The sequence below is a fragment of the Drosophila novamexicana genome, unplaced genomic scaffold, assembly GCF_003285875.2.
Source record: "Drosophila novamexicana strain 15010-1031.04,08,12 unplaced genomic scaffold, DnovRS2.1 tig00000739-arrow-arrow-pilon, whole genome shotgun sequence".
In the NCBI taxonomy this organism is placed as follows: Eukaryota; Metazoa; Arthropoda; class Insecta; order Diptera; family Drosophilidae; genus Drosophila; species Drosophila novamexicana.
Window position 1 is genome coordinate 2040090 of NW_020824819.1, and position 216714 is coordinate 2256803.

At 42.3% G+C, this 216714-nt stretch overlaps 36 protein-coding genes and 2 long non-coding RNA genes across 58 annotated transcripts; 20 read left to right on the forward strand and 18 right to left on the reverse strand.

Annotated features, from left to right (window-relative positions):
* Positions 1 to 3703: 3703 nt before the first annotated feature.
* LOC115763485 (tyrosine-protein kinase Drl) lies at positions 3704 to 6483 on the reverse strand. The gene is made up of 3 exons (XM_030706070.1): positions 4516 to 6483; positions 4105 to 4401; positions 3704 to 4025 (listed from the first exon to the last, which is right to left on the reverse strand). Exons 1-3 carry the CDS (start codon positions 6018 to 6020, stop codon positions 3914 to 3916), a joined length of 1914 nt encoding a protein of 637 aa, XP_030561930.1. The 5' UTR covers positions 6021 to 6483; the 3' UTR covers positions 3704 to 3913.
* A 15182-nt stretch (positions 6484 to 21665) lies between these two features.
* Positions 21666 to 25441, reverse strand: LOC115763496 (protein pigeon). Of its 3 annotated transcripts, none has more exons than XM_030706089.1 (8): positions 25324 to 25441; positions 24872 to 25273; positions 24520 to 24821; positions 23258 to 24454; positions 22967 to 23199; positions 22694 to 22908; positions 22406 to 22627; positions 21666 to 22055 (listed from the first exon to the last, which is right to left on the reverse strand). In XM_030706089.1, exons 1-8 carry the CDS (start codon positions 25385 to 25387, stop codon positions 21916 to 21918), a joined length of 2775 nt encoding a protein of 924 aa, XP_030561949.1. In that variant the 5' UTR covers positions 25388 to 25441; the 3' UTR covers positions 21666 to 21915. The 3 variants fall into 3 exon arrangements, with proteins under 3 accessions (XP_030561949.1, XP_030561951.1, XP_030561950.1); XM_030706091.1 differs by lacking the exon at positions 21666 to 22055 and adding an exon at positions 22093 to 22337; XM_030706090.1 differs by lacking the exon at positions 21666 to 22055 and having other exon boundaries at positions 22545 to 22627; positions 22694 to 22901.
* A 372-nt stretch (positions 25442 to 25813) lies between these two features.
* LOC115763450 (tubulin gamma-2 chain) lies at positions 25814 to 27367 on the forward strand. The gene is made up of 4 exons (XM_030706019.1): positions 25814 to 25862; positions 25921 to 26123; positions 26185 to 26775; positions 26846 to 27367. The coding sequence occupies exons 1-4, from the start codon at positions 25814 to 25816 to the stop codon at positions 27365 to 27367; spliced, it is 1365 nt and encodes a 454-aa protein (XP_030561879.1).
* Positions 27368 to 27658: 291 nt separating this feature from the next.
* LOC115763408 lies at positions 27659 to 28213 on the forward strand. The gene is made up of 2 exons (XR_004017905.1): positions 27659 to 27816; positions 27868 to 28213. It is a non-coding gene; the product is annotated as an uncharacterized LOC115763408 (long non-coding RNA).
* A 469-nt stretch (positions 28214 to 28682) lies between these two features.
* On the forward strand, positions 28683 to 29176 carry LOC115763439. The gene is made up of 2 exons (XR_004017906.1): positions 28683 to 28783; positions 28839 to 29176. It is a non-coding gene; the product is annotated as an uncharacterized LOC115763439 (long non-coding RNA).
* A 10052-nt stretch (positions 29177 to 39228) lies between these two features.
* Positions 39229 to 67793, reverse strand: LOC115763461 (brain tumor protein). Of its 3 annotated transcripts, XM_030706035.1 has the most exons (4): positions 67670 to 67793; positions 54104 to 54179; positions 44387 to 44616; positions 39229 to 42726 (listed from the first exon to the last, which is right to left on the reverse strand). In XM_030706035.1, exon 4 carries the CDS (start codon positions 42634 to 42636, stop codon positions 39502 to 39504), a length of 3135 nt encoding a protein of 1044 aa, XP_030561895.1. In that variant the 5' UTR covers positions 42637 to 42726; positions 44387 to 44616; positions 54104 to 54179; positions 67670 to 67793; the 3' UTR covers positions 39229 to 39501. The 3 variants fall into 3 exon arrangements, with proteins under 3 accessions (XP_030561895.1, XP_030561896.1, XP_030561897.1); XM_030706036.1 differs by lacking the exons at positions 54104 to 54179; positions 67670 to 67793 and adding an exon at positions 51285 to 52002; XM_030706037.1 differs by lacking the exons at positions 44387 to 44616; positions 67670 to 67793 and having other exon boundaries at positions 54104 to 54123.
* A 512-nt stretch (positions 67794 to 68305) lies between these two features.
* On the forward strand, positions 68306 to 68767 carry LOC115763322 (probable DNA-directed RNA polymerases I and III subunit RPAC2). Its single transcript, XM_030705822.1, has 2 exons — positions 68306 to 68399; positions 68455 to 68767. Exons 1-2 carry the CDS (start codon positions 68331 to 68333, stop codon positions 68755 to 68757), a joined length of 372 nt encoding a protein of 123 aa, XP_030561682.1. The 5' UTR covers positions 68306 to 68330; the 3' UTR covers positions 68758 to 68767.
* On the reverse strand, positions 68768 to 69479 carry LOC115763321 (dynactin subunit 6). Its single transcript, XM_030705821.1, has 2 exons — positions 69391 to 69479; positions 68768 to 69327 (listed from the first exon to the last, which is right to left on the reverse strand). The coding sequence occupies exons 1-2, from the start codon at positions 69405 to 69407 to the stop codon at positions 68787 to 68789; spliced, it is 558 nt and encodes a 185-aa protein (XP_030561681.1). The 5' UTR covers positions 69408 to 69479; the 3' UTR covers positions 68768 to 68786.
* A 291-nt stretch (positions 69480 to 69770) lies between these two features.
* On the forward strand, positions 69771 to 71941 carry LOC115763318 (asparagine--tRNA ligase, cytoplasmic). 2 transcript variants are annotated; one of them, XM_030705817.1, is made up of 2 exons: positions 69771 to 69892; positions 70046 to 71941. In XM_030705817.1, the coding sequence occupies exons 1-2, from the start codon at positions 69859 to 69861 to the stop codon at positions 71686 to 71688; spliced, it is 1677 nt and encodes a 558-aa protein (XP_030561677.1). In that variant the 5' UTR covers positions 69771 to 69858; the 3' UTR covers positions 71689 to 71941. The 2 variants fall into 2 exon arrangements, with proteins under 2 accessions (XP_030561677.1, XP_030561676.1); XM_030705816.1 differs by lacking the exon at positions 69771 to 69892 and adding an exon at positions 69901 to 69995.
* Positions 71942 to 72287: 346 nt separating this feature from the next.
* LOC115763320 (protamine-like) lies at positions 72288 to 73235 on the reverse strand. The gene is made up of 2 exons (XM_030705820.1): positions 72550 to 73235; positions 72288 to 72477 (listed from the first exon to the last, which is right to left on the reverse strand). The coding sequence occupies exons 1-2, from the start codon at positions 73087 to 73089 to the stop codon at positions 72415 to 72417; spliced, it is 603 nt and encodes a 200-aa protein (XP_030561680.1). The 5' UTR covers positions 73090 to 73235; the 3' UTR covers positions 72288 to 72414.
* On the reverse strand, positions 73106 to 75455 carry LOC115763319 (general transcription factor 3C polypeptide 5). The gene is made up of 5 exons (XM_030705819.1): positions 75294 to 75455; positions 75035 to 75236; positions 74847 to 74976; positions 73438 to 74793; positions 73106 to 73188 (listed from the first exon to the last, which is right to left on the reverse strand). Exons 1-4 carry the CDS (start codon positions 75411 to 75413, stop codon positions 73806 to 73808), a joined length of 1440 nt encoding a protein of 479 aa, XP_030561679.1. The 5' UTR covers positions 75414 to 75455; the 3' UTR covers positions 73106 to 73188; positions 73438 to 73805.
* Positions 75456 to 75814: 359 nt separating this feature from the next.
* LOC115763500 (pre-mRNA-splicing factor ATP-dependent RNA helicase DHX16) lies at positions 75815 to 78728 on the forward strand. The gene is made up of 4 exons (XM_030706094.1): positions 75815 to 76214; positions 76272 to 76408; positions 76472 to 78038; positions 78101 to 78728. The coding sequence occupies exons 1-4, from the start codon at positions 75862 to 75864 to the stop codon at positions 78726 to 78728; spliced, it is 2685 nt and encodes an 894-aa protein (XP_030561954.1). The 5' UTR covers positions 75815 to 75861.
* A 155-nt stretch (positions 78729 to 78883) lies between these two features.
* LOC115763460 (protein l(2)37Cc) lies at positions 78884 to 80447 on the forward strand. Of its 2 annotated transcripts, XM_030706033.1 has the most exons (3): positions 78884 to 78975; positions 79224 to 79659; positions 79728 to 80447. In XM_030706033.1, the coding sequence occupies exons 2-3, from the start codon at positions 79228 to 79230 to the stop codon at positions 80124 to 80126; spliced, it is 831 nt and encodes a 276-aa protein (XP_030561893.1). In that variant the 5' UTR covers positions 78884 to 78975; positions 79224 to 79227; the 3' UTR covers positions 80127 to 80447. The 2 variants fall into 2 exon arrangements, with proteins under 2 accessions (XP_030561893.1, XP_030561894.1); XM_030706034.1 differs by lacking the exon at positions 78884 to 78975 and having other exon boundaries at positions 79152 to 79659.
* A 2336-nt stretch (positions 80448 to 82783) lies between these two features.
* Positions 82784 to 86894, forward strand: LOC115763614 (aromatic-L-amino-acid decarboxylase). Of its 3 annotated transcripts, none has more exons than XM_030706244.1 (4): positions 82784 to 82976; positions 83808 to 83932; positions 84017 to 84102; positions 85450 to 86894. In XM_030706244.1, the coding sequence occupies exons 2-4, from the start codon at positions 83843 to 83845 to the stop codon at positions 86813 to 86815; spliced, it is 1542 nt and encodes a 513-aa protein (XP_030562104.1). In that variant the 5' UTR covers positions 82784 to 82976; positions 83808 to 83842; the 3' UTR covers positions 86816 to 86894. The 3 variants fall into 3 exon arrangements, with proteins under 3 accessions (XP_030562104.1, XP_030562105.1, XP_030562106.1); XM_030706245.1 differs by having other exon boundaries at positions 83812 to 83932; XM_030706246.1 differs by lacking the exon at positions 83808 to 83932 and having other exon boundaries at positions 82785 to 82976.
* Positions 86895 to 87035: 141 nt separating this feature from the next.
* LOC115763613 (protein anon-37Cs) lies at positions 87036 to 88915 on the reverse strand. Its single transcript, XM_030706241.1, has 2 exons — positions 88783 to 88915; positions 87036 to 88703 (listed from the first exon to the last, which is right to left on the reverse strand). Exons 1-2 carry the CDS (start codon positions 88898 to 88900, stop codon positions 87139 to 87141), a joined length of 1683 nt encoding a protein of 560 aa, XP_030562101.1. The 5' UTR covers positions 88901 to 88915; the 3' UTR covers positions 87036 to 87138.
* A 418-nt stretch (positions 88916 to 89333) lies between these two features.
* LOC115763501 (3,4-dihydroxyphenylacetaldehyde synthase 2) lies at positions 89334 to 94768 on the reverse strand. Of its 3 annotated transcripts, XM_030706096.1 has the most exons (3): positions 94167 to 94768; positions 93860 to 94094; positions 89334 to 90639 (listed from the first exon to the last, which is right to left on the reverse strand). In XM_030706096.1, exons 1-3 carry the CDS (start codon positions 94244 to 94246, stop codon positions 89431 to 89433), a joined length of 1524 nt encoding a protein of 507 aa, XP_030561956.1. In that variant the 5' UTR covers positions 94247 to 94768; the 3' UTR covers positions 89334 to 89430. The 3 variants fall into 3 exon arrangements, with proteins under 3 accessions (XP_030561956.1, XP_030561955.1, XP_030561957.1); XM_030706095.1 differs by having other exon boundaries at positions 93860 to 94760; XM_030706097.1 differs by lacking the exons at positions 93860 to 94094; positions 94167 to 94768 and adding an exon at positions 90878 to 91377.
* A 3796-nt stretch (positions 94769 to 98564) lies between these two features.
* LOC115763443 (LIM/homeobox protein Lhx3) lies at positions 98565 to 128266 on the forward strand. 3 transcript variants are annotated; one of them, XM_030706010.1, is made up of 7 exons: positions 98565 to 99416; positions 125864 to 126038; positions 126160 to 126362; positions 126422 to 126614; positions 126674 to 126825; positions 126899 to 127093; positions 127158 to 128266. In XM_030706010.1, exons 1-7 carry the CDS (start codon positions 99035 to 99037, stop codon positions 127496 to 127498), a joined length of 1641 nt encoding a protein of 546 aa, XP_030561870.1. In that variant the 5' UTR covers positions 98565 to 99034; the 3' UTR covers positions 127499 to 128266. The 3 variants fall into 3 exon arrangements, with proteins under 3 accessions (XP_030561870.1, XP_030561871.1, XP_030561872.1); XM_030706011.1 differs by lacking the exon at positions 98565 to 99416 and adding an exon at positions 124569 to 124677 and having other exon boundaries at positions 127158 to 128265; XM_030706012.1 differs by lacking the exon at positions 98565 to 99416 and adding an exon at positions 125653 to 125725 and having other exon boundaries at positions 127158 to 128264.
* Positions 101707 to 102418, reverse strand: LOC115763445. The gene has a single exon (XM_030706013.1). It carries the CDS (start codon positions 102397 to 102399, stop codon positions 101758 to 101760), a length of 642 nt encoding a protein of 213 aa, XP_030561873.1. The 5' UTR covers positions 102400 to 102418; the 3' UTR covers positions 101707 to 101757.
* On the reverse strand, positions 102373 to 102836 carry LOC115763446. The gene is made up of 2 exons (XM_030706014.1): positions 102760 to 102836; positions 102373 to 102589 (listed from the first exon to the last, which is right to left on the reverse strand). Exon 2 carries the CDS (start codon positions 102587 to 102589, stop codon positions 102383 to 102385), a length of 207 nt encoding a protein of 68 aa, XP_030561874.1. The 5' UTR covers positions 102760 to 102836; the 3' UTR covers positions 102373 to 102382.
* A 969-nt stretch (positions 128267 to 129235) lies between the features above and the next one.
* LOC115763328 (protein gurken) lies at positions 129236 to 131378 on the forward strand. Its single transcript, XM_030705832.1, has 4 exons — positions 129236 to 129374; positions 129553 to 129893; positions 130043 to 130690; positions 130771 to 131378. The coding sequence occupies exons 2-4, from the start codon at positions 129827 to 129829 to the stop codon at positions 130965 to 130967; spliced, it is 912 nt and encodes a 303-aa protein (XP_030561692.1). The 5' UTR covers positions 129236 to 129374; positions 129553 to 129826; the 3' UTR covers positions 130968 to 131378.
* Positions 131379 to 131432: 54 nt separating this feature from the next.
* Positions 131433 to 146181, reverse strand: LOC115763327 (A-kinase anchor protein 200). 4 transcript variants are annotated; one of them, XM_030705828.1, is made up of 6 exons: positions 146055 to 146181; positions 135738 to 135981; positions 135256 to 135672; positions 134669 to 135187; positions 133379 to 134419; positions 131433 to 132393 (listed from the first exon to the last, which is right to left on the reverse strand). In XM_030705828.1, exons 2-6 carry the CDS (start codon positions 135936 to 135938, stop codon positions 132316 to 132318), a joined length of 2256 nt encoding a protein of 751 aa, XP_030561688.1. In that variant the 5' UTR covers positions 135939 to 135981; positions 146055 to 146181; the 3' UTR covers positions 131433 to 132315. The 4 variants fall into 4 exon arrangements, with proteins under 4 accessions (XP_030561688.1, XP_030561689.1, XP_030561690.1 ...); XM_030705829.1 differs by lacking the exon at positions 146055 to 146181 and adding an exon at positions 142181 to 142429; XM_030705830.1 differs by lacking the exon at positions 146055 to 146181 and having other exon boundaries at positions 135738 to 136078.
* A 271-nt stretch (positions 146182 to 146452) lies between these two features.
* Positions 146453 to 147572, forward strand: LOC115763421. Of its 2 annotated transcripts, none has more exons than XM_030705979.1 (2): positions 146453 to 146702; positions 146776 to 147571. In XM_030705979.1, the coding sequence occupies exon 2, from the start codon at positions 146776 to 146778 to the stop codon at positions 147373 to 147375; it is 600 nt and encodes a 199-aa protein (XP_030561839.1). In that variant the 5' UTR covers positions 146453 to 146702; the 3' UTR covers positions 147376 to 147571. The 2 variants fall into 2 exon arrangements, with proteins under 2 accessions (XP_030561839.1, XP_030561840.1); XM_030705980.1 differs by having other exon boundaries at positions 146690 to 146720; positions 146776 to 147572.
* Positions 147573 to 148157: 585 nt separating this feature from the next.
* On the forward strand, positions 148158 to 151009 carry LOC115763524. Its single transcript, XM_030706128.1, has 2 exons — positions 148158 to 148379; positions 148445 to 151009. Exon 2 carries the CDS (start codon positions 148451 to 148453, stop codon positions 149849 to 149851), a length of 1401 nt encoding a protein of 466 aa, XP_030561988.1. The 5' UTR covers positions 148158 to 148379; positions 148445 to 148450; the 3' UTR covers positions 149852 to 151009.
* A 237-nt stretch (positions 151010 to 151246) lies between these two features.
* On the forward strand, positions 151247 to 154109 carry LOC115763516 (alpha-N-acetylglucosaminidase). The gene is made up of 2 exons (XM_030706117.1): positions 151247 to 151859; positions 151931 to 154109. The coding sequence occupies exons 1-2, from the start codon at positions 151629 to 151631 to the stop codon at positions 153998 to 154000; spliced, it is 2301 nt and encodes a 766-aa protein (XP_030561977.1). The 5' UTR covers positions 151247 to 151628; the 3' UTR covers positions 154001 to 154109.
* Positions 154110 to 154223: 114 nt separating this feature from the next.
* Positions 154224 to 160995, reverse strand: LOC115763379 (exportin-1). Its single transcript, XM_030705916.1, has 7 exons — positions 160724 to 160995; positions 158420 to 160092; positions 157438 to 157808; positions 156893 to 157372; positions 155998 to 156330; positions 155572 to 155937; positions 154224 to 155503 (listed from the first exon to the last, which is right to left on the reverse strand). Exons 2-7 carry the CDS (start codon positions 159906 to 159908, stop codon positions 155354 to 155356), a joined length of 3189 nt encoding a protein of 1062 aa, XP_030561776.1. The 5' UTR covers positions 159909 to 160092; positions 160724 to 160995; the 3' UTR covers positions 154224 to 155353.
* Positions 160996 to 161352: 357 nt separating this feature from the next.
* On the forward strand, positions 161353 to 163272 carry LOC115763386 (protein fuzzy homolog). Its single transcript, XM_030705926.1, has 3 exons — positions 161353 to 161656; positions 161729 to 162816; positions 162880 to 163272. Exons 1-3 carry the CDS (start codon positions 161579 to 161581, stop codon positions 162935 to 162937), a joined length of 1224 nt encoding a protein of 407 aa, XP_030561786.1. The 5' UTR covers positions 161353 to 161578; the 3' UTR covers positions 162938 to 163272.
* A 774-nt stretch (positions 163273 to 164046) lies between these two features.
* LOC115763384 lies at positions 164047 to 165424 on the forward strand. Its single transcript, XM_030705924.1, has 4 exons — positions 164047 to 164371; positions 164462 to 164837; positions 164897 to 165071; positions 165125 to 165424. The coding sequence occupies exons 1-4, from the start codon at positions 164293 to 164295 to the stop codon at positions 165299 to 165301; spliced, it is 807 nt and encodes a 268-aa protein (XP_030561784.1). The 5' UTR covers positions 164047 to 164292; the 3' UTR covers positions 165302 to 165424.
* Positions 165425 to 165778: 354 nt separating this feature from the next.
* LOC115763402 lies at positions 165779 to 168336 on the forward strand. The gene is made up of 5 exons (XM_030705952.1): positions 165779 to 165871; positions 165930 to 166025; positions 166088 to 166332; positions 166388 to 166510; positions 166584 to 168336. The coding sequence occupies exons 1-5, from the start codon at positions 165857 to 165859 to the stop codon at positions 168205 to 168207; spliced, it is 2103 nt and encodes a 700-aa protein (XP_030561812.1). The 5' UTR covers positions 165779 to 165856; the 3' UTR covers positions 168208 to 168336.
* A 29-nt stretch (positions 168337 to 168365) lies between these two features.
* On the reverse strand, positions 168366 to 170803 carry LOC115763403 (leucine carboxyl methyltransferase 1). Its single transcript, XM_030705953.1, has 4 exons — positions 170362 to 170803; positions 169269 to 169694; positions 168905 to 169209; positions 168366 to 168823 (listed from the first exon to the last, which is right to left on the reverse strand). The coding sequence occupies exons 1-4, from the start codon at positions 170614 to 170616 to the stop codon at positions 168787 to 168789; spliced, it is 1023 nt and encodes a 340-aa protein (XP_030561813.1). The 5' UTR covers positions 170617 to 170803; the 3' UTR covers positions 168366 to 168786.
* A 1389-nt stretch (positions 170804 to 172192) lies between these two features.
* Positions 172193 to 181734, forward strand: LOC115763317 (acetylcholinesterase). Of its 3 annotated transcripts, none has more exons than XM_030705813.1 (8): positions 172193 to 172269; positions 176094 to 176263; positions 176322 to 176454; positions 176747 to 177175; positions 178266 to 179485; positions 180079 to 180390; positions 180442 to 181127; positions 181188 to 181734. In XM_030705813.1, exons 2-7 carry the CDS (start codon positions 176100 to 176102, stop codon positions 181031 to 181033), a joined length of 2850 nt encoding a protein of 949 aa, XP_030561673.1. In that variant the 5' UTR covers positions 172193 to 172269; positions 176094 to 176099; the 3' UTR covers positions 181034 to 181127; positions 181188 to 181734. The 3 variants fall into 3 exon arrangements, with proteins under 3 accessions (XP_030561673.1, XP_030561674.1, XP_030561675.1); XM_030705815.1 differs by lacking the exon at positions 172193 to 172269 and having other exon boundaries at positions 176100 to 176263; positions 181188 to 181310; positions 181396 to 181734; XM_030705814.1 differs by lacking the exon at positions 172193 to 172269 and having other exon boundaries at positions 175974 to 176263.
* On the reverse strand, positions 181233 to 185626 carry LOC115763316 (exosome RNA helicase MTR4). Its single transcript, XM_030705812.1, has 2 exons — positions 184416 to 185626; positions 181233 to 184355 (listed from the first exon to the last, which is right to left on the reverse strand). The coding sequence occupies exons 1-2, from the start codon at positions 185551 to 185553 to the stop codon at positions 182284 to 182286; spliced, it is 3210 nt and encodes a 1069-aa protein (XP_030561672.1). The 5' UTR covers positions 185554 to 185626; the 3' UTR covers positions 181233 to 182283.
* A 720-nt stretch (positions 185627 to 186346) lies between these two features.
* On the forward strand, positions 186347 to 188111 carry LOC115763378 (E3 ubiquitin-protein ligase Hakai). 2 transcript variants are annotated; one of them, XM_030705914.1, is made up of 3 exons: positions 186352 to 186923; positions 186979 to 187466; positions 187523 to 188111. In XM_030705914.1, exons 1-3 carry the CDS (start codon positions 186554 to 186556, stop codon positions 188033 to 188035), a joined length of 1371 nt encoding a protein of 456 aa, XP_030561774.1. In that variant the 5' UTR covers positions 186352 to 186553; the 3' UTR covers positions 188036 to 188111. The 2 variants fall into 2 exon arrangements, with proteins under 2 accessions (XP_030561775.1, XP_030561774.1); XM_030705915.1 differs by having other exon boundaries at positions 186347 to 186923; positions 186979 to 187598.
* A 177-nt stretch (positions 188112 to 188288) lies between these two features.
* LOC115763377 (probable phosphomevalonate kinase) lies at positions 188289 to 189171 on the forward strand. The gene is made up of 2 exons (XM_030705912.1): positions 188289 to 188564; positions 188618 to 189171. The coding sequence occupies exons 1-2, from the start codon at positions 188491 to 188493 to the stop codon at positions 189102 to 189104; spliced, it is 561 nt and encodes a 186-aa protein (XP_030561772.1). The 5' UTR covers positions 188289 to 188490; the 3' UTR covers positions 189105 to 189171.
* Positions 189172 to 190516, reverse strand: LOC115763375. The gene is made up of 2 exons (XM_030705909.1): positions 190266 to 190516; positions 189172 to 190214 (listed from the first exon to the last, which is right to left on the reverse strand). The coding sequence occupies exons 1-2, from the start codon at positions 190446 to 190448 to the stop codon at positions 189258 to 189260; spliced, it is 1140 nt and encodes a 379-aa protein (XP_030561769.1). The 5' UTR covers positions 190449 to 190516; the 3' UTR covers positions 189172 to 189257.
* An 81-nt stretch (positions 190517 to 190597) lies between these two features.
* LOC115763376 (protein spitz) lies at positions 190598 to 198771 on the forward strand. 2 transcript variants are annotated; one of them, XM_030705910.1, is made up of 2 exons: positions 190598 to 190854; positions 197328 to 198771. In XM_030705910.1, exon 2 carries the CDS (start codon positions 197596 to 197598, stop codon positions 198346 to 198348), a length of 753 nt encoding a protein of 250 aa, XP_030561770.1. In that variant the 5' UTR covers positions 190598 to 190854; positions 197328 to 197595; the 3' UTR covers positions 198349 to 198771. The 2 variants fall into 2 exon arrangements, with proteins under 2 accessions (XP_030561770.1, XP_030561771.1); XM_030705911.1 differs by lacking the exon at positions 190598 to 190854 and adding an exon at positions 193714 to 193949.
* A 2255-nt stretch (positions 198772 to 201026) lies between these two features.
* LOC115763596 (cytochrome b561 domain-containing protein 2) lies at positions 201027 to 203044 on the reverse strand. The gene is made up of 4 exons (XM_030706219.1): positions 202770 to 203044; positions 202043 to 202416; positions 201793 to 201985; positions 201027 to 201727 (listed from the first exon to the last, which is right to left on the reverse strand). Exons 2-4 carry the CDS (start codon positions 202367 to 202369, stop codon positions 201417 to 201419), a joined length of 831 nt encoding a protein of 276 aa, XP_030562079.1. The 5' UTR covers positions 202370 to 202416; positions 202770 to 203044; the 3' UTR covers positions 201027 to 201416.
* Positions 203045 to 205836: 2792 nt separating this feature from the next.
* Positions 205837 to 206778, reverse strand: LOC115763597. Its single transcript, XM_030706220.1, has one exon. It carries the CDS (start codon positions 206555 to 206557, stop codon positions 205883 to 205885), a length of 675 nt encoding a protein of 224 aa, XP_030562080.1. The 5' UTR covers positions 206558 to 206778; the 3' UTR covers positions 205837 to 205882.
* Positions 206779 to 210229: 3451 nt separating this feature from the next.
* LOC115763595 (pregnancy zone protein) lies at positions 210230 to 216152 on the reverse strand. Its single transcript, XM_030706217.1, has 7 exons — positions 215928 to 216152; positions 214275 to 214940; positions 213783 to 214209; positions 213410 to 213729; positions 212800 to 213353; positions 210614 to 212739; positions 210230 to 210544 (listed from the first exon to the last, which is right to left on the reverse strand). The coding sequence occupies exons 1-7, from the start codon at positions 216020 to 216022 to the stop codon at positions 210305 to 210307; spliced, it is 4428 nt and encodes a 1475-aa protein (XP_030562077.1). The 5' UTR covers positions 216023 to 216152; the 3' UTR covers positions 210230 to 210304.
* Positions 216153 to 216714: the final 562 nt, after the last annotated feature.

The following is a 216714-nucleotide window of genomic DNA, read 5'->3' on the forward strand; positions in this document are numbered from 1 at the left end:
GGGGTATGGGGAGCAATGAAGCGATGGCTTGCAAATGAAAATGATTTCCTTCCATGTCATTATTATGTATTTTGCCGCGACGCGACTGTTTTCACTTTTGTCTGGTCTACGTCGCGCCATCGACATCGACTCGGAATCCTAGTCCGCCCGCCGCTTTCAATTGCAAGTGCTTGGCTCATCGGCAGTCCTGAGTCGCAGAGATAAAAGGGCAATGGCAGTTGCGTGATTCCTCTTAGCCGCCATCGAATTTGTTGGCGTTTGTCTGCGTTGTATGCTTTCCGTTTCCGCTTCCTTGGCTTTGCAGTTAGTTGCTTCTTGCCGAACCCAAACTCGAACCCACACTCGCAACCCTTGGCGAGTTTTTGAAAATTTTTCACATAAAAAATAACAAGAAAAGTTGTATGCTAATGTTGCTCCATTTGCCTCAGCTCGTGTTTTATGTATTGCAAAATAGAAAAGAAATTGAAAAACAATTTCTGCATTTGGCATTTCTTAGTTTAGGTAGGTGGGGGGAGCGGAGCGGAATTGAAAAGTTTCAAGGCGAGCGCCTTAAGAGAGTCCAATAAGCAGCTAAAGTCAAATAGTTCGACATTGATTATGTGCATTCTTAAAGTTGGCGCGCAACTCGAAAAGTTGCCAAGAGCAAGATGTGATTAGCTTGAGCCAGAGGCTAGCTCCTTGACGACGATAAAAAACTGAAAATCATCACTGAACCCTTTGCACGAATTAAATCTTTAAGGCAATTCCAAATGAGTTTCGTCAACTTTTTAATTAGTTTTGCAATCAGAAAAACATCAAACTTTTCTACAATTTAGAACAATCCTGACTACACCCCGACCCCGGCTCCGAAACAGAACAGGGCTGCGACCCGTTCGCCAGTTTAGCTGTGCCACAGGTAACCACCGATATCAGAAAACTTTGCTTAATAATTTCAAAGGTAAATATTTATTTTTGTGCTAATGCCTTGTGGTCATAATCAACAGCTTCAAAATGGCAACCAAAAAACTGAAACTGCGTCGCCCCCTCCACAAAGTAATCAATTTTGAGGCCATGCGACCGACCCATTTTGGCAAAAAGTTGCTGCAGTTGTTGCCATCCCCTTCGCTACCAATCCCCACCCCCCCAATAACCAGCCGGCCGCCACTGGTCGAGCTCATCCGTTGAAAGTTCAAACATCACCTGGGGTAGCCGCAGGGCTGGCAATGGCTCCATGGGGGAACTGTGGACCGATTCCAGACTGACGACTACCTGTCGTAATTTTGTTTTTGGCTCTTGTTGTTGTTGTTGTTGTTGTTGTTCTAGTTGTTGTTGCTGCTGGCTTTTGGAGTGTGGTGGGCGTGGTTAGGGGCAAGAGGGGCGGTCGACGCTGTCAAAGTTTTTGCGCGCACCAGCTACTGAAAAATTGAAATGCTGCCTCACGTGCTATGAAATTTTTTATATTTGTTGATTTTTGGCTTAGAGTGTTGACCAACAACAAAGTTCCCAGTTGCTTTTTGTTTTTCAATTTTGCCCTTTTTTTTCTCTCTCTGCATTTTCCATTCGTTTTCCCCATGTGTGTGTTTGTTGTTGGAGCTCAAGTTTCAATGAGTTCAGCCCCCCTTTCGGCTCGTTTTCTGTTTTAGTTGTGTGACTTTTATGGCAATATTCCAGCCGAAAAAAATTCTGTATCGACTCGCGTTGTTTTTAATAACTTAATATCTTTTGTCAATTTGCTGGAGCGCTTTAATTTGATTGAAACGAAACTGTTCAAAGTTTGCCTTTCGGCTTTCTGATTCACTTCTCTTTATAATCGCACCAGCAAACGGAAAGCTCTTTAACTCTGTGAATAGCGCATCTATATAATTGGTCCTTTGATTTCCGTTTCACCACAGGATGTATGTATAAAGATAAAAAAATGTTTCTATAGCAGTTGGCAAACATTAACTTTACCAGTAGCGGGAAATGGTTTTAGTCATGAAATGGAAGATTTATAAAAAATCTACAAATTTAAAACCAACTAATCAAAAAGAAAATAAATAATTATTATGAAAAAAGTATAGTTACAGATACACCTAATAAAAGTTGATACAAAAGAAAAGTTGATCATCTAACATCGCCTAAATAAAAGTAAATAGTTTAAGCATATATTGTTATAAGCTTGTAATCTTGAATCTTAGTGTTATGTGTTGTCGTTATGCAGAGGCTTTACTGTAACAGCTTTTGTGTTAGCTTTTGATTTTGATAGTGGCTTTGGTTAAATGCCTCGCATCTTAGCTGGGGCACGTGCCTCAGAACTGCGTCTCGGAGCGTTTTTTAAAGACGTTGCCATCGTGAAGTAGAGCCAAAAAATGAAATAGAAAGCAGCACGCAGCAGGCAGGAAGGAGGAAGGACACGAAACTAGTCTCTGGACTAGCTGACGCTGTGACAGGCATATTAAAAAGGACACGGGCAACATCGTGCCGCGCCATGACGTGCCAAAAACTAAGTAGTGTCAGTGCGGCCATCAAAGGGCATACCATGAAATGGCGTCTACCTCATAAGCTCTGCACGCGCTCGACAGGCTCTCCACGTACAGGTGTGGGCAGGCACCTCCTGCTATTGCGCTCATTTCCGCTTCGGCCTCTGCTCCCGCTTCCACTCCTCAAATAGGCAGTTGGCATTACATGCCTTTTGTGTAGCCAGCACGCTTGGGCTGGCAAAGGGATTGGCTCGTTCTGTGTGTGTGCGTGTGTGCGGGCTGCAGATGGTTAACCCAGCCCACTTGGTTGTGGCAGCGTCGCCTCCGCACTTTAAGCCCAAACAACGCATTGCTCTTAGCACAAGTTGTTTTAGGGTAAGTGATGGGCGTGGCTGGGGCTCAATCGTTAGCGATATACTTACACAAGAATATTTTACTTAACTGTCGTTCCATTTCCCATTTTCCATTTCCCCCTTCAGACGGAGGCAATTCGCGAATGCATTTCTTTGGTTTTGAATTTCATGCACGGACGTTTATTGAAATCGTTTTCTTTCGTTATTCTTAAAATAAAACTCATAAAGGAGAACATAAAACTAATGCGAAATGCTTAAGTATATTACAAAACTTTCAAGTAACAATCAAAATTGTAGGCTCGACTCGAAAGTCCCTGGGATCTTGGATGCTGGTGAACTAAATAGGGAAGTTCTGTAGTGCACCGTTGGATTTTGACATGAAGTCATTAACATTAATTAAATACATTAGATTCGAGTTTTCTAGCACTACGCTCTTACACATATACATATACATACACATATAAATACATTTACATAGATATTCTATATATTCGATAATATATATTTTGCTGTTTCAAAACGTCAAATTTCTGCCCGAGCTCCGCCAAAGTATCCCGCTAAACCTGGCCAACGCTCGTATACGCCTAGCCTAGGGTTGTGTAACTTATTATCGGTCTTGTCTTTAGCTATGTATCTATATATAATGTTATGTTATGCAAATGATTTAGCTTATGTGGTGACTCTCAGGGAATCCTTAACTGGGTTTTCTTTCGTGAATGTGTCTCTCTAAAATGTATTCTGGTGTTTACGTTCAACTACTATGTTTCTTGCATTTAAATGTCACTTGTTTTTTCGATTTTCGTAGCATCCTATCCTAATCCTAATTACCTAACTGCTTAATATGGAGCAGTGCACAACTTTGCGACTTTTCTGAACCGTGGTATGTTGCCTCCTATCGATCCAGCGACTACTACAATTAGTAAGTAACTATTTATTGTGGGGGACAACAATGGGCCCTCACTCGTATCCATATCTCCCACATTATCGCTTCTTAGACGCCCTTTAGGCGCTTTAATTTAAATATGTCTTTGGAAACAAAGTTGCGGACGTCGTTTGCTGCGAAATCTTACGACGTCGCCTTTTGTTATATTTACAGGTCTTGGTGTGCTTCATTACCGCAGGTTAAACATATCTGGTGATCTGTGTATGGAACTCCGATAGGCAGATCTGAAGCTGACTGAACGAGGGTCGCTCGGCGGGCATGGAGGCCCAGCAGTAGGCCATAATAGTGAAACTGCAAGTACCAGAGCAAAGGAAGGCAACCATTCAATTTTCTGTGTGGGATGAGAGCCTTTTAGCTAGTTGATACTCACAGTTCGTCGGGGCAGTTGAAGGGCTGTGCCAGTCTATAGCCGTCCTTTAGATAATGCTCCATTTCATACGGATCGATCTCGGCGTAGGGAAGCTTGCCCAATGTGCACATCTCCCACATGAGCACCCCAAAGGACCAAACATCGCTTCCCTCGTTGTAGTGCGACTTCTGCAGTGCCTCGAGCGACAGCCACTTGATGGGTCGATACTCCCCATCTCCCAAGCAGTTGTAGTCACCGGAGAAGAGGTCGCGGCTGAGGGCGCTGTCGGTTAACTTCACGCGCAGCTGATCATCAATGCTGAAGGAAACGAAGAGCAGAGGTTCGCAAGTGGTCGATTAGACGAATTACAAATCAAAGATAACGAACCAGAGAATAGGTTGGATAATGTTTGACGGTCTCCGCCCTACTTACACACAGTTCCTGGCCGCAATATCCTTATGAATGACTCCATGGTTGTGCAAATGCTCCATGGCCATGGCCAGCTGGGAGGCCATTAGCACCGTTTGAATGGTGGTAACGCTTCTGGCATACGACGGGTCCTGCAGGAAGGTCTTTAAATTGCGAACACTGCCGGTGGCGGCATAGAGCACGAATGGTGTGGCAAAGTCCTCAATAGAAATTCCGAGCACAGCTAGGACATTGGGGTGTGTTGCCTCATATAGCATCATGGATTCTTGAAGCAGAAGATTCACTTGTAGCTGGCTTGCATGCTGCGCCACAGTCTTGACCAGAACCTCCTGGCAGTCGTTATAAGTGCCGCGATAGATGCGCCCAAAGTTTCCCTCTTGGACGAGGCAGGAGAGGCGCACGCGACATTTTTGGACTGTCAGCTCCTGGAGACGGCGGTTGAACTCCTCAGGCTCATGCTCATATTCGCGAAAGGGCCGCGTCAGCGTCGCATATGTGGGTGTGATGGTCGAGGGGCAGACATAGATCGAATTGTGTGCCGTAGAGGAAATGGTGGGCAGGCGCTGGAAGCTGGAGGTCTTAATCAGATGCACGCCGTTCGAGGGATGTCGCTTCGAGGGCCCCTTTGCGCAGTAGGCTATCAATATGAGTGTCGAGACGAGCACCAGTGCCAAAATGCCGCCCACTATCAAAGTGATCAGTCCGCTGGTGGGAGGCACGAGAGTTTCCCGCAAGAGTGGATCGTACTCATTGTTCGAGCCTGCCCCGCCAGCACCTCGTCCCACAACCACGGTTGGCTCAGTCACCACCACACGGTGTCTCTCGGTCGCCTTTCCATGCTCCACATTGGAGGGCACATGACCGTCGGATATGACGTGCTCTGCGGTGTCTTCGTTGTGTTCCGTGTAGTGAATATCGTCGTGACCAGTCAGGTCCGGATGCAGTGGTTCCTCGTCATCGTATTCCTCCCGTGCGTCGTTTGGCTCGTCCTTCAAGCAAATTTTCTTACGTTTAAAGATGAGATTCGTGTTGTTGTTGGTCGCCCGGTCCAGTATAACCTCTACGCTGATGGTAACGGTCACCTCCGCTGCCCGCGTGCCCGAGCACTTGAGGCTGACGCCCCATGTCTGTGGCTCCTGGGGCACATCGCCAATGCGCGAGATGTTCAGCATCGGCCGTGGCAGAACACCCACATCCGAGGTGGCCACATTGATGCTATAGGGCAATGGATGCTCCACGAGCGACTGCCAGGTAAACGTAACATCGCTTATGTTCGCCGGCACCGGCACCGCAAAGTTCAGCGCGTAGTCATTGATGGCGCCCTCCCGCACATAGTAGAGCTCCGCGGAAACGCCTGCAATGAAACGAAAGCAGAAAGACTTTAGATGCATGTCCGTAACGGCGACTAACATGGCGTCCATCCCGCCGCTCAGGAAATTAATGATACGCCTGGTGACCCAATCGAAGCAGCCGAGCAACTTTTGGCCAGTCACTTGAGTCGGCTGCATAATCAATCACCAGGGATAACAGTTTTCTTTACTTTGTCAAATTGATTTTCTTCGAGCAATGGCCATGGCCAAGCAGCCGACTGTTTCTGCCACCAGACTCTGCATTATCTGTCCACTTAGACATTTCGGTGACATATTGAAGGAGTTAAATAGCCGAGCCCCAGCAACAGCTTCCAATGCCAGACAATTTCTTATTGCATCCACCCCAAATCAATCAAAATCGACAAACAAGTTGGGCAACAAAGAAGAGTTTTACCTTAAAGTACACTTTTAGGAATTGATATTCAACTTTTGAATCGCCACATCACCAATACTTGACTGAAGTCTTACTCGAGTAGCGTTTTGTGCACAGATAAATCTCAGAGACCTGCTTATAAGCCGAGCTGATTATTCAATTAATATGTGTGAGACTAACCCAATCTGAGTGTTATTCCTAACCAAAACCCGGCATATCGATATGTACTTAGTTTCTGTAGGGCATAATATTATATGTAATATTTATATATTCCTTTACATTTGTATTTCTTTTACCCTCCATTTAAACTTGAATGCAATCTTTAAAATCTATTATGCAAAGTTGGGTGCTTTTGTAGATAGCTGCCAGCTGAACAGCACCTATTCAACCCATATGCATGTTAGCTAATCCAAAATAAACTACTTGTTAAGCTTTCCTACGAATATCTACCCTGAAAAACACCTGGCTATCTTTTTACCTACATATCAGATAGGTGTATCGGATAGTTATGACAGGTCTGTGGATCGCTGCTCGCTGGCCCGTCGCCTTGCAATGCATTTAATTAAATTAAATTTAGAAATATATACGAGTCGCTCTCGTGGGGATCGGCCTACAGCTGGCGCCTTGCTCGATACCTGCTCCGGCTACACTTGCCAGTTGCCACTTGCCCCTTGCCACTTGCCACTTGCCGCTCTGGCGTGGGCTCAATAAATCAATCAAAATTATAAAATGCGACTTGAACAAAACACAAAGCGGACCCTTACTTGGCTCACGGACACGCGACGCTGTGCGAAGGCGTGCCTCGGGGCAGGTTAAATGTTTATGCTTAATTAATGTTGATGTTGTTGCTTTGTTGCTTGCCCTGCTGCTGCTGTGCATATGTTGCATGCCTCGGTGTGTTTGTTCATGGGGCTAGCCGCTGCGGTTTATTTTAGATTTTTATCGCAGTCGCAGCATAATACTTATGCACTTTATTTTAATTTATGCCACTTATTCGTCCACCGACTATACATATGCATTTATATGCATGTGTGTGTATGTCGTACTAATTAGTGGAGCGAACCCAGACCAGGCTGCTCCCGTTCCCGTTTCCACTCCCTTTCGCTTTCCCTCCCCCGGTTCCTCATACGCTTCGTTTGCACTTTGAAAATGTAATTAGTGAAAGCGGCTGCTGGTGGACCACGCTCTGGTGTAGCAGAGGGATGGGGTAGAGGTGCGGCGGGGGTGAGGGAATATGTCGTTTTGCAGATATGAATACTGTCGCATAATGAACCAAGGTAGATAGAGAAGTTGTGATAGCTCCGCAAGGGTTAATGGGGCTCAGACTTCTGAGCTGGAAAAACAGTTCATTTAATCGAGACGAAAAAGAAACATTACAAAATTATTGCTTAAAGGCGAAGCAAGTCGAGCAATTGCCCCAGCTTGGCATAAAAGTTGCGCCGGCTGAAACATTCACAATTAAAATTCCACAGACATCAAAACTTTTGCGACCCCACGCACCCCAATTATGGACAAATAATAGCAAATTATTCAGCCCCACCCTGCCGACACTCCTCCCCTGCAGCTAACTGCTTTGCATCTCAAGTGCCTGCCTGGCGCTAATTAGAGCTGATTGCTCGACAAATGAAGTCGATGCCCCACACTCCCACACAATAGTCAATAGCTGAGTTCTGCGCTCTGTTTTCCTTTTTCCGCCTGTCACCTGGGCAGCTGTTGGAGAAAATCGATTTTCTTTATCCGGCCACATTCAGCTTGGACGCTGACATAAATACGCGCGGCGTTGTCCCAAAAAGTAAAAGTTACCCTAAAAGTGTAAAGGAAGCTGTGAAAATATGCTTAAAGAGCTACAAATTGCAACAGCGTGAACAAGTGGCAAATGGTAAAAGAAAAGCGGAGGCAAGCCAGAACGGAGCACAGCGATAACAGCTAGGAGTTATGCATGGCAAGATGCTGATAAAGTAAAATGCAAAAGTGGCAACTAAAGAGGTTGGCTTCAAAAGAAACCGAATAGCTGAGCAGTCCGAGATAGCCTAGAGTCTTTCGAGAACTTTAAGAATCAATTATCTCATATATTTCAGACTATGCACACACTCAAAAGAACTAAGAAATGATCTTCTGATCTATGAAGCAAATCTTATATCAGTTTTCCGTAATATTTGTATTGTTGCTCAATATATGTAGAAGAATATATGTAAGTCCTATATCCTCTATCTTTATAGACGGATAAGGAGTAAGAGGATCAGGAACACAACTTGTTTAAATCGAATGTTTTTCGAGGTTTTTTTTATAGCTCTAGGGAATCAAATGTTTATTTTTAAGATATTTAAGACCAATCTTACATCAAAGCTTTGTGAATATTTGCACATATATTTTTGCTTCTTTAACTGTTTAAAACTCTCTTCCCATTGTTATGCAACGAATTTGCCAAAAAGAAGGCAAAAAAGAAAAGCGATTTGAATTCATGGCACGACATCTATTTAATTTCAATTACAACCCTAAAATACCATAGCAGACGCATAAGCCAAAACTTTGTATGTGCCAAACTGAGCAAAAAAAAAAAAAGAGGAAAAATGGAATAAAAATGGCAATTTTTGCGCCCCAAATACGCCAGGCCCATGTATCTAACCCATTGCGGCATGCCCAGCACCGATCCGAACCCCTTCTTCAGCCCTAATTTATGCAAACCAAAAAGCTGAGCGGGATTTAAATGTATGTCTGAATGTGTGTCTCGCCTAGTGGATATCATTTTATGTTTTCTTAACATATTTTTTCTCTATGCTAATGCAACGGACTCCATTCGGCCGCCCACTATGCGTCACTTCGTCGTCGTCGTCGTAGTCGGACAACAGCCTGGGGATTTCGCAGGCCATAAATCCGAAATTGTCTTTTGACACATGAATATGTTGTGCATTAAACGCAGACGGAAGACTAGGCCACAGACAGAGCCAGAGTCCGACTCCCACTTTGAGGCAGACGACAGACATTTTTATTATTATCAATGTATGTACGAGTTTTTGTCTGGGGCTAGCTGTCTCTGCCCGCGGCTGATGATGACATTGGTGGCCACTGAGCTGAAGCTGATGCTGATTTAGGGCCGTTTGGGGTGTCTGTGTTGGCTTTCGGCAAGGGTTGCGTCTTTGACTATCAAATGATTACCCCATCTACGCCTCTATGCTGTGTGTCTCTGCCATCAGAAACTTTTTATGTGCTACCAATTTGTATCCGGCCGGGACCAGAGCAAGGCACATGCTAATGTCTTTAGCAAGGGGCATCATAACTCAAGCGAATTCAATTTGTTCACATTTGATTCGGGCAGCGTTTGTGTAAGTCGTGCCCAGACGAGTTGGCTAACCCAAAAGTCAAGAGCTATTGCAGCGGCCAGATTCATGATGGAAAGATGTGCTTGCAACTGATTAAATCGCACTGCCAAAGTCAGCTCGCAGCCAGGTAACTCGCAGGCCATAGAAGGTCAACAACAAGAAGACAAGCCAACTGCAACTGCAGACGAGACAGGGCGAGGCAAGGTAATTTTTATGCCCAAATGGTCATGATTCGCAAGCTCGTTTGGGTTCCATGCTCGAATGCTCGACTGGTCGACTGGTCGGATGGAGGTTGGCAAGACGTTTCTCTGCGTGGCGCGTCGTCTGGCCAAACAACTTCACTTCAGCTCGCTGCAGAGGAGCGTCAGAGTGAAAGACAAACAAGCTAAAGGACATGTGAAGTGCACGATGCTCTCTGGCAACTTCATCCGCAGCCAGACTCAACGTGCAACGCGCAACGCGCAACGTGCAACGTGCAACGTCAACGGTAGCTGCCAAGTATTTCTATTTGTATTTCATCGCCCTGGCCGAGCAGCTGCAATTTATTTGCCTCGGTCTGTGCCTGCTGCTCTTGGCGCTCCTTTGGCTCTGGCCACTCTGCTGACGTTTTTGCCTCCAGGCAGACGCAATCAACTGCCCCTGCGCCCTGCACCAGAACCCTTTGCCCGTCTTGCAGTTTATGTTTTTCTCTTTTATATTATCACCTTAACGCTGCGACGACTTCAGTTCCAACTTGGCTTGGCTTGGCCTGGCCTGGCCATAAATTCAAGTTCATTGGGGCCGTGCGGCCAGCGGGTGTTGCATAAATTATGATCTTGTAGATTTCTATGACAAACCATAAAAAACACATTACGTTTATGGTGATGTTGCCATGGACGGTTTGTAGTTGCGTTTTCAATTTAAAATGTAAATACAAGCGAACCGAGCCCCCTGCACAACTCTCCTTTGGCCCATTGGGTGTAAATGTGTGTGTGTGTGTGTGTGTATGGCTGATTCTGCAACAGCTTACTCCATTTCTAATTAGCGCATTTATAAGTACCATTTAGGTCAAGGCACTCAAGCAGCAAGATATATACGTCATTAATCTAGCCGATTCCTTGGCCAGGCCAAGCCCCCCATCGGAAAGCCCGCCTATCCGCTAGAAGTGCAAATTATTGGGCTATAAAAATCAAAGCAAAATAAAAAGAATAAAACGAGTCGAACATTTAATGTGATTATCTGGAAAAGTTAATGTGATTATTAGCCCAGGCCCACGCTGGCTCGCGTGAGACAACAGACAGACCCGCAACACCTGCCACTAGGACCCACCTGCTCAGCGCCAACCCACATCCACAATCATCCATCAGGTAGCGGCCGACTGTGATTCGGGTCGAGTCAGAGTCGAAGCTGGCCATTAACTTGCCACTGGTGTAAAGTTTGCTTTCAATTTCGGGCAACGCTTTTGCGTGATGTAATGAAATTTTTATCACCTCGGGCTGGGAGGCTATCCCAGACATAGCTGCAGGGACCGAACTGTGTCTAGGCGCTGCCATAAAATTTATGGACAGCTATAAAGCGTGGTCGGGGGTGGCTGCAGCAGGTGCAGCTGAGGTGGTCAGCCGGTGAGTGGCCCAGTTAGTTGAGCTTGTTGCGGTTTCGGCTGCTTGGGTCAGCTTGTAATGTGCCCTGTGGTTTGATTTGCATGCGCCTTTGTGGCCAAGCAGCCCGAGCAGCCTGGGTGGCCCGGCGCAGAGATCACAGGGCCTGCGGCACAGAGTCTACCGCCAAAAGACATTCTGTGGCGAAGCCCGCAAACTTGTCGATGGATATGCGTGTGTGTATGTGTGTGTGTGTGTTTGTGCTTAAGTAAACAATAACTTCCTCTGCCGAATTTTTGGGCCAAGAGGTGGAATTTATGAACACGTTTGACATGGCCAAACAACAGCCTTGTGAGATGACTCTGCCGGCGACACAGGCCAGAGGGAGCTGTGCAAATTGTTCGAGCCCAACACCTCGGGGCAGTGGCCAATACAAACAAACAACAGCAACAACAACAAACACAAACAGACGCACACACGCACACTTACGTACACACACTTTTCAATAGCACCCCCGGGATGGCGTAATTTATGACTCTGACCGACTGAGGAGCGCCTCGCATTGACTTTTTCCGGCTGCCGACAAGGCAGCTGCTCGGCTAACAATAAGTGCTACTACGGTACCCATTAACAGGCCCAGTTCCAATCCCAGTCCCAGGCCCTGTCCAGGTCCCAGTGGCAGTTCCAGGTCTCAGTACCAGGCAGAACAGAATATAAGAGAGATTAGCATGGATGCATTGGGCTGTGTGTTTGTTGTTGAGTGTATATATATATATATACATGTGTGTGTGTGTGTGTGCGTGTGTAGGCGGTGCCACTGAAGTGGACGCAACTCCTCTCCAAGCTCTGCTGCCCGCCACTGTTTGTTGAAAAGTTTTTGGCTTTGTTTATGACAACGTTTTTTGCTTTTGGGTCACAAAAATATACACACTCATAATACATATACATAAATACATATCAATTCATATGTATGTGCATGCATGTGTACATACTACAATATGCATATGTTTTTGATTCTGGGTTTTTTTCGGGTCAGGGGTTTATCATCTTGTTAACGTGACGATGCAAAACTTTTAAAAGAGGACCACACACTAGCTCAAAGTTGAGGCTGCCGAAGGGGTGTAGAAGGGGGAAATGATGGTGACAATGTGTTAATTCCAAATCTCGAACTGAGAAAAGGCGAAGACAGTTAAGAGCTATTCATAATTAAGAGGTAAGAAGAGGTTATCACTGATTCGCTCTTTAATTCTTCCTATATTTAACTAATTGCTATGGTGGGGCTAACAAAAACAAAACGCAAGCCTCCACCTTGGTTAAGCTTCATTCCTTTGATTCCTTTATACACTCTTTGGCGGCATAAAGCATCATCGTTATTTATACATTCTCTCATTTTGAGCTGTTCGCATTCATTATTCGCTTTGCTTATCCGCATTTAAATATGTTAATGATAATGTTGCTAATATTCTCACACCCAACTCAAAGAGCCACTCAACGCCATTAGCCTGTCCAAATAGAAATATGCGTGTAAAAGAACAAAACACACAGATACACACAGACACACACACACACACACACAGATGCACAGACATTTCACACAATTTGGTGGTCTGGAACGGGGGCTTACAAAAGATGAGAATTGATAATAAAGAGAGGCAGACACGATAATAGCCGCGACTAATGCACGGCGGCAAATGAATGTCGAGTGGCGAGTGTGTTCGCCGCGGAGATGCCACAACGAATCGCATTCGCAACGGAACGAATCGGGTAAGCACGGGCGTTACGTTACGCTGAGTATCCAAAGCGAATACAATTTATGCGAATATGTTTTTTGAACTGTGTATGAATGCGTACTTAAATGTGAAATGAGCGCTTAATTAAAGTTAAAACAAGCCGCACAACAATCAGGACTTGTCTCTCTTTCAGCTGGCATTACTTGTTGCTCCATAAGCCGACTCCAATTCTAGCCAAGCTTGGCCCTGCCCCTAGTCGAACCGTCCGACCCCTTCTTCATGTGCCATGTGCGCATTTTATCACGCGTGACAAGGAAATTGCCGCAGACAGAGCGGCCCCTAGGCAGCTCCTCCTCCTTCTCCTGCTGCTGCTCCTTCTCCTGTATAATGACGCCGCTGTCGTCAGTCAGTCAGTCAGTCAATCACTCGGTTTGATTGAAGGCATAAATTATCTGGCCAGCTAAAATTGCGCTTTGGCTGTTGCTCGGAAATTGATTACCGCTTGATATTTTGATTAGCGCCCAATTGGAATAAACGTTTCGCATATGTCGGGCAGCAGTTGGTTCCTATCAACATCAGCCTGACAGGGCCTGACAAAAGTAGGTCAAGCTAAATAAACAATAATATTTGTTTCAAATATATTTAGCAAGTAAAACTGCTCTTAAAAGTACTCTTTAGGGCAGACTTAAAAGTACTTATTTCTTTCTTTATCTTCTGTCTTCTATCCTAACTACTCCATATACTGATTATCCAACCTCGCCGCCTCTTCATATCCCATTATGGCAGCAAACGCATTTTGGATCCATAAAAACAAAATTGTAACCCCAAATTTAAATGACTCGATATTTTATCAGCACTGAACGTGAGCCCCACTTCATTGACTTTGCATTTTCTCCTCTGTTTTTCCATCCTACTTGGAAAAGTTGCGTGGGAAGCTGCGCGAGGGTTGGTCGAATGCAGTGGGATACCAGCCCATCGCTGCGGGCGTGTGAAATTTTCCAATAAGTTGCATTTGGTAATATATCTATAAGTTAATACTTATTACAACTGAGCGAAGGAATACAGAGGGAAAGTGTCTGAGAGAGAAAGAGGGATGAATACGCTTATTATTCTCGTTCTTTGACCAAGTTTTCGACTTTCATGTAATAGAGCGGAAAGTAATTAAAGTTTTACATAAATTCAGTTGGAAACAGGGCACAAAATGGGAGCAAGGACTATCGATCATATGCAACTGAGTAGAGAAGGTAATGGAATAACATAATAATGATTTCTGGGACAATTTGTTCGAATCCATTGGCTCGCTTAGTTCACCTCATTTCTGGATGCATTCGATGCAGCCACCCCTTTGGCAGCCTTATTCGAATATCCGATTCCCACAATCAATTTGAAATCAAATGGCCGCCAAACACGCGTCGTGTGCTCAAGTTTTTTTTCTGAGTTAAACAAACAGCAATGAAAAAATTAAATACGAAATAATAAAAAATAATTTACGGGCTCATTAAGAGTCGAAGGGAGAGCAAGAGAGGGAGGATGGGGCGAGGCAGTTGCGGCATGGCGCGGCGCCCGCTTGGAATTCGCTCGGCAATAAAAATATGCGACGACATCGGCATCAACTGGCTGCGGATGCAGTAGCTCAAGGGGCGGCAGCAGCGGTCCACCCTCGGCTGCCGTTTCAAATAAAGCCCTCAACAACGTAGCTAGCTGCTGCTAGAGGGGTTGGGTCGGCGCGGGGGGCACGGGGCGGGGCGGGGCTGGACGGAGTACCATTGCTGCGGCGTGCTCAAGTGCTGGCGGCAACCTCATGCGTTGCCGTCGCATCGCATTTCGCTTCCGGGCTTCGTTTGTTTGCATACGCAGCAGGACGAGCCAGTAGGACGAGCCAACAAGACGGGCAGGCAGGCAGTCAGGAGCAGAAAAATAACCAGGGACAGAGACGGCAACGGCGATGTTGACGGGACAGGAACAGACACTGTGTTTGCACAGCGCATTTCTGGTCCATTAAGTAGCGTTGTTTTTATTGTTGTTGTTGTTGTTGTTGTTGTTGTTGATGATGTTGTTGTTGTTGCTGCTGCTGTAAAGGTAGCAACCCCCTGAACGGGCAGCGTTTGTCATTGTTGTGTGCGACTTTTCTCACTTTGCGCTGGCTTCGCAGTAGCAGGAAATAGAACAGAGCAGGGGACGAGAGGGAAAACGTCGTATCCACAAGATACAAATGCGGTGCTCGGTGCTCTGAGCGCGGGCAGCACGCGTCACTTACCTTGTTTATTTAGAAGTTTGTTGCAGCTAAGCCCGAGATGCAACAGCCCCAACCCGCAACCCGCAACCCACAGCTTGCCCTGATCTCCATTGTGGGAAACGTTTTGCGTTGGCTAAGCACAAGTTAATTACGCTAAATGGCGAGCATGCCGAGTTCTCGGATATTCCTGAATAGCCCGGCATATCCCTTAATGCGGATATTGTTTTAAGCAGCATTCCTAATGCAAATATCGTGTACTTTATTATCTGCGCCATTTTGTGCGCTCATTAACATAATTTAAGCATTTCCAGTGGAAACTGGCCCGGCAACGCCTCCGAGCCAAAGTCCTGGGATTAGGCGACTGTTTCGATTGCGTTGGTCATAAATTTATGCACCATTATGTTGGACAGTTGGGCAATTTATCTTTCAAGTTTGAGCCTCATTTGGGGCTGCGAAGTATCCAACTGTCTATTCAAATCTATTCATGGCCAGTTTCCACATCGTTGTCAAGTAGGTGTCAGTGATCATTTGATGACCCACATGTGGCTGCCATCGGACTCACCAATTGCTGACCATTAAATCGCCTCATAATGGGCCCAATAATTTGTCAGTTCCATTAATTGCTGGAGCTGACAAAAGAAACGAGAAAAGCCTCTAGAAAAATATTGCATTTCCAAACAAATCAATTGAAACTTGCGCAATCCACTCGCTTGGCTTTTCAAGGGGTTTTTGGGTTGGGTCCTCCTCCCCGGACTTTTTCTCCTTTTGCCCGGTTTCCGTTTCGTGTCTAGCGGCTACCAATCATGCCAAAAGCCAGCCCCCTTCTACGAAAACCAACACATAAACAATTGAAACTGATTAAATTCATTTGATAACAAGGCGCTGCCGAGTCTGGGGAACGCCACTTGAGATATGCGAGTCGGTCGGGATTGGGGGTGCCATATGCAACTGGCCTATCCACATTATCATATGTGTGCATGTGTGTATGTGTGTGTGTGTGTGTGTGTGTGTGCGTGCTAAAACTCATTCGTTGCCGAATGGGAATGTGAAATATGTGCCGAAAGTGAATAAATAAAAGTTAAGTTGCTGTCAACGAGCTTAAAATAAAAAAAATATTGCATTGGAGTTTTTTTTTTTTCATAAAAAGATATTCCAAAATTACACATGCAGCTTAGAGTTTTATAAAAAAGACTGTAAAGTTAATATGGAAAATTGTTACAAATATTTACATTAACTATTTCCATTAACAAATACAAAGAAATCAAAACTAACAGCTGATGAGAGGTTACATATTTTAATTTCCAAGCTTTTTTTACAACTACAATTTAAATACTAAACATAAAAAACTTTTAGTATATTATTGGGCTATTTATAAAAACTGATAAAAATAAAAACGATAATTCCAACAGAAGTAATATCTAATTAAAATTGTAATAAATGCCGAATTGGGCTGGATACCTTTAAAATAAAAGTTATTTCTTTGAAAGATCGATTAATTAAAAATATCTCTATACATATTCGTATGCTCTCCACTTTACAGCCTTTTTTAGTTAACAGCAATTAATTAGAGTAATTACAGTTTTTATTGGTTGCAATCTTCCAAATCATCAATATGACTTATGCAGTTTTATTATACTCATTTCTATGTATTTAAATCGTTCGTTGTTGTTGTTCTTAGCATGGTGTTGTTGTTCATGCAACCGTGTTGCACTCATTGTCTACTTGTTGTGTTTGTCACATGCCGCAACACCTACAACAACAACAACAACACCTACAAGAACGACAACAACATCCGCCAAGCGTTTAGCGATTTAATTAAGCGCAAGTGGGCGTCGAATGTTGTCACTGATGCATAGCTTATATGCATGTCTATTTGGGTGTATATAGTTGGATGAGTGGGCGTGGCAAACTGGCAAACTGTTTACGCAACGAAGGGCCAATGACTTGCAGTAGATAAAGAGCATAAAGAGCCGTAGGATGCCAGCAGGAGCAACTGCTGGCTGTAGGTGGTTTTTTGTCAGTCAGATGTTGCAAGCTGTGCTGACGTTGACACGTGTGGCAGCCATGGATAAGTGGCAGCCACACACACACACACACACACGCGCACACTGAAGTGGTGTGTCCCTAGCGTACAACCCTCGAACCACCCTCGACCCACCCTCGTAATTAAGCGCATTGAAATGCAACTGAGATTCCGCTTCATGTTGCCATCGCCTGCTCTTCTGCAGCGTCATCCTGTCTTTTTCTCTATCCATATCTCTCTTTATAGCTGCATCCTATCCCCGCCTGCTTCTCCCATTCATTTGCCAACATTACGCACTGTGCAACAAGCAGCCCGCCTGACAGTCAGACAGCCAGACATGGTAACGACATGCCGTGCAGTTGTTTATACTGTCGTCATCCCAACAGCAGCAGGAACATCCGCAGCCGCGCTTTGCATGCGAAGCGGCGCCTGCTTCTGTCGCCGATTTCAACTGCCTCCTCACTCCCCTTCCACCCCCCCCTCAACCTCATCCCTACCCCTTGCTGCCCCCCCTGACTTGTATTTATTAATTATTCTGTGCAAAGTCGTCCCGGCCAAAAATTCGGCACGCACGTTGCGCATTTCTCGCCAAGATTTCGCTGCAATTGGCTTAAAGGGCTTTTCTATTCTTACTTCTGCTGCTTCTCTTTTTGTTATTGTTGTCGCATTTCACTAATTGAGTTCACATTACTTGGCAAAATAAATGCGCTTGTGTATTTTTAGCCAAATGTTGCCGTTTTATTAGCTAAACGTGAGTTGGCAACATTTAGCAAAATCTTTGGCTAGCCAAAAGGCTGGCTATGTCAATCGCTCAAATGCGCCTTGAGTTGGGTCACAGATGGGCTCAGATGGCCTCAGATTAGCGGCGTTGATACACTTTCAGTCTGACTTGCACTATTTGCAATGCCAAGGGATACGATCAGCAGTCGGCACTCCGATGCTAGAGTGAGTGCTCTATGCAGTGGGAAGAGGGCATGAATTGTTATTAGTTCGATTTTTATTTGAATTTCACACATTGTTCCAGTTAAGCTACAGCAATGCAATTAATTTTGATTTAAGTTATAAATAATAGCTCTAAAAGTTGATTTATTAAAATTCAAACAATATTAAAATGGTTTTACAAAATTAATCATATTATTTTGTTTTATATGTTTTATCATGCTGTGCTCCAACAAGTTGTCTTATTGACTAAGTCATTTGGTACGAAGTCTCAAAATTGATAATGACGACAATCTATGCAAATAAAAACAATTACTAACTCAACGTAATTGATTAAATTAGAATGTTAATGTAATGTTCGCTCTACTGACGCTTCTTTGGAGCTTTTCAGATGTTCTTCTCGTTTCAATTATTGTGAATATTTGCATAAACATATTTTCACATAAGTCGACATTTTGTGCCCTTTCATCAACATATGTTCTGTCATTTTCTTGAATCGAACTGTGTCCTGTGGCATGCACTCATGCTCTGCCGAGCGCTTCCTCATTTATGCTGCAAGTCCATTAAGGATTCTCCGGATCGCTCGTTCCGCTAACGAGCTGGGGCAGCAGTGCGTCAGTCCCTGACATGGTTTATATGCTGTGCATATCTGTGTATGCAGCCAGCCTTTGGCCAGAGCGCTCTTTAGCCCAGTTCATCCATGCTTGCCCCCGCCCACCTGCCCACCTGCCCAACGACCACAAGTGTAACCTAACGAGCAGCAAATGCCGGAGCTGCAGCAAAGTTGTCGTTTTTTTTTTGTGGTCTGACAATTTAATTGATGTACACGCATGCACACAAAGACAGGTCAAACACACACACACACACGCACTCGGGTTGGAGTCAAGCTTTTGAACAAACCGCTAAAAAAAATGACACCTACAACACAGAGAGAGAGAGAGGGAGAGAGAGAGAGGGCTCCGCCCGAAAAGGTAGCCGAAAGTAGGTCAGGCATGCAACCTGCTGTCAACGCTGGATAATTGGAGGGGCAGCACTCATCAGTGGGACAGGTTGCAATTGCAGCGCAAAACTACAAAATACCACAATGGTAAAAGGGATCGATTATTGGCTTCGAATTTGATTTTGTTTGACACACGGCTGACACAACTAATAAATTTCACTAGCACTTGATGGATGAGCCCGTCGGGTCGGCAGCCTCATCCAGCTGCTGCTGCTGCTGCGAGTGCTGCACTCTGATTGTTTGTCCGGCGCTCCGATAAGCCGAGGTGCCAACCCAAACATGAATTACGACGAGGTGGCACGCCGATAGCTGCCAGATAAGCGCCTGATTAGCCGTCGCACTCGGAGTTGTCCCAATATTTACCCAGTTATTCACAAGTGACGCGATTTGGTAGCCGATCGCATCCGCAGGCCCGAACACCAGCTCCTGCCTGCTCCCGCTCCCATCAATCACTTGGCCTGTTTGCACGGACAAACGTCGACGTTGAGAGTTGTAAATTTTACAACATAATTTCTGATAATTCAAGCGTATCTCTCTGCTTGTACAGGCAAACACTTCGACACTTCGACGGTGGCGAGCACTTTGCATGTGTTTTATGATATTCAACATGGATTTATTTATTTTCTATACATGTCCCCGACAGCAACAAAAAAAAACAAATATTACAGCGACAAAGAGTTTTTATACTGCATTTTTTGGCAGCACCTCGTAAAACACTTTGGTTTTATGGTTCTGGGTCGCTTGGGCAACAGCTTAGAATATGAAGAATATCTTCGATATTTCTCTGCAAGACAAATGTCTAACAAAAAAATAAATATATAATCGTATGTGATTCCTGTTGATTTGTGAGCAAACAATACCAGAAGCAATTTATTTATAGCGACAAATAAATGAATAGTAAAAAATAGAAGAAACTTCAGATGAAATTGGGAGATCTCCAAATTTCATTAAATTGGAAGAAAAATCGGAAAAACTGTAAAAATAGTACTAAAATTTAAGTTTCTGTTAACTATAATATTAGTATAATCAAAAAATAATTAATTCAATTTAAAATCATTTATTTTAAGTGCAATTTTAACAATTTGTTGCATTTGCCTAACACAGCCAGTTCCCGTTAACTATAATATTAGCATAATTAAAAAATAATAAGTTCAAATTTAAATTATTCATTTCAGTTTGAAAAATTTGTTGTATTGAATTTAATATTGCAATTTAATCGGCTTTCGCAAAGCCTTGATTCAATTTCCCATCAACAATTCTTCACGAATGCTCAACTCATATCAAAATTCGTTTAGTTTTAAATAATTATACGAATGTTGGCCACTAATTGATATTAGTTATTTAATTATTTTCACATTCATTAATTGAAGCTATTTATGTTTAAATGGTGTGACTGGGTGCGAGGGGGGGGGGGGGGGGGGGGGGGGGGTGGCAACTCACCGATTAGACGCAGCACCTCGTGTAAGTTCAAAAATATATTCAGATGCGTTTGGCCGCAGCCGAGCAGGGCCAGAAATAATCCGATTGTGAAGAGGCCTTTAAAGTTCTTCTCCATTGCAGCGATGAACGGCACCTTAACTAAGCACTTGGCGGTTTTTTTGTTTAATTAATAACTGCTTGGTTTAATTGTTTAAATTCTTTGTTGTTTTCTCTGTGGGCACTCGCAAACAATTTGCTATTGCAGCGCACACTTTTCGATATGAATACGAATTTTATAATATGGCGCGCATTTTGCGTTTGAATATTTCACAGTGCGTTTGGCACTTAGCCCCGCCTCAGACAGAGGCGCGCATATTCCAATTGGAATTAACACCTAAACGATGCACTCGGCAGCTGTATAGCCTTAAAGCCAAACTCTAGCAACAAGACAAATTTTCCCCCGTGGGCTTTTGTTTTTCCGCAACGAATTTTCGTTGATGCGCGCACCGTGACGATTTTCCACAAACTGTCAACTGGATAAACAAAACAATGCTAATGCTAAAGTATCTTTGAGAGACTTTTAACAGACTCTGTTATGTACACGCGCTGTAATGCAAATGCGAATCTATCTTAGCATCCACTGTGGTGGATGTTATGTTGCACTGTGAACAATGGAACAGAACATTCGCTTGATCAGCTGTTTTCGAATTTTCGAATGAGCCCGAGAAACTAACAGTCTGTTACACTGCTGTTAGTTCAAATGAATGTTTGCTCAGTGAATGAAGTAAAGTTCAATAACGTAATTCAATATTAAATAAATGAATACTTTTCAATGTTTTTTAGTTAATCGACAATTTTTACTCTATGGCATGTTAACAAAAACAGCTGCTAATGTTGGTTCGATGTTAAAGTTTATTGTGGATGCTGTTGCGCCGCGTATTGTCTGTTTTAAGTACTAAGCGCTGCAGTATAACAGTTGTCGTTGTAATGGGGAAATTTGAGGAGAAAGATACGATATGTAGATCCAAATGTCAGCGACTTTATTTAATACAAGATTCTAGTTTTATAGAGCTGTATTTTTAATTGTAATTTTCTGTCACATACATATACGTACTATCTTTGTATAATACATTTTAAATAAATAATAAAATAAATTTTGGACTTAACTAAATAACATGTGGGAATAAATATCATATAGATCATATGGGGATTACATTAGCATAATTTGTGACATTCAATCTTGATGTATTTTAGGACAATACTATTGTAGAAATATGGCGATAAGGTTCATGATTCTATGATTTGAATACTCGTGTTTACTTTTATACATTTGACACACTATTTTGGCCAACATTCAGATAACATAAATAATTCAATTAATTGGCCCCAGGACGCCGTTGTAGAAGCCTCAATAGTTTATTCGTTGACTTTTAGCTGATCCATTGAACTCAGCGTCGCTTCAATTAACAAATTGTAGTCCAATTCATTTAGGCTCGCTTTTGCGGTGAGCAAGTCCAGAAATGAGTCCAGAGGCGACAACGTTTCCGCGGTGAGATCTGCAAAACAACAAAGATTAAGTACCAAAGGGCGAGCGTTAAATTAACACATTTAACAATAATTGCAAGCAGGGACAGACACTGGCGAAAAACACAGACACAAGCGCTGCTTACCAACCAGTAGATGATCGGGATCGAATTGTGGCTAACTAAATGATTACCAAAATGCGGATCGCTGCTCGAGCAACAGGCGAGCAATGCTCAAAACGGCGCTGGTTAAAATGATAAGCAAAAAAACCAAAAGCAAGGAGTGACAAACGACTGTTGTGGGCTTGCCCAGTGCTGAACCGGGTGATGGATGACAAAGTGCAAATGAGTATGGGTTAAATGTGATGGAAATGAAGTCGTACCGCTTCTGGCATGCATGCGCGATTGCGAGACACCGCCAGATCCGCGTCGCTGTGCCGGCTCCTGATGACGACCAGAGAGAATATTAGCCGCATGTTCGCGACCGCGTATCATAAGGCTCTCAGGATGCTGCCAGCATTTGAGCAGACGCTGAGCGCGCTGCTTTGGCAGTGCCGACAACAGCGAAAGCTTGCGCTCGATCCCCTGCGGAGTGTCCTCGATGTCTGCAATGGAAGTTGGCGTCAAGGATTGGCAAAAGTCTAGACATATATTTCTCTTAAACAACGCACCGTATACAATGCTCTTCATGACATCAACTTGCAGCTCAAAAACATGATTCTCCACATATTGCAAAAACATGTCATAGTCCAGGGCGCGATAGCCCAGGTACGTGAAGAACGAGGAGAAGCCTTCAGGCAGCGGAAAGGCAATCGATTCCACGGCCAAGCAATAACGTTCCAGTATAAGAAACAGCGAATGCTGTTGAACACTGGACATCTGGTCGCTAAGGGAAAAGAGAGTAAAGTAAATTAGGAAGCAGCATATGTGATTGAAACACCTACATCAACTTAAAGCCGCGCAACGTCTCCAAGCGAGCATCTAGGCCGGCAGCGCGACAGACCAACGAGCACAGCGCACGCGAAAGCTCCAGCTGAGCGGAAACAAACTGCGAAGCAACCGCATGCACATGGGCCGGAGCCTGCGAGCGCTCGAAAAAGGTTTCCTTCAGCCAGCGAAAGCCCGAATGTGGCTTTGAGGAATGCTTAACCAGATGAACGCTCAGCTCTCGCAGGTACTAAAAGAACAATGATCAATTTTATATCATCTTTCAGTTAAACTCCTGCAAAACTCACCACAGAAAGCACGTGCTCCTGCTTGCTGGCCGTGCAACCCTCGAGTTCGATGAAAGGCAGCACCTCGTTGCTGAAAGGAAAGGAGCTGCCGCTGCTGTAATCGCCAAAGCCACTGCTGCCCGCGTCCGGGGTCATGGGTGTCGTGCAGCGAGAAAGTGCCTCCGGCTGGTAGCAAGCTAAGCTGAAGATCAGTTTCTCTGTCACTTGCTCGGCTGCGAAGCGTGGCTGCTCTTGCTTGGCGGACTCGTTGAGCAGCTCCCAGAGACGCGTCCAAATGTCTGTGCGATACGGAGACAGTCGTTGCTGTGGCGACAATAGCATCATGCTTGTGTTGTGCAGCGCCTCATGCGAGATGCCAACACTGATGTCTGCGACACGCGCTTGAATGGGCCGCGTGGCAACCGCCGTGGTCAGCGGGAGCAAGCGCATCAGTGGCTTCGCCTCCTCGGGCAGGCCGCGCACGGCGGCTGCAAAGCTGCCGGCAATAAGCGCCTCCTTAAGCAGTGCCACCGTGTCCAGCGAAAGGGGTCGCTCTAATATGCTGCTCAGCAGCTCAGCCAGGACATCCATGTCAGCGGAATGGATCAGAAAGTAGTGTATAATGCTGATGCGGTTATCCAGTGAGTTGTCATTCCGGAATGTTTCGATTAGATGTGCCTTTGGTACACTCAGCGAGACCAAATCCAAGGTGGATGCATCGAAGGCCAAAGCTCCCCATTTCCGCAGTGGCACCAAATGCGTTACGTCGGGAGCACGATTGTTTGCAGCCGGACAGACAATGTGGCATGTGGGCTCGTGCTGCAGACCTACATCCAGCAGATGCACAAAGAAGGCGGACGAGACCAGCAGATGATGTGCACCCTGCAGCGCAAAGGTGGGACGTAAGAGGCGTGCTTTATGCCAGGGCACGCCAGGCATGACGCAGTGCAGCACACAGCCGTGATGCAGCAGCGAAACAGAGTAGGCAAAGTGCACATCCTGCTGCTGCTGCTGCTTCGTAGCTCCCTGTGCATACTGCGGCTGCATGGGCTGGTACAGATAATAGTGGCACACAAAGAACATGCCCGAGCTGTCCGCCAGGATGATCAGATTCAGCGAACTGTCGTGCACGCGCAGCGGCACTGCATCGTCATCGTAGCTGGGCGCATCCCCTGCTGCATTTGCGGGCAGCTTTGGCAAATTGAGCGGAATGTTGAGCTGCCGGAAAGCAAAAATCAGGTAGATCTTAATAAAAGCCACTTTGTCATCTGGAGCATGCTTACGACTGTCTCCGTGGGTTGCTTTTCGTTAAACTGAAACGCGGACAGTGTGGGACTGAGCACGGGCGCAGCCTGTTCCCCGATCTGCTCCCGTTCGTCTAGCAAACTGAGGCTGACTGCCTTTGGCTTCAGGTGTATGTAGTAGAGTGCTTGGCTCTCGGCATCCCACTGAGCCCAACTGAAGTTCTTAGCCAGCGTCTCATGCGTTAGTATGCTGACATCTAAGTGCCAGGCGCTGCCCTCTGCACTGCCCGGGTGCGATGTCGTGGAGCTCTGTTTGACCGTGCAGCTGAACTGTTTAATGGCTGAAAGCTTCGTTAAGCTGTGCTACATTGTTCAAGGGACGCCAACTTACAATCCTCGTGTGTAAGTACCAGCAGCTTGTCCTGCCAGCAGGTGCGCGTCGCGCTCTCCACACGCCACAGAAACTGCGTCATTATCTGGCGAGGCGAGGATTCTGCGGTCAGGCATGTCGGCGTGCCGCCCTCGCTGCTGCGCACCTCGACGACGTACGCCTGATAACGCTGCGAATCCTTGACCACGTACGACAACAAGGTTATGCTGCTATTGATGCTCGCCTGGATCACTTCCACGCAGCCTGGCAGGGTCCAGAGCACGCGCAGCTGTTTCTTCGTGGCATGAAAGTGACCAATGCAGGTTTCCCGCTTGCTCGACTCATCCAAATACTCAAATATCCATGACGTTAGCAGCGAGCCGTCCTGCTCCTGACCCAAGATGCGCCACTCGTTGGCCTTTTCTGCAATTGGAGGGTTATTTATGTTCATGTGCCGGCTGGAACACACTTGCCCTTGTAGCCCTGAGCGGCCAGGAGCCCGCAAAAGTTGGCGGCCAAGTTCTCTTGACGCAACATACTAATTTTAATTTAATTATTTTAAAAACAATTTTCCTGTTGCAGCATTGCGCAAAAACTTCAACAGAGCCTCTCGAGAAATCAATAAACACTGCAAGTAAGTTGGCAACGCGGCAATCAGCTGTGAGGGTGGCCATATAAAAGTTGTGCAAATTGGTACGCAGCTCGTAGATATGCACACCTAAATTTAAATTTTTTCATGTACATAAAAATGTTTTTTTATTTTGTTGTTGATAAATGTAATATTTATAATAATTGCAAGAAATTAAATAAACTATGATTATGTATTATTATGATTTCAGCACCATTGTATTTTCCTGCAACATAATACTGTGTGGCAACGCTGACATTAATTTTAAGACATGGCGCTAAGCACTGTTATGTTCAATTCTAAGCTCAAAGTGGAAAAAGCGCGACACATAAAAAATGCCAAGTGAAATAATTACCCTGCAATTGGGCCAATGCGGCAATCAGAGTAAGTTAACTCGCAAATTTACATGTGTAAACAATGCTTTTCAATGATAAACCAACAGTTGGCTTTGAGTTTTGGAAGCGCCTGTGCCTGGAGCATGGCATTTCCCCGGATGGGGTGCTTGAAGACTTTGCGGCCGACGGACACGATCGCAAGGATGTGTTCTTCTACCAGGCGGACGACAATCATTATATACCACGTGCCGTACTTCTCGATCTAGAACCTCGCGTCATTCACAACATCATGAGCTCGACCTATGCCAAGGTAAATACATATTGAGGGACATCAAGAATGTCTAATCGATCAAAACTGCTGCAATTTTCAGCTATACAATCCGGAGAACGTCTACTTGTCCAAACACGGTGGCGGCGCTGGCAACAACTGGGCTTCTGGCTTCAGCCAAGGCGAAAAGGTGCAGGAGGAGGTGTTCGACATAATTGATCGAGAAGCCGATGGCAGCGACTCGCTCGAGGGCTTTGTGCTCTGCCACTCCATAGCCGGCGGCACGGGCTCCGGCATGGGCTCCTACGTGCTGGAACGTCTGTCCGACCGATTCCCCAAGAAGCTCATTCAAACGTACAGCGTTTTCCCCAATCAGGACGAGATCAGCGACGTTGTTGTACAGCCGTACAATTCGATACTCACCCTGAAGCGGCTGACCAAGTGCGCAGACTGTGTCGTGGTGCTGGACAACACGGCCTTGAATCGCATAGCCACCGAACGGCTTCACATACAAACGCCCACATTCACCCAGATCAACAACCTGGTGTCCACCATCATGAGCGTTAGCACAACCACCTTGCGCTATCCCTCCTACATGAACAACAATCTGATTGGTCTGACCGCGCCACTGATTCCTACGCCGCAGCTGCACTTTCTCATGACGGGCTACACGCCGCTGATCACAGACCTCGAGGTGACCAATGTATTCAGGATTCGGTTAAGGTTCTCACTTGTTTAACATTTGTAAATTTGATCATTTGCAGACCAAGACAAATGTGCGCAGGACAACGGTTTTGGATGTGATGCGCCGCTTGCTACAGCCGAAGAACATGATGGTGTCATCCACCGCCGACAAGCGACACTGTTACATCTCCATATTGAACATTATACAGGGCGAGGTGGATCCCACGCAGGTGCACAAGTCGCTGCAGCGAATACGGGAGCGCAAGCTGGCGCAGTTTATACCCTGGGGCCCGGCTAGCATTCAGGTGGCGCTATCACGCAGCTCGCCCTACGTCCAGACGGCGCACAAAGTGTCCGGCCTGATGATGGCCAATCACACGGGCGTAAGTGCTCTCTTCAACCGTGCTCTGGCCCAGTATGACAAGCTGAAGAAACGCAACGCCTTTCTGGATCAGTTTCGGCGGGAGCCCATGTTTCAAGATGATCTGACCGAGCTGGATTTGGCGCGCGACACAGTTGACTGCCTGGTGCAGGAGTACGAGGCAGCCACACAGATGGACTACCGGCACTGGAGTCCGCTATCAAATGGTGTCAAGGCGTAAGCCTTTTCTAGCTTAAACTTTTAGCATTCGCTGTGTGCTGGTTGGCAAGATCTGCTTCCTGATGTTGCATTAAAAATCCATCTCCCTCAGCAGATCAGCCATGTGTTCCCTCGCATCAAGAAGGCATCTATATTACATACACAAATATTTATATTAAAACCATGTGCATGTCTATTAAAACTATGTGCAACTTTAAAGGGGATGCAAACCCAAACAGTAGGCCTGAAGGAACAAACAAAAACTTTTTGACTGAGCTTAAGCTGATTATTTTAGGATTCTCATTATTAGTTCAAAATTCGTGTAGTTAACACATAAAATTGTGTAAAATTTTACATTTTTATTTTGTTAGGTGTCCTCCAAAGCTCACTCGGCAAATTACAAGCTTTTCAAATCCGACGAAAACTATTTACGGCTTTTGCCCAAAAACTCCCCATTTACCTACATAAATCGTATGTATGGAAATGAAGTGTGAAAAAGTGAAATAAAAAATGTTTTCTTAGAATATGTGCTGTGGTCCGGCAGGTTGGTGTTCATTCTGTGGACCTCCGTGTGGCGGACCCTGCTGTCAAGCTTGTTGTGTTGAGATGTGTTTTTCGCCCTGCACCCCGGCGTATCTGCAATGTTCTTTCTGCTGTGGCTGCTAAGCGATGGCAGACCCGACGGGCCCTGGCGAGGACTACTGGCCGCTGAGGAGCCCATGGACCAAAGCGCCCCGGTCTATGATGGCCCCGAAGGATAAGAACACAGTCATGACAAAATAACAATGTAAAACAAAAAAAAAATAGAAAGAAAAACATACAATTTCGTGTACAATGTTACCGTTAGCAATAAACACAACCGCATGAATGTAAACTGGCAAAATGCTATTAGGGCCTTTACGGAGACTCATCCTGTGGATAAGTAGCTTTCAGTTGTCTGGAATGATTGCCAAGTCCAGGATTTCCTTGGATTAGGAGTTTGACAGGAGACAATATTGCTGTCTTATCTGTGCTGAAGGTGCGCGTTGGGACGGAATTTTTGGATTTTCTACTCACAAGTATGGAAAATCTCGAAAAACCTTTATGTGAAACTCATTTGTTTACCATCCGGTCGGCTTCGAACTACTTTTTAAAGATCTTTCTTCGAATTCCTTTTAGGAGTGCTTCAAGCCTTTTGGTAAATCGATTCCTTGGTAAAAATGGGAGTCAAATATTTGGTGGATGACATTTTGTGTTCAAAATCATTTTCTAGACTATGAAAAATCATTTGAGACGTCAATACGTAAAATGTGTTTAAATAGGCGTTGCTTTATATATATATACCCACCCAACTTTTGTAGTTTGCTTCAGTTTCCGGACGAAGCTCAAGCTGAGAGTAGGCTCTAGGAGAACAGGAATCTCCTGAAATACAAATAAAAAAAAAACCTAAATCCTTCGGGTGAGTAGATGGAAAACACATTTTCAGATTGAATGCAGCATTAACAAGTTGTTAGAACACCATGTGCTGCGAAAGTCGCTACTATCGGGAAACACCCTGTGTCCAGTGCTGCCTAGTCGACTGCAGCTATAGCTGCTACCGTACCAGCTGCGCGGGACCCTGCGGGCCGTGTGCTACCGCGGCGCCGTGCTGCTGCGGAGCTGTCGGCGATTTGAACTACAAATATTCGTTCTTCGGACTGCATTTGCTGTAATGAACTACGAATGGAACAGAAGAACGGGAGAAATAGAATCTGGCAGCACCTGGTGCTTTGTCCTTAACACCTAAATGAAGGTCCATAGATCCTGCAGACCAGACTAAATTAAGTTGTCTTAAATAAATTAATTCAAAGAGTTTTCCTTTTTAATTTTGCCAAACAAGCGCTGTCGATAGAAGACTGCGGTTTTCTCTACTATTTCACTTTAGATTGCTTGCTGGGTAATTTAGCATTAGACATTACTCATTAGACATTAGACATTTGTAGACTTTGTACTCTATTTAAAAGCTTTAACAGAACTTTATTCAAGCGCATATTAAATAATCAAACCTGATTGGTTTACAGTCAAAAATATATTCTCTGTGCTATATTATTAATATAGTTCGCATTGGCTAAGCGCTCAATGTTTACTTGTCGCTGGCTAATGAAATTGTAATAACGGCTGCAAAAAGAAACCGAAAAAATTTGGCTTATTTCCAGAGCAGAAATTGGCCTGCCCTGATTCTGTGATATTCTAAAAAGTTCGTGTGCTCAGTTTTAAATAAAACGAAATATTGATTTATTAAAAACAAAATTATTTATTTTTAATTTGTTTTTGTTTTTTTTAGTGATGGAAATAGAAATTCTTACAGTACAATTGTTGTTACTGTTTGTCTTTTATTATTACTGTTACACAACATTTTTTAAATGTTAATTAATACAATATATAATAATAATAATAATAATTTCATTTTTAATTATGTACTTCGAAAATTGTGGCCCCTAAGCATTAAAAAGACTTTTATTTTGCTTCAAGTTTTGGTTGGTTGTAGTTGGTTTTTCATTATTTTTCGTTTTTCTTTTAGTTTTTTTTTTATTTTTTTATTTTTTTAATGTTTTTTGTTTTTCTTGCTGGTATTCGAGTACAATATTAATCAAATTCATACAAATAAGTTTTCTTTGTTTAATTTCCCATTCGCGCGAATTGCTAAAGTTTCATTTTGTTTTTTTGTTTTTCATATTGGTGTATAAAAATATTTGTATATATTTTACCATTTTAGCGTGTTATCTTTACCGTTATTCCGTTACTCTTCCCTTCCTCCCACTTACACATTAGAATAATGAGTGTCGCGTATCGTTTCTTCATTGTTTTGCATATTACTAATTACGCATACAATTATAATCGTAATAATAATAGTTTAATGAGTTAATAACATTCACATTTATTCGAATACGCTTACGTTATGCATATCTATGTATATATATATATATATTATATTTGTTATATATATAGGTAGGTATTAAATTTGGTTTTCTTCTTGTTGTTGCTTTCAAGTACATAATAATAAAAATATGAATACATAAAAATATACTCCATTAAATGCCTTTCATATGCGTTTAGTTCTTGAGAATTGCCATTTTGCTGTGCTTCATTGTGGGCTTTAAGTATGTACTTAATGATGTTAGTATTTATGGTATATGGATAAAAGTTACATATGCAGGGTGTTCACTGTACTACTGAGAGCGAATAGAGATCTTGGCAGTTAAGTAGTTAGTCAGTTAAACCGTTAAAATATCAAAACAAAAAACCTAATCAATGTCTTCCATTTGTATCTGTGTGTCTGTCATTCGAGTTGTAAAAAGATTGTTTGTCGTTTTTATCTTCAATATGCATTATATAAGAAACAGTGTGCATATAGTATGCATTGGTGGGTGTGTGTGTGTGTTTGTTTGTTTTGTTTTTTTTGTTTTTTTTTTTCCATTTTCATAGCGCTTTCTTCTTTGTTTTCTTAACTCATTAACATAAATTTAACAATTTCCCGAAACAGCCAAGAGTGCGGGCTAAAGTTTTTCCTTTTTTTTTTTTGTTTTTTTTATTTTTTTTTTTTTTGTAATGTTTAACCCATCAGCTCTACCATTGATATACTATTTACCTTTCAGTCCATTAGTCCATATATATTTTTACCTTTGCTTTAACAAACATTCATTCACATGAATAAAATAAATTTGAGCGAAATATGCATTAACTAAGAGATGTGTGTGAAACAATTTGTTTAGAAATATAACCATATAGAAAACAAGTGTGTTTAGTAAAAATCATGTACATATGTGTGTGTGTGTGTGTGTGTGTGTGTGTGTGTGTGTGTGTGTGTGTGTGTGTGTGTGTGTGTGTGTGTGTGTGTGTGTGTGTGTGTGTGTGTGTGTGTGTGTGTGTGTGTGTGTGTGTGTGTGTGTGTGTGTGTGTGTGTGTGTGTGTGTGTGTGTGTGTGTGTGTGTGTGTGTGTGTGTGTGTGTGTGTGTGTGTGTGTGTGTGTGTGTGTGTGTGTGTGTGTGTGTGTGTGTGTGTGTGTGTGTGTGTGTGTGTGTGTGTGTGTGTGTGTGTGTGTGTGTGTGTGTGTGTGTGTGTGTGTGTGTGTGTGTGTGTGTGTGTGTGTGTGTGTGTGTGTGTGTGTGTGTGTGTGTGTGTGTGTGTGTGTGTGTGTGTGTGTGTGTGTGTGTGTGTGTGTGTGTGTGTGTGTGTGTGTGTGTGTGTGTGTGTGTGTGTGTGTGTGTGTGTGTGTGTGTGTGTGTGTGTGTGTGTGTGTGTGTGTGTGTGTGTGTGTGTGTGTGTGTGTGTGTGTGTGTAAAGCCATTAGCAACACCCTGTATACTATGTTTTGTTTAAAATTCAACTTGGTATCGTCTTTTGTTTTTCATCTATTTAGCAGAGAGTTCAATGGTCAAATCAATGGTAAAATGTTAAATATGTTAAATATGTTAAATATGTATGTTTATAGTAAAATGCTTAAAACGTTCGCTAAAACTTATCAACTTAATTGTAACGACATTTAACATTAAATTGGTGTTTCTTTGTTTTTTTTTGTTTAATTGTTATAAAAATACTTATGTATGTTGACATATTATGATTAATTGTAAAATGACTAGATGATGATTCCATGATCTGCACTATCTTTTGGATGTAAGTATGTATGTATTTGAATATATACTAGATGCAAATGCGTGAATATTTATGTATTTTATAAGCTAACAAATTCGCATATGTCAATTAGAATTCTTAGCAAAATTTCTTATGAATGTTTAGGTGTGTGTGTGTGTGTGTGTGTGTGTGTGTGTGTGTGTGCGGTTCGACCGTAGAGACTCATTACACTAGATATAGTAATTCGCATTACATCCATTCAATATTTCCTTCTTTTTTTTTTGAGTCCCGAAATTGATTTAAATTATTTATCAATAAGTGTTGGGTAATCATGATGAAAACAACTTTAACGCAAATGTAAAAATAGTGTTGGATAATGGAATGAATAAAAAGTACCAATAACTGCATCAAACCTAACCTAACTAAAATTGTAATAAGTGTGTTCATATAAATATGTTTTCTTAATTAACTTGTAAATTCAAAACAAAATTCATGTTTTCTGGCTGGATTCGGTCTGCCAAGCTGTTGTGCATTTTACGTGAAACTGTAAATGAAAAAGTGCAAATGATATCAAATAAATAAATGAAACAACGTAAATGTTGGTTTTTTTTGTTTTTTTTTTTTTTTCGAAAACATTTTAAGTAACTTTAATTATAATAGATATAAACAACGAACAAAAGGAATAATAGCAAAGAAATACAAATTTAATACCATATGTAAATAAATTCTAGAATTTTATGAAAACTTCAAAATTAAATGAAATCAAATCAAATCTTAATTAATGTGGAGAATTTCAACTTATTGCAAATTTAATAACAATCCATTAAATATTTATTATATTTAATTATTATTATTGTTATTTTTGTTTTCTTCTTTTTTGATTTGTCATGCTGTGTCTGACTCGAGTTACATAGATAAATGTAGGATCTATGTATAAGCAAAGTACATGGTATAAATATATCTTAGTTTTAAATGCTTGAAGATGTGTATAAATACTTTTAAATACAAATACAAACTACAAATGCTTGGATATGAATGTGTTGGTAGTCTTCAATAGGAAGTATAAGCAGCTAACAACAAACATCTATTATATGTTTTACAAGCTACCATATATATATATATATATATACTATAAATCAATTTTATTCAATTTTCTCAACGTTCTTCATTCCTTTCACTTACAAATAGAAAATATACTTAATTTCGTTAATCGTTTCTCTTGCGCGCAAAGTAAAAGTAAGTTTTAGTTAAAGTCGGAGTGAAAAGTGAAGCATAGTAATTTCCCATTTTGAAAACAAAGTGCTTTGGTACTATGAGAATTGGAAATGAGTCAACGAAAGAGCTCTGAAAATTCCCTAAACGAGTCGCAATCCTTTCAATTAAATTCACAATTTATTCATTTTCTTGTTGTTATTGTTATTTTTGTTTTGTTTTGTTTCACGTTTACGTTTTCGAAGCAGTCTAAGATTTTGTTGTTCTTTGTTAAGTGTCATAAAAAATGTGTTTTAGGTTAGGTTCACTACAAATTCCGTTAAGACACAAACACACATGTAATTGGCTATGTACATGTGTTTGCGTGTGTAGTTGTAAGTATGTATGCATATATGTATTTATGTAGATATATGTATATATAAATATCGTATAGTAGCAACAGTATATATATGTATATGTAAAGATGTATGTATATAGTAGTATAATATGTATATTTATGTGTAAATGTTTCTCGTGTAAAAATCAGTCATAGTTAATTGTTTATCAATTATGTTCGCATGCAAATGCATACTAACACGCGTGTGTGTGTGCGTGCGTGTGTGTGTGTGCTTGTGTTTCGTCCGCGTCATACTCATTGGCCAAAGCAACGAGAAAGCATTGCAGCTGAGAGAGAGAGAGAGAGAGAGAGAGAGAGAAAAGCTCTTTGTGCGCCAAAAGCTCTGCAGAATAAAGTTTAAATCTTAAAGAGCAGCGCGTTTACAATATTTGCACAAGCAAACGCACACGCACGCACATGCACATGCTCATGCTCTGGCACATGCACATGTGCATGCACGCATGCATTTTGCATTACTATGTACTTATTTATGTAAGTATGCATGTTTCGCACAGTGTGACCATATGCATTGCAGAGTAATGCATTGGCGAGCTATTATGCGTGTTGAATTGAACTTGTGTCTTGAATTATTCTCAATTATTCTTATGCATGTAGAATCGTAATCTTAGATTATGAAAACTATTGACGACAACAGCAATGAAAAGTTGTACATGCATATGTACGATTGCATACATGTATGTACTGTACTAGTCAGACAAACAGGCAGACACTACGCAAGCAAGCCTTTTAAATTGATGTAATCTAATTTAGAATGAAAAATAAACATACACTTATTGGCATGTCTGGATGTCAATTTATATGTAGCTATACATATACTTATTGGGTTCTCTAACATTGAATTAACATTTTCGTTTCGTGTCTTGGGACTTATCTATAATGAATATGCATTTCTATTATTAATACAAATATTCTACGAGTATTTCCATTTTCTATGCTGACGGATAATAGAACTTTAGCTGTCTACTTAAAAAAAAACTAAATAAAGAAAAGATAATTAAAAACATTTAAATTCTTGTACATTACTTATATATATATATGTGTGTATTCAATTCTTGCTGAATTTCATTAGATGTCGCATTAGTTTTCACTATTTTCTCTTTATATAGTCTAATAATACTTAAAAACACTTCTACGAAGCCAGTTTGAATTTTGTTTATTAGTTCGCTGCTGCCACTTATCGATATTGTTATCGATTTCCTTTTTATACATGTACAAATTCTAAATTCCGTACAAAATGCTCAACAATGCGTCGGATACGCGTTTTTAGGGGTTTTTGCTTTTTGTTTGCGTATGGCCTTTGCTTATCATTTTGCTTTGATTTTGGGTACTTTTGCTTAATAACATTTATCAAAAATATAAACTACATTAAAAATGATTTCTGCATATCCATTCGTCCACGGGCTCATCTAGATCTCGATTTAACTCGTGCCGACAGTCTCAACCTCAACCTCAGACTCAGACTCAACTCCAACCAACCCCAACATCAAACTAAACCATTGCCCTATTTTGTTTTTGTTTTTGTTTTTATGTGTTTGTCACCAGACTTGGACTGCTGAAGTTAAGATAGTTTGTTGTTTGGATTTAATATTAGTGTAACATTCATGGCCTAACAATGAAAACGTGTTGCTACATCAGCACTTTATTCTTATGACTACATATATGCCTTAGTTTATCGTTTGCCAGTGATCGCTTGATTTTGATTTCTTTCCATTTCCTTTTTCTATTTTTGTTTTTAAATTTCAATTTTTTGGTGGTAGTGGTGAAACGATTGATTTCTAAACGAGGCGGCGCCCAAAACTAATCACAATTGCCGGCACACGCATACCAACTACATATAGTTAATGATTTTAACATACATATACATTTATATCAATAAATAGATGGGGGTATATGTCTTAAAATTCACGAGGCCCCAGTCCGAGCTTCATAGTTATCGCTTATCGTTATCGTTTATCGATAATTGGCTCAGACTGTGGCATTGTTTATATATTTGTTTGCTTATATATATAATATATATGCATGTATGTATATATTAAGAGAGCACAGTTAATTGGCGGTATAAAAAGTTTACATATTAGTTGAATTTTCCGTTTCTTTTCTTGGTTTGAAAAAAAAAATACATACGCTTAAAATGTTCAATATATGTACGTGTGTATGTATGCAGTTTTTTTTTTGTTTTTCTTTTGTTTATTTTTTTTATAGATAGCGCACAGTGTGTTATAGTTGCACGATTTAGCTTAGATAAATATGTTTTTGGGCATTAGTTCTTTAAATATATATACCAATACAAATATATATATTTAAAAAATTGTTACATATTCATTTTGCACAGTCTATTAGATTCTCAATTCATCAAAATTGTTATCAACATACATTTATATCATATATATTTATATATATAGATATATATTTATATAGATATATATATTTTAGTTTAATTAAATTTCATATTCTTCCATATACAATACGTAATGCAGCCGAAATGCATCTCTTGAATGTTATGTGCGGGCAAAAGAGCGGGATAGAGGAAGCGCAAGCGAGAGAGGAATGTCCCATGCAACTGCACCGTTTGGCATGGCGCTTCTATGTTAATTAACAGCGGATTCCGTTAACATATGTTTGGGGCGCCAACAGAATGTAAACCAAAATTAAACGTTAAAATAAAAACACAAAGCATACAGTTGTTTTTTTCTTTCTTTTGTCGGAATTAATAAAAAAAAAATCATTTAATTATGCACTTTTGTTACGTCTTGTTTTGTGGCGGTTTTGTGTGTTTGTGTATTAAATGTTTTAAATTTTACAACAATTCGTATTATGCATGTAAAAGGTGTTTGCTTGCATTCTATATGCTAATGTTAATATTAAAGTTATTTGTGTCCCTTTTTTGTGTAACATTTAAAAAAGTAATAATCAAATTTAATAGTAAACATAAAAAACAAATAAGCACAAGTCAATTAGTCGGCTGGTTTTCTTCTTCTTTTTACCTATTTTTGTTTTTTTCATTTTTGATTCTTTCATTGCGTAGTTTTAGTTGTTGTTGTTGTGCAAATGTTAATACGCTAATATAATTAAGAATAATAATAATAATAATAATAATAATAAATACAATTAAATAGTATTATGTATATATATATATATGTTTTTAGGCCATTATAAATACCATCAATTAGCAGTTTCGCATCGTGTATGATTAACAATTTTTAAGTATATAAAAAATTTTCAACAGTTTCAGTTTTGGTGTCAAGTAAAAAGTTCTCACAAGAAATATACAATACTTTGTTTTACCGTTCCATTACAGCTACACACACAATTACAATTACATATTACATATTACAGTACTTTAAATTACATTACACGATTTTAATTAGTTCATAGTTTACAACAAGCATTAAGTTTAAGAATCGCCTTTTGCAATGCGAAGCGCATTACAAATACAAATACTAAGCTAAGTATATAAATAAACATACATACATGTTTATGTTTGAATGTATGTATGTGTGTTTTGTTTATCGTCTAGAATTTAATAATCTCACTTAAGTGAAAACGAACGAACGTCAAATTCAAAAATGCAAGTTACAAAATATTACTTGAAGCGTTTTTCAAAAAAACAAATCATAGGAATTCAAAATAATAATGAAAATGAAAATCAAAAAAAAAAAAAAAAAAACAACACACAAAAGCAAATAGACAAAAAATAATAATTCTAATACTTGGGCGCAAAGCACACACTAAAAAATTAATATATATATATATGTATATATATAAACAACAAATCTATTATTTAATGTTGTATGTATACGCTGATGTAATTCAGCTTTTGTAAATTATAAATAAACATTTTGTAAATGCTTTTCCTGTTACTGTTGCGTTTGTAGTCTCAAAAGTTCATACAGTTGCTTTCTCATTGAATTAATTCACTTTGTTATTATTATCATTTGTTTTGTTTCAAGTATTTAACAACCCGATTCTGAACCGTGCTGTTCATTGATTTTGCATTAAAGTGAAAACGAAAATAATTATAATAATAATTGGAACACATAAAATGCGCTTAAACTAATTGCAAAATTAACACAACAACGGCACAAATATTGAATACAAGATCAAGATTATCTGATTTCGAGTTGCGAATAGATGAATTTCGATTAATTGAGATTTTGATTTATATACTTAAGTTGCATGTTTATATTATGAATACATATATATATACACACACATATATGTATATATCGATATATATACATGTATTTGTTAATTGTAATTGTTTATAATTATAAATTGTTTAAGTCTTCTGCGCTGATTGCCAACCATTTTTAGTGTTATTCCTCTTTGACGTATATTTAAATTGTTGCAGCAGCAAAAAACAGCTACTAATTAATTGTATTCATATTTTATGTTCTTCTCTGCTTTCAATTCAATTCAATTTGATGCGTACTACACTACCAACAAATAATTGTATTGTTTGCTTTTCTCTTCTTCTTTAATTTCAATTTCAAAATGTTTAACAACAATTGGACAATTTGCTTGAGCGTCAAGTCGTTTAGGCGAAACGCTTAAATAAAACAAAACCTAAAAACAAACAAAAAAATGTACAAAAAAATAATATGAATTTAAATAAATAAACACACACACACAACAGCACACATACATGTAGATAAATGCATATGCATGCGTGTGTGTGTGTGTGTGTGTGTGTGTGTGTGTGTGTGTAAATAAACAATTAAAAACAATAATTTCAGCTATTTTCAGTGCGTTTAGTTTAGTTTTTGTGTTTACAAATTAAGAAGCGGCAATGTCTGTTTTTTTTTTGTTTTTTTAAGTATTAATTATTATTTCATGTTGTGTTTCGTTTATGCACTAATGATATTAATAATGATAATAATAATAATAATAATAATGATAATAATAATCAAACAATGAAACATAAAAACTAAGCGAGTATAAAAAAGTTGTGTGTTGTTGGTTTTGTTGGTAAAAAAGTAGCAAAAATTTCATAATAATAATAATAATAAGTGTCGTAATAATAATAAAAATACATGTATGAATATAAATAATCATTAATCAGTAATCAATAAGTTTACAATCAAAAAATAATTTATAAACATAAAAAACAGTTCAATATATATATATATCAAAATTTCTCATTCTTTTTTTTTCATTTTGTTGTTGTTGTTGTTTATATGCAATCAAAAATAATAACAAACAATTGCGCATTACTTAAAATTACAATTAATAATGTATTTGTGTTTATGCTCGATCTACTTGCGTGTAAATTCAATTGTTGAAGCAATTATTTTAAATTGGCTTTTATTATTTTTATATTTGTTTTTTTTTTTATTAATTTATAATTATTTGTTTTTTTTTTGTTTTTTTGTTTGACGAGCGAACATAAAAAGTGGAGGGAATTGCTTTCTGGTATATTTTGTGCATTATTTTTGAATTTTTTCAAACGAAATGTCACTGAAGAGACTTGCAACTGCCAAGAGGGCGTGGCGGGGGCGCCATTCGAGTTTGTTTGTTTTTTTGTGAACGAATTAAACAAAAATGCTAATACACAAAAATAAAATATATATATATAAAAAAAACATACGTTTAGTCTTAACACAGTGTAAAAAACAAAATTCAACAATAATTTAAAAAGGTAATAATAAAAATATAGTAAGTATATAATATATAAAAGAGAGAGTTCTTGCTATGCTATGCTATGCTATGAGAGACAGACAGAGACAGAGGCAGAAAGAGAGAGATAGAGAGAGAGAGAGAGAGAGAGCGATAGACTTGAGAGAACAGCGCGCGCGCGCAAGTCAGAACTGCCAACTTGTTTTAATTTTTTTTTTTTTTAAATTCAAAGTTCTGAATTCCGAATTTCTGGCGTCTGTTTTGTATATTTTCTGCATTTTTTTTTTGTTTGTCGGTTTTTTTTCTTTTTTCTTTTTTCTATATGTGTCAAGGCTGTCTGCTTACATACCCACGGGCGCCAGTTGCACATAGCGATAGATATATAGTCGATAGTCCTTGCTGGCGAGGACAACGCTGCCATCATCCATGAGCGCCACATCGAAGCATTGGGCGTGCTTCACCTTCGATTCGAGCGCCGAGATCAGCTGGCCGTCCTGGGTGAAAATGGTCAGATTGAAGTTATTGTGATTGTCCGCAATGAGAATTTCGCCATTCGAATTGATGCCAACACCGATGGGATAATTGGTGATGCCCTCGCCGCCAATCTGGCGCAGATACTGTCCCTCATAGTTGAAGACCTTGACGCAGTGCGCCCGATTGTCGCTAATGAAGATCTCCTGCTTGTCATTGACCACAACGCCATTGGGAAACTCCAGATGCTTCGAGCAGCCGAACTTGTGCAGCACATTGCCATTCTGATCGAATATGATGACGCGCATCACCTTGCACTCGACCACAATGATGCGTCCCTTGTTGTCGACGGTGACGCCGCGCGGATGCTGCAATATGGTGGCTCCGAACTTGCGCACAAACTGGCCATATTGATTGTAGATCTGGATCTGGTGTGTGGGCGAGCGTTCGGTGACAATAATATCGCCGGAGTTGCGGACAACGGCCACCCGATTCGGATAGAGCAGCTGGGAGTCGCGTTTGCCGCACTCGCCAAACTGGAACTTGAAGCGTCCCTCTTTGTCAAAGATCTGGATGCGATGATTGTTCGTGTCCGCCACAATGATGTCGTTCTGTGCATTGACCGCGACACCGCTCGGTTCCGTGAACTGTCCCTCCATGACGCCAAATTCACCGAATTTGCAATGGTAAATCATCTTTTGGCGCTTGATTTGCGACTTGGGTGGATATATTGAGGCCGAGAGCAGCTTGTTGGTCAGATCGAGCAGAGATTCGTTGCTAACGGCGCTGTTGTTGCTGCTCCCATTGAGATTGACCGACGACAAGCTGGCGAAGGCATCAACCACAGCCGAGCTGCTGTTGCCGTTGACGCCAATTGTTGCCGCTGCCGTTGTGTTGAACAAATTGTCGCTGCCTCCGTTGCTCCACTTCTCGTAGGGATTGTAGTGCGTCATGCTTGTGGCACGCTTTGGCAACAGTTCGCCAAAGTGCTGCAGATCGTTCAGGTTGCGTTCACGTCCGCCCAGCAAAAGGCAACCGGCGCCATTTGTATAGACGCTGCCGTTGCTGTTGCTGCCATTGCTGCTGTTGTCCAGCAGACTGCCCAGGCCCAGGCCCGGCAGCAACTGTTGCTGCTGCAGCTGAAGATGTTGCTGCTGCTGTTGCTGCTGCTGCTGCTGATGATGATGGTGATGGCTGCCCGCGCTGCTCGCGCTGCTGTTGCTCGCACTCTGCGTGGGCCGCGCAATGGGCGGCTGCTTGCCGTGAACGTGATTCTGGGCGTGGCTGATGTGACTGTGAGCAAGACTCAGGCTCGATTCGGAGCAGTTGCCGCTGCCAGAGCCGGAGCCGACACCGTTGCTGGCGCGAATATAGCCAAAGGTGTTGCGTACGCCGGCCTGTATGGACTGATAGTTGGATATGAACTCCAGCTCGATGGCAAGCTGCATGTCCTGTACGCCCGTCTGCAGCTGCTGCTCCAGACTCTTGCGCAGCAGCATCGCTTCGGGCAGCAGCGGCGATTGGACGCCAGTTGTTAGCGAGCGCTCGACGGCCTCACAGGCCGCCAGGCCCTTGTCGGTGATGTCCTTGGAACGCTGCAGCCACATCACATTGCTGTTGACCTTGGCCGTGTAGACCGTCTCGAGCTCCTTGAACAGCTCCGTCTTGCGCTCGTCCAGCATCGAGCTAAAGAACTGATGCGTCTCGTTCAGTTCGTTGTGCGCCTTCTGGTACTGCAGCTTCACCTTGGTCACGCACTGCTCGACGCTATTGGCCACGGTCACAATCTCTGCAATCTTGCTGCGCATATCTGCGAGCAGCGTTTGCAGCACCGCCTCGTTCTGGCTGTTGCCGGCGGCGGCGCCAGCCACAGCTGCCGGTGACTGCACGCTCTCCAGCTCGTGCAGACCTGTCGAGTGCTCCAGGACAATGCATTCCTTGCACACGAGCGTGCAGCAAGTGCGGCAGCTAAACTTCAACAGCTCGTGCTTGTGGCGTGCACAGAAGAGTTGTCGCTGTTGCTGCTGCTGCTGCTGCTGCTGTTGTTGCAAGTGCGGTGTGTACAGTGTCTCGTGTTGCTGTTGCTGCTCCTGCGAGTTGTTGGCTGCTGCTGCTGCTGCCAGCACAATCTTCGACAGCTGCGACATGGGCTGCTGCGGCTGTGCGTCTGTCATTTGTGTCTGTTGCTGCTGCTGTTGCTGTTGTTGCTGCTGCTGCTGCTGTTGCTGCAGCATCATTGTGAGCGAGCTGGCGTACTTGAAGTCGCTGGAGGCTGGATTGTTGCAGCTGTTGGGCGTGTTGCTGCTGCTGCTGCCGTTGCTGGTCGCCTCGAAGCCCTTGATCCGGCAGACATTGTGCCCGTTGAAGCAGTGCATAAATTCATGCGCTGTCACACAGTTGGCGCACAAATAGCTCTGGCAATCAAAGCATTTGGCCACCGCGTCGCTGCACTTGCTCTTGCAGGCGGTGCAGCGTGCGGCTGCGAGACTGTTGTTGCTGCTGTTGTTGTTGTTGGCGCTGCTGCCGCTGTTGCTGTTGCTGTTGTTGCCTTTGCCGGCGCCAACAACCAGACTGCTGATGCTGTTGCTGCTGTTGCTGGGCAAATTGCTGCCTATGACGCCGGGGCCATTGCTGTTGACATTGGAGCTGCTGATGACGCTGCTGCTGGTGCTGCCGCAGCCGCTGAGACCGCTGGTGGATGAGCTGGACGATGAAGAGGACGACGATGACGAGGACGAGCAGGAAGATGAGCTGGCCGACGAGCTGGACGACACCGAGGCCGATATCGGATGATGCCCATTGATGACAGTCACATCCTGGCGCACCTTCACGCTGACCTGGCTGCCAGCTATGTACTCATCACTGCAGATCGCCGAATCGCTGACCGGTGGCGAGGAGCCGCTCAACGTCAGCGGCGAATCGGACAGATAGCCGGCATGCTCGTAAGATTCAATCGAGTTGGCGCCACGCATGGAGTCCAGCGATGGAGTCGGCGAAGACGCCATCGTTCTGTGTGTATGTGTGGGTGTCTTTAATTGTTTTCTTCTTACTCCACTTATGTACTCTGCCCTGATCTCTAAATGCCGCTCACACGCCTGAAAACAGAATAAATTTAACAGAGAACGCATGAGTAAAAAACAATAATGAATGTAGTTACACGTATTAAAAATCGCATATGTATTAAAAGAAATATGCAAGGAACATGTCAATAGATGCGAGATTTTGTTACTGCATTAGTACAACATTTTTTCGATCAGCCAAATCTCAAGTAAATGTTTGGGGTTCAATTTGTCACGTATCCCATTATGATCATGGTTAAAAAACCGTGCGATTATTAAAGCTTATGATTCTTTATGACAAATCATATAACTATTTGTATGCTGTCTCTTTGAAGCACACTTCTGACGGATTCCCTCTTCCCTCCTTTTAAAATAGAGAAAATAAAAAGAACTAATTCTTGATCTACTTCCGATCTATGTTAACCACAAAAGATTATGTATATAATAAATAAATTTCAAAAATAAAACGACCGTCAGAAACATGGAATTTTGTGTAATTGTATATTTCATAAGAAATAATACGTTTAATTTCATATGCGAATCCAAGTTATTTTTTTTAACAAAAACTCCTCGAGGAACAAGGTAATGAAAAGTGTATTAAATAGCTTGCTACTTTGTTTTAAACCAGATATCTGCTTTAATATCATATGCTAATAAGGTCTTCAGATAATGCCTGAACTTATTTTTAGCCCCATTAAACCCAAGAGATAGTAACACAATTTAAATCAAGCAAACGAGCTTGGGGCTTCATATTAAAATATGTCAAACTGAAATTCAGCATCTTGGCTTTAATAGAAATAACTTAAATAAATGAAGCTCCCATCATGAAGCTTTATTTATTTATTTATGTTTCTTTAACTGGCATTTGCTATAGCCGAAGCAATTAATTTGATTAACTTTGCATATTCAGCAAATGTTATTGTTATTTGTTAGTCGGCCAACTACAAATCGCCGAGAGTTTCAACCCCTGCCACGCCCCTTATCCTTTGTTGCAAAGCACCCTTTGTGTGACTCAGCAAAGTTTCTTTTTTCTACTGGTTTTTGCCTCTTTTCCAAATTGTGATTCACCTTTTCGTAACATAATTTGTAGCTAATTGTGCCCCTCGCACACAGGTGAGCCCTTTTTGAAGCGAAAAGACTCTGTCAAATTAAAGCAAAGGGCTTGCTTAACGCACTTCGAGGCTGTACCCCAGCCCTCTTGTCATTTGTAGTCCTAGCAACTGCCCCCAACTGCGAGACCCAACTTACACTTCAACCATCAACAGGAAATGCAATAAGCGCACGCACAAGGGGGACCCGCAAGATGCTTGAGGGTCGTGCAACCCCTCGCAGCAAAAAATAAAAGTAAACAAGCGGCGGCAAACGGACAAGGAACTTTTCTAGATTTCCATTTCCAGCAACACGCACACACACACTCACACACACACGAAACATCCGTCAACAAAAGCCTCACTCGAAGAAGTCGGGAAGTGAAAGCCAAACCGAAACGAAATGGAACGAAAATCAACCCTCGAATAATGCGCCCAGTGAAGCGCGGCAAGGCAACAAAGCGCGCTCCCCCAAATGGGAGGTTGTGGGCGCGGGGGTTAGAGGTTAGACGGGTGCAACTGTCTAGACTGAATGTATGTGCAGACACACACACACACACACACACATGGGGAGAGAGAGAGAGAGCCTTTACGAGGCATTGACTTACCTCTTTAGTTGTATTTTTCGCCTGCTTTTAATAAATTTGATTTTATTTTCTGTTTTCGTGGTTTGTTTTTGTTTTTTGTTTTTTAGCATTCGCTTTCAATGCAGTCAAAAAATGCTGCCAATTTGGTGTAATGTGGTCCTCAATGTTGTTGTTGTGGCTGTTGAATTTGTATCATACTTTTTGGGTGCTGCCAATTTTGCCAATTTCAATTGCGTTGCGCGCACAAAATGCTGCAATAGAAATACGAACAGAAACGCGATTAATATTTGCACATGCGTAACTTAAGTAAATGCTACACAAGCAAACAATATTCAATTCAAATTTTGCACCATGCACTTTTCACTCTGAGTCCGTTGGACACCAACACAGAGCCGTGGAAAATGATAACGCGACGCGCTTGCGACGCAGCTCCCTGCAAAACTAACTTTGCGCATTATTCAGCGACCCGGGTAAAGCTGCCAACAGCAGCAGCACCCGACGAGGGTGACGTCGACAGCGCTGCTCATGCTTCTGCAGAGGAGAGCGTGTCCTGTGTACGCGGCAGAGCAGCAGTAGCAGCAGCAGCAGCAGCAAATGCAACACTGCACGTTGCAGTGGTGCGGAAGCAGGCGAAGATGCGAGGGCAGCATAAAACAAAATTATTGCCAATTACCAGCCGCACAGCAGAGGCGGCAGCCGCAACAGCCCACACACACACACACACTCACACACAATTTGGGAAAAATCAATATTAATATTTACAGTACACACGGAAAAAGACAGGCAAACAGGCAACAAGGCACACGGCAACAGCGCAAAAAGAGTGTTTATGTGTGAGGGAGAGAGGGAGACGGCGTATAAATGCCGAACTGTTGAATGCCGGCCCAACAACCGGTACAAACTGAATTGTACAGCCCCCTTAGAGCGAATAGCGCACGGACAAACAGTGCAACCCTTAAAACAATATGGCGTCGGCCAGTCACCCACTCAAACCAACTAACTAAAAGCAACAATTTTCCATGCCCGACGTCGCCGTCGCCGCAGCGCTACAGGTTGCGCGCTCAGAGAACGAACTGTAACAGGAAGCAACAGCGAACGATAAACCGATAACATGGCTGCATCTCTTTGCTCTCGCTCTCGCTCTCACTGTCGCTCTCTCGCTTTGTAGGCTGCGCATGTTTTCCAATTTTGGGCAATGACAACAACAAGAGCAATAACAAGCTGCGTTGCTCTCAGCTACTGCTCTTTGTGCTTCTTCTTCTAATGTTGAGTGGGCGAGCATACTTTTTCGCCTATGTTGCCGCCGGCGCCACCAGAACTTTCGCGTCGAATTCGAACTGCTCGCTTTGCCGCACCGGTGCAGTCTAGCTGCAAACAGAGAAGTTCTTCTGCCCTTTTGCATGTTGTTTGTTCTTTCTGTTGTCGCACAACATGGAAAATGCTAGCAATGACGCGCAGACAGCAGATACCAGAGGCAGTGCACACAGCATACAAGCAAACATATGAACATATGTATGTAAATGCGTGTTCATGTATTTAAATGCATATGTATATGCATATGTATGCTTAAGTAACTGCAAAGCAAAAATTTCTCTACATGTAGACGAAATAGCCAGACATGCATATACACATACATGTACATGTGTATGAAATAATTACATTTGCACGCATACTTACACATGTGCATGCATGAATTTATGTACACGTAGAATCTTTTTGACAGTGTTGATAACTGTTGCAAATAAAGTCAAGCTAAGTTTAATGGAACGAATAAATGAACATTTGTATATGTTAACTAATTATATACCCATTAAAAACAAAAAATTAATAACAATAAGATAGTTGAAATTATACATATGTATGTTCATTTGATATGCAAAAATTGAGTAACATAATAAAGTAAATATTTTTAATATATGAGTTGTATTGGTAAATGTCGCGGGCTTTTGAAAGCTTCTATGATTGATAGGTATTAAATTTAAATATTTTAAATATTTGTCGATATGGAATCGATATGTAAATAATCAGTCAATCATTTTCATTATCATAAAAATACCAAGATTTTGTTTAAATAGAAACAAATGTTTTAAATCACAAAAACGGAACAAAACAAATACAAAAAAAAAGTTTACTTAAACTTGTTCTAAATAAATAAATTGATAAAAAAACAAAAAAAAAATGTTTATTTATCAGACTCTACAAAAGTGGAAATACTAGCTAATGCCATCGATCCTGCATTCATACATATAAATACTGCTCTGACTCAATATACTAGATTCTTAATTTGCCAACAATTTCAACAGGTTGCTTACTAATAAACTTATTGCGTGACACCAAAACCATAACAGTAAATAGCAGTAGTTGCTATTTAGACGCCTATGACAGCAACATATCCAAAAATAAAAAAAAAAAACAAAACATACTAAATTACCAATTGATAGCGCAAGTCGGGCAACCGACCTGACGGATAGGTGATTAGATTATAGGGTATGTGCGGGTTGCGCGATAAGGTCGTGTCGTATATGTCTGTAAATATGGACTAGCACAGACAGTTGGATTGTATATTATCATAGAATGATAAATATCAGAAGAAAAGAGAAAGAGATAGAGGGAGACAGAGAGAGAGAGAGAGAGAGAGAGAGAGAGAGAGAGAGAGAGAGAGAGAAGCTTTATGGCTATGCCATATGTTGCCTCTTCGAGCGTTTGATGAAAAACATGTACTACAAAAATTCCAGAGGGCCTGTAAAAGTATTTAAAAATAGGAGCTAATAATAATAATAATAATCAGGCTGTAATGCTGATGGGCTGGCGGCAGTGTAGTGCACTGAGGGCGCGCGTTGGGGTCATTAAGTTCAAATATGCGCAGCGGAGTAAAATTGTGGGGGCGATGGAACAACGGGGAAAACAAACTGCGCAGCCATTACTAATGCAAAACAATTTGTAAAAGATTATTAATTTCATGGCTGAAAACTGTTCACAGAAACAGACGGAAGCAAAGTACATACATATTCACATACAAATAGAAGAGCTGAATAAAGAAGAAAAGAACAAGAGGAGCAAAAGAACAGCAGCCCAACCAACCACATCATCAGCAACAAAAATAATATCAAGTTCAGGGCGGGTAGGCGGCCAGCCAGCCAGCCAGTAACAACAACAAATCGGAAGGGGGAGGCAGCTACAAACGACGGTGGAATGCGAGACACCACGAAACTGCATACAATGTAAAGCATAACAGACAAAGCGAACCCAAAAAAAAAAAAAAAAAAAAAAAAACAACTGCAAAATACTAAAATGCATTTAGAGTTCGTTTGTTTCATTTTCGCATGCACACAGAAACAAATGGGCTGGTGAACAAACAAACGTTTCAATTCATAGCATTCCCTTCTGTCCATTTGGGGTTGCAGCAGCAGCAGCGGCGGCGGCAGCAGCAGCAGCAGCAGAGTTCAATGGTACCCAGCGGCAACAACCACAACAAAGCCAAAGAGCATGACACAGACGCGCAAAAAATAGAAGCCCAGCACAAAACGCAACGTGTAAAACAGAACAAAGCATGCGAAATTTGCGACGACGACGACGGCGAAACCGTTTACCTGCGCCATCGTTTCTAAACGGGCTGCAGCTGCAGATACATACACACTTGCACACACACACACACAAACGCCAAAGAACATGCTTTATATGTGTATGTATGTATGTGTGTGTATGTTCCTAGAGTCATGGACGCGACCATCGAGAAAAGGTACCGCCTGCCAGCAGCATGCCTGGTTGGACGGTAAGGCGTGCACGAACCGCGCGTCTGATGCAAATTATTATTTGCCATTTTCTGTCGAAGCAAAACCAATTCGCTGAATTCGAAGACATTGTCTGAGCCTCTGGTTCTACCCCTTCGCCATCTGCCTCTCCTTCGCCAACGCAACAGATGTCGCGGGCTATGCGTCAGCAGCATCTGACCCCCAAAGCAGCAGCTGCCGTTGCCGCCAATGCTGCCATTTCTGCTGAATGAAATTCATTCGGCGACGGCGCATTTTATTGAACAAGAAGACAATGGCAAACGACCCTTTCCCCCACCTACCCACTCCCGCTCACATACACACATAAGGGAGTTGTTGTTTTTTTTTTTTATTGTGTTGTCGTAGGAGACGACGGCAGACAGCAAGAACGAAACAACAACAACAACAGCAACTGCATCCAATTTAGCAGACAACAACACAACCAACCTCACAGTCGCAGACATTTCATGAACTGCTTCTTCTTTCATCGCCTGTTCTCACTATTTGCTCTCGCTATCTCACTATCTGCCTTCTTGCTGCTCTCTCTCTCACACTCTCTTCCTCGCTGGCTGGTCCAGCAGGTCAACGCCGTGTCATCAGTGCTCTTCTTATACCCTGTACTTTGCGTACAGGCTCAAGCGTGCAGTCAAATAGTGGGGGGCATATGCACGTACTTTATTTAAAACTTATATATGTATACACACACACACACACACACACACATTTTTAGAAGGCATCTCACGGGTCGAGCAATCTCTCATAGGTTGCAATTCTTATTTGTTTTACGTTAAGTTTTCATTCTTACTGTCTATGGGTTTGTCGTGAGCTTCGCAGTTGGCTGTAACTCTTCTGTTAATGTTAATGGAGTTTAAATGCCTGTCGCGTCCTACCTTCGACAGTGGCATGCCAAAACATTGTGCCTGCTCAGTCGCACAGTTGAACAGTTGCACACGCACAGTGCAGCACATAACAGTGCATACAGCTAATTGATGTAACCGAAAAATCATGTTTCGTATCGGTATCACAGTCGAATTACCCCCAGCTACGGCTGCTAGTTTTGTTGCAGCCAATGCATCCAATCAAATGGTACGTGTCTGTTGGCTCTTTGGCGTGTAAACTTTTGATAAATATTTACTATCTACTTTAACATTTTCAATTAGAGTTGTACCAATTTTCGTATTGTGTACACTGAATACAGTACAGTGTGCATATACACATAAGCTATGTATCTTTCTTTATCTATTACGTGGAACTCGACACAAGCCCCCTTACCCAGACCCAGAGACCCAACGAGCAACTAAACAAGCGCAACTTTTTGATAATGAAAATATAAAAAAATTGGTACACTAAGATTGGAACTGGCGGCAACGGGAACGGAAAGTGTTGCAAAGTTCTAGAAAACAAAATAATACAGCTTTAGCATGTGACGAAAGAATGTGTACAGATGTACTCATGCATAATTAGAAGATTATTCCCGATACTCATATATGTATATATCGAGAATATTATTTACTGCAACGAACACAACTGTATAGATGCGAGTGGGATGCTAGTGTAACAGTCATAGGGCGCTACTTTTCTTGATCAGACCAATTGCGATATGGAGCGTAAAACAATCCGCATGGAAAACAATAGCTAAATAAACAAGTGTGTAAACATTTTAAACACGGTTTTCGATTTTTTGCTTGACGTAAAAAAGAACACACACACACACACACACACACACACACACGCAATCGCAATCTTTTTCTGAAAGTCCGTTGTATTTTAATGACTTGGAAACCAGCGTGGCTCACAAGTCGTCGGACGTCAGTCTGTCCAGTCGACGGTTGGTCGGTCGCGGGGTGTGAGTAAAATTAAAGAGCATTGCCGTAATAATTTGATTTTAAAATATGTACACAATGAAAAGAGAGGGGGAGAGAGAGAACAAAAAACAGCACATTTTATTCTTCCGCATCAGCACAACAGTAGCGGCAATATTCAATAGCAGTTAAAATCTTGATCATTGTTTATACAGTTGCTGCCAAACAAATAGGCACAGCGCAAGGTCGCGCCACCCGAAAAGGTTGTCGCACCAGCATCTGATTATTCGATTTTAAAGTAATGCAAGGTGAAAATTATACAAGTATATTTTTACCACATAATCGCAACAATTGTAGAAATTGTTCTTTAAGCCTTGATATAGTACAACGGAACCGAACAAGGAAAAAATGATTGATTTATATCATTAATCAACTCCACATGAAACAATAATATTGTTGACGTTTCGCATTTGATTTAATCTGTGAATATAACCTAATTTAGTTGCGGTTTATAATATGAAAGCGATTGAGTGATCTCGTAGATACACAGTGCTATGCATAATTTGTTGCTGTTGTTTTTTTTTTGTTTTGTTTGTCGTTGAACTTTTAACCTTTAATGCCTCTATCATAGTACTACGTATAAGTATTAAGACTTTGTCACTGTCAAAACTTGTTTATCACTGGGCCTTAATTTACAGATGCGACTGTAGACAGGCCGCCAAGCAGGGGTATTAAAAATACAAGACAACAATAAGAAATGAGATAATAATAACAAAAAATGTGTAAACGTTAATACAAACAACACAAAACGCGCGGAAAAAGAACAAACACGAAGCAAAGCAAAACCTAAAAGCAAGACGTTTAAATATTGTTGCTGCCGTTGTTGTTGTTGTTGTTGACTGCATTGCGCCGTATCCGTATTCCAACAAACAAATACATGCATAGCGCGCGCAAGTGAAGCGGCACTCGTAGACAAATGAAACGTAAAAGGCGAGCAGGAAAAAGGCAACAGCACACAATACATATACATATCCATATACACATACACATATACATGCACACGAGCAAACGAGACAGCCACGCACTCACGTACCACGTACTCAGCGCGCCGATTCTAAACAAGTTGATGAACTCTGCGACGCAGACGTTGCTGCTGCTGTTGCTGCTGCTGCTATGCTGTTAATGCTTGTGTTGGCGTCGGTCGGCGTGTGTAGAGGAACAGGAAAAACAGTTTTTATACGTTTGTATGTATGTATGTACAGAGAAGCGTGCGCTGCACTTTTATTTATTTATTACACTATTATTAATACTTTTTATTGCTGTTTTGCTTTGCAAACTCACGCATACATTGAAATGTGCAACAACCGTTGGTAGAAACGTACGACACAGCGCGACGGTTGATGATGGACGAGACGACAACGGACCCAACGAGGACGACGACGTTAGCGTGTACACGTTGTTTATGCGGCGAGCGCAAAGAACTGAATGAGAATGAGTAAACATAGAAGAATTTTACAAGATACGAGCGGCGGCATGGAACAGTTGTCGACATGAAATGAAATGATACGAAATGGAACGGAACGGAACGAACCAACGCCAAGTCAAAAACTCACACAACCAGTTCGGCGCGCATAAAACAGAGACAAAGAACGCAGCTCCGTGGCGCGGCATGGTAGCAAAATCTAGTTTGGGGGTCCCACAACACAACAAAAAATGCTCAATGCGCAACGAAATGGCATATGGAACGTATGTACATGTGGAATGTATTGTACATAGGCCAGCAACGACTGCGCTGCTAGCGATGAGACTGACCTCTGACAACCTCCTACACACACACACACATACACAGTAGAATGACAGAAGTACAAGAGTGAGAAGCAGCCAGAACAAGGAGAGCAGTGCACTCCACTGCGGCAGGAAGTCTGTGTGTGTGTGTATGTAATGGAGCAAGAGTGTGGATGGAGCGAGTAAACGAGTTGCAGCGTCATTATAAAGAAAACAAAAATTTGGTAAAAGACTTTGACTTTATTAATTCAAAACATATGTGTGATGTCCTCACAATGAATGCATTACTTATCCGACAATATTTGCATATTGATTGATTGGATGGGCAGTGTTACCACCCTGGCTCATAAGTAGCATGAAGAGAGAGCCCTACAGACAATTCATATGCAAATTGAAAACAAATGAAAGAGAAGACAGGTAAAAGATGATTTGCGGCCTGCTGTTCAGTTAAATGTGCTATTTTTGTACATACACACAACTTTTTATGGTAAAGGCTACAAATAAAACGATCAGGTATGTACATACATACATGTGTGTGTATGTATGTATGCGTGATAGACGCTACGCGCTGATGCAATAGGAAAAATGTAAAAGTCTGCGCAGCAGCGGACGACGCTTGCGTCATGTGCGTTAAGCAAGCTTAAGAATAGCGCGCAGCGGCAGCAGAGGCAGCGCCAGTAGCAGCAGCGCACAATAAACCAGTCTAGAAACGAGCGCGCTTGGCTCCAATACACACACACACACACATGCACACACGAATTGTATATAATTATGCTGCGTATGTGTGAGCGTGTATTTGTTGGCAACTAAAAGGGCCTTAAACTTTGTTAAAAGTCAAGGTCAGTGATTTCTTGTGCGCTTTGGCCAACGTTGCCAACTTTGATTGAGTCCGCCTGCTTACATACATATCCACATATCTGCAACTGTGTTTGCGTGCGTGCGTCTGTGTGTGTGTGTGTCTCCGCTGCCCGATGTGTGACTCACGCAGGAGGTGGCAACATCGTCGTCGTTGTTATTGTTGTTGTCAGACAGGGGCGAAGAGCTGTAGCATAAGAAGGCGGCGTGCTGCGCGTCTGCTTTATTTGCTCTCGCTCTGTCTCCCTGTTCGGATTCTGAGAATTATGGGTTCAAGTGTTATATATGTATATGTAAGTATGTATGCGCATGTGTACATGTGTGCGGCACAGGAAACAAGTGGTAAATGGCACACGGCATCTCGACGTCTTATTTCATTTTCGAGCTTAAGCTTCTGTGATCGATCTGCCTGCGCTTGCCAGCTCCGACTGTCCTTGCAAGCGGTTCATGAACCCCCAATGACGAACGAGACGTCGAACGTGCCAAAGCAGCAAACAACAACAACAAAAAAGAGGAGGGACGAGGCAACGACGGCCGCAGCACTAAAGAAGGCAGCATCATGAAAAAAAAAACGTTTAAATATTTTTACTATTGACAAATACACAATTACAAGACAAAAGACAATAGTCTGGCTATATAATAACGACATGATAAGCCAAACTGATGCTGCATTGTTTGAATTAGTCAGCCCTAACCTCAAAACAGTTTTATTGCCATATTGACAGACAATTCAATCGAGCGCGCGCTCATTAAACACAGTCAGCCAATTAAATGCCGTCTCGGCTGTGTTCGATTCGTTTCAAGCGAAGAGCGAGAGAGCATGATGGATGCAGTCCCTGGGCTCTGGCCCTTTTAGCAGCTGTCATTGTCACAAGCAGCCAGATGTCTGCTGGCAGCGGCGTCGCTGAACGTAACCCAACCCAAAAACCATAAAAACAACAAGAATGCAGGCCATTTACACATACACGCACACATAAAGGTACATGCATATATGTGTTTGTTATGGCTTTTTCAATCATATTGGAGGAAAAAGTGACACTTGAAACCGGAAATTAGGCAGCTTGTACCCGAAATATTAATGCAGCTGTCGAGCGTTGCTTCTGCCGCTCTCTCGCGCTCTCTCTCTCTCTCTCTCTCTCTCTCTCTCTCTCAGTCCTTTGCTCTCATAAGAGAAGTGGATCCGAGTGCAAGGCTTGCCTGCCAGTGCAGAGAGCCTGCAGAGAGCAAACGCGCTCTTGAAGACCGGAAGTAAAAAAAAAAAAGCTCAGGCGAGCTTGAAATCAATTGTTTAATTCTTGAGGCCTTATTTTTAAAATCGTTTTACGCTTGATTGCGTAATAATACAGTAATAAATGTGAGTTTATATGCATGTTTTTAGCTGCAGCTGCTAACCGCGACGGACGGAGCCACAACCCCTTTGCGTTTGACAATTGCAGTTGTATGTGTGTGCGTGTGTGTGTGTGTGCGTGTGTGTGTGTGTGCGTGTGTGTGTGTGTGCGTGTGTATGTAATTCCTAGTTGACTTACTCTCTTTGATCTTCCTAGAGCTCTCTCTCGCGCTCTCTTTCAAGCATTGGCGTGTTGCATTGCGAAATGTGTTTACCTGCAATAAAAGAGAAAAAAGATACATAGATTATGAAATTGATATTTTGGTTGATTGTTTGGAAATTTTAAGAAATGAATTCGTTATTTTATACCCTTGCATTGCACACATGCCAAAAATGAAGACCGAAATCGATATCTTCTTGGTTTTCAACACCCACGATATCCCCTTACATTATCGCTAATTAGGGCAACGTTTTTTTTTTTTTTTTATTTTTTTCTTAGAGCCCTAGCCCGCACAAAGCTGCTACCCTACGCTTCTTCTTGTCTCTCCGGCCTCGCACTGACCTCATATTTCGCGTTAAACTCATGTCTGAGACTGGGTAGACATGTGCAGGAAATTTCGATCAGCCTCCCCACACACGTTGAAACCTAAACTGCTGCGGTTCTCTTAATCTCAGTCGCCGACTTGTGCTCAGTTTGAACTTAGTTTCTGGCGTTCCCAGAAACGTTTGCGAAAACTGTTAAAGGCAAAAAGACAACAGATCGAGCAGCCGTAGGAATAGAACAACAATAATAGAGCACAAAGCAGAACAGAAACCAGTGTTAAAATGACATTAGTTGGGGACGGGCACACATACACTTGTACACAAAATACAAATAAATGCGTTAACAAAACAAAAGTCAACGAACGGCTAAAAATTCACGAACTTGAAAAAAAAAGTGGCAACAGCGACGCAGACGCCGACGTTGACGCCGGCAGCGATGTCAATAAACCAACTAACCGTCGACCCGCGTCGTTTTTGTCGCCGTTGTTGTTGTTGCTGTTGTTGTTGTTTTAAGTGCGTGTGGAGCGCTTAGAGCGGGTCGCCCATGAATAGCCAAACGACAACAACAAGAACGCATAAACTATGAAAAGCCCAAAAGCAGTTAAATTTAAAAACTTGTTAGTCTCGCACAATAATACAACAAGAACAAGATACAAATATTACAACAAAAAAAAAAGCAAGCAACGCTTGGGATTTAAAAACATATTTTGTACCAGCTATAAATTGTGTAAGAATACATTTTAATTATCTCTTATATTATTTTTATTGTAGCTCGATATTAGTTTTAGTACATTTCCACCACGTGCGGCAGCTTGGCGAACGGTATTGTCGTCTTGTGGTGATTATCGGCCCGTGGTGAAATACGCTTTGCTCAAGTCGGAAGTCGCGCTTTCTCGTTCTCGTTCTCGCCTCCTTCTTCTACTTGTGCTCAGAGACGGGCACCCGCATGGCATACAAATTGCCGTTCGTACGTGAGATATGATGGATGCGTCTGCCTCTTCTTCTATCCGCCACATTCACCGTCGAGTGATTTGGCAGATATTGAATTTCTAGGTTGAAGGACGGCCTGAAGATTTATGGCTGTTGCCGGCAGAAGATACACACATACATGTGTGCATGTTCCGTGTATTGCAGGCTGCAAAGCTCTTAAGTACACGCATTAATTTTAACAAGTCGCAAAATGAAAACAGGCAGCAAAATGCACTCCCCAAACCACCCACCACCACCCAATGTTAATTACGTGTCTGTTTGGAGACAAAAAAAAAAACACTATGGCAATCAGCTTCGGGAAGCCGAATATTGAATACCCTGGTTGACATTAATGTACATTAAAAAAACATTTTCAAGCGATTGTTCCTATTGGAATGAAACTCCTTTTAGGCGAACAATGGGCGTCGGGTAATAGAGAAGGAAAATGTCCACCCAAGAAAGGTGTCCGCCTAATAGGAGTGGACATTGGGCAAGTTTTCACTGTGTTAATGACAGTTTAACAATATTGTAGTTCGATCAGTTGGACATTGAAATATATGTATGTTGTCTATAATTTGGATCACGTGACATTTTCGAACTGCGAACCTGTGATCCTGGTAAATAACATACACATATATATTCTTTACAACATGTCATATCCTTCAGACTGTTACATATTGATTTCAGAAATGAAAATGCCTGCTTTATTACAACTAGAAAGTGTACTGTGGAGGCTTAGTAGAATGGCGTCTAAAGCTGCGTCTACGGTGCGTTATGTGGTTGAGGGTGGTTTTAGGTGGTGTAGGTGTGGGCGGTGGGCGTGCAATGTGTGTAATTGATGAGTGCTGTTAATTAAAGGCGGCTCTAACTGTCGTTCTATGTTAATTTCACAGCTGAGCAAAGGTAAAGTAAAGAATAAGAGTCCTCTGCAAACACTTTTGATAGATTGTGAAAAGTAACGTTTTTAGATGGAAATTTAAGTTTGAACGTAGTACGAGTGTGTTATCGATAATCGATAACTTGCCCCCTTTTCAAGCAATCGATAAAAGCTTGACAACGACCTGAATCGATCAAGTTTAAGTTTTGTTTAAGCTTAACTCAAAAACTATAAAAGCCATATATGTATACAAAATTGAGTATATGAACTCTCGCTCAATTCCTTTTTGGGTCATTTCTTATATATAGGGTTTTCTGTATGATATATAACCCATAAGCCAAAATATTCTATTGGCCGAGGAATAGGCTATTTTGCAGAGATCAGACTCAAATTGGTTTTACCTAATTCATGTTTTCTGAACAGTTTTTTACAGTGGTCAATAATATTATTGCGTATAATTTCTTTGAATAGTTTTTTTTTAATTTGTTGTAATATGTAATTTGCCGAATCTTCAAATCGAACTTTATTAGCAATCTATATACATACATATATATTTAAACATACATACACACACCTGACTCAAGAATTTCATGCAAAATAATTAAGATCGAGAATTCTAATCCATATTAGTCAATTTTCCGCCCATCCTTAGCATTGAGTCTTCTGCACAGATCGCGCAGTTCAATGCCACAATTATTGCCCCCCCTCCCCCCTCTCTCCACTCCTTCCACCATCCACGCACAAGTTTCAGTTCCAGTTCCAGTTACCATTTCGTTCCTCTGGCAGAACACCATCGCGCACTGTTTTGCTGTTGCTTCTGTTGTTGTTCTCGTGATCTTCACGCGCGTCGAAACAGCGAGGGCGGTTGGCGTTGCTTGGAGTGGAAAGGTGGTGGGGGGGAGGGGAGGTAGGGGGGCTGCTCTCTGTTAAGCGTCTGTTCTTTTGTTTCAAACCCGTTTATTGGCTCTAGCACTGCGCTGCTCTGCTCTGCTGCTGCTGCTGCTGCTGCCGATGCCCTGAGATTCTGCCTAGGCAGCATTTCAACTTTCAAAAAGACAAAGTCAGCGCCAGGTTATACACAATACACATACATACAAATGTCTGTATGTATGTGTGCATCGTTGTGTGCGTGCCTTGTCAGCCCCCTTTGTCTCCTGTTAGAGCCGCGTTTGCTGCTGTTGTCTTTGGGTGAGCTTTGCTCTTGGCCAAAATGTGTGTGTGTGTGTGTGTGTGTGTGTTTGGGTTATTTATTTGCTTTTGAAAACTTTTTGTTATGCTTCTTCTTCTTCGTAGACTATTTGGCGCAATCTTCTGTTGCCTTTCGGCTCAGCGCATTCGTTTACCTTATGCCTTACCGCCCCCCCGCCGACCGCTGCGGCCCGCACAGTTGTCATTAGGTTCTCTTCTCTTCTCTTCTCTTCTGTTCTGTTCCTCTTTCACCTTTACATCCGCGGCGCAGTGGAAAATTTGGCAAAAAGGTCAACGTTCATAATTGTTGGAGCACTTTTCAGCAGCCAACGTGAAAGAACCCACCGAACCGCGGCCATACTCCATAACACACACACACACACACACACACACAAATACAATTTCCTTTTTGTATGCATATTTGTTTCGACAGATTATTTTCATCGGAAATGGCGCTTTTGGGTGCCGCTCGCTTGATATGCTCAATTTCTATGGAGTCGTCCGTCCACACCTCCAAAGCTTGCTTCGATGATTTTGGGGTTTTCCCGGGAACTAGCTGCTTCTGAAAAACTTTGCTTATGCATCAATTCTCGTCGAACCGCCGTGTAGTTCTTTGAACCTAGTTCTGCTCCCTTGGGAACCCAGGGATTGCGGACAATTACCTCTGCTTACGTATATGCATATCTTAAAAGTCAGCTCTACTATTGCTAGATATTAATTAAAGGCAAATTGTTGCAAGTTTTCCAAAGACATACATATTTACTTTTATCAGTCTATAAACTTTCAAATAACTCAAATGCAAAAAAAAAAATGAAAACTATTCCAAAATCCTTATAATGTTATGAATTTTATAAACCCATTTCGTAAGCACTTTTCTCGTACATTTCTTGAGAAATCTAGAAAATTCTTGAATTCTTTAGTTTTTTATAAGGCCAATTTTAAAAATCTTATATTAAAAGATGGCGATGCATATTTCTTGAAGTTCTGAGTTCACGATTTTTATACCCTGATCCCATTAAAAATGGGTATAAGGGTATATTGTAATTGTGCAAAATCCAAATGTATGTAACAGGCAGAAGGAAGCATCTCCGACCCCATAAAGTATATATATTCTTGATCAGCATCAATAGCCGAGTCGATCTAGCCATGTCCGTCCGTCTGTCCGTATGTATGAACGCAAGGATATCAGAAGATATAGATGTAGGTGTGCCTAGTGCCTGCTCGGATCGAGTTTGCCTCCGATAATCGATAACTTACTTCGTTTCCAAGCAATCGATACAAATCGATATCGATATCCTGATTTTTGGGCATTTTTGGTAAATAATAAGAGCTAGAGTCACCAAACTCGACATATAGCTTCTAAAATAGAATATATATATATGCATTTGATGTCGACTAGAACCTCTTACTTGTTCTATTTACTTTAAGTTTATACTTTAAATCAAGTGAATTGAATAAAGTATCTAATACTTGCTTTAATTGGAGGATCTCATATTATTAGGAGTGCATTATAAAACGATTTATGTAAATGGTTCTCGACTTTCATCCAATTTTGCTCTAGAAAATTGGAGGTCAAAGTTTACCAACGAAAACGGAAACCCCATCTCGAGTCAAACAGTCCAAATTGAAACAATTAAATTATGTTATACATAATTATAATCGAGTCGGAACGCGAGAGAGATAGAGTGAGAGAGAGAGAGAGATAGAGAGAGAGAGTGAGAGAGAGGGAGAGGCATGAAAAACCATTAGCAAAGCTCTGTTTGGGCTCGGCTCTGGGCTTTGACTCTTGTGAACCCGTGACTGGCGACTTACGAGTTACGAGTTACGAGTTGTGCGCCGATCCGCCAACAGTTCACTATCACAGCAACAACAACAACAAGAAGAAGACCAAAAGCTAAAGCTAAACGGAGCGAAGCAGCGGCAAAGAACGTCGGCGGCGGCGTCCAACGCACGAACATTGACCTTCATTAAAGAAGAAGCAGTTGCTGGGGCCACAGCGCCCAGTCTTAAAGCTCTCTCATTCTCACACTAATTGCCCACTGTAAGTATACTCAGTACATCAACTTTCCGATGGGGTATGATAGGACAAGGCGCACGATTGCACAATAAACAATGCAAACAATCGAAATTGAGAAATTGATTTGTTTCAAGACGAGTTTCAACGAGTTTCAAGACAGTTTCTTCTGTACGTGGCACAATTTATTTTGAGTGTCTTTTCAATTATTTAAAAAGCAATTATGAAAATGTTATAGTTTGCTTGATTGTTCTCATAGCTATGCCCCTTCGCACAGCTAATTTTATCAGAGCCTACAGCTAAGAAGGAAGGTGTTAGTAGAGCAAATAGAGTACTTAAGTAGAACTTAAAAATAAACTCAATTTATTATATTATTTAAGAAAATGCAAAAAATTGTTAAAATAGAAAGAAATAAGTTATTAAGAAATTAAAGAAATCTATACTGGATATATAGAGTGTTGAGCATGGGATCAAGAGTTTGTGATGGTAAATCAGCGAACATTTATAGCCTGTCTGGCAAGCATATACATTATATAGTATATATATATAATATATGCCAGACTGAAGACTTTTAAGTTTGTTAACCTTGTTCGCCTTTAATTGTTCTGCTGCTGCCTTGCATTACAGGGTATCTGCTGTTCGCTCAACTCGTTCAAAGTATGTGCCTATATGTATTCCTCTGCTCATCAATCACACACACACACACACACACACACACACACACACACACACAGATCAGCAGACAGACAAATAGACGCTGTGCTTTGAGAGGCCGCGACTTCCTTTTATTGCTATCCTCTTCAAACTGTCTGTCTGGCTGGCTAGTTCTGTCTCCCTCGCACCTATTGCAAATTTGTCTAGTGTTTTGCATAGAACAATAAAATAAACGTAATACAGCGTGACATTTTACAACCGAATATGCTTTGGCTCAGAGTTCGGGGTACATTCACTTTGGGCCGCTGAATCACCCGGCCACAAGTTGTTGTTGTTGTTGTGCTTGTTGTTGTTGTTGATATGTTTTTGTGGCAGCAAAAGAATTAATAATAAGCAAACATCGGGCCAGGCAACACAAGAATATCTAATATAAAATCAGCAAAGGCTGGAAAGAACGTGTTTCTGTGTTTTGTTCGAGCCGAGCGTCGATCACCGAGAATTGAGCCTGAGAGAGAACGCTGGCTCGACGCGGACCGGCCCAGCCCGTTCGGGGCGAGGGGAGTTACACACGTTCCGGCGAGCTGTGTGTGCGCGTTGCCAGCCCATGCGAATTGTGAAATCATTTCTATTTCTAAACAACAACAAGCGGAAGCGAAAACAGCACAAAACAAGCCAAAAAGCTCTTTCAAAAGAAAACTACACACACACACACACACACACACACACACACACATATATATATATATATATGTGTGTATATACGAATATAATATAATATTATGTTTTATTATATTATATTGTATTTCGCTTCGTTTTATCAGCGCAACAAATTTCAAGCGAACTAAACACAAGCTCTGATAACATTTCTGCATATGTATTTGCTTTCGCGTTTGGATTCTTTCAATATGGCAAAAGCATTTTTTTTCTCTTCTTTTATTTTATTTGTTTTTTGGTTCTGCTGCAGCAAACAAACGCCGCAACAATGTTATTGTTTGATTTGCATTAACAGCTGTCTGGTCTGGCCAAGACCACAACAACCAGAACACCCACAACAACAATAACGAGAACAACAACAACAACAACAAACACATGACTGACAACAGCAGCGTGTGAACTTTTTGTGAGCTTGAGCGCCAAGAAAAGAATAAACATCAGAGCAAGACTGAGAGATGGATGTACATACACATATGTATATGTATCTGTAACTCTATCTGTATCTGCATCTGCATCTATATCTGTATCTGTATCTGTATCTGTATCTGCATCTGCATCTATATCTGTATCTGTATCTGTATCTGCGTTTTTATCTGTATCTGCATCTGCATTTGTATCTGTATCTGTATCTGCATCTGTATCTGTATCTGTATCTCTATCTGTATCTGTATCTGTATCTGCATCTGTATCTGTATCTGTATCTGCATCTGCATCTGCAACTCAGACTGAAGATGAGAAACCTCGAAGCACATGATGCGGCTCTTTCAAGAAAAAACAACAAAGTATATTGCAGTTGTCTTCAAGCGACTGCGTAATTCTCGTGCACAGCTTGAACCAGGCTATCCGACAGTATTTATTCAGATACATACATATAGATAGATATAAATATAAATATAGATATAGATATAGATATAGATATAGATATAGATTTATATATATATGTATATGGGTTGATTTTCCATTTATTATTTGATGCCTCCAGCTCTTAAACTGTGTAAGCTATAGAATTTCGCGCATAATCGTAAAACTTAATCGAAGTATATATATTCTTTATTTAAAGTCTGAACAGCAAGTCGGCTAGCTAAGGCGATAATAGAGCTTAAACCGAACCAATATACAACAAAATTAAAAACAAAAAAACCCTGAACTGAAACCTTAAAAAACCGAAGTATTCTTACAAAAATGAATTTGCTTGAAAATTGTGGGAAGCAGACTTAAAAATATCTTGGGACATATTTTAGAGAAAATATTCCTAATCTATATTCTAACTATTCCCAAAACCTACTCACTAAGTTTTTGTATCAAGATTTCTTTTAACGAAAATGTGAAGAGTTAGCGAAAAAATGATATGAAAGAACCAAAATCTTGAAATGTTAAATCCAAAATCTAAAAACTTGCAAAATGCAGCCAAAGATGATAGAACTTAAAGAAATGCCAACTGATAACAAAACAGAAATCAATTCCCATAACTACTTAGACAGATAAATCGACAGATATATATCAATAGGAACTTCCTGGCTTCCTAGAAAATCCCTGGCACGAGCCCCTTTGCTCGACCTGTGATTCGAGAGTGTCTGCTTCCGGTTAGAACGTCGTGTAAACTTTATCCGCACTTGGAAAGACTGCCGATCCGGTTACGGGACGGACGGACAGTTTTTTTTAGAACTTGAAAACCCGTTTCATTTTTTTTTAATCCAAACGCAGCACAAGTTGTCAGTTTATTATATTTTTTATTATTATTAGTAATTTTGTTTTTATTATTAATATTATTAATATAATTAGTATTATTATTGTTAAAGAATATCTAAAGTTAACATGTCATTGGGAATATATTTTGGAAACGCAAATGATTCAATGGCATCATCCATCATCCATGTATTTAATCTGTTGATTGTTGTTGTTATCAATCAATCAATCAATCAACATATATATTAAGACAATTCTGATAAAAGGCTATAAAATTGGATCTTACTATTTGTAATTTGCAGACTTGATAGGTTAAAGTCACACAAATGGCCGTACTAAATTTCTTCCAACATCAAATGCATATATATATTCTATTTTAGAAGCTTTATGTCAAATTTAGTGACTCTAGCTCTTATTATTTACCAAAATTGCCCAAAAAACAGGATTTCGATATGGATTTTTATCGATTACTTGGAAACGGGGCAAGTTATCGATTATCGGAAACAAACTCGATCTGCGCAGGCACTAGGAGCACCTGCATCTATATCTTCTGATATCCTTGCGTTCATACATACGGATGGACAGACAGACGGACATGGCTAGATCGACTCGGCTATTGATGCTGATCAATAATATATATACTTTATGGGGTCGGAGATGCTTCCTTCTGCCTGTTACATACATGTTACCCATTTTCAATGGGTTCAGCGTATAAAAAAGTGAAGTTCAGATAATTTTTGTTTCATGCTTATCATAATAAATCGTCTTATAAACAGTTTTTATAACTTCACGCTGATTTAAAACTCGTTTTGATTTGTTCTGTATCAACAATACGCAAACTTGGCTCTCAGATCCGATCTATATATCATGTCATACCTTAGTCATAGATATAATAGAAAAATATTTTTAATATTTTTATCTAACAAGATATTTTTACAAGAAAAAAAACTGCGTTTGTATGGAAAGTATTGTTACATGTATAACAGGATATTAATTCCGTTCTCTTCTTGTTTTCATTTTATCGGAAAGCGTGTTGCAACTTTGTTAGGATTTTCTTTTCGCCTTACACAACACTAGAGTTCGTCTCAAATAGCCGGTTCCAGCGACAGCAACCTGTTCGAGCCCCTTCCGTATTGTTCTTCTTCTCTCTACCCCTACGGCAATTTTCAAGACATTCAAATTTCCCACGAACCCTTACACACACTTTCGAGCCCGAAGATCTATTTACAAGTCAGCCGCCCTGTAATGCTCTGTCTGGCACTTTCTCGGACATTCCCATTAAGATATTGGACAAAACGTGCAGAGCAAAGCGTGAAATTTAGCATGCATATATGTATATATATTCATGAGCTGGCGCCTCCTGCTGTTTCCCAAGGAATTCAAAAAACAAAACTGTAAACTACCCTTAAATTCTCCCTACTAAATGACCCCCTTAATGATGATGCTCTGATTGCTGGCATTGTCTCAAAGTTAGGCAAATTACACGTTGAATAGCATTTGCTGTCAAGCCGAAACAGGAAGTGCCCGATTGTCCGTCTAGTCTGGTCGCGACTTTGGAAAATCTAACCACGCCCATGACGGGCCATTAAGCCAAGTTGCCATAAAACAGTTTTATGTGCTTATATAACATACATATACACATATGTTTGGCTCACTGTGCAGGTAAATGTGTCCCACTGTGCAATTAAAGCCGTCTTCACTTTATGACATCATAAAGGTGTAATCGAAGGTGCATACATATTTTATTTGATGGCCATATTTGGGAACGCATGTCCGCATATATATGAAAACATAAAAGCAGAAACAAGCGAAATTCATAAGGATTAGGACACTGACACCGCCCACCTCACCTGCTCGGCCCCACTCAGACGTATGAAAATCAAATCAACAAGGGTTGCCATTGTGTGTGCGCGTATGGAGGGGTTGGTTTGGAGGGGGGTGGGTTGCCTGGGGTCAATGCACAAAAATGCGTAGAACATGCGACCCACCGATGACGAGTCGCATCGCATCGTCGAGGGTGACTAGAGAAAGGAAACGTGTCCACGGTCCCTGATCCCTGGTACCCAGTTCCCAGTTGCCAGTTGCCGGGCTCGTTTCGGCTTGGAATGGTCCATCTCTGCCACATGCCGCACAAGTTGGTGGCGCGAAAGTTTATTGACCCCACGCAGACACGCACAGACTTACGATATATATTTTGGGGGAGGCTGCGCAATTGGTTCTTCTCCCGTTTCTGTTTCTTGTTCTTGCTCTTGTTCTTGTTCTTGCTGTTGTTGTTGTTGTCGGGGCAAACAGCGCCCCAGAGGGTTGATTAGCAACGCTGCCGCCCCCAAAACGTAAACTTTGCACCACCTTCCTGGCATTTGGGCTGGCATTAATATTATGGCTGACATGACTATTTATTTATTTGCAAGACACTTTCCCCCTCATGCTCGTGATTCGGGGTGGTGGTGGCCAGACAGACGTCTGCACCGAAAGCAAAAATAATAAAAGCAAGCCCAAAAGGATCAAAGCCAGACGTACGAATGTTATAAATTTTTGTTTTGTGCGACGGCTGCGATGAACCGTTGAGCTCTGTTCCACCCTTGCTGCAAACACAAAGCAACAGCAACAACAACAGCAGCACCAGGAAGAACGAACGAGCGGGCATAAATGCAAGTTAAAAAAGAGGCAGCTGTAAAAGTAAAACAATAAAAGAAGCAGAATCAGGCAATGGCCAAAAAGTGAAAAGAAAACGAAATGAAACTGCACAAACACACGCACACACACACACAGACAGAGACGCACAGGACATTGCAGCCGGGGTAGCACACGTTACATATACATGTACATACACAGCAAGCTAGGTAGTCAAACGCTATATATATACATTTACGTTTTGCAGCATTTACTTAAAGCAAAGAATTGCATTTACAAACAACAACAGTTCGATAGATTATCGATAACATTGCGATCAAATGTGACCAGCTGCTTCCTTCTAGACCTTTAATCTGGCAACATCATTTACTTTTTCTGTAGACGGTTCGCGCGGATCACTTGCATAGCAGAAGAAAAAAAACACAGACAGTGTTGCCAGACTTTTCCTAGCTCTGTCCCTGTGCGGAATGTCATAGTTGTTGTTTTTGTTTATGCTGTCTGCTCTCGACAGTTGCTTTGAATACCCTTGCAGAATTTATGTTACTTTTGTCATGAAATGTGTAAGGCATAGGAACGTCAAAAAGTTGGCTGTGATATGAAAACCTTTTATGATATTAAGCTAACTTTACCACACTCGGGATTTATTAGTTCCATTATGATCCTCATATATATGCAATATCTTATTAACATCGGACCACTATATAGGGAATATCGGTGGAATGGTAGGATTTTTTTGCTTTCCAAGAATATTCAACTAACTCTGAATTTTTCAACAGCATACATATCTGGAAAGGTTAATGTGTAGAAGTGTATTAAATCTTCGGCGAGCCGAAGATATCCTTACTTGCACGTTTATGTTTTTTTTTTTTTGGGAATTCTAAAAATGCTGCCTCCTGTCTGCAGCTCTTGGACTAACGATGGACGAACGGCGTTCAATGTCCTCTTGCTTGCTTTTCGCTAAAGGTATGTACATACACACACACATGCACACACACACACACACACACACACACAAGTACATCAATACGTATATATTTATATCTATGTCGAAGCCGTGTCGATTGCAGGCTGCTTGGCAGTCTGGCAAATCCAAACTTGCAAGCGGGGCGGGAAGGGAACGTCAGGAGCAGATGACAGGTTTTTTTTTTCTTCTTTTATGCTTTATGTGTATTTTTTCGTTCGTGGCTGCTGTACAGGATGTTGCCGTGGTCTGTGCCTTGTCTGTGTTGATGTCCAACAGGGTTTTTAGTTTTCATGGTCTGCCGCGGTCGACGTTCTTCCCTTGACAGCCAGCCGCCGACGCTGCCAGATAGCCAGACACAAATATGTTTATGTGTCTACATACATAAATTTATACGCCCTTTGCTTAGTTGCGAAATCATATATATATATGAATTATAATTATGTTTTATCAATCCTCTGCCTTTGCTGGGATCAAATACCTTTCACTATCAAATAAGTTGGATAAAAATGTTCCTGTGATCTAAGCATTTGCCTTTGTACAGGAATATGCCAGCTGGAGAACTAGACATGCACATGTATGTATGTAATATACATATGAATTCAAATGGACTTTGAAACATGCAAAAGGGTGAACAACATAATGGGGGGAACGCAGAGAAAACGGAACGTAGACGTAGACCAAACTGCAAATATGTAAGGGGAACGCATAGCATTGGATGAAACATGAAACGGCGCCAAACGCCATAAAAGCCACCAATGACACATACAAGCACACATACTCTCATTAAAAACTCTGCTATTACAACACACGCTCAAAATGTGTGGGTGTGTAGATCTGGATTGGACACCGGGACGTGAGAAACGTTTTGAGATAACGGAACACGGTTTTGCGTTAGTCACCACCACCACCACCAAAGAGATAGGCGGCGAACGGGCAGGCGGGCAGCCAGAGACAGGCTGCTTTAACAAACAACAGATGTGAGCGACGATGACGACGCCGCTTCCACCACCAAACAAATGAGCCGCAAGGCAACGTTTTCTGACAGAACATGTAAAAATAAAAAATGTACGCAAAGGCGGTGTAGGGTGAAGAACAAGCGGCCTAGCAACTACTAACGTAATAATGTATATATATATATACATATACATATATACACATGCATTTACGTACATTGATACGTATGTATTGGAATAACAGCAAATAAAAAGAATAACAGAGCTGAGCGCTGGCAGCGAACTGGTCTTCTAGCATACGCTTCCGCCTTTGCGCACGCCTGGCGTCGGCAGCGCAACTGCTGCATGAATTTGCATAATTTGATATAGTGTATGTGTGTATGTATGTACACATACATGTATATACGGCGCGTTGCTTATATATAAGTGGGGAGGCGTGGTAGTCACAACAAAAAGAAATTCATAAAAAATGACACCTTTTTGGTTTATAAAATACCAATAAAATATATTAAAGTGCATACTATGTACAATGAGCTGATTTGGTTTTTTTTTGCTGCTTTTGCACAAACCTGTATTTCATTTGCCGTTTCTGTTTCTGTGTTGTTTTTGTTGGATCGCTGCAGATTATTTTCGCCGTTTCTTTCTTTATTCCTGTCTGCATTGACGCACAAAACGAAATGCTGCAAAAAGTTTTGTGCTCATTCGTAATGTCAGTGATTTTTTTTTTTTTTGTTTTTTTTGTTTTTGAGCAACAAGACGATGCCGACGTTCACGTTAAATGCATTGCACAAATAATTATGTTTGTAGTTGCAATTTTTTTGCCGCCTTGCTTAGCATATCATGTGCAGTGTTATTTTTGTTGTGTTTCTTTTGCCGCCTTTTCTGCTGTATAAGACTTTTTTTTGGTTCCAAACACACGCACACAACACATACACAGTCGCGGCACTTTACTTATTGCAATTTGCTTATGCTGTTTGGTAACTTTTGTGAAAAGCGTTGAATTACACTAGAAATTGACTATCGTATTGTTGTTGCGCTCTAAATAACGATTGCACTAATTATAAATTAACAACAATACTACGTTTATAAATTCGCATTAACTCAGTTTCAAGCGTGTTCTCGCTGTATGTGCAAGAACACGAGTGTTGCAAGACATCGCAAATAACGAAATATCGAAAATTCGATAACACAGGGCTGCAAAGCAACCGATAAACACTGTGCACGTTTTTGATGAAAACAATAGTTACATTTGTTTTGTGTAATTCTACAATTTTCAGCACAATGGGCGCATTGGCAGAGGTAAAAAATGCTTTCACCAACAACTTTTGGACAATAAATATTGTGTAAGCCTTAGCTTGCAGGAGATGAAAAAAATGGAGACGGTTCCCGCACATTTGTTTTCATAAATGAGGGACACACGCTTGGAAATGCGTTAAAAACAATTATAGCCCGCTACCCGGAGGTCGACTTTTGCGGTTATACGATACCACATCCCACAGAGCAAAAGCTGCATTTCCGCATACAGTCGCACCGCGAGCGCGCGATTGACTTGCTGAAGCGGGGACTTGAGGACCTGGAGGCGCTGTGCGATCATACAATCGAAACGTTTGAGAAAGAGATGAATGTCTTTAATGCCTCAGCTTTAGAAGTTAACTAATACACTAGCCTATACAATACATATTAAATCTATACGACGCTGCGTGCCTTCTTTGGGTCGTAGTTGGGCTTGCGCAGGTGATGATAATTGGGCAAAACCTTCCGTAAGAAGTCGATCTGCAGGGTTTGCGAGCCCTGCTTCTCGATGGCCTCGCGCTGCAGTGCTTGCTGCCCATACACAATAGTATTTTCAGGAAGCACTTGCGCAGTGTGCATTCGAATGCCAGCTCCAATTACACAACCGCTGGACACGGTCACTCCTTTGCCAACAAAACATTTACTTTCGAACACATTTTTGTCGCCAATTCGCGCTGCCTCCACGGTGCAGCCGACTTCGAAGACATTGTGGCTTCCAATGCTCAGAATATTGTTAGCATCCCAGCTGGCGCCGTCCGAAAGTCGATGTGCTATGGTTGCATACTCCTCTACTATACAATTTTCGCCAATTATAATGGGTCCAGCGTCGGCAATGACTGTTGCGCTGGGATGCACGACGCAACCAGCGGAAAAGGTGATGTCACCACGTAGAGTGCTCTCCTCGCAGACCACCGACTTGGGGAAAATCTTGATACTAGTTGGAAAACGTTCCGTTAATAATACTACTATACGTAGATCTCAAATAATAAAGCCTTACTTGTTTTCCGTGGGCATTGCAAATATTGTAATAACTATGTTTACCTCTTTGCAGTAAAAAGTTGATTCATCGATAGATCTTAATATATCGATAAATTAATATGATCGAAACAGGGCTGTCCACGAGTGATTTGCCGCTGTTAATTAAAGTTTTGTAAAGATTATACATTGCTGCTTTACTGGCTGTTCTAATTAGGTAAATTAAATTTTCGACTTATTTATTATTTATTTGATCTTTACTGCTTGGCTGGTTATTTTGCAAACGTGATTTATGCACGATGTAAATAACAGCCCATGCGAACATTAGGGAAAATGTTACGCCTTGCTGTTAAAGACAAATTCCCAGTAATCTAATATTTCCCTTTCTTCTATTTCGTCAGCAACTGATGCAATTTGTGTGCATTTTTTAGTCAGGCAGGCCAAGAAGTTAAAAGCAGTTGCATTAAATTATATTAGATCATTTCAGAAAATGCCTACAAAGCAGTTTTCCGAGCTAACAATGAGTAAGTTATCATTTATACATACTTTAAGATTAGTATTCAGCAATGCGGCATCTGTGGCCGTCCACGTTGCCATTATATGTGTGTGTGGAAGTTACTTGTCGAAGTGAGTGTTAATTTGTGTGTAAATGGATATTTGACTGTCTATTTTTGCAGGTGCGCTTTTCACTTCGGAAAAGCGTGGAAGCGACGATTCGGGCGATGGCAGCGAGGCCAAGCCATATAAAACCATTTTGCAGGCGATGCGTCATGCCGGCAAGGAGCCCTTTCCCACTATCTATGTGGACAGCAAGGACCCGAACGCCAGCGAAGTCTACGAGCCGGCAGCCAAATCGCAGCTGAAGAAAATCCAAAAGCTCTTTGTGCGCGAGGGCCACAAGAATGCGGATAAGGAGCAGCGCGAGGCCGAGGATGCTGTGAAGCGGCAACAGAATCTGGAAGACGCTCGCAAAGTGAAGATCAGCGAGGATCCCAGCTTGCCGGTGGCCAAGAGAATTCGCATCGTCGAGGGCACCGAGCAGCGCAACACTCGTGTCAAAATCTACGGCTGGGTACATCGTTTGCGCCGACAGGGCAAATCCTTGATGTTCATTACCTTGCGCGATGGCACCGGATTCTTGCAGTGCGTGCTCAACGATCTGCTGTGTCAGACGTACGAGGCGCTGATGCTCAGCACTGAGAGCACTGTGCTGCTCTATGGCACGCTGCGGCTGCTTCCGGAGGGCAAAACAGCGCCAGGCGGACACGAGCTGAATGTTGATTATTGGGAACTGATTGGCTTGGCGCCGCCGGGCGGTGCTGATGCAATACTCAACGAGGAGGCGCATCCCGACGTGCAGCTGGACAACAGGCACATCATGATACGCGGCGAGAACACGTCCAAGGTGCTCAAGATGCGCTCCGTTGTGATGCAGGCATTCCGTGCACATTACATTGAGCGCGGCTACAACGAGGTGACGCCTCCAACGCTAGTGCAGACCCAGGTCGAGGGCGGCTCCACGCTGTTCAAGATGCAGTACTTTGGCGAAGAGGCCTACCTCACACAGAGCTCCCAGCTCTATTTGGAGACATGCCTGCCGGCACTGGGCAATGTGTTTACCATTGCGCAAAGCTATCGGGCTGAGCAGAGCCGGACACGTCGCCATTTGGCGGAGTACACTCACATTGAGGCCGAGTGTCCGTTCATTACTTTTGACGATTTGCTGGATCGCCTGGAGGACTTGGTCTGTGATGTGGTTGATCGCGTTTTGAAGTCGCCTTGGGGCTACCTCGTCAAGGAGCTCAATCCCGATTTTAAGCCACCAAAGAAGCCATTTAGGCGCATGCCATACGCCGACGCCATCAAATGGCTCAAGGAGAACAACGTGCCCAAGGAAGACGGCACGTTCTATGAATTCGGCGAGGATATTCCGGAGGCGCCCGAGCGCAAAATGACTGACACAATCAATGAACCGATTCTGTTGATTAAATTTCCGGCCGAAATCAAATCGTTTTACATGTCGCGCTGCAAGGACGATCAGCGCCTTACCGAGAGCGTGGATGTGCTGCTGCCGAATGTGGGTGAAATTGTTGGCGGTTCCATGAGGATTTACGACAGCGCCGAGCTAATGAAGGGCTACGAGCGCGAGGGCATCGATCCCAAGCCCTACTACTGGTACACAGATCAGCGCGTCTACGGCACAATGCCGCACGGCGGCTACGGCCTGGGTCTGGAACGCTTCCTCTGCTGGCTGCTCAACCGCTATCACATCCGCGACGTCTGCCTCTATCCACGCTTCCTCGACAGATGCAAGCCTTAAGTCGCTTCGCGATTTCTACAACACGCAGCATTTACAAATCTAAACAGTTTCCGCTTAAAGCTTATATATAATCCCAACTTGTCTTACGTTTAACTCACGTACAAAAGTAAAAACACGCCCAAAGGCTAAAAAATATCTGTTGAGATGCTCGGCATCTGCAACAAAGATAGATGCATATTATTGCCCGCTCTCGCTTAAGCGGAGCTTTATTAACCAATTCTCAAGGCCAATAAAAGAGCAACAAAAAAGTCAACAGTTGCCTTTTTAATCTGAAAATGGAATAGATTGGAGGCAAAAACAAGCATCTCCGATTATATAAAATTTATATTTATAGCCACATCTTGGGTCGGCTTACTGAGGTATTCTGATCCAACCACACGAGCAGGATTCAGACTATAGACTGGGTAAATGCAGCTCACAGTAGAGACTCCTCTTATTACAATTACTGTGGACATCAATTTGTTTCAATCTCAAGCAATCAATCCCTTAATTCTGGGATGTTGTATGTGATCTTAGCTATGGCCATAACTAACTCGAATTAAAGAATGCTGAAGAGCATTTCCTGGGCGCGATTCATTATAAGAGATATATTTAATAGATACTGGGTGCATTGCATTATTGTATTTATGATTCTAAACGAGAAGCAAATGACATCAGAACTCGAAGAAGCAGCTGAAGGCGCGGTATTCCTTCGTTTGTGACTATAATGAACAGGTCCAGATATAGTTATTCATTTATATTGCATTCACATCGCAGTTGCTGGCGCTGACTGGCACTGACCAGGCAAGCCTATTAAAAGAGAGGGAGAGAGATTTGGTTAGTGGCAAGGAGCGTGGACGTGGGCTGATTGTGGATCAGTACCTGGCGACGATATCGCAGCTTCTTGTTATCACTCAGACACCGCCATTCATAGGCAGCCAGAATGACTAGCTGCTTGGGCAACAGGCCGCAGTATCTGCGTCGAACGGTGCGAACGAAATTCAAGTATGGGTTGTTCGTGATTGGACCCGGTTTCACCCACTTTTTGCGTTTGACACCGAAGCGCCTCTTTCGTTTGCGGGGCTGGCATATGTTACGCTTGGTCCTGCGTGTCGTGCACCTTGGCTTCAGACTTCTCGAGCAGGACGGCTTCTCAGGACAGAATGGGTCTAAAATTGTATCGTCGGCATCATCTTCTTTGCAAAGTTCCATAGAACTGACTGGATCAACGGTCTCTATATTTGATGTATTGCAATTGTCTATATTGCGATACTTTTCCTTTTCCTCAAAGGTCATTCTGTTCCAAACTGTCGCACAATGTACCAAGTCCTCCTCCTCCAAAGTGCCAACGCCGCCACAAGCGGCATTCTCTGCCTGGCACCCAACTTGTTCCGCACTGTTAGACCCTTCAAATAGCTCCATTTTGTCTCTTGATTAGTTAGGGAATGGGCAAAAGAATCGGAGATTTATTATGTAATTTTTGCATTTAATCCTTGATATACTAACTGAAATTTCTGAAAACTTTTTTAAAAATTATTAATTGAAAAACCTTCTTTTTTTTTTTGCAAGTGTTACATTTACAAACAATTTTATTAAAAGCTGACGCTGACAATACAAAAATATTAATATGCTGGGAAATTCGAATTTTATTCGTGCTCAGCGGCCAGTGGCAGAAAAATAAAATCGGTTGCCTACTATGTTTTCATATATTGCAAAAAGGACATAGCCTGCCCATGGACACAATCTTTTAATTAATATATATACACTTACCCAAAGGAAGACCCGAGTCTAAGCTGCATTATAACCTGGTGCGCATCACTGAAAGCTTGAAAGGAAGTAGAGCTAGGATTACCCACTGGCAATCAGCAGAGTGACTTTACAAGGCTTAAAGGATTTAAAGGAAATGTCTATGATGATTGACAATCAGTTTGAATCAGTTCAGCTTCAGTTCCCCAGTTTTAAAAGATTGGGACAAGTTTCTTTTATAAGCATCTTAATCGTCCACTTGTTGACATGTTCTTTAGATCTTGTTAATTTTGCAATCCCAAAACTATTCAAAAATCTTGTAAAACTATTAGTGATCACAGCTAAAACCATTTTAGTTTGTCTTATTGTTAGAGATCACTTATTTAATCTGATCAGCTTGTGATATTGTTGAGCAGCTGTTCAATGTTTTTATCGACGAGGTTTTCGTTGGCCGGCGTTTCATCCAGGTCCATGTCCTCCTCTTGAGTCTCCTCGTCTTCGATGTAGTATTCCTCCTCCTCTGCTTCAGCGTCACCTTCGGTCTGCGGCACAGCCTCCACCTCGGCGGTCAGATGTTCTTTGCGATAATGATTACGCAGTAGATCGCTAATGGTGGCGCACACAATTTGACGCACCTGTGCGTCGAAGCTGGGTGGCAACCAGCCGGTGCGTTCGTTGCAAACAGCGCCAGTCAGCGGAGTGGGAATCTTTTCCAGCATTTCCTGTATCTTTGGCAGGCGCACATCGCAATAGCGTAGCATACACTGCCTGGAACGTGGCAACTTGTGCTCATCAAAATAGGGATAATCGATGTTTTGCACCAATTCACTTTTCATCTCCTCGCTGGCGGCCGTGGATGATCTCTTCTGTTTGGCAGACTTCCGTGAGTAGACAAACTCGGATACGCCCGAGCCGAACCGCAAGCGAAAGTCAAATGTTTGATAGTGTCGACTTTTGAAGTCCTTGCGGGGATCGTAGCCATAGCGCACGTACAATGTGCGCCAAGGACCATTGCTAAAGTAAAAGGCCAGTGATGGTATGATGCATTTTAGCTTCTCATTGGTTACGCCCGATTCGTACAGCAGCGCAATGCGTGTCCAGATGGGAATATCATCGAACAGCTTCTTGACCCGGGCGAATTGCTCGTCCGAGACGTATTTCACCTTGAGGCGCTTGAGTATTTGCGCATCTGGCTGGGTGGGAAATGTGTCCTGCATGTTGAACGAGACGACATCGTGATTGTCATAGGTGGACTTGGCCGATACGCCCAGCACCTCATGCTGACCATCTCCAGTTCCATCGATTCGATAGTGTCCCCCGTGCACAATGTCCACGCGTGCGAACAGCTCCGGCAGGCAAAGCAACTGCGCCTGAGGGCGTCTGCAGAGCAAAGGCATTGCAACACTTTCTAATTTATATAGCGAATTACTCACTTGAAATAGTCCAAGTCGGTCACATCGCGTGGCTGCACTTGATCCAATGCATACATCAGCTCTGATGCGGCACAGGAATCATCACTTTTGGGCATATGCCAAAGGGGCAGATACTGAAAATCACAAAGCGCTGCAAGCAGCAGAGTCTGGTTAACACTCTAATCAAGAATCCCTTATCCACATCTTACATTCAAATGAGAAGCTGCGGCTGCAATGGCCCAGCACCCGGACAAAGTGCTGCGGCGGGCGCGACTTGTCGCGTTTATGTCGTCGCACGGTTACCGACAGCAGCACACCTGATTTGTCTGTGCAGTCACCAAAGGTGGGCTTGTTGTATGGATTATCCGGATGAAAACGCAGCTCCAAGCGTTTCTTCTCATCACCCAGAACCTGCAAAGTGGACAATTTGCGTTGTTTCCTTTTTGTATAATATCTTAAGTTTATTACCTTTGATATGTTAACAATGCCGCCCAGAGTAGACAGCATGCGGTCTGTGTTGACCACTCGGCCAGGATATTCAATGAGCTCATATTCTTGCTGAGGACAAAAGCTTAATTGGCGCGACATGCTCGAAATTGACTTTGTTTACCGAAAAACAAATGTATAAATATAAGTTGCGGCTGCTAGCGGCGGACTAAATTTAATCGATGTGTAAGCTATCGTGAAAATATCGATGTACATCGATAACAAATTTCGAAGGTATCTAATGCATCTTGCCAGTAAATAGGCAGAGCAAAATTTAATAATCTCCATTAATAAATAATTACACCAAAAATTGATTATTATAATTCAATAAAGTAAAAACGTTGCTTTATAATATTATTAATAGAAAGATTTACCATAACAGACAAAATATTTAATTAGTTTAATGGCTGTGAGCTCCGTATAGCTAAGCAAAATAAGAAGCGATAACAGACTTGTTTACATGTTGAAGCATTGTGAGCAGCGTACTAGTTTCAGGCAACCGGCGAGCTCTCTTGTTGTGTTTGGCTTGTGATTTAATATTTTAGGAAATATGTCGAGTAAAAGTCGTAAACGGACGGCTAGCAGTAGCAGCAGCAGCGCGGAGGAGCCAGACAGCGAAGAGGAGTCGCGTCTTAAGGATCTACGAGAGCGAGATGAGTTTGCCAATCGCTTGAAGCAGCGTGATGAGGAACGCACCCGCAAAGTGGTTGAGGCAACTGGCGGACGCAAAGCGATTGAAGAGGCCACCAAGCGCCTGAAGCTGGAGCATGAGGACCGAGACAAGATTGTGCCTCATCTGCGCGTCCAATCGCGCCGACAGTACTTGGAAAAGCGCAAGGAAGACAAAGTGGCTGAGCTGGAGGCAGACATACTGGACGACGAATATCTCTTCGAAGAGAGCGTGTAAGTGCTTGCTAAAATATCTAACTGCAGTAGCTAACATACTCGATCTTCCATAAGTTTAACCAAGCGCGAACGGGAGGAGCGCCAGTACAAGAAACAACTGTTGAACATAGCCAAGGAGCATGAGAAGGCGCGTGAGCTGGAGCGCATTCAGCGTTATCACATGCCACAGGATCTTAAGAAGGGCGAGCGATGTAAATATCTAGGATACATTAAATATATTTGAAACTGACTAAACATTAAATTATGGGTTGCAGCGGAGTACGTAGAGGTTGATGAATTTGAGAAGCAGCCCAACTCGGAGCAAAAGAAATGGGAGGCTGAGCAGCTGGCATCAGCACGCTTCCAGTTTGGTGCCAAGGACGCAAAGGCTGAGGAGGAGTATGAGTTGCTGCTGGATGATCAAATTGATTTCATACAGGCCCTTACACTTGACGGGACCCGAGAGAAGACCGCCAAACAAGCTGAACTAACTGAAAAAGAACGAAAGCGTCTGACGCTGGATGAGACGCGCAAATCGTTGCCTGTTTATCCCTTTAAGGAGGATCTCATTGCAGCTGTAAAGGAGCATCAGGTGCTGATCATTGAAGGCGAGACAGGTTCTGGCAAGACCACACAGGTGCCGCAGTACCTTGTTGATGCAGGTTTTACGAAGGATAAGAAAATGATTGGCTGCACACAGCCGCGACGCGTGGCTGCCATGTCAGTGGCAGCTCGAGTGGCCGAAGAAATGGGTGTTAAGCTCGGCAATGAGGTGGGCTACAGCATTCGCTTCGAGGACTGTACATCGGATCGCACCATACTCAAGTACATGACAGATGGCACGTTGCACCGTGAGTTCCTCTCGGAACCGGATCTGGGCTCATACAGCGTCATGATCATTGATGAGGCCCATGAGCGTACGCTGCATACGGATATTCTGTTTGGCCTTGTGAAGGACATAGCACGATTTCGGCCCGAGCTAAAGTTGCTCATTTCCAGCGCTACGCTTGATGCAGAGAAATTCTCCGCCTTCTTTGACGATGCGCCCATTTTTCGCATACCCGGTAGGCGCTATCCGGTAGATATATTCTATACGAAAGCGCCCGAGGCGGACTATATTGACGCCTGCTGCGTATCGGTGCTGCAGATTCACGCTACGCAGCCGCTTGGCGATATTTTGGTATTTCTCACGGGCCAGGACGAGATCGAGACGTGTCAGGAGGTGCTGCAGGATCGTGTCAAGCGTTTGGGCTCCAAAATACGCGAGCTCATTGTCATTCCAGTCTATGCCAATTTACCCAGCGACATGCAGGCCAAAATCTTTGAGCCGACGCCGCCCAATGCACGCAAGGTGATCCTTGCCACGAACATTGCGGAAACGTCGCTGACTATAGACAACATCATTTATGTCATCGATCCGGGCTTTGCCAAGCAAAACAACTTTAATTCTCGCACGGGCATGGAATCGCTAATGGTGGTGCCCATTTCAAAGGCTTCGGCAAATCAACGAGCTGGACGCGCTGGACGTACAGCTCCAGGCAAATGCTTCCGTCTGTACACCGCCTGGGCATACAAGCACGAGCTGGAGGAGAACACAGTGCCCGAAATCTGCCGCATTAACCTCGGCAATGCGGTGCTCATGCTCAAGGCCTTGGGCATTAACGATCTAATACACTTTGACTTTCTTGATCCGCCACCACACGAGACGCTAGTGCTGGCACTGGAGCAGCTTTACGCGTTGGGTGCGCTCAATCATCACGGCGAATTGACCAAGCTGGGCCGTCGCATGGCGGAGTTTCCCGTGGACCCAATGATGGGAAAGATGCTGCTGGCCAGCGAAAAGTTTGTGGCACATAGTTTCTGTTTTTCATCACAAATGGTTAATAGGCTTATTTATATTGCAGATACAAGTGCTCCGAGGAAATGGTCACCATAGCGGCCATGCTGTCAGTTAATAGCGCCATATTCTATCGGCCCAAGGACAAGATCATACACGCTGATACCGCGCGCAAGAACTTCAATCATATGCACGGTGACCATCTAAGTCTGCTTCAGGTCTACAACCAGTGGGCGGAGACGGATTACAGCACCCAGTGGTGCTACGAGAACTTTATACAGTACAGATCCATGAAGCGGGCTCGCGATGTGCGCGAGCAGCTGGTCGGTCTGATGCAGCGCGTCGAAATAGACATGGTCAGCTGTCTGCCAGAAACGATCAACGTGCGCAAGGCGGCCACGGCTGGCTACTTTTATCATGTGGCACGTCTGTCCAAGGGCGGTCACTACAAGACAATTAAGCACAATCAAACTGTAATGATACATCCCAACTCGTCGTTGTTTGAGGAGCTGCCGCGGTGGGTGCTATATCATGAGCTGGTCTTCACCTCCAAAGAGTACATGCGTCAGGTTATTGAAATTGAAAGCAAATGGCTGCTGGAGGTAGCTCCTCATTACTACAAATCAAAGGAACTGGAGGATTCCACTAATAAAAAGATGCCCAAAACCGCAGGACGCGCAGAGATGACGCAATAAATGTTTATTTTAACATTTCAAACACAATTGTTTTAATTGCAAATGTTAATATTTGAAATTCCGGGCTCTGATTGGAATAGTTTACACCTATCGGTCTATCGATATTTTTGTGAGCAATTACTCACCACTATAAATCTCACATTGCCGCTAATGGCGGCTTACAACACTGTCAGCTGTCGTTTCACTGCGTGCGGTTTTAGTGTAAAGCAAGCGATTTTGTGCAATTATAACGTTATTAAACATTTAAGTAAGCGCAAAAATAAATATAAAGATAGTAAAACGAGTTCACTGTAAACACGGCTACGAAAAAGTACATTGTGCACTTTAATAAGAGCACATACTGTGCACTTTGCGCCTTTACATGACGTTCTAACCTACAAATCTGACGAAATACACAACTTAGTCGGCTTTCGGTTAATTTACATAAACACACAATATACACATTGAATTTATAACTTATCTAAAACTACATAATTTTTTGTTGTTATTCTTAAGAAAAATGGCTGCTCAGTTCTTTAATCGTATTGGCCAAATGGGTCTCGGCGTTGCACTGCTGGGCGGTGTCGTGAACTCCGCATTATATAATGTTGAAGGTGGCCATCGGGCGGTAATTTTTGATCGCTTCACCGGCATTAAGGAGCACGTTGTCGGCGAGGGTACACACTTCTTCATTCCCTGGGTGCAGCGTCCCATTATCTTTGACATTCGTTCCCAGCCTCGGAACGTGCCGGTGATTACCGGCAGCAAGGATTTGCAAAATGTCAATATCACGCTGCGTATCTTGTATCGTCCCATACCTGATGAGCTGCCAAAGATCTACACGATTCTTGGCCAGGATTATGATGAGCGTGTGTTGCCTTCCATTGCGCCTGAGGTTCTAAAAGCGGTTGTTGCTCAATTCGATGCTGGAGAACTGATTACACAGCGTGAGGTCAGCAATTAATTAGAGTTGTGCGTAAATGTATGTCAATAGCTTAACCTCTCCTTTATTATCCACAGATGGTCTCTCAGCGCGTGTCTCAGGAGCTCACTGTACGTGCCAAGCAATTCGGTTTCATTTTGGATGATATCTCGCTGACGCACTTGACCTTTGGCCGAGAATTCACACTGGCTGTTGAAATGAAACAGGTTGCCCAGCAGGAGGCAGAGAAGGCGCGTTTCGTTGTCGAGAAGGCCGAGCAACAAAAGTTGGCTTCCATTATTTCGGCTGAGGGTGATGCTGAAGCTGCCGGTCTACTGGCCAAGTCGTTCGGTGAGGCAGGCGATGGTCTGGTGGAGCTGCGTCGTATTGAAGCTGCTGAGGACATTGCCTACCAGCTATCGAGGTCACGTGGTGTTTCCTATTTGCCCAGTGGACAGAGCACGCTGCTCAGTCTGCCCTCCAACTTGGGACAGTAACACGTGCCTAGTCGAATAAGTTGTAACTACCTGTAGCATTTATTAAGTACTTTCGATTTTGTTTCTAAACCAAACTGTGCACCTTGTAACGGGTCGCCTTCTGCAGACTTCTGCTTAATTGTCCAACATTTTTATCACTTTTGGGTTTAATATTGTGCGCGCGCTGGTTGTTCAACTTTATTGTTGCCAAATGGACTCCCGTGCGCGCATCTGAGTTAATCGCTCAAGTTTTTAACTCAGACAGAAGAGCGGAAAGTTACATGTTGCAGGACTCTGAAAAATTTGTTACGTGAACAAAAGAATCAATACAATAAATACATATTAAATATGAATCCTACTATTGACTGTTTAACACCCTTGCAAAGGGTATTATAATTTTGTCGTGAAATGTGTAACGCTTAGAAGGAGACAACTCCAACCTAATAAAGTATATACATTCTTGATCAGTATCAGCAACCGAGTGGATATAGCCATGTCCGGAACCAGCTGGACCCTTGTATCATATAGCTGCCATAGGAACGATCGGTTCTTGTATGAAAAACTTGTTTGTTCATTAAGATATCTTGACCAAACCTGGCATTTATTAGTTTTACTATACTTTTCGTATATATGCGAAACCCTATCAACATCGGACTGCTAAATCATATAGTTGCCATAGGAACGATCGGTTGAAAATTAAGTTGTATGGAAAACTTCGTTAAATTAAAATTTTTGTACTTTCACATCAGGCTGAGAATCCAAAATAATCCTGTTCAATTCACGGCTCAAAACAATGCTCAGATTTTCCATATCCTTCAACCCAGATGTCGGTTCAAAACTTGGTTCGAGGAAAAAAAAAATAAAAAATGATTTCTGGTTCGAATCACCCTTAAAATAGATATCTTAGCTTGCTCCGTCTAAGTTTTTGCTGCAAATTTGCCACATTCTATCTAATTGCAAATTTGCCGGACGTAGACAACTTAAATCTACCCGTATTACCTTTAACTATAAGTAAACTTTTGACCTTGATTTTTAATCGAATTGTAAATTTTGCAAAGCACAAATCAAAAACATATTAATTAAGATCTTTTGGAAAACTTCGATCGTCATGAGCATATTTTGCTCGAGAGGACTTTGAGAAAAGTGTGAAAGACGTCTCCAATAAATTTGGAAGAAGGAAAGCACACGTTTTTTATAAAACTGTTTTCCCGATATTTCCACGCATGCGGGTGGAACTACAACGATAACTACAGCAAAAATTTCAGCTTTCTTCAGCGTCCTCCACAGGACTAAGAGTTTTATTTAAGCACAGAATATTGACAGTATAATTTACACACAAGTGAGTTTTAAGTTCTCAATAAGTGCAAACAGATTTTAACGTAGGTTTTATTTAAAAACAAAACTACGTCTTCAAAGAGGAGAACTAATAAATCAGGTTTGCTAGCAAGATTTTTTCTACAGACTTTTTCAGAGTAGAATAAAAGCTTGGGCAAAACTTGAATTTAGTATTTACTTTAAAAACAATGTGAACGTAATATGATTTAGGTTAAAGTTAGGTGTTCTAAGAGTTGTGAGTTGCCTATTTATACCAAAAGAAATTGTCCAATTTATTGCCTCACACGGAATACATTTAATGCTCGTCCGCTCGATTATGCAATCCCCACTTCTAGGCGCCATCATATGCTGCCCTCACCTCAAATGTCCTGGCTCTTCAACTCAAGTCAGCCATAAATCAAATAGAAGTACTTCTCAACATTAAGTAGAAAAGCAGAAGCAGGCAGCGCCCAGCATACTCCCCCCAGCACCCAACCCCAATCATTAGACGCACATTGGGGTTGGCTGGAAATGGATGGAGGATGGATGCGGGTGAAGTTGCCTTTGCCGTTGCCGTTGGCATGGCAAAAATCTGTTGATTCAGTCAAGTGATTTTCCAAAGTGGCTTCGTTGAAATGTCAGGCACACGCACATCCTCAGCAACAGTTGGGTGACTTCTTCTCTTCCACTCTATTACATCGCCTCTGAGCTGTTATGCCACATAATAGAGAATGAAGCCTTTGACGTCATCAAACATTGATGGTGTCTCGTGCTCGCCCGAGTATCTACGAGATATAGATACACACACGTTCAGCTACAGCTCGTGCTTATATGAATTCGCGTCAGATATGTAAATTAAAGTTGTTTTGTTTTATTTGAAAATATATTTTTTATTCATTTTTGCATCACTTTTAACTTGTATCTCTTGTGTTGTATCTGATTATTGTATTTCTTTTAACTTGTATCTCTTGTCTTGTTTGAGGAAACCCCACGCAGCGCGTGAGTCATGAGCTCGGGGGGAATTCTTGTCTTGACTGACGATCCAGCTTAATAGTTAAGAGCTGGTTGATTCTTTCTATTGACGCCGGTTTATTGCACTTTATGCGAAAATGTAACGACGCGTGCAAAATATCAAACAACATTGCGCTTGTCAACAAATACAATTTATTATATATATATATATATATATATATAAATGCACACACACCTGCAAGTGTTTATTTATTACAAATGAATTTCCACAGTTTCAGTTCAGCGATTGCCGATTTCGATGAGCCGAGGGTAGCAGGTGAACCGGTCCTGCGGCTGCTCTCGGAGCTCGCAGCTCGCAGCTCCAACGAGGCGATGCTTTAAAAGCCCCGCCCGAACGGCGACCAGCACTCAGTTGGCTAACGGATGCCGGAGCGGGCACAGCTTGACTAAATACACTAAGAACTAATAAAACAGCAGCCGAAACAAAAACAAAAGAAAACGAAACGGAACGGAACGTAACTAAGCGACACATTCACGGCGAAAAGTGCAAATAATTAAAAGTAGTCAACTTAAGTGCACAGTAAGGTGAGTGTGTGTGTGTGTGTGTGTGTGTGTGTGTCGACATGCGTGTGCCTCTTGGGCATATTTAAACAATTAATGTGCTTTAAAACATACTCAATAATCGCAGTGAAACACTGGGCGTATACGTAATATTGTCAAGTGACCTTTCTTTAGGATTTGCTTTAACTCAAATTTAAATTCGACTAATTTTCTGAGCTTCAACATTCCATAACAATCTTATCAATTTTTGGCTGGTTCTGGTCTCGTTTCTACAACTTGTCTTTTTTTTTTATTTTTTGATTTTTGAGTAGAGGTAGAGTAGAGCCAGTCAATGCCAAACAGCTTTGTCGACTTGTTTTCGTCACAGACGGTTTTAAAAGTGCCTTTGAATAAGCTCGAAATTAGCCAAATTAAATAAACTTTACATTTTACACAGCTTACATTTGCAAAAACAACCAATTACTAAAAAATTAACATTTTAGTACATAAATACAACAAATTGTTGCTAAATTTAGAAAGTACTAAATCGAAATTAAATGCTATTAAAAATAGAACAATTTACTGTAGAATATATAAAATCCCCTTTTAATAAGAAAACAGAAGTAATATTAAAGAATATATATATTTTTTTTATTTATAATTTATTTTGTTTAATTAGATTTAATTTATTAGTGCATACTCGTAGTGTATGAGTCTCATTAGACACCTCACAAGCTGATTAGCATTATCTGCCCTTGTTGTGTACAGTGAACACACGTAAAAGTGTCTCGACAAAACTTATGTAAATAACATTAGCTATTCATATTAACATTTTGAAACTTGTACTACTTTGCATTCGACTCATTAATAACTAAGACAGCATTCCACGCAATACTCATTATTCATTGGTAATGAGCAAAGCTTCCACTAATACTAACATGCCCCATTTAAGTAAGGGTATATCCAAAGCTAACCCTGTGGTGACAGATAAACTGGATTCGGTGAGTTGTTGTTTCTTATTTTAGAATGTGTAGATTTAATTAGTTTATGGCCCTAATTAATGTGAATCGCCTTAACACTTACAGATCGATATGGAGGCGCCCGAGTTCAAAGATTTTGCCAAATCGATGGTCGATTATATAGCCGATTACCTGGAAAACATACGAGACAGGTGCGTGTGTGTCATAAGTGAATAAAAATTTAATTTAATTTGAGACCCGGAATGTACATACATATATGGCCAGTTGAAGTATCTGTATCTGAGGTTTATTAACATGAACTGACCTCAGAGTAGCACGAACTCAATTTGAAAGTTCGTTCTGATTGACCCACAGTTGGGCACGCGTTCTCTTCCAAGTTCCGCATGAGAATGACTTTTCGATAGAGTATCTGAATATTGAGGCTTGGGAAAGTCTCGGCCAGATTCATTTGCCGTTTCGGCCTTCCAGCTCAGCTCAGCTGTGGAGACCTTTCACAAGTTTGCCAGTGCCAGTTTTGTGATTGCAGCTTATTAATTACAACATTATAAGGTTTTTAACTGTTAGTTGGCGTGTCAAGGTCGACATTATTATTTACCTTCAACTAGTTCCGAGCTGCACATTGTTCTTGAAACAATTCAAAGTGTGTTGCCTTGGAACTAAAAGAGCTCCAGTCGTAAAAATACAATTTTTGTTGTTGTTAACCTTTTAGAAATCTAGCTAATAATAATACGAATACTAATCTAATCTACAATTGCATTAATTGTTGCGAATTATTTTGAATGTGTGCTTAAAAGTCGTCCAAATCAAAAATCAAAAATCATATTTCATAGCAAATTATTACAATATTTAGGGTAAACATTGTTTTAAGTTTCTTCGCATATCTTTAAGAAGGTTTTTTTATATACATTTTAATGAGAAGTTATTTTTTACATTTAAATACTAATTAATTGGATTTTATGGTATTCTGTTTTCTAAAGGTTCTGCTCCTAAGGCAGTTTTCTAAATTAATCTCTTTTGTAATCCAAATAATATTCAGTCGAATATAATCAGGGTAAGCAATCAAGAGAGCTCTACTGAAGAATGAACGACTAGGAGATACCCTGTACACAGCGCAGCTGCAAACATAAAAACTTCTTTTTATACATACCATATTATTTGTTGGTCCTGATGCAATTCCATAAACCAGATTAGGATCTGATTTCAATTTGTTAATTTTGTGGATAGTTGTCATTTTTAATAAGCTGTATTATATAGTTAATCATCTAATGCTGTAGTCAGCGCAAGCATAGTATAAGGAAAAATGTATGCATACATATATATAGATAGATATTTCGATGGGTCGCGAATGTATTCCTTTAGCATGGATACTCGTCTTTCGCCCGCAAATATTGATTTTCTATCCACTGGCAACAAGTTGCGACTGTTACTTTGTGGGGTTGGGCCAAGGCTGGAATCTAATTTGCAGCGCGCTTTGTGAAGTTTTTGAATGGCTGCTAATAAGATTTCTAATCTAATTGTTGTTGATTTTGTGCTTGCAGGCGAGTTTTGCCCGAGGTTAAGCCGGGCTACTTGCAGCCATTGATACCGGATGCGGCGCCAGAGAAGCCAGAGGACTGGCAGGATGTTATGAAGGACATTGAGCGGGTCATCATGCCCGGCGTGACACACTGGCACAGCCCCAAGTTTCATGCCTATTTTCCGACGGCCAACTCCTATCCGGCGATTGTGGCAGATATGTTGAGCGGAGCGATTGCTTGCATTGGATTTACTTGGATAGCTAGTCCAGCCTGCACTGAGCTGGAGGTGGTCATGCTTGATTGGCTGGGCAAGATGATCGACTTGCCCTCGGAGTTTTTGGCCTGTTCGGGCGGCAAAGGCGGCGGCGTCATACAAGGAACGGCCAGCGAGTCGACCTTGGTGGCGCTACTTGGGGCAAAAGCCAAGAAGCTGCAGGAGGTGAAGGCTAAGCATCCTGAGTGGGATGATCACACGATAATTGGCAAGCTGGTGGGCTATGCCTCTGCCCAGTCACATTCGTCCGTGGAGCGGGCTGGTCTCTTGGGTGGCATCAAGTTGCGCTCAGTTCCGGCGGATGAGAACAATCGTCTACGCGGCGATGCCTTGGAGAAGGCTATTGAAGAAGATTTGGCTGATGGTCTGATACCTTTCTACGCGGTCGTCACATTGGGCACGACAAACTCGTGCGCCTTCGATCGCTTGGACGAGTGCGGTCCTGTGGCCAATAAGCACAATGTGTGGCTGCATGTCGATGCGGCTTACGCCGGATCCGCTTTTATATGTCCGGAATATCGTCATCACATGAAGGGCATGGAGAAAGCGGACTCGTTCAACTTTAATCCACACAAATGGATGCTGGTCAACTTTGACTGCTCCGCCATGTGGCTAAAGGATCCCAGCTGGGTGGTCAACGCATTTAACGTGGATCCGCTCTACCTGAAGCACGACATGCAGGGCTCAGCGCCTGACTACCGTCACTGGCAAATCCCGCTAGGTCGCCGATTCCGAGCCCTTAAGCTCTGGTTTGTTCTGCGTCTGTACGGCGTCGAGAACCTCCAGGCGCACATCAGACGCCACTGCGGCTTTGCCAAACAGTTTGGGGATCTGTGCGTGCAGGACAAACGCTTTGAGCTGGCCGCCGAGGTGAACATGGGCCTAGTCTGCTTCCGTCTGAAGGGCACCAACGAGCGCAACGAAGCGCTGCTGAAACGGATCAATGGACGTGGCAACATACACATGGTGCCAGCCAAGATACGCGACGTTTACTTCTTGCGCATGGCTGTCTGCTCGCGTTTTACACAGTCCGAGGACATGGAGTACTCCTGGAAAGAAGTCAGCGCTGCAGCCGATGAGTTGGAGCTGAGCGAGGCGGCGGACAAGAAGTGAACAGCATCAGAAATATGCATCAGAAGTGACATGTTTAGGGAATTTTAGCATTGAATACTCACCTCCTACTCCCAGTTCCAATCATAAAGACCCGTTCTCGATTACACTTTCGACCAGTTATCTTAATATATCCAATGGACCAAATGCAAGCGAAAGTGAAATGCGGAACGGGCTTAATAATCAAAAATCGTTATTGTTGTTTTTACATGCTACTCGTATTTAATAAATGTGCTTAATTAATTACTATTTAACCAATACTTTTGTAACTATGAATTTTGACTAGGATCCTTTTTTTAAACGAGCATTTAACTACGAGTGTGAGATTATACGCCATGCTTCTTGTGATAAAAGTCAATTATGCGCTGCGCCTCGCGTATTCCACTGGACCGCGCTCCATCTATCGTGCCGAAGCCATGCAGGGCAGTCGCATCGCCAGCAAAGAGCAGAGTTGGCTCGGCATCGCCCAGAGGCGCCGCCAAGCATTGCACATCACGGGCGCTGCTGTTGACGGAGAAGTAGGGCCGGCCGCCCAGAAAGCACGCGGAGCTGTTCCAGTTGGAGCGTAACATGGCCTGCGGATAGGGAACTAGCTCATTGCTCAGGCACCGGCGCAACAGCATTGTGATCTGCTCTAGCAGCGTCGCATCGGGCAGCTTCTCAATTTCGTCGTAGTAGCCGCCACCAACTCGTATTTCTAGAACGTGCTGGCTACTAGGCAGTTGAGATATTTCCACAACCTGTCGCGTCCAGCTGCGCTTCGGATTCGAGTTGGTCGCTTCATTGGGTGCGCTTGGATTTGGTTGCGTCAGCGGACTCAATGGGCGAAGGTTGGACTTGAGCCAGCGACTAATGGGCCGTTTGTAGGAGAGATAGATTTTGACTGGATTGCCAAAGCCCAGATTATGTATGGCCTGTAGTTTATCCAGTGGGAGCATCGGCTTAAACAGTATTGCGGAAAAGTTCTTGAGCACGCCCAAAGGCAGCGTACTAATGATGTGATCGGCATGATACAGACTGCCATCCAAGCAGCCCACAAATTGAGCTTCTGTTGGCGTCTTCCATTGGATCTTGCCAACAGGTTTACCCATTTGTAGCTGATGCTTTTCCAAATCGTGAGTGAGTGCATTTACGATGTTGTCCAGGCCCGTGGGCACATAAATGGGATTCGTTTCCTGCTCCAGTGGGCAGGTAGTAATGTGCTGGATGTTAACATACTCCAGACAGCAGCCCAGTATGCTGCTGAAATCCTTGAAGAGCGATTGAAAAATCTCGCGTGCCATTGCCTGCTCGTCGGGATGCTTAAAAGAACTGCTTATAAGCTTGTCGCTCTCCGACTGAAAGTAGCTCATAACATTGTCCAACGAGTGCAGATCGCCCCCACTCTTTACCTTGTCGCGCACCTTGAAGCCGCGACACAAGTCTCGAAAAAGCTGGTCTATCAATTCAACCATGCCAGAGGGCACCTTACTCTGTTCTCCTTGACCCGCTGCGTGCACATATCGAACGGGCGTCGCCTGCTTCAGCTGCTTTGTCAGGCCTTCGGCATTGCGTAACAGCTCGTACATGGAGTCGTGCGAGCCGTTAATGTTGACCCATTTTGCGCCCAGCTCGCAGAATGTGTCCCCGAAGCGCTTCGAATTAATGCGACCGCCATAACGCTCCGTAGCCTCCAGCACGAGAGTGCTATGAAATCCATTTGCAAGTAGATGCTTTGCCGCTGACAAGCCCGCCAGTCCACCGCCAATGATCACAATCTGTGCATTCCGCTTGGCCGACTCCAAGTTGTGGTTGAAATCAAAGTGGCCTCCATGGTGCTGCAACCCGGTGAGCTCTGCTTTAAGTGCCGCTGCGTTGTATAAGCTGCGCCTGGTGGCTAGTTTATACATAACTAATCGGGCGCCACAGTGAGGGCAGGGAGGCAATTCTTAAGGATTTGTTTCTACGACAGCAACAACATTTTCACTTACCATTGCATGTCAAAGTCTCAACAGGCTTGATCAGTTTTTGTTTATTTTGCAGAAACTGTGAAATTTCGATTTGTGTACGTAAGTTCAAAGTTTTGTGTTGACAACAAAAATGTCTCATTTAGTTATGTTTTCAAATACCCTTGTCGATGCTATTATAAATACGTGTCAACGACTTTTTAACGCGTCGTTTGATCACAAAACTTGTTATGCATAAATGCCTCATAAATCTTTATGCACACTAAACTATATGGGCAAATGTCTGCAAAATGCATATGTACACAAGGAATATATGTTTCTTCAATAAGAAGTGTATTTTGTGTTCACCATTCACCAATGGAGGCGAGGTGAAACAGCTGTTTATGTCTGCAGTCTGGCAGCATTGTTTGCGATTGTTGCCCAATATCGCATACACATGCCGATAACGTATATCGATACTAGCTGGACTTTCGCACACTGTTTGAATGGCGGTAAAACTGAAATAGTGCTGGTGAAAAATTTGAAAACGTAATTATTTGCAAATTCGTAATATTTTATAGGTTCTTCTTTTATTTGTATGATTGATTTATTTTATTTATTTCTTATCTACTTGTTACAATGCCATTAATATCGATTAAGTATTTTTTAATTGCAATATTACTGTATATTCGACTAGCGCTGCAGCGTTTCATTTGTTAGATGCAGCCCACTTAAATGATGCGTTAGCTCTGATAGTTCCCCAGCCTTGCGCGCATTTAGCTGTTGCTCAGCACAGAGTGATGTCAGCTGTGTCTCAATCTCCGTCCAGGCGAACTGAATGTCCGATGGCTTGGGATCCATGCCACATACAACAAATCGCAGAAACAGCTGGCCACGATGTTCTGCCTTGACCATGTAAATTTTTTTGCGCTCCATCAAACGTTGTAGCAACTGTGACGTTAATTCATTATCACCCTTTGCCCGGAAGCAAACCAGTCCTAGGGCGCGTGGAGCAACCACCTCAAAACGTTCGTCAGCCTTCACCAGATTTTCGAACTGGATAGCCAAATCAATGTGCTTGCGCATGTGTGCGCGGAGACCCTCAGCGCCCAGAGTGCGGAATGTTATCCACACCTTGAGCGCACGGAAGCGGCGACCCAGCGGAATCTGCCAGTGGCGAAAGTCCGGAATCTGCGTCTGACCCTCATGCTTGTGCTTCAGGTAGATGCGATCCACATTGAAGCTGTCAATTACCTTGTTGGCGTCGCGCAGCCACATCGCCGAGCAGTCAAAATTGACAAGCATAAATTTATGCAAATTAAAGTTCAGTGAGTCCACGCGATCCAGACCGCGACGCAGTTCAGCGCACTCGTCCAGGGCGAATGCGCCGCCAGCGTATGCCGCATCCACATGCAGCCACACCTGGTGCTGCTCGCAGATGCTGCTGAGCGATTCAATGTCATCGTAGGCGCACGTGCCCGTCGTGCCCAGCGTGGCTACGCAGATGACTGGTATGAGGCCGGCGGCCACATCTCGTTCGATGGCCTCCTTCAGTGCGGCGCCGCGCAACACCAGATCTTCGCCGGCCGGCAGCAATTTGATCGGCATGGCCGCCAACACGCCCGCCTTCTCAATGCAGCTGTTGCTCTGATCCGATGAATAGGCAATTAGTTTGCCGCGTATTTCGCTCTCGCTCTGCTCCGGATGACACTCGCGCTCCCGGCGCACGGCCTGTTCACGCGCCGCCAGAACGGCGACCAGCACAGCCTCGCTGGCGGAACCCTGAATGACGCCGCCGCCGGGACCCTCGGCCTCGTGCAGAAAATGGCTGGGCAGCTTTAGAAATTTGGCCAGCCAGTCCATGACAACCACTTCCAGCTCCGTGCAAGCCGGGCTGCATATCTGTAACGAAAAATAATATGTCGTATTGTTTCTTAACCAATAAATTTAATGAGCAAAGACAATTCTATAAAGCTTGACCCAGTCCCTGTCTCTTTGATTCGCCTCGTTGGCGACTTAACAACCTGTTTGTCAAGTTCTTTTGGAGTCGTCGCTTTCACTTGCCCAGACCGAAGACAAAGGGCTTGCATTCAGCTCGATTGGACAATGGACCCGTGTCTGAGATTTCACCTGCACGTACCCAACTGAAGCCAATGATGCCAATGCCGCTGGCCAGTAACTCGCCCACTATCGATGGATAGGACACGCTGGTGGGATAGTAGGCGTGCATGTTTGGAGACTGCCAATGGGTGATGCCGGGCCTGATCACGCGATCGATGTCTGTTAGTATCTCACGCCAAGCCTCGGGCGCCTCGGGCATCTGCTTGGGCAGCAGCTGCAGCAGATAGCCCGGATCCACCGAGGGCAGTACATCATTCTCGCGTATATTCTCCAGATAGTCGGCCACATAGTCAACGGCTGCTTTGCCAAACTCGCGAAACTCTTTGGCATCCATTTTGCAATGCGTTCACGTTTTCGTGTTTCGGTTTCAATCTCCGTTGTAGTCGCTGTTTTGAAAGCGTTTCTATTTGTACTGTTCACGTATTGTTTGTCTTCTCTGTTTGTTTACAAAGTTCCCTGGCCACCTGTTGTTGTCGGCCTGTCTGTTCGATGTGTTGCTCTCGCGCACCTGGCGTTCACTCTGATGTCGCGCGACGCGTGCGAGGCGCCTTTTATAGCCCGCGATCACAGCTGGAGGCGAGCCCAGAGCAAGAGTCAGTTGCAAAGCCCAATCTCCGGTCAGTCTCCGTTGTTGCGACTCTTAAATGCCGCTTACCTAATGCCATCAAATAGTTCTGGGCTGGGTCCAGTGTTAAGTCTAATTGTCTTATAAAATAATTGCTAATATGCATGTGTCGGGCCAATGTAATTAGGCAGTAATCCCCTTTCTAATTATATAGAATTAAAAAGACTACGTCTCCACTTTAATTTAAATGTAGGTAAATTCATAATATCAATATTCACTTGAATAAATAAGGAACCACAAAACAATTCGAAAAAAATAAGTTATTTTATATTTAAAATCGAACAACTGTTCTCGACTTTTGTTAAGTCCAGTAATTTCTACTAGCTTTGACTTTCATATTTAAAAGTAAGCAAATACATAAATTTATAAACGCCTTTTTTTATTATATAATAATATAGTAATAGGTTATCTATTAAGCTTTAGCATCAAAAATATGCATAAAACAAATGCCAAACAATTTTTTTAATAACAAATGTTCGTTAATGTTTTCAACAGGTTTCTCTTGCCTTTGGCCAAATTGTTTAAATAAATATATAATATCAACAAAGGTTTCCATATAATACTCGTTAGGCTTTCCATTTGATTTGCTCGAAATTAGCAAAAATCAACCTAAAGAATTGGGTTTTCAACTAAAAACTGCGAGCTTATTTCACTTCGAAATTGGGAACAGTATTTCACAGCTTATAAAAACTGTTCCCAACAGATTTCTCTTGCATTTGCTCTTAAAGCTTTGCTCTTCTCTTCGTTGGCGCTTTCGAAAAATAGATAATATATTGCATTAAATTACATACTATATGAAACTTAAGTTTCATGGAAACTCTTCTCGTCAAATAATTAACTGTTATTACATTATTCGTTTCGCATTTTAATACTCTTGTTCCTTGGCAAAAAAAGAGTGCAGCTGCAGAAAATCTGATTATTTTGCTATAGCCTAAACAATCAAATATTGGAGCTATACTGACTGACTAACTAATTGGATTGGTGATTGGCGATCAATGCACAGGCCAAACTGTTGGGTCTAAGAAGCTACTAAAAGACTCTTGTAAAAGCGTGTTCTGGGAAATTCCAGAAATATATAGGCAAATTTTCTGTTTAAAATTCGATCAGCTTCAACTTTTGGGACAATCCATACTTTCTTCGAGAAAATGTTGGCTAAGGACTTAAACACTCAAATTCCATTTCAAGGATCTTTATAAAAACTGCTTCACACTTTCCGCTAAATTCCCTTTTCCTGGTTACAAAATAAGCTTCAAACTTATTTGCAAAGCCTTAAAATAATTTTAATGAAAAAGTGCCGAAAATTGCCGTTTTTAAAGATATTTTTCAAAATTCATCCTCATTTATTATCATAATTTATGAACAAAAGTTCATTTATAGGCTTAAAACTTTTCATCTCTTGAGTAAAATGGGCGACAAACGTTGACTCAAAATTTTGGTGCTAAATCGACTTAAAACTCATTTATTAAAAATATTTATTTATGAAAAATAGTCCTATGCTCGTGGAGTTCAAGACAGTACAAGTTTATTTAAATTTTCCACAGGCAAATTATGTCAAAATTTCAGGCAAATAGCTTGAACCCAGGCAGGCTAAGTAATACCTGCTACTTGTTATCTAAAATATGTCCCATTTATGAGTTATATTAAAAAGCTGATTATATATAAGTAAAATTTAAAAGACAAGCATGTGTAATATAATAATATATATATGCATTAAAAATATGGTAAATACACAACTTGAAAAGTTCTGTAGCTAATAAAGTTAAATTCCAAATTTGCGGTCTTAAGTTATTGTTAAAAGTAAAGAGCATACATATTTCATTATATATTGCATTTTATAATACTAAGTAAATTATTTAGCTGTTATATATAAATATATAGTATTGGCAATAATATAAAATGAATGCAAGATTGTTGAGCAAAGAAAAACTCACATTGAGAACAAGAGCTAGATACAGAGTTTGGGCATACAAGTTCTCCTAAGCCCTTTAAGATAAACAAAATGGCAAAATTACTCAAAAAGCATCATAGATGGACTAGATTGCTGCTGCTGAAGATTGCCATTCATATAGGCTCTCAGATTATTTAAAATGATTTATTTTTGTGTAATTTTTGGGGGCTTATATGCACACATTGAGTAGTGTACCTATTCTTTTGACCATAGGTGTATATATACGAAAACAGGCAATTAAAGATTTGAGCACTTTTTATAATACTGAGCCCAGCACTCCTAGCAAAACAATTCTGTCATGTAAAAGATATTCACATAATTTAGACGTAACCCACTTCATTTCTAAAATTAGTTTCGGCTTAAATAGTTTCTAGTTTTTCTTGAATTGGGCTGGATATCTGCTGCTGAATTTGTAGATTAAGACTTACCCAACTGAATCCCAAGACTCCGATTCCTGCTATGAGAAGCTCGCCTATTATGGAACCAGCCGATGTCGACGACGGATAGAAGGCATTGAAGTATGGCGATTGCCAATGGGTCAATCCAGGCAAAATAATATGCTCCAGGTCGTCGAGAACTTGCCGCCAGTGCTCCGGTTGCTCTGGTATCTGTCTGGGCAGCTGGTTGATGACTTCGTGGGGCACCACATTGGATAGCACATTTCTGTGGAGGCAGCGAGTGATATTGGTTGGAAAATGACTAAAAACGCACACACACACACACACACACACACACCTGTCACGTATGTTGCTCAAGTAGTTGATAATAAACTCAATCGAGGCGTGTCCAAACTCGCGAAACTCGCCAAAGTCCATTTTAATCAAGAGAACACCGAACACGATTAGTTATATGGTATATCCTGCCTTGGAGATCTGTGGTAAACTATCTATTTATCTATATATACATATATCTATGGCAATGGCGATCTGTCGTGGTGCGCTGCGTCGTCGTCTGACTTTTGCACTTGTTCACCGTTGACATTCGGATCTACAAATGAACTCGCTGCGACATGTCAAAGCCTCGATAAGCGCTTTAAATCCAACGCTTTGTGTGAGCTGTTTTAGGCAGTAAAAACTTTCAAACAATACTTGAAGAGCGAACAGACAACCCCACAGACTTACATGCGATATGTGTAAAAATGTGCACAGCCAGCAAGTTTTGGATACCATTGGCGAGATTTATGTAACTCTGACGGCGTTCAGAAACGACATTAAGACCGTTCATAGCGTAATATCAAAATAAAAATGAAAAAAAAATAAACAAGATACAAAATAAAAGCGTGAAAATCGTCGAAGAAATTTTAATGAAATGCGTTTAATTGTCTAATAAAGCGACTACACTGAAAGAAAACTGTGGCTTTGTATGCAAATCAGACGGCGAAATTTTATACGAAATAATATTAAGCTTTAATTATATGAGTTTAATTTTAAGATATTAAAAAAAAAACAGTTATATAAATAATAAATATATAAATTACGAAAACTGGGAGCTTACACGCAAATCAGGGAAATATATTAAATAATATTGACTTTAGGGCCGCGAATTATTTATGTGAGCTTAACTTTAATAAAACAAAAAAAACAGTAAGATAAATAATAAATGTATAAATAAGAAATATGAACTGTTGAAAATCAGATATTTTTAGTACCTTTGCATGGTTCTGATAAACGTGATCTTGTCTTTCTCAATCTGGCATTTCTCTCAATGCAGCTAATGGATGATCCATTGTTGTTACAATCCGGTTTATAATAACTATTACCTTGGCTTGCCTGTTGTCACTTTGGCAAAAATCCCTCCAAATGGTTGGAGATGCATAACATTTTCCAGCTTTATTACTGCTACATGCTACCTGCTACCTGTTACCTGTTGTCCAGTTCCGCCCAGTCATGCGACCGTGCACGAAATTTGAAAGTCACAGTCATGTCTATCGACTGGATTTGTCGATTTTGTAAGCGCAGCTCGAGCTGGGAGTGCATCATCATTATCATGATCATCATCATCATCATCATCGGATTGGCCGTGTGCCCGTGCAGCGTTGGGTCGATTGGACCGGACCGGACCGGACCGTTCACTGAATTTCACAATTCTGCGCTGATGTTGCTTGCCTTACAAATTTCAGGGTCACGCTCCAATTCGGTTCCGTTGCTAACAAAACATTTGTGCCCAATAATTTTATAGGAAGCTCTGACTATGAGAGCAGAGCTCATTAAACACCTGACCTTGCACATAGTATGCATGAGAAACGCGAAATTCTGATGATTTCTTTTATTTTAATAACTGAGTAAATGAGTAAATTCTTGATTAGCATCAATAGCCGAGTCGATATAGATATGTCCCTCTAGCTTAGTTCTTCAGTTATTCTCACGAATCTTTGCCAATCAATCAAGTATGAAGTTCTTGCATGACAAACTTGTTTATTTTTAGGATCATCTCGACTAATATTGTGTGTCTTCTTTTATAATTTTAAATTAAATATCAATACATACATAAATTATCGAATTATTTAGCATGCACGGGAATCTTTGGCCAACAATCAATTGTTTATTTCGATACATTTCCTATATGCTAAATATTTTATTATTATTTCAAGATCCTGGCGACTTTATCAATTCATGATTTGCTTCATGTAATAAACGTAGGCATTGTGTAACCCTCGTATTAATAGCTTCATAATATCCATATATTGAACGGCGTTCTCTTGGCCATGATATGGCCACCAGCTGTTGTCCTCCGCCAAAGTCCGTAATTGTGGTTTGGGGTCTTAGTCCTGTAAGGTTCAAAGCGCTTGCCGTTCTCTAAGCGGCTCATAAATAAATGCGAAAACAAAATGCCAAGCAGACGGTTGGGCGGTAGGATATCCACAAGGAAGCGCCCAATTTTGTAAAACTACACAGACAACAGAAAGCATGCTAAAACAAATAAGATAGCACACTTCCAAATACCCTATACTAAATTAGTTTGTCTTAAATTAGTAGAGTATCTGATAAGCTAAATGAATTGCTTACAATTGATAAGCAAAGATAGTTAGTTTGTCGATTTATTTTTCTATATCTTTTCGCTTGCAATTTCACACAGAAATACACTATTTGACGCTTTCAACACGAACAGGGTATTTACACCAATGCCGCACAGGGTGACTCTAGCTAGCTAGAAAATGATTGACTGCTTTGCCTCTCTGCGCATGCTGCACGGCGCAGCCGCTGGAATGGCTTTAACCCTTGAACAGACACCCTGCTCACCCCGCCCAGTCGCGTTCCAGTTTAATGGCGTCGCAGGCGATAAGATAACTGATTCTCGCGCATGACTAAAATGCGAACTCCGGCGGGGCATTTACTGTTGTTGTTCTTATTGTTATCAACGATTTCCAATGTTTTCAATATAAAGGGGCGGCGCTTGCTTCGCCCTGGAAGCCAGGCAAACTTCTCTCGCAGTTGTTGTTGTTCTTTGCCTTCGTTTTTGGTTTTTTTTTCTTCTTTTTCTGTTGACCGCGCGTATTGACTTGGACTTTTGAGTTAAGTTTCTCATATTTGTGCTATGCCATTGCCGACGCTGACTTTTAAGTGCTGTTGACTGTTGTTTTGGGGCCACAGCGAAGGTGTCGCCAGGCGTTGGCTCATTTCTGCTCTTGTTGTTGGTGTTTGTGTTGTTGTTGTTATTGCTGCTGCTGCTGCTGCCGCTGCTGCCGACATCGCAGTGCTTTTTTGCAGTTATTACTCGAAATTCTTAAGAGAAAAACTTTTGCTAAACTTTTAGGTTTCACAAAATATTGTAATGCCGCCGCCTAGCGAGCAAGCACAAGAACGGAAACGGAACGGGATAGGTATAGAATTAGTTATGGGAAAGGAAATGGTAGCTGCCAACTGGTGGACAGGGCAGGGGCAGCAAAGTTAGGCATAACATAGCGCATACTAAAAACAGTATAAAAATGTCGACGACGTCGCTGTCTCTGTCGCTGTCGCCGTCGCCGTCGCCATTGTTGTGTTGCTTGCTAGCCTGGCAGCCTGCATTTTACCATATCATTTGTGTCACATTAAGATCAATTGGTAAACACACACATACACACACACACGCCAGCTAGAGTGTGCACACAAAAAGGCAAACGGCATAAAAAGTATCGTAAAAGTCAAATAAAAAAGCTCACACAACAACAAGAGCTGCAACAATAACGCGAGTCGCAGATGCAGGAGCAGCAACAACGGCAACAAAAGCGTCAAAAAGTGCGCAAAAAATGCAGACCGAGTGCCACAAATAGCAGCAGCAAAAAAAAAAAAACCTCACAAACAACGCAGCAGGCGGCCGTCAGCTTTCGCCAGTGTTGCCAAGCCATGCACTGTCATGCCGTCTCGTGTCGTGCTTGCCGTGTCCGTTTAGCCGTCGCCGCCGACGCCGCCGCCATTTTGTTGAAGCTTGCCGTCGCTTTGCCAATTGCCGTCGCAAAATGGCGTTCGAGTGAATATTGAAATGTATTGAAGTGAAATGCAAGCAGCCTACAAGGAAATTATAAATTTGAATAATACGAAAATTCGCATAAGCTAATGCGTTTAAAAAATGTTGTGAAATTCTTATAAAAATGCAAAAGTGTTGATTAGTAGCTTTTGCCAGAGAGAGATTCATTTGTCCCATTCATTCATTTGCTTGTTGTATCTTTTAATTTTTTGAAATTTCAAGACCTTGTTACTTTGTTACAATTTCGGTAGCCAGATTCTTGCGTATTGATGCATATAATTATGTAACAAACAGATAGGCATTGCTCGTATTGTGTGCTCAGCTCTTAAAAACATGCACCCTACATTATAGAGGAACAACCCACAGACACTCGGTATGCACGTTTTTTATATACTATATATATTGAAATTGTTATTGTAGACACTTGAAGGTAGTACTATATGAGTCGAAATTGATATAGAAGGGCAACGAGTATAGTCTAATGCACAACGTCGCGAAGAGCACAGGCACACACTCGTACACTCGTACACTCGTACACTCGCACACTCGCACACTCGCACAATCGAACCGAAGTACCGAAACCAAAGAAACCGCCGCGTGTCTGATAAGAAACATCGGTGCGTCGGAAACCGAGGCAAGCGACGGCGGCGGCGGCGCTTTACACGGTGCCAGTGCCAGTGCCAGTTCTGAAACAGTCAACTTACCAACCACCCAATAACCAGCCAAGCAACCAGCCAACCAACTAACCGGCGATCCAATCTTGCTCTATCTATAGGCAGTGCCGTCTGCCTTACAAGTTGAAAAAAATAGAAATCTGCGCCGCGTGACTAAACATTTGCGTCTTTTTGGCAGGCCGGGGCACAAAAGGTTGGATCGCTAGCCGATATGTGTGTGTGTGACTAAAGAAAATATATGTTTTATAGTTAATATAGTTAGTATTGTGAAATATATTTCTCAAATGCAGGCAAGCTGATCCAACTGATCTGCCGTTTATATTGTGCGCCAATTTGACGGGAAAGTGCCTGCTAGCAAGTGTCATATTAACTGCAATTAATGCGCATACGACACGTGTGACGATCCGCCCAATCAACGTACATACGAAAAAGAAGATTATAAATTCCGACAATTATTAGCTGCGGTTGTTGTTGTGAGCGTGCATGCAACTGGCCTTAGAGATGATGCAAACTCTGAAACCGCCACCGCCACTGCATCAACATCAGCATCCACATCATCATCAGCACCAGCACCAGCACCAGGCTCAGCCTCAGTCACAGCAACTGCAGCAGCATCTGTCAGTCATGGATAATCACCACCATCAGCAGCAGCACATTCATCAGCAGCAGCAGCAGCAACAATTGCCAGCCACGCCGCAGGCATCGCACCTGCTCGCTGGTCAGCACAATCATCATCAGCATGCTGCACTCGGAGTCGGTGCTGGAGTCGGTGTCGGTGTCGGTGTCGGCGCGTTGCCTGTCGACCATGATGACCCAAATCCAGAGTTTGTGCTTGCTTTAATTTCAAGGAATCGAGCGCTTGAGGGTGAGTACAAAGGGCCACGGTTCACAGGTCCCAGTTCTCCGTGGCCAGGCCAAGTCGCAGTCCGCCTCGCCCATGGCACTGCAGCTGTCCTGCTTGATTTCTGCTCGTCTAATATTTTTTAGCTGCTCTCTGCAACTAGCTGACCGTTATTTATTTATGCCTTTAATTATGCAAAGTTTTTCGCTGTTGTTTTGCTGATTTCACTCGTTGTGGGTGGCTGTATGTTCCCATATCTGGGTGTGGTTAGGGAGTTGTTTTGATTGAGCGCCGTTGAAAGCGAATCATGTGCATGCTTGTGTGCAGGCCAGCACCTGTGGCAGGTGCGGAATGCGGTTGGCCCGACTTAAGGCTCAGCCTTTCCATTTGAAAGCCAAGTGTTTTTCAATTAGCCACAACTGCTTACCCTTGCCACAATAACTCTTGTGGCAACTGAAATTAATAATATAATGGCAGAAATTAAAACAAGGGCTTAGTCTTTAATTATTATTATAAGCTGTATCCACAGAAAAGCGTAGGCACAAAGAAATTGTCGAAATGGATGCAGCATGCACGTTTATTCTTTATCTTACCTGTAAAGGTAAGAAAATTGTACCAGCGAATCCCGATTAGTTAAGTTATTCGAAAGTTCAGCCCATGCTTGTCCTTAGTTGGAGACCATTAAATCAAAGGCAAATTCAATTTTGAGAGCTTCCTTAATTTGAAGCCAAGTTAAATGCAGAATATATTTAAAAATATTTTTGTTTTTTAAAGACCAGGTATCAGCTAGTCGGGCACGCTCGCCAAGGAAATTTATTATTCCCTTTATACTCGCATTGCCTAAGCGTAAAATTTCATTCTATCCCCAGCTAAAATCGACACATTCTCTTTCTCGACTGTTTTCTCTTGCAAGGCAAATCCCTGGCTGAAAGACTTATGTGCTTTTTCTTACCAATCCTGTCACAATTTTGATTTTGATTCATGCTTCACATGTTTCGCGATCCCACGCAAATCAATTGACAAGCTAAGGCCGCAGCTAGAAGCCAGCCCAAAATGTTGACAACTGACACAATGGCAGACGGGACGGAGGACACGCGCCGTCGTCGTCGTCGTCGTCGGAGATATGTGCAGACAAGACAATGGCAAAGTCGAAGCCAAAAATTGTTGACAATGTCCAAATGGCTTAGACTTCGTACAGCGCTATTGTCGCTAATGCGCAGGGAATAACCAGAGATCCTCGAGTCCCAATCCCAGCCCATTTCGTGCACGTGCTGCAGCATTGAAAAGAGCATAGACAAGGCTGCAGCAACAACAACAACAACAACAACAACAACAACAATTGTTGATGGACCTGGGCGCGTTTTCAAGTACGCCGGGATTTTGTTTAGTACACGCGTAATTACAAACAAATAAATAACAGGGCAGTGCTAAAACCGCATATGCCCGTCGCCGAGGCCACGTGTCGTTAATATACAGCTCCGGTGCCGGCAAGCCCGACCAAACCAGCTATATACGAGACACATCCCAGTGGAGTTGAGCGGCGTTCGACGAGCGTCGTGCAAAACGAGCAGAAAAATTGAATTATGCGCCTGCGGGGCTTCCCCCCCGTCCCTTTGCCATCCCGCCTGCCGGCCTGCCCTGAGCAATTCAAGAACCGGCAATCGACAAATATTTTGTTATTTGCACATAAACATATTTATCGAGTTTGGGTTGCTGTTTGTTGTGCGTAAGGGGCTCCGTCGACTGAGGGAAGCTCGCTGCACCCACGGGTGTTCGGTTTCACCCGTTCGCAACTTCTTGGCGCTGCCAGCGGAAAGTGAAGCACCGTATATATCGCATTTGGTTTGGGCCTGTCAAAAATTGTGTAAATATGTTTGTCATTTCCACTTGCCTATGGCCGTGCACTTAGCACTGGGCAAACATACCCACTCCGCGGAGACTAGCGCAAGTCCCTCAACCCCAGCCCCGGGACAACCCTCAACTGTGGGCTAGCGCACTTGTCGCTCACTCGACCGACCGAGCGACCGACCGAGCGACCCGCCGCCTGCCGCGTGCCGTTCGTTAGCCGTTCTTGTGTGGCTTTCCTATTAACGTTGAGGGTACCCGGCACCCTCCATATTACCCGGCACCCTACGATGCTTAATGCTTAAGCGTATCGCTTTGGCTTGTTGTTTCCTTCCGACATCCTTCCGGGGGTGGCTTTTGTTGCCTTTTGCGCACGTAATTTGTCATAATGTCAACAAGCGAATGATGCGCAGCTCAGGACCAGCCCAAGCCCAAGCCCATCAGGATCGGGAGTGAGTACAGCAAGTGGTTAAGCGAGACTAGAAATTTAGAAATTGTATTTGAAAAACAATCGCACTCTCTACATGTACTGATAGGCAATTAGATATATGGCTTGCCTGTTCCCGCCGGATGCCTCGTGAATGAGTGCCACCTCGTTGCAAAGCAGGTTGCGCAGGTCGTCGCGTATGGCCTGGACGTGTGCATCCGTTGTGTTGGCCTCCACGGCCACATGGATTTCGTGTAGATAGTTGCCCGGATAGGGCCGCTGCTGGCTGATGTAGGACGTGCTGCTCAGGCTGTAGTTGCTGCCGGCCGTGGCCGTCTGGTAGCTGCTTTCCGTGGTATATCCCGAGGATTGCGAGTCAGTTACTGTCAGTTCTGCGCTTCCAATCGTGCAGGCACTGCTGTTGCATCTTGCCGGCAGCGATAGATCAGGTTCTGGAGGATTTACTCGATCCACTCGACTTCTCGCTAATTGTTCGGAGCTGGTGCGCCGCAAGCGTTTCGCCGGATTCAACAAGGAGGTCTGACTGTGCTGGAAGCTGCTGTCCGACTGGGTTTTGCGCGGCAACTCGTTTTTTCCCCGTTCTTCCAGCAAAATATTAATCGACTTCTTGGACTCGATGGGACAAGCCTGCTGGTGGGTCGACGAAGAACTTTGTGGCAATGGATCTGTGTCTCTGCGCGATTGACCAATTTCTTGATTATTCACCTTTTCCATTGTTATGACGGGCGGGTGCCAAGATCTTCCGGGGCACAGGTCCGCCCAAGAATTTGCAGCCCAGCGAAAGCTCGGTTATTGTGCCAACCTCCTCGGTGAACTCCGTTTGAGTGCAACAACTGAAAGTCTTATGCACTTTTGCCAGATCGCAGCGAAAAGCGTTGTAGGCAGCCCAATTGACATCGGACATCTGCGTATAGTTTGTATAATCATTATTTGTTGTACGAGCTTACGTTCCTATGGTTGGATATGGCTAATTACTGACACCTACTGTGGAGCACCCTTTCTGTAGCTTCTCATTTGAGGCCGAATTTGTATCCTTACCCGAACTCATAACTAATTATTGTTGAATCAACTCACCCCTAACAAGCTTCTAAATTTTGGACCGAAACTCTACTCAGGCACATAACTACTTCCATATGCCTAGCTCATCGGTTCAAAGACAGCTCAAGCAAGGCATTTTGATTGACAAATAGATCCATTTCAAATTCTTGGGCACAGCGTATAAATGCGTCCCATCCTTCTCAAACTTAAGACTGTCACGACAAGACTGACTCTGGCGGATACCATTGATTCTAACTTTTAGTAATTTATTCGATAGACCTTAAACATATTTTCGAATGAATTTCAAGATAGTTCATTTTTTATAGGCTAAAACTGGGCATAAAACGTGCCACGAGCAAAGCCGGGTAATATATGCTAGTCTTAGATATGCGAAAAGCCATCGTTGGTTAAGTTTTTCCATTTTTATTGAAATCCACTCATTTTTGAAGAAAAATCTTGCAATGTTTGGTTTAGGGTAAACAATATTAATAATAATATTTATTATAATAATAACAATATTGTTAATATTAATAATTATAAAATTAATAATAATTGTAATATTGTTTGGAAGTGAGACTTGTAGCTTAATACATTCAGATATTTATATTATTTCACCGAGTTCCTGCTGTGATCAAAACTTTCTATCTAAGTTACTTGGTGTAGAATCGGTTGAAAGAACTAAGATGTTACTTGAGGTGATATTTTTTTAGGACATATTTTGGATAAATAGTAGATATCTGGTGCAAGAATATTTGCCGAATTAGGTGTGACTTATTTTTAAAATTCCAAGGATATTCTCAAAAGCTTTTAAAATGTATATGTATGTATAAATCTTCATCAGCAAATGGTGATCGGGTACAAAGAACGCAAATTTCGCTAGATTATCTCGGATGTTAATCCCGATCAAGAGAATGTAAGTTCTTTGAAGCTACAAATGACTTCCTCCTCCGACTCATCGCAGTGCTTATTGATTTTCAGGAAAAATGAGAGAAACTTTCTTTTGTAATAAACTTGATTTAGGCATGATACACAAGGTCGCACAGATTTATTAGTCGCTGCAACAGTTTCTTGGAGCTTAACGCCATCATGATCAAACTTATATAACATTGTCATATTTATATAATCATCCGAGTCATATTAGTCTAGCTAAGTCTGCCCGCTGGGAGGTGCATATGAGTTGATCGATATGACGGGGTTGACTCATCAGATAAGTTTGGTGTGTTACAGGTAATTCCTAGACTTGGTAACGACATTAAACCTATCACTATTTCTTATGCTATGCTCTTAGTTTTAGATCTTAGTTTTCGATCTTAGATCCGAAATTTTCGCCGCCCTCCTCTGAACAGATGCCTTTCTGTAGTGAATCGCGCATTTTTCATTGCTAGGCCAAACAACAAATGAAAATATTTATAAAAAAAAAAGGGAGCTCACGGGCTTGTAGCCAAGTTGAGAAATCAGTTGATGTTGTTATTGTTATTTTTGCTGTTGGTTGTTCGTTTTTCGTTGTTCGTTGTTTTTCATGGCGTCCACATAAATCATTTTTTGTTCGCCATTGCCCGGACTGCCTGCTGCATATTTCATGGCGGTTTGTTTACTCTACTCATGAAGTGGGGGGTGCCGGCAGTCAGTGGGGCTGCAGCGATGAGTCGGAGAGAGGGGAGGGGGCAACTTGCGCTTAGCATCGACGACAGCTCTTTGACTAGGCTGCTTTGCTGGCAGGTAAGGTTAGCCAAGCAGCCGCCTTCCGCCTTCCGGCTGCCCCTCACTTTTGCTCCACTTTACGAGAATATCTGTTTGTTTCTTTTTGGCTTTATTATTTTATTTTATTATTTTTTTGCCAACATGTACTCCGAGTTACCCCAGCCCGCAGTCGCGGCCCCAAAAGAAGCAATTCGTGCGAAGGGGAGGATGTGGGCGAATGTTTAACTTACGTTAAGTAAATAATGGGGCGTTCATATGACATTGCCAGGGGGAGTGTGAGGGGCGTAGGCCTGGCCCGAGCACATACCCAACTAGAGAGAGGGTATATTTATATATGTGTGCATGTGTGTGTGTGTGTGTGTGTGTGTGTAAGTGTGTTTGCAGTCCCTGTTTACTTGCACATTTCCTTTTTGCTTAATAAAATAAAATATGAAAGTTGCTTGCTAAAAAATCAGAAACACAAAGTCTTGTGCAGCCAACTGGGGCAGGCTGGGGCAGGCTAACCTGCCATAGCAGTTCAGAGCCTTGGGACTTATTTTTTTGAATATGGTTGTCCTTGTTCAATCAATTAATTCTATGCCCGACAGGACAAATAACATCCAGATAAAGGCTACGAACCGATTTTGATCGGAACTGGCTTGAATCCACCCGAAACCCTCATATTTCTTTAGATATTGGCAAATAATATAAGTTTTATTATCATAAATTAAAATAAAAGGGATCCGAATGGAATCCCGAATCCAGCCTCGAGCTGCCTGTACAAGCATGCGACTGCACAAAAATGAGAAAAGGTATCCAAAAAGTGCAATATTCTTGAACTGCGTATACGACTCGAGAAGTTCTAAGCCAAGTTGGGTATATCTACGCCATATTATCTTCTAGTTATGCCTTACAAAACATATCTCAATATTGAGATCGATATTTTTAAATTGGGGAGAGATAAGAGAAATATAACAAGTAAAAGGTTCTAGTCGGAAGCTCCCGACTAGGGGATACCCTGAACCCTCTTCTTCCAACATCAAATGTATATATATATATTCTATTTTAGAAGCTTTATGTCAAGTTTGGTGACTCTAGCTCTTATTATTTACCAAAATTGCCCAAAAAACAGGATATCGATATCGATTTTTATCGATTGCTTGGAAACGGAGTAAATGATCGATTATCGGAAACAAACTCGATCTGCGCGGGAACAAGGAGCACCTACATCTAAAATTTCTCTAGCTCTTGGATTTCGCACAAATACAATATACCCTTATACAAATTTTTAATGGGTTCAGGGTATAAAAAGCCCATTCTGCGCCTGCCAAATTTCAGGTCTCTAGCTGATTTAGTTTTCGACGGACAGACAGACAAACTTAACCCGACATCCTGATCAAGAATATATATACTTTTATCTAAATTTGCCAATTTACCGTTTCCTATGCATTCTGGAATAAAAGTAGGGAAATAAAAAAAGACATCCAAAGCTTTATTTGCGACCAATTTGTAACAATTTTACAGATATATTATTAGTATAATAAAGTTCGTAATTCCTGAGTTTAATCAAGATATCTAGAAGACAGAAACTTTTTCCCATTCAAGAACTCGACTTAAGCTTGAATAAAGTTAAATGTGTTTCACTATATTTTTGTTTTTATTGTTTTATGTCTGATCATAAACATTCGAACCAATTTAATTACTTTTAATTTATTACTTCATATTAAACATAATAGATTAACTTATTAGTTACATTTTATAGCAATCGTGAAGCCACCAACCAGAATTATAAGTTTCGCTTGATTGTGATCTTTATTTTGATCGAGAATTTCACATCGAGATGATCAGGCAATGCATTGTCCCAATGATATTTGGCTAAGATAATAATCTCCTCCGCCTTTCGAGTTCCTTAGTTATGGCTGCATTTTCCATGTTTTTAGATTCAGATTCAATTTTTCAGATTTTATTGTTATTTCTGGTAACTAATACATCTTGAATTTGATCCACAAGAGCTTTGTCCGACACGATCAAGTCAAGTCATTCGCCCAGCAACATTTTTTATATTCATTGCTTATTTCAGGTTGACTTTTCCTTTCGTTTTTCTTTCGTTTTCCTTTCGATTGCGGCTTGATTGTATACTGTAGCAAGAGCTTCTGCAATTGCTATTCATCTCCTAATGCAAGGTTGATCAGATATATAATTTATATATAATTTAGATATACTCTTAGATCAACCCGCACTTCGCATTCAATTACAGATTTCTCCATATCTCCCTAACCGTCCTTCCCTTACCTCTGGCTAAGAAACCCCGATACGCTTTAAATTAAACCTGTTTGCAATAAATCCTTTAAAGCTTTGATCAAAACAAATTCTTATATAAAATTTTAACAAAACATATTTGAATTACTTATTTGAAAATTGTGCCAATAATTTGATAGAAGTAAATTTTGTCGTTAATTTAATTTAAATTGTAAGAGTTCTCGAAGATAACATTGGAGTTTGGCATGGCTCAGATTTGTTCATATGCATATACGAATGCGCCCACTGTGCGATGTGAAATAAAAATAAAAATTAAAAAGAAAAAAGCAAAACAATACAAACACAAGCCAAAAACAAACACAAAGGCAAGGTCTATGATGTTGGCTTCCAATCCTGCCTCTGCCTCTTACCATGGCGGGCAGGGCGGGCAAGGAAGCGCACAGCAGCTGGCTTAGGAAGCTGAAAAGTGGCAAAAGAAGAAGAAGAAATGGGGTACGCGAACAAGCTGGATTCGTGCGAGTACTAGATATGTAGAACCTTCTGCGCGAACAATATCCCGCAGCGAACTTTATTAAATTACACGATTTTGACAGTTAAGCAGCAACCAGGCTCCCTCCCCATCCCCCTCAACATGCCCATTCTCGTGCTTGAGTGTTGCCAAGTGAAAATCATAATTTTTTCTTATACTTTATGTAATGCTACTGCAGCAGCCCCCTTTACCCAACACGCCTCCCTTTCTCGTCGCTTAGCCGCCATTTCGACATTTCCCTCTTCAAATATTTCTCCCCACCCGCACACAAATTTGCGTTGTCTGGCAACGCCGAGGACTTTTCGAGTATTCCTTGGGGGCCGGTTTAGGCAAATAGGAACGCAGGAGCATGGGAACGGGAAACGGCCTAAGTCGAAATCTTGGCAATTGCGCGATTCACTTGTGGCCGGGAGCGGTTACCAACTTTTATCATTCCGCAATTAGCGTGGCCATGTCTGCAGCGCTTATCGTTTGTAGTCGGTAGTCGGGTGCGGGTCAAAAACTTGCCAGATACTCCTCTAACAAGCCGCTGTCGCTGCCGCTGCTGCTGCCGCTACCAACGGTAAATATTTGTACAGCGTTTCAGTCGATACCTTGAAAAACGGGACAACAACAGCAGCGATAACGTCTACACTGTGCACTATACCAGGTGTGCGTGTGTGTGTGTGTGTGTGTGTGCTTGTACGTATAGAGGTGTATTTTCCTATAAATACGCAACGTGTGCATTCTTTACTAGCTCTTAAACAAAAGTAGGTGTACGCCCGACGGGCAGATACGCTGTATCCAAATATTCTAAGTTATCCTTATACAACTGTACAAAACGCATCCACAAGGGTGGACTTTACGTCCCTTAGGCCTAACGGTAGTGACAAAGATATATAAACATATATATAAATTTAAAACTTCGCCATATGTTCGTCTGGCTTTTGAAGAACGAACGGCCAGTCGGCTGGCATGACGTGTGAAGTGGGAAAAGCCAGTTGAGAAACCAGGCTAGAGATTTTTTCAAATGTAATTGTCTTTTTCTTGAACACCTTGTGCTTTTATTGCTAACCTTTATTAAAGTTGCAGCACCCAAATATGGCACCCAACTCTACGAGTTTTACGAGATCAACAAAGTTATACACGTACGACTCGGTTCGTCATCTTAGTTTTGAATCAGCGATACCTCCTCCTGGTCACATAACCAAGTATACCCTCTATACAATTATTTTCAATGGGTACATGGTATAAAAATAGAGAACTGTTTAAGAACAGAGCCAGGTATCTGTACCAGTCTCGTCTCTGTCTGGGGGCATGTTCGACGGTTATCTATGGTACTTAAACGGCATGGTACAAGATTTGCCCATTGAGACGAGACATAGGTATATGCTTACATTTTCACCGGCTACATGACCTCATACATAAATGTTCCGATAAGAAAACATGCCTAGCTGCACGCCGATTCTTAACTGTTTTCCCGAAAACTACAAGCCGATTTTCACTTTGCAAGAAAAATAGTACACGCACACAAAAAAAAAAGCCAGAAACTCCGCCAGCCTGCCTTTACCCGTTCGCAGTGTTAAATGAGGCCTATTAACATGCATGTTAATATGCATGTTGACGGTAATGCGAATTCTTTTCATGTGCAACCCTCTAACTGGCACCCCCTCTGTCTCTCTCTATCCCCCTCTCTCTTTCTTCTGTCTCGCCCTCTCTTTGACTTTGACTCTGATTATGCCAGGGCAACCTTTTGCGAGGAGAGTGCGCCTTTTATTCCTTTATGCTATCTGTGATTATTTTCCACATCGCTATGCCCATTGTCTGCCAGTCAGCGAGCTTTTGTCCGAGCGTATCTAAACAGGTGGTCCCAGCATGTGGCCGGGCCGGGCTACTGAAGTTCCATTTCTTATTGTCTGATCCGGTGCACCCTCGGAGTTTTCCCCCTCGCCCTTTTGTTTTGCTGGTGCTACCCGTTTGTGAATTTACCTTTCAATCAAGAATGATATTATATATTTAAGCAAATATGCAAACACAGCAGCCAGACAGTCTGCGTTTTGATTTCTGGGCCTCAAGTCAACCGCAAATTATTTACGTATAATATTTTTTAAACAGGTGCGCTAATTGTCGATTGCAGTTTTGAATATTAACAGCATTTAAGGGTTACGCTGGTGCTGTTTTTTCAAACAATAGTTACAATTGGGACTATATTTAGAGCTTTGTCATTATAAAACAATCGAATTTTCGTTATGTCAATAGCTAACAATAATCGCCGTGATTACTTAACTTATCTACCAGCCGAAGGTGGAGTGACTCTAGCCCATGTCTAACGCTCATGAGAGGCACATCAAGTGGGCTTTTCAGCACTAAAATACTACAAAAACTTATTTGTCATTTTGGATCACATAGGCCGAGTGGTCGAAAAGCAAACGCTTTTGGCATTGAGTGTAGAAATCCGATCGATTACGAGACCCAAAGTAAAAAGTCACATCATTTAAGTGGCATACCCAACTATCATATACCCGCACTATTGGCTTAAGAATGTAGATTTTATATATATTTAAATATATATATTTATATATATGTATTTCATACTTAATCCGTAGTGGTCGTATTTATTTTCTTCGCTTGCCATCTGATTTGAGGGTTGTTGGAAGAAAAGTTAAGAATTTAAAAAGTTTTTTAAAGAAAATATTGTATACACACATATTGAATCGAAGATTCTTGAAAATCCACGGATTATACTGACTTCTTTTTTTTAACAAAACTTTAACTGATTTTTGTAGAAAATTAACTGGTTTATACTGAATTTTCGATTCAATATGGTATTAAACCTCCATCCGAATTAATTTTCCTTAATTAATTCGGATGGAGGTTTTATACCATATTGAATCGAAAAATCTTGAAAATCAACTCCACGGATTATAGTAAAGACTTTATTTTTTTTCAAATCGTGTGTAAAATGTCATTTAATCAAGTTGTGGAATATTATTTTATATTATGGAAAGTATAGTATGGACTTTGGGCAATTAATGGAATGTGATAATAATGTATAAGTTTAAAGAAAAAACCCTGTACTATGCAAAGTCCGATAGAACTCGCTAGTTTATAATGAACTACTATGATTAATTGTTAGTAAAAAAAAAACAATTTTCACACCTTGAATGATGAATAGAAATAGTTGTCACTTATGCGTAAAATCTTGGCTCACGATAAGGTCGCGACTTGCAGATCAGCTCATTGTATTGTATTGATTTGATGAAGCAGTTGGGCACTTCGGTCGGCTTATCAGGATTGGGAACGATAAGTTAACGTTACAGTTCACACTCAACGTTAGCCAAATAGATAAGTGTCACTCTTGGCACACGAATTCAAAAACAACACCAGATCTGGGGGCAAACGTAACTCCTAGCTAGACAGTTTCGATTGTTGTGCAACGAACCCGCAATCCGTGCAACTTCTAAGCGGTGCCGCCGGGTCTGTTTGCGCTTCTAGCGCTATTTGCTCTACTATATGTTGTACTACTTTCCTTCTATTGCCTGCAGCCCTAACTCGGGCGACCACTCGAAAATGTCAAACAAAGTTTTATAACTGGAAGCCGTATCTATCCGTGAAGTGCCGGGTCTCCAGTGGGGGCTTACCTACTACTCCAGGTGGTTTAGTCCACTGAAGTGCCATAAATGTGGCAGTGATTGCGTCTGGAGTAGCTGATTATGGGCTGTTGTAAGGCCTGCTACTTGGATTTAAGTCAACTATAATCGTTTATTAAATCTAAAGTAAAGTTATTTAAGCACTTTGATCTTACCGCCCGCCGACAACCCTCTCTTGATAGCGCTATGCTTTCCAGTGGCACTCACTGTTGACCCAGTAAGAGAAGTAGGGGAAGGGCACGGCTAGATAAAGAGGATCAACACGATAAGCCAGAATATTTTGCACCAGAACATCACACAAGCCCACAAATCAAAAGTCTGCCCAAGTAAAAAATATGCTATATATTTTACAAGGTTGGAGTTTCCCGGTGTCATCTAATAAACATTCTAAGATCTGTCTAAGATTATGCAAACGATATTGGATGGTTATGTTTTTAGGAATATTAACACCTCCCGAGAATCTCGCATTACACTGAAAAAAGGGGTTCTTAAATAAGGTGTGCTTGAAAAAAGATTAACGGGCTTTATTTGGAATAAGTTCTTATAGTAGTCTTGTAGTCCCTATATTATTTTAAGACTAGACTAGACACGGTCCAGTATGTTTTCCTTATCAAAATATCCAGCGAACTCCATAAATCCCAGCTAAAATCAAGAGCTGTTAAACAGATAAATGGTTTTATTTACAAAATGCATGACACCACGTCCGAGTCTGAGTCTGGAGTGCGGCGTCCGGCGTCCGGCGTCCGGAGTCGGAGCCGGAGTACGCTCTGGCGACCTGGCCGTTTCTGACTTGAGCGTATGTCGCAAATTATGCGACGCTCAATGAAAGCGTTCAATGAACAAAATGATTTTATTGCATGCGGACTGCTAAGCCCGAAAACCACTCGAGCCATTTGGCCATATGTTGCCATTTGTGATAAAACTGCACGCAGGACGAACAGGTCGGGTGGGTTGGGCACACAGACAGACAGACGGGTAGAGAGAGAGGAGAAGAAGATGCTGTTGTCGTTTGTTGTAGTTAATGCCCAATGGGTGGCAAATTGTTTTTTATTATCGGTCGACCCCTCGATGGGCTGGGCTGTTCGCTTAGTTGGTGTGACAACGGGCCAAAGGAGTTAACGTAAGCTCGTCCCTGCCCCAGGACATTGTCGATTGCGTGAATAAAACTTTAATGGAACGACACAAATCCCATCCCCGTTGTTGTTCTTGGCGTTCCTAATGCCAACTAATTGAGTGCGAAAATGCCGTCAGTTTGTCAGAAGTTTTCTTCAGCTTTGTTTTTCGTATGATATTTTATGCGAACATATTCCAAGCACAAAAAATGACGCACAAGCTGCACTTAAAATGCACCCAGCCGGAGCGGGGCCGGGGATGAGCTCACATTTGGGAATTGCGCTTAAAAAATGCCTGCAAATGGCTGTCAAGAGTACGTGGGCGACGGCAGATCAAAAGTATATATATTTATACCATATACGTATGCACATGTGCGAGTAGATGTGGATGCCAGTCACGCCCTGGACTAGACAGTGGAAAATGGCAACTGTCACACAGGGCACTCGCCTAAATGGTTGATGGGGGCCATGGCCATTGCACGTCTTGATTTCATCTCGAATCTCGACTGAAAACTTGCAGCTAAGTAAAATTTATGGCCTGCTTCGGGGCGCCGAGCACGTGACCATGCAGCAATGCTTATGAAATCGGACTTCAAAGCGCTGAGATTGAGCTGCATCAGGATAGACAGCACAACTCCAAGCCAAGCTCATCGTTAAGAATAGAATTTGTCTATGTTTAGTTGAGACTCCTGATCTCTACGAATAAATAGGGGAAGCATGTATAGTTACAATTATGTATATTATATGATTACAGAGAAGAAGAAGGCGATATTTAAATGGTGGTGTAGCCTTTGGAGGCACCTCTCGCTGTTGGGGACAGCCAGGAACCTTATCTCCACGAATAAGTTTTTTGAAGTGCAACTTGTTTTGTCTTAGCACAACAGGTTTCATTTTAAATCGGATTTTGTTTAATTTATAGTCGAAAATTTGCTGGCTATAACGCATAAAGTATGGCCAACTATGGATACTCGTCTGCCCCCCAGCTGCCCCCATGCAAAGGGCCAGCCAACCCCAACTGCAACCCTTAGGCAGGAGCCTTTTGTCCCTTTCACGCACACTCTATCAATCTTGCACCCTCTATAAATACGACGACGTCCATTTTTGTGGCTGATATTTTAACAGCAGCAGCAGCTAAGGCAAGGCTCCGGGTTTGGGCCCCATTTAGCCAGCTCGGCGCCATCTTGGCTTCATCAAACGCACACAAAAGCCCATAAGGGCAAAGCCAAGATAATGGTAGCCTGGCAGCCAAGGACTGAGAGCAGCTCAGCCTGGTTCAGCGCATCAGACGGCCGGGGCAGGCGCGGGGCGGCAGGCAAATAAAATGGGCACCCAGCAAAGTCGTTAGACCAACCGCCTCCTCTAACCACCCCCACTTACTTAGACGCCCACCCCACACCCCCTCCCTCCAGCACCCGCATCGACCCCGCCCACCTGCAACTAGAACGTTTTGTGTGCGCGCTTCAAAAGAAAATCACCCCAAGTGTATATTTTTATAGAGACCGCAATAAACCTTTTTCTTTTCTGCCTCGTTGCCGACTCGGGCCGTGCTGCGCTTCGATGAATGTGAAAAGGTTGCTTCCCGAATCCGTAGCCCGGCTACGCCTCTGCCTGCTTGATGAAGTTCCATTTCAGACACAATACAGTTGGCAAGTCAAAAAAAAAGAAAAAAAAGAAGCAAAATGATTCAGCCATTGCCCATTTTTCTTGGCCAGGCATAACCATAAAGGCGGCCCGACAATGTGGGCCGATTGATGGTCGCAGCATTCAAAACTGGCAACGGGTAAGACCATGTGCTCCATGTGCATACATGAACCTGCCATGTCATCGCCGTCGTCCTCCTCGTCGCATGTTCTTTGGGCGTACTTCTTGTTGTTTTCTCTGTTTTATAGCCCGGTCAAGGGTGCTGCTCTGGTCAGCTCGAGCTGCTCCGTCCGGCTTGACGCTTGAATGGCTGCCAACGAGAGCGCGCCTTTTGTTGGTGCCAACAGCGCAAAAAAGCGAGCAAAAAATAAATAGAAAATGCGCACAAAATGCTTTTTGCCAAGTAACCAAAAGCGAGCGTAAAAATAGGAAAATTGAAAATAGAAAATAGAGAATGGAGAATGTGTGGCGGCGGGTTCCATTGTTTAATGGACGTCAGCTGGAATGTGCGCCACAAATTGAAAAGTTATTGTGCTGCACGTCCACTAACCAGCCACAGCTACAGCCGCGGGAAATGGCATGGGGGTGGGCATGGAAATGGGTGTGGGGAGCGGGGATTGGGGATTGGGATGTGGCGGATTGTCGTGACAAACTTGGACGACACTCGCACGTTTTTTGTGCCTAACTAAAATAGTTGACAGTTCATTTTTGGTGTGGCCGCGGCCTTTTTCTGCACCCAACCAACCCAACTTTTGTCAAGCTGTAGAAATTTACATTATTCTCTTTTTGGCATTAAGCTAAAGCCAAATGCAGTCTTGCAAAAGCTGCTCGAGTTCTGTTCACACCTATTCACACCTTGTTCGACCGCAATTAAGAGATTACAATGCCGCGCGAAAAGCGCAGCAACAAAAGCTTAACCAGCCGAGAGAAGGGCAACAACAAGTGGGAGACCAGGTAACAGGTAACACATGCATAAAGTAAATTATAATGGGCATAATAAAAACGAGCGACATTTACTTTACCTGCGTGGGTGTGTGTGTGTGTGTGTGTGGTAAGGCGGTGAGTGCTTTGTACGGAATTAAAAGCAAACGCATTAAAAGCTGTCCAAAAAGAATTTCACCTTGGCAAAGGCACAAACGACAAGCAGGGCAACAAAATGGCGCAGCTGCAGATGGCGACAGAATCTCGTTGGCCGTAAGGGAAGAAGGCACATAAACACGCGCACACACCTGTAACCGTATACGTGAAGGTAGGCGGAGAGGAAAGCGACTACATTTTTAATTATGAAACACTAAAAGTGGCAAAGCCAAAGTGCAACGTGTACAAGAAGAGGGCAATGGGCGATGGGCGATGGGCGATGGGCGATGGGGCGTTGTGCTTGGGGTCGCTTTGGCCAAGCTATTAACTTAAACGCCTTTTGCCGGTTAATGGAAATGAACCTCGTCGTGGCAATGGGCAGTTATCTGGTTAAGACAACGTTGGGGCTGCCGGCTGCCGTTGTCGACACGCGCAGGTGTTTAGTCCGACCCTCTTAACCGTTAACGGTAAACGGTTAACGGTTATGAGCAGCACAGCGTGCACGGTTCGTGTTAACATGGCCTAATTGTGGCATTGGCACAGCCCACACGCTGTACTCCTTTCTGTTCCCCTTGCAGCTGCAAATACAAAACTTGAGTGGGCGCATATTGAGTTACTGCATTTGCTTTAATTGCAGGCACGTGTGCGCAGGCACAGGTGAAGTCGTTTTGAAGTCAGGTGCGATACTCGCGCCTCTTGTAGGGCCTCCTCGCAGACAATTGTATGGAAACTTAAGCAGTGCCTAAGCCGATCGTCGCTTTCCCAAGCCCAAACGCAGCAAATTTCCACGCAGCTACAATTTCCACGCAGCACGAAACAAAACCAATAATTGATATCCATCTATACACAGGGAGGGGGGGGCAGCCGCCCCGGCGCGTGCTGCCAGGAGGCGGAGAAGAGCTCACGTACCCGCCGCTGGCCAAGCCCAAGTCCTGGGTCGTCTCTAGTTTCATGACGCTGGATGCGTTAGTTTTTATTGCGGCGTTTACTTTACTCGGCCATCAGCCGCAGCAACAATTTGAGTACCAATCGAAGTGGATATCCATATCCACACACACGCACACACACACACACACGCACACACACCCCAGCCATGTATATAAACAAAGTTAAGTGCCGTCGATGGGCTGTGTGCAACAGTTTGGCTAAGCCGAACCGTTGAAAGCAGTTCTCAAAGTCGCGCAGCTTGCCCTGGCCTGGCAGGGGGCTGGGGGCGGGAGGCGGGGTTTGCGTTCAGGGGTTGCTGCTCAAAATTGATTAAGGTCATTATGCAGCCGGGTAGAGTCGAGCTGTTAACTGGGAGCTGTGTGCAACGAGCTCGGAGCTCGGAGCTCGGAGTTCGGAGCACCGACTCACTGACACTTAATCCCAGCGGCATAATCAGCAACATATTGTAGCAAAACCCGGTTCACACTGCCATAAAAAGTAGCAGTTTTTGTATATTCGAAATTTTACACCCCGTACGCAGAGTGAAAAGAACGAAGAGGCAACGAGCTACGGGGCCAGAGGTTAAATGCCAGGGCTCGACTCTCAGCGAGCCTTAGCCGGAGTTTTATGGCTTACCCATTTCTGTTGCTAACTATAAACCTTGCCGGGCTGTCTGCACTCGTAGAGGAGTGCCATCTCCTGGCTGTGCTGCCTTTTTGGGTGCGGCTCGCATTATTCATGAGGTCAGTGGTTGAGCTTAAACCCGTTGCCAATGCCTTGCCTTCAAGGAAAATTGGCACAGCTGCCGTCAGGTAATCAACGCAGGCTTCTTCTGTCTTCTCTCTTCTGTCTTAGATCCCACTTCAAAGGAAGCAAGAACAAAGTGATATAGACGACATGAGCCACAAGTCCACGCAAAGCAACAAGTGATTTAACCCGAAACCTCTGCTCTAAAAAGCAAACCCCAACCCACTATCCACCTTCCACTATCCATGCCCTTGTCCACCCGGCCACAATGAAGGTGTCTCCTGCTTGGTAAACGCCCCTAAACGTTTCCAATGTTTTTATTACATTAAAAGCATTAACGGCATGTAAAGCGAAATACCAGCGAGTCGACAGGCAGCACAATAAAAATATTGAGTCGAGACCCTGTCGCTGTCCCCTTGCAAGGATGCAGGCGGGCAGTCACAAGCCGCAGGACAGCTCGCCAATATGTCATCAATGCCAGTGAGTAGACTCTAAAGCAAACCCTGCTTGAGGGTTGTCCGCGATAAACAGAAAACAGAACGCAACGGGGGGTTTTTTTTCTCTAAACAAACAGCGGGATTTCGTCAGAAGCGATACGCTCGTCTGTCGGATATGCTTACGTGTTTAAACGTCCGCACTCCGGAGTGCACAATTGGCAGTATTTATGTGCAAAATGCGACTATCAGAACGGGCATGGTTAAACAGAAAACGAACACAAGCTAAACCTTAACGAATCTACAAATTTGCAAATAACTCTGCAAGATGATATAATCGGAAGAACTATTGGGCTGCATCCATTAAATCTATTAAAAATATTTCAGGTTTAAATGTCATCGAGCTATAGTTCTTTAGTTATTATCAAATAATATAACTCAGTTAAGTTTATAAAAGGCTCTTCTCTGCGATTCTCATTTGATCAAATGTTTACATATTTACATTGGTTGACCCACTGTGCATATGGGTTGGTGTAAGCAGGCCGGAACTTGACTTTATCAGAGCGTCGGATATTATCCTGCCGAGCTACAACCCCAGTGCCTTTTGTTTGACTTTGTTGAATTGATTTCGTTAGGGAAATAACAACAACGGCGACTGAATACACTCGGCAGCACCCTTGAACGCGCACACTCCATACAATTTTTGCTTCTCCCTGTTTCCCTTGCTATCGTTTGCCAGCGCTGGCTCTGATGTTTCCATTTGTACAAAATAGAGCACTTAACGGGGAAACTGCAAACAAATTATTGCACTTGCTGTCACCAGAGCGAGTCATGTCCCGCCTCTCCGTCACAGTCGCAGTCGCTGCCACTGCATACACTTAAAGGATTACAAGCGGATCTGTCGCTTGTTTGCCGCTAAATGGACGCATTTACTCGCCCGGCACACACACACACACACACACACACACACACACACACAGAGAGAGAGAGAGGACAGCGAGGTGTGGGGACTGGTAACTGGTTGATGGGTGGGCGGCTTACAATGGCCGGGCGGCTGGCTTGCGCGCTTTTTATGGCCAATGAATAGATGAATGAATGCATGACAAACTGACTAACTGAATGACTGGCTGACTGACTGCTTGAGTGGGCTGGCGGTCGGTCGGTGGTTCGGTCGGATGAGTGCCCATGGAGTTACTTAATGGATTTGGTTAAGTGCTGCATTGACATTTTGATAAATGCTTTGGAACAGATGCGTTGACTGGCGCTGCGTTAAATGGGCGTTGCCATTCCTATTTTACTCCCAGCCCTGCCCTGCCCTGCCCTGCCCTACATCCTATATGGATCTCCATATTCCTTATGATAAATAGTTTATGCGCCGCACGGCCAGAAAGGAACCAAAAAGCAGTCAAACATTTGTCACAAGCCGCGAAAGTGTTTCCAAATTAATTATCCAGCAAATTGCCCGAAGCCAACACATATCCTGATGGCTCGTTTCGCCTGCTGCCATTCATCTCCCATCCAGGATGGCCTTATTAATGCATCGATTGGCAATAGCTAGACGCCAATATAACGGTCACCAAATACTAGGTAGCTCCGTCTAACTTATGGACTCGTGCAGATGGTTGATTAACCCTTTGAAAGAGGCATATCCTCAGGCATATAAGCCACAAATATATGATTCACAGCCATTTCCTTGCCCTCGCCTATCTCTTCCTATCCATTTTTATGATGTGGGCGATTTCGATGATCCCTTAATTTGTCATATTTCTTATAACTTTTTATACAGAAGGAAGCATCTCCGACCCCATAAAGTATATATATTCTTGATCACCATCAATAGCCGAGTCGATCTAGCCATGTCCGTCTGTCTGTCCGTCCGTCCGTCCGTCCGTCCGTATGTATGAGCCAAAGGATCTTAGACCTATAAGAGCTTGAGACTTGAAATTTTAGATGTAGGTGCTCCTAGTGCCTGCTCAGATCGAGTTTGCTTCTGATAATCGATAACTTACTCCGTTTCCAAGCAATCGATGAAAATCGATATCGACATCCTGTTTTTTAAGCATTTTTGGTAAATAATAAGAGCTTTTCACCAAACTTGGCACGTAGCTTCTAAAATAGAATATATATATGCATTTGATGTTGGAAGAAGAGGATTCAGGGTATCCCCTAGTCGGGAGCTCCCAACTAGAACCTCTTACTTGTTTTTTATTAGATAGGTCGAAACAAGGATCAGCATATTAAATGAACTTAAACTGCGGCATTCAAAGATAATATTTAGCAATTCGTAGTTCTTAATCTTCTTTTTATTTTTGGCCAGCTAATTATTCAGTTATCTGAGCACATTGCTCTTAACTTTATACATTCTTAAACCGCAAAATGGCGTATAGCCCAATAAAGGAAGCAGATTCTCTGCTCAGCCCACCAAAAGGACGATGGACTAGGTCCTGACCATCAACAAATGCCAGTTGTTGTTGTTGCTGCTCTTTTGTTTTTATAGGAACACAAGACACTTAGTTAGCTGCCCTCAAATGGCAAAACTTTTTGTAATGTTTTGAAGTGCCTCTAATTAGATAATAAGCGGCCCGGGCCGGAGCGGGCCGTGCAGATGACGCCGCGTTTTCCTATGCAAAGCGACAGCGCGTGCAATGGCCAACCCCGCGATGGCCAGAAATAAAAAGCCAAAGCCAAAAAGCCAAGCGCATAAAAAGGCGGCCGATGGCACCGCGTGCGCAATTTGAATCCTAATGGATGCGTGTGGCGCGACCAAACGACGGGCGGACACGCGATGAGGCCGCCATCCACCTGGAGGACAGCTGGCGAAGGTGTAAAGTTCACGTGTGTCCACTTACCAGCCAACCCTGCAGCCCAACGACCCACCGACCCACCCACCAGCCCCTCTCGCCCTCCTCTCCTGCCCAGCCCGGTGACGTTTTATTAATGCTTTTGGAGTGCTTTCAATGTTTTATCGCGCATTCTGCTCTTTGCCTCGGACTCCGGCAAAGATGTCTATCGGCCGGCTTACCCCTTGCCGGAGTGCATCGGCTGTTGCGTAATAACTTTTAGTTGGCCACTCGAACCCGAACATCCTGCACAACTGGAATATGCTCTATAAATAGCCGGCACTTCTATTATGATTATGAATTTCACTGACTTTTATCTAAATGGGTCTTTTGTTTGGTTGCCGACTAATGGAATAGGCGTAGCCTTGCCCGGTCTGCACTATTTAATATCTATTCTCCGTCGATTACGGACATTTGTAGCCGGTCTCGGCCAAAGGGAGGCCAAATTAGGGCCGACTCGAAGGGTTGCCGTCTAATCAAGTTGTCACTCTAATAACTACAAACGTCGAACATATGCCATATTACATCATGATCAATTCCAACTAAGCATAACTTGTAACAAGCATGTATGCTAAATATAACCCCCTATATGACCTCCATCCCAGAACTGGAACCTCACATTGGGCTGTGTATAATACTAATCAGGTTTACTAATGGGTTCAGTTATACAAAATATACAGCAGGAAATTTAAGGAAATATATCAACAGAAAATGCAGCTTTCTGGAATCGTAACTGTCAAAGAAAGACATTACTATATTATATCATATTGGTCTGAATATACACATGTGTAAATTCTTTCAATTATGGGCATAAAAATGGTCATACGGATAGATCCAATATATTAGTTTTAAATTCTTTTTAATATACAAATGTAATGTAACTAAGAATTTACCCAAAAAAATACTCCAACTACCATCCAACCCGGCTCTCTAATTAGCATCTGTTAACAGGACACATTCTATATATACACATTACCAAAAGGACAAAATAAGGAGAAGCCATAATTTAAAGCAGACGAAAGCAATATGAAGAAAGACATAGATGGATATTTAGTGTAAAAGATTAAGAGTATGAGAAGATACAATGATTATTAGATTGTTGATAAAATACTTGGAATTCGTGAGAATCGCATTGTAGGGCGATATTTAAAAATACCCTTTTATTATACCCTGAACCCATTAAAAATGGGTACAAGGGTATATTGTATTTGTGCAAAATCCAAATGTATGTAACAGGCAGAAGGAAGCATCTCCGACCCCATAAAGTATATATATTCTTGATCAGCATCAATAGCCGAGTCGATCTAGCCATGTCTGTTTGTTCGTCCGTCCGTCCGTCCGTCCGTCCGTATGTATGAACGCAAGGATCTTAGAACCTATAAGAGCTAGAGACTTGATGTAGATGCTCCTAGTTCCCTCGCAGATCGAGTTTGTTTCCGATAATCTAAAACGTACTCCGTTTCCAAGCAATCGATACAAATCGATATCGATATCCTGTTTTTTGGGCAATTTTGGTAAATAATAAGAGCTAGAGTCACCAAACTTGACATATAGCTTCTAAAATAGAATATATATATACATTTGATGTTGGAAGAAGAGGGTTCAGGGTATCCCCTAGTCGGGAGCTCCCGACTAGAACCTCTTACTTGTTTTTAATTTGCAAAATTGTACTCTTCGCTCATTCGGAACAATTTTTAAGTCGAAATGTCCTACGTCCTATGTGACGGGCTAGCTTTTTATTTTTTCAGTGAACTCCACGCCTTCAGACATAATGTCAATCTTCTATATATCTATATATATTTGAAAGATCGCGTTGATCTTCTTTGTAAACCTGAAGCAACGAGCTTTTGAAAAAATGTACAGTTGTTTAAGGAATATCGTACGTTTTTGCAAAAACTACAGATCCTACGGTTCCAGGTATATGAACTATCAATCCTGAAAGTATGCAGTAAAATCTGTCAATTGTTAATGTGTTTTACAAAAAGTTTTAAAAAAAAGTTTAAAGATATAGTGCTCTTAAAACCTTTAAAATGGCCGGCTACTTAACATATTTAATTGTTTTAAATGCAAAGGATAGATAATTTGAACTATTTAAGGTGCTCAAAGTGAGAAAAGTACAACATATTTTTCCATTACCATAGTTATCGTAACAGAGAACCTTTAAAAACGAAAATAGGAGACTTTAGCTAAAAACTGGAGAATATATAGGCATTTGTATAATCGAGGTTGGAAACTCGGAAACCCTGGACAAAATGAATTGTTCACATCATAAATTGCCTATAAACGACATACCTATATGGAAGAGGCCTTCCAGCCTGCAATATTGTTGCTTAGAGCTGGTTTTTCTGGGAGTATAATAATAACAATACATTTAAAATATACATAAATGAACATATACATAAATTGAATTCGAATAAGCTGCGAATTGCAAATCCTTTGAGCTGAACACTGTTAATATCTTTGATAAATGCTTTTCAATGCATATGTAAAAGCATAAATTAGCAAGAAAATCGTGAAAATTCATGCAGCACGAGGTCCTTTAAAGCATTTGACCAGCTGCCGGCGACGGCAAAGCCAAGCAAATAAGCAGGAGCTTAAGAGCAGCAACAAAACGTGGCGCATTCAAGTTTTAACGCCAGCTACAAGACAGGCCAAAGCCCAAGTGAATTTGGCAGGACGCAGAACACAAGGACTACGGCTCAAATGCCAGCCATTTTGTTGGCTCTCTACCGCCCGCTCTCTCAGCGCCCCCCCTTAGCATTATAACTGTTGTTATTTGTGTTGTGCAAAGTGTGTGGGTGGAACTGTACCGTACCGCCCCGCCACGCCCCGTACCGAGCCGCCCTTGCTGTGCTTTTGTCTTTTGGTATGCTGCGATTATGCAACAAGCTGGCAGCGTGTCCAGTTCTAAATGCCATTTTTTGGCAATATGCATTTTTGAAGAGCATTCGCAACCAGCCCATAAAGCAAGCCGACGAGAGAGCGGGGAAGGGAAGGGAAGAGCGAAAGCTCCTAAGCCAGGCGTACGCACATATGTGCAGTTACAAAACAAACAAAAAACAGCCCGAAGAAGAGACAGCTCCGGCCCTGGGACTGCAGAAAATGTAATCCCTGCTTTGGCGCACATTTCACGAGTACCTTTCAGGTTTCTAGCATATTTAAGCCCCCATTTATCCAGCAGCCTGGTCCTCTTATTGTCCCTGAACCTAAGCTTTCGTACTTACTTACATGAATGTGCTTGTGTGTGTGCGTGTGTGTGTGTGTGTAAGCTTTCGCTGTCCGTCTGCAGCTCACGCAATTTCAACATCATTTTAGACGCCTTCGATTGCGGCCGCGGCTTTGTCCATGTGGCTTTTATCTGCTTTTAACTGCTTTAAACTGGTTTTGCCTTTGAGGCAACATGAAATTTTCTGTAGCGCTCCTTAAAGTATACCTCAATATGAATGCAGACAAGTTCATAATATACATAATGCGAAGAGCTATTATTGATTGATTAGTTGCAAAATACAATAAACAAATAAACATTGAGGTTAGGTCGCGCATAATTTGCTATTTGCGACAATGCGAATGTCAATAAAACTCCAAAAACGTTGGCCGGACTGCAGCCTGTGGCTAGAGACATTGAAATCAATTTGAACGCGCAGCCATTTACCGTTAGTCGTCGTACATCAGTCGATCCGCTTGGCAGCCAGACGAAAATTTAACAGCTTTAAGGTCACTTTACAGTTAAACAATGACACAACAGTACATATCATAACAACAATAACGCACTGGCAGCCAAGTGGTTTGCCCGTATGTGTGTGTGTGTGTGTGCGAACAAATTTATGTATATTTTTAATATACGTACAAATTCGCAACACTGGACGCAGACAAGAGAGAGATAGAGAAAGAAAGAGAGAGAGAGAGAGAGACACACGCAGAGAGAAAGAACGAAAGAGAGAGATATTATTAGATAGCAAGCGAGTGAGCAGAAAAAGCTGAAAAAGCTTTGAGACCACTCCCCGAAAAGTTCAGGCGACGGCGCAACGTCGACGAACACAAAACAACCAATCCCAGGCATAAATATACAAAAAAAAAAAAAAAAAACAACATGCACACATACACATGGACAAAGCGAAAAACTGAAACGTACACACACAGTCACACGCACAGCGACAGATAGAAGCAAAAGCAATGTGTTACAATGCAATTTCCCCGCCAAAGCGAATGTTGTTGTTGTTGTTGTTGTTAGTGTTATTGTTGCTGTTTGCCGTTGCTGTTAGGAGACCAACCCAAACTCAATTGTTCGGGCCAAAAGACAAAAAGGCAAGCTTGGAAAACTGGCACAGCCAAAATATGAGCAACAACAACAAAACGAGAACAAGAACGAGAACAAGAACAACAATAACATACATATATACATAACTAAAAGCACAGGGTGCAGCAGCAGTTTCCAATTGGAAGTGCAGTTTGATTTCTAAGGGTTGGGCTGTTGGCGTGATTATGTCAGCAGCAGTACGTCTGTGTGTGTGTGTGTGTGTGCGCCACCTTCACCCACCACCATCAAGAACAGATGACTGCAAAGCAAAGCAGCGGTTCGTCAGTTGCTTTCCAAGCGCTGACGCCGCCGCACTTGCTCTACGAGCGCTCGGTCGTCATTCGTGCGTCGCATTTCGAACTGAAAACTTTGATAACGGTAAAAACGTTGTCGTTACTTCGCCTTGCGTTGCCTTCGTCGCCGTCGTCGCAGTCGCCGTCGCCGTCGGCCAATGGCCATGCGCCAGTGCAAAAACACATAATGCCAAAAATGTGACCATTGTGAATGCTGTTGAATGTTAAACGGTGAACGTGTAGGCAATTCCTTAAGCAAAAGCGGCCACTCCAAAAAGGCTACCCCATATTTATGTTCACACACACACACACACATGCACACATGTGTATATGTCAGCCAGATCTTAGCCAGCACCTAGCCCAATCCACAGCGCGCCGGCATGGAACTTTTGAAGCTAATGATGTTCAAAAGTGACTTTCTGTCCAATGGCAAATGTGACGATCGCGTACCGCCCATTAATCTAAGTCAATTGCCAGATTTTCTGTTGTGTAAGTTAACCCAAAAAGTTGCAAATCTTACAATCCGACAAACTCACACGAGCTCAACTTATCATAGTGCCAGAATATGGTATCGAGAGATATATCTAAGATATCTTCCGTTTTCTCACCTGCAGAATCTTAAAGAAATTTATCAAATACAGCAGAACTTATATTCAGAGATTTTTCTTCTTTTAGTAATGTTACGATTGGAACAACAGATAGTTCCAGTTATATAGGATAAAGATATGGAAATTTGGAGAGTTTAATTCGGAGAGTTTCGGAGTTCTTGCGAATGAAGCACAGAAACTTAAGATATCAAGTCAAGAGACCATATTTTTATCATGATATACTTAATACTCAGATACAAAACAGATTGAAAACAAAATTAATAAATTATTGATTATATTCCAAAAATATAATAATAATATTGGAGGTATTTGAGAAAACATCTGCGAAGTTTTATGACTTTGAGAAATTTCCGTAAAAGTATTATTATTATAAAATCAGATATGTTTCATTTTAAGCAATAGAAGAAAGTTAAATTTGATGACAACGTTATTGTTTTTGTACGTTTTCCTTTGATACCCTGGAATCCATACAAAATGCTTAAAAAGCGGGTATAATGTTTTTTGTGCAAATGTTTAACATTTTTTTTTTGGTTAGCTCGCGTTCCTAGATTTCTTGAGCGAATCTACATCGGATCGGAATCGGAATAAGAAAAATGTATCGTTTACAAAAAAACTCGTTTTTTTTCTGGTCAAGAATCTATTAAAAATTAAAAGTAATAAATGAAACTCATTTATAATTTGCTTAATCGAAACTTAGCAAAAGAAACATTTCGGCATGGTTCTTAGGGTTCGCCGGGCAAATGGCAATTTTCTACATTCAAAACAGGCCTGAATATCCCATTTACATTTTTCATAATGACAGTTTTTAAATAGACGACAAGCCAGATTCAAATTACAAACAAATAGCTCAATTAAAATTCATTTCGAATTGATTTGCGAGAAAACGAGCCGAGAATTTAATAGAGAATTTTTGTTCAAAATGCAAATGGGTAAATCGCAGCAGGAGCAGGGTAGTCGCTAGCACGACCAGAGTTGCCACACACACAATTCGAACAGCCTGAGAGCAGTTTAGCAACAATTGGGTTTGGTAATTAATAATATATGTGAACTTCATGTTTTGTCCACAGCGACGATACCAAAGTGTGGCGGCTGCCACGAGCTGATCCTGGATCGCTTCATCTTGAAGGTGCTCGAAAGGACTTGGCACGCCAAGTGTTTGCAGTGCAGCGAGTGCCACGCCCAGCTGAACGACAAGTGTTTCGCCCGGAACGGTCAGCTGTTCTGCAAGGAGGACTTCTTCAAGTAAGTAAATTTCTCGAACGGCACAGACACAGGCCCAGGCCGAGCCGGAGTGTCGCCATTTGTTGTTGCCGGTTTTGATAAAAATCTCCCGTTGCCCGTTGCCAATGTTCGGGTCGAACAGACGTTATGGTACGAAGTGTTCCGCTTGTGATATGGGCATACCGCCAACTCAGGTGGTCCGTCGCGCCCAGGACAATGTCTATCATCTGCAGTGCTTCCTGTGCGCCATGTGCTCGCGCACCCTCAACACGGGCGATGAGTTCTATCTGATGGAGGATCGCAAGCTCATCTGCAAGCGCGACTACGAGGAGGCCAAGGCGAAGGGTATGTCCGACTCCATGTGCCGCGGCGACACAAACTAAATGACAGGCTGCCCATTGCAGGTCTCTACTTGGATGGCTCGCTGGACGGGGATCAGCCCAACAAACGGCCCCGCACCACAATTACGGCCAAGCAGCTGGAGACACTGAAAACCGCATACAATAACAGCCCGAAACCCGCCCGACATGTACGCGAACAGCTGTCGCAGGACACGGGCCTGGACATGCGGGTGGTGCAAGTCTGGTTCCAGAACAGGTAATCCAACTAAGTGATCCATTTGACCAAAGCTAAACTGATGCTCGGCTATGCTTTAGACGCGCCAAGGAGAAGCGACTGAAAAAGGATGCAGGACGCACGCGCTGGAGCCAGTACTTCCGCTCCATGAAGGGCAACTGCTCGCCCCGCACTGACAAATTCCTCGACAAGGATGAGCTGAAGGTGGACTACGACAGTTTCAGTCATCACGGTAGGTTAACCAGTCACCGCCAACTGCCCAAAACCAAAAACATCCTGTGATCCTCTGATCCTCTGATCCGCAGATCTTAGCAACGACAGCTACAGCACCGTCAATTTGGGCCTGGACGAGGGCGCCTCGCCGCACAGCATACGCGGCTCCTACATGCACGGCAGCTCCAGTCCGTCGCAGTATCCGCCGAGCAGTCGCTCACCGCCTGCGCCCGGCCAGAGCCATACGTTCGGCTCGTATCCGGACAACATTGTGTACACTAATATAGGTAGGGTTTAGCTGTAGTTGCTTTGTACGGGAGTTAACACAGATTTGTTGCCCTTTCTCTTTAGATCATGCTGTTGGCTCCAATTTGCTGCCCAGCAAATCGCATCATCGCCTGCACAGTAGCAACAATGTTTCGGATCTGAGCAACGATTCTAGTCCCGATCAGGGCTACCCTGACTTTCCGCCTAGTCCCGACTCTTGGCTCGGCGACTCCGGCAGCACAAACAATACCAGCAACAACAACAACAACAACAACAGCAGCGCGAATAGCAACAACAACAACAACCACAGCAGCAGCGGAGGCGGCAGTGGGGCGGCATCCAATGCAAATGCTACCACAAATCCAAATCCAAATCCCATTCCCAATCCAAATCCGAATCCAGCAACTCCCGGCGTACATTACTGATACTCAAAAATACTTTTGCGTTATTTTGAGATGCAGTCGCGCAATTTGCTGCTCGCAGCTGCCCAACAACAACAACAACAACAACAACAACAACAGCAGCAGAAGCAGCGACAGCACTAGCGACGCCATTTTGAAAGCTTTCGAGCGTCTTAACAGCGCTCAGCCAGCGAACTAACAGAAAAGCTTAACAGTTAACAGCGCCGAGCTTTCGTTGACTGCATTTCGGTAAATGCACCAATTTTATTACGTTTACTAATGTAACACAATTTGCTCAAGTTTCAGTAACTTTTTTTTTCATTTTGTTTATACTCGATAGAATGATTAGAATACGAGTAACTTGACATGTACATAACGAGTACACACATACATGCACACACACACACTCGCACACATTGAAGGATATGTATGTGGACATGCTTTAAAACAAACTGGCTTAAATAATAATGTTTAATGATTTTTCACTACGATTTATCACTTCCTGAACCACATTTGTTTGTACTTTGAACTTTGATATTTTAGTGTAATGTAAATATTGTATATTTGTGTATAGTAAAAAAAAGAAAGAACTACATTTTAAGTTAAATTAAGTCCGTATAGGGGGGGGGGCAGGACAGAGCACAACATTTATTATGCTGAAAAAGTGCCCCCAAAGAAGTTATTTATTGCTTTATATAGGAATACATGAATTGCATAGGAGAAATATCAATTACGAAAAAGTGATGTCGTATATACATACATATATCTAAAGTAATACCAAACAAATATATATAAAAATAAAGATTTCAAGCAAATAGAAATTTCAGCAAAATGCAAACTACGTAAAAAAAAAACAAATGATAACGAATTTTTAAATTTATTGTGTATTACAATAAGTTTAATTAATTCAAATAAATGCGATACAATTAATTACTATTTGACATGTAAGAATAAAAGATACAATTGTTAAAGATCACGAGTTTTTCTCTAAGAAGTACCGAATTTTTCAAGCTCCAGACTTTTTTTCTAAATTTGTTAAGCATATGTTCAGACTACAATTATCAGTTATAATTATGAATAATTACATTATTCCCTAATGAAGATCGGCGTGGGAAGCACTACGTCAAATATCTGTAAATATCTGAATATATCAGCCTATCGTGAACAAACGGTACAGTTACTCGACTCAACTCATTAATCAACTCGTTGCAGAAAAAAAGTTCTTGAAAAAAGTGTAGTGTGTTTTTTGGGTTTGGTGGTGAGTCGTGCCGGGCATTACACGAGCACGCTTCACGCTCTAAATTGAGGCACGCGCTCATCTCTAATAGGACTTCGTCTCAGTTGCAATAATGTTATTACAAATATACAATTATATATGTAGGAAAATCAGAAATATTAGATATATAGAAATGAGCATAAGACAAGTACCTTAGCAACATATACTAATTGCTTAACCGCAGGAATGTCCAACACAAATACGCATGATCATGATATTATGATTTGATCTCACTTAAGATTTCCTAGCCATTGAGTAATAATTAGACTATTACTCAAAAGTCGAGAGAGTTGAGTTGAGTCGAATTGAATCAGAGTTCTTTGCTTTGCTCTCACTGCAACGCTCTCCCAGTCTCTCTATCGTACGCTCCTTCTACTATTTCATTCATACTGAGCGCACTGAGCGCTGTTGGTACAACTGTTTCGCTCGGATGTTCTAGCCTGTCGCCCGCCTATTTGCTTAGTCTCTTTTCCAACGTTCGCGCAACGACATCGAGTGCTGAGGGAGCTTTTGATGCGCAAGGCGCCTAGATTTACTAATTAGTTGCTTACAATTATATAAAATGATTAAATAATGTTTTATCAAGTTCAATTTGCAGTAATTAAAAGGCCCCACATTTCTACGGTGCGTGCATGAGTTCGATTTCTATAAAAAGCTGCCAAGCAATATCTTTCCAATTCAATTTTTGTTTTTGTTGTCCGTGAGTGTGTGCGTGTATGTGTGTGTATATGTGACAGAAAATGTGCTGCCAAATCGAAATCGAAATACAAATGTCGTAAAATGTTCTATTTTTATTTTGCAGTAAATTCAACCAAGCGCAGCTACAGCAATTTATTGTTGTTGTCGTTGTTCAGCTGTGTGTGAGATGCAAATGTGTAATATGTTTTTGTTTCTGTTGCGACGCCAAATTGCATTTGCGGCCGATACGCCGCTCGATCCTTAAATTGCCGCATCGGATACATCGGCCACAGCCCCACAGTTAACAGTCAAAAGTACTTTCTCACTGATTTTCTTCAAGTCTTAACAAAACGACCAATTCCCGATAGAGACGCGTCCGCTCCGTGCGTTTACCAATAATGCAAATTCAATGTATGCCAATATTGAAAGTAATTTTCGTGCTCTCAACAATTGTCGCAGTCACAGGTAACACGCACTCGAATAATAATGGCACGGCATCAGAGTTGCCAGATCAGCATGCGAATGCAGCTGTTTACTGTTGTGTGTGTGTGTCTCATTGCATTCCTCTCTTCTTTTCTTGGCACTCGTTGTGGGGTCGGTCGGTGCTTGGCCAGATTGTTGCGCGAGCCGGATTTTACTGTTGCGCCAGCAAACGCTGCAGATTGAGGAGCATGTAGTCCAGCTGGTCAGCCGAATGGAGCTACAGCAGGCACTCAATCTCGATGGACAGCTCTCTGAACCGGATACATTTGGCAACACGGCACAAATGCCGCAAGAGTCGCTGGATCTGGCCATCCACGGCGAATTGGCATCAATTGCGACAACGGAGCAAGACACCAGCACAGAGCCCTGGTCCAGTGAAGTAGAAACGACGACTACGACAAATTCAACCACAACAAGAACAACAGCAACAACAACAAGAACAATTGCAAAATCGACTATCAAAACGGCAACTGGGGAACCGCCGCCCAATGACAGCACAGTGCAACTGGCAAGAGATGCCGCCATTTCTGAACTTAACGAAGCTCTAATGACGACGACGGCGACGCTTACGCCGACGACACCGATAACAACAAATGGCACTGGTAACCGAACGTTATCGAAAGAGTTTAACTTTAGGATTCCCTGCAGCGAAGAATATTTAAAGTATTTCTGCCTGAATGGCGGCAACTGCTTTCGCTGGGAAAGTTCCAGCGGCTTTAGTTACTGCGAATGCGCCAATGGCTATGGGGGCGAACGGTGCGATTCAAAGACTGAAAGCGGTAAGCAGCGCCCGGCTATATCTAATAACTATGTATATATATATATTTATATGTGTGTGTATTTTTGGTTGCCTTTGCAGGAGTTTATGTACCGTTTCGGCCCAGAAAACGGCTGCTAAAGACGGCGCATGTTGTCTTCTCCTTCCCCATGCTCATTCTGCTCTCGACTGTCTACGTTCTGTTCGGCGCCGTGTATATGCTGCGCAATGTCTCTGCGCAGCGGCGCAAGCAACAACAGTTGCACTTGCACAAGCAGCGCTTTTTTGTTAGCTGTTAAAAACAAATATCGGGATCGAGAACGGAATCGGAATCGGGGTTGCCAGATTGCTTTTCCCTCTATCTTTCATTTTTCAATTTGGTTGAAATAACCAATTAACGTTATTATTGATTTTTTTTTTTTGATTTGGAAACGTATTTTTGTTTCATGATTTGTTATAAATGCCAATTGAAGCATTTTTCTAAGATTCTTTCTTAACGTTGCGCAACGCTTTAATTTATTTAATTACATATAATTTGTTTAGTAAATTCTTTGTATTTAGTTGCAAAATAAGAGCGCTCTTTGCTTTAGAAGCTTCGTTTTAAGCTTAGTAGATTTGTTTTGTAGTAACATTTTGTTACGCTATTTAGTATGTATTTAATATTTAAACTTTAGCGTGTATCACTGTTATTATTATTTTTGTAACACTTTGTTACGCAACAAAATCAAACAAATATTGTAATTAATTCTTGTATTTATGAACAAATACTTTTTGTAATGCATTAAAATCGGGACTCAAAAGTTTATAAAACTTGAAATGTTGCATGCCTTTTTGTTTATATCTATATATATTTATTATTATTATTTTATTTGTTTTTCTTGTGGAAGGCAGTTTTTGCTCTTCGAACCATTCCAATATCAAAGCTCAAGTTCAGTTTTTAGTGGAGCACACTTGCGTTTTATATTTTATAATATATATTTATCCAATATTTCGTCCAAAAATTCTTTACAAATTTCTTAGAACTTACAGTTAAATGTATAGTAGAAAATATTCAAAAAATTCTTAATTTCATCATTTCATGGATGATTTTTGTTTTATATCATGATCATCAATATGACAATGGTATGTATGCGTGTGTGTGTGAGTGTGTATATGTGTGTGTGATTTCTTATAAATGCGTGTTGATGGATTATTTTACGAATTTACGTGTGATTGCAAAATTGCCAGCATCAAAATTCAGTTGCACCAACACTTGAAAACCCGTTTCAATCGACTATTGGTAGGCGATGGGCGTGGCTGGAGGTGGAGTTGAAGTTGGTGTTGTTGGTGGTGGTGGTGAAGTTGGTGTTGGTGGCGATCGTTGTGTGGTGTGTTAGGTGTGTTTCATATATTCTGTATTTTCGTGCTCTTGAATATATGCTGATGTAATCTTGGATTAGGGATATGAAATTCGTACAAAAATGATTAAAATATGTAAATGTTAAAAATGTATTTTGCTTTTTTTTGCTCTCTTGTTTATCATTTAATTGTTGGTTTTACGTTGCGTTGTTTTCTTATTTGCTTTTATCATTTTTTTCTTGTTTTTTTTTTTTTTTTATTTTTTGTTGGTTTTTTAATAATATGTAATATATATAATAATTATTAGTATTATTCGCATGTCACGGGCAGGTCCTGTGTTGTAACATCTGCCGCGGCGTTCTTCTCCTTTAGATCCTTGGCGATATCCTAAAAGAACATGCGAAAGAAATGTTATTAACATTTATTGTCATATTAAATCGCATTTAAACATTTTGTCAAATTAAAGGAGCATGAACACAGAGCGAAAGGAAAAGCAACTTTAAGCACAACAACAACAATTAAAATATAAAATGGCAATGACCTTTGTTGACGTTACAATTAAACAACAAAAATAATTATAGCAAAAATTATGTATGGGAATTAAAATCAATTTTAACGGCAGTTTCTCACTTTTAAATAAAGTACTGTTGTAAAGTCTGCGTTTAGATGCGTTACTGCGGCCGAACAGAGTTGTTAGATCGGGCAACTGGAGTAAGGTGTGTGTGTGTGCGTGTTTGTGCGTGTGTGTGCATGTTTGAGTGTGGGTGGCTTTAGGATTAGGATGGGTAGGCAAGAAAGGCGTCAGTTTGCGTTTGTATTTTGTTAATATTAAAGTACATGGATAATCAACGAGCACAATTACAATACAATTTAAACTTGCGCGCAGTTTGTTTTAGTAACATTCCATTTCACATTTCATTCACATTCACATTCAAAACGTAAGATCATGCAGTTAGTTACCAGCAAAAGAGCGACCTCAAGAGTACCACCTATTAACATAGCCATTAACTTAACAGACAACTGCAGAACGGACTGCCGCAGTTTTACAGGAGAGAAACCATTTACATTTTAACATTTACAAATAACAGAGTTAACAGAGCTTGGCTGGGCAAGCGCAAAACAACAACAGAGCTGATGCAATTCGAGAAGCACAGAAAGAGCAGAGAGCAGAGAGCGGTGAGCGGGGAAAAACAGTGATAGAGCGCAGCCCAACGCAGGATATGATACCGGAATTAATTAAATGATGCATCTGATTGCTGTGTGGAGCGACGACTGTTAAGACGCGTTACGACTATGTCAATGGGGTAGAGTGTGGTGGTGGTGGTGGTGGTGAGGTAGAGTTGAGTTTTGATTGAGTTCGTTTTTTATTCACCTCAAGATGAGCAGCATCTTTTATGTCCACGTATGCATCCAGCTTTGTTATGCTGCTGCTGCTGTTATCGCTGCTGATCATTTTATTGTTATCGTTATCGGTATCGTCATCGCTATTTATTTGCATATCCTCCAGCTCCGGCACACTTTCAATTGTCACCTTGCTATCGTTCCCCCGCAAGCTGAGATCATCTGCAACAGCGCTGATTTTCTCGCTGATAACATCCGGCTGTTCAGCAATATCCCCTGCCTCGATGATGTCCTCAGCCACATCATCATTCGCTTTCTCATCGCAAATTATCTCTGGCTGTTCCACCAGCTTTTCATCATCAACCTGCTCTGGTTTTTTCAGTTGCTCCTCCGCCTCCGTCTCAATGTTATCATCATCGTCGTCATCAACATCGGTAACAATCTTTACGGCAGAACTCATTTGCTCCTCACTGATGTTCTCTAGAATTTCGTCCTTCTGCTTGTCCTGTTCCGTTACGATATCGGCCGCCTGCTCGGTTATTTCCTCAACAAATGCATGCGCCTGGTGTTCAATATCGGCCAAAAGTGGACCATCCTCCGCTGTGGCTGGTGGTGCATCAATGTCCTTCTGCTTTGCCTGCTCGATGTTCACGAAGCTGTCGTCATCGTCGTTGTCGTGCGTCTCATCGTCTGTGGTCAATGCAAATGCCGAAACACGCGACGGCGGCGGAGACTTGGGCAGTGGTGGTGGCTGACTAAACTCAACTGTAACCACATTGGCCTCGGCGCTAGCCGCAACAGAAACTAAGACATCAGCATCAGCGGGATTGGGCTCTGGGACGCATATAATTGTTGCGTCGGATTCAAGTTCTAGTTTGGGCACAGGGGAAACACAAACCACAGCCGTTTCGGGTACGAGCTCAGCCTGGGGCTCGCTTTCAGCGGGAGGTGCAATAAAAACAAAACCCTCGGAATCGGAAGGCTCACTAACAGCCGCTATAATAGCGGCAACCACTTGTTCTTCCTCGGCGTCAACGTCGGCGTCGGCGTCGGCGTCGGCTTGCACTTCGTCCTGCGCTTGGGAGGTGGGAAGATAAACGGAATTGTCGGTGGTGGTCTTGGTGTTGGTGGTGATGTTAGGTATTGTGTTATTTTGGGTGTTGGTTGATTGGGTCTGAACTAACTCTGCGGCGGCAATGGTCTCTGTCTCAGTGATTGTGATTGTGGTGTTCTCAGTGGCTGTGGTTCTTGTTGTTGTTGTTGTGATACTCGTATTTACAGTGTTCTGGTTGTTTGTGGTGTCTAGTTGTTGTTGTTTTACCTCGATTTGCGACTTGTTCTTAATTAGCTCGGCCTCGGACTCGGACTCGGCGACAGGTGTTGGCGGTGGCGTGGCAGTCTCATTGTTCTCGCCAACTCCATTTGTGCCGCCGTTCTGATGATGCGGCGGCTCCTCACCCACACTGTTGCCTGTTACTGCTGCTGCTGCTGCCTCCGGCTCGGTTGGGGATTCAGCCAAACCGTTCTTGTCGCCATTGGTCAATACGGGCTCGACTGCGCCATGACCGTTGGTAACAGCTTCGGTGGTATCGTTGCTACTGACGGGCTCCGGCACAGCGATCTGCTCGACAGCCTCAACCTTCGACTCGGTGGTGTTGGTGGTTGGTGTAGTTTCCGACTTGACTGGCTCCTCGCTAACTGCTGGCGCGGATATCTTGTCAGTTCCGTTCGCCTGTGGCTCCTGTGGTTGCTTTTCCTGTTCGCTGCTGGCTGCACCATTTTCGGTGGGTTTCGATTCAACCTTGGTCGCCGCATCTGCAGGTGCTGCGTCCGCGCTTTGCTGTAAAAGCACAAACATTTATTTGTTACTAGAAGCTATAAAAATATAAGCTGCATTTAAGAGTTAACCTCTTGTTTGTCTGCGGCAGCTGCTTCTGGTGCTCCTGCTGCTCCTTCGGCTTCTGCTGGCCGCTCCGCCTCGCCATTCGTTGGCGCTGACTCGACGCCGGCGGCCGCTGCTGCAGTTGGCGAGGCAGGCTCCTCTGTCTTGGCTGGCTTCTGTTTGTCCTTTTTGCCAAACGATATGCTTCGGAATGACCATTTCTTTTTCACCTTATCCTTCTTGGACTTGGACTTGATGCTCTCATCGGCCAGAGGTGAGATTTCCTCGGCACCGCTGCCCTCCTTGAGCGAGCCCGAGGCTGCGACTGCCTCATCTTTAGCAGATTCAGCAGACGCATCACCGGCGGCGACATCAGCATCTGCAGTTTTTTTCTCGGTGGTTAAATCTTTGTCGTTTTCAGAGTTCTCTTCGGTCTCCTTTTTCTGCAATTGCATCAATTCAAAATAAGTTTAAGCATCGACTCCGGGCCATTGTGGTTGGGACTTACCTCTGCGGCGCCCGCTGCATCCTCGCTGCCGCCGGGACTCTTTTCCTTTGTCGTTGCCGCATCGCCATTTAATGCGGGCGGCGCCGACGTCTGATCGACATCTTCAATTTTCTCAACTTTGCCAGCGACTTCGTCGCCCTCGCCAACCTTTTTCGGATCGGTGGTGATATCAATTGAACGCTTGCTCTGAGCTTTACCCATTTTTGCTGCTCCTCTTTAATTGCTAATTGGTTATGTGTCTGTTCTGTAAATACGGGTGGAGGGGTGGAAGGTTGGAAGGGGGTTGTGCAACAAGAATTTAGAAAGAAAATAACATCAAATTAGTTGCCTTCTATTTTATATATATATATATAGAATTATTTTTTTTGTTCTGCTGATTGTTATTTATGTATTTAGGTAATTATATAGATATATGTATATTTAATTTGATTTCTTTAGACGTATGTTTTTTTTTCCGCAAGTGTCGAGTGTCGAGGAGTATCGAGAAATGGCAACGCACACTTTAAATTGAACTTGCCATTTTATTTTTATACATTTGACATTTTAATGCACGCCAACTTCTGCTGCTGCAGCCAACGACAACAGCTACAACTATGCCTCTTCTTGCGGCTAATCTGATAACGCCAAGATACAAAAAAAACATTTTACGTTCTCTTGTTTTCTTTGTGTGTGCACCTTGCCTTATCAGAACAGCGAGAAGACGCAATACGTGCCTTTCCGAAAACAGTGAAAACTTCATGGAAAACACCCGAGTTTATCCTGGGAATACATTTCAATTCATAGAGATAACTGTGGACCATTGCGATTATTTAGATACTTTTTTAATCAAACAAATCATCGATTGAGGGTTTATCAATTTAGTAAGGAACTAAGTCACATATTCATGAATCTGAAATTGTAATTCTGAATACTTTAAATAAACGCTCTTGTAATTTTGTTTAAGTTTTAAACACAGTTTCTGACCGAAATAAAACCTCGAAATTTAGGAAACACAAATTTCGGACTTTTAAAAGTAATGTAAGTATTCGGAGTATGCCTACATGTATCACAGTTATTTGTCGCTAATCTGTTCAGCTAGACAACAAGACAAAACAACAAAAAGCATTAAAAACAAATGAATAATCAAAAAAAATGTTGCGCCCGGCAAATGAATCATCCAATCCAGGAAATATTTATGAAGCAACACATGACGACGTTGACAGAGGCTGACACATACAGGGCAAAAGAGCGCGAGAGAGGGAGTGCGAGCGAGAGAGGTAGGGCGAGCGAGAGAGGGAGCGAACGCGCGAGAAAGCGGGCGCGGCATAAACCCCCTTTTTACTGTTCCTGATACTGGCGTAGTATGCGTCACTTTCGAAATCGAATTACACGCCTCGACTCTGGGTAAATGAAACAGAAACCCAGCCGCACAATTTAAACGAAGCGAGAGGAGAGCGAAAGGGGGGGGGGGGGGGATTCAAGCACAAAAATTAAAAAGTGAAGTTTCTTCGTGTTTAGGGGTTGCAAAAAGAAAAAAAAGCCGCGTGTACATGTATAGAGGAGCGGCGGCTGCTGAGAACCTAAGCTTGAAGTTGTCTTTGTTCGCGTTCAAGTTACCTTTGGATGTATTGATTCGCGGTCAGACTAGAACAGCTGCGGTAACAGCTGCTTCTGGAATTCGTGCCGATAAAAATATCATTACGATACTTTTTATTTTAGTGAATTAAACAAACTATAAATTCGATATTAGGTACAAAAAATTCCATTCTAATGTAGATATTTCACTTATGAGTTAAAACTATTCAATTTGTTACTAACTCAATTTTATACATTTGGTTAGATTTACGCACAGTTCATTGTAGCAGGGGCTGACTGTATGGAATGAATACAAACGAAACCGAAACGAAACATTTTCGGAGTAATCATCACATTTCATTGGCTGTTCATCGATTCGTTCAATGAACCCAATTCACATCAATGAACACCTCAAAGACGAGTGCTTCAAATGTTTTGGATCCACCTGAAGATTAATATATATGTATGTATAAGTGTATCTGAAGCAAATTTGACGCTAGGCATAAAAGAAAACAACAATTTGAGGCAGCAATTAATTTGATCGTATAATTTCAAATGAAATATCCAAGCGCTTCGAATAGAATACATGCAAAAATGTTGATGAGTAATCGCAAGAATATGCCGACACATACACACACACACAGAGCCATACACACGTGCACACACACACACACGCAAGTAAACACAGGTGTAGCCGTAACTCAACCCTTACCAAAAATAGACTGCACAATAACCAACTGTGCGCGTACTAAGCCAAAGCTGGCAACAACAAAAATATAATAAAAGCGCAAGTAAAATTGCGGCATGACGCATCGTCAAGTCGAAAAGGACAAGGCAACAAGGATAAAGCGAGCTTGTGCGCAGAGGGTTGCCGGCCGGCGTTTCAATTCTACTACTACTACCACTACTACTACTACTACTTCTGCATGCATGCTTGTGCCATCAAATACTACTACACTTACGCAATGTACAGCAACAACGTCGACGGTCATTGCCCGTCGTTGCCATGGCAAGGGCGCGACGCAGCGCGGCGAAGCTAACGCTGACGCTCGCGTCGACGCTACGTCACAGCGCAGAGGCAAATGGGGGGCGTGTGAAAGTACTTGGGCGGCGCCGCAGCCCACATAAAACAACAAGGGGCACCAAAAATGTGACAGCGTTGCCAGACTGACGGCGCACGGCATGACATGCAGAAAATGCGAGGGACAAAGCGCGCTTACAAGATTAGCATAGCCAGAGTCCAAAATATATACATATGTACGTAACACAGTGATTGACAGCCTCTTATTGGTTGTTCCATTAAAATTACCCAATTTCGGCGGCGTCGGCATTATTCAGAGGGCAGACATTTCGTGTAAGTTTCTTTTTTAGTTAATTTTATTTAAACTTGACCTTTTAGTTGTCGCACACACACGCAATAATGGAAATGCCGCTGGCCTCTCACACCTCTTACTTTTAAGTCGCGCCTTTGTGTTGCATTCAGTAAAAGAAAATCTATAAACGAAGGGACAAAGGAAAGCAAAGAGCACACACAAACACACACATACACACAGACGCAAGGCAGGCTCGGGAACAGAGTGCTGTCGTCTATAAATAAAAGCGCATTTATCAACAATGAAGCATGTTCGAAATGCAACAACAGCTACACAAAGAGCAATGTATACATGTATACATGTATACATGTATACATACACTTGCGTAGTTTTGTGTGTGGATGTGTTCAATTGTCTGCTCTCTATCAATTTTGACACTTTAAGCTGTTGTATTGCTGCTGCGGCTGCGCTTTCAATTTGACGCCTGCTCCTGCTCCGCTTCCCGCACCGCTACTAGAAGATCATGCTTTGAGACCAGAGACGATACGTAAATTAAATTGATTGTGCAGGAATGCGTGAGCTAGTGTCGGGGACCGGCCGGCCGGCCCAACTGGACAAACATTAATTTCATGTCATGCTACACACAAACGCACATAAATATGTCTGTATGTATCTGCGCATACAATACACAGATTCTAGTTGGGTTGCATTGTCGGGCATTTATAACATTTATAGCGCTGAGAGCTTGGTAAGTGCGCGCGTACTTAAAACCGCAAAGCAGACGTAATTGAACTTTTATAAGCTAATCTAAACGAACGCCCACACCCTCCCTTTTCGTGGCACTACACACATACACACACACTTGACAGCTGACACACGCACACACACAATTGTACACATACTTGCATAGGACTGCATCATCTCGCCTCTTTCCTTACAATTTCATCAATCAGCCGCCAGGCGGCGACAGTCGCATGTGCAAATACATACATACACACATGCATACATACATATGTGTGTATAAAGTATCGTAATAAGAAAAGGAGCGAAGTGCAGTAGACTCAACAATTAAATACAAACGCAAATACGCACACACACTATAACATATGTTCACAGACCCAAGTGCAAGCAGTGCATATTTGTTACTTTGCTATTTGAGACGCATCCATTTGTATTGCTCCTACTGATAAGCCACGCCTAAATATAGCTCAAAACAAAATAACAAATCGCAGACACACATACGTACGTACATATATACCTAAAAATATATAGAAAATGCACTTAAATACAATAAATGCACATAACACAAATTGTCAAGAGTAAATATATGTAACAACAACAACAACAACAGCATATTGTGGCCCACGCAGCAAAAGGCGTCAGCAGTCCAGAAACTGAGGGGGAAGCGCACTGTGAAAAATGTGTGCGAAATGCAGACAACGGCAACAAGAAAACGAAGAGCAAGAACAAGAACAATAACAGTCGCTTCAAATGAGCGCGTCTCGGAGAATGCCTCAAATAACCGGATATAATTGGTTAGCGCAGTGTTGCCGTTGTTGTCGTTGTTGTTGTTGTTGTTTTGGTAGTTGTAGTTTTCGTATGGGCTGCGACAATATGAAAAGGATACATAAAATAAGTGCCATAATTAGTTACAAACTGAAAACTCTCATATACCACATACGAGCCGCACGCAATACAACAATACAAATGACAAAACGAAGAAAACATTTTCAATTATCATTTCCGGTCAGCTTTTGACGGACAATGATGATCCGGCATTGTGGTGAAGTATGCATATCTGAGCGAAGCGGACTGAATTCTTCACAATTATTGATATGTACACTGTTATTGTACTTAATGCGCATAGCCCAAATATAAACATACATACGCACACACATACACATATGCATTACCATAACGGTAGTCTCAGATACTTTGCTATCGAAGCGAACCCCCCAACGAATGATAAACTGAAATACATATATATAAATACATTTATAAAAAGAAAATACAGTAATAGAGAGGAAGTGTCTCTAGAAGGCAACAACAACAACAACAACAACAAGAACCCAATACAAGGCAAGGCAAGCCAACGCACACTCAATTGATAAACGAATAAAAACCGAGGCACAAAGAAACTTCCTATCAATTGCATTGCATGTGGTAATTGTATGTGATTCAGAGTCGGCGCTTAACAATAGAAATGACGGTTTAACTTCTTAACATTTTTCACTTGAATCCAATCTAGTATATATAACACAAAGTGGGCGCTACGTGACCCCATATACACAATCCACATATACTAACACACACACACACACACACACACACACACACACACACACACACACATGTACACATTTTCCCCGTACATGTATGCAAATACATAACTGCGCTTCAGTCGAGATATCTGCGACTTACTGACAGCAGCATATCAAATGATAAGCTAAAAAGAAATTGATCTTGGCAAACAATATGCATACGTAGACTTATCATCATTTCGCGGGCGTGTGTGCTTGTTGCGATAACGCAAAACGTAGTACTAGATAAAACAAAAAATCAGCGTTAAGCAAATCTTCAAGTTCCAGAACTTGTAATCTCGAAAATTCCATGCCTGTTTCCACATTATATAAGCCAAAGGTATCAGCCAGGCACAGCCTAACAAATCGTTTTTAAAACAACTATAAAACTTAAATTAAATATTTTAAAAATTTTTAAGAATTTAAATGATTTCGTATGAAACTGCAAACATTAATCAAACTGAATGTTTACTTCGGGGCACAGTTTTCCCACAAGGCGGCGTTGATCCCGTTTACCAAGAGCAGGCAGTGTTGCCCTGTTTAGCTATATTATAGCCAGATTTGGCGGAAACTAGGAAGCATTCTAAAAGCCAATAAACTGGCTAGTTGGATAATGAACTGATGATATTACAAATCCGATTTACTGAATATTGCCTTACAATAAAATTAACCTTAAATATGCAACACATTAAAATGTAGTTCATTTAACGCAAATTGTAAAATTCTGGCAACACTGAATGTCGGTTTTACAATTGTAGCCAAAAACTTGAAACACGCACACAGTCAAAACTCGCAATATTGTCGAAGGATGCGGATGCAAGTAGAAAGCGTAGCTAGCAAAAAAAAAAGAAGTGGGCTGCGGCTGCTGGTGGAACCGGTTGTTGGTGCCATTCTTGTTCTCTTCCTCTGTTTCGGTCTTTGGATTTTGCGGCTAATTAAGGAGTATGATTGTGTGTGTGTGTGCGTGTGCGAGTAGTTTAATAAAAAGAAGTTGTTATAAAAGTTGTAGAAACAAAGGCGAATATCAATTAGTCACCCATGTTGGTGGTGGGCCGTTTGGGTGCTTGATTTTTACCTAGAATGAATGAGTTGTCTCACAAGTGGCGCGCGCTGTCGGTATTCTGATTAGAAATTCAACGCGCTGCACGCTTTGTCCGCACCACTTTGGTATTGTAAACGGCATTTTAATACAACAATAAATAATTCATAAGACAAAACGACGAATGGCGAAAATCGACGCCCGCTGCTTCTGTGCATACATACTTCCGGTACTTACTCTTTGTCGTGTGTCGCGTCAGCTGCGCGGGTGGCCACTGCTGATTTTGCGAGTAGAGAAGAGAAGAGCTATTTCTTGCAATTGTTTGGCACAATGAGCAGAAGAGCTTTTAATTTAACAGTTAATAACGGTTGAAGCACTTTCGTCAACACACATGCACACACACAATGAATGCACTGCCAGAGAAATTGCCCGATTCGTAATGTTCTGAAAAAGCCGACGCACAAGAACCGAACACTAAACCGTCCAGCTTAAATAACAAACAACGACTGCTGCTGCCAGACTCGCGATCAGCGACGAAACAGAAGCAACAGAAAGCAGCAGAAAAGAAACTTCTTCTTCAGGCGCTTGCAGTGTAAGCAGAGCCAGAAGCAGAACAGTAGACAAAGAGAGAAAGGCCGGAAACGTCGGGAGAGGCGTAAACAGCTGAAATGCGGGCTCCAGAGGCAACAATATTGCATTAAATGACCATCAGCAGCAGCTATCGATAAAAGCGATAGTGATATTTTTTTGTTGTTTCTTTTTGTTGTTGTTCTTGTGCTGCTGTTGCTGCTGCTGTATGCGTGCAATGCGTAAGGAGTCAATAACAAAACTAATGAGCCTTGACGGCGGCAACGACACACACACACATGCATACATACACATGCACACTTTATTGCTTTATTTTGCCATTCATACTTCACACAATGACCCCACATGGCAGCAAGCGGGCTCTGTTGCAGTACGAGCTTTAAATAAACAATAGCACTGCAAGAAAAGGGAGGGAGTGTTGTAAAACGTAAGAGTTCAGCCAAAGTGATATACTTGGTAACTTTTGTGTTGAATAGTGTCTGTTAATTTGCTGAAATTGAAGCTGATTATCGAAACGTTTATCATTTAATTGAAACGAATTCGAATTCGGCGACTCTTATTGATAACTGCATATGACTGCACGCTTAAAAAAAACAACAAATATTTTTAGGTTTCCAATGCCAAAGTGTTGACATGCCTTGTCAGTGCCCCCACCAACACACACACATACACACACGCACTCATAATCAACATGTGCGTAAAAGATGTTCTTGAGCAGCGCGCAGTCACTCTATTTTCTCCTGAACAGCCGCCATTGCCATTTTCTCTTTTATTTATACACATACAGACACATGTATGTGTGTATTTATGTATATGTGGGTGTGTTGCGTTTTGTTGCTTTCAATATTCTTGTATTTTTTCATCAAGCCAGCAAATTTTACCGCTTCCTCCAACCGGTACAAAAACCCAGCCTTACCACTAGAAATACTATTGCCAAGTAGTTTTTCCTACGTACAAAGCGTATGTACATACCTATTTACAGTTATGTATACATGTGCCCAAGTGTTTGTTTATTTATAGTGATCGGTGGCGCGCAATTTAAATTGTTATAAATGCCAATTCACTAAAACAAAAAAAAAAAAAAAAAAAAAAAACAAAACAAAACACAACGGCAGCAGCCTTTTATATGAAAAATAAATATGCCATATTCAAAAATATTAGTAGCCAAAGCAAAAAATCAATCCGCAGCAATAACAACAAACAAAGCAATAAGATGAGCAGCACACGAAACAAGAGACGGCGACGCAGCCGACGTCAGGTCGGGCCGGCCGGCTGGTCGCAGATAAGCAGCGGCCACGGCTTTGAAGCAATGCTGCCGGATCGGCACAAATTGCGTTGTTCGAGAAAGGCAGGCAGGCACTTTTCTTGTTATTGCATGAAAACCCTGTACTTGAGTGAAAATGTGGTCGCCGTAACGATAGATAGTGCAACTGATTGGAATATCAGAAAATATCAATTTTGAAAAAAAGTCACTTTCCTAAACACATTAAATCTTAATTTCATCATTTTTTTTATGTATTTATAGTTCGAAAAAGCGAATTCCAAATATGTTGTATATATATTTTCTTAAGTGGCTGTTAAATAAAAGGCAGACCACCAGCTGCCAGACAGCTTGAGGCATTTTAACGACTTCTGAATTGACTAAGAAAGATTATACTTCTTTCTGCCTATTATATTTAGTTTTGGATCAAGATACTCGAGATTGCCCACGCCCAACCGCAAGTTGCACTTGGCAGAGAGTACGTAACGGTATTGCAAATATAAGCCACAAAATTGTTTGCCTTTATGGCAACCACAGTCGGCAACAGTCGTTCAGATCCCTCAATAACAAAAACAATTTCGAGCGAGTGACAAACACTACACCCCCTCCCCCTCCATCAACAAACGTTTGTAATTTGAAGCGACTTCAATCCAGCCCCGAGCTAAGCTAAAATGCGACTTAGAATGCCAGACCAACATAAAGGACGGATATACTGTGAACACTTTTATAACGAATACTTTTTAGCTGTTAAATTAAATAAAATTAAAAATAGTAAATATCAATCACGATACTTTTGAATCTAGTTGAATTGTATTGGTAATATCGGCAAATGCACTCTGGCAGAAGAGTTTTCACCGCGATGAGTGCATATACATGCACATACACACACACAGGCAGACACACGCGCACAAACACACAGACAGACACAACATAAGCAGCAACGCCAGTTAGGGCGGTGGCTGGCTGCTGCCTGGCAGCAGGCTAACTACTCTCGTGTATTTTGTTGCTTCACTGACTGCAAACTTGCGACGCAATATTTTTATAACAGAGGTAGGTGTTTTTTGCTTCTCTCTCTCGCTCTCTCTGCTGCCCACTTTTTCATTTAGAACTGAAACGATCCTCGGCTTAAGCTTCTGCCGAAAAAACTGGACGAAAGTAAAAGCCAATACAATAACAATACAATAACAAACTGTGATCATTAGGCAAGGATATTTTTAGCGTACAAGTCTAAGTGCAAAAGTGCTGGCAAGTGTAATCAGGCGTAGAATGCTTAAACAAAGACAAGACAACGACAATGAAAAATAAGTCAAGTCAGGCAACTTGAACGAACAAGGCAACAGCCGCAGACAACACACACACACACACACACACACGCATTCGTACTCTTACTCACACAACAAACATGCATGTGCATGCATATACACGCATTTACAAAAGAAAGAAGCGACAAGAAGCAAGGAGTGTACGAGTGACAGCACAAAGCGTAAAAAAGGATAAATGAGGCACGCAAGGGAAAGAATGTTGATAAGCAACGAAGAGCAGCAGGCAGGGAATAGAGAGCGAGAGAGATAGGCATACAAAAGGAAAGAGAGGGAGAGACAGAGAGAGAGTCAAACGGATACAAAGCCACCGGCAGCGACGCCGACAGCGGCGACGTAGTGGCAACGCCGACGCAACTGCAGGCGGCACACCCAAAATTGAGAAAAAGGCTGCAAACAACGCTAAAAACTATTAACAACGAGGCGTAGTTTTAGGGGGTGCGATTTAGCTTCATTGCAATAAATAGCCGGCCATTTATATATGAATTTTAAACGCATTAATCGTGAAATTTGCTCATTTATTTAGCGAATTTCCTGTCAACGCGCCCAGCCCACATACACGCATACACAGGCAAGAGCGTGGCGTCCTTTTTGAATTATGTATGCCTGGGCTGTATGCGGCACTTATACCAATAATATATAAAGCATTTTTAAAAGATACAAGGATCTTTGCACTCGGTGTATATGAATTATAATAATGCATACATTTGTCAACAATTAAAACTCATAATTCACAAAGTCTCGTCCTACACTCGCATTCACACACTATTAAAACTCCAAACGTACATATACAAAGCGTTATACAGAATTTCAACTACAAGCACTTACACACACAAAGGCACTCAGACAGCTTGGCTTGGTTTTTCAAATTTCGTGATTGCCATTTTTTTTGCGCTTTTCGAACTCTTTTATGAATGAAATGAATATTGTAATTTGCATTTACCTGGCTCGTTACTTATATTACGCACACGCACTTTATTCTTATATTCTGATTTTTCAAATATAAACCGTAGTTCTTTCTTTCTTAACTACTTTCTGTCTCTCGTATATCTGTCAAACAAACCGAATGCGTTGAAGCAGAGTATGTGTGTGAACGATTGGGCACATTTTTTTTCATTTTCATTCCCTTAACGTAGCTAAGTGCTGATATTTATCGATAGTTTGAGAGTTTCTAGTCAAAGATGGGATAGGACCGTTTGACCGCTGTATAATTCAAATAAAAGACAAGCTCAATTCGTGCAAACTTTTAAAATAGGAAAAAAGTTTAAAAGCAACAATACTTTGAAATAATACTTTGTATTTTATTATGATGCAAGTGACTTCCTCTCCTAATATTCGCATTTATAAGAAATATCGATGTATGAATATTGCCGATAGTTTAAGCAAATTGTTTCAATATATCGGTGGAGTCGCTTCCTCCACTTGCGGCGGCGTTTTCTGATTTAAACAACGGCATCCTGACATGGCAATTTTGGTATTTTTGGTTTAATTTGGGTATTTTTATGGAATTTTGAGATATTTTCGCATTGTCTGTAAAAGGTCGCACATAATAAAACAAGCTGTCACAGCTTCGGCGGGAAATGACAGCAAAGTAAGCACCGGGATAAAAGTAATTTAAATGTGTATAAAAAACAACATATAAGACTTATATTTGATACTTCAAGATGCCGCCAACACCAAAATCAACATCACCCACGACACGCAAACGCTACTGCGGCCTAGGCAATCATCATCTCCGTACGCCTCACAAGACAATTAGTGATGAGAAAATACTTAGCTTCGCCAAGCATATTAACCCGGAATTGCGGAGCACAACGCTCCTCTGTGGAAGCTGTTATGATACGCTGGTGAAAATCTACCGTGTCAAGCTGCGACATGCCATACAACTGCAGAAGGGCAAAAAACGTGCAGCGGGCAATACAAACTCCATTTCTGATGTGAGTTCTAGTCAGCAGGTGCATTCACAGAGCTCGAGTGCGGTATCTGCGTATTCCACAATATCCGAGAATTCAAGCAAATCCACAATAAGCGACAACCAGCCCGCCACAAGCACAAGCACCACTACCAAGCGAAAGCGCGTGGAGCAACGGCCACCGGACACTGACGACGACGCCATCGACGATGACGAGGAGCCACTTTTAAGTCTGAATGCCGTGAATGGCACACGGCTACCGAACATTCAACCCATACCCAAGCGTCGCCAGTTCGTGCACTTGAACAAGGACGTAATGGATATATATCTGAGTGGAACTACGGGGGGGTGAATGAGGGGGTTATATGTTCCCTTTTTGGATATGTTGTGTTGTGTTGCTTAAGTTTTTAAGACTAATTCCAGGTTCACGAGGTGAAGATATAGATGATCGCATTAGCCTAATTATGCATTTCCATGTTAATTATGTTTCGTAAATTGTGAAATTATTTTGAATCGATTAACTGGATTAACAATAAAAAAGAATAGAATAATCGTATTGCGAAGTGCATCTTATACTTATACTTATACTCCTATCTCATCTTATACTTCGTTCTTCGATAAACTTGTATTTACTGTTGTTCTTAAGCATTTTGTTTTACATGCATGCAATATGGCAAATAACTGTTCATCTGAAAAACCCCAAAATGATTTTTAAAAAATACTTGCTTAAATTGTATAAAGTGCGACTGTTAGATATGCCCCACTTAATGACAATACGAATGTAAAATATATATAAATATAATAAAAACCCAAAATATTTGTTGTATTTGCACCGCATTTAAATTTATGCATTTCGATAGATTTTTTGAGGCAGCTGTATCTGTTATGCATCTGTTAATGCTGAAAATAGGTGCCAGTTAGGCGCTGTTAAGTTTTAAATCCTTAAAAATGAGCCTCAATCACTTCTTCGTTTGATTTTGTTACTACTTTGATTAGATGAATTGTTATAATAGCTAATTATTATCACAACAAATATAAGTTAGCAATCGAGTTAACAGAACAAAATTCGTGCTCACTGTTAATAACATGTTATTCGCATGTTAACTTAACAGACGGGCAAAGAAACAGCATCAGCAATAAAAAACAAAAAAAAAAAACACAAAAGTATTGCCAAAGGAGGAATTTATTTAATAATACGCTGAGATCCAGTTAATTGTTATGGAGTAAATGTGACAACACGTGAAGTTCGGGTCGTAAATGGAGGGCCACATTCGCTAGTGGCTGTGACGTCTTTTATTCCCATACGCCGTTTCCATGCTATAGATAACAGTTTTGCCTCCATAGGCCAGCACGAAAGTATGTGGCAAGTGATTAGCTGAGCTTATGTTGAATGAATATATCATTTGTTGTTGTTGTTGCAGCACATAATGGGCTGCATCACTAGCACCAATAAACTGAGTGAATTGCGGCAGGAGAACGTGTTTCGGGTGCACGTAGCCCATTTGCAGCCCAGCGGACCCGAGGCGCACATCATACGCAGCGGCTACTTGGAATTGACGCCGCGCGAGTTGATCTTCATGACGCCTGGCTGTCAACCTATTGTATGGGCACTGCAGCACCTGCGGCGCTATGGTCTTAATGGCGACATGTTCTCGTTCGAGGCGGGACGCCGTTGCATGTCTGGCCCGGGCATCTACACGTTCCGCATACACCATGCGGAGCAGCTCTATCCGATGTTCCAGCGCTATATAAATGCCGTGAACACCGACGCCTTTGCCCAAGGAGAGCGGGAACGTGAACGCGTCAACTCCACGCATTCGGTGTCGGTGCTCTTGGGTCGCAGCGATCTACAGCCGCATAGCAACAATTATCTGGAGCCGGCACCAATGCTGGCGCGTACTGCGCTGCAGGTGCAGCAGCAGCCGAACGAGGCAATTGCATTGACTTCCGATTCACCCGAGTCCTTGCCAAATCTGCAGCTCGTCGTCGCCGAGCAGGGCGGAGCTGCCAACCATGGCGCTCTGCAGTCTCCAATCACGCCCGGCGCCTACATCACTACCAATGGCAACGTGTACTTCGATCAGCCGATGCAGCGCTGCAGCTCACCACCGGAGAGCACGCCCACATCCACAAATAGCGCATTCAGCACGATGCGCCGGCAGCAGCATTTGGGTGACATACCGCCGCAAGAATCTGCTCCGGCGCTCAACGAAACGCTGCGTTTGTATGCCAATGTGGAGACATCGCGAGAGCGGCTCCTGTTCGATATGCCGCTCGCCTCTGCCGGCTGCAATGATCGTTGCTATGAGAACATTAGTCGCCTGGACCTGCCCCCTCTGCCACGCGACTGCTCGCAGCATTCGGTGGCCGCCGCGTCGCAACAGCAGCAGCCGCCGCCGCCGGTGACGCAGACCAGTCCAGCTGGTGTTAACTACATAGTGCTCGACCTGGATCAGCCGCGTAGTCCGGCACAGTGCTCGCCCAAGACGATGACAAATGGCTTTGGCAGCGGCCTGTCCCTGACAGCTGCTGCGCCACAAACCCCGGAAGGAAAGAAAGCTTCCGATGCTGCGGCATCAGCACAGAAGAGAAACTCGAATGCTGGGGCAACGGCAACCGGTGCTGCAACAGCTGTGGAAACTGTGGCCAGCCAAGGCTACTCCACCATTGATTTTATACGCACCTACGCTTTGAACAAATCCTCAACAGCACCTGCCCACGATGCCGAGGCGCCGGCAGGCTGCCAGGACCATGCACACGAGGATGCTGATCAGCGCATCACGCGGCATGGCAAATGTGTGCGAAAAGCCTACTCAATTAGCGAGTAGGAAACGAACGAGGAGAGGAGCGAAAGTCGAATGTGAGGAGGAGCGAGAGTCGAATGTGAGAAGGAGCGAGAGTCGAACATGAGGAGGAGCGAGAGTCGAATGTGAAGAGTATCGAGAGTCGAATGTGAGGAGGATCGAGAGTCGAATGTGAGGAGAAACGAGAATCGAACTTGAAGATCGGGAGTCAAATGTGAGGACGATCGAGAGTCGAATGTGAAGAAGATCTCGTGTCGAATGTGAGGAGGAGCGAGAATCGAATGTGAGGAGAAACAGGAGTCGAACTTGAGGATCGAGATTCAAATGTGAAGAGGATCAAGAGTCGAATGTGAGGAGGATCTAGGTTCGAATGTGAGAAGGATCGAGAGTCGAATGTGAGGAGAAACGAGAGTCGAACTTGAGGAGAAGCGGGAGTCGAATGTGAGAAGGAGACGCGTAAGAGTTGGAAAAGGCAGCACAACGAATTTACCATAAACAAAAAAAGGATAAAATATGTTTAACTTATTCGTTAGGTTGGCCTTGGCAAATGGTAATGGAATCGCCCCGCAACTATTTGCCTCGAGCCTAACCACAACCAAAGCCAGCCACAAATCGCAATCAGGTTGTTTCAATTTATGTACTTACGCAAAGGCATACTATATATATTTATATTTATATTTATATTAATATTAATATTTATATTTAATTGTGCACGTGCATAGATATATTTAAGTATTTTTACACACACACACAGGGCTGTTTAGTGCTAGTCGTTTTTTAGAATGTTGTGCAAATTAATGTTTTTTTATTGTGAAAATGCAACACGAAAGGCTTTTAAATTGTATAAATTACATACATGATGTACTCGTTAGTTGTTAAGTTAACCAAAATAGTATGTATGCGAATGTACATCGTTTTGTTGTTAAGATTTGCGAAAAACGAAGGCCCAGTGCTTTTTGATTTAATTTGTTGCCAGCTTAATTCTGTAATTCTAATTTTTATATTGCTTTATTGTTATCCAAGTTCTTGGAAATTGAAACAAATGTACTCATACTTATGTACATGATGTATGGCATCAAGAATCCAGCACATGTACCTTTATGTATACATAAATATGTACATATTGCAATAATATTTGTATTTGTTGTTAGTTTTTAAGTCTAAGATGTGCAATAAAGATGGAAACAAAATTATAGCCTATAATCATATTGTTATTTGTTAATTCTTAGATAAGTTTTTTGATTTTAATTCGTTTAGCTTTACAGATGAAAAGTGTCCAGATCTGAGATGCCCTAACTTATGTTCTAATTTATTTATTTATTTGAAGTTCAGTAAATTGTCTGACATAATTAATTAAATATGTTTTAAATATTGGATCCAATCTACAAAACTCGATTAAATCTATCGAATCTATCGAATGAAAATCAACTCAAGACTGTCCAGTGTGCACACACCCCGCGTTAAATTGACGCCAGTGTGTGTTGTGTTTACCGTTTTAAACGCAAGTGGTGAATATTGTGAACGAGCAAATTGACTTGACGAAGAATCTTTAGACTTTACGGACATGCATAATTAAATTTGCGTGCTTGCGCTTGGCCCACCTGAACACTCGACTGGCGCGCATTTGCTGATAAGAAACAAACTTTATTTAAATAGAGCGCCAGCTTGCATTAAGTCACTGAGAGAGCAGGAAAGAGAAAGAGCAGAAAGAGAAGAGAAAGATCTCACGTTTATTATCAACAATTGGAGCGCACGACACAGCCCGCGTCCAGTGCGACTCGAGCTATTGACATTGAGCGTCATGGTCGGGCGTGTCGGTGTTCTCTTGCTCTTGGTCTTGACCTTCGTGCACAAATTGAGCTTGGGTCATTGCCAGCTCGGGCCGGAGCTGGCGGCACGTTTGACGCCTGAAACCACGCCGGACGTGCAGGAAGAAGCCGTGCGGCAGCTCATGCAACGTGTGATCGGGCTGCGAGCGTCCAACTTATTTCAGGTGGAAGTGAACAAGCTGCTCGAAACAAGCAGCTACCAGGTGAGCAGTTTGCCGGAAAAGAGTTGAATCGAACCAGAGAAGATCAGGTTTCTAATGATTTTCAATTGCAGATCAGCCGTTTGGATAATGGCCAAGTGTTGATAGCCGGATGGGATGGCGTCTCGGTGTGCAAGGGCTTTCATTACTATCTAAAATATGTGCTCAATCAGGATGTGGACTGGCACAAGACACGCATTGAGCTCTCCGACCAATTGCAACTGCCGAATGTGACACTCAGCTCGAAGTCGGCCAGTTCCATTATCTACTACCAGAATGTGTGCACATGGAGCTACAGCTTCGTGTGGTGGGGATTCGAGGAGTGGCGTGCACACATCGATTGGATGGCGATGATGGGCATTAATCTTGTGATAGCGCCCAACCAGGAGGCCATCTGGCAGACGGTGTACACAGAGCTGGGCCTCAACGCAAACGAAATAGACGCACACTTTGCCGGTCCGGCGTTCCAGGCTTGGCAGCGCATGGGCAACATTCGTGGCTGGGCTGGTCCACTGCCACCCGCACACAGGCGTCTCCAGCAGCTGCTGCAACAACTCATTGTGCGTGCACAGCGCGAGCTGGGCATGAGCGTCGCTCTGCCAGCATTTGCCGGACATGTACCTACGGCAATGCGACGTGTCTTTCCCAATGCCAACTATACGCCTGCCGAACGCTGGAATAACTTTCCTGATCAGTATTGTTGCGACCTGTTTGTCGAGCCACACGATCCGCTTTTTCAGCAGTTGGGCGCCATGTTTCTGCGGCTTGTCATCCAAGTCTATGGCTCCAATCACATCTACTTCAGCGATCCTTTTAACGAGATGCAGCCACCGCTAGCTGAGCCGGGATATATGCGTTCGACAGCCAAGGCAATTTATAACTCGATGCGAGAGGTGGACGCGAATGCCGTATGGTTGCTGCAGGGTTGGATGTTTCTAAAGAATATCTTCTGGACAGATGAGCTTATAGAGGCCTTCCTGACTGCGGTGCCGCGTGGTCGCATCCTAGTGCTCGACTTGCAAAGCGAACAGTTTCCGCAATACCAGCGCACCCATTCCTACTACGGTCAACCATTTGTGTGGTGCATGCTGAACAATTTCGGCGGTACGCTGGGTCTCTTTGGGTCCGCCCAGTTCATCGGCAGTGGAATCATATCGGCACGCATTATGCCCAATAGCAGCATGGTGGGCGTAGGCATCACACCCGAGGGCATTGGCCAGAACTATGCCATGTTCGCTCTCACCCTTGAGCAGGGCTGGAGCGCGTCGGAGCTGCAACTTGGCGACTGGTTCGATCACTTCGCTCTGAGTCGCTATGGTGTTAACGATACACGTTTGGCCCAGGCTTGGCAGCTGTTGCGCGGCGGCGTTTACTCCTTCCATGGCCTGCAACGTATGCGTGGCAAATATGCCTTGAACAAAAGGCCAGGACTAAACTTGAATCCGTGGACCTGGTACAATGGCTCCAGTGTGATCGAAGCCTGGCAGCTGTTGCTGGCGTCCAGGGAAAAGGTGCCTCTAACGGATGACAGGTATGCCATCTATGAGCACGACCTGGTAGACATAACGCGCCAGTTTCTGCAACAGAGCTTCGATCAGATATACGTCAACCTGAGGTCAGCGTATCGCAAGGAGCAGCTAAGTCGTCTCGAGTATTTGGCTGGCAAGCTGCTGGAACTACTCGACGATATGGAGCATATACTGGCAAGTGGCGCACACTATTTATTGGGCACTTGGCTGGAGGCCGCCAAGAAATTGGCGCCCAGCGATCAACTGCGTCCCCTCTACGAGTTTAATGCGCGCAATCAGCTCACGTCGTGGGGTCCCAACGGTCAGATTCTCGATTATGCAACAAAACAATGGTCGGGCCTGATGTGCGACTATTACCAGCCACGTTGGGCAATGTTTCTGGACGCAGTCACGCAGGCAATCCAAACTCACAGGCCGTTCAACGCCACCGACTTCAAGCAGCGGGTGGCCAACGAGATCGAGCTGCCATTCAGCAACCTGACCAAGGTGTATCCCACAAAGCCCATGGGAAACACGTGGCTCATTTCAAATGATATATACATCAAATGGAGCTCCTATGCGAAAGAAACACAATTTCTGCACAATTGTCGATTACCCGTAAAGCTTCTGACATAGAGCCACAATGATATACAAATAAACCCAAGCTCTTCTCCCTAAGCAGAGACCATATCACGATAGAGATCGAGCAGCAAATGTTTGAGAAAACTATTAACAATAAAATGTAAGCTTCAGTTTTGCGTTTTATTTATAAAAATAATTATAATTTTTGTGTTATAAATATAAAAAAATTAATCTTTACTTTTTTTTTTAGTTAAAATAAAAAACAATTTTAGTCACATTGTTTAAATATTATTTTGGAGCCCTTTAACTATGTATAAATGTGAGAAAAAAAACAAACTAAACAAATAAGATAAGTGTTCTACTCAAATTCCATTGCAAAATGCTCTGATCCTGATTTTTAGTCAAATATCTGCTTCAATAATCATTCTCTCCGGTCCCCGCCAAACACACACACATTCGTACATAGAGATATGATCTTTGTGTTTTTAATTGATTTTTATTTAAATTATTGTACAAACTAATTTAAATGTAAAAATTTAAACATCTTCATCAATCATCAATCATACGCATACAAATTTCTATGGAGCTGGTTTTCTTTTTTTGTTTATATTTTTTTTTTATTTTTATTTTTTTTGCAAGTGAGTGTGTTGTGTTGTGTGTATGTTTATTTGACGCACATTACATACATGTACATAATTATTTGATTGGGTTTATACAAGTGTATACATAGAATCAATTACTCATTAATCATATTCTTGATGTTTTGTGGGCGAACTACAATTAACTTTACTTTAATATTATTTGTTCCTTTCGTTTGAATGTGGAAAGGATTATGTGGGGGCATGTGTTGTTCGCTCGTTTTCATTCACACACAATATTTCTACAATTATACTCATTTAAAAATTTCAAACAAACATTATTATTATTATTATTATATGTATTTAGTAATTATGTATGTATAAAGTTTTCATCTTTCGTTTGCTTTTTAATGTAGACGACGATGTTTTATCAGCTAAGTTTGGGGTTAGGGAGTGCGCGTGGTTTTGTTGTCGGTTCGGCTGGCGGCAAGTACGCAAAAATATGTTAATCATATTAAGGTATGCAATTGCGCACATTAACCGCTTTATATTCTCGTATCATTTAACTTTATTCAACAGAAACCCAACTGTCAGCATGTAGATGCGTATGTGTGTGCAGGTGTGTGTGTGTGTGTGTGTGTGTGTGGTGTGTGTGTTTGTATATATATATAACGTTTATACTCATATGCATTCATCAATCAAACAAACATTTATACTTTTTCTCCAAACGAGAAAACACTCATACATCATTTTCAATCATCAATCATCAATCATCAATCATCATTATCATCATCAGCATTCTCAAGCTTCAACTAACACGCGGCATATTTTATTCATCCTGCATATCCTCTGGCAATTCGTGCGGATTCAACATGCCCGGAATATTACGTTGCATTTGACGCTTATTGGACTGCTCCTCGGCCAATGCTGCTTCACGCTCCTCCAGATACAAATCCGAATCATCCTCGCCGGTCGCCTCCTGAAAAGCGTATGTATATAATTGAGCAAAATTGCAGTGTATCTCTTGCAGTTGGCTAGTTTACTTACGCGAATTTGTATTAGAAAGTCTCTCAAGTGCTCCTTAAATGCTTGTACATTCTCGTCCAAATTGAAAAGGCCCGTAACAAAGACTTTGATCTGATTATCTGATAAATGATTAAATGCCGACTTTAGCAATGAGGCCACATATTCCTGTATGAATATCATATTGTCCGGTATGGGGCCCAAATCAACCGTTATTTTTCTATTTTCCACCAACGAAAACATATACGCCAATATTATAGCATGGTTGGGCAGGCCCGCTGTATGGGAAGTGTCAGTGACTACTGAAAAGATTTGCATCAGGATATCCGTAAAGTAGGTCTGATAGAAACTCTGCGCCGCATTCGGATGTTGTTCAAGGTTCTGCAGCATCTGTTATATAACAATATTATGATTAACTCACTTGCAACTCTCGGCAAATGTTTCACTTACCTTGTAGAGTATATTCAAGCCCATGTCGGCGACATTGCGCATTGTGTGCTTGAAGGCCCATACCACAGAGTCGAATACCAATTTAAACTGTGCCGGCGGTATATTGAGGAACGCCTTGAAGCAGTGCGCATTGACCGCTTGCAGCAGCTCATAGAAACTGAACCGATGCTGCGGAAAATCTTCGAAATTCTTATTGATCATGTCCAGCGTGCATTCAAATACGGCATCAAATATTTTTGGTACTTCATTCGTGATATGCTGGCGCAGTTTGTTTACAATCGTTGCCATCGCGTTCAGAACTTTCGGTTCGCGCGCGGACGGAACTTTACACCGCTACAAACAAATTTAAATAGATTATTAAATCAAGCAGCCTATAAATTGTTAGAAAGTGGCCCTAAAACGTGCCAAAAATCTTAAGTATTATTACAATCAAATAATACAAGTAGAATTATGGATGATAAACAATCATAAAAATATTAAATAATACACTAATGTGAGACATTTGATTAATTTCAGGAAAGCAGCTGCAAAGGCATATTCAAATGAAATATGAATCTTATTATGTTTGACCGTGAATCCTGATGCCTTACAGATTTTTGTAAAATGGGTTTATAATAAACTATAATCGTTTCTTATAGCAGGAACATCATATAAAGATTTCATGTGGTCAATTTGACATATTCATTTCATACGTGTAAAAGGATATAGACAAAGTACCGTAAAGATACTTTTAAAATTGATCGAGCAGTTGGCTCAGCTAGTCGTAGAATAAAGATACATGCATACATTAAGGTAAGGATATCGCAGTTTTCATAAGATGATATCATTCGCATCCTATTCAAATCGCTTAAAGTCTTTAATAATAATAAGTTAGAAATAGAAAATCATAACGCACCTGATAATCCATGAGGATAGCATCCAATAAGGGCGGTATAAAGTTATCCATAACTAACTGATTGTCATTGGAGCGCGACACCCATTCGGCTATCAAATTGAGAGTCTCCTTCTTCACAACATGCATTGATTTGATCAGCGGCTGATTGTTCACATTGACGCCATTCACCTCGATGGCCTGTATGATGTTTTCCGATGTGATCTTGTACACATTTAGCATGTCCAAATAAATGCGACCCAGTTGAATGACATAGGCGTGGCCCAGTGCCTTGCATGCGGCCACATTTGTCTTCAATATGCTGCCTAGCTGCTTGACTGCTGTCATATTTTTCAGAAAGTCTACATTTTTTGATGCCCGTGATATAATATCGTCCCAGACCTGATTTGGCAGCAGCATATAACGTTCAATAAGCGCATCCTGCTGCACCTGATCTACTTGTGCCGATATCATATAACCAACCGCCTCATAGAATGTATGCACCTAGTTTAAAGTGAAGAGAGACGATTTAGCAATATAGAACAGCCAATAGTTTATCCATGACTTACCTGCTGTGGCTGTAGATCACATATAATGCTGCTCATAGTGCTCAGTATCTCGTCAATGAAGGTACATGCCTCGTTTGGCTGTATTGTGACGAAATAGCGACGACATTTGATTGCTATCTTGATGAACGTGTCACAAGCCATGTCCTGCACGCCGTCGTGCGTTTCATGCATAAATTCAAACAGTTTGTTCACCACCGTCTTAAGGAATTTCCAGTGAGCGCGCAGAAAACGTGGATACTGTCCGACCACATACATAATATTGGAGGCAATGATCGCCTTATTGTCCTTGCCCTTTTTCTGCTCACAGAGCCCAAGTAGATCCTTAATGACAGTAACCAAAAATCGTTTTTCATCCTCCTCACAGAATGCACCTGCAGAATTGTAATTATAAAATATAAGTTTAGCCAGAGGATCATTGAGTCTTAGCAATTGTGGATGATATGTTAAATACATCTAATATGTATATCTTAATTGTCAGAACAAAAACAGATTGCTTTGGTCGGGAGTGTCCGACGAAAAGATATCCTAATCCCAGCGCAGCTGTAATCCTTTTAGCCCCATTCTATGCGAAATGTTTTATTATTCGTTCGTTTGAGATAAAGCCAGGATCAGGATTTATCAGGATCAATTTAAGGGAAACGTGGAATGTTACCTAAAGAGACTCCTACTGCGCGACCCATAGGAGAATCTACTTCTTCCTCGAATAGGGTCCAAGATCGACGCGATTATACATCGAGACAGATGGTCGGACAGATATGGGTTAATCGACTTGACTATATAATATGCAAAAAACCAATATAGCCTTTTTAGGTAACACAGATGGACAATTAAAGAGAAGTCAATATCATACTTTTGTGTTATGGGAACAAACTCTCATTACCAACAGGGACATAAAACCTATAGTATAAGTAAACAGGAAATCTGTGTCAAGATATATGAACATAGAAAGTAGAAAAATATGTGCCATACACTCAAAACTCACCCGATATCGAGCCAATGGCCCAGCAAAGAGTGTTGAGATTTTTCCAGGAGAATTCAGTGCCATTGACTTGGTTTAATAATTTGAGGGTCATAATGCGATCAGTATCCGCACAATCCAAATGAGTGAGGAATACTAAAGTCTCTCTCATATTTTTGTACAAATTAATCGAATTGGTATCCTTCATGAATTCACGAACCACTTCCCCGTTCTCGTTCTCGACAACTAGAACTTCTTCTGGCTTAGCCATGCGCGAAATCATGATGAAGCGAACCTTGGATAATATAGTCGCATAGAATCGACGACGGGGATAAACCTGCTGTCGCTTTGAAGACTCCAGCGTGGGATGAAAGAATTCGGTGTTGTACAAATTCTCGACAAGGCTATTCCAGTATTCCAGACAGATCTTAAATACTTCAACGTCGTCGACCTCGCTGATCATTACTAAATACATAAGCGCCTGATTCAGATAATCCACATACTTGGCATCTTCGACTAGCTTTCCGTGTTCTTTGAGGAACGTACAGAGGAACATGGCCAGATTGAGCACAAGCTCCTGTTCCGTATCGGTGCCGCACTGGAACACATGATTCATATTCATATTCTGGCCAATTATCTGGTCCAACTGCACCATTGTGTCCTTGAATAGCGTCGCAAAGTTATCGTTGTAATTGGCTGCCGTTAGGCCGGCAATTTCGGACAGGCACTTCAGGGTCACATTGCGGAACATGGGTACGCTGAGAAACTTAAAGATCAAAGTCTCTATTAGCGTCGTCTCGAATATGTAGCCCAATGGTATCCAGTTGAGAAAACGCAGCAGCGTCTCCAGCGTGACCTGTATCAGCGCTGCATTCATCGAATTCTCCAGGACAAACGAACAGAGGGTGAAAATCTGCGAAAACTCCGAGCACATCGTATCCTTCAAATGCTTGGCCTTCGTTTGCGTTATCTGCCCCAGCGAGAAATCAAAGACCTCTTCGCTAAGATTCTTCAGAATAACCATATTGTTCATGCACAGGCTTTCGTTTGTTTTGGAAGCGCCCACAATATCGCTAATAAACGTCTCCCAGTTGCGTGGCCATTCGCGCTTCAGTATCTGCACCAGAATCATGTTCAGCTTATTTAAATAGACTTTGTTCTGCTCCATGATGACCGGATCTGAGGATGTTTTAATGATTAGGCTGACCACATACTTTTTGATACCCTCGCACTGATTTCGCGGCAGCACCTTCCAGCGTGTCTTGATGACCTCTTCGAGTATTTGAAGCGCATAGAACTTGGTTTGCTGATTCTGTGAATATTCGAGTATGCTGTCGACACGCGTCCAGGCCTCGGGATGCTCCTTCAGTGTGGTAAGTATATCCTGCGCCAGTCGCAGCTGCTCACCCTGCGACGAGTAGAGCGCCTCAACAATCTTATCGAGCAGATTGATGTCCAGCTTTTGATTGAAGTCGAGCAGCTTGCTCGCCTCATCGGAGCTCAACATCGCCATCGCTTTGTAGTAAAAGCAGCGTTCGCGTCTGCGTCGCTCAGCAGCAGCAGCACCAGCAGAAGCTGTGTCCGCGTTAATTTTGATTGATTTTAGCTTGCTCCTCCGGCTAAAACGAGGGGGGAAGGCGCGTCAGTGATGAAATCTGTGGTAGCTGGCAGCTGCTGGTTGGTTGGTTGGATTGACTCTATAGAAGAATCGAAAATATCGAAATTACATTTATCGGCATAAAGGCAACCATATTTCTTTTATACATACATTTACGTATGTTTTCTTATTTTCTACACACAAACACCAATGCACAATTGCTTGTGGCGCGCGCTTACTTTTTTTTCGCACATACGCACACACACACACAGTAGAGATGAGCGATATTTGCGTACCTGTTACTCATCCCAAGCATCTCATAGTAGGAAGTCACTTGCATTTGTGTTAAGTGACTGGAAGAAAAAACGCGCCTTCAATAAAATACTTTCACTTAAATATATAAATATATATATAAGGTGTGATATGTGTAAACGCCTTGCACTGTTTCAAATGTGCGTATTTGAAGGGAGAAGTCGCCATCTGCTTTCTTGCTGCTCGTCACCGTCGATCAGACACCGCTCATCTCTAGCACACACAAATACACACGCACACACATGCCGCTTACACATGCAAAATACAATCAAAGCAGCGCAACGCATCTCGAGACTGCGACGGCATTTCACAAATCTAAATTGTACGCACGGCTTCGGGTTGTTGTACAACACATTTGTTGTTAAATTAAACCGACTTTTATGCACATTTACTTAATTTTAACTTTCTCACGCACTTACCTAGTTTTAGAAAAGCGTTGCAACCTACGAATCCCAAGAAGCAGCGTGGAAAACGACAAGCGCAAAACGAGTAAAAAGACTACAACGTTTTTGTCCAGACAGGGAAAAAATGTATTTCAAATTGCGAGGCACACAAGTCAATTTTATTCCTTTTGTAGCAAAATACATGCACGCTGAGCAATTATTTGCAATTTGGCTAACAACGGTTGACGTTGTGACCAATTTGTATGTTTGAAACAAACTTTTTCGCAGTACTTTTCTTCTCCTTCTGTAATGAAAACCAGGGATGGATCACAAGCGTCATGCGCGGTGCCGGAATCGAGTAGAGTTTATATAAATGGAAGTAACTAATAGAGAGCAGTAAGGAAATATACAAATCTCATTTATTTACGTTTACAACTTTTTTTTAACAAAGAAGTTCGTCTGCATTCAACAAATATCTACCGGCACAATATACAAAACTCAGTGTTTCCATATTAAACAAATATTCAGCCCTGACCTGAAATAGGTTTGCTTTTGCAAATATCGTTAATCGTGCCAATGTTGCATTTTCATTATCGACGTTTGAGCTTAGCGTGCCTATGCAGATACACGCACGAACTTCCAAGCAATTTCGACAATCCAGTTTTATAAATTTAAAATAGACAGATGTGTATTATTTAATCATGTTCACAGATATAAATAATTATGTTTGAATTGCTTAAGTTTTTTATCTATGGTATTTAGAAAGGAAAAATTTGCCCGTGACCAGGCTCAATAAATTCCACATTTGCTCATCTCTAATTTATTCCGAATTGACCACAGACACCAAACATCAACAAAATCCGATATACAACATTTTGTTTTTGAGATTCGATGTCGATTTATTTGCATTGTCTAACAACAAATGGCGGCTTACCCATATTTACCCGTAAAAAGGGCGAATGCGATAATGTAAGTATTTAATGATAATATATAGTCAGTGCTAATTTTGGTTAGTAACATCTGTTGTCGTTTTCGATTTAGCTGCCATTTTCGACTGTAGCTTCTCTGAATGGATTTCACATGTTCTTCAAATCACTCGGCATACAACTGCAAACCACACATACAGAAGAATGGACCTACATTTGGCGTGACTTTCACAATGCAATCACTTTCATTGTGTGTGGCCGCGGTATGGGCGAACTTCAACTTCAGGCCCTAGCGGAACTTGCTTTCGGAGGAATAGCGCTTTTTATCAGTCGCGATGAGTTAGCACATCCTGCGCTTTTGGAACGTCTAAAGAAAGATGCCAAAAAGTATGTGCCAGTTGTGGATGCTGCGCTGGAAGCGTCTAGCTCTGGTACAACTCTTTTGGGCTATACGGACTGTCTCCTGGCAACAGAAAATGCGCATCTATGCAACCGTTTAAATGAGTTCAGTGCCAATTGTGGGTCATTGTTCTGCTGCCTGGTTGTGGGCCAGCGTATTGCTGTAGCCACTGAAGGTTGGTGGGATCTGGACACACTGGACAGGGAGCTTTTGCTCTTTTTGCTCAACTCTTCCAGTACTCTGCAGCTCGACGTGCCCGTCTACCTGCCAAGCAAAAGTCCAAATATTGCCTTTCGTTTTGTCACCGTGCCAGTGTCGGCCAACAGTGCGATCTGTGTGCTTTGTGGCGCCGAATCTGCGTACCGAGAGTTGCATCTAAATGCCATGAATGCATTTCGCAATGAGAGCAATCTGTTGGCCAACGTTGAGCGCTGCGTTCCACGTAGTCTGCCGGAGCAGCTGGATATCGATGCACATGTCTTGGCGATTATACTGATTAATACTGAGACGCGCAAAAGTGTCTTTACACGCAATCTCCACCAATCGTCGAATGCCAAACGCATTGTCGTCGGCGACTTGCAGCGTTTGGACATGCTGAAGAAATTCTTTGATCACACCTTGGAGAATATGCATGAATTGAAAGTGGCCAAAGACGATTGCAGCGATGCAGGCACGAGAAATTCCTCCATTATGTTGGATCAATACAGTTGCTCTGACTATCACAAGTGTTATGCTCAGGCGGATGACCAGAATAATGTTATTTTCCTGCTATTCGTTGCCGCGGTGCCAACACATGCGATGAGGTAAGTGGATGGATGTTCTTTCGACTGCACAAAAGTTTCATAGCTTCACCTGTTCTTTGTCAGATTTCTTGCGAAGCAAGTCTACGCTAACCTATTGCAAGATAAGGCCGTCTGTTGGTGACCTTCTTGGTGAGCTTAGTATCACCGAGCTTATAAGACTGATGATTGGAATCCTTAAAATGGGCTTAAACTATTTTATATACTTTTTATAAGAGTAGTTTTCTACATCGTTTGCATTTATATTTAAGCAAGAAATGTCTATTCGAAAGTGCTAGAAGGGCAGATATTCTGTTCAAATATGTCAAGGACACATGAAGGTTACTTTTAAGCTGGGTACAGGGTATTTTCTAGTGCTTACTCTCGGCTAAAGATTGCATTTCTTTGGTGATGGAATAGATATCTCTTCTAAGAATCTTAATATGTTTACGTTAAAAAGGAAAAAATATGACTATTTTATTTAAAATAAATTCATATTGCTTCTAACTATTTTGAAATCTTTTTCAGACTTTTTTTTTTTTAAGTATAACTCAAAAACTAAGAGCTAAAGAGCTATTTATATTTATTTTGGATGCCTTCCCGAAACTTTTGTAACCTACTATTTTCTTTGTTGCTTTAATCAAAACAGGTTATTTTTCTATGATATAAAATCAATCGGGATAGATTTTCAACTTATTTTGATACTCTTAGGAATAATCCTTACTCAATGGACTTGAGATTCGGAACGCACTAGACGAAATATCGACAATCTCAATGAATTCCCTTAAAGACTTATTTGTTTATATATTATGGATTTACATATTCCGCAAATTTGCCCTAGTTGGAGTACAGTAATAGCATATTTTAGATTTGTAAGCAACTGGCGAACTGTTATTACTCAGTCAAAGCTAATAAAAATAATTAAAAATTTTTGATTCAAATAGTTATGTCAATTTCAATGCTAATTTGAACATTTCCATCAGAGTCACGTCTCTGGGCAATGCTCTTAGCTTAGCCCAAAAACGTAGTTGCTTCGTAAACAGAGCAATCCGAATGGAAATAATCGTCTTACTAATCAAACTCTCTGTGGTGTGGAGAAGTGTCAGTCCAAGCTGTATCCCGATGGGCGTCTTTATCTACTGGAGCAGTCGCTCGATCTTTGGAATCAGAATCATTTCCAAATATGTAATAAAAACCAACAAGTCATCTATTGATTACAGTAAGTTCCCTCTAAACTGAAGCGAGCCCGTCCAAGAAAAACAAAAAACACATTAAGTGCGCCATTAATATTTTAGATGCGTTCGGGTTATAAAACTAACAAATCATAACGCCAAATTAAATTTCAATATTATTTTGAACAAGCAGTGCGCATTCAGCGCGCGGCGAGTGCTGTTCGCTGTCGGAACATAAAAAAATTTACTGAAATTTCAAAAAATCTGTGTACATTTTGGATTTAAGGACAGACGAAAACTTCAAGGCCAAGGATCTACAGGCCATATAATGCTGTTTCTACGGAGTCAAGAGGAGCACACGGCCGAGGAGCTGTTCAAGATAAAACAACTACGTCAGCTGGTGGAGAGTAAGAAAAGGATTATTCTGTTGCGGCTCTGTTCTTGACAGATATATATATATATATATATATATATATATCTTCCCCTACCGTTTCTAGAGTCCGATGAGCTGCAGGTGGGAACGGATGAGATATTTTTGACGAAATTCCTGCACTACACAAACTGGGACACATTAAGAGCCTATCAGGCCATACATGCCTACTACGATTTTAAGCAAAAGCATCCCACATGGATGGCCCAGCATCCCATACAGTATTATGCCAAGCTTTTCTATGCTACGCACTGTCGCTTCGTGATGCCGCAAACGGACAAGCATGGCCGCGTGCTGGTCATCTTCAAGACGGTGGACGCATTCCAGCAATTTCCCGACTATCTGCAGCATTTAATCGAAATGGATGATCTCATCTTCGAGTCGATGCTAATGTTGCCGCGCGTGCAGCGGCACGGCATAACCGTGATCTGTGATCTTCAGGGGTTGGTAGTAGATTATGAGATGTTATTTACGAAATTTTTTACTGAACTTTTTTCTCTAGCACAACCCGGAATTTTCTGCGTCAGTTCTCGCCCATGTTTATGAAGATCGTTAACGAAAAGAATACGGTTCTGCCTTTTAAACAGCGCATGGTGCACATCATTCAACGCGGCTTTCTCATGCACGTTACCTCGTCATTGTTTCTGCCTTTCATGAACAAAGATTTTAAGGAGCACGTAAGTAATAGCATATCAACATTTTTCCTAGACTTATCGTCTTTTCTTTGCAGATTTTCACTCACGATGGTCGGCATTTGAGTAAACTACGCGACATGGTTGGGATTGATTGTTTGCCCGCGGAATATGGCGGCCCGGCGTCTAATGTACTAGATACTAATTTGATTTTCAATCACTTAAGTCAAAATTCAGATTACCTGGAACAATTACAGCGATATAAAAAGCTTTAAGTATGATTCAAGAAGAAGAGATTTAAAATTCCTAGTAGTTCGACGTTTTCCAAAAATAAACCATTCATAAAAGATCTACAAAATGTAAATAAACCGGCGGCGCAGTACTCAGGTCTAAAAGTTGGGGTTTTCTAATTGTGGGCGGGAATTATATTTTTTTTTTTCAACACAAAGAAAAAATTTTAATTCTTGGGTAAATTAACAAACCAGTATGTATATATAAGATGTCATGTCATAATATACCAATATACACATACGAAAGGTCTGTTTTTCCTATATATTTTTATTCCCAAGCGTGGAGCGTATTGATTCAAATACGAAAAAAAACAAATGCGGTTTTACTTTAAATATCTACAGGGTGTTCCCTTGGAAATTATTGTTAAGCAGCTCAACTGTTAACAGAAACTGTAATGTAAATTCGAACATTTAACATCGATAGTTGAAAGTGCAAGCTTGGCGCCAAAAATTATCGATATTCACATATGATATCAATAGCATTCGCTTTGTTGTGAAATTACGCCGGTTTCCTAAACAACTTTTATGAATACCATCTAAATGGCATCTAATAAGGTAAAATGGCAAAGTTTTTCAACTTTTATAGAAATAAGATCTTGGAAATATTTTGTAGGAGTGTCTAATTATTGTAATAGACGTGCGAAGCTGCGCCTCCGAGGAATTAAAATTAAAGTCGGTGAAGTGCGTTGCAGAAATACTAAAAGACAAGGTAAATTACATTAATAGACCTAATGACATTATAGTCTTCACAATTTTGTTGTTTTATTTTAGATCGTCAGCGACAAGAAAGACTATGTGTCCTTTGTTTTAGTGGGTTGTAAAAAGAGCAAGAATAAGTTGAATACTGCTAGCGATAATATGTGCCAGAATGTGGTTCAATTTAATGAGAAACCGCAGCTTTGCAACTGGCAGCTGTTGCTGGAATTCTTCAAGTTTGTCAACGAGCCGCCCTGCGATGGGGGTGAGTGGCTGGACGGTCTGGACGTAGCCGTGGCTATGCAAAGGGCGGCCCAGGAGTAAGTTTGCGAGAGTCTCATTAAATATTTTCGCTTACTTTTTATTCTGGTGTAGCTTAAGGTGTGCTAGGCAGCGTATTTTGCTGCTTTACGATTTCAACTACATGCCACAGAGGTACGATGATTACGACCGGATCAGTAGCGATTTGCTCAAGGAAGAAATCGATTTGATTGTGGGGTGAGCATCAAAAGGCAGAAGGGTTCGCTCATCCTTTTTACTAATCTGAATTTGCACTATCCACGCCTCGCAGCTCGCACAATATCTCCTATATTGACAATGCCAAGAACAACCTGCCGCAGGCCATCTTTCAGGTGTCGCGGAAGGCGAACATCTATGAGCAGGCGAACCAGAAATATGCGATGCAGTTAGTCAGCAACTGCAATGCTACCTTATGCAGCTTTAAGGAAGCGCTGGCCTCTGTGTTTAATGTGTCGAGTAGACGCCCTTGGGTGTGGAATGCCAAGCTTAACATTGGCAGTGTGATCGCGATCAACTTACAGGGCATCATTGCAATGAAGAACGAGAGTCACATTAAGCTCAAGAAGGTCTGGGCCGAGGCAGAGGAGACAGTAGAACGTGAGGAACGTTATTTTATTAAAGGCACAGAGGTCACGCCATTGCCCGAAGATCTAATCGATGGCTATATGCTGGGCGGCACTCCGGTGCCTTATGATGAAACGCTCGTTGAGCTGCCGCCAGCACATTCGCCGGGCTTGCACTTTGTGGGCTTTGTAAAGCGCAGCAGTATACCAGACGCCTACTTTTCGGGCAACTCTCTTTATATGTTGGTACATCAGAAGGGAAACGTTGTATCCGCTCAAAAACTGGACGCTTTGGTTAGGGCATTAATATTGCAGAAGTGCGCTGTACTCTGTTGGAAAATTTTTAGTGTTAAATTTAATACTCCGCGCATTGTGGTACTAGTACCGCAAGAGTCCACAGTGGATCGCCCGGCCACGTTATACATGCTCGAGTTGTCTTATCATGCCCAACACCAGTTCTGGGATTTTCCTGCGCTTCGCACGGCCAAGACGGAGTGCAACGCGGATCAACTCCAGGCAGTCGATACGCTAATCGATAGCATGGATCTGGAATGCACTCTGCAGGATACACAGCAGCCCAGACAGCAGCGGCAGAACGATTTGCTGCCATTCGATGGACTGCCCAGCATCTTCGAACAGAATGTAATGGATGTGTTGGAGCGCAAGGTTATCAATTCAGCAAAGAGCGATCCACAGTTCAAAGCAATGCTTGCCGATAAGAACTTGGTCGATTTCTTTTGGAGGGTACCTGAACCCATCGAACAAAAATCCAAACAGGCTGCGAAGGCGCTCAAAAAATTATTTCCCTTGGAACATAGTCATGCATGGCTACAGAAGCTCAAAGCCAAGGAAGAAGAACAGAATGCGCCGGCAACCGTCAAGCAAGAACGACGAGATACAGAAACGTCCATCAGTATTGACAGTGTGGGTCTAATGACGCCCGCCGAAGACTACAAACAGCTGTTGCAAAAGGTGCGCTCAGAATTAAATACTACTCAACGGGATGTCCAATTTCAATCACTAGCGGCTCAAATGCGAGTGGTTATTATAACGCTTCTGGAGCGCAACAAATTAGACCTCAATCAATTGAACGAAGTGCTAAGCCTCTATCGGGACAGTTGTCTTGAGTTCAACAGCTTTGCGGAGTACAATCAATTTGCAGCACTGATAAAAACCAAAGCATCGGAAAGGAATCTGCAAGAGTTTTGGAGCAGTATTGTGGTGGAGAAAAGTCTTGGCCCGCTGGTGCTAGGCGAGCCAACTCTGGAGGACGAACTGCGATTGAATGCGTATTATACGAAACCAGAGTTTGGCGTTGAAGAGCAAGGGTGAGAACATTTAGCAGAATAAATAAAGAATTCCATCTTTGTTTTTAGATTTGTATATAATTTATCGCTGAAAATAAAGATTTTCTGTGTTTGGTCTAATCAGCTCAAAGTTGGCCAATGGCTTTGTAAATAAATACTTCAATAATTTGGCATTTTTTGTTTTTTAATGAATTTCAAAATACATTTACAGCGCCCACAGGACAATGAATTAAACAATCAATTGAATAATTTCATTTGATTAATAAGTTTTCGTTGGTGCATTACATATTATTTGCAAATATAAATTATGTAGCCAAAAGGGAGAGGAAGAACTAAGCTTAGCAATAAAAAGCTTTAAGGAACGAACAATTTAAAATGTTTGCCAATCTTAATTAAAGTACACTTAAGAATTTACAAATGGGGCATAAGCAATGCCAATTATGTACATTGCAAGTAGGTTTTTCTCAGTGTATGTGTGAATTACAAACATTAAATACATTATAATTTGTTAACACAATCTGTGTAACGATTGCAAGCGGCAAGTGCATACAAAATATAAATGTTAAAGTTGTTTTGCAGTGCGGCCAAGAACTCCAGGCTTCCTCTAGTCAATGTTCAGCGATGACATAAGTTCCTCCACACTGTCAGGAATAGAGTGAAAAGTTAGCCACATCAATTATGAATATTGCAACATATAAATTGTGTTTTATACTTGCACGCACGTTATATCTAAGTCCTGAAAGGCAACACCCAACCAAGCAACAACTAGGCAATAGTGCTGGAAAAGCTGCAGCAGCAGTTCGCCCTCGTCCAACATCTCAAGACGCTCGATACGTTGGCGCTCCGATGAGGAAATGCTGTCATACACCTGCACCATGTCCCAGGCACGTGCCCCACTCCAGCCGCTGTCCTTAAAGCGATTGGTTTGCGTCTCAAGCGACAGACAGGATTCCACGCCGGCCAAACTGCAGCCACGGCTACGTAGATTATTAAGCATAACGTCGCCAAAGCGATCGTTCATGTTGACCTATGAAAAACAATCGAATTGTTTAGTGTCTGAATAATTATGTTCGCGATGATCTTTACCTGTTCATAGTTGACAAAGACGGCGGCTTGAAACTTCTGTGCTATCCATTTGAGCAAATTTCGACAGTTCTGGGCCTCGATATAAACGAGAACGCATTCCGCTAAAAATATAGTGGGCAGAGTGAAGTCCACTTCGGCTTGCTGCAACTTATTGTCCACCTCATCCAGATTTCGTAGGTCAACGCCCATCAGATGATAGTTTGGTCCATGCAGGTCCGTCGGACTGAGCCGCACCTCTCCGTCTTCGTCGTTGATTTTGCCCAGGAGCGCCTTGTTGCGTTTGATTGTATAGCATTTGCGAGCCGTCACTGTGGGGAAATCTAGCTCAATGAAGTTCTTCACCTTGTGCGCGGTGTCCCGCAACCGAAAGTAGAGCGTATCAAAGCCACAGCCAAGGTTTATGATTTGGCAGTTTCCAGAGGTTTTCTGCAATGGTCATGGCCAGTTAGTTAAACAAAGTAAAGTGCAAGGTCACAATTGGGGCGTGATGCGCAAGTGCAACACATGCGCAGCAGCAACATCAGCATCATTCGGTATGCAACAGGATTCCGATTCCAATTACAATTTCAATGCCACAGTACGGACATGCACTTGACCTTAACCTGAGTCTCGGCCAGACAGTTGTACGGAGGCAGAAATGTAATGCAACTAGACTTGTAGGAAAAACTCAAGAGAATTATCCATAAAAAATTATGTTTAAAGTAGGCAAAGGTTTTACTTATGTAACAAACTGTGCTTTTTAAATTAACGGCTGACAATAAATTAATCGATGTTCGATTAAAATCCTATCGATAATTAACAAATGATCGAGCTGCAAGGACTTTTTGTGTTTATGTGTATTAAATAAAGCTAAAATTAGTTTATATACAAATATTTCAACGAGATTAAATCAAATTGTATATAATATTGCAAAAGCAAGCCTCTCAACTAAAGTTTTCATTGAAGCCACATAGTTATATCTAGAAGCTGTGTCACGTGCGTATCTCCGAAACGAAAGATTCAGAGTCCGTTGGGACCATGATGCGCATGACCCATTATATACATTTTCCGCTGACTGCAGCCGTTAGCTGTAAATGTACTATATACAACTAACCTTCAGAAACTTCTCCACACACATCTCAACGCCCTTGACGCGTGCAAAGTAGCCACGATTTATCTCAGGGGCTTTTCTCTCCTGATTGCGCACAAAGAACCCAATATAATCGTCCTTCCAGTAGCCAAGGCGCACGGCACCCCGCTTGCAGTCACTGGCATCGTCATTGGTGGCTATGACGGCTTCATCGCAGGGATGAAACTTGTGTGTGCTATTGTTATGTGCAACTCCTCCGCCCGTTGACGGAGGCTCCATGGCGATGCTGATTGGCTGCTCTTGTCCTGCAATCTCTTGTTGCACGCTTTCTATGAGAAAACCAAACAATCGTTCACTTTGAATCGCTCCTTTTCGACAACTTTTTAGCACTGCTGAATTCTGTTTATTTTTCCTTTTTTGGTTGTTTTATTTTTTTTTTGCAACTGATTTTTCCAAGCAAATAGTGTGAATATAAATGAGTATTAAAAACAGCCCGTAAACAGCTGCGAGTATCGATTACATCCGCAAGTGTTGGTAAATTTTAATGCGTGCTGCTTGTGCTATCGACTTATTATATATATCGATAGGCTGAAGACCCGCCAAGCCAATGGACACTTTTCCCAATTTAAAATGTTTTCAAAGTTTCTAGTAGTCTTAAGCGCTTACTCACATAATATTTAATGCTGATAAGCATTTAAGCAATTTATTAATAAGCAACGAGCACCGAATAGGCATGTAAAGTTGTAACGCGTGCCACATTCAACCTAAGTTAACTCCATCAACAAAGTGCCCTAATTGTTTCCCGCATCTTTGACATCGGAAGCGACGGCAGCTATAATTAAAATTGTCAGCTACGCCCAAGCCACTGAGTCTTCAACTCAATATGACGGGGTCAAAAAGTGAACAGGCTTTAATTGTTATTTCGCTTTGCGTTTGCAATTACGGTGAATGAATCACAACCCCTCCGCCGCCTCTCCAACCACACTCATACACATATACGAAAACGAATTACTTTCTTGATAATGGTAGAATAGGAAATTATGCAAAGCGCGACTTATTGTAATACAGTGCAATTGCTGCGTCATTTACTCTGAACAGCAGCGTCCCAATCTCCAACGTTTTTAAGCTTAAGTTTGGAGATCTTTATTAGGCTGCCGTTCTTAATTGGAGACTTCTTGAACTCCGTCAAAGTGGGGTCATAGGTTAGGTTAATATGCTTCAAAATCAAGTCAAGGGCTTCAAATGTGTTTTTGTTTTTGAAAATTAAAAATACGTTTTACAAAGTTTCGGGCGAGCATATTTCAAATCCATATTTCAGGAATCAATAGACAGTCTGGTTGATAAACTACACATATGAAGTGAAGCTAAATTTAAGTTACACAAACAAAATATCAATGATTTTAAATTGAGAACCTAGCATACTTCTAGATCTTAAAATAATAGAGGTTCGAATTCTTTACCTACCTGTAATATATCAAGATGAAACTGGCGTTCTTATTAGAAAGTTTGCGCCATTAATATTCAATTGCTAGAATAAATAAATTAATTTGTTATTGGAAAGCTTTCGGTATCAATCAAAATTTGGTAACAAACCAAAAAACACATGAATAATTTTAAAATTGCCAAGATGCATTTGGTCTTGTATGAATCTCTGTTATATCAATCGACTCTACCTTGGACAGATCTTTGTGGCTCTCTTTTCTCTCCGCGTTACCGTTTCTCTACAACTCTCTCTGTCTCTCCCGTTCTCTATCTGCTTCTTGCACCCACACTCGCTTACCGAGAGTGGCAGGTTAGTGGAGAATGCTAGAGCCACTTGCCGCTTTAGTTTGATTGTAACGTTCGTGAGCGTCGGTTGTGCAAGCTAAAAGCTGCGCGCGTCTCGTACAAAATTCACTCAGCTCTCTGAGTTAAAGCAACTGTTGGTAACACGTAAGCCTCTTTACATGTGTGTGTGTGTGAGTGTGCTGTGCACATGTGTGTGTGTGTGTGTGTTAACAAAGCCAAAAACCACCTTCAGTGTACTGCGTGTGCGTGCAACTGCATTGGTATTGTGCGTATGCATGTATTAGTGTACCCCTAGTTACTGCTGCTCCGGGCCCGACTCGCATTTTGACGTTTGACTGGCTCTGGTTCTCTACCTGAGCCCTGGCTTACAACTAAAAACGGTCATTTCATTACGTTTACGTTTTTCTTCGCCGTTTTCGTAAACCGTGTTTGTTTTATTTCGGGGCGTTGGCGCGTACACAAAGAAAGTTAATAATTTTGTGGCTCGCAGCTGAAAAATTAATCATTAACAAACGTATAAAGCCAATTGAGTGCAAATGTTGTTGGGACACACAGAGAAGGGCTAAGATTAGATAAAGCGCAAAGGCAAAAATAAAAAACAACAACAACTAGTGCGGCGGCGACGTCATCATTTGGAGCATAACTGTAAAATAAGTGAGATTAAGAAGAAGCAGCAACAACAATATTACTGCCGCCGCGCAGTGGGCCAACACTAACACATGCACGTATATGGACGCAACACACACACACACATGAAACACTCACACACAACAACGGCACCTGCAAACGCTTCACTTTCAACATTATCGTTGCGTTTTATTTTTTTCTGTTTGCTTTGCGATTGCGAAAATAAAAACTAACAGCAGTAAATGTGATTCACTAAAAACAAAAAAGAAACAACACAAAAACGTGTAATTTGATATAAAAGTTCCCGCAAGCATTTATTTTCTTTCGTTTTTGGCAAATCATTTGCGAAAGGGTGACAGCACTCCACATTTTGTGCAGGCGTTTGCATTTCCGCACTTTTAAGAACAAGCCGTAACCAGCAGCAAGATACTAGAAGAAGAAGAAGACAACGCAACACGGCGAGGTTAACGCCGTAACCCGAGTCGACAGCGTCGGCAGGTTAATGCACTTTTCATTTAACATGCAACAACAACAACAACAACAACAACAACTTGTGTATGTGTCTGTGTGAGTCCTTGTGCCAGTTTTCGTGATGTTGAATGTTGACGTCGTTTGAAACTTTGCAATAACATTTCCAAAGTGAAGCTCACATTTTGTTGTTGCTGCTTCTGATACGATAATGGGAGCACATGTTGGTGAAGTACATTTCAGACATTTTTCTGAATGTTACATTTTTGTCATTTGTCATTATTAGTTGATAGTTTACGTTTCTCGAAATGTTGGCATTGAATTAATGAAAGAAAAGTAGGTTTTTCGTTTTGACCCTTACAATCCATAAATGTTGTACAAATCGGGAGATCAATGATGTAGCACAAGGCATGGTACTTTTCTCTAAATCTTACTTAATTTTCGACATTTGCTTCTTTATTATTGGATCTGCATATACATATCGCTCATATGTACATATATTAGAAATGGGCTCTAGGATCTGTCGAAATACTGTCACATTACATTACGTAAAATAGATGAAGGTGCCATATCCATCTACTAAAACGTAACATAGTCTAAAGCTTTCTCCATTTTTAATTTATTAATATAAATTCTGGAGGAATTCGATTTTTAACTAAAATTTGTATCGCTGTAAGAAAAAGCCAAACTGCAAACCTATAACAATTGAGACACAAACTCACATAAAAAGTAAATATATCTAATTTATATTACACGAGTACACACATTCCAAATATGCTGTTCTTAGCTCTTCTTAGAAGATATCGAACAATAAATTAGTTATAGATGAGAGAATTATTATGAGCTTCTGGTCCTTTGAACGAAGATCGAAGTGTTCATACAGGCAAATCGGCGGAGCTTGTCGTCCTCCTCAAGAATATACTTATATTCCATATATGGCCGGAATGGCCTTCAGTCTCTTCGGGTTTCAATATATATATACACTAGTGTATATTCCCCGGCTTTGTCTGCGCCTCAAATTTAAAATGTTAAATTTGTACGTATTTATGCATGTCTCAAGATAAACTTAAAATTGGCATTTGAAAATGAGTTCGAAGTCCATCAAATTAAGAAATATGCATATTGAAGGCCAAGAATTTTCATCCATTCAACATTTGACCTTGTTTTTGCGAAAAGTTTCAAACACGTCTCAAGTAAATGTCCACAAAAATCTTTAAAAATGACTTAGTAGTCTTTCATAAAAGCGCCATGTTCAACTTTTAAAATCGCTCAAAGTTTTTATGGTTGGCCGATCGGACGAATCTTAAAATTTCGCCATAAAAGGAAGAGGAGTGAATATTGCAAAAAGTATGATTTCTCCCAAATGAACTTGAGCAAAAATCGCCAAAAAAAAATTAATTGTAGATCGATCCCATGGATTGCAACCACCTTATTTCACGGTTTTTCCACACTTGTGGGTGAAATTTTCTAAAAACCATGTGATAAACATAAAGTTACTCTAGTAAAATGTTTAGGTTCCGAGCTTTTATGGATAAACATACATATGTTTCAATTTATATTTGAGTAAAAGTTACTTATCAAGCTAAATTTAAACTATTTTAAGTGTGAACATATAGAATAGCACCTTGTTGCTGCAGCTCTAGATCCTGTAAATAAATCATTTTTATCCCGTTTTTCAATTAGCTAATTAATTAATTAGCTTCTACAAGAAACGGAGATAATCGCTGTTGACCTCATTCCAACAACTCTTAACAGTTGGTTAAATTTAAATTAAAATGAATTTAAAATAACACACAATGTGCATTTAATGCTGTAACTTATTTTTAGCGTATCTTTTTCATTAAAATGTGGCCGCATAAACTGGTTTCTATGTGTCTTGGTCTCTTGCTTCTAACGCATGCCTCACACTTGGCCATAACACATACAAATGATACAAACAATTTTGTACAAGTATGAGTATCTATGGAAATATGTGCGAGTAACAGAGCTAACGTAATTTAAAAACCAGTTCGGTCACTCTTACTCAGCTCTCAGATAGTTTGATCTGATCTAAACAAAAGAAAAAAGTGATAATTAAATCATAATTAAATTATTGTTGTAAAGTTTCTTCAAGAAGTCCTTATTGTATCAAAGAATCTATCCAAGTAGATTTGGGTATGATTGAATTAAAAATGTCTATTTTAAACATAACTATTTCTGTATATAAAACTGTTTTTCCTGACTGACTGACTGATTGATTGATTGATTGGAGATCAACGCAGAGGCAAAACCGTAAGAGATTGGAAACTGAGGTGTACCTAGATTTTGGTATACTCTACCCGCATGTGCGGAAAGCGGGTTGTTTAGCAGCCAATCGACCTTAAACTCATTTTTAAAGGTTTTTGTTCAAAATCATTTGTGAGGAATGTTACATACGAAATAGGCGTCACAGATTTGGATACAAACTTCCGCTGTGTTCCATCCGCAACTAGAGTAAATTAGCTAAAAATTTGCTTCCTTTTATCCTTAAGGTATATATATTCTTGATCAGCATCAATAGCTGAGTCGATCCGTCCTTGTCCGTCTATCCGTCCGTATATAAGAACGCAAGGATCTCAGAACCTTTAAAAGCTAGAGATATATTTTTAATATGGTTCTTCCTAGTGCCCCCGCTGTACGAGTTTCTTTTTAATAATCGATAACTTTTTTTTAGCAAATCTTTCACATTTTTAAAGCTAGCGTCACCAAGCTTGACATGCTTAACATGTTTTATTTAAATAAATTTTTGTAAATTTATTATTATGCTCTTGGTGTTGATAGAAAAGGGTTCAGGGTATTTGCTAGTCGGAAACTCCCGACTAAAGTCTCACACTTGTTTTTATCGACTCTTGTAGATTAAAATGGCACAGAAATTCAAGTATCGCGACAAATTGAAATGTTTACTGGCCATGCTTATGGCACTTATGGTGCCGCAGTCCATCGATGCACAAACTCGGGATCCGCGCTTTTATTCACGTGTCGGTGTAGACTATCAATGGCCCAATCCCGGCGATCCGGACTACAGGTGAGCAAAACGAAAGTGCGCCAGCAAATAAATAAATAAATAAAACCTTGACTCTTAGAACATACACGTTCAACGATCGACGCTACGGACACTATCAACCGAATGGCTATGGCGCCAATTATCCGGGCAGGAATCCGCCCGGCCAGTATCCACAGGGTATGCCCAACGAGGATCGCTTTCGCTTCGATCCGGTGAGTGAGAATGGCCGATCAATCAATTGACGCCAGTCCTAATCAATTAAGTTCATGACACTAGAGTTGAACCCCACAGCTGCCTAAGAAATTAAGAACGCACCATTTATGAACAATGAGCAGCCATTGAGCGGAGCTCTGAGTGATTCGCACTCGTCTCCGTAATATCGAGGCAATAATCTTAATTAGGTTTTCATGGCGGCGACTGCGACATAATCAATTACACATGTTTCCCAACCGCTCGCAATAACCAAATGCATTATCCATAATCTTTATCCAAACTCAATTACAGAACGATCCCAATGCTCGGACGCAGTTTCCGGGCGTCTTGGCCGGCTGGCGTGAGGATTTGCAGGGCAAACAGCGACGCGATTCGCTGACATTGGAACGTGATGTATTCGTCACAACCAACTATGGACAAGTGCAGGGCTTCAAGGTCTATATGTACGACAATCCCGATCCCAAATCATTCTACAGACCCTATCACTCCACCGTGGACCGTGTAATGGGCGAGTGTTCCGTATTCCTGGGCATTCCCTACGCCCTGCCGCCCACATTTGAGGGACGCTTCAAGCCGCCGCGCCTGCACCGTGGCTGGCAGCTGCTCCAGGCCGTGGACTTCGGCCCAGCATGTCCACAGCCGGTGCGCTACACAGGTGCCACCAAAGGTGTTATGGACATGGACGAAGATTGCCTCTATCTGAACGTATATTCGCCGAAGGTTAGTTCCCAAATATTTTATAACATTTTTCTGCAAACTACTATTAGATGGAATATTTTTGTATACCCTTTGTAGAGGGTAACATATTATATATATTTTTTAATAGAATGTGTAGATCAGACAGGATATAGACAGGCGAATTGATATAGCCTGCCTCTCTGTCTGTCTATTTCTATTTCCATGCAAATTAGCCTAAAGACATTGTCTTAAAACTTTGTATAGGTCCGTCTGTCTTTTGAAGGCAGTACATATATCGGAGCCAGCCGGGTCGGCCTATTATATCTTATCGAAATTCTATTAACATCAGAGCACTTTATCAAATATCTGCTAAAAAAAAAACGATCGGTTGAAAAGTAGTTTCTTGTAAGAACAAGATTTTTGTTTTTTAAGATATCTCGACCAACTTTGCCATATGTTAGTTTCCCAAGCATAGGGAAACAATATTTGTCTACTATATCATAAAGCTACCAAGGGAACAATCGGTCGAAAACTAAGTTCTTCTATGAACAACTTTTCTTGTTATCAAGAGATGTTGACCAAAAACCTGTCGCTTCCTAGTTAAACTACGAAGTAAAAGCCAAATCTTATTAAGATCGCAACACAACAAATAGGTTGAATATTAAAAAAAATTTTAACAAAGAAACAGTTTTAAGATGTTTTCCTCAAGTTCCGCATTTTCGTTTTTTAACATGTCCGAACTATAACCTTATATATAAGACTCGCAAATATTTTCGCCAACATTTTTTATATACCCCCCCGATTGTTAATCTTTAGTACTGATCGATAGTACTGATCCTTACAAGTCCGAAAATTTACATCATTCCATAATTGGACAATATTTGGCTGAGACACTCCAAAAAGGCATCAAAAAAGGATTTGACCGAAACGTTTTTTATTGAAAACTTTTATATAACCCCCCGATTAAATCATTAGCTATTTGATTGTGGAGTTCCGTACGAATTCAAAAAGACTATTTAAAATCTGACGCTTTTTACCCAAGATAGCAAATTGACCGAATCGTAATATAATTTAATATATGTAAAAAGATTGATCTATATAAACTTTTTATCCTTCATATTATCTGTTGCAGACTGGTGCTGGCGTCGCCCAAAAATATCCGGTTATGGTTTATATACACGGCGGCGAGTTCGTGCACGGCGCTTCCAATCTGTTTCCGGGCCATGTGTTGGCTTCATTTTATGATGTGGTCGTGGTGACCCTGAACTACCGCCTGGGCGCTTTGGGTTTTCTTTCCACGGGCGATGAGAATTCGCCGGGCAACTATGGCATCTTGGATCAGTCAATGGCACTGAAATGGGTGTACGATAACATTGAGTTTTTTAATGGGGACCGCGACTCGATTACATTGTTTGGACCTGGAGCTGGTGGCGCCTCCGCCGGGCTTTTGATGGTGGCACCACAAACGCGGAACATAGTGAAGCGCGTGATTGCACAGTCGGGCTCGGCGTTGGCTGATTGGGCACTCATCCAGGATAAGTACCGGGCGCAGAACACGAGCCGTGTGCTGGGCCAAGTGCTGGGCTGCTCAATAGATTCGTCCTGGAAGCTAGTCAACTGTCTGCGCACTGGACGCAGCTTCTACGAGCTGGGCAATGCGGAGTTCCCGCCCCAGGTCGGCAGTTTCCCCTGGGGTCCGGTGCTGGATCACAATTTCACGCTGCCCGGCGACGACTGGTACGAGGGCTGGCGGGAGAAGGACTGGCGCTTTCTCACCCAAACACCCGAAACCTTGATACGCAGTGGACGATTCAATCGCAACATACAGTACATGACGGGCGTAACCACACAGGAAGCGGCCTTCTTTGTGGCACAAAATGAATCTCTGGCGCCATATTTTGAGCTGGACAATCGCTTCTTCGAGCAGAAGGTGCGCGAGCATGTCTTCCGCTATAACTACACCCTGAATCCGAATGGTGTCTACGAGGCCATTAAGTACATGTACACCTACTGGCCGGATCCCAACAACAACACCATCATACGCGATCAGTACATCAACATGCTGAGCGATCTCTACTATCGTGCGCCCGTTGACCAAATGGTCAAGTTGCTGCTCGAGCAGAAGATTCCCGTCTATATGTATGTGCTGAACACCACTGTCGAGGCACTGAATCTGCCGCAATGGCGCAAATACCCACATGACACGGAGCACTACTTTCTGACCGGTGCCCCCTTCATGGACACTGAGTTCTTTCCTAAGAAGGAACACCTGCAGCGCAACATGTGGACGGACAACGATCGCAATATGAGCCACTTTTTCATGCAGACTTATTCAAACTTTGCCAGATACGGGTAAGTGAAGAGAATCAGTAAATCTATTGATTGACTGACTGATTGACTGACTGACTGACTGATTGACTAACTGATTAACTGACTGATTAACTGATTGATTAACTTATTGACTGACTTACTAATTAAATGACTGACTGATTGACTGACCGGCTGACTAACTGAATGACTGAATGACTGATTGGCTGACTGACTGACTAACTAGCTGGCTGATTGACTGACTGACTGACTGATTGACTGACTGACTGATTAACTGACTGACTGATTGACTGACGGACTGACCGGCTGACTAACTGAATGACTGATCGACTGATTGACTGACTGATTAACTAGCTGGCTGATTGACTGACTGACTGATTGACTGACTGACTGATTGACTGACTGACTGACTGATTGACTGACTCACTGACTTGACTGAATGACTGATTGACTGACTGATTGACTGACGGACTGACCGGCTGACTAACTGAATGACTGATCGACTGATTGACTGATTGAAAAGTCCCTTTAGCCTTACTTTAGAGAGTTCCCAAAGTAATAGAGGCAAACACTTGGTAACTGATGTCTTACTAATCCTTCTCAAACTTGCCGTGTAGCAACCCAACGCCACAACAGGTGCTGGGTATGCACTTTCAGCGCGCATATCAAGGGGAGATTCGTTACCTGAACATTAACACCACCTACAACTCCTCGATCCTGCTCAATTATCGACAAACGGAGTGCGCATTCTGGACACAGTATTTGCCGACGGTTATTGGAGTCTTGGTGCCGACCTATCCGCCCACCACGGAGTATTGGTGGGAACCGAAGGAGCCATTGCAGATTGCCTTCTGGAGCATGTCGGTTGCCTGTTTCTTCCTGATCGTCCTGGTCGTCATCTGCTGCATTATGTGGCGCAATGCCAAGCGGTAAGTTGGGTAGTTCTCTTGAAGGAAAACTCTGACACTTGCAATTCACAGACAATCGGATCGCTTCTATGACGAAGATGTCTTCATTAATGGTGAGGGCATGGAGCCAGAGCCGGATGCACGTGGCGTGGACAATGCCCACATGGTAACCAATCATCATGCGCTGCGCTCGCGGGACAACATATACGAGTACAGAGATTCGCCATCGACCAAAACGCTGGCCAGCAAGGCTCAGACGGATACCACCTCGTTGCGTTCGCCAAGCTCCCTGGCCATGACCCAAAAGTCCGGCAGCCAGGCTTCACTTAAGTCGGGCATTTCGCTCAAGGAGACGAATGGCAGTCTGGTTAAGTCGGAGCGCGCAGCCACCCCGCGCTCCCAGACAAATGGAACATCGGTCAAAGCGGCACCCATCGAGGAGAAGCGCCTGCTGCAGCCCCTCTCAAGCACGCCCGTGGCGCAGCTGCAGGCGGAACCAACGAAGCGGGTGGCAGCTACACCCAGCGTTGCCAGCAGCAGTCGGAGCACCACGCCCGTGCCCTCGGCGCGCACCACGACGACAACAGCCACGCTGACAGCACAGCCAGCGGTGCAGCCGCGTCGAACGCAGCTGGTCGAGGGCGTGCCCCAGACATCTGTTTAAGTAACCGCTCTCTAAGCGCGGGATGCGCTTAGAGAGAATCCACATAGCCCTTTCAATGAACAATCAACCAAATCTGACAAATTTCGACATTAGGGTAAGTTCACACCTTATTTCCATTTCGATCGAATGCATTTTAATGGCTGCCCGCCAACAGCTTTCTTTTAGTGGAGCACACCTGGAGAATTAATCGTATCTTAGATTGTAGCTTTTGTTTTATTCCTAGTTTTATATTATTTATACTTTATGACTACACAGATCTAAAAGATCTCTTGAGCCCGTAAGTGCAGCTATAATTATTTGTGTTTGTAATTTTAAATTTGACAATTGTGTTTTTTTTTTATTATTTTCCCATATTTTCTAAGTTCGATAACCCAACGAATACGAATCCATATCAATGACATTCCGTAGATTAGTTGTGGCCCTTTTGCCAGAGACCTCCCGTGAGGCGGGGCCTTGAAATGTACATACATATTTATATATATATACGACAACATTTAGACTAAGTTCATAATTGTAAGCTCTACATTTTCCTAATGCTGTCACCTGAGTAAGAGTCAAGGTATGTAATAGATACTGGTGAACCAATTTAAATGAATAAGCATTAGTCTAGGGGCAGCTTTAGTAGACGCCATCAAAATAAAATTATTTAATACAAATTGTACAATACTTACGCATAATAAAACTGAATCGCCCAAAACGAAGTTTCTTCAAGTTGTTGGATCATTTTTTACATGTTATTGTGTTGTCAATATACCCATAAATGTTCATATTATCAAAAAATGAAAGAACAAGTGCCTTGCTCTAAATGGATCTAGCTTAGTGATAAGTTTGTGTACTCATATTTTGTATTAGTGCTATAATTATATAAACTGGCAGTTATATATTTTATATGTATGTTTTATGTGTCGCATATATAGAAATCAACGACCATACAAATCAGTGTGAACCGTCCAATATTTTTTATGTTTTCATGTGAAGCGTGTTTATATTAAGTATGTACTATAATTAATTAGGAGCTATTGATTACATGTGCGAAAACATAGGAAATACATTTACATTTATAATCATTGTAGTGTATAATATTTGTGTGTATTTTTCCCATTTCATCCGTAAAATAAAATAGTTTATCTTTTGTGAAATGTCCTGCATGTGTTCTACGTCTTGTGTTCCATGAAAAATACATTTTAAAAAGAAAAACCATGTATTTTGCTTAATGCTAATAAGCTTTTCAAAATTGGGCGAAAACTAATCTACAGATACAGCGAAGCGGCAAAGACAATGTCGCGCTTAAGCAGACGAATGCCTTCGGAGAATTTGTTCTCCAGATCCGTGTTGCCAATCGTTTTGGATGCCTGGCACAGCTGACGCAGCAGCTCCTCCAAACGTCTCATGCAGCGAATGATGGAGCCTTCGAAGATATCGGTCATTTTGCAGACGCTTAGAAAACTGGAGCCCTTGCACCAGGCCAGCACGACGTCCATTAGGAAAGGCTTGAACTTGTCCACATAGTTGTCCTCATCCAAACTTAGTTTGCATTCGGTGGATACCTTGGCAATGCGCCGCGCCAGGCTCTGCAAAGAGCGCAACGGGCCGGACAGCTCTGTAGCGCTCTTGGGCGACTCACTGGACTTCTCGTCGCATACGAAACAGGAGAGCAATGCGACCGCCTGCGGGGCTGAGAGCTCGTTGAACACGCCGTTGAATATCATTTCGGTGATGAGCAACTCATCCGCGGAGCTTAGCTCACAGGCGACGCGGCCCTTAAACTCGATGACATCACCTGGCTTGCAGTAACCCATGCGCCGGAGTACACGCTTGCGATACTTAAGCTCGTCCATTTGCAGCAGGCTGCGGGCAGCCTTCAGCTCCGCCTTCAGACCATTGAGCTCGGATTGTAGCTTTAGCTTTTCGATATAGCGCTTGTGAACACGCTCCAGCTCTGGCGATTTGTGCAGCGGATGCTCCTCGAGCAACGTCTCGAACTGTGCAATTGTATCCACAATCTGGCGAAATTCCGGATCCTTGATATTCATATCGTCGATGGGATGAAGTACGGGTGGACCAAGTGGAAATCGTTTCTTAGCCTCCTGAATGGTCTTCAGCACGGCACGGCGATTGTCCGCAGTGCGCAGATCGTTGGGAAAATAAACGCGTATAGAACTGATTTGGGTGATAAGTGTATTGGCAACCGGAACGACCTCCATGCAGCCACGTTCATTGGGCTTACAGGGCTCGGTGTCGCCAGTTTTGGCTGCCTCCTCGCTGACATGCAGGAGCATATCAATGACAACTGCCGTTTCACTTTTCAATGGATTCTTGCGATTCTGTTCCTGCTTTTTGAAGTTCAATACAAGACCCCAGTCATACTCCTGCTTTCCGGCTGACACCTTGACCAGCCGGCCTGGCTGTAAAAAGGGCACCAGATATTGCGGCTTGGTCAGCCACTCGCGGAACTTATTCCCATTCAACTCGAGCTGTTCGCGGATGTGATGATAGGACGCAATGTTATGCTCATCCTTGACGGTCAGCTTTTCGAGCTGTTGTGTCTTCTCCTGCACTTGATCATGTAGACCGGGAAGTGCGGCCTGATTTTGGAACTGATAGAAACTCCGCTCCAGCATATACTCCGGGTTTATTTCCTCTACGCGCAGTAGATTCAGTACCATGTTGTAGGTCAAATGGAACGCCGAGTTTAGGGTATCTGCTTTGCCCTGCACTATTTCACGGCCCACCACAGGTGACACCTTCTCATCAATCATCAGTATAACAATACCCTTGTCGTCCAAGCCGCGACGCCCGGCACGTCCAGCCATTTGTATGTACTCGCCCGAGCTGATCCACCGAAAGTCCTTGCCATCAAATTTGCGTGGCGCTGTAAACAAGACTGTGCGCGCAGGCATGTTCAGGCCCATGGCAAAGGTCTCCGTGGCGAAGAGAGCCTTGATCAGACCCTCTCCAAAAAGAATCTCAATCGTTTCCTTTAGTATGGGCAGCAGTCCACCGTGATGTATGCCAATGCCACGTCGCAGCAATGGCAGCACATTTTCCACCTGTGGCAGTCTGCGATCCTCCTCTGAAAGAACGTCCATGGCGTTGTTGAAAACCTCATCGACCAGCTTCTTCTCATCGATTGTGTTAAAGTCCAGCTTGGCCATTTGCATGGCATAGACTTCGCAGTCCTTTTTACTGAACGAAAAAATGATGACGGGCGCAAAGTGACGCTCCATAATCATCTTGACAATCTTAAAGATGTTCGTCTGGCCTGAATTGTGACCCTTTACGCCGCCCTTGCGGCCCTTCTGGTCACCCTTGGCCGCCTCGCCTACAATGCAAAGGGATTAGCAATTAAATAAATAAAGTTATTTACATATGCGTATAATACCCGCATTGGCCAGCACCGCCATAGCTGTCGTAAAGTTGTCCTCCTTGAACTGACCCTTCTCGTCGACGATCAAATGAATGCCATCACCGCCGGCCGGAAAGATGTAATGCTGCAGCGGCGTTGGCCGGTAATCCGTGTAGACAACATGACAGGGCTGCTTGTGCAGATGGCATACCCACTCGGCAAACTGGCGAGCATTGGGTATGGTGGCCGAGAGGAAGACATAGCGCACATTGTCCGGCAACAGGATGAGCGTCTCTTCCCACACCACGCCGCGCTCCTTGTCACGCATGTAGTGAATCTCATCGAATACAACCCAGCCGACCTCGCGCATAATCTCGCTGCCACGGTACAGCATGTTACGCAGAATTTCTGTTGTCATGATGAGGCAGGAGGCCGATGGATTGATGGTAACATCGCCAGTAACCAGACCAACATCCTGGAATTCATCTGTGAATTCGCGAAACTTTTGATTGGACAGCGCCTTAATGGGCGTCGTATAAATAACACGTTGCTTGGCCGCCAGAGACTTGGCTATCGCATATTCCGCCACAACAGTCTTTCCGGCGGAGGTGTGCGCCGATACTAGCACGCTCTGTGAGTTGTCTATGCACAATATGGCCTGTTTCTGGAATGGATCCAGCACGAATGGATATTCCTTGGCGGGAACGCCCGCAAATGGCTGCAGTGGTATGTACTCCTGGTCGGGATGGGCGGCCACCTCGTGTGTGCAGGATTCTGGCGACACCAGCTGGTGTGTGACAATGCGCACCCGCAGCGCCTCCAAAGCACAATCGTCCAGTTCCTTAACTTCGTCATCTTTTTCATTTTTAACGAAACCTTCTGTTTCATCGTCAACAATATTTGATGTCTCCTGGTTTATGTCGCTGCTGTTTTCGGTTTTTCCCTCATTAACACGTTGTCGCTTTGCATGCTCTTCCTCCCCTCCATCCGCCGTCGGCTCCTCGGTGGTAAGATCTACAGTATTTGCATCACGTTTGTTGGCCTTCCGGGCGCTTTCCGGGCTTTTTGTTTCAGACGCGCTTGGGTTTGCTTTCCTTGTGGGATAGGGTACCGGCAATTGCAGACTTTCGGGCGGCACCTCATTGAAGCAATCGAATAGCTCGTCTATGTCCATTACGTTTTTAAGGCGTCTTGGCTTTGTTTCTGCGTTTTATTCAGACCGCGTTGAAAAAAAACATGTGTTTTGACGAATTTTACAGTTGTCTGTTAACGTAACATAACGCTATAATGTTATTAACAGCAAGCAGTATCTGGAATATTTTAATATTTTACGTTTCAAATCAGTGTAATATACTGTAATTAACGGTTTATGAATTCAAATATGACTTAATTTGCGAATATTTAGCAACATTTTTAATTTAAACAATGCTCTATAAGAGTTCAAGAATAATTAATTTACATAGCATTAACGTTTAGCAGAAACATTTCAGAGCATGATTTGTTAAGTGAACAAGTTCACTGAACCACAAGATAACATAGTTCTTAATTTTACTTAACATTTACATTTTTTTTTCATATATTTCTTTTTCTCATTATTATTATTGATATTGCATGAAAATTATTATCAATTATTTTTAAAGGCACAGATTACTTTACCGACGCCTTTATGAGATGTTTATGCTGATGCAACTGTTGCGAAAAAATAAAAATGTAAAATGGACAGAAGTAGGTTGGAAATTTTTGCGCATGTTTTATAACAATGAATATTATTTGAATTCTTATAACGGCGATCCATGTAGATATTAAGCAGTTTCTTGCAACCATCCCCTTTATGAAGAGAGTTCGATTGATTATTGGAATTTCAACTAAGTACTTAATCAGTTTACTGATATATTTTGTGGATTTCAGATCTGTCAATATTTTAAACTTTATTTTTATGCCCTTTGTAATTAACAAAAAAGTATATGAGCTTCGATAAAAAGAATTTATATGCATGCAAAATAACGGATAGATTTTTGGTTATCGATATATAAATGCAGCCCTACAAAGTTTGTCGCTGTTTTATCGAAAATGCACAAAGAAGAATAATCGGCCAATCGTCGAAAGACCAGCAACAGCGGCAGCAGCAAAGAAAATAAATATCTGAAATAATTTAATATTTGTATAAGTTTAAAATGGACAATGATGAAGTAAAACGCGGTCGGGGCCGTGGTCGTGGTTCACGTGCACGTGGCCGAGGACGTGGTCGTGGACGGGGCCGCGGTAAGAAAGTTGATGAGACTGGCAGTGCGCTGGACATATACGAAAGTGGAGTTGGCGTTGCAAATGCCGTGGCGTCAAGCACCGGGGCAGTGGAGGACAGTCCAACCAGCATGGAACATGTAGAAGATGCTGTTATGCAAGATTTGGACAAAGAAAACGAAATAGAGGCAGCAACAGTAGCCGAGGAGCAAGCAACTCCCATTGAGGACAGGACGCCGCCACAATCACTGCCGCCGCCTCAGCAGCAGCAGCAAGTAGCACCACAGGTGCTGCCACAAACAAGTAAGATTTTATATTTGTTGATTAACTGGAAATGCATTAGTTTACGTTTTTATAGTTGATATGGAAGCAGATATATCACAGCTGGAGGCGCCTACGTTTACGACATTGTCGCGGGGCCCACCGGAGCCAATGCTGCGCCTAAAGTGGAACCACAAAGTAAGCCTCATTGGCGAGAAGGTGCTTAACCCGATGATACATTGCTGCGACCAGTGCGACAAGCCAATACTCGTCTATGGCCGCATGATACCCTGCAAGCATGTGTTCTGCCTAAAATGCGCCCGGGCCGAGCCCATCAAGAGCTGTCCGCGCTGCAATGATAAGGTCCTGCGCGTGGAGCAATCTGGCTTGGGCACTGTGTTTATGTGCACGCACGGTGGCAGTCGGTACGGCAGCACCGGGTGTCGCCGCACGTATTTATCACAACGCGATCTGCAGGCGCACATCAATCACAGGCACGTGGCACAGCCGCCGCTGACTACATCCTCGGGCGTTGAGCCAAAGCTGACGGAAATGAGCGGCCTGGAGTTGCATAAGCAGCGCAAGGCGAGTAGTTGCTATGGCTCCTAACTATGCTCTCTGTCTAATGCTTGCCCTTGCAGCTATCCGAACCCTCTGCCACCTCCTCCGCTGCTGCTGTCCTTATGCAGCAACGCTCAACGGCGCGCGGTTCGGTCGGCAGCATTGGCTCAATACCTCCACCGGGATCGTCTGACCGAACCGCCGTCCACACACACTCGACACTAACGCAGGCCAATTTAGCGCGCATCAACAATGCGAACGCCCAGGACTGTCATCAGGGCAAAGCCTCACTGCATCAGACCCTTAAGAAGGGCACACATCAGTCCGAGTCCGTGGCAGATGCTTCATACTACAGCAGCGTGTTAGCCACATTTGGCAGTGCTGGAGGCACACCGGGCGCTACTCCCGGCAGCACGGTAGTTGGCTCAAATTGTGCAGCGAGCGGTGGCAGTGCATCTGGTGTCGGAACAGCTGCAGGAACAGGCAGCAACATGAATATAGGCAATTCCGCCCAGCTGACAAGCGGCTACGAGATCGGCAATACGGCGAGCAGCACAAGCAGCAACTGGCAGCAAGCGCAATACTATAGATAAAATAAAATGGACAGAATCTACACTTTTGCATGAAATTAATATTTAATTTAGTACAAATAAACAGTTGTATATGGAACCCAAATTGTATAGTTTGTGTTATGCCGATTATGGATTTTCGAAAGTGTGCATTAATTCAATCGATTTTTTGTTCGATTTCCGCTTCACTTTTAACAGCGTACTGGACTTGGGCGCAGCTTTCAAACTGGTCCGCTGCCAATTATCGTTATCGAAAGATTGTGGCGTAACGATAAGTTTCGTCGTCAGCTGCAGCAGCCAAAAAGCAATTGTAAACAATTTAAATTGAATCAGCCCGAGATCAAAATTAACATAAGTACAATGGAATAAACAACTCATAATGACTTTGGCCCTAAGTCACAGGCAAATAAGCAGCCAGCTCTGTGGTGCACCAAGTGATTTGTGAGCGCAGCGAAAAGAGAAAGTTGTTAATTGAGATTATGCAAAAAATAATACTTATTAGTGGAAAACGCAAATGCGGCAAGGATTTCATTTCAGAAAGGCTACAAAAACGGTGAGTATTGACAAAGAATGCGTGAAGTTGAAGGATTTATAACACTTAAACAGGTTAGCCGACCGGGCCCTGATCGTACGCATCTCAGAGCCCATCAAGCGGGAATGGGCCCGCAAGCTGCAGCTGGATATTAACGCCATGCTCAGTGATGGGCCTTACAAGGAGCAATATAGACGCGACATGATCATTTGGAGTGATGAGGTGCGCAGGCGCGACTACGGCTTCTTCTGCCGTGCGGCCATGCAGCAAGCGGCTTTGCAAAATGTAGACTACGTCATTGTCAGCGATATCCGCCGTAAGAACGACATACGCTGGTTTCGCGAGACCTACGGCCCCGATATGGTGGAGACGCTGCGGCTGACTTCGCTACCGGAAACGCGTAAGGCGAGGGGCTGGAAGTTTACCGCCGGCGTCGACGATGAACCCTCCGAATGTGATTTGGATGACAGCGCCTTTGACTTTGTGCTGGCAAACGACAGGGACGAGGAGAGCGGAGAGCATATAATCGATCAACTGTTGGCTATGCTCAAGCTTAGCTAATTCTGTGGCCTTAACATTGCAAGAATATTTTTTATAGCAAATCTTTTATAATATATATTTTTATGCACTTATAACTGTAATTGATTGGTGGGCTGTGTAAATGATAATGAAGGCAATTAATTTACTAAAGATGATTAGTAAAGATGATTAACACTAGCCCTCGTAGTTGCCCGACATGAGCAGGCGTAGACTGGGCACATTGAGCCGCTCGCTGGGATTGAGCTGATCATCGAAGCTTTGCAGCGGCAGCTGCAGCTGCGGCTTGCGTAGATCCTTCTCCACTGAACGTGAACGCAAATGGATGCGGTTCTTGTTGACACAGCTCAGGGGCGTGCGTTGTGTGCGCTGTGCCGAATCGGGCGTACTCTTCGGTGTGCTCGTCAGGCCCTCAGGCGCATCCACATAAATCTTCGGCTTGCTGGCACGAGCCGGCTTGCGTGGCGCAACGCGTCGCTTGTTGCCCAAACGCACACGTTCCAAATGTTTGTTGGCCGGGGGGCGAGGCTGTAGTTGGGGCTCTTCCTGTGTCTGTTCCTGTGGCTGCGGTTCATCTAGCGTCATCTCTGCAGAGGCACTCACAAACGAGGCCATGCTGCTCTCATTGCTGAGATTAAGCGTCAGCGTTTCTAGGATCTCCTCAAGCATTTGCGTATCGCGCGCCTCAGTCTCATCATCGTCGCAGAAAATAATGGGCGTGCGCTCAACACCAACGCTGGGCGAGCGCGGATCGTGGCTTGGCAAAGGCGGCGTTTGCTGCAGCATCATTTCGCAGGGCATTGTCTCCTCTTCATCGTACGGCAGCGACACTATCTCCACTGAGCTGTTATTGTGACTCAGATTCGGTTGCTCAGCAGCGGGCACAACTGGAGCAGGGGCTGGCGCCCGCGTCTCCACAAACAGATCGGAAAAGGTGTCATCCATGTTGAGCGTGCGATCAATAGCCGCATCGAGCATAAGAGGCGTGCGATTCAGCTGTGGCGAGCGTGGATCATTCAACGAAAAGCCTTTAAGCAAGCGCTTGCGCAGCTGCGTAAAAGTATTTTCGCTGCCAACGCCAGAAGACGCCATCTGGGGGAGTATCTGACTTACGGGTGGCTGAGTCGGCAATATCTACAGCAAAGCCCGATTAATTAGATATAATATTATATCTAGTTAACTTACATTCAGCGGCGTACGGCAGATGTTTGGTGAGCGTGGATCGAGCAGCGAATTGTTGTCACGGCAAGGAGAAGTCGACATCTTGATTGATTGTTGCGGAACAGCAGCACCTGCAATGCGCAATCTGTTTAGTGTTGGTGTGTCGGGCAAGTAGCTGCCCTCCATTTTAGTAGCTTTTGTGCCCATAGCAAGTTGATTTAATTGTCTGTTCAATTTTAAGTATTAAGTAATGCGTTGCTGTGTTTGAAATGAAAAATGCGGGAGACGTTGCTAGCGTCGATATATGAATATATCGATTTTTTTAAATATGTGACTATATTTTTTTGTTTGCGCTGGTAATGCCTTACAGTCTATGGTTATCGACGTTTACATTGGTGATGAGCAAAAGAAAAACGATATATTTTTCGATTGTACAAACTACACGGATGGATTAAAAAAAAAAACAAGAAGAGTGTCTTTCATTATTTCGAACTACGAGAGAAACTCGAATATTAAACAGTATTAGTAAAACAAAATGTGCGCGTGTGTGCAAAGTATGTAAGAAGTATTTTTTAAGCGGCGAGAGCTCAAATGGCTATTGCAAACACCAAATGTAAGTTTATTGAAATTGGCAGAGTTCGAGTATAAAGTAATTGTTAAATAAAAATGCTTGGTTTGTGACAATTGGCCGTCAAGGAAAATGTTTCGGCCATTTTTACGCAGTACGCAAAATACGCTTGCTTATAATTGTGTGCGTGTGCTGTGTATGTGTGTGTAGCCCCTGCATAAGGCACCGCAAGCAGCAGTAAATTTTGTTTCGTATGTACATACACACGTATACGTCGGGTTTTTTTTTCAATAGCTATCTCCTTTACACACACACTGCACTCACCATGCGTCGCTCAACGTGGAGACTTCCGAGGCAGCGCGTAAAATAAAACTAGTTTGTGGCGTTGCCAACTACTTGCCCTATGCAGCCACATTTTTTCTTACATTAATGTAGGTTAGTGCGCGGCAACGGCCGTAACCTCCATTTATTGTAGTAATTGTTTTATTTATTTATTTCTTTTTTCGTTTTGCATATTTTTGTGTGTTTGGCTCCGTTTAATTAAACCACTTTGTGTTCGTAGCCGGCAAGCGAAAAGTAAACAATTTGTCTACGCAGTTGGCAACGCGTTCGCTGTCTCGACGTATTGTAGACTTTCTCTCTTGCTCCAAATATACACATATGTATGTATGTGTGGGTGTGTGAGTGTGTGCGACTGTATTAACAGAAAACAACGAAATTTCATTCATTGCTCTTTTTCGAGTAAAAACTACACGCACAAGTAGTACGTTTGCCATCTACAATTACGCTGCCATTGCGCACAAATGCTTGAGTTATACATACATACATATGTACGTTAGTATGCGATTATGCATTTTTTGTAAGCAATCAACGGTGCTGATTGTGCAACCTGTAATAATTGCAATTGTGCGTCCAAACAACGGTGGAGCCAGTATGAAGACAGTTGCTGTCGTTTTTGGGTACAGGGTGTGCCTTCGCCTGCGCGTGTCAGGTGCAAAGACGTTAACGCGTCGGCAACGTAAAAGTCTCCACGCGACCAGAAGATACTTGGACATTCCAGAATTTAACATAGTATAGGCGGCAGCGAACGTCGTTTGATTGCCGTTGCCGTCATTGGCCGCGTTTTTTCACACATTCCTCGCGCTGTCAGGCATACATACATACATACATACAAACACTTGTACGGTGACTATTGATTTCAATCAACTTTGTCCGTTCTCTCCATCTCTCTCAGGCTCAGCCACTCTCTCTTGTGCCCATTTGTCAATTAAGCAGCACGTCCGCTTGTACGCTCATCAACAATTTGCCGCTTTGCGTGTGTGTGTGTGTGTTTATATGTGTGTGTAAATTCCATTTCCTGTTTATAGTAGGTATGCTGCACACACCCGTCCGCCGTCAGCTTCGGCCCCATGCTCAGGTCGTCTTAGCTTGCCACCACCATCACTATAGCGTCGGTCGTTGTCGTCTGTATTTTTTTTCTCACTCCATAGTTTGATCCCTTGTCGGTAGCAGTCGCAGTCGCAGCAGCAGGCAGCGGCGGAGAGCTATGTACAGTACGTGCCACTTCCTTTACATTCAGAAAAATAAAAATTGTTCGCACACACACACACACGCACACACACAGATACATGCATGTATATATACACACACAGTGAGACGGGCGGGCTAAAACGACCGACGAACAGACGGACAGTTCAACGGGGAGCGTTCGTTTGGCGTCTGCGCGGTATGTTTTTTGTTGTTGTAGTTTGTTTTGTTCTTGTACAGTTGCAAAGACAGGCAAGAGTACGGACAAAAACGAGTTTTCTGTCTCGGCCGATGTGGCAACGCCGGCATCCTCCCGGCTCCCCTTTGTTTGCTTATTAGAAAGAAGCAAAGTGCCGCTGCGCGTTGTGTTGTTTTTGCTGTCTTTACGTAAGAAGGCCGTCGAACTCTACATAGAGAGCAGTATGCAAATAAAGCGAGAGAGCGCGAGTGTAGTGAATGCCTGCGTCTGTGTGTGCTCGTCTAATGATTACCGTTACAATTTGCATTGGCTGTCGTCTAGTCAAACAACCGTCTCGCGACCCAGACTGGACGACCCAGCCCCAATCTCAAATTGGCAACTTTTTCACATGACCTTTTACCGTCAATGCCAAACTACGATGAGCTTGATTGTTGTGTGCGTGGCGCTTAATGTTTGCAGCATAATTTTATTGATTTTTTGTAGTCACTTAAAATAAATGTTTCTACTCAACTGCGTTGCGTACGTTTGTTTAGCTCAGGTTCAATGCGCACAAGTGCAATAACTACTAGCTCCCTTGAAAATCTTTCAGATACTGATCACAGACAGGTATCAGATATGTTCAAAATAATAGATCTCGGTTGTGGCCTTTTGATGGAATGCTTCTAACGACAAACCAATTTGGCAATCTTTAAATGAAGGCATTATTTCGAAACAATAATTGCGACTATCTGGCAACATCGACATCCTTGGCGCGCGTAAACGGCCTCGTTTCGTTTTGGCGCGTACAAATTAAAAAAAAAAAAAACCCAGACCCAATGCAATGCCTTAAAGAATGTTGTTTACGTGCGCGCCTGCGCATCGACCAGATTTCTACGAATTGACCAAAACAAGCTCCAAGTAGCTGCAGAAAATGTTGTCGTCGGAGTCTGGCTGCCATCCTGTTCGTCCCGTTTGTCTACCTGCTATTTACCGCCGCGCTGCGTCGCTTCTTGTTTGTGTGTTTTTACTCCTCCAAGCTTGTCGGTGGCGGCGCGTCAACATGTTGATCCTACTATAGCGTGCGAAACGTTCTGGCAACACCAAAACAAAAACAACAGACCCCAACTCGTATGTTGTTGTTGTTATTTATGCTATTTTGCCGCATTTGTGCTGTGTGTGTACGAGCTGCCGACAATAAACACATACATATACTGAGAGAAAAGGAAAACAGCGTTGGCGTCTACTTTGGTCTCTCATTTAAGCAGTCTGGCCACGCTCTGCTTTGGCTCTTTGCTTTCGTTAGCTACGTTTTGTGCAGTTGTCTTTCACAGCGTTTGCGATGCGGTCGTGTTTTCTGGGCTGCTGTTGGCGGCGTCGGTTCGGCTTTATGCCAAGTGATTTTGTTTTTCAATTTCTCTCATAGATTTATTTTTTGGTAATCAATGAAAACAAAAATATGTTTATGAAAGTTTAGTTAATAAAAGTGATTTAAAAATGTTCTCAAAAACTCTTAATTCCTAAAATCGAGTCACATGTATTGCGTTTACTTGTTAATAATTTAAAGTATATTTTATATGCTCATTTAATTCGACAAAAACGTTTCTAAATATTGAAGTATTCGTAGTGTCAATTATTTGTCATAATTTATACTCGTGCTATTGCCCGCTCCCCGATTGTTTGAGCCAAATTCTTAGAATTCTTGACAACATTCCCGCGCGCATACATATGCACATACACAGACGAGTAGCTAAAAAGAAAAAATATGTGTATATATACTCTCCCTACACGGCGAAGTGTAGACATAAACACACACACAGATGCATGCACTTGAACTCTCACGCACACACACACACCAATACACACAAACATACGCCCTATCAAACACACCTCGAAATTGGTTCTTGTCGCAACTAAGTGGAGACATTTCTGTCTCTTTTGCACACATTCAACAACAAAAACTAGTAGGACTTGTTTTTTGCGCGTTGTTTTTACGCAAAAAAAAAAAGAAGAAAAAACCGGTAAGATTTTAGAAACGGCAGCAGCAAAACACAAATGTGATTCTGTGGTTAGGTGTGGTGTGTGCGTGTGTGTCTGTGTCTGTTGATGTCTCGTTGCGGTAGAATTCCGCGTTAATCATAGTTTTCACACACTCCGCTTTTCTTACAGTTTTGTAAACACGCAAACGCACACACATGCTCGCATACAACGAGCAACGAACTCGTGCAGCAGCGACGCCCAGAATGAAACAGCATAAAGCAACATGAAAACTACAGCAACAACAAAAAACACAGCAGCATAAAAACATAGAGAAAGCGAAAGACAGACTGAGCGGGAGAGAGAGATAGAGAGAAGCAGTTAAACGGCAACGACCCGAGCCGCAGACGCTGCCGCTACAGATATATTAGCGGGTGTCATTGTTGTTGATGTTCTTTTTTATTTTGCTGTGCCTGTGCCTGTGCCTGTGCTGTCATATATGTATGTATGTATGTATGTATGCATGTATGCACACAATTTGTTTTTTTTTTTTATTGTTTAGGTTGTTTGGTGTTTTTGCGGTTTATGTCCTGCACGTAGATAAATAAATGCTTTCTATTAGCAACATTTCTTTTAAGTTGTGGCCTGGCAATGGCCACAATGATATTTATTGTTATTATTATTAGTAATAGGCAACAAAAATGCAGCTGCTCTTGACCTACGCGCGCGCAATTTCAAACCCAATTCTGATGGCTATTCAAATTGTACTTTGTGCTTCTTCCGTTTACTTCCTCTCGCAATACTAAGTACAACAACATACAAACGGAAATTTTAATAATCGCAAATTGGTGGCAGAACGACAAACGCGACGCATTTGTCAATCAAGAAGCGCACAGACAACAATATCTCAAATTTGTGCTTTTAATTGCGTTTACTTTTCTTTGTTTTGTTGATGTTTAAGTATTCAATTTCTTAATGTCCATTTATTAACATTGAGCTTGTCGTTATCACAAAATTGGCGACAAATTGACGTGTTTGGTGTCGGCGCCACAATTAAAGTAAATATTATATATATATATATACATATATGCTTATAATGGTTGAGACGATTGTAATTCTTATAAAGTCAATGGTACCAAATCCAGAGGAATGATATTTTTCATGTAAATATGCAGTATATGTATACCGTTTTAGATGTATTTTTTTCTGATTTTCGAAATTGTTTATTATGTTGAGTATATTTACATTGTATTAGTTACAACTAGATATTAGTTACAATTTACCGCTGCACCGAATAAGTACCAGTTTTGGTACTTTTTTGTACGACATGTGGCAACATTGGCTGTCCGGGTGTAATGCGCGCGCCAAGTGATGTTTTTTTTGATAGGCTGTGCTTATGTATGTGTTTAGGCGTATGTGTGAGTGTGGCATACACATGTGCATCGATTGTTTATTTTTAATGGCGGCGTGTAGCGTACATTGATCGTATTGTATTATCATTTTAATTGTTTACTCTAAATGTTGTCGTTTGTAAATGTATTATTATCGCCAAATAAATAGCGTATGCTAAATTTGCTTTCATTCATTTTGCACAATTCACAACGTTCGACGACTCCATTCAGATTTGTGTACTACAGCTAAAATCAACGTTCCCCAACATCGCGTCGTCAACAAAACTAACAGTAACATGTTCTGTTATTATTATAAATTGTTGTTTTTTTTTTTTTAATACGCGTGGCGACAAAACGAAAGCCGGTGGTAAGATATAAAGCGGAACAACAAAGTAAGAGTACCAATTGAGCAGCAACAGTATGTGTGAAAGAGCGAGAGACAGAGCGTGTGTGCGCATGTGCATTGCACAGCGCTGAGTAAGGAAGCGAGAGAGATAGAGAGAGAGAGAGAGAGAATTGTGTCATTCTTCAAAGTGGTTGTGAAATGTTTGCCTTTTTATGCCTACTCATATCACAGCCAGCTTTGAGGAGCGACACGATGCTCAGCACAAAAACAAAAACAAAAACATTCATCAAAAAAATAAATAAAAATAAATGAATTACAACTCATAACATTTACATATCAATTATAAGCACGGCGCAATGTTCATTACATTTATCATTAAACAAAATTAATACACCAACCCCCCTCCCTCTGTTGATCCCCATTAACTGTCTATCTATCTGTGTTTACCTGTCCACACATGCATCAGTCTTCTTCTTACCATAAGATTGGCACATTCATGCTGCGCTCTCAAAGTGGTTGTGAAATGCATTTGAAAGCTTTGCGCGCATATCACAGCCAGCTTTGATGAGCTTAGCGTAATGTCACGTACATCAATCGATCGATCGATCAATCAATCAATCAATCAGTCAATCAATAAAATCAATTCATAACGTACCTTGCACCTATATCAAGCCCAGTTAGGAATGGATTTTGGAATGGGCTGGAATTGGAAACATCATTTGGGCTTCAAAACAAGTGGCTCGATAATCGAAAATGTAACAAAAAAAAAAAAAATAATAAAAACGATTGCATCAAAGGAATTTTGATGTTGCTTATCTAAGCCTCATCAAGTGGTTGTGATATGGATACCCGACGCATATCACAGCCAGCTTTGATGAGCTAGGATAATCAACGGAAAACAGCACGAAAAACAAATCGATTTAATATAACAATATTGCAGTGAATTCGTGTCTGAAATGTGAATAAATTGTCCCTGAATATGTATCATTTTTCTTAAAATATATCCTTAGATAACTATATTTTAATTATTTATAAATATGGGTTTAAGTACATTAACTAATATTCTGTCGTGTTTATTAATGTGTTTGTATCTTTTCCACAGATACGCTGTTCCAAACACTCGCACACACACACAGATTCTGATTCCGATTCTGATGCATTTGTAGATGCAGCTACTGTATGAGAAAAGAAAAGAATTCCAAAGATCCTTTGACGACGCTTCGCTGTGCATAACGATTTAATAATACTTTGTGATAGTCTTGTTTTATTCTTCTTTATTTTTATGCATATACTGTTGTAGTTGTATTTTAAGATTTTAAGAGAAACCAAACAAAGTTGCATACCAAATAGCATCAAGCCACATTCTGCAAATGCATTCCACAAGCAGCATAAAAACCACAACTAGACTATTCGACAAGCTCAAAATGGGCCTGACACTGCTGCTGCTGCTGGTTAGCTGCTTGGGCTGTCCGGCCATAATTGAGGCATGCTCCAGCCGCACGGTGCCCAAGCCGCGTCCATCGATCTCGTCGTCGTCCATGTCCGGCATTGCGCTGCCGCCAACCCAGGCGCCGTCAACGACGAGCACAACAATGCGCACAACCACAACAACAACGACGACGGCCAGGCCGAACATAACATTCCCCACATACAAGTGCCCGGAGAACTTTGATGCCTGGTACTGTCTGAACGATGCCCACTGCTTCGCTGTGAAGATCGCCGAGCTGCCTGTCTACAGCTGTGAGTGTGCCATCGGATTTATGGGCCAGCGCTGCGAGTACAAGGAAATCGATGGCTCCTATTTGCCCAAGCGGCCGCGTCCCATGCTCGAGAAGGCCAGCATCGCCAGCGGTGCCATGTGCGCACTCGTCTTTATGTTGTTCGTCTGTTTCGTTTTCTATTTGCGTTTCGAGCAGCGTGCAGCCAAGAAGGCCTACGAGCTGGAGCGCGAGCTGCAACAGGACGAGGAGGAGGCCAGCGACCAGGAGCAATGCGAGTGCTGCCGGGCGCAGTGCTGCGCTGGAGGAGATGAGCCGCTCTTCGTCGAACGCAAGCTGCCCTATCATATGCGGCTGGAGCACGCCCTGATGTCGTTCGCCATCCGGCGCAGCACAAAGCTTTAAATTGCAAACCGAAAATGAATATCTTCTATATAGACAAGTATCTGTAACAAGCTATTGATTTGCCTTGCCCCATGTTATGCATGTTATGTCAAAGTCTAAAATGCGTATTACGAATTTCTATGTGCTTTAGTCGTAGTCATTATTCGTCCTATTAACTAAATGTTAAGTGTAACCCTTGTATTCCAAGCCACAGCTCCCAAGCGTGCTGCTTATATCGAGATTTTGAGATTCTTCACTTCGAATATGTATTTTTTTACCTTACGCTAGAGTTTATATTTATTTTATACTTATGCACGAAACACATCCACAACGATCGAAAGAAGAAACACGCCAAGTATTATTTATCGCACCTAGTTACGTACGAACTATATTGAGAGTTTTTACAATAAAAACGAGCTGCACTTTGCATATTAATTATGTTAAAGTAGCCTAACCGAAATGCTGTTTTCTTTTTAAGGGCTGAGGATTAGCGGATGGGTTCTTTCCAGAGAAGAAGAACCCAAAAGGAAAATTGGTTCATGTCTTGTTACGAAGCTATTTGAATACAATTGTGGCATGCTTTAAGGCTGATATTGAAATTGATGAGCATTGGGAATAAATGAAGTCAATATTTGGGCTGGAAATCGAACCAGTTTTAAGCTGCCTGCTGGTCTGGCACTTTGCTCAAAAGCACAAAAAATAATATGTTATAATATCAACCATATAAGCATTTTAATTGAGTGGTTCTCTTTCAAAAATCATGACTATTGCATTAACAAAGGCGCGACGCAGCCCAACAAGACCTGAAGCCCGAGAAGTATCTACGTCTCTATTGACCGATATCGGAATACGTACAAATAATTGTAAGAAACACGTCGTTTTACATACAAATAATTGAAAGAAACGCGTCGCAGTTTCAAACCCAACGAGGTTTGTTGAAGTTTCGCGTCTCCCGTCTGCATTTAAATTTGTAACGGTAAATTCAACAAACCGCCATCAATTTGTCGCAGTGTGTACACACTTGAGTGGATTTTTGGTCGATAGACCTCATCGGTTATCGAATAACGTAACCGTTCTTTGAAATGTTATCGTGTTCTTTCGAAATGTTTACCGTTTCCGGGCACTCGAATGTTGCTTAGGATCTTACTTTAGAGTCCGTATTCGAGCTATTATATTATCAAACGGCCTTAACTTCGCTATTGAACGAACTGCTATGTTTCTCAAGTAGTACAACAAGTGAAAATATTGGATTTAATTAAAAAAAAAAGAACAATTCTTATTTTCGATTGACGATCGTTCACCTGAGGTAATCTCATTGGCAGCTTGTTTTTGAGATAAGCCCAACATGAGTTGACGAAAATGTATTTATAGTTGGGAAACATAGGTATATCGTATGTCTACGGTAAAGCATTAAAAATAATTCAAATAGACACATGTTTTTATAAGCACAAAAAGAATTTCGTCAACTCATTATTAATAAATAATCGATGTGCGGTACTCTGTAATAATCAGTCTAATATATACATAACTAATTATAACTCTCAGTTCATTTTCAAGTTCTGTCTTTTGATGTAGTTAACTTTCTCACAAGCAATGTTCTCTAAAGCTTCTTAATTAATTACTTTTGTTTTCACTTTATCATTTGATCTCTTCATTTTGGACATTTATATCATAAAGCTTTCACAGAAATAATCGGAAAAGTTCTTGTATGATAGACCTTATTTGATTTTAAAAACACTTTGAGTAAAAATTGATTGAAAATACGCTTAGCCTTTTTTTAGGAAAATAGATTGTGTTTAACTTTTTACGCCTTTGGCAATGATTTCTGTAGATGCATTGCCTCGGGTATAGAAAAATAAATAGAACAAGTAAGAGGTTCTAGTCGGGACCTCCCGACTAGGGGATACCCTGAACCCTCTTCTTCCAACATCAAATGCATATATATATTCTATTTTAGAAGCTATATGTCAAGTTTGGTGACTCTAGCTCTTATTATTTACCAAAATTGCTCAAAAACAAGATATCGATATCGATTCTTATCGATTGCTTGGAAACGGAGTAAGTCATCGATTATCGGAAACAAACTCGATCTGCGCGGGAACTACGAGCATCTACATCTAAAATTTTTTTAGCCCTTATAGGTTCTGAGATCCTTGCGTTCATAAATACGGACGGACGAACGGACGGACAGACAGACGGACATGGCTAGATGGACTCGGCTATTGATGCTGATCAAGAATATATATATTTTATGGGATCGGAGAAGCTTCCTTCTGCCTGATACATACCTTATACCCATTTTTAATGGGTTCAGGCTATAAAAACTCATTCAAATTTTGTTCGTCGAAAATTATGTTTAAAAGCGGTTTTTAACTTTTACTAACTAAACTTTTCCTAAAAAAAATCGGTTGATTAATCGGTTTTTGGATATTTTGTAATCTGCAAAACCGTCTTTCTTCCTAATATTTTGAATTTTGAGAAAGTATTTGAGTATTTAGGCTGATTATTTTTGTAATTCAAACTTCTTTCAAATGCATGCTAAAAATAAAACAAAAAATGTTTATTTTTTTTTAATTTCCATCAACTTGGAAGTACATAAAATATATAAAAAACATAAATGTAAATATCTCGAGAACAATTTTGTTTTTTTTTTTTAAATTTTTTAGAAATATATATATAATAATAATTCAAGCAAAAAATAATTTTGTAGTTTTTTTTCTTTTCAATTTTAATATTTTGCTCTGACTCACTCGTTTTTATGTCCTACGTCATTTTTGACGTGTTGCTATCTAAATTCCAAATGATTCACAGCAAATCGTATCAAATGTGGGTCTTAACTATCTAAGGATCTGACAAAATAAATCCGTAAGTTTAGTTGCCGTACGTGCCCAGCCGGAGGCCGAGGCACAACAACCTTATCTAGAATTTGAAAATAATAATTTTTAATGAGGCGGAATTCCAACTGCCCTGCTTGGCCCGGCATAAAGTGCAAAAGTGTCTCGTTGGGGATTTCACGAAATTATGGGAATTTCTTACAGGGCAGAGGACTGTCCGTACGTAATTATAGATCGGGGAGTATAAGCTCTTGATTAGTACTGCCCCGAGATGGCCTTAAATTTATGATAGAGTCCCTTGATGGGGCCATAGCTGGAGAGCACGAGCGAGACGAGCGTCAGGCACTTCATCAGGATTTGGAAGTCCGTTTCGACGCGGGCCTTAAAGTAGCCCGTCTGATAGCCGTAATACTGGGCGACGAGCGCGATGACAAAGCAGGCGAAGCCCACGAAATTGTGGAAAGCCTTATTCAAAAGCGGCGTGATCAGCTTCTTGACGCGCGTCGAGCAGAGAGCTGCCAATCCGGAGCTCATGGCCAGCAGGCACAATACAAAGGCCGTTATGCCTAGGGGTATAATCGCAGATCAATCAGAGTGCCGCTCCATATGCTCTCCACCTGCGCTTACTTACCCAAACGGCCGTGCGTGGTCTGCAGCAGGAATCCCTTCTGAATCATCTTGATCAAGGCGCCGGCGGCACCACAGCCCCCGCCCAGGGTCAGCAGGACCCAGTGTATCGTGGTCTGAGTGCTGCGCTTGTAGCTGTTGGTCAGCACATTGCCGCCATAGTGCACCATGACGCCCTCGGCCATGAAGAAGGAGAACTGCACAAAGAGGGAAACTGTTATGATGCAATTGCTTGCCGGGCACAAAAACCTTACGCCAATCGTAACCAGCCAGGCGTGCAGGTGGGTTGTTGCCAGGTTCGTGCGCAGCGTGATATACGACATATAGATGGTCACGAATCCGATGCACATCTGATTCAGCACATTCAAAAAGTATTCCAGCCGCTCGAGCGGCTGCTGGGATTCACCCTTAAGCTTATTGTGCGGCATTCTCGAATAACGTTTAACGGACGGCGGAGATTCGCTGGCGAGCACAAAGGAAGCACGTGCTTGCGGATCCGGACTGAGGCGGGCTTTCGACGTGCTGCCGTAGTCGACGACTCTCTGCTGGCTACTGATGACCGACGACAGATGCTCCGTCATTGTGGCCCAAAATCGAGCAGAGTTTATTCGTCAAGTTTGTATATACCCTGTACATATGAGTGGGTGAAAGGGGTAGTTATGGCAGCAGAGACATTACGAGAAGGCATATATACAAAAATAGTTGATTTTCTCTGGGCAAACGGACTCTGTAGCGATATGTATCCTGAAGCTAGAAACTACGAATTTGGTATGTAGGAATTACACACAGATCCAAAGATCTGCTCCCTTTGGAGAAGATTCTACCCCAGTTCTTCCACAGGTAAGGCTTTGTGTCTTAATTTATGTCATCCCGACAATTTTGTAAAAAGCGGACTTTAGATACATTAATGCATTTGCCATACTAAAATAGCTATTTACAGGCTATCTGCTAGTCGGCTACTGCCGGTTAGAGCACTCTTACTTGTTGAGTTTGTACGTTGCGCTTATCAGATTGATAGAATAATGTTATTTTCGTGTTTAATTTATTGGTGGCAAACAATAAACTATGCGAACTCTGCGACTGATAATTGCGTCCAACAACTATTTTACGAGTCTGGCATATTTGTTTTTTTTTCTTTTTTTTACACATTCAAATTGGCGCAATTCTCGTAGCGGGTTTTCCAATTATTGTAGGCCCAATATGATTAAATTCAATTGCAATCTATAATTTATTTGCGCCTCTCATAAATACGCCCATTGACTGCTTCGCTAGCCGTAAATTATTCAACTAATCTCACTTTTCGTACAAGCTCGAGTGATTAACGGGATATATCTCACATACGTACTCACACACACATACATATGCTTGGCATGACCACAAGCCGCAACAACTAATACATTCACATAACTGCAGATGTATGTGTGTGAATTTGTGTGCAGATGTATGTGTGTGCATTTGTGTGCAGATGTTTGTATGTATGTATGTGTGTCAATGCGAATATTGTTTATTGCGTATTAATTTCCTCGGGGGAAGCTGCTTAAAGCGTCTGTCTTGTCTGGAGTACCGACGAGCCGATACCCTGTAACCAGCTATTACAAATATTGAAATTTTTTTATACACTCTATTCGTCACATTTTCCAATCGAAACACTCTGCTCTGATGCATAAAATCCAAACCAATTTAAGTCCAATCTTTATTCAATTCTCGAGAGTTACAAACAAATGTGTGCAAGCCTTCCAATGGTGCACCAATTAAAAGGGAATAGAACAGGGTATTTAAGCTTTGTGCAAACGAGCGTAACAGGCAGAAGATACCCCCTTCACGAGCCCGTAAGTACATATTCTTGATCAGAACGACGAGCTGAGTCGATTTAGAGGCATATAAGTATATATACCCTACATCGTACACAAAACGAGTTTATCCTGTTTTTCTTCGATTCTTCGTTGAAATCGATGAAAATAAGTTTTGAGCCTTGGGTTCTTAGCTTTTGTTTTAAGTTTTTGTGTTGAGGCTCTCGTATAGTTCACACATTTTAGAAACATTACCCTAACATTCTTAAAGCTAGAGCCTTGTTATTTGGTATATGCACATTTATATGACATATGCCCCTAAAATATAATGAAGATGGGCAAGAAACATAGAAGAAGATGCATAAATAAATATATATATATATATACAGACACTTCAGGAATACAGGAGACAGGAATTCATTTTGGGTTATTTTGAATGAAAAACGTTGCCTAGAAACCAAAAAAATTATGTTGACTGAGTTGTGCAGGGGATTTCGTAGTCGAGTCAACTCGACTGCATGCTCTTACCAGTTTATTTTGTTACAAAAAGGGGAGGTATACAACATTATAGATTCTAGATAAAAATATATACCAACATGAATCTGAAGATCATAAAGACCGTGTTATTCATGGGCACAAAGAGAAAAATTCCCGAGCTGAGATCTATATGTAAAAATATATATGTACATTGACTTCAGCATGTTACATTAATTTGATGAACAGCATTATCAAATTATTTTCGAGGAAGCTGCTTTTAACTGGGATAATAATACATACCAGCTAATAAATTTAAAAGCTACTAAATTGAATCGATGATTCACACTACAAGCAATGCGAACCTGTTTTTTCACATTATTTTGGGTAGAAACTCATGTATCCACATTTGAAAATGTAAGAGATATTATCATTATCATTATTATTATTATTATTAATATTATTATCATTATCATTATCAATATCATTATCATTATCATTATCATTATCATTATCATTATCATTATCATTATCATTATCATTATCATTATCATTATCATTATCATTATCATTATCATTATCATTATCATTATCATTATCATTATCATTATCATTATCATTATCATTATCATTATCATTATCATTATCATTATCATTATCATTATCATTATCATTATCATTATCATTATCATTATCATTATCATTATCATTATCATTATCATTATCATTATCATTATCATTATCATTATCATTATCATTATCATTATCATTATCATTGTCATTATCATTATTAAGATACCCTGAAGCTATGGCAAATGGATAAAAATGGTAAAATGCATGTAACAGGAAGTATCTCCGCCCGCATATATCAGTTTTGCTCATGCGTCGATCACAAGAACTTCATAAAATGGAGCCGAGAAAAATAAAACTATTATGCTCCTTCCATTTTATGAAAATGAGATATTTCACGATTTGAAGACCTCTGGGGAGTGGTCCCTATAGGAAAAATTACGTAAAACCCGAAGTTAATAAGTGAAGTAAAGCACAGCAGCAGCACAAAGTGCGTATCCTGCGGCAAGCATTCCTGTGCATATGAAGGAAGCTAGAATGCCTTTAGGGTAACTCCAAGATAAATAAATGGACGAGGATAAATATATAAATAATAAAATAAGAAATTGCTTTTCGCGTGCTCAACCAATAATTAAATAAATGATTAATGTGTAATTTATGAATGTCATCTAATAATTTATTAATGTTATTATGTAAGTTACATTAGCATTAATATTATCAATAGCCTAAACTTATAATAAATAGTACATGTAATATCTTAAACTAAAATAATTAAAAACAAGTAAGAGGTTTTAGTCGGAAGTTCCCGACTAGGGGATACCCTGAACCCTCTTTTTCCAACATCAAATGCATATATATATTCTATTTTAGAAGCTATCTGTCAAGTTTGGTGACTCTAGCTCTTATTATTTACCAAAATTGCCCAAAAACAGGATATCGATATAGATTTTTATCGATTGCTTGGAAACGGAGTAAGTTATCGATTATTGGAAATAAACTCGATCTGCGCGGGAGCTAGGAGAACCCACATCTAAAATTTCAGTCTCTAGCTCTATAGGTTCTGAGATCCTTGCGTTCATACATACGGACGGACAGACAGATGGACATGGCTAGATGGACTCGGCTATTGATGCTGATCAAGAATATATATACTTTATGGGGTCGGAGTTGTTTCCCTCTGCCTGTTACATACATTTGGATTTCGCACAAATACAATATACCCTTATACCCATTTTGAATGGGTTCAGGGTATAATTAGCCTTAGCTGGCAAAACTGACACATTTTTGATATAGAGACTTGAGCAGGGCGATGCAAGTTAGGACCATTGCGACGAGGGTCACAACCTGCATGAGGATCACGAAATCGTTTCCCTGACCCTTGAATATGCCCGTCTGCGTATAGCCGTAGAACTGTGCCAACATGGCAATCACAAAGGTGGCCAGGCTGAGCAGCACGTGGAACGTCTTGTTGGCCAGCGGCGACACAATTCGCGACAGGCTGCGGGCCAGCACAGCGACAATTCCACTCAGTAGTGAGATCAGGCTCAGGACAAAGGCTGCAAATCCCAGCCGGGAATGGATGGTGGGTCCAAAGTTCCAGTCGTCGCGTATGAGCTGGACCAGGCAGCCGGCCACGCCCATGCCGCCGCCGAGTATCTGGAGCACCACATGAACCGCCGTCTTGGTTTTTCGCGTGTAGCGCAATGTCAGCCAGTTGCCATCGTAGAAGCACATCATGCCCTCGGCCATCAGGAACACAAAGCCAAACGATGCCAGCCAGACGTGCAGCCGAATCCCCACCAGCCCCGTGCGCAGGCAGTTCCAGCATATCCAAATTGTGACGAATCCAATGCACAGCTGGTTGAGCACATTGAGTCCGGCTTCGATGTGCTGCAGAGCAGTCGTCGAGTTGGTTCGCTTTACCTCAGCTGTCATTTTGGATGCACTAGCTCTGAGCCGCAGGATTGCTATTGAATTTTTTTTGATTGCTTGGAACTCAGAAAAGTTTGCCGTTTGAGATTTTCGCAATTTCTTGTAAATTTGCTTAAAAATATTCCATAAACTTTCGCTCAATCAATGTCTCTTCGAGTTTAAAGAGTTTCAAAAGCACTTTTCACAGGATATTAAATCCTGCAGCACATGTTTAATTTATATGAATTAATAACTATCACATTGCTTACTGCATTCACGAATAAGGAACAGTCAACTAATTTGAACTCTCTTTATGCATAGCGAAACCTTTTTATACCTTTACCCATTGCACAATTTTAAAGAGGGTATACGCGACCTGGAAAGTCGATATACATATATATATATATATATATATTATGCATGGCTTATTAGCTGCAGCATTCAATTCAGCTGAGGTACTCTGATCTGATATCTGATTTACCAGATTTAGCATTACCCCCAAATCGAAGCTAAAATAACTTGATATTTTGGTGTATAATTTAATTTCGGGGTTTCCCAAATCCTTTTAAATTTGCCTGCCTAACTTCAGGGAAGTTGATTTCATTTCATCAGATTTTAAACAAAATAAATAATAATGTTACAAGAAAATGTCCTTTCATATACATTCCCAAACTTATTTAGAGAGTATCTCCCAGTCGAGCACCTTGCCAGGCAGTTTCTAACTTGTCATTGACAACAATTACTTTTATATTTGGCGTATCAGTAAAATTGCGCTTAGCAATCAAATGCATAGAACTTAAAGGATTATAATATATATAATTTAGCACCCTCACGTTCGCATCGGACACCATCTATTTAGTTATCGCAAACGTTTTCGATACGTTTGTGGGTTACTTTTGGGTCTTTATCAACAGGTAGCATCTTTATCGGTCAGCAAATGCATCAGCTCAGCTTTCAAGATAATTATTCCAATACTTCAGATAATTCATTTCGATTCTGTGCCCAGGCGCACGTTACCCATTATGGATTACGAGCATACTTTTATACCCTGTACCTATTGAACTGGGTAGGATGGTTTCGTGTGAAACTGAGCCGACCCCATAAAGTATGAGGTATCCTAGTCACATTTTCCCTGTAAAGCTATCTGTCCAGGGCTTGAATAGGATAAATAGAAATAAATAGAAGCTTTCCGAAGCGAATACCCTGGAAAGCTTGTTGTCTCCAGATAAGGAGCTATAACCACGGACTAGTCTAGGCGATGCTAATTGGGACAGAAAAGTACATTTGTGACTTAATATTATGCAAAGATTATTTCAAGAATAAATATTGATCATCAGGAAACTGGAGTCTGGAGTCTGGAATATGGCAACAACCGAACCAACCAGGATTCTATTTCAATACAATTCTGTCTCTATAAATGGTCTATTAACTGGTCTGGTGCTTCCTTGAGCCGAACTTAAGGCCAAATAGTTCAGACAAGGTATATTAAGGGGCTCCTTTTCAATTAATGATCGACAAAACGAGTCTCAACCTATTTAAATACAGAAAAATTAAAAGCTGTAAAAATCTAAGCTTTGCACCTTTTCACAGGTAATTTTGTTATAGCTTAGAGGAAAGGTGTTAATCGAGAGAAGCTATATTGAGTAAAAAATAATAACAAATAATAATGAGATATAAATTAATAAATAATATTAATTAAGAATATATATGAACGTTGAAAAAATGAAGAAAAAGTTTAAGAATGATTAACGTAACTTGTAATAGAATTTTGATTATGCAGGGTAGAGATAGTGATTGGATCTCAAAGAGCTCGAGGATTGTATTACGGGGATTTTAAAATTTAGCATTATATTTCCTATCAACTCATCAAACTCCTCGGACCATCCTCCCGACCTTATGGCCCACTGTCAAAACCTGAGAGTCTATTTCTAATTTATAAACAAGAATTACATCTAGATCATGGTGCATTACTGCTGAAAGCCTTCCAATTGGAATAGTTTAGATTTAACAGATGAACCTGACAGGAGGACTGAAGGCATTAAGATCGCCTTGTAACAGATTATAGGAAGCCATATAAGGATGTGCCAGGCAAAGCCTTACATCTGCATACAGAGGCACGTGAGATTTACGAGTGGGATTACCTAGAAGAACCTCAAGAATCATCCAGATACATTTATCACATGAGTTTCTAGCTAGAACATTTTGGGTTCTGAGTTCCCAGTTAACCTGAAATCTAGTGAAGAAGATTAACTAATTAAGAGGATTAACTGGCAAGTTGCAGCAATATTAATGAAGTCAGTCAGCATTATTTTTATTCTTTTTTGACGCTCTCAGAGGAAATAATAAAGTAAGAAAAGAAACACAAAATTTTTAAGGTAGCTCCTAGTATAGAAGGATTAAGCATATTACACTCTTTCATCTATTGTTTATAGTATAAAAGTTAGAGTATCAGTTAGTCGTGCACTTCCGACTGGAGTCTAGACTCTCACTCGCTTAGAGGGTATTTTCTGGTTCCAATTTTCCACAGTCATCATCAATTTTAGCCACTTATAAAAAATGTCTAGCACTTATTTGTTGAATTAATGATACTATTTCTATTTCGATCGCAGCCTTCGGCATTAGGAAACCTTATCGTATTGCAAAATCGCACGTACTATGATAATGTTTAGACCCGGCATCGGACGGGCATCGGCATTGTATTATACGCTCCCGAAACAAACATTTTATATACACATATCGTGCGATAAGGCTAGAGTATGATCAATGGAACCATGGCTTGCACTTTTTTTAGCGGCGACATGAATTTACAATTTTCGGAAATAGTCAACCATATAACGTGATTTGGCCAAAGTGCGTTTGAATGTTTATAAATGGCTTATACGGGTTCTTATTGATGGCATCTCGGATAAGGTCTTAGCCGAAATATCTATATTGATGTGTGTGCAATTTTTGACAACAAATTCTTGAGTGCTAACGTACTCCAAATAATTAGCGTAAAGATCTTATATTAATTTATTTAATAATGCATAATAATTTACATTTGCTGTTTGGAAATGATTTTGAAAGTGATCGAACGGTAAACAAACAACTTTCATACAAACGATTTCCGCCAATTTCCCACTGTTGCGGGTGAAACTTTCTAAATCGCTGAAACACGTGTATTCATTATATTCTTATGTAGAACTTTTCGGACAATACTTAAAACTACACCAAAAAAATCTTCGAACTTTCGCACTTTCCACCGAGGAAGCTTGTTTTTTGTCAAAAATGTGAAACACATCTTAAATGACTTTTCATATAGATCTTTGGAAATGAGTTTGAGCGCGAAACGTTACCCACCAAATCCTTGAACCACATTTCCACCAAGTAGGGATGGATTTTCCATAAGGGTGAAACACCCCCAAATGAATTTGAACAAAAAACTTTGAAAATGAGCTGCTAGGCCGATCGGATGGTAAACAAAAACCCCATCTTAATGGGCTTCAGCTTCCTTGCTATTTCGGCTTGGACTGTGATTTGATCACCAATCAGTCAGTCAGTCAGTCAGTCAGTCAATCAGTCAGTCAGTAAGCACAAACAGTTTTCTATATAGAGAATGTGAGGCATATCCGACAACTATATCATGTTGCTATATAGGAAGAATCGGTCCAATAATAAGTTTAGTATGAAAAATCCTCGTCAATAAGCGATCCTTGCTTCTTATATTATAATCACAACAGTTTGTTTTTTATTCGTTTATGCATTTAGATCCAATTAATGAAAGGATTGGGTTCAACACTTGGCCGAGCATTCGTCGCCCTCACAGATATCGCAGAGCTTCGATTCGACCTGGTAATATTCCGTGGCCTTCTTGTTCGTGTCGTAGTAATCGTAGAGGACAATCGGGGCGGGTTTCTGATTGGCCACAGCATGCGTCTTGAATGCCTCAATGGGCAGGCACTTCAGTTCGCCCTTGGGCAGGCTCTCAAAGTAGATGACGACCACGGAGTCGTCGTTTTTGGTTTCCACCAGCTGCAAGAGTTTGGGATAAGAGGATGGTTTAGAGAGAGGTCTAAAATGTGATTATTTGCTGGGACCTACCCGGACGCGCTCGATTTCCTGAATATCCTTGAAGCTTTCCTCGTCGGCAGTATAGCCGGACGGCAGCGAGACCTCCAATATGGCCATATTGGATGCCTTGGCCTTGCCCTCCTCCACATACTCGACACACACGCTCAACTCCAGCTTGGCCGGCGGTGATTCGGGTTTAATAATCGCTTGAATCTTAAAGCTGGGCTTCGGTTCCTTCTCGACCACGTTGTACTGGTAGCTGATCTGCAGCAGGGCGGCGCCCGTGCCCTTGGCCTCGTAGGACAGCGATTTGGTGCCCTGGGGGAACTCGACCGTTTGCAGCAGCAAATCGTTGTCCTCCGTCAGGCTGAGCTTCTCGGTTTTTTCACGCTGACCGTGATTGGAGACGCTTACATCCCATCTGGCCGGCTCGTAGCCGGACTTTTTGGCGAACTGTATCAAGGCCTGCAGCCCGGCGACGGTATCCTGGGAGGAGGCAAAGCCACCAAAGCTGTTGCGCTGCGCCACCAGCCAGCGGATCGAGTCGAGCAGCGAGTTGGGCGTTTCCTGCTCCGATTCGAGCAGCGAGAGCAACGCATAGGAGGTGATCTCTATGTCGTGGCTCCAGATCCAGCACCACCAGCGACCACATTTGCCGGCGCGCAGCTTTTGGTCATCCTCCGTCCACCAGGTGCGATCCTCCTCGTGCTTGGCAAGCGCCTTTAGTGCAGCCACGTGCTTGGCGGCATTTGCGGACTTGGCTTTCTGCAGAGCATAAGTTGCCAGAGCCCGGGGCAAGAGTTCCTCGGTGTCCTTCTCGTTGGAGTGGGCATCCAAGTAGGCGACAGCCTTGTCGATGGCCGTCTGGTTGGGTTTCGGTTGCTCCAGCAGGGCCAGCAGCGCGTTGGCAGTCATTGTCAGGACCGAACGCTGTGATCCGTAGAAGAACTCACCCTGCTCCGAGAAGCTGCCGTTCTCGGCCTGGCGGCTGAGCAAAAACTCATAGCCGCTTTCCAGCTGTTTCTCGTCCAGCTTGATGAGATTCCTGATCTGGCTAAAGGAGCGCAGCACATAGGCCGTCAGCCAGGTGGAGCCGTTGCGCTCCGGATCCTCCTCGCGCCACTTGCCAGGTCCAAAGGAGCTGTAGCTGCCGTCGTCGTGGCGATAGTGGAACATATGCTGGTAGCCCTGCTCCAGATTGCGCTTGATGCGGCTGTCCAATTCGGGTGTTAGCTTCTTCATGCTCTGCAGATAATCGTGCACTAGATAGTTGGGCACCAGCTTGGACATGGTCTGCTCGCCGCAGCCGCTGGGCAGATGCAGCAGCTGCTCCAGATTCTTGATGACCGGCCCGAGCAGATCTCCAACAAAGCCAAATTCAACGTGCTGCGAGTCCGGCACCAGCTCCTCGGGCAGATCCAGCTCGAAGCTGTCCTTGTGCTCGTGCACATCCTTCAGGTTAACAAAGAACGCGCGATTCTTATACTGGGTGACGCCCTCGGGCACCACCTTGAGCGTCTTGTGCACCGCGTCGCCGGCCAGGGGCGAAATGGCCGTGAACTTGAGCAGAATGCTGCCAATGATTTTGGGCCGGAGCAGGAAGGATGCACCGGCTGCCGAGTTGGCGGCCACGCGCACCGTCTGCGTGCGCTTCTGTTCGCCAAGCACCTCGTTGGACACATCCACAAAATCGTACTCGTTATCCTCGTTGTCCAGCGTCACCTCGACGTCCAGCTGCTTGGGCAGATAGTTGAACACCAGGGCGGGCACATTGATCACCTCGCCACGTTTCACGGAGTATGGTAGACGCACGGACACAAAGAACGGCTGGAATGTCTTAATCTTCAGCTGTTCATCGGTCACGCCCAGGCCCTTCTCCGGGTGCAGCGCAAACGCCGTCAGCACCCAGCTCGTAATCGTATCCGGTATAGTCCTCACCCACTTAAATATCTCCGACTTTGTGCTTTCGATGTCCTCGAACAGCCAAGTCTCCACAAAGTTCTTGCGCACCGTGGGCGCAGCTGGAGGCGCTGCTCCGCCGACTCCGGCCGCAAACAAAGCAACTTCCGGTGAACCGCCCATTGGGGCTGAGGTGCTGTAGGCTGCATCGTTTGAGACGAGTGCTGTCTTCCGCATGGCGCCGCCTGCGAAGGCCTCTGCAAATTAAATTAATTGATAGACCGAACCAAGACTAATTTGGGCACATTTCATCTTACGTGCGTGATATTTGGGCGGCGTGCGATCGTAGAAAAAGTTGGCGTTTGTCATGGTTACGACGCCGCTGCGTTCGCCCGGATAGTAGGAGTAACCGCCCTGCCAGGGCGTGTGCGTATCGAAGCGGCCAAGTCGCCAGCCGAACGAGTCTTTGTTGATGTCGTTGTTGCTGCCCAGCAGCAGGACGCTCTGATCCACGGCCATGAGGCCGACAAAGGACTGCGGCGCCGTCTTGATCTCCAGCTCAACGTCCGCGCCGGGCTTGACCTCTTCGGGCGCCGTGACTTGGATTTGATTCTGCAGCTCGACATCCACGTGGAAGGTGTCCTCGGCATAACGGAACTCGCCATTTTCATCCACGTAGTAGACGTAGATGCGGCCGTAGGGCGTGGTCAGGAACGTGGGCGTCAGACTAATATTATAGACCTTCTGTGGCTCGCTGAGGACGACACGTTCCGTCTTAAGGACATTGCCGCGCCCGACGATATTGTAGACAAAGTAGTTGAGCGGGCGGCTGGAGTTGAGAGTCACTTGGTACTCCGTTCCGATCTTGAGACTGCAAAGTGGCACATATTAAAAGAGCTGCTGTGTGGAAGGTTAATCCATACGAACCTCCACTTGTCCTTGGGTCGCTGAACCTCAGCCTTGAACCATTCCTTTTCCTTCTCTTCTTCGGTCGGTGGATCAATTTTCTTTGGCTCCCTGTAGGGATAGGTCGTATACAGCTCTCGCTCCTCGCCATCGAACTGCAGCTCGATGCTGTAGTAACGCGTCAGGTTCTCCATGTCCGGCAAATCGGGCAGCACGACCTTGAATACGGCCAAGCTGGACTCGTTGAGGCGGGTCTCGAACTCCAGGGATTTCTTCTCAATTTTCGGCAGCTCTGACTCATCCCCATATCTGGTATGGCGTATGCCCTCCGTGAACTTGGCCTGCGATTAACGTTGAGGTCATTTTAGGTCAGTTTAAATACAACCTTAGTTACCTTGACTGGCGTCTTGGTGTCCTTTAGCAGCGTGCCATCGACGAGCGTAATCTTGAAGATGATCTCGTGCTCTTTGTCCGCCACAAACGAGAAGCAGGAGCTGTAGTCCGTGCATGACATTTCGTAGCGATACGGATAGAGCTGAACGCCGCCCGTTTCGTTGAGCTTCACGCCCGTGAAGTCCTCCTCCACGGTGGCCAAAATCTGCGCATACCACGACGAGGTCTTGTACGGCAAAAAGCTGGCAAACTCCTTAACATTTATATCGAATTTCGCCTTGCCGTTGACCATGTCGCCAGTCCGGATCAGAGCGTGTCCAGGCGTATCCTTGCGCTCCGACTTGCCGTCCACATTGGTCCACGTACTCGTCTCATCCGTGTGCACATTGAGCAGGACTTTGCCGTTGACGGGCTTGCCGTAGGTGTAGCTGATGGGCAAAAGAGAAGGGAATTGTATTTCTTGTCTGCGTAAGTTCTGGGAATAGCTACTCACTTGGCTTTGACCACAACCTGCATGTCTCCGTCCTTGACCGAGACATGCTGCGTTGCGTCCATTTTGACGGTGTACTTGGGCAGCACATACTTCTCCACCTCGAAGTAGACGCGCTCGTCCGAGTAGGCTCCGCCATGCTGCACCGAAAGCGTCCATGAGCCCAACGTGGCAAACTCGGACAACTCGAATTTGCCCGTATATACTCCCGTACGGGTCTTGATGTGTTTCAGCTCCTTGATGCGATTCCTTTTCGTATCCTCGAACCAGACGACGACATCATCCCCGGCCTCACTCGGCTTAAGGTTCTCGTCCAGGAAGATGACACGGTAGTTGATGGCATCGCCGGGCTTATACTTGCCCTTATCGGTTTGCAGCTTTATGTAGGGCTTAAATTCCACCCAGCTGAGCTGCGTGGAGTTCTTGAAGTCCAGTCCAGCCACGCCCTCTGCGGTTAGGTTATAGTCACCCGATTTCAGAGGAGGCAGCTTAAAGGTGAGCTGCTTGAACTCATCCGGTTTGGCAAGCTCCACCGTTTGGGTCTCATTGTGCGAGGGTCCCGTAATGCCAATCTTCAACGTGACCGGCTCCTTGGTGTGATGCACTGCGACAGCCACATTGTAATCTCGATGCGAGTGTATGGTTCCCGGTCCAACGATCGTATATTGCCTGCGGCAAGCAAGATGATACTTATTAATTAACATCTAATCAGAATAGGTCCACAATCATTTTTTAATGTCAAAATACTGGGTCAAACATTAATTTGGGTTTTTCAATTTTTAATTGAATTTGTTTATTTTAGTTATGCTTGCCCAATCGCATTTTAGATTACCAAATTTATGAATTCAGTTTAATCTACATACATAATTTTTTTTTTTTTTTTTTTTTTATTTGATTTTATGTTTATTTTGTTTGCTTTGCCATAATCGCCTGTTTCCAAGAAAGACTTGAAGCTTTTTTATTTTAAGACGAATTCGCACAGGCCTTATGGTAAATATTCCCAGAACCTGATCTGTCGAAACCGGCTCAGCGCGCCGGTTATGTAAGAAAAAGTAAACATGGAAGGAGAAATGTCTGAGTACAAGGCGATATGAGCCTCTATTTAAGACAAACAAATTTGTTTCTACGTTTGTTAACACTGTCAATTAAATCTTATACAACACGTAGTACTTTATTAGCTGTGTAACTAATTGGCATTGGCAATGAGCAATGCATTAATCAGCCAAGATCAACTAGAAATATAAACAAATAATAAACGGGTTTTCGGTGTACACTCAAAAGTCATCTTATATATATTGATAAACATGCAAAAGTACTTAAAAAAAACTTTTCGAATGACAATGAGGCAACTTTTTACGACGGAACACAATATTTTTTTTTTATGAAAAAGCAAGTGCTAATAAACAGTATAAATATGCTTGGCATTAGTCACAAAGTGCTAATAATTAAGTAAACCCTATCAAATGTACATATATACATATATATATTTATATATATATAGCTTAATAAAAAAAAACAATTATTCACGCTTGATGTCCATTGCAATTGCACTGTATAACAATAGATTTATATAAAAAACCAACCAATCACATTAAACTACTTTTCCCTTGAGCCCAATAATTGTATATGTATATGTATGCAGTTAACAGGACTTACCCCTCCCCCTCACTCCTGACTGGTTCCGCCATTTGTAGAAGCACGAGAGCCACGCAAGAGGCGATGACAGCAGCAAAAGCGTCTGCGCAACGCATTTTGTTAATTCAAGTGAACGAAAAACAAAACTTTTGTAAATATATGTATATATGTATATATAAACTTTGGTTACAATTAATTTAAAATCAATTCAAGTTGGGCTGCCAAGCGATGCCACAACCGACCGGGCTCAAAGCTTAGCTGCGACTGGTTGAGCCGGCGTCATACGGGATTTGTTATATGCACATAGCAACATATGTATGTATGTGTGTATGCTAGCATGCGAGTGCGAGTGTGTGAGTGCGCGGCATCGAAAATCTGGCCTAGCGTCGGCGTCAACGCCGACCGCAGCGTAAGCTGTACAACAACATTCAAAATAATATAAAATGCTCACTGATAATTATAATTAACAAGAAGACTATACACAGAGACATACATGCATACATACATACACACATACATACACACTTATATATGTATGCATAACGTATACGAATGTCAACTATAGGTAAAGTCTAATAGATTAATGGACAAACGAAATAAAAAAATATACATATATTAAAAATAAATAATAAAAAAATCACAACACAGTGCCGGACAATTACTAAATAAATATTTTGTTTAAGTATAAAATGGTAGACTGCAACAAAAAAAAAACGAGAAAGAAAGGCTATCTTCGGCACGCCGAAGATCTAATACCCTTGCAGACCCAAACTTTTCATAGTTATTGCCGAGTTTGGTCAACATAGAA

Coding starts and splice junctions, on each gene's coding strand:
- LOC115763485 (XM_030706070.1), bottom strand. CDS start 6,020: ATGCAGCCGACTCAAGTGACTGGCCAAAAGTTGCTCGGCTGCTTCGAT. Junction 4,402..4,515: donor ATTGCGGCCAGGAACTGTGT/GTAAGTAGGGCG, acceptor CGTTTCCTTCAG/CATTGATGATCAGCTGCGCG. Junction 4,026..4,104: donor TTCAACTGCCCCGACGAACT/GTGAGTATCAAC, acceptor TGGTACTTGCAG/TTTCACTATTATGGCCTACT.
- LOC115763496 (XM_030706089.1), bottom strand. CDS start 25,387: ATGTTGCGTCAAGAGAACTTGGCCGCCAACTTTTGCGGGCTCCTGGCC. Junction 22,909..22,966: donor TTGCGCGGCTTTAAGTTGAT/GTAGGTGTTTCA, acceptor CTTTTCCCTTAG/CGACCAGATGTCCAGTGTTC. Junction 22,628..22,693: donor CATGAAGAGCATTGTATACG/GTGCGTTGTTTA, acceptor CTTCCATTGCAG/ACATCGAGGACACTCCGCAG.
- LOC115763450 (XM_030706019.1), top strand. CDS start 25,814: ATGCCAAGTGAAATAATTACCCTGCAATTGGGCCAATGCGGCAATCAG. Junction 25,863..25,920: donor GGGCCAATGCGGCAATCAGA/GTAAGTTAACTC, acceptor ATAAACCAACAG/TTGGCTTTGAGTTTTGGAAG. Junction 26,776..26,845: donor CGCTGATCACAGACCTCGAG/GTGACCAATGTA, acceptor GATCATTTGCAG/ACCAAGACAAATGTGCGCAG.
- LOC115763461 (XM_030706035.1), bottom strand. CDS start 42,636: ATGGCGTCTTCGCCGACTCCATCGCTGGACTCCATGCGTGGCGCCAAC.
- LOC115763322 (XM_030705822.1), top strand. CDS start 68,331: ATGAAAACAATAGTTACATTTGTTTTGTGTAATTCTACAATTTTCAGC. Junction 68,400..68,454: donor CAATGGGCGCATTGGCAGAG/GTAAAAAATGCT, acceptor TGTAAGCCTTAG/CTTGCAGGAGATGAAAAAAA.
- LOC115763318 (XM_030705816.1), top strand. CDS start 69,935: ATGCGGCATCTGTGGCCGTCCACGTTGCCATTATATGTGTGTGTGGAA. Junction 69,996..70,045: donor TGTGGAAGTTACTTGTCGAA/GTGAGTGTTAAT, acceptor CTATTTTTGCAG/GTGCGCTTTTCACTTCGGAA.
- LOC115763320 (XM_030705820.1), bottom strand. CDS start 73,089: ATGGAGCTATTTGAAGGGTCTAACAGTGCGGAACAAGTTGGGTGCCAG. Junction 72,478..72,549: donor AGCTGCGATATCGTCGCCAG/GTACTGATCCAC, acceptor CTCTTTTAATAG/GCTTGCCTGGTCAGTGCCAG.
- LOC115763319 (XM_030705819.1), bottom strand. CDS start 75,413: ATGTCGCGCCAATTAAGCTTTTGTCCTCAGCAAGAATATGAGCTCATT. Junction 75,237..75,293: donor GCATTGTTAACATATCAAAG/GTAATAAACTTA, acceptor TCCACTTTGCAG/GTTCTGGGTGATGAGAAGAA. Junction 74,977..75,034: donor CCGCAGCTTCTCATTTGAAT/GTAAGATGTGGA, acceptor TGCTGCTTGCAG/CGCTTTGTGATTTTCAGTAT.
- LOC115763500 (XM_030706094.1), top strand. CDS start 75,862: ATGTCGAGTAAAAGTCGTAAACGGACGGCTAGCAGTAGCAGCAGCAGC. Junction 76,215..76,271: donor TATCTCTTCGAAGAGAGCGT/GTAAGTGCTTGC, acceptor ATCTTCCATAAG/TTTAACCAAGCGCGAACGGG. Junction 76,409..76,471: donor TCTTAAGAAGGGCGAGCGAT/GTAAATATCTAG, acceptor TATGGGTTGCAG/CGGAGTACGTAGAGGTTGAT.
- LOC115763460 (XM_030706033.1), top strand. CDS start 79,228: ATGGCTGCTCAGTTCTTTAATCGTATTGGCCAAATGGGTCTCGGCGTT. Junction 79,660..79,727: donor AACTGATTACACAGCGTGAG/GTCAGCAATTAA, acceptor TATTATCCACAG/ATGGTCTCTCAGCGCGTGTC.
- LOC115763614 (XM_030706244.1), top strand. CDS start 83,843: ATGAGCAAAGCTTCCACTAATACTAACATGCCCCATTTAAGTAAGGGT. Junction 83,933..84,016: donor TGACAGATAAACTGGATTCG/GTGAGTTGTTGT, acceptor TAACACTTACAG/ATCGATATGGAGGCGCCCGA. Junction 84,103..85,449: donor CTGGAAAACATACGAGACAG/GTGCGTGTGTGT, acceptor TTGTGCTTGCAG/GCGAGTTTTGCCCGAGGTTA.
- LOC115763613 (XM_030706241.1), bottom strand. CDS start 88,900: ATGAGACATTTTTGTTGTCAACACAAAACTTTGAACTTACGTACACAA. Junction 88,704..88,782: donor TGAGACTTTGACATGCAATG/GTAAGTGAAAAT, acceptor GCGCCCGATTAG/TTATGTATAAACTAGCCACC.
- LOC115763501 (XM_030706095.1), bottom strand. CDS start 94,246: ATGGACTTTGGCGAGTTTCGCGAGTTTGGACACGCCTCGATTGAGTTT. Junction 90,640..93,859: donor GAGTCTTGGGATTCAGTTGG/GTAAGTCTTAAT, acceptor TTTTCGTTACAG/ATATGCAGCCCGGCTTGCAC.
- LOC115763443 (XM_030706010.1), top strand. CDS start 99,035: ATGCAACTGGCCTTAGAGATGATGCAAACTCTGAAACCGCCACCGCCA. Junction 126,363..126,421: donor CGAGGAGGCCAAGGCGAAGG/GTATGTCCGACT, acceptor TGCCCATTGCAG/GTCTCTACTTGGATGGCTCG. Junction 127,094..127,157: donor CATTGTGTACACTAATATAG/GTAGGGTTTAGC, acceptor CTTTCTCTTTAG/ATCATGCTGTTGGCTCCAAT.
- LOC115763445 (XM_030706013.1), bottom strand. CDS start 102,399: ATGGAAAAGGTGAATAATCAAGAAATTGGTCAATCGCGCAGAGACACA.
- LOC115763446 (XM_030706014.1), bottom strand. CDS start 102,589: ATGTCCGATGTCAATTGGGCTGCCTACAACGCTTTTCGCTGCGATCTG.
- LOC115763328 (XM_030705832.1), top strand. CDS start 129,827: ATGCAAATTCAATGTATGCCAATATTGAAAGTAATTTTCGTGCTCTCA. Junction 129,894..130,042: donor AACAATTGTCGCAGTCACAG/GTAACACGCACT, acceptor GTGCTTGGCCAG/ATTGTTGCGCGAGCCGGATT. Junction 130,691..130,770: donor CGATTCAAAGACTGAAAGCG/GTAAGCAGCGCC, acceptor TTGCCTTTGCAG/GAGTTTATGTACCGTTTCGG.
- LOC115763327 (XM_030705828.1), bottom strand. CDS start 135,938: ATGGGTAAAGCTCAGAGCAAGCGTTCAATTGATATCACCACCGATCCG. Junction 135,673..135,737: donor ATGCAGCGGGCGCCGCAGAG/GTAAGTCCCAAC, acceptor ATGCAATTGCAG/AAAAAGGAGACCGAAGAGAA. Junction 134,420..134,668: donor AGAACAAGTCGCAAATCGAG/GTAAAACAACAA, acceptor TCCCAAGCGCAG/GACGAAGTGCAAGCCGACGC.
- LOC115763421 (XM_030705979.1), top strand. CDS start 146,776: ATGCCGCCAACACCAAAATCAACATCACCCACGACACGCAAACGCTAC.
- LOC115763524 (XM_030706128.1), top strand. CDS start 148,451: ATGGGCTGCATCACTAGCACCAATAAACTGAGTGAATTGCGGCAGGAG.
- LOC115763516 (XM_030706117.1), top strand. CDS start 151,629: ATGGTCGGGCGTGTCGGTGTTCTCTTGCTCTTGGTCTTGACCTTCGTG. Junction 151,860..151,930: donor TCGAAACAAGCAGCTACCAG/GTGAGCAGTTTG, acceptor TTTCAATTGCAG/ATCAGCCGTTTGGATAATGG.
- LOC115763379 (XM_030705916.1), bottom strand. CDS start 159,908: ATGGCGATGTTGAGCTCCGATGAGGCGAGCAAGCTGCTCGACTTCAAT. Junction 157,373..157,437: donor GTGATCTACAGCCACAGCAG/GTAAGTCATGGA, acceptor ACTTTAAACTAG/GTGCATACATTCTATGAGGC. Junction 155,938..155,997: donor GCTTGAATATACTCTACAAG/GTAAGTGAAACA, acceptor GTTATATAACAG/ATGCTGCAGAACCTTGAACA.
- LOC115763386 (XM_030705926.1), top strand. CDS start 161,579: ATGTCGATTTATTTGCATTGTCTAACAACAAATGGCGGCTTACCCATA. Junction 161,657..161,728: donor AAAAGGGCGAATGCGATAAT/GTAAGTATTTAA, acceptor TTTTCGATTTAG/CTGCCATTTTCGACTGTAGC. Junction 162,817..162,879: donor GTGCCAACACATGCGATGAG/GTAAGTGGATGG, acceptor GTTCTTTGTCAG/ATTTCTTGCGAAGCAAGTCT.
- LOC115763384 (XM_030705924.1), top strand. CDS start 164,293: ATGCTGTTTCTACGGAGTCAAGAGGAGCACACGGCCGAGGAGCTGTTC. Junction 164,372..164,461: donor ACTACGTCAGCTGGTGGAGA/GTAAGAAAAGGA, acceptor TACCGTTTCTAG/AGTCCGATGAGCTGCAGGTG. Junction 165,072..165,124: donor ACAAAGATTTTAAGGAGCAC/GTAAGTAATAGC, acceptor TTTTCTTTGCAG/ATTTTCACTCACGATGGTCG.
- LOC115763402 (XM_030705952.1), top strand. Junction 166,026..166,087: donor CAGAAATACTAAAAGACAAG/GTAAATTACATT, acceptor GTTTTATTTTAG/ATCGTCAGCGACAAGAAAGA. Junction 166,511..166,583: donor GAAATCGATTTGATTGTGGG/GTGAGCATCAAA, acceptor CACGCCTCGCAG/CTCGCACAATATCTCCTATA.
- LOC115763403 (XM_030705953.1), bottom strand. CDS start 170,616: ATGGAGCCTCCGTCAACGGGCGGAGGAGTTGCACATAACAATAGCACA. Junction 169,695..170,361: donor GTGTGGAGAAGTTTCTGAAG/GTTAGTTGTATA, acceptor TGACCATTGCAG/AAAACCTCTGGAAACTGCCA. Junction 169,210..169,268: donor TCTTTGTCAACTATGAACAG/GTAAAGATCATC, acceptor TGTTTTTCATAG/GTCAACATGAACGATCGCTT.
- LOC115763317 (XM_030705813.1), top strand. CDS start 176,100: ATGGCACAGAAATTCAAGTATCGCGACAAATTGAAATGTTTACTGGCC. Junction 177,176..178,265: donor TGAACGTATATTCGCCGAAG/GTTAGTTCCCAA, acceptor TATCTGTTGCAG/ACTGGTGCTGGCGTCGCCCA. Junction 179,486..180,078: donor TCAAACTTTGCCAGATACGG/GTAAGTGAAGAG, acceptor CTTGCCGTGTAG/CAACCCAACGCCACAACAGG.
- LOC115763316 (XM_030705812.1), bottom strand. CDS start 185,553: ATGGACATAGACGAGCTATTCGATTGCTTCAATGAGGTGCCGCCCGAA. Junction 184,356..184,415: donor GGCGGTGCTGGCCAATGCGG/GTATTATACGCA, acceptor TTTGCATTGTAG/GCGAGGCGGCCAAGGGTGAC.
- LOC115763378 (XM_030705914.1), top strand. CDS start 186,554: ATGGACAATGATGAAGTAAAACGCGGTCGGGGCCGTGGTCGTGGTTCA. Junction 186,924..186,978: donor ACAGGTGCTGCCACAAACAA/GTAAGATTTTAT, acceptor ACGTTTTTATAG/TTGATATGGAAGCAGATATA. Junction 187,467..187,522: donor AGTTGCATAAGCAGCGCAAG/GCGAGTAGTTGC, acceptor TTGCCCTTGCAG/CTATCCGAACCCTCTGCCAC.
- LOC115763377 (XM_030705912.1), top strand. CDS start 188,491: ATGCAAAAAATAATACTTATTAGTGGAAAACGCAAATGCGGCAAGGAT. Junction 188,565..188,617: donor TCAGAAAGGCTACAAAAACG/GTGAGTATTGAC, acceptor ACACTTAAACAG/GTTAGCCGACCGGGCCCTGA.
- LOC115763375 (XM_030705909.1), bottom strand. CDS start 190,448: ATGGGCACAAAAGCTACTAAAATGGAGGGCAGCTACTTGCCCGACACA. Junction 190,215..190,265: donor TCTGCCGTACGCCGCTGAAT/GTAAGTTAACTA, acceptor GCTTTGCTGTAG/ATATTGCCGACTCAGCCACC.
- LOC115763376 (XM_030705910.1), top strand. CDS start 197,596: ATGCATTCCACAAGCAGCATAAAAACCACAACTAGACTATTCGACAAG.
- LOC115763596 (XM_030706219.1), bottom strand. CDS start 202,369: ATGACGGAGCATCTGTCGTCGGTCATCAGTAGCCAGCAGAGAGTCGTC. Junction 201,986..202,042: donor CCTGGCTGGTTACGATTGGC/GTAAGGTTTTTG, acceptor CTCTTTGTGCAG/TTCTCCTTCTTCATGGCCGA. Junction 201,728..201,792: donor GACCACGCACGGCCGTTTGG/GTAAGTAAGCGC, acceptor TTATACCCCTAG/GCATAACGGCCTTTGTATTG.
- LOC115763597 (XM_030706220.1), bottom strand. CDS start 206,557: ATGACAGCTGAGGTAAAGCGAACCAACTCGACGACTGCTCTGCAGCAC.
- LOC115763595 (XM_030706217.1), bottom strand. CDS start 216,022: ATGCGTTGCGCAGACGCTTTTGCTGCTGTCATCGCCTCTTGCGTGGCT. Junction 213,354..213,409: donor CGACCCAAGGACAAGTGGAG/GTTCGTATGGAT, acceptor GCCACTTTGCAG/TCTCAAGATCGGAACGGAGT. Junction 210,545..210,613: donor AGGAAATCGAGCGCGTCCGG/GTAGGTCCCAGC, acceptor AAACTCTTGCAG/CTGGTGGAAACCAAAAACGA.